Source organism: Podarcis vaucheri (genome assembly GCF_965113315.1).
Source record: "Podarcis vaucheri genome assembly, chromosome: 4".
Lineage (NCBI taxonomy): Eukaryota > Metazoa > Chordata > Lepidosauria > Squamata > Lacertidae > Podarcis > Podarcis vaucheri.
In genome coordinates this window covers 25,736,203-25,958,208 of record NC_138762.1, presented here as the reverse complement: position 1 = coordinate 25,958,208, position 222,006 = coordinate 25,736,203, and the positions used below count along the sequence as shown (strand labels likewise).

At 42.7% G+C, this 222,006-nt stretch overlaps 7 protein-coding genes and 3 long non-coding RNA genes across 20 annotated transcripts; 6 read left to right on the top strand and 4 right to left on the bottom strand.

Moving 5' to 3' along the window:
• Window positions 1-2,914: 2,914 nt before the first annotated feature.
• On the top strand, window positions 2,915-10,550 carry LOC309531069. Its single transcript, XR_014219050.1, has 2 exons — window positions 2,915-3,592; window positions 6,691-10,550. It is a non-coding gene; the product is annotated as an uncharacterized lncRNA (long non-coding RNA).
• A 1,507-nt stretch (window positions 10,551-12,057) lies between these two features.
• On the top strand, window positions 12,058-54,462 carry ZDHHC20 (zDHHC palmitoyltransferase 20). 2 transcript variants are annotated; one of them, XM_082220328.1, is made up of 14 exons: window positions 12,058-12,297; window positions 26,226-26,252; window positions 30,911-31,005; window positions 35,040-35,160; window positions 37,008-37,077; window positions 39,042-39,074; window positions 39,833-39,953; window positions 43,824-43,859; window positions 44,844-44,976; window positions 46,182-46,308; window positions 48,276-48,365; window positions 49,183-49,298; window positions 49,552-49,633; window positions 50,406-54,462. In XM_082220328.1, the coding sequence occupies exons 1-13, from the start codon at window positions 12,135-12,137 to the stop codon at window positions 49,587-49,589; spliced, it is 1,170 nt and encodes a 389-aa protein (XP_082076454.1). In that variant the 5' UTR covers window positions 12,058-12,134; the 3' UTR covers window positions 49,590-49,633; window positions 50,406-54,462. The 2 variants fall into 2 exon arrangements, with proteins under 2 accessions (XP_082076454.1, XP_082076455.1); XM_082220329.1 differs by lacking the exon at window positions 43,824-43,859 and having other exon boundaries at window positions 12,061-12,297.
• A 2,063-nt stretch (window positions 54,463-56,525) lies between these two features.
• MRPL57 (mitochondrial ribosomal protein L57) lies at window positions 56,526-59,070 on the bottom strand. 3 transcript variants are annotated; one of them, XM_082220370.1, is made up of 3 exons: window positions 58,972-59,070; window positions 58,500-58,704; window positions 56,526-56,935 (listed from the first exon to the last, which is right to left on the bottom strand). In XM_082220370.1, exon 3 carries the CDS (start codon window positions 56,931-56,933, stop codon window positions 56,619-56,621), a length of 315 nt encoding a protein of 104 aa, XP_082076496.1. In that variant the 5' UTR covers window positions 56,934-56,935; window positions 58,500-58,704; window positions 58,972-59,070; the 3' UTR covers window positions 56,526-56,618. The 3 variants fall into 3 exon arrangements, with proteins under 3 accessions (XP_082076496.1, XP_082076495.1, XP_082076497.1); XM_082220369.1 differs by having other exon boundaries at window positions 58,563-58,704; XM_082220371.1 differs by lacking the exon at window positions 58,500-58,704.
• SKA3 (spindle and kinetochore associated complex subunit 3) lies at window positions 59,070-70,373 on the top strand. 4 transcript variants are annotated; one of them, XM_082220316.1, is made up of 11 exons: window positions 59,070-59,186; window positions 59,333-59,423; window positions 62,018-62,134; window positions 62,451-62,515; window positions 63,580-63,745; window positions 65,567-65,909; window positions 66,981-67,069; window positions 68,384-68,550; window positions 68,749-68,961; window positions 69,110-69,231; window positions 70,134-70,373. In XM_082220316.1, the coding sequence occupies exons 3-11, from the start codon at window positions 62,032-62,034 to the stop codon at window positions 70,138-70,140; spliced, it is 1,275 nt and encodes a 424-aa protein (XP_082076442.1). In that variant the 5' UTR covers window positions 59,070-59,186; window positions 59,333-59,423; window positions 62,018-62,031; the 3' UTR covers window positions 70,141-70,373. The 4 variants fall into 4 exon arrangements, with proteins under 4 accessions (XP_082076442.1, XP_082076444.1, XP_082076443.1 ...); XM_082220318.1 differs by lacking the exon at window positions 59,333-59,423 and having other exon boundaries at window positions 59,076-59,186; XM_082220317.1 differs by having other exon boundaries at window positions 59,084-59,414.
• Window positions 70,374-70,955: 582 nt separating this feature from the next.
• SAP18 (Sin3A associated protein 18) lies at window positions 70,956-75,521 on the bottom strand. The gene is made up of 4 exons (XM_082220362.1): window positions 75,299-75,521; window positions 73,841-73,950; window positions 72,661-72,783; window positions 70,956-72,057 (listed from the first exon to the last, which is right to left on the bottom strand). Exons 1-4 carry the CDS (start codon window positions 75,368-75,370, stop codon window positions 71,901-71,903), a joined length of 462 nt encoding a protein of 153 aa, XP_082076488.1. The 5' UTR covers window positions 75,371-75,521; the 3' UTR covers window positions 70,956-71,900.
• A 38-nt stretch (window positions 75,522-75,559) lies between these two features.
• On the top strand, window positions 75,560-81,663 carry LOC309531036 (uncharacterized protein; the record flags this gene model as incomplete). Its single annotated transcript, XM_082220361.1, has 3 exons — window positions 75,560-75,920; window positions 79,347-79,522; window positions 81,328-81,663. The coding sequence occupies 2 exons, from the start codon at window positions 75,560-75,562 to the stop codon at window positions 79,469-79,471; spliced, it is 486 nt and encodes a 161-aa protein (XP_082076487.1). The 3' UTR covers window positions 79,472-79,522; window positions 81,328-81,663.
• Window positions 81,664-93,754: 12,091 nt separating this feature from the next.
• LATS2 (large tumor suppressor kinase 2) lies at window positions 93,755-146,519 on the top strand. Of its 2 annotated transcripts, none has more exons than XM_082220260.1 (8): window positions 93,755-93,980; window positions 103,979-104,636; window positions 132,583-132,715; window positions 133,446-134,989; window positions 136,216-136,798; window positions 138,203-138,385; window positions 139,030-139,136; window positions 143,467-146,519. In XM_082220260.1, the coding sequence occupies exons 2-8, from the start codon at window positions 104,295-104,297 to the stop codon at window positions 143,959-143,961; spliced, it is 3,387 nt and encodes a 1,128-aa protein (XP_082076386.1). In that variant the 5' UTR covers window positions 93,755-93,980; window positions 103,979-104,294; the 3' UTR covers window positions 143,962-146,519. The 2 variants fall into 2 exon arrangements, with proteins under 2 accessions (XP_082076386.1, XP_082076387.1); XM_082220261.1 differs by lacking the exon at window positions 93,755-93,980 and adding an exon at window positions 94,466-94,916.
• Window positions 137,305-141,876, bottom strand: LOC309531051. Its single transcript, XR_014219030.1, has 2 exons — window positions 141,669-141,876; window positions 137,305-138,301 (listed from the first exon to the last, which is right to left on the bottom strand). It is a non-coding gene; the product is annotated as an uncharacterized lncRNA (long non-coding RNA).
• On the bottom strand, window positions 143,743-159,747 carry LOC309531046. Of its 4 annotated transcripts, XR_014219018.1 has the most exons (7): window positions 159,521-159,747; window positions 157,976-158,069; window positions 156,592-156,744; window positions 151,041-151,178; window positions 148,266-148,358; window positions 147,063-147,162; window positions 143,743-143,869 (listed from the first exon to the last, which is right to left on the bottom strand). It is a non-coding gene; the product is annotated as an uncharacterized lncRNA (long non-coding RNA). The 4 variants fall into 4 exon arrangements; XR_014219017.1 differs by lacking the exon at window positions 156,592-156,744 and having other exon boundaries at window positions 157,955-158,069; XR_014219019.1 differs by lacking the exon at window positions 156,592-156,744.
• A 193-nt stretch (window positions 159,748-159,940) lies between these two features.
• Window positions 159,941-221,667, top strand: XPO4 (exportin 4). The gene is made up of 23 exons (XM_082220644.1): window positions 159,941-160,041; window positions 172,115-172,220; window positions 173,364-173,505; window positions 174,807-174,945; window positions 185,823-185,939; window positions 186,505-186,658; window positions 188,658-188,770; window positions 191,130-191,287; window positions 191,470-191,644; window positions 195,915-196,091; window positions 197,797-197,939; window positions 198,052-198,194; window positions 200,448-200,625; window positions 202,540-202,699; window positions 204,324-204,493; window positions 205,909-206,083; window positions 207,920-208,213; window positions 209,852-210,032; window positions 211,933-212,051; window positions 213,126-213,256; window positions 213,719-213,836; window positions 214,667-214,759; window positions 218,266-221,667. Exons 1-23 carry the CDS (start codon window positions 159,964-159,966, stop codon window positions 218,461-218,463), a joined length of 3,462 nt encoding a protein of 1,153 aa, XP_082076770.1. The 5' UTR covers window positions 159,941-159,963; the 3' UTR covers window positions 218,464-221,667.
• The last annotated feature ends 339 nt before the right edge of the window (window positions 221,668-222,006 follow it).

The following is a 222,006-nucleotide window of genomic DNA, read 5'->3' as shown; positions in this document are numbered from 1 at the left end:
GGAGCACTTCTATATAAAAAGAAGAAGGCGCCGCCAGCAACTTCATTAAACCAGAAGGGCAAGGCATTCTGGTGCAATCAAGATGGCAGCATCTGCAGCCACTGTTCTCTGCTGAGCACTGGGCCAGAGCGAAAGTGAAGAACAGAGATGACAGCCCCTGCCCCAGTGGTTCTTCTGAGACCCTTGGGCCCAAGCAATAGCTTCATCATTCCCAGCCCAGTTGGTCAATACCAGACAGCCCCAAAAGCAAGTGGTATATTGTAGTCGTGGCAACAGGGCTTGCTGGCAGTCAGAGTCCTAGCCTCTTATGCTATCCTTGTAATGGCCTTCATGTAAAACTACTTTGTTGAAAGTAAAAGGCAGTGTTTCTGTGCTGGAGAGGAGAGGGCTAGAAATTCTGGATGGGTGGGTGCATGCGCTTGTGTATACATCTGCATATGTGTTTTGTGTGAGGGTATATGCATGAGTGTGCATGAGGGGGAGAGAGTGCTGTGTGATTATGTCTTGGGTGTATGCATGCCTAGACTGACCATATCCAACGCTGGCATGTGGTCCTCAGACTACAAAAGCTTGGCCACTCCTGTAATAAATTGAGCAAACATCATTGTGTCTGTTATTTGCTATCATACTTTCCTAGTGGAAATGATTGACACTGTGCTGTGTATATTTATGGCACGGTAATTTATTCACCGGGGGGGGGCAGGAAACACCTGAATGTCCGCTATCATTGTCTCTGCTGCCACCCATTATGCCTCTACTTCAATGTACAATAACTCCCTGCCACCCAAAATCCTCTATTAGCAGCGCACTCCAGATTCTTTTGAGCTATGCAGCCTTGGAATAGTGATTGTTGTCATCTGCTGCACCCATATAGCACAGTCCACATGCCTAATTAAGATAATTAGACTCCAGCCTGTTCTTCCATGTGGTTCGTTAAGAACAGCTCATGGTTCACAAAGTCCTGTCGCCTGTTTTCTCCGGAAATGATTCAAAAATTCACTATGTTGGGTGGTCACGTGTCCTGTTTCATAGAGAAGATGTCAAGTCCAGTTGAAAGATAAAGAACCATAAGAAAGGAGAGCAGATGCTTTGAAGTTGCCCATCAACCATTAGGGCAATTAGGACAGTTCCTCTGGGCAGCAGATGGAGCAGCCACACAGGACACCTGATCACAGCCTTTCCCCAATACAACATTTCTGTTTAAATTATAATCATTATTGATACGTTTGCACCAACACCTGTAAATTAGCATATGCAGAAATCTGCATCTTTCTTTTGTCCCCACACCCTTCTTTTTGTAATTTTCTTTATGCATCAGTGGCTATCCTTGGGGCATACCTGTTTTTAAGTACCGGTATGTTTGCAGCTTTGTTTGGGAAATAAAATACTACCACTCTCCCACAAGGTGGAGCCCTAGGCTTTCTAATAGTCCCTCTCCAGAGTCAACATTCAGAGACTAATTTGATGGTTTCGAAAATGGGAGAGAAAATGTCCATGTTTGATATGCTCATAGAATCATAGAGCTTGAAGGGACCCCAACTCTAGTCCAACCCCCTGAATGCAGGAATTTCAGCTAAATCATTCATGACAGATGACTGACTATCCAACCTCTGCTTGAAAACCTCCATGAATATCTAAATTTAGCCTGTGGGTGCAATCCAGAGAAAGCTAGGCCTTGAGCAAGGGCATTTAAGCATGCTTTCAAAATGCATAATTTATTTCAATGCTCTTGATAAATTTATGATAAATGCTCTTTATCATACCTCGTGGCTTTTTTATGTTGTTATGTATAATGCAGTTCTCATCCAGTTTTGCGGCTTTTTGGCACTGCAGCAGCATATTAATAAAAGTTTATATATGTTAAAGTCATTAAGTAATAAGAAGTAATAAGGGTCAAGACACTGTCAATATAAGATCTTTTGAAAGAGCTTTAAAAATATATATACTTGGCTGTAGATCAGCGATAGAGAACCTCTGGTTTGTGACTTAAGAGCCCACAAGATTCCTAATTTGGCTTATGAGGCCATTTTCCTCAACCATACCCACCAGGCCCACACCTGTGTCATCATATGGCAGGTATGGGGCAAGTAAAGACACAGCAGCAAAGAGCAAACAGGAGCTTAAAAGCTCAACAGTTTCTTGACAAGCAGGGCTTACTGACCAGTGCTGACAGCAAGCCCCTTGAAGTCCATTGGCAAGTGCAAAGCTGCCCCTGCAAACCAACATTTCCCCATTGTAGGCCAGCTTTACAGACAGATTTGCACTAAATAATGATCTCAGGGCCAGTTGCAAGGTTTAGTAAGTAGGGAGTGGAAGGAATGAGATAGGTTTTAGGTTATGTTATGTTTTTAATAGGGCATGCTATATTCTGGATTATGTTATGTTTTATAGGTAAAGGTAAAGGTACCCCTGCCCGAGCGGGCCAGTCTTGACAGACTCTGGGGTTTGTGCGCCCATCTCACATCTATAGGCCGGGGGCCAGCGCTGTCCGGAGACACTTCCGGGTCACGTGGCCAGCGTGACAAAGCTGCATCTGGCGAGCCAGCGCAGCACACGGAACGCCGTTTACCTTCCCGCTGGTAAGCGGTACCTATTTATCTACTTGCACCCGGGGGTGCTTTCGAACTGCTAGGTTGGCAGGCACTGGGACCGAGCAACGGGAGCGCACCCCGCCGCGGGGATTCGAACCGCCGACCTTTCGATCGGCAAGCCCTAGGCGCTGAGGCTTTTACCCACAGCGCCACCCGCGTCCCTGTTATGTTTTATAGATTATGTCTAAATAGGATGAGAGTTCGGAGATACGTGCAAATGTATATGTGAACCCGGTCTTTGGGTGGGTGTTTGATTTTCGTTGTTGTGTATACTGTGTATATACGGACAATGACAATAAATTTATCTAAATCTAAATCTAGTCTGCAGAGGAAAAAGGTCAGCTTGAAGAAACAGTCTGAATCCAAACGATATTGACGAACAGGCAAAGCCGGTCTTGCTGTCAGTACCAATCAGCTGCCAAGCAAGTCCCACCTGACATCATAATGTCAAGTGATTGACAAGTGTGTGTGGCCCTGGCCACTTTTTAAAAAAATGGCCCATGCAAGGGAGGCTAGTTATTGACCTGACCCTTAGGCTGAATAAGGCTTCCCAGACTGTCATAAACTCCAATCTTCAAAGAGGTCGTCTTGCCACCACTGGAGAGCTGCTGCTAAACCTTGGGCACTTGCTGCCAAACAGTGTAAATGGTGTTGCTTGGTATAAGGGACTTCTGTATTCGTAAGGGATTTCTGGAGCCAGAACTCAAGACCAAAGAGCAATCTGGGGCAGAGGGAAAACCAGAAGACAGACTAGAATCACAAGGCACATCAGTGCTCCAGTAGACCTTATTACACAAACAAAGCTCCACTGAGACAGGAAGCCCTCCTATACTCCTTACTGCCCAGGAGCCTGGGTTGGGTCAGTTGGGTAAGTTTTTAACTAAGGCCAGTAATGACTCAGAGCTCACATGAGGCAATGATCAGCACTGGAGCAGTGGTGAGCAGTTTCTGACCGTATTATCAATGATCAAGATCTGGGTGTTTACCCAAAAATAATTGTTGTCGTTTAGTCGTTTAGTCGTGTCCGACTCTTCGTGACCCCATGGACCAGACAACGCCAGGCACTTCTGTCTTCCACTGCCTCCCGCAGTTTGGTCAAACTCATGCTGGTAGCTTCAAGAACACTATCCAACCATCTCGCCCTCTGTCGTCCCCTTCTCCTTGTGCCCTCCATCTTTCCCAACATCAGGGTCTTTTCCAGGGAGTCTTCTCTTCTCTTGAGGTGGCCAAAGTATTGGAGCCTCAGCTTCACGATCTGTCCTTCCAGTGAGCACTCAGGGCTGATTTCCTTAAGAATGGATAGGTTTGATCTTTTTGCAGTCCATGGGACTCTCAAGAGTCTCCTCCAGCACCATAATTCAAAAGCATCAATTCTTCGGCCTTCTTTATGGTCCAGCTTTCACTTCCATACATCACTACTGGGAAAACCATAGCTTTTACTATACGGACCTTTGTTGGCAAGGTGATGTCTCTACTTTTTAAGATGCTGTCTAGGTTTGTCATTGCTTTTCTCCCAAGAAGCAGGAGTCTTTTAATTTCGTGGCTACTGTCACCATCTGCAGTGATCATGGAGCCCAAGAAAGTAAAATCTCTCACTACCTCCATTTCTTCCCCTTCTATTTGCCAGGAGGTGATGGGACCAGTGGCCATGATCTTCATTTTTTTGATGTTGAGCTTCAGACTATATTTTGCGCTCTCCTCTTTCACCCTCAATAAAAGGTTCTTTAATTCCTCCTCACTTTCTGCCATCAAGGTTGTGTCATCTGCATATCTGAGGTTGTTGATATTTCTTCCAGCAATCTTAATTCCGGTTAGGGATTCATCCAGCCCAGCCTTTCACATGATGAATTCTGCATATAAGTTAAATAAGCAGGGAGACAATATACAGCCTTGTCGTACTCCTTTCCCAATTTTGAACCAATCAGTTGTCCCATATCCAGTTCTAACTGTAGCTTCTTGTCCTACATAGAGATTTCTCAGGAGACAGATGAGGTGATCAGGCACTCCCATTTTTTTAAGAACTTGCCATAGTTTGCTGTGGTCGACACAGTCAAAGGCTTTTGCATAGTCAATGAAGCAGAAGTAGATGTCTTTCTGGAACTCTCTAGCTTTCTCCATAATCCAGCGTATGTTTGCAATTTGGTCTCTGGTTCCTCTGCCTCTTCTAAATCCAGCTTGCACTTCTGGGAGTTCTCGGTCCACATACTGCTTGAGCCTTCCTTGTACAATTTTAAGCATAACCTTGCTAACTTGAGTGAAGCACCTTAACAGCATCATCTTTTAAAATTTTAAATAGTTCAGCTGGAATACCATCACTTCCACTGGCCTTGTTGTTAGCAACACTTTCTAAGGCCCATTTGACTTCACTCTCCAGGATGTCTGGCTCAAGGTCAGCAACCACACTACCTGGGGTGTACGAGCCATCCATATATTTCTGGTATAATTCCTCTGTGTATTCTTGCCACCTCTTCTTGATGTCTTCTGCTTCTGTTAGGTCCTTACCACTTTTGTCCTTTATTATGGTAATCTTTGTACGAAATGTTCCTTTCATATCTCCAATTTTCTTGAACAGATCTCTGGTTCTTCCCATTCTGTTGTTTTCCTCTATTTCTTTGCATTGCTCATTTAAGAAGGCCTTCTTGTCTCTCCTTGCTATTTTTTGGAAATCTGCATTCAATTTCCTGTATCTTTCACTATCTCCCTTGCATTTTGCTTGCCTTCTCTCCCCCGCTATTTGTAAGGCCTCGTTGGACAGCCACTTTGCTTTCTTGCATTTCCTTTTCATTGGGATGGTTTTCGTTGCTGCCTCCTGTATAATATTACGAGCCTCCATCCATAGTTCTTCAGGCACTCTGTCCACCAAATCTAAATCCTTAAACCTGTTCCTCACTTCCACTGTGTATTCATAAGGGATTTGGTTTAGATTGTATCTTATCGGCCCAGTGGTTTTTCCTACTTTCTTCAGTTTAAGCTTGAATTTTGCTATAAGAAGCTGATGATCTGAGCCACAGTCAGCTCCAGGTCTTGTTTTTGCTGACTGTATAGAGCTTCTCCGTCTTTGGCTGCAGAGAATATAATCAATCTGATTTCGATGCTGCCCATCTGGTGATGTCCATGTGTAGAGTCGTCTCTTCTGTTGTTGGAAAAGTGTGTTTGTGATGACCAGCTTGTTCTCTTGACAGAACTCTATTAGTCTTTGCCCTGCTTCGTTTTGATCTCCAAGGCCAAACTTGCCAGTTGTTCCTTTTATCTCTTGATTCCCTACTTTAGCATTCCAATCGCCTATAATGAGAAGAACATCCTTCTTTGGTGTCACTTCTATAAGGTCTTGTAAGTCTTCATAGAATTGGTCAATTTCAGTTTCTTCAGCACCAGTAGTTGGTGCATAAACTTGGATTACTGTGATGTTAAAAGGTCTGCCTTGGATTCGTATCGAGATCATTCTATCATTTTTGAGGTTGCATCCCAGTACAGCTTTCGCCACTCTTTTGTTGACTATGAGGGCCACTCCATTTCTTTTACGGGTTTCTTGCCCACAGTAGTAGATATGATAGTCATCCGAACTGAATTCACCCATTCCCGTCCATTTTAGTTCACTGATGCCCAGGATGTCAATATTTATTCTTGCCATCTCATTTTTGACCACATCCAACTTACCCAGGTTCATGGTTCTTACATTCCAGGTTCCTATGCAATATTTTTCTTTACAGCATTGGACTTTCCTTTCGCTTCCAGGCATATCCGCAACTGAGCGTCCTTTCGGCTTTGGCCCAGCCGCTTCATCAGCTCTGGATCTACTTGTACTTGTCCTCCGCTCTTCCCCAGTAACATGGTGGACGCCTTCCGACCTGAGGGGCTCATCTTCCAGCGTCATAACTTTTATATGCCTGTTGTCTTTGTCCATGGAGTTTTCTTGGCAGGCATACTGGAGTGGCTTGCCGGTTCCTCTTCCAGGTGGATCACGTTTGGTCAAAACTCTCCACTATGACCTGTTCATCTTGGCTGCCCTGCTCGGCATAGTTCATAGCTTCTCTGAGTTATTCAAGCCCCTTCGCCACGGCAAGGCAGTGATCCATGAAGGTGCCCAAAAATAATAGAGCTGGTCATTTAAACTGGCTTTGTTTAAACTCAAAGAGTTTAAACAAAAATATGTTTTTATAAAGTTTGTTAATTGCTTTGGTGACTCCTTAATTTCATTTGTATTTTTGTAATTATATTGTATTATATTGGTTTGGTTACATTGGAAACTGCTTCGTGGATCTTATTTGCTTGGAAAAAGTAGGGTGGAACGCTTTAAATAAATAAGTCAGAGACCCAGGGGGATGAAATGCTGTCCTTGCTGTTCTAGCCATAAGCACATAAGAACTGCAGGAGCTATGAACTTATTTAGCTGTCCAAAATATGCTTCTGCATACACAGCAAACCTCTCTAGAAGCAACCTGGTTTTCCTCACACAAGGTATCTGCTCAAAGTTCTCCTTTCACAAAACAAATAGCTGTCGTGTATGCAGAGGAGGAACTTTGGACTCTGGCCAAATACAAGTACATTTCACTAGATAAGCTCATATTGATTCTAGTGAGTAGCACAGAAAACCAATGAAGTGAAGTTGATAGGGTCTATCACCTGGGACTTCAGTATGTGGGTCAAAATCCTCACTGAATGCAGAAATACTGGAACGGAATATGTACAGGACAGAATACTACATTTCGTTCCAGTATGAGCTCAACCTCGGCACGCTTTTTCAAGTGGAACATGGGAAATGTTAACACCATTGGAGGAGAATCCCATTACTGTATCTGCCTTGAGTTTTTGAGATACAGGAAAAAGTTGGTGTGCATGTTCAAGATGGCGGTGTGTGCTTCAAGTATGAACATGAATACTTCTGTTGAAAGACACACAAGTAACACACACACACAACCACCGGCAGTGTGATATCTGCCATGAAGACAGACATTGAATTTAAACAGGTGTGCATATTCGGTAAACAGGTCCTCAGTAAATAGGCTCCACTCTTGAAAATAGGAACACACTAAGTATATCCAGTGAGGGATGAAACTGGGATTTCCTAGCCTTCCAAGGGAAATACAACTTTGATGGACAAAGCAATATATAATTCAAACATGGGAAGCTGCCCTATAGTGAGTCATTACACTGACTGGCTGCGCCTCTCCAGGTTTGAGACATTCCCAGCCTACCTGGAGATGCTAGGATTGAACCTGGGACCTTCTGCATGCAAGGTGGATAATCTACCCCTTAAATGCTTTATACTGTTCCATATTAAAATCATCTAGTCGAGAAAGTTTTATTACCATTTTCAATTCTATATTTTGTTCCTATGTCTACTTATGAATGTGGCAAAAGTATGTTGATACATGTAGTACAGGGAAGCCAAAGTATCAAGCGAGTTCTGTATTTCTGTCCTAGCAGGATTGATATCAGCCAGGTAAAGTGATTTATAAAATTTGTTAAATTGTGTCTAAATGCTTTTTGGCATTATAAGAATCTGCCCCTCTAGCATCATGCCTCGGTCCAGTATATCTGAAGGAGCATCTCCACACCCATCGTTCTACTCAGACACTGAGGTCCAGTGCAGAGGGCCTTCTGGCGGTTCCCTCACTGCGAGAAGCCAAACTACAGGGAACCAGACAGAGGGCCTTCTCAGTAGTGGCGCCCTCCCTGTGGAACACCCTCCCACCAGATGTCAAAGAGAACAACAACTACCAGACTTTTAGAAGACATCTGAAGGCAGCCCTGTTTAGGGAAGCTTTTAATGTTTGATGTATTACGGTATTTTAATATTTTGTTGGAAGCCGCCCAGAGTGGCTGGGGTAGCCCAGCCAGATGGGCGGGGTATAAATAATAAATATTATTATTATCATTGTTATTATTATGCATTAGAGTAATATTCTTGGACTTCTGCTGTTTCAAGCAGAAATCTGGAAGTTTACTGGCCCGTTTGCTTTCCTAGTGCTTAATTATAAATCTGGTGTTGCAAACCTGGTTCTACATTATAGCCAAAGAGTTTCCAAAATAAATAGTTCAGATTCGTTGTCTTTTCATTTATACGAGGTGTGCATAATGATTCTCTCGCTCAAAAAAAGCCGTAAATGCATCCCAAATAATTTGTAGAGATCCCTTACATCTGCTCTCAGATATCTAATCTGCATTAAAGCTGTGTTAAGCACGAGAGAGGCCTCTTTTTCTCGAGACTGCAATAGTAACCTTTAATACGACAGGCCAATAGTTTGTAAAATTAAGAGGACCAATTCCAACAGTTATTGTGAATTGTAAAAATTGATTAGGCACTAAAAAAATAGTGTGGCCTAAAATGTCTGTGGAGTAATAGAGAATAAATATTTGGTCACCTTCTGTTGGATGGTGTCTATTCCAAAGGCCCATGAGATCCAAAATTGCATTAGCTGCACTCCCCCCCCCCAACACCAAATAAGCGGCATATTTCTATCTAAGATAGTGTTGTATATGGGCAAACTGCTGCTGTGCTATAAACTTGAATATACCTACCCACCTCAGCTAAAAAGAAAGGGTCGTGTGTGTGCACGCGTGCAAAGCAGTTGGAGGGAACATTTTAAGCCTGAGGGCCACATTGCCTCATGAGCAACCTTGTGGGAGCCACATACCAAGTAGCGGGCAAAGCAATATGATATTGGGGGTGATGTGAGGCATAAGTCAAAACATCTGGAGAGCCCCTGCTGTTAAAAGCCGTTGGTCTTCAACTGGCAGGTCAGGACCTCCTATCAGGCCACAGCCTGATCCAGGGTACCATAAGTCACAACAGGAGTGCTTCCACCATATAATATATGGTAAAAGATTAAGAAAAGGGTCCCCAAACACGTTTGGGTTAAAGATGGGACCCTGGGTCTGAAAAGGTTGAAGACTGATCTAAGGCAATGGTTCTCACGTTTATTTTATATCAGACTGGAAAGTGTAGGGGGTCTTGACAGAATACTTAATAAACTATTTCTGGTCTACAAGTCAAAGCACATACCTAACTCTTATTTTAGTAACATAATCTTGCCTTTCTGATGTTGTAAGAGGAGAATTTGACTCAGTACCTCATAACTGGCTATGGACCAGACCGGTCTGCTAGGGTACCAATACTAAGCTTTTGAACTGCATGAGGAATTTGTATACCGACACGACCTTGAAAGCTAAGATAGGGGCCAATTGTCAACTATCAGCTAAGACTCCAGTCCCAAAGGGAGTCCAGCAAAGATGTATTTTGGTCCCTTTACTGCTTAATTTATATTTTGAATAGGGCTGCAGCTTCTTTGAAGATGAGACCACTTCTTTCCAGTAAGGCTGGCCAAGGTGTTGTGCCATCTTATGATACACAGAGGATGCTATTCTAATTTCTGATATGCAAATGGTGTGTGTACGCTACCAGGTGATTATTTTTATATATTACGTTATTCACATTTTTGTACTCAAGTGCCTCAAAGCAATGTACACCGTAAAAATAAAATAATAAAGACTATAAACCTGGGGGCACAAAAATGTTTTTGCCTTGTGCCAAAAATCAGGCTGTTATGGCACCAGGCATGCTTCCCTGCGAAGAGCATTCCACAAATGTGGAACTACTACTGAAAAGGCCCATTCTCTTGTCGTCAAACTCTGCAACTCTGTCTTATTCCTAGGGTGAATATTTTTAGCAGAAGTGAAGACTCTTACACATTTATTTATTTATTTTGCTGCAGTGTGAAATGTATATGAAAGTACAATGGAAATGTATTCTACCATTATTGTTAAAGTTCAGAGGGGAATCATGAGAAATTAATAGATTTACTGTTCAGTCAGAGCAAGTATGTCACACGTAGAACTTGTTAAATTCATTGCAACAGATTTGGAAAAGCGCTTGAAATTTAATAGGCATAGATGGGGATGTACAAGTGAATTTATGTGTGGTGTCTAACTGTAGCAAGAATAAACTAGTCTAATCCATTATGCTCATTTGTATTTTATTTCTCTCTGTAACTATTATCTTTTAACGTGCATGAGCTTATTCTTTGAATTAATGTTCAATATGAAACTAAGTAGTAAGAAGACTTTATGGAGAATTTTAGCTGCCTGCTAAAAATACATAAAATGTAAAACTTCCAGTGTGATGGGTGTGCAAAGCCCTGTGAAGCAAAGCATAAGTCTGTCAGTTTTAGCCTCACCTGATTCAGCTGTCAGCCTGCTTTTGAATTTGGATGAGGGTAGCAAGGGATGAAAATTCATTAACCACAGCTAGGAGAAAAAGAAAACATTGGTTTCTTTCTACCTTAGCTGGCATTGTCAAAATCGAAACAGGGTTGTGAAAATCACAGGTCCTAGGCAGGGGCCTCTTGACAATTTGCCCCTCAATCTCAAACCAATTTATTTTAGGAACACTCAAATCTCACCCTCTCCATTGCCCTCCCACTCTTGGTGGGGGACTGAGGGGCAAGCTCCATAGCGCGGAGAAGAGAACATCTGAATAGAACAGCCATGGGTTGTGGGTGTGTGGAATAAAGTGCTCAGGGCCAAACACGGGCACTATTGACTATTCCACGATCTATCCATGGTACCACTTGAATGGAGCTAGTTGGCCATAGCTTGAAAAACCTTTCAGACTTCCTTGACAGGTGAATGATGAATTCTGTTCATCAGAATAGCTAGGATCTACCTGTATTTCAGACGCACCCACAAAATGAAAGACTTGGGGTCAGTTGAATGAAATATTGGGGGGCGGGAGAACAAGTAAGCCCCACCACACATAATTGATCACATCAGACAGCTCTCAAATACCATTTGAATGGCAGTGTCCATCAACTGGGGCGGGGAGAGCAGCCCCTTCAAACATTTTATTGGGGTGGGGGCGAAGGGACCTCATTCCCTACGCTTGAGGCGAAGCGTTCGCTGAAGCGCAAATTCAGGACCAGCGAGGCTCGAAATCTATTCCCCCCCCCCACCCCATCTTGTGATCACTAAGCCAGGAGGAGGTTGTTGGGTGGGGGGTGTGGTGTGCGTGTGCACGAATGCCTCTTCCGACGACCCCGAAGAACGGTGGGCTTCCCTGGGCTGCGAGAAGGACTGCAGAGCCGAGGGCGGGAGCGCTTTTTCCGCGGAGCTGCCTCGCCCCCCCCCCCGCCCCGTGACCTTGACAAGAAGCGGAGGTCTCGGGAAGCCGAGGCGGCCTTTTTGCGCGAGGGGGGAGACGACAGCGGCCGAGGAGGGCAGCCGCTCTGAAGTGCAAAGAAGCCTGTTCGGGCAGCGAGCGAGGGAGGCGTCCTCCGTCCGCCTCAGGAGCCCTGCGTCTCCTTCCCTCGCCTCGCCGCGCCGCCCTCTCCCGCTTCCCTGTCGGGATTTTGTTCCGTGAGGGCAGCGAAGGCGCCTCTTCTTCTTCTTCCCGCCCTCCCGAGTCGCAGCGCAGAGGAGGCCGGCCGGCCCTGCCCCCTTAGCAGGCGGGCGGGCGGGCGGGCCGAGGAGGCTTCGCCGCAGCGGAGAGCCGAGAGGCGGTTCCTGGCGGTGGGAGCAGCAGTAGCAGCAGCAGCGGCGGCGCAGATGGCTCCTGCGGGCGGCGGCGGCGGAGGCTCGACGGCGGGGAAGATGGCGCCGTCGCACGTCCTCAAGTGCTGCCAGAAGGTGCTGGCGTGGGTGCCCGTGGTCTTCATCGCCCTGGTCGTGGCCTGGTCCTACTACGCCTACGTGGTGGAGCTGTGCTTGTGTGAGTAGAAGCGGGCTGGGCGGGCTCAGGAAAGGCGCTTCCTCCTGGGATGCCCCTGAAACCGCCGCTGTCATGGGGGTTTGGCGGCGGGGTGAGTTTCGGGCGGAGGCCCTCTTCTTCTTCTCCACCACCACAAAAAAATGAACATTAAGTCCATTAAACGTTAATGGTGGCAAGGCAAGTCTTGTGCTTCCTCCTTCCCCAAATCAGCCACCGCCTGCCTCGTTGCTTCCTCCCTGCTGAGCAGCAGCCCTGAGGTGCTCAGCCCAGCAGCAGCGGTTATTCGTGGCTAAAGGGTATTGGGGAGACCTGTTGCCTCTTTTTCGCCCTGGTATCTGACACTGCCATATGCACAGGGTCTGTCCTGGGTGGTCTGCTGCGTTTATGAATCTGGAAAGAGGTAGTAGCAAGCACCACACACTCGATCTCGCTCTCTGCACTTCGGGTTGTTAAAGTGGCTGGGCGCTGAAGGGAGCCGAAGGAGGAAATCCACCCTTTTGCAGCTCTGATTTGTGAATGCAACAGGGTATTTCTAGGACGGAGCAGTGCTATTCCATGCACGTTTCCTTGAAAGCACCCTTGTGTTCAGATTGTAGCCTAAATAAGCCCCTGTTTGGTGTCAAACATCAGAAGTTTTGCATAGGTTTGCAGCCTGAAGAAGCCCATGTCGAGTGTTAAAATCTTGGACGCTTTAGGTTTTGTGGGACTTGCTCTTTAACTGATGTGTGTTTGTTAGGAGGCAAAAGCTGGTGTTACTGAACATTGCGCTATGCTAAAATCCTTGGGTTTTCACTCTTCCCTGTAAGTTTTTGCTTCAGTTTTAATTCATTTGAGGCTGCCATTAACCATGACCCTATGGAGCTTTGGTTGATGCTAAAATGTTCTTGTGAGTCCCTTTCCTTGGACAAAATTTTAGAGGAGAGCTTGCGGGCAGGAGCAGCAGTCCTTTAGCACTCCTGCAGTGCTTCATTGTGCTTCTCTTGTCATTGCTCTTTTGAAAGCATACATTGAACAAGGGTCCTGGTGAGATAGTCTGGGAAGGGTTTGATAATTGATCCTTATGGGTGGTAGGGTAGTTTAGCATAAGACACACTACCCCAAAGAGAAATAGAATGATGATTTCAGAGATAAATTTCAATTGTATGGTAAGACATTAGCATGAGTCTAAACCTCTGCTGTTCATGAAATGATTATGGGTGCCTCTTCAAGATCACTTAATACAAGTTGCTCATTTTAACAGCACTTGTCCCCGCAATTAGGCTAATTAAAGGAGATGAAAGGATAGATTTTTGAAAACAGGCTTCATGCATATTTATTTGCTGAATGGCAGATATGCTTTAGTGATTGCAAGTAAGGAGTTGTTAAAGTAAAGGAGCTAAGATTATTTTGAGTGTATTCCCTCCAATGAGCAGATGATTGCTTCCAGCCTTGACCACTCTTTTTCTTCTTCTTCAACTTTTGAGTTACTTCACTAGCCATCCTTAAAGCTCTTTGTCCTATAAATAATAATATGTGAATGTTCCGTGTTGAAATACGGGAATATTTACAAAAAACTTATTGTTTTCCTCTAGATTTAATTTTTTTTAAATATAAAAGGGTTCAATATTCCTGTTTCACAATCTGGAACTTAAAACAAAATAAAAACATAGGGTTCTGCCATCCATGAACAGAAAGGCTCCTTTCATCCACAAAAGGCTTTTTCATCCTTGGAGGAATTCTGCAGATTGAGGGTGGGGGATGCATTCTACCGATTTCCTCCTCTCCCTGCTGCTTCCAGTACAACATCCTGCACTGTTCTGCAGGACCCCTAAGCACTGTAGATTTTCAGTGTGTGCAAGGGAATGGGAGAATTAGCATTGTGTTGATCCACATCTCTAAGCAGAAACTCCACATACGTAAGCCTAATGTACAGTGGTACCTCGGGTTAAGTACTTAATTCGTTCTGAAGATCCGTTCTTAACCTGAAACTGTTCTTAACCTGAGGTACCACTTTAGCTAATGGAGCCTCCCACTGCTACTGCGCCTCCGCTATGCGATTTCTGTTCTCATTCTGAAGCAAAGTTCTTAACCCAAGGTACTATTTCTGGGTTAGCGGAGTCTGTAACCTGAAGCGTATGTAACCTGGAGTCTGTAACCCGAGGAACCAACGTATCTAGTCTCAGTGTGTACAGTTTGTAGCCTGTAAATATAGAGTACAGATCGTATAGAGAGCATTTGTGCATACTAGATGTATGCACTTTGCAGAAGTTATGGCTGGCTGAGGGTGAGGCAAGTGGCATGCATTAAATGTCCCCTATTTGAAACATGGCTAGTATATATGCTATACTGTATCATAAAGCAAAGATACCACTGATCTGATTATTTTATTGAAACCATTTCTGATGTTGGACTAGGTTACTTTTGTTATGAATTTATTTTCTCACTTCTTAAACCACATGCTTTCCATAATGCCTGAAACTATGACTTAAACACTTCCTACAAATTAGAATATCAAACCAGGATCTAATCCTATTTGGATAACTTGGCTAGTAAAACATAGTTTGTGCTAAATTATTATATCTGAACTAGGCCATCTTTATCTCACAAAATACATAAATAAATGCCTTTATTTATGCACTAAATACATAAATACAGTATATTGAAACAAAATTGTAAGCTATATGTTCATTCAGTAAAAAAGAGTTAATTATTCTCAGGAGTTATAGCTAGCAGGCATATGGAACCTCAAAAAGTTAGCAACTACCTCATAAAGTAAATGTGTGTAGCTTATGGCACTTATTTTGGTGGATTAATCTTTGACTGCTAAGTCTGTGATCTTCCTCTAGCACCCCAGATTCTTCTTCTTTGGCAATCACCTGTAGCCAAGTAAGATTGTCTTCCATAGACAAGGTTTTAACAATGAATCCGTAAGTGACTGCGGAGGCCAGCTAATAATAATAATAATAAATTTTATTTATATCCCGCCCTCCCCAGCCGAAGCCGGGCTCAGGGCGGCTAACAACAATAAAACAGTACAAAAGTACAGCACTAACAACACTCTAATCATTCATTATAAAATTAATTAATTCAAGCCACTGGCAACCATTGGGCCAGAGCTCCGCGAAGATTGCCGAGGGAGGGAGTCAGGCTGTGCCCTAGCCAAAGGCCTGGTGGAACAGCTCTGTCTTGCAGGCCCTGCGGAAAGATGTCAAGTCCCGCAGGGCCCTCGTCTCTTGTGACAGAGTGTTCCACCAGATCGGAGCCACAGCCGAAAAAGCCCTGGCTCTAGTTGAGGCCAGCCTAACTTCTCTGTGGCCTGGGACCTTCAAGATGTTTTTATTTGAGGACCGTAAGTTTCTCTGTGGGGCATACCAGCAGAGGTGGTCCCGTAGGTACGAGGGTCCTAGGCCGTATAGGGCTTTAAAGGTTAAAACCAGCACCTTAAACCTGATCCTGTACTCCACCGGGAGCCAGTGCAGCTGGTATAGCACCGGGTGAATGTGATCTCGCAGCGAAGACCCCGTAAGGAGTCTCGCTGCAGCATTCTGCACCCGCTGGAGTTTCTGGGTCAGTCTCAAGGGCAGCCCCACGTAGAGCGAGTTACAATAATCCAGTCTGGAGGTGACCGTCACGTGGATCACAGTGGCTAGGTCAGGGCGAGAGAGGTAAGGAGCCAACTGCCTAGCTTGGCGGAGATGGAAAAATGCCGATAGCTGCAATCTGCGCCTCCATGGAAAGGGAGGTGTTGAAGATTACACCCAAACTCTAATTGCGCCCCCACAAGAGATGGGAGTTGCCCCCCCAATCCCATATCGTCCCGTCCCAGCCACAGGACCTCTGTCTTCGAAGGATTTAGCTTCAACCGGCTCCCACGTAACCATCCAGCCACAGCTTCCAAACATCTGGTCAGTGTGTCTGGGGCCGAGTCAGGATGGCCACCCATCAACAGATAGAGTTGGGTGTCATCGGCATACTGATGGCAACACAGCCCAAAACTCCGGACAAGGTGGGCGAGGGGGCGCATAAAGATGTTGAAAAGCATCAGGGAGAGTATCGCACCCTGAGGTACTCAACACACCAAGGAGTGGCGCGATGACACTTCCCCCCCAAGTGCCACCCTCTGTCCCCGACCAGAGAGAAACGAGCGCAGCCATTGAAGGACTGTGCCCTGGATCCCCACTTCAGCAAGGTCCAGAAGTGTCCAGAAGTTCATGATCGACCATGTCGAAAGCTGCTGACAGATCTAGAAGAATCAGCAGCCCCAACCCGCCTCGATCCAGCTGTCTACGAAGATCATCTGTTAGGGCAACCAGAGCTGTCTCGGTCCCATGACCAGTGCGGAAGCCAGACTGGAATGGATCCAGAGCCGATGTTTCATCCAGAAACCCACTAAGCTGTTCAGCAACCGCTCTCTCAATCACCTTACCCAGGAACGGAAGATTCGAAACCGGGCGGTAATTGGATAGATCTAAAGGATCTAATGATGTTTTCTTTAAGAGCAGGCGCACCACTTCCGCCTTCAGTTCCCCTGGGAATGTCCCCGTGCCAAGGGACAAATTGATGATATCCCCCAGGAGGGCCCGCACCTCGTCTGAACACGCTCTAATCAGCCAAGACAGGCACGGGTCGAGAGGACAAGTGGTGGGCTTTCCAGCTTGGAGGAGTCTGTCCACATCGGCTGGGGATATCCGGTCGAAGTGGTCCAATACTGGACCCGAGGACAGTCGAGGGGCCTCCAGTTCCTTTATTGTATCCAAATTGGCAGGGAGGTCATGGCGGAGCAACAAGACCTTCTCCACAAAAAAGCTCGCAAATGCCTCACAGCTGTGTGTCGAATTGTTATTTAAATTTGGCTGTCCCTCAAGGGACGTTAAAGACCTGATTATACTAAATAATTGCGCCGGGCGAGAGCTAGCAGATGCAATGGAGGCCGAGAAGTATGACTTCTTAGCAGCCTTCACCGCCATCTCGTAGGTTTTCATAAAAGCCCTATAAGATGTTCTTGAGGCTCCGTCACGGGCACCCCGCCATACTCGCTCTAGCCATCTGAGGTCCCGCTTCATTTTCCGGAGCTCCTTGGTAAACCAGGGAGCCCGGTTTCTGCGGGGTCGCAGAGGGCGCTTAGGTGCGATCTCATCGATGGCTGCCAGGAGCTGGATATTCCAGCCCTCAACAAGCTCAGTCAATGAGTCGCCAGGGGGAGCAAGGTTCCGCAAGGCTTGGTGGAATCTATCAGTGTCCATCAGCCTCTGCGGGCGAGCCCAAATCGGCTCGCCACCTAAGCAGGGTGGGGGTGGAAAGTCAACCCTGGCTTTCAGAGCGTAGTGATCAGACCATGGCACCTTCATCGAAGGAGACATGATCGCATCTATACCTACGCCAAAGATCAAATCCAGCGTGTGGCCTGCTTGATGTGTGGGGCCCGAAACAAACTGGGAGAGCCCTCGTGTCGCCATGGAAGACACCAGGTCCAGAGCCTGTGAGGAGGGAGTGGCATCAGCATGGATGTTGAAGTCCCCCAATACTAATAGGTTAGGGAACTCCAAGGCCCAGCCAGCCACCGCCTCCAATAGGCCTGACAGGGTGGCTGCTGGTGCGCTAGGTGGCCGGTACACCAGCCAGACAGCCAAGCTCTCCTCGGAGCCCCACACTAGGCCAACACATTCAATGCCGGGGATCGATGGCGATGGTAGAGCCCTGAAAAGACAATCTTCCCAGATTAATAATGCCACCCCTCCCCCCGGCCCACAGTCTGCGACTGGTGGAGGACGGAGAAACCCGGGGGTGCCGTCTCTCGTAAGGTAACTGTTGCCCCTTCGCGCACCCAGGTCTCCGTCACAGAAGCCAGGTCGACCCCCTGCGAGATAAAGAAATCTCGCAGGGTGGCGGTTTTGTTGCCTATAGACCTGGCATTGCACAGCACCAGTGACGGAGGTGAGTAATCCTTGCTCACCCTACCCTCGTCCCTCGGGATGAGGCGCAGATTGGAAGGGGTACGAGCGTATCCATATCTCGATCCCCTTCGCCTATAACATAAGCCCCCACCGCCATACCTCCCTCGCCCCTCCACGGTAGCAATCCCAGGCCTCATAGTAGCCTCCATTGATGGCAATTAATGTTATTCCTTCGCAGCCTTAAAACAATAAAAACAAAAAACAAAAACAACCCAGAGAACAATAAAACAATACAAATAAAAACTGCAAAAATTACAAATTCATCAAAATCTAACAAATTCCCAAGCCACCCAAACATCCATCCCACCCCCATATATAAAAAACCAAAGGGAAAGAAAATTTTTAAAACATGTTAAAAAGAACTCTGCACCCCTCCGGGTCCTCCTGGGCCGTAGCAGCATCAGTGGCAACAACCGTCCTTCTGAGGCCCCACCCTGGGCCAGATAGTAAGTGGCAGGAGCAGTCCTTGTGAGGCCTGTCAGGCCCCGCCCTGGGCTAGGTGGTAAGTGGCAGGAAGGAGCAGGGCCCTCAGGCACTCACACAGGGGAGTTCTGGATCCACATGTCCCTCCACAGTGGGGACATTGGTTTCTGGGCGGGAGTTGATCACGGTTTGGATTTGCCAAGCGTGCCTTCCTCTTAGCATGTTTCTCCCTTGCGTCCTGAGTTTGAGTGTCTTCAAAGCCCATGACACCTTTGGTAAAGGCTGTTCTCCAACTGGAGCGCTCGCAGGCCAGTGTTTCCCAGTTGTCAGTGTTTATACTACATTTTTTTAGATCTGCCTTGAGACAGTCTTTAAACCTCTTTTGTTGACCACCAGCATTACACTTTCAATTTTTAAATTCGGAATACAGTGGTGCCTCACAAGACAAAATTAATCCATTCCTCGAGTCTCTTCGTCTAGCAGTTTTTTCGTCTTGCGAAGCAACCCTATTAGCGGCTTAGCAGATTAGCGCTATTAGCGGTTTAGCGGCTATTAAAGGCTTAGCGGCTATTAAAGGATTAGTGGATTAGTGGCTAAAAGGCTATTAGCGGCTTAGCAGCTTAGAAAAAGGGGGGGAGCGAAAAAAAATCGGAACACTTGCAAGACGTTTTCATCTTGCAAAGCAAGCCCATAGGGAAAATCGTCTTGCGAAGCAGCTCAAAAACGGAAAACCCTTTCATCTAGCGGGTTTTCCGTCTTGCGAGGCATTCGTCTTGCGGGGCACCACTGTAGAGTAGTTGCTTTGGATTAAGATAGGGAGGATAAAGGAGAGGTAAAATGTTCAGTTTTGGATAATTTCCATTACAAATTGCAAATGCTTGGTATAGACAGGCATCATCATCATAACTTATTTATATGCTGACCATCTGACTGGGCTCCCCAGCCACTCTGGGTAGCTTCCAACAACAATAACTATTAATGATACAGTCAGCTCGCAATTTACGTGGGAATTACATTCTGGGGATCATCCTTAAAGCCAAAAGCGCATATAGTCAAAACACAGACGGTTCAGTGGTGGATGAGATTGCCAAAATATTTTCTCGCGGATGCCCAACCCTATATTATTATTTGCCAGCAATTTATTTCAAGAACAAATTGTCAATGTGAAAATATCTTCACCAGGTTAGCTTGCATCAAGCAGATTAAAATTCTGAAAGCAGTAGAGGGCAGGCTGCCACATCCACAAACCTGTGGATAGAATCACAGTTGGTGGAATTGAAAGATTCTTATCTGACATTTCTGCCAATTGTGTGGGCCAGTCACTTAGCCTAACCAACACCACAGCATTGTTGGGAGGATGAAATGGGGGGCGGGAACCATCTTGAGATCTTTGGAAGTTAAAGGTGGTATTTAAATATAAATATAAATATGTATAAATAAATAAAAAATAAAAAGTAACTGGTGTACTCTTGATTTTCTAATATAACACACAGTAGTGATACCTATAGTTGTAAGTGTGCTGAACCACACGGACAAAAAGCTCAGCAACTTTGATCGGCCCCAGGCACTGGTGGTCCTCCCAATGCCACTTGCTTGTCACTCCCACTGTCCCTCACCATTGGCCATGCTGATGGAAAATGGAGACCAACTACATTCCGACACTAGATCAATCTCCTAACTTAGCATTAGGGATACAGAGTTCGCTACCCATGCAGATTTTTCTTTCCCATTACCAGGTGAGAACTTTGTACTATACTCTGGCAACTCTTTTTTCTGCCCATAACTTGCTGATTGGGATCTTTAGCCCAATGAAAGTGCCCCCTTGTTTTAATACACACTGTGTGATAATATACGCATGAGATTATAGATGAAGTTATTGAAAAGGAAAATCTGACCTTCAAGAGCAGGAAAACCTTTTTGCTTTTCTTCTTGGCAGCCTTCTGTTTTCCTACCAGTCAAAAATCATTGCATGTGGCATGCACTATGATGAGTTTTTTTTTTTACTCTTTATAATAAAGCACTTGACATTTAGATTTTATTGTGATGTGTAAAAGTCCCTGGCAGAAGCTGATTAATGTGGGCACTTTGCAGTAGGGGACAAAAAGAAGGTTGGAGACAGTTTACTCTGAAATTTGTAATGACTCAGAATGTTAAATGCTATATTCTTTCCTTTGCCTGTCAGGAGAATTACTAAAGTAAAAATATGTGCTTGTTTTTGTGGCTTGTATTTTCCTTTTTATTGGTAGCTTGTACATTGTGTAATGCTACAATAGTTAGCACACAGTTCTTTCATATGCTGTTAGTTAAATGAAATGGACAGTAATGACCATAAGCCTAATCAAATTTTCTTAGAGGTAACTGAGGCTCTAATTCTGTACATGCTTCACTTTGACTTACTTCTGAGTAAACATATGAGATCAGGCTCTTTGAATTCATTGAGACACTGCCAGAGAAGACTACTTAGGATCTCAGTGTAGCACCCTAATTCTTCTTACTGGACCACCACATTTGTGTTTGGGTGCGAATGTCTCAGCGCACTACTACAGAACACAGTGATAATCGTCAAGGCTGGCAAGTGAGCAAGACAGTTCCTGATGATGATGGACAGAGACATGGTCAAAGCAGCATGTGAAGGCAAAAAACCAAAGTCAGTGGTCGAGGGAAGGTGCACTGGTGGGCACCTCAGTGAGTACACAGGGAGCTAGGTTAATCTTTGTTAAGAAGGCAAGTTGCTTAGCAAAAGAGCAGCAGGAGAAAGAACTAGAGGTTTATAGCTCCTGGTGAAGTATCATTGGCTCACATGGTCACCTGATGCAATGCCTGGGTGTGGCAGGCAGCAGGGTGGGTGTGGCAGGCAGCAGGCGTAATATGTCTGGTGTTCTTCCTTCCAGGCAGCTGTCCTGACAATGGTCAAGGGTACAGTTTACATGCCATTTCGTTTCTGGAAAGCTGCCTTTACTGGTGCAGAGAGTACTGTGCTTGAGTTGGGTTGCCAGTGTTCTCAGGTTTATAATGGTGTTCCAGCTGTGCTGCAGGAAAAAAACACTGGTATGAAGATTGAACGTTGTTCTTTTTGCATGCATTATTTGTGTATGAAATGCGGAGGATGGGAGGAATTTGACATAGCGCTATGGCGATAATTCTGACTGCTCAAGCATTTCAACTTGCCAGACAGAACGATCTCACCTCTCTTTCCCCACGCACTCTTTCTGGAGTTTCCCCTCTGACCTCCCACAAGTGCAGGAGGGTGGGGGCAACCCCACTGCTACTGGAAGTCATTGTGCTGGCTTCCATTCATTGTCAATCCAGCCCAGCCTTTAAAGGAAGAAAGCTGTTGAAAGGCTAGGAAGGGAGGTGGGAGATACTTGAAAAGCAGAGGCTGGTCGGTCGAGCAGTTTGAGTTTGAGGAGGTGTGTTATTGGCAGTACAGTTTCTAGCAGAATAGGAAACATCTGGGTTTACGTTTAAGTGTGGTATCTCCTTTGTGTCTGATTCATTTCCTATACTCTAGACTGGTATTTTCCTGCTCTGTCTTCATTATTAAGCAGCATTTAATAAGTTTTTTTTATATCCCAGTAGCCTTCAAAACAACTCTGAGGAACTTAAGTAGACCATGTATGGAAATTGGGGAAGTTGTTTTGAAATTGATAACTTGTTTCTACCACTATTACTACTACTACTACTACTACTACTACTAATCTTATTATTTAGGTCCTCCCATCTGACTGGGTTGCCCCAGCCACACTGGGCAGCTTCCAACAAAATATTTAAACACAAAGAACCTCAAACATTAAAAACCTCCCTGTGGGAGCCTTCAGATGTCTTCTAAAAGTCAGATAGATGTTTGTTCAAGAAGCACAATACTTTTGCAATACAAATAGCATGTGGACTACAAAATGACTCAAAGTTGTATGATCCATCTTGTCTCAAGTCAATAAGTTGGTTTGTAAACCAGCTGAAGTTGGCAGTGTGGTGGTCAGATCATTACACAAACAAGCTGCATTTGAGTATGAAATTTTAAGGGGAAATAAAAGTGGAATAGGTCCCTAGTATGTTTGCATACTGGGCAGGGAACAAAAACATTTCAGTACATAATAAAAGAGTGTGATTTAACTTGATATTGCTGAAGGGAAGACATTTTAAATGGTCACTTCTAGATAATTTGGAATGCTCTTAGTTCATTCCTAGAAATAAGCAGCCAGCCAATCTCTTGAATTCCCAAAATAAACCTTTAAGCCTGTCAGAAATTATTCACTATCAAATATTTGTGTGTAGAATCCAGATGATTCAGGGTGGGTAAAAAGATGCCAAGACTTTCAGAACAGTGCCATTGGCCTGAATTCAGGTTCAGTTGGAACAGATCAAAAGATGTAGGGCATAATCCACTGGAAAACATATCCTGCACAAAATACAAATCCCACTAAAATTTATTGGGAGCACAAATTTGGGAGTCAGTATCCAAATGTAATAGTCTAAGTCTAGGGAGAGAATGCTTGACCAGTTCCTTGTAAACAGACATTCTCCATGCATACAACTTCTGAATAGATTAAAAACTCACAAAAATGCAGTGTGCGTGCGTATGTTTGTGTATGAGAGATATTGTTGGCAAGATTAAATAGATTAAAAACTCACAAAAATGCAGTGTGCGTGCGTATGTTTGTGTATGAGAGATATTGTTGGCAAGAACAATGCACACAGTCTTTGTGAAGGGTAGGCTTGTATTCCTTATGGTAGCACTTCGCCAGTTTTGTGCCTCAGACATTGTAGGTTGTACAGGGTGTAATCACTTCTGTTGGAAGTGGCATTAGTTTTCGGAACAGCTCTTGCAGTTCATAGCAAAGATGCATGGTTGTTTGTTTGTTTGTTTGTTTGTTTTTCTCTATAAAAATTCCTACCTATATTTGAATATGACTTGTAATTTGTAGATATTTTTGATGATGGTTAAAGAATTGCTGCAAGTGTTTTAGGGTACATTATTAATAATCAGCTTTTTGTACCTGTTGGCATATTTCTACATGAGGAATTTATACCTTGCAATATCTTAATGGCCTTATGATTATTTACTATTATCCATTACATTTATATAGGTGCTTATCAGTAGCCCCTGACTTAACAACAACACAGTATTTCAAAAAACAATTTAATAGCTTAAACCAGTGTTTACCAAACTTGGGTCTCCAGCTGTTTTTGGACAGAAACTCCCATCGTCCCTAGCTAGCAGGACCAGTGGGAAACACTGGTTTAAATCAACAATAAAATACAGCAAAAAAGTCCTTGCCACAGGCAGCTTAAACCAGTTTACAGCCCAGATTTAAAACATGATTTAAAAGCTCTTTACGTCATGCCAGAAAGATTGCATTGGAGGCATCAGTCTAGCCTTTCTGGATATTCTGTACCAAAAAGCAACTCTGTGTAGCCGCTTGCCTTGATGAAGCACCTGGAACAAGGGATGAAGAGGATCCTAAGGTTCTGGTAGACTGTTTCTTCAAAATCCACTTCTGTGTAACTTGCAGATCCTAGTTCATGTCCCACCTTTTGGAGCAATGCAAAAGAAATTTGCTCCATCATTCTGACATACTGGTACGTACAAAGTAACATACAAGATAACTAATAACCCTAGTTTAGTTATTTATTTTATCCCATGATCAGATAAAATTGTTCTTTGTATATTTTGGAAGTTCAATGCTATTGTCTTGCTTTTATACATTTTCACCCACTCCCTTTGTTTATTTATAAACATGGTGTTTGAATGTGCCTTTTATCTAATCCAACTTGTTCTCACTCATTCTTATTGAGAACCTTTTGATCAAAATTTAGGACCCTTTATTCTACAGCTAACATGATTTGAAACATGGTTTGATCTTTTTATACAGAAGGAGAAACTCTTCTATTACAGACACCCTAGTTTAGTGGTGATAGTTTTTTTTTATTTTGAGAAGAAACCCACCCACCCCTCAAATGATTTAGCTAATGTGTAATTCTGTTGCATCTTTCCTTTCCCTCCACAATGTAAAGCATGAATTACTCCCAATTATCAGCAGACCAATTTAGTGCATTCAAAATAAATTGTCCAGCAGCACCTTAGAGACCAGCTAAGTTTGTTGGTATCTGAAGAAGTATAAAGAAGTGTGCATGCACACGAAAGCTTATATCAAGAACAAACTTCGTCTCTAAGGTGCTACTGGACAATTTTTTAATATATTTTGACTGCGTCAGACCAACACGATTACCTACCTGAATTTAGTGCATTCAGTTTGTTGATGATGATAGGATGTTGTGCTTGGTAAATACAGGGTGAGTCCTTTAAAAGAGGCCCCGTGGATACAGAGTACACATGTTCCACGGGGCCTCTTTTAAAAGGCACACCCTGTACAGTATAAGATTACATTTTACAGGAGCAAATTTTTAGCTATTCAGTGGCTTTGAATTAGGCTGTGTTGAAGCCATAGAAGTATATTCACTAGAAATGTTTGTACGCATTTACTCTGCATTTATATGTAAGCATTGTCCACCCAATTACCTGTTCATTGTTCCTTGCTGCTCTCAAAACCAATGCTGATAGGTGATGCTTGTCTGTGGGGCTTGGCTTAACAAATTGGTGATTAGGCTTCTTTTGTAAGTAAAGGCTTACTTGCAGGACAAGCATAGGTAACTTACAGTGATAGAATGTAGATACCAATTAGGTACAGTATTTGAGTTTAATAAAGTGTACTAAATTGATTCCCGAGTGCTGCCAGTGGTCACTATTCCATATGAGATTAAATTTATTTTTAGTATGTTGAATCTGCTACTGGATGTATGTAATCCTGCTAGGCTAAATAAAAATAGACCAAGACCATGCCAGCAATAGTAACTGAAGTCCATTTTAAAACTGCATTGTTGGCTTTATTTTGGTTAATGAACCTCTACCTGGTAACCTGTGCTACAATCAGGGCTGGCGAAAGGACCTGAATCTGGGCTTAATTGCATAGCCAAGAAAGGGAAAGGGTTGTGGTGCAGGCACAAGGCTAATTCATATCTCAGCATATTACTGCCAGCCAGATACAATCATCTGAACTGGACCATGGAGTATGAAAGAAATGGCAACTGCCCAAGAGCACAGTACATGTGTGACTCACCTGGTTTTGACAGGTTTAGCCCTCTGCCAACTGAAGCTTTTGGCTCCGTTACTGATACACTGACACTCTTTCAGTGGTCGTCTGCATTACTTGAGCTTCATTTTCTTGAAGGAATAGTGAAATGAATAAAATTGAAGAATTTGTGTATTTTGCATTCATTTGTCACAGCTACTGCTTTCCCCCACAAGAACTGAAATGAGCATAGCTTTTGTGATCAAACCATTTCCTAACTAAATAGATACAACAATTTATGTGAAAGGAATTGTGCTCATTTGCTGAACACACGCACTGATTTCCCCCCTCTTAAGTTCTTGTACGTGCTTTGGAAAATGGCAAAATGAATTTTCTCCAGGATTACATTAAAATTAGATGATCTTTGTTCAGGTTTTATTAATATTGGTTTCTAAAAGACTACAGGTAGACTCACTCTAGTTTTTTCTGTTTCCCCCCCTAGTTACAATAACCTCAACTGGCGAAAAAGGTAAGAATGTTTCTTCACATATATTTCTTTGCATAGAGTGCATATATTCATTAGCCTTGGTAAAAAGATGACCTTTTGTTTGAGTTTTAGAATTCCATTTATGTATTTTTATTAAGAATGACACAAATTTGCCCTACTCTTGTGTTCCTGCAGTTATGCATGTATGTGCTTCCTTGCTTATCTCTTCTTTTAGTTTCCCTCTTATAGTTGCTGCCTATAATTATAATCCTTCTCTCTTGTGGTTGCTGCCTATAATTATAATCCTATCATCCTTGGAATTAGCACAGAGAGAAAATAAAGTGATGTAGCTAGGACACATTTTAAAAATGGGTGGTATCAGTAATGGATTTTCCATAGAGAAAAATGGCCACGTCTGCATTGGTTTAGCATGCTAGACATGCATTTGGAAAGTTGTGAGAAGTTGATCAACAAAAAAGTTCCCAGGGAGAGTTTACCTGGCAGTTTAGGAGCCTCACATTGGGCTATTCATAAGCCGAAGTACTGCATCCTGAGAACAGCTGTTGCTGCCACCTGTCAGGGTTAGGATTCATTCCTTTTCCCAAGAGAGTGTGTTGGAAGCTGCTGGGAATTGCTCTCACATTATTTCTGCATGAGAAATTTGGGCTGGATAGTGGGGAGAGAGTGCTTGTAGAGTACAGTGGTACCTTGGTTCTCAAACTGAATCCGTTCCGGAAGTCAGTTCCAAAAGCAAAGCATTCCAAAACCAAGGCATGCTTTCCCATAAAAAGTGCCAAACTTAATCCATTCTGGAAGTCTGTTTGACTTTCGAAATGTTTGAAAACCAAGGCGCAGCTTCTGATTGGAGCAGGCGCCCCAGAAACAATAGCCGACAACCATATCGGACATTCCACTTCCGAAAAATGTTTGAAAACTGGAAGACTTACTTCTGGGTTTTCGGCGTTTTGAGAACCAAGGCGTTTAAATACCAAGACATTTGAGAACCAAGGTGCCACTGTATAGAATTTAGGAAAGGTTGCCAGTCTCCAGAAAGCTTTTCTTTACTGAAAAGACTATTTGCCTTGATGGTTGAACAGTGGTATGAAGCAACTGTCATTCTCTTTATTTTACTTTCTAGTATGTTAATCTTTCTGCTGTTACTGCGGTTGGAAGAATTCCATTTGACTTCAAACACATTTCTCGAGATTGTGTAGCTACCATAGACATAACACATTCCCTACCAGTTTAAATGTGGCTTCATGCAAAGAGAATGATTCATGTTATTATGTAGCTGCTTAGTTTTTTGTATTCTATATTATAACTCAAGCACTGCTAGGAAGATTCCTCCACACACACACACCCCGATGTATTTCTTGTCAATAAGAAATTCGGTTTGGCACGAATAAATTTTTACTCTGAAAGTGCGGCCCAGAGAAAGAAAAACATTTGAGAACCACTGTATTATTGCAGTTCCATAGGGAGGGAATAGCTGCTTAATCAATTTAAACCTGTGGGATGCGTATTTCCTGATTTTGCATTTCAGATTTTATCTTGAGATGCTTGTTTGAAGGATTGCCAAAGTGAGTGTCTGTCTGTGGGAAACCTAATTCATGTATATTCTGATCTATATTGTTAGGTTAGCTTTCTTATTACACAGTCAGCTGAATTTTTCCATTTGGCATTTGTTTTCCTCCTCCTTGTGAAGCCTGTCCTTGGTCTCACTGTTCAGTGTTCTTTTGTTGGTAACCACACTAGTTTGATTATTTAGTTTCTTCCTCTTTCTTGATACTGTATCTGAATCTGTAGGAAAACACTTGTGGTAGAACTTTCTCTTATTCTGTGGTACACCTATAAAGTAGGATGCTTAATTTAGAAGAAGAAGCGGGGGAAAGCAACAGAATTATGCTTCTGCTTGTGCTAAGTCATAAGAGCCACAACGAAAAGGTCCCAGTAATAGTCTCACAGTACCATTCTGAGGAAAATAAAATCACTAAAGCAAGATGCTGTATAGAAACTGCTAGTAAATCAAGATTAGTATTGAATGCATGCAGTTCCTCAGTTAAATTAATGCATTATGACTGCAATCAAACAATAATTGCCTGACATTATTTGGATTTTTGTGAATTGTTTGGATATAGACCCTTCAATAATAAAGTCCTACTTATAATTCCTGGAATTAAGAACTATTCAAACTCCAAACTTAGAAAACCTCAAGCTTGGTTACTTTTCTACTTAAAATAATAATAATTTTAAACATTCATATTTCCCCTCTGGATAAAATCTGCAAGGATATATTCCAGAAAGACTACATATAAATATTTTAAACACTTAAGAATTAAATTAAATAATATTATTGGCAGAGTTTTAAGGTTTCATATAACTTTCTATAAGAAAGACTCACAGGAAAATCTAGCATGTGCACGATGTCTTTGGAGCAGATGGAATCCCCTAATGTTTCTGGGATTGGACTGAAGCTTAATTGTATATCTTCTTAAACTTCTATCCTTTATCAGACTGCGAAAGTAGGTCAATAATTTCTCCTTTGGTGTGAGAATATGACAGAAGTAACATTAAATATTCAACACCATGCAGCAGTTTTCCCCACCCCATCAGTTAGCTATACAAAGTGCTTTCTTTCACCATTCTTAAGATTCTTCTGTAGATGCTTGGTAGAATTGGTAGTATAGCAGCAACTGGATTTAAGATGCAATAGCAGGCCTGCTAATTAGTATTTTGTTATCTTCTTAATGTAGCTTAAATATACCTATTTAGAAAATCAGGTTGGATTAGGCCACTGGAGGAACGTATGGGCCAAAAAGCGGCTGCACTTGGCAGTCTTGTAAATCAGTTGGGAACAGCTACCAATTGCTTCTTAATCCATAGTGTGTTAGCCTGGTAGCACTAGCTAAGGAGGAATTGCTTCTGGGTGAATGAGAAGGCTGCTGCAGGAGAGATGGAGCTCCCCAGTCGTTTTCGTAGGCTAGTAGCTTTGAAGACTTATTTACAAGACTGTTAGAAATGTGAGCCACCAATTTACTACATTGATGTGAACCTCTGGTGTGACAGCCCTTAGATAGCCATCTTCAAGTATCTCAAGGGCTTTCACATGGATAATGGAGCAACCTTGTTTTCTCCTGATCCAGAGGCTAGAACCTGAACCAGTGGCTTCAAGTTACAAGAAAGGGGATTCTGACTACACATCAGAAATAACTTTCTGACAGTAAGAGTTGTTCGACAGTGGAGCAGGCTCCTGCAAGAGGGGATGGACTCTTCTTCCTTGGAGGTTCTTAAGCAGAGGTTGGATGGCCATCTGTCAAGTATGATCTAGTTGAGATTCCTGCATTGCTGGGGATTGGACTAGATGACCCTTGGGATCTCTTCCCACTCTACAGTTCTAGGATTCTATGATCTGCCTGTTCTGGTGCACAGGTGTGTTTGTGTGTGTGCTACGTCCGTACAATGCAATAGGTTTCATGTCACTGTAATCCCACTTTGAATTGAGATTAGGTGAGGAATACATGTTAGGAAGAATAATTGATACTTAAGGCACTAAACAACTCTTCCCCAGATAATGACTTGATAGCACCAATTTTCACAGCATTTTTAGAAGAAAATATTTGTTCTTAAAAAAGTGTATAATAATAGCAGTATCAAAATGTTGGTTTACAATTATATAGTGCTCTAGTGCTACCTAGAAGGGTCTTTTAAAATTGATATACCATTCTTAAATATGACATTTTTAATATTTTAGAAAACAGCACACAATTTAGCAGATATCTTCTTTGTTGTGTCTTATGCCAAGGTGCATTGGTATACAAAATAACTATGCACTCAAAATAAAGATTTCTATTTGCCTCTATTTCTTTTGCCCTTTATAAATGTATGAGAACTCTGGAAGAGACTCTATATAACTGTTTTACTATGCTGTATTTATAATGCTTAACCTCAGTGACAGATATTTTACCTGTTTTCATTATTTGAATATGAAGCAGCCCTTAACTCAGAGGCTCAATTTAGTCACCAAGCCAAACTGGTTGGCACTTAATACCAGTAGTACAACCTGTCCCAAGGTTTCAGCTTCCAAACAGTCAGGCAAACCATGGTTTAGAGCTTTAGAGCTGCTTTTCTGTTTTTGTTTTGTTCTGCGTCTGCTCAGCAGATGTATATTTAGGTGCAGTAGCCTCTGAATACCTACATCAGTGACTTCTGATTCTGGTTTGTTAGCCACTTGCAAACCATGACTTATCAGTGGGGACATCATGCCAAACCATAGTTTAGCTTCAATAAACCATCATTTGGTTTGATGTCTGAATTGAGTTGTATGTTAGAGAAAGGGCCATGGATTCTGTTACTGTATTTTGAGATGATAGATTTTGGCTTTGCTTTAACATGCTTATACTGAATTCTTACAGCATCCTAAAGCAGGTGATTAAAAAAGAAATAGAATCATATTACGATTGAAATTTAAAATGTATTAAAAATCTGGGTTAAGTTAAACCAAAATAATTGTTTTTATCCACATTAGTAGAATTCCTCCCAACACTGATTCTATAGTTTTTTTTCTCTTCAGAGCTCGCCAAGATAGCACAATCATCTCTTCAAAGTTATTTTGCTGTTATTATGAAGAAAAACCATTGCATTTTTGTTTTGTTACTTCAGCTGTATTCACTAAAACCTTATTTGTATTTTTTTTATTGCAGTTGTCTACCTTGTGGTTTTCCATCTGTCGTTTGTCATGTTTGTGTGGTCCTATTGGAAGACTATTTTTACATCTCCTGCCTCTCCTTCTACTGAGGTAAAGGTTAACTTTGGCAAAATGTTGCCTTTCTTGCAACAGAATTGTTTTTGCTACTGATGTATGATGTGGCTTGCTTTTTTCATTTCCATTCAGTAAGTAACCCTGTTCTGTTGTGAATGAAATTCTTAAGAATATTTTCTATGATTAACACATCATTGTTGCCAACTTCACATTTCATTAATTTGGACATTAATTGTTCACGTTTCCATATGCTGTAATCCAATAATGTGGCATTCAAGTAGGAGATGTTGTTAATCAGTTTCTTAATCTAATATTTTGAAATGGATATGAATTAGTTCACTGTATGTGTATCTCTGTAAGCATCCTTATTTTAACAATATCCCATTGTGCTCAGTGACAAGTCTCATACTTGTTTAGGAATTCTTTTAATTGTGGGTAGACTCCAAGCAATACGCAAGCACAATATGGAAGAGCACTGTCAGCAGGGAGCCACCATTGTTGTACTGAGCAATGTGTCATATTTACCAATCCATACGTCTCAACAAAGAAGATGATGAGAAAAGTAATGCACTTGTAGACTTACGGTCACATTCATAATGCAGATGTAGACTTATGGTCACATTCTCGTAAAACACTATTGAAATCTATTTGGCTAAAGTAAATTAAGCATGACTCTTCTTCCTAAAATCATGGGTATTGTCTAAACTAAGTAGTGCTTGGAGCAGAACCATTGAAGTCAGTGGACTTAAACTACTTAGGTCAGTCTTCTCTATTGTAGACGTGTGCTGCTTTTCTATGAAACGTTGGCCTAAAGCATATTTTTACAGCTGAAAACATTTCAGTAGAAAAAAAATTGCTGTAAGTGCCCCAGAATTAAGGATATCTGTTGGCCAGATAAACTATATTTTCTGTAGGTTTTTTTTTAAAAAAAGGTCTCTCCTGTGTAGGTAACCTAAATATTGTGACCCATGCAAATTACAAAGATGTTACCATTTGTTTGGCTACTCTGCACTGCACTGCATCTGTTAGGCCTAGTGCAGATAAGGTATTTCTGATCTCCTAACAATGGTTTCCCTGTGTTCTTACCCAGCTAAATCCTTCAGTTTTATTTATTTCTTTATTAAGATATTTTAGACATTGGTCACAGTTCCCACAGTGAAGGAGTTTTGGTCTCTTTTGTGGCCAAGTCTGTTATACCAAGATTGTTATCGCACATAGTTGAGATTTCGTTATATGGAGGAAGCTGAGGTTGCCAGGGAGCATGTGTGTCAATTCCTAACAAGACTGGGTCAATTGACCAGTTAGCTAAGCTTTCATTAAGAGGAATATGTAGCAAAACCTCTTACTTGGGACAAGGCATCTCCAGTCCCATTACTTGCACACTCGCTGTGTAAAGGACCAGGGCTGTACATATAAAACATATTAATTACATCTTGCCACAATTGCTTTGAGTTACCTCCTCCAATACTGTATGTATTCTTGGGTAGCAATAAAGAGGTACCGATCTAACTGATAGAAAAATGCATTCTTGTAGATTTAAATAATAGGAAATGTGTGTTTAAAGAGCACGCTCCCTGCGTAGAGCATCTCTTTATTCATAAATTATGGTGGATTTATCTCCAAGTTGATGGTGTCCAACTTGCTCTTTCAAATACCTAATGCAAATATAAAAGGGTATTATTATAGTTTATTAAAACAACCATTCTTACATAGTGGGGAAGCCTGTACTACAAAAAGCATTGACTGCAGGTTTTGCTGTCCTGCAATGCCACATTTTGTAAATGAAAAGAACAATTGGTTTTGTCCGACACCCTGGAAAGAAACAGGAGAACAAAGGGATGCTGGTTTTCCCCCCAGATTAATTGGAAAATATTCTGCGCCTTGCTTGAAATCCTTCTAGGGTTTTTTGTTTGCTTTTTGCGAGCTCATGTTATTTCAAATGTATGTAGATATTGTTGGGGAAGAAGATGCTGTGGCCCTCTTAGCACCTAAAGATGATATAAATGGAGCGTTGCTTCAAGAATTTCTTGAATCAGTCAGTGTTCTGGTGGTGGTGGTGGTGGTTTTACAAGTGTTTTAAAGTATCCTGGTTTCTTATCGACATAAACAGCTTGTCTGAGCTTCATCTTTTAAAAGCTTCTTTGCAACACCCTTGCTCTTGACTAGCTGCCAGAATATTTACATGATGTTCTTCTTACTTGGGGCAGACATGCCCTGCAAAGTAAATTATTATCAACTGAGCAAGTCCCTTAGACATTCTGGATGTACAATTACTTTACAGCTATTAGTGTCTTCCTGGGTACATTTTATTCTGTTATGTCCTGACAAGGACATTTAAATGGCCCCTTCTCCAGGGCTTTAACAGTAAACCGACTCAACAAAAATAAGCTGGAAGTATGAAATTTCACCTGCTAAATTTATGTGTATCACACTGATGTTAAAGACCATGGGGCAGGGCCAGAAACAAAGCAGCCTTAGTAATATGGGGGGGGGGGACACATCTTGGGGATGGACCAGAGGCTGAAACTGGTGTAGAATGCAGCAGCTATGTTGCTTGTGGGAGCAAACTTCCTCCAGCCTGCAGCACGTTGCTTGCGGGATTTGCACTAGCTACCAGTCTGTTACTAGGTCAAGTTCAAGGTGTTGGAACCAACATATAAGGCCCCATACGTCTCAGGACAATGTTACTTGAAAGACAGCCTTATCCAGGCATAGGCAAACTCCGGCCCTCCAGATGGTTGGGACTACAATTCCCATCATCCCTAGCTAGCAGGACCAGTGGTCAGAGATGATGGGAATTGTAGTCTCAACCATCTGGAGGGCTGGAGTTTGCCTATGCCTGGATATACCCCGCCCATCTTGCTGGGTTTTCCAGTAGATCCCTGAAGTCTATAGGAAAGTTTCTCCTGCAAGTACCAAAGATTTCAAAATTCCACTCCATGGTAACTTGGAGTAGAGGTATTAATACAGCCGTTCCTGTTCTGTTGAATAGCATTCCTGTCAAGATTCTATAGGTGCCCACTATCCACTTTCTGAAAACAATGGGAGATATTTTTCTTCCAACAGGCTTTCGCAGCTGAGTAAATGGGTCTTTGCAATGAGTGCCAATTTTGTATTGCTTTAGTTTTGTTTTAAATGTATCTGCTGGGTTTTTTAGTGTTTTGTTTTTTTGTTTGCTCCTCCTTGGATTGTGGTGAATAGTTTAATATCAACACCTGTGAAAAAGGGAAATTCTGTGTTCTTTCCTGCACCCTTTCTCCACATCTGCTCTGGAGGCTTACGGGAACTCCAAGAACAGATACGTTGCAGGGAGATGGGAGTGAAAGGAAGTTCTGTTGCACAAATGGAAGTCCTTGCACTAACTGAACATGTTAACGGAATACAGTCCAGAATCCCAAGTCACAGCTGATGTAAAAAGAAGTGTTTCTTCCCTAATTTGTGAGGATGGGAAAGAAGGAAGGAATCATCTTGGAGGATGCATACCGAAGGTGCATTAGTCATGGCAGACCCAACATCCTGTTTTCTTTAGCCCTGCACCCCCCCCCCCCTTAAGAAGAAACAAGAAGCAGTCTGTTTGATTCCATTCAGCCTATTGAACTCACAGACCTGGTCAGCAGGCAGCAGCACATATGCACAGAGAGCATCCTACTTTATAACGGGGGGGGGGGGGTAATTGTTAGCCACTTAAAGAAGCATCCATATAGCACATTTGGTTTGGCAGCCATACTTGTGTTCAGTTCAGTTCTTTTCTCTTAGGTTTTTATTTTGCAGGGGAGGGGTTGCCAGGCAAACATGTACCTTGAAATGCACCTGCACTCTGAGAATCATAGAAATTGGAGAGTTGGAAGGGACGAGGCCCTGATGCTTTTTCACAGTGATCTAAAAGTTCCTTGTTACACATGAGTAACACTTTCCAAAATAAAACGTTTGTAAAGAATAGCTATGGATTTGCTTTCTCCTGCCCATTTCTGCTTTGAATTGCTAACAGAAATCCTTAAAACAAATTGATGTATAGTCTAGCTGCTATTATGTGGCATTAAAAAAAACCATAGTTCTGTTGTCTTTTTCAGTTCTGTTTGTCCAAATCAGATAAGGAACAATATGAAAAAGAAGAGAGACCAGAATCCCAACAAGAAATCCTCAGAAGAGCTGCTAAAGACCTCCCAGTCTATACTACAACAACCTCAAGAGGTTAGCCAGCAAAGAATCCTAGCACTGTATAAACTCCTTAATGATGCTATCAAGTTTGACTGGATTGGGGCCATTCAGCAGGCATGATCCTTAGGCTTACATGTTTCCTCCCTTACTTCCGGATTCTTGGCAAACAATAGTTTGCCATATCATTTGAACCTGGCAAACCAGGGTTGGAGAGCTTGGTTTGAATGATGTTTGCACCCTTGATTCATAGGCAAACCATAGTTCCCTTGATTTGGATAAACAGTTAACCTTTGGTTTTCTGAGAATCTGCAAGTAAGAAAAGTAACTGGCATGCATAAGTGGAAGAGGGGGAGAGGGAATTCACAATGGTGAGGTTCATACCTGTTAGTTCTTCTAATGAAACCATGGTTTAGCATTGTGTTTCAACTAATTCACCGTGGTGAACCTTCTAGTTCTTCAAATTGGTTTTAGCCTGTTTTATCTATTAACCAAGAGGCAGACAGGTTTTCTAAAGTAAAACCAGCTCTGGAATTGAACTTTGCATGGAGACAAAGCTGCTTGGGGAGAATTTAAAATACAGATATGTGCATCTGTAGCAGGAGAAGAAAGATAGCAGCTGCACTCATGCAATCAAAATTTGGCTTAATAAGCTAGGATGTGTACAACCTCTGTGCTCCCACTTCACTCCTGCTATCACATGAGTGGGAAAACAAACCTTTTAACCATAGCTTCCCATTACGTGCAAACCAGGAACTATGGTTCATTTCTTCCAAACAAGGCAGGATCTGGAAGCCAACTTTACAGTGGGTTAAGCCATATTTTAATTCTGCAGACCAGACCATGAGCACATAAGAAGCACCTTGTGGTTCAGCCATTGGTACATCCAGTCCAGCATCCATTTCCCACAGTGGTCAACCAGGTGCCTGTGGGAAACCAGGAAGCAGGACCTGAGTGCAAGAGCACCCTTGTGTCATTGTGTCCATATGCTCAGCTTTCTTCTCCTGTCAAGATTCTATAGGTGCCCACTATCCACTTTCTGAAAACAATGGAAGATATTTTTCTTCCAACAGGCTTTCCCAGCTGAGTAAATGGGTCTTTGCAATGAGTGTCAATTTTGTATTGCTTTAGTTTTGTTTTAAATGTATCTGCTGGGTTTTTTAGTGTTTTGTTTTTTTGTTTGCTATTTTTATTGTACACTGCATTGAGACAGTTGTGGAGACTTTAATCAGTGAATTAATAACGATGCTGATGAAGACCAGTTTATAATCTGGTTCTCAGAGTAGTTAAACACATTATGGAACAGTGCATAATGAGAACTTTGGGTCTTGAGGTTGTGGTGGCCATGGTCCTTGGAGTCCCAAGACATGCTCCTCCTTGGATTGTGGTGAATAGTTTGATATCAACACCTGTGAAAAGGGGAAATTCTATGTTCTTTTCTGCACCCTTTCTCCACATCTGCTCTGGAGGCTTAGGGGAACTCCTAGAATAGACATGTTGCAGGGAAGTTCTGTTGCACAAATGGAAGTCCTTGCACTAACTGAACAAGTGGCCAACCAAGTGCCTGTGGGAAACGAGCAAGCAGGACCTGAGTGCAAGAGCACCCTTGTGTCATTGTGTCCATATGCTCAGACTAATGTTTAGATTACATTTATGTTTAGCTCATCACTTGTCCAAATGTGTCTCTTGCATTCTAGTTCTCGTCATGATAGCTTGCTTCAACCTCTGCTATATGTGAGCTACCGATCACCTTTACAGTACACTGTGTATTTTGCTAAAGCAGACTTGGCAGAATCCTGTTTTGAGGTCTAGATTACCTCTGACCTTTGGATTGCTAAACTACAGCTTCATATTTAACACCTTGATTTTAATGTTTAATACAGCCATAAGATACTGCGATAGATGCCAGCTCATCAAGCCTGATCGATGCCACCACTGTTCTGCCTGTGACCTGTAAGTACTTGGGTATACTTAGCCACGGGGTAGGATAGACTTCGTCCGATTTATGCCTCTTAGTGTTGTCAGTATCAAGCACATGTTCACACCTGAAACTACTGTGTTGTTTTTCCAGGTACAGGATGGTTCTCCACAAAAATAAGTTTCACCAGGGAGTTCCTGGGTTTATACCTCATTGTCTTAAACACTATGCTTCTCTGCCTTCACTTTTGCATTCCTGTGTTCTGTTTGCACTTTTGCTGTTGTCTGTACTGCAGTGACCTGCTGGAAGATATTTGCTTGTAGTCATACGCTATAGATTTAGAACATGCTATGAAAATTAGATATGTACATATGCTCGTATGTTTCACTTCAAGGGTGAAAAATTAGTTTGGGAGAGATTTTTCTTGGGGAAATGACCCCTTCAGCTATTTTTTCATTCAGGCGTCCTTGGCTGCTTGTCAGAAAGAGGGGGAGTGAGAGAGGATAACAAACTTTTAAAATAAAAAGTTAAAATCTAAAAAGGAAGGAAGAGGAAGACCTACACAACATCTTGCGTGGCTCTGTAGTGGGTGGGAATTTTGGCAACTGTGATGTTTGCCTGGATGTTGAAATGCTTTAACAGGCTTTGAAAGCTAGAGATTAGATACTAGGGGTATGCACAGGCTCTAGGCCTTGCATTGTATCTGATCTGCTTCTGAAACACTCTGTACTTTCTCTGTTTTGATCTGTGTTTCAGGTTCTCTGCCACTCTGTATACAATTAAGCTTTGCGTTTTCCCCATTCACTATAATGGATAATCTAACAACAACGATAACATTCCCCTCTTTTGGCCAAAATAACTCACAGACACAGAAGCCCCTCTGGATAGCTTAAGCCTGCCAAACTGCAGACAAATACATCCAGAGGCTTGTGGAGGAGAATTAAAAGGGATGGATTTTTCTCCATAATCCCTGTTGGGTTTGTCTCTTCCTTACCTTAAAATATTTAATTAAAATAAATAATTAAGAGGTGGTATATTTTTAGAAGCATGGCAGCTTTGCACCAGTCTTTTTTTCTCATTGTTGTTTGTGTCCTCTGATAGCCTTTACAGATCTCTGATGGGCTTCATGATACAAGGTGTCGAGAAACCTCTTTGCAGGGTTCTGAAGAGCTCCGGGCTTTTGTTAAAGCAGAGGAACATAGGATTTTCAAAACAAAACAAAACTCAATGAAGCTTTTACTTTTCAAAAAAATTTCCAGTTGTTGTGCTTTAACAAAAAATAATAATCCATAGCCTCACTTCTTGCAAAGCCTGTGGGCCACCCTAGAGAAACACAGAGGTAGAGAAACATTGCTATTTGGCACGGGGGGGGGGGGGGACAGAAAAAGAGTGGCAGTGTGACCCAGAGCTTTGTGGGAACCTAATCTAACTCAGAGTATATAATGCCCTCGGCCTCGGTCCAGTATATCTGAAGGAGCGTCTCCATCCCCATCGTTCTACCCGGACACTGAGGTCCAGCACCGAGGGCCTTCTGGCGGTTCCCTCACTGCGAGAAGCCAAGTTACAGGGAACCAGGCAGAGGGCCTTCTTGGTAGTGGCGCCCTCCCTGTGGAACGCCCTCCCACCAGATGTCAAAGAGAACAACAACTACCAGGCTTTTAGAAGACATCTGAAGGCAGCCTTGTTTAGGGAAGCTTTTAATGTTTGATGTATTACAGTATTTTAATATTTTTTAGGAAGCCGCCCAGAGTGGCTGGGGAAGCCCAGCCACATGGGCGGGGTATAAATAATAAAATAATAAAATAATAATAATAATAATTAATAATAAAAATAATGACGACATCATACCTTGACTGAGATGAGGAGGAGGCTGAATAACTAATTCAGCTTTTTATTTGACCAGTGCACACCTCAGTTAGACATTCTTATTTGGAAAATCCATATTTGTACTGTTTTGCCGTCATTAACTTTATTGGAAATGTCTTTGTTTTTTCCTTAGGTGTGTACTGAAAATGGACCATCATTGTCCTTGGTATGCTTCTCCCCCCCCCCCCTGTGTTCTTAAGTTTTGTCTGTGCAGAGAGAAATAAGTAAACTACTTCTTGCTGGCTGTGCTGCAGGATGAACCAGGAACGGGGGAAACTAGGAGTGACTACCTCCTCAGGGGAAATTTTGATGCTAAATTTGTAGGAGTTGGTCTACTGGCAAAGTCTAAATGTATATTGGGTTTGATTGATTTTTATAACAGAATGAAAATGAAAATGAAATGAAAAACGAAATGAAAAATGAAAGCCTAAGGCTGCAGTCATATTCTGTTAAAATTAATGGGAAGCTTTATATTGGAAGAGGATTGTACCATAAAAAGCATGGTAGTGACAGTTTCTACTTAATGGTTTTAATACTTCCCTTTAGAAGGATTAGAGTTTTAAAATAAAATCAGGTTTAGAGCAAAAAAGGATCATTAGAATGAGACAATTTGTGAATAAATGGAAACAACTGGACAAAAATACAAATTGTATTCATGTGTGCATAGTTAATAAGCAACATTTCAGTCATTTTTAATTGATAAAGGGATGTTTTTTTAAAAATCAATTTCAAGTGTTATGCATTGTAAAAGAGAGCAAACTCTCCTGACCTAAAGGGAAACTTTTTACTTTAGGCATTTAAGTTACTTCCAGAAAACAGTTTGCCTAATTCTGCTTGCAATGGCAAACCTAAAATAAAAGATAGACCCTTTTACTGCCTGCCATTCTTCCAGGTTTACTTAGCAGTTTCTCTTTTCTTTTCTAGGGTGAATAACTGCGTGGGATTTTCAAACTACAAGTTTTTCCTCCTGTTTTTATTTTATTCCCTCCTGTATTGTCTTTTTGTTGCCTCTACAGTGCTGCAGTATTTCATAAAGTTTTGGACAGTAAGTGGTTGGTTTTTTTTTAAAAATCATATCTTAGATATTTTATCTGTCTATTTAGCTGTCTGTCTCTGTGTGTTTAAACATCATGCATTTATTGTTGACATACCACATATAACCATCATCAGTTTGAAGCGGCTGAAGGAATAAAAACCTACCGATAGTTAATCTAAATTTATTTATTTAATAATGTGTGTTTTTTCAAATTCACTAGAGCTGGAAAACTCTGGGACAGTTTTTGCTCTGCATGTTTTAAGAGACCACATTATGTTCATATGACATTTATTAGCTCGGAAAATGTCAACATTGCCCTCATCTAATTCCAAAATAATGATCTTCACTACTCTGATTGAGTAGCATTATTTACTTCATATTAAATCACTACCTGAAAATACAATATTATGAAGGCTGTAGACCACTGAGGTTTGTGCCACAAGAAGCCAAAAATGCCTCATGTTGCCAATGGCTGTGGACTTGCACCGTTGTGCTTCTGAAGAACATGGAATATAAGAGAGCTTCTTATTTAATGAGATAACTTCTTACATTAAAGAAGTCAGTTTTGATTTCAGGAAACAGTTTGTGTGTGCATGTATCACAAGTAAAAAAGGAAAATCTTTGACCGGCTCAGAGTAAATTCTCTCTCTTAATATTTCATGAGATCTTCTCTTGTGAGGATAAAGACACCCTAGAATCATAGAATCATAGAGTTGGAAGAGACCACAAGGGCCATCGAGTCCAACCCCCTGCCAAGCAGGAAACACCATCAGAGCACTCCTGACATATGGTTGTCAAGCCTCTGCTTAAAGACCTCCAAAGAAGGAGACTCCACCACACTCCTTTGCACCAAATTCCACTGTCGAACAGCTCTTACTGTCAGGAAGTTCTTCCTAATGTTTAGGTGGAATCTTCTTTCTTGTAGTTTGGATCCATTGCTCCGTGTCCGCTTCTCTGGAGCAGCAGAAAACAACCTTTCTCCCTCCTCTATGTGACATCCTTTTATGAAGGTTGATTAAGCATAGAGAAATATGGGCCTTATAGAATCATAGAATTGTAGAGTTGGAAGGGACCCTGAGAGTTGTCTAGTCCAATGCCCTGCCATGCATGAATCCTGCCCACAGCCTCAAACCACCAGCCTTCTGGTTCACAGCCAGACGCACTGATCCACTGTGCCACAAAAGGCTTTATTTAGCCATGCAAAGGAGATTGTTAGCCGTTTTGAGACTCCTTAGGGTAGTGATAAAGTGGGATATCAAGTCCAAACTCCTCCTCCTCTTCTTCCTTGTTTCCCATTACATCTGATTTGGGAAACTGTGGTTACCAGTTTCAGAACAGGCCAGGATCTTAGATCAACTTTAAATGGTTTAAGATCCTAACTTGTTTCTAATTTGAAAACCACCGTTTCTAGGTTTGAAGATAATGGGGAAAACAGTGGTTAACTGGAGGCTTGTTGCAACCTCCTGAGAAGGAAACAGTGGTGTGCATGCATGCAAGACTCACTCGTATTTCTTTAAGCTGAGCTAAATACATCTGAACTGAGACAGACTTGGCAAACGCCATCCTGTGAGCTTTCTGCCTGAAACATGGGAAGCTACTTTATATCAAATCCAACCACTGGTTTATCAAGCTCAGTATCGTCTACACCAGTGATGGCCAAACTTGGCCCTCCAGCTGTTTAGGGACTACAATTCCCATCATCCCTGACCACTGTTAGCAAGGGATGATGGGAGTTGTAGTCCCAAAAAAGCTGGAGGGCCAGGTTTGGCCATCACTGGTCTACACTGACTAGCAATGGCTCTCCAGGGTTTTAGATAGGAGTCTCTCCCAGGCCTGCCTGACAATGATAAGGACTGTACTTGGAACCTTCAACATTCGCAGCAGATGTCCTGTGCGTCCTCACCCAGTGCTTTAAACGTGATGGGATGCATCCAAAATTCTGTGCTTGGCACCACATACACTTTCTGGGTTTACCAATTATCTATTATAGAATCAGAATTGTAGAGCTGGAAGGGACCCCGTGGGTCAGCTGGTCCAACCCCCCCCCCCAATGCAGAAATCTCAGCTAAAGCATCCATGAGAGATGGCCATCCAACATCTGCTTAAAAACATTCAAGGAAGAAGAGTCCACAACCTCTCATGGGAGACAGCTCTTGCTGTCAGAATGTTTTCCCTGATACTGTATTTAGTCTGAATCTCCTTTCTTGTAACTTTAAGCTATTGGTTTGAGTCCTGCCCTCCAGAGCAGGAGGAAACCAGCTTGTTCCCTCTTCCATGTGACAGCCCTTGAGATATTTGAAGATGGCTATCATATCACCCCTCAGTCTTCTCTTTTCCAGGTTAAACATACCCACAGCTACTGTTTTCAGTAACTGTAGTGAAAGTTACCAAAAGATATTAGAAGAAGAATTATATATAGCAATACATACGGTACAAATAAGGAGACAAGTGTCTCTGGGCAGCTATTGGTAATAGGCAGATAGAATCGTAATGTTATTTCATGTGATAATGTAATATCAGTCAGTGGCTCTGAGATACTGGAACTGGTTAATCTAAATATGTGTTTAATTAATTAAATAATAATAATAATAATAATAATAATAATAATAATAATAATAATAATAATATTTATACCCTGCCCATCTGACTGGGTTTTCCCAGCCACTCTGGGTGGCTCCCAACAGAATATTAAAAACACAGTAAAACATCAAACATTAAAAATTTTCCTAAACACATTCTGTTCCTGGTCTCTCTCTCTCTCTCTCTCTCTCTCTCTGCGTGTGTGTGACTCCCATTATTTTTTCAAGAGACTACTAGATATTCTTGATTTCCTCTGTTTTTCAGATATGTGAGTTTTAGCTCACTAACATTTTGAAAGGAAACATGCTGCTTTCATTTTTAACATTTTTGAAGATACTTCTCCATCAGTTCTTATATACATTTTAAAGCAGTGGTTTCCAACTGGCATAACTTACCCAGGGAGTCGATGGCACATGCCTGCCAACTGTCTGGGGCATCCTGTTTTGGGGCGGCCATGCTGTGCCCCAAAACACACAAGATTGCAGCACCCAAAAATCACACGATTTTGGGTGCCGTGCTCTTGCACGGGTGCATGGCCCAGAAAACATGCATCCCAGTTTTACGCTGGGACATGTTGGAGGGTATGGTGGCACCATTCACATAACCAAAACTACCACACAGATGTCAATATTTTCAAAAACATGGGGTCTGCAGTACTTAGCTAATTGGGAACCACTGCTCTAAAGCATAGGGAGATCTGTGGCTTTTTAAAGATCCATTGAGAATGGTTTAAGCTATGATTTTAGAATTAAAGTGATATACGTAAGCAAAATGATAGGTATCTTGCCTGTACCCAAACCCACTTTTAGTTACATAAAAAGAACTAAGCATCATACAATAAATTGAAGAGAGTCTCCAAATAACTCATTCTGTAATTCTGTAATAGTGGCAAGGACACTGTGCTTTCAAAATGCTCTGATTTGTAGCTGGGTAACAAATTTCCAAACCTCACATCACTATGAACATTAGCTTCCAAGAGTCTTCTTGGATCTATATAAAACCAATTGGCTTCAAGGCTGAACTTCCAATGTGGAAAATTAGAGAGAGCAATGTGCTAATCTTAATTTTAATGGTGTGCCTTGAGTCCACACCATTAAAATAAATTACCTTTTACTTCAATCTCATTGTGCAAACACAAGCTCACCTTTACATGTTCATCCACTGAATGTAGACTAAGGCCTCTTGCCATTGAATGCTGCACGCATAAGCCATTAATTTTCTAACAACGTTTTTACTGTTTCTGAACACCAGCCTTGAAGGGATAAAGCTATTTAATAAATTGTCTTTATTTGCACAAAGCTTTGCCGCAGGAAATCTGCTGAGAATTGTCCAAAGGTAAAATGCAATTTAAGCTGAAGTCTGTTCTGGTGTGCTCATTCATTTTTAATAATGAAACAAGATTATCATACTATTTTGTAATACTATCTGTATAATTATGTATTTTTAATTAATTGAAGCTTATTGTGGAGAGCCGAAGAAGAAATTAGTACACTTAAATCCTGGTGGTAACTTAAATGGATGCTAATCTATGAAGAGAGAATTTTACTTTTACCTTTCTATTTTAAAGGTCATCTTTTAGAAATAATTGGTTTTTCAAGCTATGTAGCTGCTGCAATTAAACTATTTATTGTTTAATGAGATTTTTGTAATCTGAGCATATGTGGAAAAACTTGAAACTGAATTAAAAATACACGAGACCTTTTCTCATGAAATGACACTTCTACTCAATGTAAAAAACATCATTAAAAAAAACCCTGCACATTCCCTATAACTTTCACCTTCTTACAGAGGCTTACATTGTATGTGGTGTGTGTTGGTTCACATGATCATGTGGCTACTTACAAATAACAGTGTTCAGTTAACTTCATACTGAACGTCTAATTAAGTTCAGATGAGTGGGAGGAAGGCTCATCCTGCCCCCATTTCCGATTTTATAGTTGAATTTATAGTGTGTAGGCGTACTCTACATCTTCCCTCAGGCAGTTTAAGTTATGTATGTAAAGAAAAATACACGTTGTAAACATCGTATAGGAAGTATAGCACCACTTAGAAATCATATGGACGCACAACAAAGGATGTTGAATGTGCTTTTACAGTGATACTCATGTACACTCTGCCACAAAATAATGGCAAGCCCTGTGACTTGCAGTTCTACATTGGTTTCATATCCTTTAGGTTTCTAAAATGCTAAATATGCTCATAGTAATGTTCGGATATGATGATACTGGCTTTAGCTCAGAGAGGCAACTTTATAGAAGAGCAGCTGTTGAATAGAAATACTAATCCCACCCCCCACCCCCCGTTTTCTTCTTCTTCCAGAATGAACTGCTGGACACGCGTGCAAAATTCCATGTTCTCTTCCTTTTCTTTGTGGCTGCCATGTTCTTCATCAGTATACTGTCACTTTTCAGCTATCACTGCTGGCTGGTTGGCAAAAACCGGTCAACAATAGGTTAGTAAACAATCTGCGGTATTGTTATCTATTCCAATTCCAAGAAACTCAATGTTATTCTACTTTCTCCTCACCGTTAATCCTGTGAGCTAGGTTAGTCTGAGCATGTGCTATTGGCTCAAGGTTGCTTAGTGTGTTTCATGGCTGTGCATACTCAAAAGTAAGTTCTGTTAAGAATCCCTGGAGTTTAGGATTGTACCCCTCAATCAGCATATCGGTTTCAAGTGACTTACGGCGTTCCCTGCTACTGGCCCTTTTAACTTCTTGAAATGCTTCCTTTCCATCTTAGGTTGGCTGTTGTTAGATACAGGAGCTGGGTTTTTGTTGTTGTTGTTGTTTAGTCGTGTCGACTCTTTGTGACCCCATGGACCAGAGCACGCCAGGCACTTGGTCAGACTCATGTTGGTAGCTTCAGGAACACTGTCCAACCATCTCGTCCTCTGTTGTCCCCTTCTCCTTCTGCCCTCAATCTTTCCCAACATCAGGGTCTTTTCCAGGGGCTCTTCTCTTCTCATGAGGTGGCCAAAGTATTGGAGCCTCAGCTTCAGGATCTGTCCTTCCAATGAGCACTCAAGGCTGATTTCCTTCAGAATGGACAGGTTTGATCTTCTTGCAGTCCATGGGACTCTCAAGAGTCTCCTCCAGCACCATAATTCAAAAGCATCAATTCTTCTGCGATCAGCATTCTTTATGGTCCAGCTCTCACTTCCAGGAGCTGGTTTAAACCATACCAAATGGAACATCTTTACTGAAAATGTCTGTTTAATTAGTTGCGTCCTACATTTGTTCCAGCCACTGCTTTTGTTGAATTTGGTCCGTGTTTTTCTAGCTCATTTTTTAAGAGTGCAATTTTTAAAGAAAACAACAACAACAACAAAAACTCTTTTATTTTGTAGACATTTTGCATTTTTGATACTTAATGGCTTTAAAGGGTTAGACAAATACATGGAGGGTAAGGCTGTCAGTGATTACTAGTCTTAATGGCCATATATTACCTCCAGGCTCAGAGGAATTATGCCTCTGAATAGCAGTTGCTAGGGAGCACAAATAGGAGACTGTTGTTGTGCTGAGGTCCTGGCTGGGCACTGTGAAAACAAGATGCTGGGTGGGCATTTGGCTTGATCCAGCAGGGCTCTTCATATATTCTTAAGAGATCTGTCCTCTTTCCCACGTTTGTTTACTTTTGTTTTCTGTGTGTGATACAGAAGCTTTCAGGGCACCTATGTTTCGAAATGGACCTGACAAAAATGGCTTCTCTCTCGGATGCAGTAAAAACTTGAGAGAGGTTTTTGGAGATGAGAAGAAGTACTGGTTGCTACCAATTTTTACAAGGTATTCTTATTTAAATTTTACAGATAGGTATCCGTGTTGGTCTGCCATAGTCAAAATAAAAAAATTCCTTCCAGTAGCACCTTAAAGACCAACTAAGTTAGTTCTTGGTATGAGCTTTCGTGTGCATGCACACTTCTTCAGATATCTGGCATCTGAAGAAGTGTGCATGCACACGAAAGCTCATACCAAGAACTAACTTAGTTGGTCTTTAAGGTGCTACTGGAAGGAATTTTTTTATTTTATTTAAATTTTATTCTTCTACTTTTAAAAGTTATTAGAGTAAAATCTAGAGTTTGGTGATTTAGTGAAACTAGCAATACTGCTAAAATTGTAACTTGTATATTTCCTGAACAATGAACATACCTATGTGCTAACTAAATTATATAATGTCTGCTAAGACCTAAACTGCATTATTTTAAAAATTATTTCTGTGCATAATGTAGCCTGGGAGGTTGCATGTTCAATCCTCTATATTGTGAGGTCCTTCTTCTGTACTGGGTAAGCCGCGACGGCACATCTGCGCGTGCACGGGGCGCGTTTTGCCGCTTCCACACGTGACGTCATTTTGAGCATCTGCACATGCGCGAGCGGCGAAACCCGGAAGTAACGCGCTCCGTTACTTCCGGGTTGCTGCGGAGTGCAACTCGAACACGCTCAACTCAAAGCACATTCAACCCAAGGTATGATTGTAAAAAGCTTTTTCTTCAGGACCGTGCCACTGTACTCCATACCAGTTTTTACTTTTAATTCCTCTGTATTCTAGACAGTGATTTTTGTTTTCTCCATTGTAACGTCTGTTGTTGACAAACGTTTTCAGAACTTTGCAGTAGACACCTCTTTTATTCTACATAACTGTTTGTAAGTCTTGTGCATGCTTGCCTGGGAGCAAACTTTATTTGTCATGATTTTGTTGTGTTTTTAATATTTTGTTGGAAGCAGCCCAGTGGCTGGGGAAACCCAGTCAAATGGGTGGGGTATAAATAATAAATTATTAGTAGTAGTAGTATTAAGATATACCTCCTAAGTAATATTCAATAGGATTGGGTTTCATACATTTATGGTTCAAGTTAAATACAAATGGAACCATATCAAAGTATTTCTATGACTTTACAAAATAAAGCAGAGTCAAAATAGTTGGTTGTCATTAGTTCTTATCTGTGGATATTTGCGGATCATTTGTACAACTGTCCTTTTTTTAAAAGTGGCATCTTTGCCAAGTCCTACTGTTAGTATTCCCAGCATTAGGACAACACTTTAAAGGGTCTGTTTTAGTTGCCTTCCACATACTAATAGCTGTAACCTTGAACATGCAGAAAAAACATACTGTCAAGGAATATAGGTCGCTCAGACTTTTGTAAGAACTTTGTATTTAAAAAGACTGCCTTGCTTTGTGAGGTCAGCAGCCAGGTACAATTTCTACAGTAATAGCTAACGCCCCATGTTTTAGAAATTTAAGAGAAACCACAAGAAAATGGGATTTCAGTTCAAACTGAGACATTCAAAAACACTCCAGTGAACTCTTGAGGTTAAACAGACTGCTTGTAATTTACTGATAATACACATTCTTTTAAGTCTTAAATTTCCTATGGTCAAGCTCACATAGGTGTTTTGTGTTGTTCCAGTGGAGCACAAGCCTTTTTTTGATTTTGGAGACAAACTTTGTTGAACAAGTACATATATGCTTCCATGGTGTTTATACTAAATAAATAAACATGCAAATTACCTGCAGCTCTGAAATAAGTCATTTCCTGCATTATTTGTAGTGGAGGTTGCAGTGTTTAAAAGTTACTTAACCATCTGCTATACCAACCAGAACATTCCATTGTTTGAACAGGGCAATGTACTGTCTACATTTACTGAGTCACTCAAATGTGCCACTTCATATAACTGTTCTAAACCCAGTGTATCCATTAGTGTTAGTTTTTAATAGCACGCTAGTTAGATGTCATGTCTGTTTTGTTCTTCAGTTTAGGGGATGGCTGTAACTTTCCAACACGCTTGGTGATTATGGATCCAGAGCAGCTTACTGTCTCAAGCCAAAATGATCCTGCTAAAAGGTGTGTGGTTTTTCTTTCACTTGTGTCTTGTTTCCTTTTATCTTACGTGTATCATTTTTACAAAGCAAGGAAAAATGCATATTGAAGACCACAGCTGTGGCCAAATGTGAACAGTCCTCTTTGTAGTCTAATCTTTTCCCTGCCTCTGCTTTTGACCCTTTGCTCATCAGGTCTTAGCCTCCTTTTTTACTCCCCCACTCTAAACTTCCTTTGATACTGTTTGGCTTCGAAGTGAGTTAGGCTGGAAAGTTTATTTCTTTTTAATGGGAAGTTCTTTATGTTTGACAATATTTATAGTGCAAGCTTAGTTATAGACACCTTGTCCATTTAAAATTGAGCTTTCTAAGCCTCAATTTTTCCTGCCTTCATCCTGACCTGCCATATGGAGCTTTCAGCCTTACCTCTCTTACAAGCTCACTGTTCTCACCAATTAATTCCCTGTGCATCCTTTCTGTTGTATGCCAGGCATTCAGAGTAGCCCTTGAGAGAGATTGTGCCAGTTTAGATCATATAACCACAAACTATTGTTTCTTGTTATAGGCTTGAACAATCCAACCCTCCCCTTTACACTTGAGGGGAGGACATTTAAAGCCTCTTTTCCTGGTTAGCAGAGTTTCTTACTTACTAGGAATGGGTGCCTTAAATCTCCCATCATGCATGAAGGGGAGAGGACAGCAGGCAAGCCTGAAGCTCATGCCAGTTATGTCTGAACTGAGCAATATTAATTGATATTGTGTTGGTCTCCAGAATAGCATTTAAGAATTTCACGTCCTTTGGTGCATGAACTCCAGCTTCTGATAGCAGTTCTTCTTTTCAGCTCGGGTCCCAGTCAGCCATTTCCTGTTAGGCCACTAAGCGAGTCCCAAAATCGATTGCTGGCCAGTGAAAACCAGTGGGTGGAAACCAATTCAGAAGATGAAAATGTTAAATCAGGTACTGAATGTTAACTGATTAATTATAATCACTTGTTATAGAACAGAATTTCAGCATTCTGATTAAACGAAAGAGAGAGAGAGAGACTGGAGAGTAACTGAATTTAAAAATGGACAAGTTTGTCTTTTACAAATTAATACAAATAAAGAGGTCAGATACTAGCTTAATGCTGCTCCCCCAAAAAAATATTTCCATCATGTAAAATCTCTAAAATATGTACCTTTATCATTATGTTTTGTTTTATTTTTTAAAGGTGTAAAAAAGCATATTATCGTTTCATTGGAGAGCTGATCTTGGCTTCAGTGTCCATCCCTCTCAGTGGAGAGGAAAAGATGGTAAGATAACTTCCACTCAGAAATAGTGATTTATTGCGACCTTGTAAGGCTGTGAAATAAGATTCTTTTCGTTCTGAAAGCCTTCTTTTTAAAAAAAGGAAAATGGAGCATGGGTGGTGCATCAGAAATATAAAGCCTAGTCTTAAAAGTGAAGGCAGAAACACAGCAATTAAGGACTTGAAAATATTGCAATCTGTGGTTTGATACATATGTTTGAATGATTTTCCTCTGTCCAGAATGCATCATCTGCTGTCAGTCATGCTGAGCATGGCTTTAATCTGAACAGATCTAAGACCTGGCACCTGCTTTGAGTTATAGAATTCCAGCAATGAATACGTTGGAAAACGGTGGTGATAAGCATCAGAGCAGTGTTTCTTCAGTGTGGAGTAGCCACGATCAGTTCCCTTGTGTCTGCGATTAGGGGATGAGTTTTATATAGGCTAATTTGAGATACCGCAAATCTATTTCCAAAGCAGATTTAAAGCAGCAGGCAGATTTCACAGAGCAGAAGCCAGTTCCTGTTTGGATAGAAATGTGTTTACAGTGCAGTTGCCAGCATCCCAAGACCAAGCTGATAGAAGTTGTATGAGTGGAACGCAGGTGGCAGCACAGAGACCCCAGGTGGGATTCAGTCATTTTGGGGGAAGCCCTTCGTAAGCAGTAAGTCATGCAAGGAAGTGACATAGATCGAAATATGGAGTAGGTAGCCTTGTCTTTTTTCTATCTCTGTCTTTATGCAGCATTACACTAATGTAATTTGTTTTCCGTATAGGTTTCTACACTACATTTGTGCTTGGATATTACTTAATTTTGTATGGAAGACACTGATATATCAATGGAACAGTGCCAGCATGTTAGCAGGATATGAAAAAACGAAATCCTTGACGGTATCCAGTGGATGCTTATGAGCACTGTTGCATAGCAGAAAGTTTGATGCCTTAAGATTCTTGATGTGCATTTTTGCAACATGGACGTAAGCCACTACAAGGGCCAAATCCTGAAATACCCTGGAAGGATATGAGAGTATGCAAGACTCTTAGAAGTGCAGAAACTATGCATTTTGGCTGCACCGCAGTGGAGGAAACTAATTCTGCAAAGTTGGTGTGAGAAATGCCATGCCAGTGTCATACGGGAGTTTCTTCCATAGCAAGTCTATGGAAGAAAGATGGGGCAGGGGAGGAAAGTGTGAAACAATCATAGAGTACGGCCATTGAAACCGCACAGTACGATTATGTGTCTCAAAGCACTATCTGGTGGACTTGCAGCATGATGCATTTTTGCTTTCTCCACTACCATTATCAGATAACCAGTGGTATTGGTAGGTGTTGCTAAACAGCCAACCCAAGACTCTGGCCTTTTAGTCCTCTCTGATATTGAAGTTCTCTTCCTACAGGCTTGCTTTGTTGCAATACAACATCAGACAAGCAAGGTTTTTCCATTGCATTATTTTTCATTTTTTGCAGAAATAAGGTCCCACTGGCAACATGGTACATTAGTTAGGGAGAATAAAGTTTCCTTGACTTTCTGTTTCTTTAAAGTGCCAATAGTTTAATTTCTAGAATTTGTCTTATTAAGCCATATCAACAATATAATTCAGTAAATTCCTCTCCTTCCTCCCCCCCCCAGATGTTTACCTGAATATTACTTTCAAATCTTTTTGACTGATAATCCCAGCATAAAGATCCCAATTGATCTATCCATCTTCTTTCAGCCCAGCTCCAGAGATCATCCATTTCTTTTTTAAGAGAAAAGAAACAAATATGTACTGTACTTTACGGGACTGGATTTCACAGGGATTTTTACTAGCAAAATTCCTCGAGTAAGATGTGGAAGAATGCACCCAAGGGAGAAAGAGGGTTTGTTTTCTAGTTATCCCTGCTTTGGCATCTCTCCCTCCCACATTCTCACTGACCCTGAATACAAGGCCTAGCCTTTTAAGACACAAATCTTTTTCTGAGCAAGTAATTCTACAAACTACTGTGGGGGCTTAATCTTTATTATCAGTTCACAAGAGGCAGCACAGTACTCGATGCTTGACTCAGAAGAATCCTCATCTCCAGCTGCCCAGCTCTTTAAGCAGAATTCTGGCTTTCAATACTCTTTAAGGAGGAGACCATTGTAGCCACGAAGTTCCGTCTTGGCTCACTGTATGGTGTTAGACTGCCCCATTATTCTACCTTGATGTGTACCTTTTAATTCCCTATCATAAATTGTGTCCAAGCTGCTCATAGTTCGTTAGCTCCATAAAAATATTAAATTCTTCCCAAACCCCTTTTATATAAATTATCCCATGTATGATACAAGTGGAAAAACCGGGATCCAGTTTGCAAATCTTAGGAAACATGGTGATAGTTGGGTGGGGGGAGTTATATTGAAAATAAATTTTGTAGTTTGTAAAATAGTTTAGGATCTTCTTAGATCTCTTAGCTTAGTTTACAAAATGAAGGAAAAGCTAAAATGGTTTGTGCTGTCTTTGTGACCAACCCAAAATCAAGAGCTGGATCCTACACCCTTCCTGTGCAAAATGCATAAATCAAGCTCAGGGCTTTCAGTGCAACTGCTAACCTCACTCTCCATACTCAAGGTAGTGGGATTTCACCCCAACTCCTGCTCTGAAATAGCAGTCGCCACCAGTGCTTCAGAGCACATGGGGGAAATAAGCTTTATGTGGCACAACAGCACCTTGCATATAGCTTCTCCAGGTCAGGTGGGGATGAACGGAGGCAGGTTTGGTTTTTTGTCTTATGTCCCAGCCAGTCCACAGGATGGTCCCACAACTTCTTGCACTAGCTAGGCACTATAGCAGATGGACAGCCCCTTCAGTGTTGACGCAAGTGGGCAGAGGTGCCATGCTCTGCCTTGCTTGTCTCATTCATCATATAGTACCTGCGCTTTGACTCTTAACAGCTTCAGGAAAGGATAGAATGGAATCAAGTATATCTTGGGAGCCAGGCCATAAATTTATGGGTTGCGTTTACCAGTTAGGTCAACTATAGCAGCACATTTCTTATAGTATGTCATATATGTAGAGTACGTAAAATGGGTAACAGGGTTCTCTTTGTAGAGTGTACATAGGAATTAAGGCCCATCTGCACTTAATGTGAATGTTAGAAGTCCACACATTGCTGTTAATGCATTCCCTTTTTTCACTATTGGGGTAATAATTGTCAATATTTAATACTTTATTGATTTGCAGTCCTTAAACCACTTTGAAAAGGTTCCAGAAGAACTCTTCTTCATGGTATCCGTTGTTTAATGTGTAAGTTATCTTGACCAGTATTGAGAAATTATACCAAAGAATATAGTTTGTAAACAGTTTCGTTTTAATTCCAATGCCTTATGAAAGTATTTGCTAGTAAATGACCTCGCATCAGCAGGTCACATTTAAGAATCAATGTAATTTTTAATGCTAGTAAATACAGTTTGCATTCCCTAGCAGACACATTCCTGTTTCAAGAAGCTCCCCTTCCTAGTCACTGAGTTCTGATTCTAGCACAATCTGGCGTTGCTTGCTGGCCACTTTTATGAGTTCAATTTTATGTTACAGATTTGGCGTGAAGTTGTTGTTTTTTAAAACAGCAGCACTTTTTTCTTTTACCAACCACTCTTTTTTCTGGTAGAATAATGCCTTAACAATTGGTATCTACTACTAGAGTCAATCAAGTTCCAAACATCATCTTTATTTTTAATAAGATACCCTAAAACACAATGTGATGTTAGCTCCTGGTTACTTAGCAATACATCTCTTGGCTCTGTGTTGGAAACTTATGCTTTAACTCAGTCTTAATATTCAATATGTATTCTCCAGATCTTAACTTGAATCTTGCAAATGGTAGAAAATGTCTGTCCACATTTACAGAACAATAAGTGAAGTTGAGTTGTAGAAGATCATCCAACAGAGATATGACTACTCATAACTTGGGTCAAGTTAGGACAGCATCAGAACCTTTTTCTTAGTACCCAGAAATTGTAAACACCATCAAATGTACAAGTTACATTATGTTGCAATTCCAAAGTAGTCCCAGAATTCTGGGATTCTACCAGGAAAATTTTATATAAAGTGGTTTAAGGAATGCAGATTTTTCCTTCATTCCTAAATGCATTTACCAGGAAGTCCTATGGGTTTCTGCAGAGATGACATATAAATACATGGTTTAGAATTGCAGACCATAATGCAAAACAGAGAACATCTCTCCACTGTGTCTTCATTTCTTCTGCCCTCGTGTGTAAATTACAAGGCCATAAGAGTGACATCCTTAGTTTATGTCTAGGGCTGCCACAAACTATGTGTTTACCAGTAGGTATGTCAAATACATTGCCCTGTATTTATGACAAAGGTGTATGCAAGGATTTTACTTAAATAAAGGTATATCCACTGTAACTAAGTAAGCTTGCAAATACTCAAATTTAAATTGGTATGAGGTTATTTAGAGGATATATAATGTGAATAATGCATCTGTTTTTTATGTTGCAGATAGGAATATTCCTATGCACAAAGAAAGCATTGCCATTAATACTTTAAAGTGACTTTTTAAACAGACTTTTATAAATAAATTATATATAAAAGAATACAGATCATTTTGCCTGAAATTTTCATGTTTTTATCTGCACCTTGTAATATTTTCATGTGTATTTTTCACCAATAATTTTAAATCATGTTGAGTATTTTATATATCAAAGTGCAGACTTCCATTAATATCTTAAGCATAGCTCCTTTTAAGGGAAAAAGCATAATCTTTAAACCCTTCTTTGCCAAAGTGATGATACATTAAAATGGATTATGACACACTGAATGCAAAAGAAACTAAATAAATACGTTGAAAAAATGAGCTAACTTGTGAAATGCATTTCTAATTGGTGCAAGTGATGAAGATACAATTTCAATTCTCTTTTATGTGTGGGTATAAATGCGTGGGGACATCACTTGGGAAGAGGGGCTTTAAACGTTAGTTGGGGCTATCTCTCATGTGTCAGGCCAATTAAATAAAGATAACAGTGGGCAGATGTTGCCAGAGTTCACCTCCTTTTTGGGTCCCCACACTTGGCTCTATTTTGCCTGGAAATGTTAGCTAGTAAGGGCTAACAAATTAGGACAGGATACATTTCACAGGTCCCATTGACACTATACTTGAGATGGAAGTGTCCCAGCCCAAAGCATGGATCACTGTTGCCTACCTCTGTCCCTGATAGGTTGCTGCTAGAAAGTATGCTACCACTGAGGACACACAACATGACAAAGCTAAAATAAACAAACACTCTCAAGATACACTTCCGGGGAAGGAGCCGTCGCAGGTTAGTCACCTCTCTCGGGAGCTCCCCAAAGATGTAATTAAGTGGTAACTAACGGTGGAGGATTATGTGTCATTTTTGTCTCTGCTGAACAGACAACATTTGGATTAATTCCTGGATGTTCTTGATGGATTGCTTGCTGATGTGGGATCGAGAAATCCTATTGGACGGGTGAGTGACCAGGAGTGGGGAAAACGACAACATTGCCCAGGCACTGCTAAAGATCTCTGGAGGTCAATCTTCTAGGAAAAGACATAACCATACCTCCTTTCTTTAGTTACGGTATATCTGAAACTACTATAAATCAGTAAAGAAATTAAAGAAACTACTCCTTTGTCAGTAAAAATGTCAATTTGAAATACGACCCTAAAGCTGCCATTAGAAGAGAAGTCATTGAAAGACTGAAGGCAAAATTGTTTTTTTCCCCAGGAAGTATCTAGTTTGTTTCAAGGAAAGTATACAGCTGTTTATAACATGCACCTGCTTATAACAGAGAAGAGAATCTCTAAGAAGTGTCTATGTTCTTGTGCTGTTATATCTTTGATCCTCCGTTTCACAAGTGATTGCATTGACAGTAATGAAAATTAATGGTTGCTGCTGCGCTCGCAGTAGGAAGAATGGAATGCTAAAGATGTGGTTAGGACTGTACTACTAGCAGCACCCAAGATTGCAAGTATGTTAAGAAATAATCTATTAACTGTGGCAGGCTTTCAAAAATTATTTGATCAACAGAGAAAGCAATTAAAAATGGGAGATGCAGAAAATGATAATGGGCAAATCACTGAGTAAAGTGGAGGTGGGTGTGGAATTACAGCTCCTGGGGAAAAATACTGGAGATGGTTTGCTACATCAGGAGGAAGGTTTTACACAGATTGCTGAAAAGTCACAGCTCCTGGGAAAAATTATCAAGGATCATTTGTCAGCCCTAGAGGATGGTTTATTGCTGATGCTGGAAGGAGTGCAACAAATGTAATGCTGGAAGGCGATGGAATTCATGGAAGGAGGACTCTGTGTATAACTTGGAATCATCTCAGAAGATAAAGTGATCATGCTTCCTGCAATACTTTTTGGGGGGGAAAGAATGGAAATACAGGAAATTGAAAGAAAAAAATGGCAAGGACTGAAGACCATGGCAACAGGAAATGGAATTGGAAGATACAGGAACTTTTGGGGGAGTACGAATTAATGTCTACTTGTGATTAATTGTGGACATTGTCATATAAATACAGTAAAGAAATTCATGAGGAATAAAGAATAAGGACTGAACTGTCTTTTAAAATCTGGTGGTAAAGTTGTGAGGGTGGGCCGGAGGAAGATTAAGGCCGACTCTTACTTTTAATAATAATTGGAGAACCTCTTTTGGACTTCTAGGATGGGAAGGGAAAGGAATGAAACTTAGATGCCTGGATTTAACACTGGGAAAATAACACCTAGAAGGAACGAATAACTGGACATTACTTTGGATTGAACACCAGATTATTACGAGAAACTTTTGCAGGCACAACTTGCGGAGAGAGGGTATCCTTTCTAGGCAGAATAGCATTACCAAAGTTTGGAAGAAAAAGAACACCTGTAACTTGGAATGAGCACTGAGACTGAGAGCTGAAGAGTAATACATTTATTTACAGGCCTTCTTACATAACTGGTGGTTGCCACTGTCAGCAATTGCAAGCAGTCCAGCTGAACGCCAAGTTTTTCAAGCTTCTGTCCATTTCTTGGTCACATTAAGGTGACCCAGATGTTCTGTAGCATACTTATGCTCTGGAAACTTAGCTTTTTCTGCAGCTATTGCTCTTTCCCGCCATAAACGTCTGCGTTCTGCATTGTGGCGATGCTCCTGGTCTTTTGTCATGTATGGCCGGCTCAGCCAATATTCATTTTCAGCTTCCCTTTCCAGCCTCTTAATGATACCCTGTTTCATTATCTCTGTAACGAACCTCGGCCGTCTGTGTTTACCAATCCACTGACTCCCAGGAATGCGGTTTCGAAGCCGTGCTATGGTCAGAAACATACCTTTAACAGCAAAGGAGGTTTAACATTAATTACTTGAATATTCTTCAATCAAATACAAGAGGTCAATATTATTTACAGTTAGCAGCTAGAACCCATGGCTATGATGAATTAGAGAAGCTCACTTCTAGCTTGAGACATCAATGTGTACACCTATCTCATATAGGATTTTTGGCAATCATCCGTGTGTCAGAGGCTGCAGGGGTCTTTCTCCTGATTTTTGATAATGTGTAAGTAGAGGACAGAATGGTGCAGCTTTTGATTCCCACAAAGGCACCCTTCCCTTCCCTTCCCTTGATTCCCTTCAGTTAACGGAAAATCCAAGTGAGGCTACACTGAGCAGGGATTACATTCTTGGGGTAGCACCTCATATGCAAAAACTCCTATACTTGAAGCACCCTCATATGAGCAATCTTGAATGTGAAGAAAGACAGCTTAGTTTTAAGCTCTCTGCCTTGCTTCCTGGGCTCCAGGAGGCTCTTGCAGACAGTCCAAGTTCCTGGAGATTTTGTGAGAAAAAAGTATCATGAAATCTCCAGGAGATCTCAGATTCATGTGAAGAGACACAGGAGTACAGTGGTACCTTGAGTTACATATGCTTCAGGTTACAGACTCCACTAATCCAGAAATAGTACCTCGGGAACAGAGATTGTGCTCCGGCGGCACGGCAGCAGCAGGAGGCCCCATTAGCTAAAGTGGTGCTTCAGGTTAAGAACAGTTTCAGGTTAAGAACGGACCTCCGGAACGAATTAAGTACTTAACCCGAGGTACCACTGTATAATATAATCCCCCCGCAAAGTATCCACAGATGAAAATAGTCACTCAGTTGAAACCCGTCTCTCCCTGTACCAAAGATCACCACACTTTCTATTACTGATTGCTCTTGTCAATTAAACTATTCTTAACTCCATTTTCAGGGCACAAAGCGGCTTACGTTACTCTAAATGCATGAAATAAAATAACAAAAACGCAGCAGCATCCAAATAGTTTTTTTCAAGTACCGTACAGCACAACTCAGCAAATCAGACACACAAAAAAACCCAGAAGAAATATTTATTTTAAAGACCACCAGCAGTGAGGGATTGTACCCTGGGGATGTAGTTCTAAAGTGTAGGACCACCACCGATAAAGCCCTGTCCCTATATCTCACAGGAAGCCTAGGGAAGCCCTCTACCACCTACAAGCTGTAGAAAGTAAACTCTGAAATGCACAGCGCTGCAAACCTCTCACGCTGCTGAAATTCCTAGTCCTGGAAATTTAGAGGTGGTTTATTCAAACAACACTTTTGAGAAGCAAGGCAACCCCCACACTCCCATTTCTTGCTGTAAGGCAAGTGTGGAGGTTGCCCTACATCTCAAAAGCGTTGTTTGAAACACCCCACACTCCACACGCTGGAAGAAGCATGTGAGCTGCTTTGGCTCCCCACCTCCACCCACTCATGGGGAATGAAATCCTGCTTTCTGTCTTGACCCTGTTCCCTTGCCCATCGCCTGATGCCACCAATGATATCAGGTGATCAGCAAGGTGTGCATGATGGGGGGGGAGGGAAATGGCCCCATGGACAAACCTGGACGTCCTTGAGGGCCAGAGGATCCCCACCCCCTACGGCGACACTTCCCTGGAGGCTCACCTGGAGCGTGTGAAAGGACTGTGACCCGAGTTCAGTTCCAGCAGCGGAAAACAACGCCTCTGCTGCCTAAGGTGCGTCCTCCGCTTTAATGCTACGCGTTTGCTTTTTGCGCCTGGGCTTCGGCTGGTAAATCTTGGGAGCTCTAGTAACAAGAAGAAAAAGCAGCAGATCTGACACGTCTGAAGTGCTCCCATCCCGGGATGGGATGGCAACTAGCCCCTGCCTCCTTCCACTGCAATTCTATCAATGCCTACCAGCCACCTTGGGCAGCTTCTCGGTGTCCCGCCCGCTTCCTCTTGCCGCCGGTTTAGAGGGGAACCGTTTCCCCCGCCCCACACCTGCTTCACCGCCCCTCCGCTCTGCCCGCCCGTCCCCGCAACCCCTTTCCCGCTGCTCCTCTTCAACTCACCGGTCACAGGTCCGCCCGTCCCACCTCGGCAGGGAAAACAAAATGGCGCCGCCCGAAAGGTTCGTCCGTGCTTCAGCCTCAAAACTCTCGCGAGAGTAAGGAGGCGTGGAAAGGGAGCAAAAGCGGGGCTGGCTCGCTTCCCAGCTGACCAACCGTTGAGCTGGCAGATTCAAACGTCGAGGCGGGAGAGGGGGGTGTGCCGTGAGAGAAAAGCGGTAGGTGTTGGAGACAGAGAGAGATTTAAAGGAGCAATTCCCCCCCCCCCCGTTTGCTGGTCTTCAAAAAGGTCTCTTTTACTGGGCAGGAGTCTGCGCGCGTCTGTTTCCCGCCCCCCTCACCGTTTTATTGTTCCTGCCCGTAGGGAGAGGGGTTGTAAATACGTGTTAGCGAGCGGTCGTGTGGAAGAAGGCAGAGAAGTTACAGGTACTCTAGACTCCCCGAGCGTGGCAACGGTAAGGCTCCTTTTTGTCTTCTGCACCTTTCAGGTTTTTCTTTAAAACGTGGGGAGGGCAAGTTTTGGAAAGCCTTAATAGTGGTTGTTCATCATCATCAGTTTTTTTTAGGGTAGCATCTTAAAAAGCAGAGACATCACCTTGCCAAAAAGCCCCTATAGTTAAAGCTATGGTTTCCCCAGTAGTGATGTATGGAAGTGAGAGCTGGACCATAAAGAAGGCCGAAGAATTGATGCTTTTGAATTCTGGTGCTGGAGGAGACTCTGGACTGCAAGAAGATCAAACCTCTCCATTCTTAAGGAATCAGCCCTGAGTGCTCACTGGAAGGACAGATCGTGAAGCTGAGGCTCCAATACTTTGGCCACCTCATGAGAAGAGAAGACTCCCTGGAAAAGACCCTGATGTTGGGAAAGATGGAGGGCACAAGGAGAAGGGGACGACAGAGGACGAGATGGTTGCACAGTGTCCTCGAAGCTACCAGCATGAGTTTGACCAAACTGCGGGAGGCAGTGGAAGACAGGAGAGCCTGGCGTGCTCTGGTCCAGGGGGTCACGAAGAGTCTGAGAGTCTGACATGACTAAACGATTAAACAACAATTCTCCCAAGGTGGATGCAATGCATCAATACAGTGGTACCTCAGGTTAAGTACTTAATTCGTTCTGGAGGTCCTTTCTTACACTGAAACTGTTCTTAACCTGAAGCACCAATTTAGCTAATGGGGCCTCCTGCTGCTGCCGCGCCGCCAGAGCCCGATTTCTGTTCTTATCCTGAAGCACTATTTCTGGGTTAGCGGAGTGTGTAACCTGAAGCGTATGCAACCTGCGGCGTATGTAACCTGAGGTACACCATTAAGCATTCTAAGGTTTAAAATACATTAAAATACACCATTAAGCATTCTAAGGTTTAAGTGTGGTAATATAGATACAGAGTTTAGCAACATTAAAATAACAGCAGCATGTAAAACGGTTCTTTTTATATGACAACTGGAAGGCGTGTTCTTGGATAGTGAGGTTACTAGGGGAGAGTTATCTTCAAAATCCATTAGGGAGCTTCCAAAGCATCTGGCTGGCCCTAGTATGCTGGACTGAAGAGGCCTTGGCTTGATCCACATTTTTAAGGATTTATAAAATGCTTAACATGAAATATAAAAACATAATTGCAAAGCATATCAAAAGTCATTAATGATAGATTGTATTGGCCATGGGCTAAAGTAATAATTAGCTGGAGGAAGGCCTGAGTAAAAAACAGAGGTTTGAGTAGATGTCCAAAGCACAGGGCAATAGGTGCCTGTCTAATCAAGGAGGGGACAGAATTTAATAATATTTGTACAACCATACTGAAGGCCTTGTCAGTAGCTGCACGCTGAGCACTTCCATCTTTTGAGTGTAGAGATATAGCGGTCAAGGTGATCTACAAAAAAGTCTGGACCTGAGTTGTCTAGGACCTTATAAAAAAGTTCAGTCTTGCAGTGCAGTGCCTACTCAGAAGAAAATTGGTTTCAGTGGATCTTACTCTCAGGAAACTGAGAAGTACTCAAGGACCACCTCTGCCCATATGAGAGGTCTGGAGGGTAGCAGCATGAGAACGGGTCTTTTCAACTGTGGCTTCCTGCTAGTGAAATGCGCTTTCCAGGGAGGCTCACCCGGCACCTTTATTAAATACCTTCAGGCGGCAGGCAAAAACGTTTCTCCATAACCTGGCCTTTGGCTATTGTCTTTTAATTGTGTTTGTATGTAAAATACATAACATGTTTTTTATGTTCTTGTTTTGTATTTTTATGTTGTGAACCGCCCTCTGAAGGGTGGTATACAAATATAATAACTAATAATAAAATAATATTTGAATCTGTTTAATTAAATAATCACTGCCATTTATTCTTTATAGAAGGGCTAAAAGTACTGAGCAAAGTTAAAATGCACAGTCCCTGGCCTAAGGCTCACAAATTAGAATGCAGTTGTATAGCTTAGATTGGCTACAATATTCCATGCTTTATTCTGTAATAACATCATTTGTATATGGCATAGTAAAAGAGGCAACAAAGCACACTAGCAAGCTGTAGCTACAGCTGGTTGCTTTTTGAGGAAGATATTCTTTGAATTATTAGGGTGATGGCTTCTCATAAAATTCTCATAAAAAGTGTTCTTTGGTACTTTATTTCAAAGGGAATGGAATTTCACTTCAACTTGAATACAAAAATTATAGTTATCAGTGATAATAACACACACAAACACAAAACTGTCGTATTTCTTATGCACTGAAAAGTCTCAGAAATGTCAGACCTTTGTGGGTGTTGTATCAGTGGTAGCTAATGACAACACACACTATCCAGCAGTGTATGTGACACAAATTTATTTTGCTGCAGGTGTTCCTTGGATTAAACTGATTGTGAGGAAAGTCTCTTGCAAAACAACCAAATTTCCCAATGCTGAGCTGTTAAAACTTTATTTATTTATTTATTTATTTATTTATTTATTTATTAATTATTATTATTATTACTCTTCTGTGGCTTGTGTTCTGCCTATTTGTTGAAAAGTTGCTCTGTATTCTTTCTGCAAATTATGCCAATAGCAATAAAAACCTGCTGCGTTGTCTAGGGTTTTCCTTCACTATGGACATCAGCGGCATGTTCTTCAGCAAACTGCGAACCTTAGCGGTCACTGTGGAAAAAGAGGCCGAGCAGCTGAAGCAGATTTTTCAGAGTGAGGACACAGGTAAGGAAGACCCATGAAACTAAAATAAAAAATACATGTTATTTTATTATTTATTGTATTTTACATAGTACTCTATGGAATTCAAATTGTAATACAATAAAATATAAGAAATAAAATTGTAATTAAAAATCATACAGCATCTAGCACAGTGCATTGCTACAATGAGGTGGAAAATGGTCCAGCAAGACCATTAGTGGTTTTTTCAAATTGTCCGTAGGAAAAATAGTTTGGGAACTGCTGTCCTGCAGAATATCTTAAAGATACTGAATTGTGTTTTCTTTCTAAATCCATTTTCATTTAAAAACATGGCTTGAAGAGTTTGAAGAAGATTCACCAATGAGGTACTTACACGAACTGTTCTCTGAAGTCAGAACACTAAAGGTACTTTTGATCCATTCTCCACAACCCCTGCCCCACCTTTTAAAACTCTTGCTGTAATTTCACTGGTTATGTATTAGGTATGCCAAGTTCTAATTCACTGAAATTCTAAAGAAAGAGCTAGCCATTATTGGTTCTAGTCCTACCCGGTACGACTCAAACCAATGGCTTCAAGTTACAAGAAAGGAGATTTCCAGCTAAACATCAGGAAGAAGTTTCTGACAGTAAGAACTGTTTTACAGTGGAAGGGACTGATCTCTCCTTCCTTGGAGGTTTTTAAGCAGAGGTTGGATGGCCATCTGTCATGGATGCTTTAGCTGAGATTCCAGCATTGCAGGGGGCTGGACTTGATGACCCTTGGAATCCCTTCCAACTCTACAATTCTCTGATTCTATGCGCTCTGAAATAAAGGACTAAATGTAAGCATGAAGATAAGTCCTGCTTGGTAGTGAATGTTTTACATTTATGCATTTATGAAGTAAGTCACATTAGGAGTGAGGGGTAACGTTTGTTTGTTTTCTTCCTGTGTGTTAGCTATGATCCTAAATATGCAGAAAAATTAAAACACTTCTGTTAAGCTTGCACCAAATTATCCATCAGTGATATACAATGTTGGCTCTAATCCTCCAAAAGCATGTGGAGGAATACTGTATTTTTCGCTCTACAAGACACACTTTTTCCCTCCTAAAAAGTATGAGGAAATGTGTGTGCGTCTTATGGAGTGAATGCAGGCTGCGCAGCTATCCCAGAAGCCAGAACAGCAAGAGCGGTCACTGCGCAGCGATTCCTCCTGCTGTTCTGGCTTCTGGGATTCAGATTTTTTCCCCCTTGCTTTCCTCCTCCAAAAACTAGGTGCGTCTTATGGTCTGGTGCATCTTATGGAGCGAAAAATACAGTATATCATTTATATTTTGTAGAAGAATTGTTTCCCTTCGTTTAAAAAAAGAACCTTTGTTGCTGCTTTTGTTGGCAATAATAAAAAACTGATGTCATAATCCTGCCATACTGCTTGCTGACCTATACAAACTTCAGTATTGTCTAAAGATAAACTTTTTTTTAAATTGAAGAGTGATGCTGATAATACTCTTTGTAAGAGTTCTTCAGAAAGAGATGCTACATATTATTTCTTGAAAGCCACTAAAGTTTTGATGAAACGAACTTCAACAGATCTTGGGAAAATAAGAGACTTCTTCCAGAAATATGGCTACAAACCCATTGTTGGCAAGGATACAGGTAACTCTGAATATATTCCACATTTCACTTATCGCTGTATGTGCATTTTTAAAATTAAAGAACGTATTGGGTGTTTTAACAGAATGCAACAGAAGCTTTCAGCTTGGAAATTGCTAATACTTTTGTTGCATACTCACTCCAGTCATCCTCCTTTTTTATTCTAGTGTAAAATGTGCTTAGAATCCTTTTAATTAAAAGCTCTGACTAATGTAACTGCTATATGCCTCTTAAGTACTGAAGCTGTGGAAGCTATATGCTTTAATGTAATTCTTTAATATACTTCCCAGGCTTCTGCCCACGTATCGCTTGCTGTGTTAAGATTTGCGTAATAAACCTTCCATCCAGTTGCAGATACTGCCCACATTGAATTGCTTTCAGTGGTGTTTGCATTCAAGTGTACATCCATATTCTGGTATAGTTAGTCAGGTTTAGTTTTCTTTCTTTTTTTAAGCTGCATTCGAACGGTAGAGTTCCTTGTTTCCTAACTATGCTTACGAGCTCTGGAGTACATTATGTACAGTGGTGCCCCGCAGGTCGAATGCTTCGCAAGACGAAAAACCCGCTAGACGAAAGGGTTTTCCGTTTTTCGATGCGCTTCGCAAGACGAATTTCCCTATGGGCTTGCTTCGCAAGACGAAAACGTCTTGCGATTTTTTCCGCTCCCCCCCCCCTTTTTTCTAAGCCGCTAATAGCCTTTTCGCCGCTAAGCCTTTAATAGCCGCTAAACCGCTAATAGCGCTAATCCGCTAATAGGGTTGCTTCGCAAGACGAAAAAACCGCTAGACGAAGAGACTCGCGGAACGGATTATTTTCGTCTTGCGAGGCACCACTGTACCTCCTCACTGCTATTTCTTCCTATTATCCATGAAATTCCACTCCTCTTCTATTGTTTGCTATACCATTATTAAATAGTATATTATCAATCCTCACAATGGTATATTATTATTAGTAGTAACTAGGCTTTCTTATAATTTCTCTTATAATGAGTTTGAACTAGGATTTTAATTGAGTTTGCAAAGCTTGACTACAAGAGAACAGGGTGGATAAAAATAAATGATTTTCTTTTTAAAAAACTGATTTTTTAAAATTAAATGCTTTTGGAGAAAAAAATCATTCTAAAGATAGTTTTCTATTTAAGTTATAGTCCAAAGGCTATTCATCAGAAAATAAGTATTTGTTTTAAGTTTTTCATGTGTGCTAAAACTCAGTCTAAGATTTATTTATTTTTAATTGTTTAACCACATCAGTTAACAAACATGGATACATATGCTATAATGTTATTGTTTCAGTTAAATAAATTGTTTAAATTGTTATTAAGGAAATGATTATTTTTCTCCTCCCAATAAAGTACGGCAGAAAAGTTGTCCAAATATAAACAGTTAACTTATTAAACCTCACAATGATTTCATAACTATCTGTCTATGTATTTCTAATAGTATAACCAAATCAGTAATTTTTGATGTAACTGTAAAAACTACTCTGAAAATTTATTATTCCAAAAATGAAACCTTCATCTGATTGTAAATATTAAGATAATACCTGCAAGAATTAGTCTTTTTGTAAAAAAGAAAAAGGGAAAAGATGATTTAAATCAAGTCTTGCTGACTAGTGATTTAAATCGATTTGATTTAAAACAAATCCACCCTACAAGAGAATCTGCTAAATATTAAACCATAACCATGTATTAACAACGGAAATTCAGCTAATACTCCTGATCTCCTTCAATTGAGAGATCAGAAATGTGGAAATGGCTATGAGCAATTCAGTCTTTTTAAAAAGTTGGTTATTTTTGAAACTAAGCAGTTAATCTTTTTAATAAAGAAAAACAGGATGAAGCTGAAATTAACCCTGAGTCTACATCTGCTGAAGAAGAGCCCAAAATCCTTGATTTTCCTGAACAATCATCTGCACATCATGCTCTTCTGCAAATTCCACAGCTTTCAGATTTTGGGCTTTCAAAATATGCTCTCCCAAGTACTTCAGGCATCTTGCATAATCAGCCCACATATGCACAGAAGGAGGAACCGAGAGTGGATTATTCTGAGCGTTTATCACCCAAGGCAGAACAGTTTCGTATCTATGGGTATAAAATGGGTTTGAATGATGATACCACAAGTTTAGTGGTAGATCAAACTATCTTCCTACTCAATCCCAAAAACAGTAGGTAAGTGACATCCTTTGAGAGTTCCAAAAATACATGGGTTCTCATTTCTGTCTAATGACACGTTCCATCCTTGAGGTGATCGGCCAGCAGATTTGCAGATTTTGTGTGCACACAAATATTTAGTGGGAGGAGGGTGAGACTTGCTGCTAACCTCTAATGGTACCATCATTTTAGAGCAGTAGTCTTCAACCTTTTCTGACTCAGAACTGCACCCCCCTCCCCGTTTTAACCCAAGTATGCACTTGGAGACTCATTTCTTTAAAACCATGTTTATACGGTGCTGGTACTGCTGTTGCAATCTCTTGAATCAAGCTGCGCCCAAGTAGTGGGTTCTGACCCCCCAGCTGGAAGACCAATTAACCATTTACTCTTTTTTTAAAGATTTTTTAATTCTGCCTTTTGTACAAAACACTTTCAGCTAATGGTTTCCAGTTGTTGTCTTTTAAAAAAAGAAAATGCACAAAATAACTCCATCCCCTCCCGGACGCCATCAATAGTAACCTAGCACTGGGGAGAAGAAAAGCAAGCCCCCATCTCCCCATCCAACCTGGACATACATACATCTCTGTGATGGGACTGAGAGTTGAGCTATCAGAAAAGATGGCCGCAAGTGTGGGTGACGGATCTGTCATGAAAGAGGGAGAGTAGAGAAGGGCATCTCCTTGAGCCTCCTTAATAAACTGCAGTCTCCCAAATATTTGAGTGCATGTACTTTGTAAAGTTCCCATCCAAGAAGCTTGCGGTCTATAATTCAACACAGGAGGAATGGGATGGAAATGGAGACCGGGGTAAACAGGGAAAATGTGTCTATTTTATTTTACTTGTGCTTAAGTTTGTTCTCCTCTGCCCATTCACAATTACTGAAAAGAGAAGGGAGTTGATGAGGGAAAGGCACAGACGTGTCAATATGAACTTCCTTTTCACCAACTGACTGTAGAGAAGTTCTCTAGCCATAGTTTTTGCCACAGCACTCAGTGCATAGGGCTTTGGGATCATAAACACAGTATCCCTTCTTTTCTAGAATTAGGCACTCTCTTATATGATGTGACTATATTTTTGTCTTATCCTTAGGCAAGCTAATAATAAACCGAGTGAATCTGCAGTGGAATTGGAATCAAACAAGAACCTAGCTACACCTAATCAAAAGAACAAATTTTGTGGTAAGCCCTGTGTATTCAAATTAGGCTAGTGATTTCTTTTCCGTAAGGAACCATTCAAATACCCTAGGCTTGTAACTAAAGAGATTCCAGAGTATAGGGTCTGAAGGCATGTGAGGCTGCTACCTAGCTGGAACTTGGCAGATCTCCTGGCAACATGTGTGCCATGGGGGTCTGTGAGCTATAAGAAATGTAATGAAAGTAAAGAGTTATCCAAAGGGAGCCTGTGGAGGCCTGGTTCCAGGGATATTCCAGGCTCTCTCAATCAGTTTTCTTTAAAAAGAAGTAATAGTCTTTCTTGTGTGAGCCTTTGCATATTTACTCAGAAGTCAGTCTCATTTTAATAGAGCTTATTCCCTAGAAATTGTGTTTAGAATTGCAGCCTAATAAGTAAATCTGTTCTTCCAGTGTTTTGACCAATCGGTACAAAGAAAATTACTGGGAAACGCATTTATTTAGAAATTGAATAAAAATATTTTTAATTGATATTTCATACAGTTGAATAACTTACATCATCTTGGGCTATCCAAATATAGGTTGAAGCTGTTCTGCACCCCCTGCCCTTAAAAACCTTTATATACTGCCTTTCTGTCTAGAAAAAGGTTCAAGGCAGCTCACAAGTTTCATAAAAACAGTCTAAGAAAAACAAAGAACAGACAGAATGAAAGCTGAAATAAAATCTAGTAAGCAGCTCCAATTTAAAGCCAGGAGCAAAACAAAACAATTGCCTATTCAACACGCCTAAAGGCTGCTGGAATGAAAAATGTCTTTGACTTCATTCGGGAAGGGGATAGGTTCTGGAGCCTAGAGGCAACCAGCTACACGATATACCACCATCAGTTGAACATCAGAGGGTGGCCCTAGTTGATATTGAAGGAGGTGGCAGCCCTTTGGATAATTTGTTCTCAAGGCGGGCACCATGTTGGCTGCCCCGGCCTAAGGTCATATCCAGTACATTGAATTTGGCCTGGAAATGGACCAGAAACTACTGAAGTGGGTATGAACTGAGAGAGTGATGACAATTTATCCTGATAAGGAGTTTCAGAATTTGGGAAAACTTGTTTCTGGCAATCTGATTTCATTATCAGAATGTAACTGTTCAGAGGCATATATCAAATTCTGCTATGCAGAAAGGCCAAAAGCTTGCATTCACCAGTGATGAAAGTTTCTATTGCATTCAGATATAAATCACTGGGTCCAGTGAGAACTCTTCATTCATGGAAGTGTGGTCCTCAGTTCTGCATTTTCATCCTTTTACGCCTGAATTTGTAGACTCACTATCTGTGTGAAATTGCCAATCATATACTGTGTTTTCAGATGACGATTATATGGCTTCACCCGCTGCACCCGAGTTCTGCACACCTGGCTTGAAGATTCCCAGCAGAAAGGATGCCATATCCCCAGAGAGTAATAAATTGGATGCCTCTAATCATATGACAGAAACGTCTCTTCCAGATACAGAGTCTCTGATAACAAAACCTAAAGTAAGCACTGAGTTTTTATTTTGTAAATGAAATGGGTCTCTTAATGGGACTTCTGCACCATGCTGTACTCATAGGAAAGGCTTTTAACAATGAAGATCTTCAAAGGATGTCTTAACTGCATGATTTTTAAAATAAAATAAAAAGTCCTTGTATTTCATTATCTGAACATTGCAATTCTTTGGGTCTTTTTCCTTACAGCAAACATGTGTCCCAAATAATACAATTGTTGGATATGGCACTGTTCCACCTGTCCCTCATTCAGACAAGTATCTGGAGTGTCTTGAACCACCTTCAGCAGCACTGGATAGGCTTGAAGAACTGCCTCCTCCAGAAATATCAGATTACAGTAGCCTGTTCAGTTCTCCTCCTCCTCCTCCTGAAATAACCGTGATTCCAAGGCAGATTTCTCAGGTGAACAAGTTAAACCTTCCTGCTGCTAATGCAGATTTTGACATTTTTGCCAGCAAATTGTTTTCCTTATGCGTGGAAAGTATAAAACTTGGAAAGGTCCACGCTTCTCTAACATAATCTACTTAATTATTATTATTATTCGTTACAGATCTTGTCAAAATACAATCCAAAGGTAGAAGCCTACAGATCGCTGGAAAAGGGGACTCGTGTAGGAATTGCTACGCAGTTTGAAAAACAGTCTGTTCTTGATACTGGGAACAAAGAAAACAGGTGAGATTTGAGCATGAGGTATTCCACACACACCCCTGGCTTTTCCAGACACTCAGTGGAAGTAGCATTATACTATGTGCAGGTATATGAGGCACTCGCTGCCCCGTGCGAAGGCCTGGAATTAGTAGGTAGATTTGTGGCATGGTGTCCAAAGAACAGGACCCCTACTCATCCCTGCCTCTTGCTGTATATGTGGGTTGCACCCAGCCACAATTCCAACCCACCACATGGCATCAATGAAAGCTAGCTGGGAACTCTCCTGCAGCCAGTCATAGTTCTTGGAAACACTGTGTGGATCTGGAGCTACTGCCAATATCTTGTTGAAGTTTTAAGATTCAGTATATATTAAGAACAGCTCTGGATCAGGCCAGTGGCCTGTCAAGCCCAGCATTCTGTTCCCACAGTGGTCAACCAGATGCCTATGGGGAAGCCCAAAAGCAGGATTTGAGCATAACAGCATTCTTCTGACTTGAGATTCCTTGCTGCTGGCATTCAGAGGCAAACTGCGGCTGACACTGGAAGTAGAACATAGCCACTGAGAGCCTTATCAGTGTCTAATAGAAAGGAGGACAGACTGAAAGGTGGGATTGGGCTAATTGAAAATCCCATTACTCAAATCAGCTCTCGTTGCCTGGGCATGACCCACATTTATTGGAGGAATAGGTGAACAGGAGTTCAAAGGCTGGTAAAGAAGGAATGCAATGTGTTTCCACTTTCAGACTTAGCAGTTCAATAGAAGAGTGAATTTTTAGACATTAAAAAAACAAAAACCAAGATGGCTGTCCTTTAGTCAAGACCCCTATGAAATGAATACAAATGGGCATGTTTCAATGGAAGTCACTTGAACATGGTGCCAATATTATAATTTAACTGCTTTGTTTGTTTTTCGATTACATTTGCAGAAAGTAATATGGATGAAGGCTATGACTTGGCTTTTTAGAGGCTGCTATAATGAAGATTGTCCAGCAAACTCCATGGGAAAATATCAGAATATTTATTTCTAACCGTTTGGCAACCAGTTTAACTAAAACTATAGTCTCTTCTTTCATTTCCCCAGAGATCCCCAAATACATTATGAAAACCTGTATCTCCATGCTAATGGAAGTTAGGACTGCATTTATTAAATATTTGTTTAAATTCTGCTTGTGAGCTGATACGTAAGGATTGTAGATGCGAGGGGGAAACAGTTAAGAGTGGTCTACTCTGCTGCCCGGCTCTTAAACTAATTTGATCTTTGAATCCACCCTCCCCCTGCCTGCAAATTTTCTGCATATTTTTAGGACTGCGGGAGTTGCCATTGTGGTTTTTTAAATTTGATATTTTTTTTATTAAAAAAAGTTAGATGGAACATTCAGGATTGTAAGTGTTCATACTTAACCATGGTCTGTTACCAATGTTTCAACATAGTATTAAGAAGGCATCCACATATGTGCTGTAGAGGGGATCCTGGAGCAGATTTGAGAGGCTGCAGAAGTCCCAGTGTACAATACCCCATATTTTTGTTATGGGCAAAACCCCCACTAACGTTCCAACTAAAGCAATCCTGTTCTATCATGATTGAGAATGTTTTCAATTTTATAGCAAGCAATTCATGAGAGAATCACATCTTCAGTCTACAGCATGTGATGTAATGTCTAGACAAAAGGACAGGTGGGCAAGCAAGCAACCGCAAAACTTCCAGCTTTTGTTTTTGATAGCAACTGCTATCATTGTCATGAAACACATTTTACAAAGCTATGTCACTGCTTTTATTTTTACAAGTTTTAAAAAATAAAATTATTTAACAAGGACTTAATTATATCAAGACAGTCATACAGCTGTGGAAACCTTGCCTGTGGAAGATTTTTTAGAACTTCCCATTTTTAAGGATGTAACTTCCAGTTGAAGCAACAATTGCATTTTAAATTGGGCATACGTTAAGTGGTTCAAATCCTTTCGTAGTCAAATACAGTCAAAACCAGAAGCAAAAATAGTAGCCCTCCTGGTCGCACTTACACATCAGTGAATAAAATAGGGTGTGATATTACAGGTGTTAAGCTGCCATGATTTCCTTCTATTATGACCAATTTCAGGATGCTTTTCAACAAACCTTGACACTTCTGTCCATCTGATAGTGTAAGTCCTACTACAGCTGTATTAGAGTGAATATTTTTGCACAATGAATATGCAATTATCGAGCACAGATGTCGTGCTCACCGCATTGGCAATCCCATCATCTACACCCAATACTTTGTACCTGGGAAAATGCAGCTCTCCCAGATTGCGTTGCAGACTCTGATTTCTGACAAAATAGGTACTTTATGGATGTTCAAAAAGTAACCCGATTTCTTAAAAGGCAATCTTACAGTGCGCTTATGAAATACCTCTCATTTAATCTTTCCACACTACAGGCTGGCCTTACAATATATACGGTTTCAAATACCTCAAGACTGCTTGTGGTGTTTTAGCCAAACATTACACACTTTAAGAAACACTGCAGTGTCTGGTTTTCAGCTATTCAGAAAAAGAAAACCTAGCAGAGAGCACCCTTCTAAAAATATACAGTAACATAATTTCAGTATTTCTACAGCTTAACAGGTTTTCTAGTATTTTCACTTTGCATTAAAAAAAAGAAGCCATTTGTAATCTGTATGACCATGTAGTGTTGGTCATTAGAAGAAAGCAAAATATTAATAAGGTCTCATGCGACCTGATGGAGGCGGTGCTCGATTTGGGGGAGTAATTGCTATGTCCAGGTAATCCCCTATCTGGAACTTCTGAGACTGCAGAGTCATGGAATCATCTGTGCCCTTTCTGCCTGACATTGTACTGCCAATCTCTTTCACCCTGTAAAAAGAAAATAAGACCAAAATATGAACATGAGCCATATCTTTGTTCCACCTAGTCAAGTACTGTCTCCTGTGATCAGCAGCAGTGGGTTTGGTAGCTTTAAATTAGACACACTTAGAAAAGTGCAGATATAAGTAAAGGTGACTGCCAACTTACATGGGGATAAAACCAAAACCACATATAGTCAACACACTGCATGCAAGGGGGGGGGGGGGGTTGAATTTCCAAAGGTTTTATTTTCCTGGATGTCCACCCTGTTTTTACACACCCCTTTTTAAAAATTCTACGCACATACAAGTTGAATGTGCACAAGTTAAATGTGTTTACGTTGTGAGTTACCTGTACTTATATGCCCTTTTGCAACAGCCTAGGAAGGCATTCCTCAGACTGCGGAAAGGGACGGACCTAATTACATAATAAACTTCCCATTTACAGCCTAGGTGTTCAGATTACAGTATATATGGGCACTTACTAATACATGTTTTAAGATTTTAGAAGCTAATGCACAATTTCCAGTGTATTATAATTCCTATGAAGAATTTCATTAGAACTTTTCAGATTTTGCTACAATTTGCATCTACTGACTCCACTGACAATTACCTGTAACCAGGCCTTTTAAGATCTGTGAAGACTATTGCAAAGTTAAAATGTGTGCCCTTTTTCCTTGCTTCTGGGTAGACTTCTTTCACTAAACTTGTCAGTTCTTTTAGAGTTGCATCCATCCTGGAAGAAAAGCAGCATTATAAGTCATATAGTATCCCTAGATTTTAACATTGTGATATTAAGTCAAAACTCTTAAGAGGTCAGTGAACTGCATCAAGAACTACATCTCATTTTAGAGATTTCACAAAGGATTAGTCTGAGTTTATTTTATATAGGACAAAGAACTATTAGACTATGGCTATGCCATAACCTAAAATCCAGAATGAGTGTCTTGTTGTTCAACTGCTCTTTGTCGATTTGCACAACACTCATGCAAAAATCAACAGCATTAGGAGCAAGAAACATAACTGTAATTTTGCATCTTGGTCACATTCCAATTTGGACCAGGGCATTTGCTGGATGAGAAGTGCCATGTGAGACACTCCTCCTGACCCAGCAAGCACTCTGGGCTAAAAAAAATAGGCTGCACCGCATTCACAAAGGTGCTGTAGATACAAGTCTCCTCATTCAACAGATGGCCCATAAGAAATGGGAGGACAACCAAGAGACCTTACGTCATTGTTCCACAGGAAAAAAGCAGTACTGGGAAGGTTTTCTCCCAACTGGCTGGTACAATGGTACCTCGGGATGCGAACACGATCCGTTCCGGAGCCCCATTCGCACCCTGAACGGAACGTAAGACGAAACAGCGCGTCTGCACGTGCCGCATTTTGCTACTTCCGCGAATGGCGCCACTTTGAGCATCTGCGCATGCGTGAGCGGCGAAACCCAGAAGTAACGCACTCCGTTACTTTTGGGTTGCCATGGAGCGCAACTCCAACGTGCTCAACCCGAGGTATGACTATTTGTCAGTGACGAGGACTGCAGAAAACAAAGAGTAAGTGCTGGATGCATTCCACAAGTGCCCTACTCCAGACTGTCTAAAAGAAGAGGTGGGAGAGATTCTGGGCCTTCTGAGGCAAAAATATCAAAGCTTCACCAGTTGCTGTTTGGCCTTTCATCTAGCAATGAAAAAAGCAGCCTCTGTCCAGTGGAGGGGTGTGTGGCAACCCACCTTCAGTTACCACACCAAAATTGCTACATGTGGAGAAGTGCAGATCAGACTGCTGCCACTCACCAGGTATAGATCTGCAGTTCACTGGAAGGTACGTTTCCACGGGCAAACTCATCCATTCGGTGATGGCGCCCATTATTGGTTGTGAAGACCCTCAGAAGGAGGGGGCAGGTCTGTAAGGCAAAAAAAAGACCACCATTCACTTGCTGCAAAGCAAGCAATGAATGACAACAAACCCAACTAACTTAGATCACATACAAGAATTGTTTTGTTTTCAACCTACATTTTTATACAACACTTTTAAATTCTTTCTTATGACCAAGTCCTTAATGTAAGACAAATGTAAAGACTGTCCTTTTAATCAATACTTACAGCTAAAATTATCAAAGGGGGAAAATATTTCAAGAGCTAAGATTAAATTCGAGATTGTTAAGTACTCTTAAAAAATAATTTCTAAAATTTAATTGCATTTTTTCTTTTAATTTTGGTAACAAAAAGCCAACACCTTATATACATTAAAATGGAGCAGGGATCTGTTTAATCTATGATAAACCATTTTGAGGCATTTTTTTTACAATGAAGAAGTGTATAAATGTTATGAAATAAATAATAACAAAAGTTGGCCCTTTCTGTAACATTTGTTATTATTTATTTCATAAACTTTATATACCATTTGACTAAGAAACCTCAAGGCACTTTAGTGGAACCTTTTTAAAATCTAGAGGTACTTGGAATTTTCTTCATATGTTATGGACTTGTGCTTGGGCTACAAAACACTGTAGGATGTAATTACAAAGTTTAGCAAAAACTGTGGCTAAATAAAGGTTAAGACTTTACTTAATTAACTGCTCAAAAGATGTTCCAATCAATTCACCTGCATAATATGTGAGTCGTTATTTTATGTCAATTCTCTTATAGTGTAATAGACAGTGCTGCTGTTTTATGTCTTGATGTTTCCTGCTTGGCAGGGGGTTGGACTCGATGGCTCTTGTGGTCTCTTCCAACTCTATGATTCTATGATATTTCTTATTTACATTGTCTTCTGCATGCATATATCTTCTGTAGTATCATTCCTTATGTACTTTTATTACTGTTTTGTATCTACATATTAAAAAAATAAATCTATTGCATCTTAGCTCTTTCCCATTAGACGTAATATCCCATGGATATAAAAGCAAGCCAAAGTGGAAAAACTGAAGTTTGCTATTGGAAGCCTGGGGCGGGGGGGAGAGACCACTTGTGTGGACACACCCCTCCCCACTTTTTCCAACACCACTTAGACAACTTATCTAAACGAGCGTTTCTTCAGCCTTAAATTAAGGACACACACACACACACACGTAAACGGTATGGTTGAGAGAAAGGCATCTCTTAGTTCACCAATGCTAAACACTGAACGTCTGAGTAGGCCATCACGAAGAGTCTCCCAACAGGTGAACCAGCCCTCCCTGTGAAGCATACACGCTGCTGCAAACGCGGGCGTGTAACGTGTGAAAGCGCCCTCCCGCCTCTTCTCCACACCTTCTCACGATCGATAGGCTTCTCGGGCTCTTTCTTAATCTCCTCCTGAGTAACGCGAGACTCCACCGCCATCTTGCTGACTGGTCGGACCGACCTCCGTGGAAGCGACCCAGCGAATCGAAAGGGGAGAAGCGGCCGCCTCTGCGCCAAGGCTCCGGTTCCAACCCACAAGCCGCACCTTCCTCCCCGCCGCAAGCTCTCCCCCACCCCAAGAGCCCGGACGTCCCCTCTACCCGCCTCTTCAGGCTCTGATGAAGCAAGATGGCGGCGCCCACGGGCGTCAAGCTTGCTTTTGGAATCGCGGCGGCGGCGGCGCAAGTTCTCGCGAGGTCTAAGAAGCAAAACGTTGGGCTTCAGAGGCGAAGCTCCTTCGAAGTGGCCAATAAGGATTCGCTCCGAAATGGAGGCGCGGAGATCCTGGGCGGAGATTGGGGCACGCGGGGCTGGAGGCGGGGCAAGAGTTGCGGTTGGGAGAACTCAAAAGAGAGGCTGGGGGCTGTTTGTGAGGCGTTCTGCCGCAGGAAAAGCGGGCTTGGTGGGGACGCGTGTCTGGAGGTGCAGGTTCACACGTTCAACGCCCCCCTTTGGTATTCGGACGCGCATTATACACCGAAAACATTTAGTAATTGAAAGCTTTCATTTTATATGCACTGTAAAGTGTACACACGCCCAATATATACCATCGTCGTTATAATTACTCTTTGTTACCCAGCCTTCACCCCAACGTCCTAGGGCAAGTTACAACAGTTAAAACGTGGTATAAAAAACAGTTTAAAACGACTTAAAATAACCGGAGTGAAGTGGGTCCTAAAAACACGCATCTGGAGTGTCAAATGAAGTACATGATTTGTAAGGCGCAGTGGTTTATAGAGCGCCGGTCAGCCTATGAGCATATAAAGTTCCATGCTTCAAAATACCAGCTTTGATCGCACTTCGGTGCCCTCACAATATCTCCCTAACCCCTTGCATTTAGAAGTAGTAAACATTATTTTTACTACTGGTAAAACTGTTCCAATAAAAAATTTCATATACGTGTAGGAAGAAAGCAACTCCCAAGTATCACAATTCAGCAAGCACAACGATCTGTGGGACTTGTTTTCTTTTTGCATAATAGATGCAATTTCATTTCTCAGTGAAATGTTTACCAAAAGAAAAAATACAGGAAAATATGCGGACTCTAAGTCTGCCTTGAGTTCCCAGCATGAGGAAAACACACCATATTGTACAGCATGGGTGGGATGATTTTAGTTTTGTGTGACATACTTTTCAACAATCAAACTTATAAAAGACTTAATCTGGGTAGGCACCTTTTGTTATTGGATAGTGGGTCTGTGCCTTTAAATGGCTAACTGGCAGTCAGAAATTCAGCTGTACATCTTTTATGAGCCGTTCAATTTGACATTGTTAGCTAAGTTTCACAGGAGCTGCAATGTAACCTTGAGGCATTGTCTATGCAAATCATTTTACAGAGAATTTTCTTTTACTTGATTCTAGCAATTGTTGGTGATCTGGAGTACTTTGTGGATAAGCTAGAGGGCACTGAAGTATACTGTATTTCCATGCTTAGCTGCATAAGGAAATTGCAGACTCAGAAGGCACTGCATTAAACAACCACTTTTATTGCTGTTTCTTTCCTAATTGAAGAGAGAGAGAGTGTGTGTAACATGTTTACACCTGAAAAGTGTTCTTCATCTTCTTGGAAGGTAGTAGAAGTCTCCATATTGCTTTGGCAAAAGCTGTTGGGAATTCTATGGCTCTGCCTGCCGTTTCCCCCAATCCTTTTCTCTGAAGCTCTGTGGCACCTTAAAAGACTAAATAGATTTTTTATGTAGGGCAGTTCTCTTTCTTCTGGCAGGTAACCCTCCCTGAGAAATGTAATCAAGAGACACCAGTTTGTTCTTTCGCAACGTTCTTGTAATATATATCTCATTAATGCTGAGGCCTTTAGTGACAATATTTCTTTCCTCTAATAATAGCTCTTCGGAAGTATTTTAGGAATCTGTTTGTCATGCAATTAAGGATGTGCTTTGTTCAGAATAAAAAAAAAGAGGGGGTTGATTGTTTATAGTAGTAAATGTGTGTTTTAAAAGAGGGGGGTGGAGTAGGGACACAGGAAATCAATTCCTCATACGGCATGAATCACTTACATTCTTGGCAACCAAGTTCAAGTTTACAAGAATGCTCAGTTTGATCAACTTCCTTCGAAATATTGTTAGCTGAGAGCACAAAAGTGGTTGGGGAGAACAGAACAGGAGAAAAAAGATACATGCATGGATCTGTGTAGAAGGCTTAACAAATGACAAGGAAGCAGTTAATGCAGTAAATAAATGTTCTTGCTCAAAATATGTTGCAAATTTACTATTGAACTAGTGGTCAGGTGAGAGAAGAGGAAAAAAGGTATCCTCCTAAAGCTTTTTTGCATTGCAGAAATGGGAGAAGAAGTGAGAGCTGAAAATCAGATTCACATTTTGAATGTGTTGCCCATTATGATTCTGCTTTAAGGCATTATTTTGCCCATTACTAAGAGGCAAAATGGGACGCGGGTGGCGCTGTGGGTTAAACCACAGAACCTAGGACTTGCCAATCAGAAGGTCGGCGGTTTGAATCCCCGCAGTGGGGTAAGCTCCCGTTGCTCGGTCCCTGCTCCTGCCAACCTAGCAGTTCGAAAGCACCTCAAAGTGCAAGTAGATAAATAGGTACCGCTCCGGCGGGAAGGTAAATACTGTTTCCATGCGCTGCTCTGGTTCGCCAGAAACTGCTTAGTCCTGCTGGCCACATGACCCGGAAGCTGTACGCCTGCTCCCTCGGCCAATAAAGCGAGATGAGCGCCGCAACCCCAGAGTCGGTCACGACTGGACCTAATGGTCAGGGGTCCCAGACGAGAGTACCTATATTATATATATATATATATATATATGCATCATTTTTAAGTATACACTTAGCATGTTTTATGTATATATCTAAAAGGGTAAAAATGATGAAGCAGTTCCAAATTGTTTGGGCTAGTCAATACCAGCACAGGGACTGTAGCAGTCCCTGTCTTGGTGAACAATCAGTAATGCAACATGAAACTGAGCAAATGAGCAAGAAATAAAGTACAATGGAGCTAAAATACAGTGGTACCTCGGGTTACATACGCTTCAGGTTACAGACTCCGCTAACCCAGAAATAGTACCTCAGGTTAAGAATTTTTGCTTCAGGATAAGAACAGAAATCGTGCTCCGGCAGCACGGCAGCAGCGGGAGGCCCCATTAGCTAAAGCGGTGCTTCAGGTTAAGAACAGTTTCAGGTTAAGTACGGACCTCCGGAACGAATTAAGTACTTAACCCGAGGTACCACTGTACCTACTTCCCATAAACACTGATGGTATCTGAAAACTGCACATGACTAACTCAGAAAGAGCGTTGCGTCTTACGTTGCGTTGTACAGCTCGTTGAAAATACCATCTCAGTGTGTGGTGACGGGGGGGGGGGAGCAAATTCCACACCACAGATGATTTTAAAAGGTTTTGAAAACAAAACTGCTAGTAAGGCTCTGGTGGTGGGAACATCCCATGCCTGGAGTTCTGCTAATGAGACATTCCTGTTGAAAGAAAAGTTATTGCACGGTGGTAGAAGATCTGCCTTGTGGGCCGAAGATCCTAAATTCAATCTGCAGGTAAAGCTGGAAGAGACTCAAACCCTGGAGAGCTTCTGCCTGTCACTGAAAGCATTGGTGAGCTTGAGGGACAAATAGGCTGATTCAGTATAAGGCAGCTTCCTATGTTCCTGTGTTTTTTGTTCCAGAAAGGAGGGATTGCATGTTCTGCTGGCTTCCCCCCAGCTCCTTTGCTCCTTGAAAATGTGCTCTGGAAGGTTTGGGGACCCTCCAGAGAAGCATGAGAGGCAGTGGGTGGGGAGAAGAGATTGGCCAAAAGAATCTGTTGCCTCTACTAGTTGGGATCCGAGGCATATTTTTATCGATTTGGTGTCGCTCCATGTACTGTTTCATTTCCCCCCGTTTCGAAAAAGGATATCATAAAAGCTCTGCATCTCCTTTACATCTGCAGGTGTGGCAGTGGACGTGGTGGACCGTTGTCTTTCCTTGGTAATGGACTGGATGAGAGCCAACAAACTGAAGCTCAGAGAGGAGAAGATTGAAGCACTCTTTGTGGGCGGTCATGGACTAGAATGAATGGGAGGTGACCTGCTCTTGATGAGGCTACTCTCCCACAGGAAGGAGCAGGTATGTAGCTTGGAGCTACTTCTGGGTTCATTGCTGTCCTTTGATGGTCAAGTGGCCTCGATGGTTGAAGTGCCTTGCATAAGTGGCCCACTATGCCCCTATCTGGCCAGGGGTAGCCTAACTTCTGTTGTCTATTCTCTGGTAATCTCTAAGTTAGATAACTGATATGTGTTGTATCTGGGGCTGCCTTGCGGAATTCAGCAGCATTGGATGTATTTAAATGAACTATAAAATTCTAGAATAGAATAACACAGTAATTCTTTCCTGTATAACAAGGTTGGGAAGGGGTAGAGGAGAAGAGCTTTGCCAGAGCTCTTTGTCCACCATGGAGACCCCCACTATGCTTGTGTGAAATCCTTTGGGCATAGATCTACTGCTGGCATTAACTAGTGTTAAGCCCTGAAACTGGGCATTCCAGGGGTGGGACAGAATCAGCCCTAGATCTGTTTGATCCATGGACGCTGGTTCATTAGGGTATATGGGGCAGTGCCCCACCAGTGTCAAGCTTTTTATTTCTAGCCATCTTGCTGCTGTCAGAGTGAGGCCTTATGGCCATTCTGAGTTAACTGGGTGACCTGCTTTATTTTAGACAGCTCAAATGGACTTGTAATCAGCCAGAAGTCCTGCTGTTGTGTGAGTATTTACTGTTATTTTAATGCTTGTCTTTCTGCCAGCAAATGCCTTAAGTCACTGACAGCAATGCTTTCTTATGTATGTTTACCCATAAACAAGACCCACTGTGTTCAGTGAGGCATACGCCCAGGTAAATGTGCCTAGCATTGCAGCCTGAATGAAGCAACTCTAATCTTAAGCTTCCATATAAATCACTCAGAGCACAATTTATTGATCCACACAAAAACATTTTAATATTTTTAACTGTTAATTTTAATTGCTCTCAATAGTTTTTACTGATAATTTTAATATTTATCACAAACCACTTTGAGGCTTTATTACAATCAACAGTATTTAAATTTTGATAATTAATTAAAAGGAGAACTAAGGTGGCAGTTCTGGCTCTTGAAGGCCCCTACAACTAACAAACCAAGCTAAACTCTGGCACCAGCAATAGCTTTGAGCTTAGAAATCTGTCTAATGCAGTAGTTTGCAAACTCCCACACATACCCCAGTCCTATTGAAAACTGCTGAAGGTCTTGGCGGACCACTTAGGGTATTTCTGCCCACTGCAGTGATTGTGATACGCTGTGCTATATGCCGTATGATTTTAAACTCTATTTTTTGATGCTTTTATTTTTTTTCTATACTGTATTTTGTAAAGAAATAGAATTCAAATTGTAATACAGTATAAGAAATAAAAGAAGCCATACAGATACCATTAAAAAGGAGTACGACTATAGAATGATGGATGTGTCATCACCTGTTTTCAACCACAAATCCACAAGTGTGCCCTGGACCACCTGAATGAACCTTGTGGACCACAATTTGGGAACCCCGGTCTAATGCTTTCACGTACCTCTGCATGGGAGAATAAGGATGCAGTCATGAAATCCTTCCACTGAAAAATATCTATCGTCTTTCCACAGCTGTGGTTTTATTTCATCACGAGAGGCGCACATGCATAGAACATAGAAGAATTGTGGGAGTTCCTTGCCTTATGGTGACATTTCCGTGGGGAAAGGAAGTACACAATAATAAGATTCACTGACTATGTGTGCATATATTAATTCCGGTAAAATAGTAATTGGAAGTCATGCTTCCATTGCTCCTGAAACCCAGGAGAAAAATAATTATTCTGCTGTAAATATTTGGCTGGAGGGTTTTTGTAACAAACCTTAATGTTTTCATAGAAATCAGTGAGTGACTAATGCTTGGGAGCTGACTGAATTCATTCCAAGACCAAGAGTTATGAAACTGTGCTTTGAGCTAGCTTCCTTTCACATTACCACTCTGTCAAGTAGAGCCCTGACCTTTCAGGACCACCCTCTTCAGGAATGGAGGTCATTCCGCCTGCATCCTGTCCCACGAAGGCACACCCCTCCCCCTCCAAGTGCAAGAGAGTTTCTGCTGCAGACGGACTGTGACATTTTGCTTCCCTGTACAGTTTCTGCTATGGATTTTTGTCTGCCAGTGAAAGACAACAGTGGTGAAGCCAACATGGATAAAAACACACACAGCAAAAGCAACACAGTACTGTAACAGCCTTTCACTTGGAAATGCACCATGAGCTACTGAAATAGACGGCAGAGGAGCTGGAAGTGTACCATTAATAGACAAGCTGCATCTTCCTTACTTAGATACTGTGTGGTATGATACTCAACTGAGCACTATTTCTGGGGTTCTCTTCATCTCTATCAGTGTTTCTCTACTAACTTGTGATGCTTTTCTAAAACCCCAAGTCAAGGGGCTGAAATGTGACCTCTCAAAACCAAGTCACACCTCTCACTGGCACTATTTTTCAGCCTCCTTGAGGTTTTTTTGCCCACCTGGACTGTGTTCTCGAACTCTCAATTATGCTTCTTGCCTGAATGGAGGATAGACAGAGGCATCTGAGTGTTTGCAAAACCAGCCTATTGTATAAAGATGAAATTTACATTAGGTGCGCCACCCATTTTGTCTCTGGCCCCACCCATGTGCCCCCCTCAACCCCCACAGAAGGTTGTCCAGAAGGGAAGGTTGCCAACTGTTCACCACCCCTGCTAGGTACATCTGTCAGGTTCCATTTTTAACTCCGTACTCCAGGTTAGGAGGCCTTCTGCCTACCTTGTAAATGCTATAACCAAGGTAAAGGTAAAGGGACCCCTGACCATTAGGTCCAGTCGTGACCGACTCTGGGGTTGTGGTGCTCATCTCGCTTTATTGGCTGAGGGAACCGGCGTACAGCTTCTGGGTCATGTGGCCAGCATGACTAAGCTGCTTCTGGCAAACCAGAGCAGCTCACAGAAACGCTGTTTACCTTCCTGCCGGAGCGGTACCTATTTATCTACTTGCACTCTGACGTGCCTTTGAATTGCTAGGTTGGCAGGAGCAGGGACTGAGCAACAGGAGCTCACCCCGTCGCGGAGATTTGAACCGCCAACCTTCTGATCGGCAAGTCCTAGGCTCTGTGGTTTAACCCACAGCGCCACCCGTGTCCCTTTTATAACCAAGGACCCTTCTCCAATTTGGTTTAAACTACTCAGAATCACTATCTGCTCTAAAAATGACATTTGCCAGCAGGAAACAATCAAAGCATCTCAACTTGCCATGCTACCTTTGGCACTTCCTTGAACACGCTTATCCTCCTGCAATTCAATTCCTTCTCAGACTTACTTCTACAGGAGTAACAAACACGTTTGAACATGTTGCAGGTGGCAGATTTTGGCGGTACCATTAAAAAACACGAATTGCCATATTTATTATAATTATTAACTTCTTTTTACCTCTAGGAAAGGCAGCCACTTGGATTTTCCCCTTCTGGCACAATAATATCTTGTGCCATCTCGTCTTGGAACCACCACACTCACCTGGGTCAATCAGTAACCATGGGTCAGACAAAGGTAAAACAAAGCTTTGTTTTCTGTATGCAGATGTGCCTTGCTTGGAGTGCCTTTCTGTTACACAAGGGCTGCTGCTCTGGCCAGAATGCCCTGCCTTGCCAGAGCATAGATAATAAACTGATGCTGAGCTGAAATCCCTGAGTGACTCCTGTTTCCCAAAAATACAGTCCCAACCATGTGATAACTTGGGTCTCAAGGGCACACAGCCATTTTAAAGGAAAAAACGTTACTACTACTATGAGATAACTTTTCCTCCTAGTTTTTCAGGTCTTATGATTTTGCTTAAAATCAGTAAATAAAAATTAATAAGTTACTGTGCTGAAAAATATCTACATATCACCCACCTGCTCACTTACCAAGTGAAAGCCCAGGCAGGGTGGTCTTTTCCCCCCCCTTAAAAATTGGAGGGGGGACTGCCTCCCCTCATTATCCTAGCTTATTCTGGACTTTCACATCTCTACCTACTCCCTATATTTTTTATAGTCTAGCAACAGATTTTCTATAAATTCTTTATTGAGCTGCTTTTAAGACAGGGATTCATGACAGGGATGCTGTGGTGCTTCCCGTCCTCTCCCTTTCACACTCTACAAGATAAAGCCATTCAAGAGTTTTAATTAGAGAGCAAACACAGGCTGTCGCTTTCCACTGTGTGACGCACATAAAAACCTATTTGCTTGTTCCAGTCTCACGCGTGCAGAACAGAACAGCTATATGAGAGCTGTTACTGCCTTTCTTAAGGCACTCAGGATATAAATGGTCACAACAGCATCAGTAAGCGTGTATGTTAAAATTGGGCCTTCTACCTAAATGAACAAGAGAGGGAGAAGCAAGCTCAATGCAGTGAAAAAATAGTTTTTGAAGGTTTAAGACAGGGATGGGGAACCTCAGGCCTGGAGGGGGGGAATGTCTCCCCCCAGACCTCTCTGCCTGGCCCTTGGCATTCTTCCCGGGCCATGCCCACTCGCTGGCTGACCTTGCATCTCACCCACCTTGAGTGTTTTTGCTTGGCTGGAATATCCTTGAACACTGATAATGACTCTTGCTCGAAGGGAGGATAGAGGGGTGTGTAGAAATTTGCCCACAAGTTAAAGATAAAATTTGCATTCATTGTTCCACACACTTTTGTGTATGGCTCCATCTGCTCCCCCCACCCCCATCGTCCCAGGGTTGAGGAATGAGGCGCTCCACCCCTGTATTAAGGGATGAATTTATCAGAGGAGGTAAAAAACATAGTTGTGCTCATTTAACGGGAGGTCTCATTCTAAGGATAGGAACAAAACAGTGAAAGAAAAGCAGGGTTGCTGTTGGAAAAAGGCAGTTTTCCTCCTCCGTAAAGTGTGGTTCAATTTACTTGATGTTCTGATGTCATTACTAAGTGTGTTTCTACCTGCCCTGCATCACTGAGTGCCACTGGCAGAATGCTCAGTGTGATGAGGACACAAATTGTATCCCACCTTGCAGTAATACAGGAGGGAATTTGACACGGGCCTTCTGTTTTTTGCAAGGTATAGTTCTGCCCAAGGTTGCAGAAACACCACCCACCCCATCAAACATTCTAGGGTCCTCTAAATGCTACACAACTGGCAAGTATGTCTCTGTAGATTTGGGAGGACCTCCCCTGTGTCCCTCTAAATATGTTGACAAAAAAAGAGAGCTAGAATGGAGAGAATCAGGAACTGTTTGACCCACCCCATGAAAAATCACAGGAGGAAGAGCTGCAGCTGCTGTAAACCAATCTATTTGTTTTAGCAAAGTAGAAGGGTATTCACTTTCCATGCAGAAATTCCCAGGTTCAATCCCTGGCATCTTAATTTAAAAGGTGTAATGAAAAGCCTCTGCCAGAGACCCTTTAGACCCTCTGGCAATCAGAATGAACAGTGCTGTGCTGGATGGATAAATTATCTGACTGGGTAGGAGTGGCCAACCTATGACCCTCTAAGTTGTTGGATTCCCATCAGCCCCAGCTGATGGTCAGGGATGATGACTTGTAGTCCAAAAACATCTGGAGGGTCACACATTCTCCATCCCTGCTGTAGTAAAACAGCTTCCCCCTGTGTGTGTTTTAAAATGTATTTTTATTAAAGATGTTCTTGATTTACAAAGGTATGGGCAATGTCTGTCTCTTGTATTTTTTTCCCCATGTACCTTTTTTTTTTTTTTTAAACAAATCAGCTTCATTTGTTGAGACATTAGGAAGAATAAGGGGAAAGAGGTGGAGTGGGAGGAAAGATGAGTGGGGGTGGGGTCAGGTGGTGATGTTTCTATTTTACTTAATATATGTGGGGTTTTGTGTCAGCGTTGATTGTGCAGGTTCTCTGCTGTTCACTTGTGTTCCTTTGGTGGTGAGGTTGGGGTTGGCCTGGGTGTGGTTGTTTGTTTGTGATTGGATGTGGTGGTCTTTGTTTTCATGTGTGAGTGGGGTGGGTGGGTGTTTTGGATCAGGTTAGCCATATTGATTTGTATGCTGTTGGTGGATTTTTGTCATTGTCTTGTTGGGCTGTGTGTGTGATAAAGGGGAGCCATACAGGGGTGAAGGCGTCTTTGTCCCCGTGTCAGTTTCAGTTTATTGGTTAATTTTTCTAGTAAGGCTGTTTACAGCTTCCCCCTGTTGATTGATACTTGTCATTTGGGCCACAGCTACTTTTGGTGGTTTTGTTTTTGTAAAACTTTTGCCCACGCTAGTGGGCAGAATAAATGGCAACTGGAAGACTCCAGGTCTGTGTTCTCCAACCTGGATTTTATGAGTCATAAGATCCCACTCAGCATCAAATTATAGCACACACAGCAGAGACTGAAAAAGAAAAGGGCTAAAAATGTAAAATAAAGCCAAGACTGCTGCAGAGCTTTTCAAAGCAAGTAAATATCCTTGAGAGAAGCTAAAAACTGACTGGTGTGGGAAGGAAGTTCAGAATGGGTATACAAATCCTTGAGCTTCAGAAGACTATAAGCAGCAAACAATAGTATGATAATGACACCAAAAATCCATTCACATCGGAAGCACTTTAAAATGAAAGCATATGCTGCTAATTGTATAACACTAGAAACCACTTAATTAGTAGGTATTGTACAAGGGACCAGTCACACCTACACATACCATGTGCAGTGAATACCTTTACCGAAGTCCCACATTTACTCCCCGGTGCAGTGTGGATAAGATTACAGCTTACAGTCCTATACACACCTGGGAATCCTATGAATGCTCACCTGAGAGTAGCACACAAAGCCACCATCAGCACGGACAATGATCAGGGATGGAGGAAACTGTAGTCCAGCAACATCAGGAGGACTACAGGTTCTTAGCTCTAAGGGACCTCTCAAGGGAGAACTGAATGTGCAGGGGACATTAAAAAAAAAAAAAAAGATTATTATTGCAATTTAAAATTAACAGGTAAACATAATCTTTTCCTTTTACATTTACATACATAATCTACTTATTCTTCTATACATATTAATCTACTCTATATTATAATTGACTTTCCCCTACCTCTTAACAGCTTCATCTTCTCTCTTTATTTCATTTTCTTTTGTACTGTGTTCTCATATAAAAAAAAGGTAAAGGACCATTAGGTCCAGCCGTGACCAACTCTGGGGTTGCGGCGCTCATCTCGCTTTATTGGCCGAGGGAGCCGGCGTACAGCTTCCGGGTCATGTGGCCAGCATGACGAAGCCGCTTCTGGTGAACCAGAGCAGCGCACAGAAACACCGTTTACCTTCCCGCCAGAGCGGTACCTATTTATCTACTTGCACTTCGACGTGCTTTCGAACTGCTAGGTTGGCACCTTTTCTTTGTATAAGATATCTCCTCTGATTGCCTTTTATTTTGTGAAATTTATTCTAGGCACACCCGTTTGGATTTGGGAACCATGTTTACACATATAACTTTTAAAACAATCCTGTTCTTTTTTCACCTTTAAACTTGAGTGATTTCTTATTGCTTCTGTCATTTTGGCTAATTCAATGTATTCGCACTATTGCTTTTGCCACTCTTCCTTAGTTGGTATCACATCCCCTTTCCAATACTTGGCAATTAATACTCTAGCCGTAGTTGTTGCATAAAGCAACACTCTTTTACTTACTCTAGGAATGTTTATTGGGGGGACAGATTCATTTGTTCCAACAATGTTTGATCTCCAAGTGAAGTCTTCTTAGCTGAGGTGCTCATACTCCAGCCCTGCCTCTTTCCTGGATAATGTTGAACTTCAATGTTGGCCTAGAACCTTACAGTTTCCTCTTCTTCATTACGTCCCTCTTGGCTCGTTACCTGTGCTGAGATGGGGCCCCAGGCAAGGAGGCAGTTGGCTGCTTGGGACCCCATACTCAAGAGCAGAGGCCTCTCTAGATCCCTGTTTGGGTTACTTGGTAGACAAGTTCTGGCTAAGGGTCTTTGACTTGGGTCTAGCCTTTCTATGGCCTTCCTTGCTGCTCATTTTGAACGGGCCACAGTGGGGGTCATCATCACAACCACTTTGTGCAACTGACTGGAGATCACCATCCTAACTACTTCCTGCAGGCTCATAGAATGACAGCACACACTCCATGGGGTCTCTGCTGGTAGAGGCCAAGTGGGCAGGATTTGCTCCCATTGTAACACTTTGCTGTCCCCTACCCCCTGGAATAGATGTCAGCCTCCCTGCAATGCAGCAGGTCGGACTAGATTGACCCTTAGGGTACCTTCCTACTCTTCCAATTCTAAGATCTCAGCTATATGTGCTAAACTTAGAGACGGCACCCGGGTGGGGTGACTAATGCTGACCCGTGTCTCTGGTGTCGCTAGTCTTTGGAGTGAAAAGTCTGCCTTTCCCACTTGCATCTTCCTGCTTACTTTGCCCCACAGAATCCAGTTACAGCATCAGCTCCTATCTGCATAGCACCACCCTGGGTCCAGAGCAGGAGTGGGGAACCTCAGGTCAAATGCAGTCCTCCAGGCCTCTCTTCCTGCCCCTCTGCACTCTCCCAGGCCACGTCAACTCTGCAAGCCACAACCCTCACTGGTCCTCCTGCCCCACGCCTTGAGCGCTTTTGCTTTGCTGAAATGTGCCCTTGTAATAATAATAATAATAATAATAATAATAATAATAATTTATTATTTGTACCCCGCCCATCTGGCTGGGTTTCCCCAGCCACTCTGGGCGGCTTCCACAGAAACCAAAAAACACTAAAATATCATACATTAAAAGCTTCCCTGAATAGGGCCGCCTTAAGATGTTTTCTGAATGTCAGGTAGTTTTCCATCACCTTGACATCCGATGGGAGGGCATTCCACAGGGCGGGCGCCACCACCGAAAAGGCCCTCTGCCTGGTTCCCTGTAGCTTCGCTTCTCGCAATGAGGGAACCGCCAGAAGGCCCTCGGCGCTGGACCTCAGTGTCCGGGCAGAACAATGGGGGTGGAGACGCTCCTTCAGGTATACTGGGCCGAAGCCGTTTAGGGCTGTTGTACTAATGTTGTGTTGTACTAATGCCTTTTGCATGCCTGGATGGAGGGCGAAGATCAGTGTGGGGCTGCAGAAACATCCCGCTTGCATGCCTGGATTGTACAAAGGTAAGGGCCACAACTGTTTTCTTTGGCCATGGAGTTTTCTTGGCAGGGATACTGGAGTGGCTTGCCAGTTTTTGCTCCAGGTGGATCATGTGAAGCTGAGGCTCCAATACTTTGGCCACCTCATGAGAAGAGAAGACTCCCTGGAAAAGACCCTGATGTTGGGAAAGATGGAGGGCACAAGGAGAAGGGGACGACAGAGGGCGAGATGGTTGGACAGTGTTCTCGAAGCTACCAACATGAGTTTGACCAAACTGCGGGAGGCACTGGAAGACAGGATTGCCTGGCGTAGTCTGGTCCATGGGGCCACAAAGAGTCGGACACGACTAAACAACTAAACAACAACAAAGGACCACAACCACTGCTCCAGCCATTTTTGCCTCTGGCAAATGGCCCATGGAAGGTTGCCTTTGAGGGAATGCAGGTTGAAAATATTTTCCCCCACCCTGGTCCGGAGCATGCCAGAACGCCGGGAGCACAGCGAGGTAACATTTTTGCAGCCTTCCTCACGGTACATTTCCGAAGCGGCCTTTGCTAGTAAACAAATGCCAATCCTCGATCTATTCAGAGGTCATTCTGAAAATCTCACATTCTTTCCCCGAACAACAGGATTAGACAACAATGGTGAAATACCTGTGAGCTGATTTATAGTTAGCATTCCCAGAATTCTTGTTGTGCCTGGAGGAGTGCCTGTGCACATTCTCATTGGTTTATAGTTAGCATTTTTGGTCTCTCTCACACACAGCCCAGTCTCAGGCTTTTGTTTTGTGCAAAGGTTTTCATGATGGGTGAACCTCGGGGCTGAAGTCCAGGACTTTGCAGCCCAAGGGACCTCTCCCCACCCACAAAATGACCACCTGGAGAGCAGCAGGTGTTGGAGGCAGCAGCAAACGAGCTTGATATCAGCACCTAGGCTGAAATAAACATGCCATTTTAATCCCTCTGGTCATGATGGAGCTATGGTTCCAGTTAGTGTTCAAAACTGCACATATTCAGAGTGTTGTAGTATAGAGGTGCTGTCCTGTGCTGCTGGTGAATCTGATGAGGAGTGAAGCAGCGATAACTCCGAGATGCATATGCAAGTAAAGGCATCACTGGTCTCTGGGGACAGCCTCCACAGGTGGGTATTTTGGCCTCTTTCATTATTTGCATTGCAATCCTATCTATGCCTATCCAGAAGACACAATAAGTTCAATGGAGCTTATTCTCAGGTTAAGTGTGCATATACAGTAAAGGAAGACAGAAGTGCCTGGCGTGCTCTGGTCCATGGGGTCACGAAGAGTCGGACACGACTAAACAACAAATACAGTAAAGGTAAAGGGACCCCTGACCATTGGGTCCAGTTGTGACTGACTCTGGGGTTGCGGCGCTCAGGGAGCTGGCATACAGCTTCCGGGTCATGTGGCCAGCATGAGTAAGCCGCTTCTGCACACGGAGCAGCACACGGAAACACTGTTTACCTTCCCGACGGAGCGGTACCTATTTATCTACTTGCACTTTGACGTGCTTTCACACTGCTAGGTTGGCAGGAGCAGGGACTGAGCAACGGGAGCTCACCCCGTTGCGGGGATTCGAACCGCCGACCTTCTGACCAGCAAGTCCTAGGCTCAGTGGTTTAACCCACAGCGCCACCCGCGTCCCTGTGTATATACAGTACTGCAGCCTTAATGAATGCGCTTGTCCCATGGCACAGCCACAGCTAGGAATTACTCTTGCACTATAACATGTCTGCTGTTTTATTTTGGGGGAGGAGTGTCTGGAGTCTGAAAAACACTGGTGTAAATCAACGGGAGTACAAATTTAATCACTGTGTGGTGTTAAAAATAAATTCTAGACGATACTACACAGCCCCATGCATGTCTACTCAGAAGTTAAGCTCCACTGTGTGTATCCTGACAGTCTTTACTCAAAAGTAAGCCTCACTGAGTTCTATTTAACTCTTACAAGAATCCTGTGCGGTAGGTTAGGCTAAGAGGAGGAACTCTTCATGGCAGATGGAGATCTGAACCCGAGTCTCCCTGGTTCTAGTCCAGGACAGTATAGCACACAAGCTTACATCAGAAATATATTTTGTTACCAGAGATATTTTCAGTTCATGTATGTACTACTATTTTTAGGTGCCCTTTGTAAGCCAAAGAAAACACCACTGAGCAATATTCATATTTAAGCAAGCACATTGCCATGCTTCGTGGGTTAATTGCTGCAATAATTTGAAAAATGAAGATGTGCAGCATTGCTTAAATTGCAGGTATTTGATCATTACAAAATGAACTGCTTCACCCCACCACATTCTTTCAGCCCTGGAATTTTCTGAGAACCTAATGGTTTTCTTGCTCTCTTCCAAGATGGGGTTTCCTTTCAATTCCTTAATAAATTACCGTATTTTTTGCTCTGTAAGACTCACTTTTTCCCTCCTAAAAAGTAAGGGGAAAGGTGTGTGCGTCTTATGGAGCGAATGCAGGCTGTGCAGCTATCCCAGAAGCCAGAAAGCAAGAGGGATTGCTGCTTTCACTGCGCAGCGATCCCTCTTGATGTTCTGGCTTTTGAGATTCAGAATATTTTTTTTCTTGTTTTCCTCCTCCAAAAACTAAGTGCGTCTTGTGGTCTGGTGCGTCTTATAGAGCGAAAAATACGGTGTTTTCATTGACACCACTTGAAGTTTAAAATGAATACTTATGTAACTGGCAGCACAGTTGAAATACCAAACATATTCTGTTTGTGGAGTCACTTTTTTATGGAACATGGCAGTTTGGAATATTTAGGCAGTTTGGAATATCTATATTATAAGTATTAGGGCTGTAGGGTTGTATCCAACAATGTCAAACCCAGAATAGGCCCACTGAAATCAACAGATTTAAGCTTTACTCTGGGTATGACTTTGTTGTATTTACACACAGTGAGGGACTGTAATACAATCCGGCAGTCTATGGGTAAGCTCCATGCTATGTATGTCTTAGTTCAGTGATGGGGAACCTGTTTCCCTCCAGCTGTTGGATCCCAGCTCCCATCAGCTCCAGCCAGCAAAGCCAATGATCAAGGATGATGGGGGTTCTAGCCACTGCTAAAAAATGATACTGAGCTGTACTATGACCATTGATCTGACCCAGAATAAGGCAGCTTCCCCCTTTCCTGGAATTGCAACCTTAATAATTATACAGTGGTACCTCAGGTTACATACGCTTCAGGTTACATACACTTCAGGTTACAGACTCTGCTAACCCAGAAAAAGTACCTCGGGTTAAGAACTTTGCTTCAGGATGAGAACAGAAATTGTGCAGCGGCGGTATAGCAGCAGTGGGAGGCCCCATTAACTAAAGTGGTGCTTCAGGTTAAGAACAGTTTCAGGTTAAGAACAGACCTCCAGAATGAATTAAGTACTTAATCCGAGGTACCACTGTACTGGTAAGCAACATTAATGTTTCTGAATATTTTTGATGATACCAATGTAAATATATACTGTATTGTCAAAAGAATTGGTCTTAAATATGAATAGTCCTGTGTTTCCCAACTGGTGTTCCGCGGCACACAAGTGTGCCGTGAGATGTTGCCTGGTGTTCCGCGAGATGTTGCCTGGAGGGAGGCGGGCGAGGGCGTTTGCTTCCCGGAGGACTTGTGGGAAGCCGCCCCTTCCCTGGGCGACGCGCCGCCTCGCGACTCCGGAGTCAGTCCCGAGGGCTCTCGGAGGGACTCGCGAGCGACGGCGCGGCGGCTCCGGGGCGCGCTCAGCCGGGCCGCCGCGCCCCCCCGCTGCAGCTGCCCAGCGTGGAGCGCGACGCGGAGCCGGCCGGGCTTGGAGGCGCCCAGGTAGGGCCGAGCCAGGTGGGGGCGGGGAGGTCTCGGTCTGCTGCGGGCGCAGGAGGGCGAGCGGGAGAGGGGGAGCCGTCGGGTTTCCTGGAAGGAAGCGAGGCGGCGGCTGAGGGGGATGCAGCCCCGTCCCCAGCAACAGGCGCTCCTCGAAGTGAGGCCACAAGTCGGGGCTCGGACAGGGCCTGGAAGCAGCGGCTCCGGCTCTTGGGAGCGGAGAAGGGGACTTCGAAAGCGGCCTGGAGGAGAAAAGCCCCGATGCAGCGAGAGCGGGGAGCGTGCTGCCTTATCCAGGCCTCCTCGCTTTGTGCCGTCCGCTGCCGGGAGCAGGACACGGGGGCTCCTCGTTTGCATGCTTTCCCAGGTGATCGGTTAGGGTTAGGGTCCCTCAGTCCCTCGCTTTGCTGCCTCCTCCCCCCCCCCCCAAAGCTTGGAGGTTCCCCGGCAAGGGGGAGGGAAAAAAATTGAAAACTTTCACTTTCGTGCGTCCCTCCCGGCGTGACGCTGCACGCTGACGTCACGGGGCTGTAATGGTGGTGTGCCGCGAGATTTTTTTCATCAAACAAGTGTGCCTTTGCCCAAAAAAGGTTGGGAAACACTGGAATAGTCATTGCAACTCAATGGAAAACAGTCCCAAATCTTACACTGGATGCTTGGTACTGCTCACTCTGGAATATAGCTATTATGGAGAAAATAATTTGAGATTTCGGCAAGGACCAGAACCTACAGCCACTTTTTATACGATTTGGCATTCCTTTGGGGATATATACAGTGGAACCATCATTTTCAAGACAACTCTCCTCACAAGCCTGGCAAATCTGGAAAAATAGTTGATGATCTGATAAGGTTGATTGCCTTTACTTGGACTTTGATAGTTTAACTCACGTGCAACTACTGATTCTATGCGCCTATTGTGCTGTTTTTCATCTTTTATTTTTCATGTTGTTTTAACAATCCTCTCTGTTTCTTTCCGCAGGGGAAACGAGTCCTGCCTTGCAGTGGGATCGCGGTCCCTTCCAACTCTGCAATTCTATATCCATCATTATAAAATGGAGTTAATTTTTATTTAAAAAAAAAAACTTTGCAGAACAGCAACAATTATTACTACCACTGTTATCCCGGTAACCAACATGGCTTAATAACGACTCGCGACCCAAGCAGACCCGAAACAGGTCCCAAGCCGCTTCTTTAACGCGCTATGTATCAGCGCAGCCGGGATCGTGCGAACAAGAACGCGGCAGCCGAGGCGCGGGACGTCCAGCGGGGCCCGGCCCACCCCGCGCTTGACGAGCAGGGCCCCGCCCCGCCCCTTTTCTTCCCCCGCTGGAATGCTGAAGGGGAGGGAGGCGGAATGACGCCGGAGCCCGGGTCACGTGGCACGAGTGGAATGCTAACAATGTAGCGAATGTCCCAACTGTGCCCGGCCGCCGCCGCATTCGGAGCCCGAAAGGGGGAAAGGGAAGAATGGAGACGGAGCGGGGCGCTGGGGGCGGCGGCAGCAGTCGAGGCAGCGGCAGGAGGCAGCGGAGAGGAGTCACGGCGGCGGCTCCCTGATTCTCCCGCGGGCACCGAGAGAGGGAGGGGGCTGCGTGCGGGGAACCCCCTTCATGCTCGACCAAGACGGTAAGGGGGTTGTTGGAGGGGTGGGGCAAGGGGGCTTCCCCCTGGTGGCGCAGGCTGAGCCCTTCCACCTGCCCCTCCCGCCCCGCTCGTCGTTACTTCGCAGCTTTCCGGCTCCTTTTCTTCTTTCTTTAAAGAGGATTTTTGCAAACAGTTGCGCAGGGATTTTAGAAGGGGCGGCTTTCCCCGGGGAATCCTGAAGTTGCTCTTTAAAAGAAAAAGGCATCCACGCGATGCGATTTATTATTCCGGGAAGGGGAAGAGGCCGGGAGGGAGCTGGGCAATAGGCGGAGGAGAGCGGCTCTTCTTGGAAGGAGAGCGGGAGAGTTCCTCAGAGGAAGCGGCGGAGGGCAGCTGCTTTGGCCAAGAAGCGGAAAGTGGCCGCCTACTCGACGGCGTGTGCTAAGGACACGGGCCGTGCGGGGGGGGGGGGGCTTGGCAAGCCAGCAAAGCCAGGGCTGGGCGAAGATGCGGTTGTGAGAAGGGAGCCCTGTGAGCCCAGACCTCGGGGGCTCGACGGAGGACGGCGGCACGCGAAAGCATCTTCCCGTTTTCAAGGCTGCTCGGGACCAAATCCCCGCGCTGGATGGTGGCTGCCGGCTGCCCCAGAGGCGGCTCGGGTGGAGAAAGTGGTATCTGTGGCAACAGGATTTGCTGGCAAGCCGAGGGAGGGTTGGGATTCTGGCCCGCCGCTTCCCTTTTGCTTTGCTAAGTGGAGCGCTAGTTGCTGACCAGGGGGCCTCGTCGGCTAAAACTTAACGTTTTTAGAGGGTGTTGCGCAGCATGCAGAAGAGGAAGAGCGAGCGTGTTCTGGATTACTTGACGTGCCCTTGTATCTGGATTTAGGGGCTGAACTGGCCGTGGTGTCAACCGCTGGTGGAGCCAGTTGCCCCGTAAACGTTTCCACACGGTCCCCTATGGGAGCGTTTACACGCCCAGGTAAGCCCGTTCGCGTGTGTATAGTTAGCTCGTACAGGGAGAGGTGGCTCGGGCAGTTGAGCCGACGGCGGCGTGTTGCACGCGAATGGGGCTTCTTCCGTGATAAAGGGACGGTCGGGAGAGATGCGGAACAAGATAGGCAATATTTTAACCCGTGGCAAATCTTAAGGTCCAAGTCAGCCTTTATGCAGCCCCACGGGGAGGGGCGTGTGCGCGTCCGCTCCTTAAAAAAAATCAAATCAAATGTGGGATTTTGTTGTGTCCTTTCGGTGTAGAACAGGGCAATTTCTGATTCACCGCGCGCGTCCGGGTTTCATTATAATTATTATTTCGGATTAAGCCATGGGGAGCGGCGCGCAAGAGCGTGGTTATTTTATGGTTTTTTTGAGGATGTGGCATGGAAGGGACAAGAGACGGGGCTTTCCTGCCCGGTCCGGTGCGCGATTCCTCGGAAGTTCCGCGGGGCTTGGCGCTCCAGAACCCGGTGGCGTGCTCGGGATTGCAACCTCCCGGCTTCTGGAGCGGCCGAGCGACCTTCGCTTCTTCCTCTTGCCCAGCGCCACACCTCCCGTGGGCTGTGGAAGCGGGGAGGAAAGAGGGGGAGGATTGCGATTCCACTTAAAGCCTTTCCAGAGAGGCCTTTGCACGGGCGCGGGGTGGGAGTCGCCGTGAGCCTGTGCGCGCCCGGCCGCTGTCGCGCTCGCCCTCTGCTGCAGCGCGGCGCTCCCTCTGTTTTCGCTCGAGGCCTCTCGCGGCTCCCCGGCCGGAAGAAACCAGCAAACTTTTTCCCCAGCCCTTGAAAGTCGGACGGCGCTGCGCGGAGGGGAGTGGCGCCTTGGCCGCTTGCTCGAGTCCCAGTTCTGGGCCGGGGGAAATCTTGGAGCGGTTACCTCCGCCGCCCATCCCTTATGCCCGGGCCTCGCCTTCCCGGCTTCTCCTCACCCGCTTTGGAGTAGATCTTGGTGACCGTGTGACAGCTGAGCCCAGCCGCAGGACCTTCCGTGCTTTCCCAACGCCGGCCCCTCTGTCTTGGACAAGCGCCCTGCAACCTCTCCTCAGTGTGGGCTTGAGGGGCGCGACTGGGGCTGAAGTTTGAAGCGGGAAAAGGTTGGGGCTCGCTTTCAGCGCCAAAGCAGATCTCCAATGTTTTCACTGCTCCTGGGCCTTCACAGGAGAATCTTGTGCATGGTTTGGGGAAAAAATGGATAGAGATGTTTTTCTTTGGGGTGGGCGCACCAGGTGAGGCATGGTCTACAGCGGAAGCACATCGCAATGTCCGTCTATCCCCTCCTTTTGCTGATGGAGATCTTCCCTCACCCATTCCTGGGTGGGGAGGGGGCCCTTTGTCATTTAGGGGGTCTGCCAGATGCCAAAATACCTTTCCCCCCCTACCTCATAATATTAGAACTCCCCACCCCCGTCATCCAGTGAAGCTGAAGGGTGAGGGGGAATTCAGGATAGCCCCAAAGGAAGCAGTTCCTCACACAGCATATAACTGAGCCGTAGAAAATGCTATAACCAGATGTATGAATGGCCAGCAATTTGGATGACTTTAGAACAATAGGACAATGAAAACACGAACCACACGCCTTCTGAATAGTTTCTATCCAAGAGCTCTGATTGCACTAAATAATGATCTCAGGGCCAGTTGCAAGGTTTAGTAAGCAGGGAGTAGAAGGAATGAGATAGGTTTTAGGTTATGTTATGCCTTTAATAGGTCATGCTATATTCTGGATTATGTTATGTTTTATAGATTATGACTAAATAGGATGAGAGTTCGGAGATACGTGCAAATGTATATGTGAACCCGGTCTTTGGGTGGGTGTTTGATTTTCGTTGTTGTGTATACTGTGTATATATGGACAATGACAATAAATTTATCTAATCTAAGATGAGGCATATTCATGCACTATAAGGCTCTCAGTGGCTACTAGTCATAGTGACCGTGGATGCTTCCAAATACCAATTGCTAGAGGTCGCAAGCAAGAGTGCTGTTGTGCTTATGTCCTGCTTGTGGGTTCCTATGGGCAACTGGTTGGATATTGGGAGAGCAAAATGCAGGGCTAGATGCGCCTTTGGTCTGAGCCAGTGGCGCTCTTCGTACATTCTTAGAACATTTTCACAAATGACATTTTATTGCTACAGTTTCTACCACAGTAATCTAGATGTAAATCCGATATTGCTGTGAGAAATTTGGCTTGAAAATTGACAGCCTTTTACTTTCCATCCCACATTAGTTAGCAGGAGAGAGGACCAGAGAAGAGGTTCCTTTGCAGATTTTTGAGAGCAAGACATCAGTGTGTGCTAGAAGTTGAGGGGGGACCTAGCTTCATCAGGTCAGGTGACTAGCCATGGAGACATGGGTGGTGGGAAGCAGTTGATGGCTTGGGTCTATTTCTTTTTGGCAGATGCATTTTCAGACAATCATTTTCTTTCCTTATATCTTTCACCACTTTTTCTCCCAAGTTACAAGGATGTTAGTAGTTTCAGAGGATTCTTATCATTCTTATAGAGCACTCTGGGAGTTCTCACTTGAATCAGACAAGTGAGAGTTCTCACTTGACTCAGACAAGTGCTGCTGATAACATTTTCATCTCTTGTGAAGGCTCTCTAGGAAAGCTCAATCCATGATAACTATCTTAGGCAGAATGCATAAAGAAAGCTAATTCTTCCGCAGTTTCAGTTGTTCTTTATGCAGATTTCTGCGTACCGGTAACATGAAAGTTACACAATTAGCAGTTTGTCCAGCAAAATTTTTTTTGCTGTTTTGCAGAATTGTAGCAATTGTTATTATGTGGGATATTAAGCAGTGCTGAATTGTTCTTTAAAAAAGAGAGATTCATTATGCTCTGTGAAGTTCTGTAATAAAGGAACTTTTGACAGTTGCAATTTGTATCGGCACTCCTATATTGCAGGTTTATTTGTGTTTGAAGTGTTGTGTTGCATAGCTTGGGGTGCATATATGGCTGATATTTCCAGGGTTTCCATGTTAAGAGCATATGCTGCATCTGTGGGCAGATTATCCTGGGCCAAATGGGATGTCTTTAGGGACATGTGGGAATGGCTCTCAGCCCATGATTCTGCATTTGTTTGTACATATTGAGGTCACGCTGGGACAACTGGGCTCTTGCCTTTCTCTTTTTCTTCTGAGCTCTCACGAGAATTGTGTAATCCTCTTCTTATTCCACATGTCTAGCATACTAGTGACTATAGCGTAGGAGCAATTGGTGTCATGGGTAACTCGTCTGGCAAAACATTGCCGTGTTGCACAATTGAACGGCATATTGATAGAGATGGGGATTGAGGGTGTTGAAAAAGACCAACTATGTGGAAATGAAGTCACCGGGGTATGTATGGGCCTCACCTTTTTAAACCAGGGAAGTGGATCAGACAGGTAACAAAGACCAGCAGTCTCTTCCTATTCTGCATAACCAGAACAATGGAATCTGTCTGTGCTGTGTCCTAGTCATCACCTGTACATTTACCACAGACAAGCAAATTTTCCTTTACACACAGCGTGTTTCAGTTTTGCGTTGGACTGGAAACTGAAGAATTCCCCATGCAGACAGTCCTTACTGAACCCTTTATGGGCTGCAATTGCTCATCAACCCATGCTTCATTCCCAAGCATGGTAGACTGAATTCCCCACCTATCACTGCCTATCTCCTCTATAGCACTATTTGGTTGGCTTTCTGTTTGCTGTACGCTGATGGTATAATAATAATAATAATAATAATAATAATAATAATAATAATACTGTAGCATCAGGCAGTACTTCTCTTGCCCCTTTTATCACCTTTGCTGTTCTTGAGCAGAAGATGCTAGTACAAAAAGTGGTAGGACTTTTCTATGGTTCACCAGCGGACCATCGCTAGTGCGTGTGTGTGATAGAACCATATAGACAGAATTCTTTGATAAGTGCGATAACTCCACATCACAGAAATCTAGCGATAACAGTACGTCCACTGAGTTGTAAGAAACAGAACAGTGCTAGTCTGTTTTATGGCCATTGTAAAACATTATCCACAGCGTTTAATTTCACACCCCAAGGTCATGCGCCTGGATTTGCCTCTTTGTTCCCCAATATTAATCTGCTGCAAATAAGTTATTAAATCTTGGAGACACCCAAATGATATTGGAGCTCATTTGTGTGTCAAGGACAGTGCATGCAATTTGATGTGTAATTTGAGGGAGAGTCACTGCCCTGAAGAGCTTAACGTCTAGACTAATAAGATTGACAGATAGCTCATGTATGCTTGAGTAAAAGTGCATAGAGCACCAGAATAATCTGTTCATATTCTCCGGTGCTTGAAATCCCTGCAGCTATTGGCAGAGGAAGGGGGACTTTCCCCTTTGTCTCATCTCACTGCTCGGGAATCTGGAATCATAGTTGGACAAAATATGCCTCCTCACCCAAGCAGAGCCATATTTTACTCCCACTCTCAGAGGTCTTGGAAGGAAGAAAAATTACTTAATCTTGTTTTGCACACTCCTTTTAGAAACTTGGGTTGTGGTATTTCTGAGGTGCCTGAGAAATTTGGCTGCAGGAAAATCTGACTTTGGAAACTGCTATGGCCTGATTTACGCAAGCAGCAAGGTGGCACCTCTTTGGAAATGCACATGCGTTTGCCGTGCTGTTGCAACCCCACTTTCAGGCATTTTGCTATGGTTTGGCAAAAGTCTATAGAATTGCATGGTGAGCCTCCTTTCACAGAACATGGAGCAGCCTCCACTCAGTTGCCATTCAAGAAACAACCATGCTGTCGCTTGTGTCAGTTCTGAGAAGTGTTCCAGTGTTTTGCCAACTCCGAACATCTCCACACATGCTTTTCAAAAAAGTGAGGGGCAGGTGATCTGTATTCTGGACAAAGGCCTTGTTTTAAGGAATGTGGCCCTTTCGTTGTTAGCCATAAAGTGCATGAGTGCAGTTAGCAGTGTTTCACTGATATTTGTTGCCTTTTTGCACTGAAAATGTAGGAGATCATGACGCACGACAGATGCAGATGGAGTGTTGGTGTCTAGGTTTTGCTTTGTTCCCTCATTCCTAGTTATGTGAGAACTCAAGTTGATGGTTCAGTTTTAATGCTGCAGTCTGAAGCACGAGTGTGGGAAACAGCCTGTAGAGATATATACCGTACATTGAAGCTAGGATGCAAGGAATATGTATGCGTTGTAGATAATTGTGCCTTCTCTGCAACTTCAGGTTCTTCTCGCTGTCAAACACAACCGTTCTGCTCTTTAAACAGAAGCTAAAGCAATGGCTGCAGTGACAAATGAAAGTTTCATCCACATGCATGGTTCTCCTTTCTGTTTCTTCTTTAGATTAACTGCACAGTTTACTGTTCCCTCACTTGCTCATCTCAACCTTTTGGGATCCTAGCCCAAGTACGAACCTTTGCAGGAGAATTTGCCTGTTCCTTGAAGGTTACTGCACCCCCATCTGTAATGTTGTGGGCCAGGAAAAGATAACAGGAGTGTGATATGGCATTATTTCAGTAGCTGCATCAGTATTCCTTTGTAAAGCCTGCAGTTCCTGGATGTTCCATGCAGGGACAGGAGAAGGAACAGCCTATATCTCAACAAGGCCCCCAAAAACCTGTGCTGATGAGCCTTAAAAGAAATATTAAAAAACAAATAGGAGAAACAGTTTGAAAAATAAGAAATCAAATATTCGAGGGCCCCCAAGGGGATCAGAATCTCATGTTAATAAAACCCACACTTTAATGTAAGCAGTGATACTTTTCTTGATTTGCTTTTTCAAAGGAAGAATGGATGAAGTTGCCACCTTCTTGTAAATGTAAAAAACTGATGGGGAGACACTTTGCTCTTTGGTGGTGAGCTTTGCTTTTGGTCTGTAGTAAAGCCCCAGTGGAATTTGGTTTGGATTTTGAATCTGGGTTAAGTTTCTAGTTGCTGCGCTATTTTCATTCACCGCGGGTATTTGATTCATTTTATTTCCGTGCTACTTTCCATTCAGATGAATCCCAAAGCGGCTTACAAGTAATAAACAACGGCAGCATAGTGAAATGTAACAGAACATCACAAATGCAGCATATAAGTCATATGAAATAATTAACAAATCATCAGTAAAACCTAATATTTCACTCTATTCGGGTTAATTCAATCCCTTTTTTCCAATCTTCTTTTCCCTTTCACCTTGATTCTTTTTCCATATCCTCTCCAAATATTTTGAGAAATATTTTTTTGGGGGGGGATGGGCCCTAAGCTGTTCACGAAGTAAAAATAAATAAATTCATTGGAGCTAAAATACTAACAAAATGAAAATACATTGCTCCCGGTAAAAACCCTGATGCAAAATACCAAGCCATGGGGGATAGACAATCGCCCTCTGTATAGGGGCAGGTCCCTGCCTCTGTTGGCATCGTCTCGAAGACTGTCTGTTTGCATGTGGCTCTGGAGAATGAAGAAACCCACGAACAGTTTTATCACGCCTACCCTGCTGATCATGCCATTTTGGGCTCTCCTCCAGAGGAATGTGGACTGTTTGCACCAGCTGTGTGTGCTATAGCCAGTTTTGCCTCTGTGTTGATGGAAGGCTTGTCCTCGGCACAAGTTTTCATCTACAGTATATACTTCTGTTCCTCCCCCTCTTCCCTGCCCCCCACCTTTTCTGGAGATTGCTTTTTCCTATTTTATAAAGAAAGTAGTTCGGTGGTAAGGAATGTGATCAAAATCTAAATCCTAAACAACAATTGCTTGAAAGCAGTAGACGTTCTATCTACATTTGTTTAGGATTTAGGGGTGTGGAACCTCAGGAATCAAATGAGCCCACCACACTGTCTGGTCCTCAGAACTCTCCCCAGAACCTTGCAGAGCCTGCTGGGCAACACCAAGTTCTATTTTTTTACTTAACCTCTGGCTCCACGTACCATTGGCATATGGCCCTGGAAGGGTATCCAGCGGAAAAAAAGGTTCCCCACTGTAAATAATGCACACAATATTTAGAAAATTCTCATATGTGCATGCTGTTGAAATGAATGGGAATTGTACGAGAGCTCAGAAACAGCAGAATCATAGAATTGCAGAGCTGGAAGCGACCATGAGGGCCAAAGCCTTTGCATTGCAGGAATCTTTTGCCCGGCGTGGGGTTCAAACCCACAACCATGAGATTAAGACCTACCAACTAAGCTAGAAACATATTGTTTGTAGCTAATTTGTCCCCAGAAGAGCAAAGAGACTCGGGCTAGGTACAAACCATACATTTAAAGCACATGCACATACCCAAATAATCCCGGAAACTGTAGTTTATTCCCCCACAGAGCTAAGAACTGCTTTTTTAATGAGCTAATATATTTGTGTTGAGATGTGCACCAGTCTGTTATGTGTAAGAAGGGTCAGGGACAAAGCCCATAAGAACGCAGGAGCCTTCTGGATCAAGCCAATGTCCCATCTAGTTCAGCATCCTGGCCTCTCTGTGGCCACCCAGATGATTAGAAATTGATTTAGCGTTGCCATTACCTCAGGCACATCTCTTCTGCAGTTTCCCCCTTGTGCCTCCCTTCACCTGCTTTTGACTCAAGCAGCAAGAGTTTGGCTGGTACAGTTTAGCTGGCATAGTTGCGCCACCCCGAATTACTGCATCAATGAAAAATCTCCTGAATTGTTTACTGGAATTCTTGAGCATGTCTAATGGCAAGATTACAATTTAAATAATATAGGCTGCCTTTTCCAGTTAAGACTCTGCCAGAGTGGCTTGCGATACCGTACCAACAAACCGATGTGAACATTAAGCCCGGCACAATAATAAAATGCTCGTTATTAAAACAATCCATGATATGCTTTACGATCCACACAAACACACCAGTAATGCATACACATTCCTGCAAAAGTAAATGAAGCCGCCTTTTCAGTTAAATATATCAGTTTCTATTTACCAATAAAAATTCTTGGCCATAATGGACAGAGACTGTTCCAAGTCTCCTCATAAATGGCACAGGTCATCATTCTTAGATTTATTTGTTTGTTATTTAGATATTTATAAACCTCACTTTCCTAAGAAATGTAACAAGGCACTGTACAACAGAAATGACAGGATCTCTATGTCTTTTGTATATGGCTTCAGAAACTGGTCGTGGGAGGACACTGAATGTGGAATAACTGGTAATGTCTCCACAGCCTCAGTGGTTGAGGGTGGAGTGTAAGGAATCAGGGGGCCTGTGAGGTAATTGGGGGCCCAAGTTGTCCAGAGCGTCATAAGTTGGATGTTACCAAGTGCACATGTGTTTCTGATAACACACTACGGACAACATGTAGATGAGTGTCACCATGGAGGCACAGTTTTTCCAGTGCAGTTGTGCAGCAGTCCTCTTGCTTTTTTTGTTGGTCTGCAGACCTTAGAGATGGGCTCTAAAGTTTCTCAGTAAAACTTGTAAATTGTGTGAGTGTGCGTGTGCGCGCACACGCATTTGTAAACACAGTGATTCCATTCAGGATGTTCTCCTGTCATTGCCAAATGCTGACAATTATTATTTGTTACTCCAAAAAGCTCAAAGCAGCATACATGAGAGAAATCCAATTTTTATATTCCCATGCACTCTGCTAAATTCTAATAAGAGTAACTTGCATGGCACAGCCTTGCATGGGTATTTTGACTCCTTGATCCAGAACTAGCAGTCAGTTCACTGAGTACAGTTTTTTTACCTCATTTCCTCTATTATTGTTTTGTTATGCATGAAATTTGTTAGTGGCTTTATCTTGCCCAGGGCAACCCAAAGTGACTTACAGTTGAATCTCTAGAACTCTCTCCTCATTGAATCTCCCAGACGCCCAGTGCTCTTCTGGAAAAAGTTTTAAGAGCTTCTGGGGAAAGCGTTTTGTTTATTGTTGGATTGAGTTAGTATAAAACTTCCTGGACAGTTTTAATTGTGACATATTTCCATATTCTGCATGCTCTTAATCTTTTCTTTGTTTACCATTTTGCATTTCACAAGCAAAGCAGCAATGTGGAATATAATAACATACCAGACTGACTCTTGGGAAGAATTCTTTTGATAAAGAAGAAGAGAACTGCATGACTATATCTGTGTTCTGCTTTCTTCCAGATACTGAATAGCAGCGAGATGGAATTTTCGGGGTTCCCCTCTGTGTACAGAAATTCTGAAAACTCTGAACTGACGAAGCTTGAAAGTGGCACCTGCTCCTTGAGACTTATGTAGTGTCATAGACATACCAGGGGACTTCAGAGAATACGGAAGTGTGACACAGTCTCCTCCCCAGTTTTACCATTTATGTTGGAACTACTATCAAGGGATTATGCTTTGCAGCAAACTGATACCTTCAGGAAGAACCGTGTTGAATGTCCCTTTGGTTTTATGCAAAAGAAGTTGGAATTTATGCTGAAACAAACCTGGATTAACCATGAGGCCAAAGACTTTTCCTGCTACCACTTACTCTGGGAACAGCAGACAAAGATTGCAGGAGATCCGGGAAGGTTTGAAGCAACCTACCAAATCTTCCAGCCAGGGATTGCCCGTTGGACCAGGAGGCGAAACTTCTCTGGACCCTAAAATTGCAGTAGGGAAAGATGCAGCCAGGCAGCAGCAAATGAGACCAGTTGCCAAGTTTGGGCCTTACCAGAAAGCACTGCGAGAAATCAGATATTCTTTGCTGCCCTTTGCTAATGAATTGGGCACCACTTCTGCAACGGTTGAAGTTAATAGACAGATGCTCCAGGAACTGGTGAATGCAGGGTGTGATCAGGTAAGCATTATATTAGGGCAAGCTGGCTCTGCTTCAAGGCTGTATTAATTGGACAGTGATATTGGTGGAAATACAGGCATACAAGAACAAAGTTAAACACTCCCCCCTCATTATGGTCCATGGGGTTGAGCATTGTGGTTGTGTTTACCACATGCTGATGTGCTTTGCCACAGCATTCACTCTGCCACGCTGAGTTGAGGATTGAAAGAGAATGGTTGACAGAATGAGATGAAATACAGTCATACCTCAGGTAGAAGTAGCTTCGGGATGAGTATTTTTGGGTTGCACACTGTGGCAACCCGTAAGTAACGGAGCATGTTACTTCTGGGTTTCGCTGCTCGCGTATACAGTCAAAATGACGTCACACATATGCGGCGAATTGCGAGTTGCAGACGCGTGAACTTGGGTTGAGTTCACTTCAGGATGCGAATGGGGCTCCGGAATGGATCCCGTTCACATCCAGAGGTACCACTGTACTTTGCATTCTTGTTCCATAGGCTGCCCATAATTTTGCTTTAAAAAATGCAACATGCTTAAGTGATGGTGCGATTTATTTGTTTATTTTTAATGTAACAGAAGAATCTCCAGTGGTGTTTGCCACTGTAGATGCAAAACCAGGGTGGAATCTACACACACATTAAAAACACACAGTGAAAATGCTTTTTTAAAAAATCATTTTGAAAAATACATTGAATTTTGCATAGCTCGCTTTCGCCATCTAGTGCCACATTTGTATATTGCACTTCACAACACATTTAAAACGTTTTATTTGCAGCTGTGTAGATGAGTCCCAGGACTCGCTGGGGCTTGTCTCCACTGGAGTTTGCTGTGTGTTTGCATTCACGTTTAATTTGCATAGTCCACATGACGTTACCTTCAAACAACATCAATCTCCCAGTAAATTTGGGTTTACTTGATACAGGAATAATCTGAATGTTGAGGGAGATTAGGCACGAAACTGTTTCACTTGGGGTTCACAGATGATTTGTTGCATTGTTTTGGGAGTGGATCAGTCGTCACTTTCTGCTGTTTCCCTTTGCATGCTCACTGCTTCCTCTGTGCTTTCATTTCCGGTTATGTTCATAACAATTTACAGCATGCTCCTTAAAGGAGGAGTGTAGATTTGCACCCAACCAGAAAACTGCCAAGGTGTGTGCTGAGAATTTAAAACAATTCCCTGACTGTGCACTCTTGCACACTTCCTGGGCAGGGAAATCTTTTTAAAAACAAGGTGTGCTCCCACATCTCTCTCCCCACATGCCCTGCTGGTACTTAATTGGCATAACAGAACCAACAAATTAGAAGGGGGGGGGGCAAACACAAAAGGGAACTCCTACTGGTATGAATGGGGAAAGATCGAAGCAGCTCCTCATACACATCCAATTACGTGTGGGTGTGGACTGCTACGGTCTAATTTGAATTGGGGGGGGGGGAGTGGATTGACAGCTCAACAATACTCCAATGTGGACAAGCCCCAGGATGCAGCCCCTGGGCATATTTTAATGGCACGTTTCCTCACAGGAACATATAAAGTAAAAAGTATAGAGTGCCTTTCTCCTTTTCTCTCCTTAAATAATGGTAACCAACTCATATGCAGCTGGTACTAAGCATCCTTTCTGTGCCAGGGGTATAACTTCTAGAGCAGGGGTCGGCAAGGCTTACTGGGCATGGGCTGGATCACTCCCGCAGAGATCCTCTGTGGGCTGGGCCAATGCAGTGCAGCGCCGGAAATCGTTTCTGCACATGCCCAGATGCTGAAAATCGTGTTTTTTGGCGTCTGTGCATGCGCAGAAGCGATTTCCAGAGCCGCAGAAGAGAGTCCCTGCGCCGGCTGGTTTAGCACAGCATGCGGGGACTCGTTGAGCCGGTGGCTCGGTCCGTGGGTGGCTTGTGGGCCAGTTAAATGGCCTCCGTGGGCTGCTTCCAGCCCATGGGCCTCAGGTTGCTGACTCCTGTTCTAGAGAGTCCCAAGCCCTGACATCTCTGCTTTTGGAATTTAAGCATCGGTTAAAAGGAATTTCTTACTCTGTTTTACTTCTGTTCCGAGCTGCACTGCCTGTAAGGCAAAAATGGTGCCACTGAGTATCAAGACTGAAGAAAATACAGAGCGGCCTGTGACTGGATGCCCCTGGCAGCTCATTCTATTTCTAGACATTCCCCTACTTCCTGCCTCTTGTGTCCAAGAAAGCCAAAGGCTGTAAAACGTTGCAGAGCGGCCGTGTAAATCGAACCCACCATTTTTCTAGAAACCCATGGGGGCTAGAAATGAGCTTTAAAATAGAATAATGTTTGCATCAAATGAAACATCAGCAGCTTGGTTTTTAAATGGCGTTTTGTATTCTGACGTTGTGCACCGCCCTGTTATTTTATGATACGCTGGTATGGAAATAGTTTTACAGATAAAAATAAATAAATGCCAAGTGCTGCGGTGACCGAAGAAGTATTGAGCAGTGAGGCATGGCTTTGGGGCATGAGTACTAGACTGGCAGGGGGCACCGCCTATCACCAAGAGAGTCTAGGTTCTGCTTTAAATGCTCCAAAGAATCTGCAGACAGGCACAGGTTTCCCATAAATGTGTTTATAAAGAGAACTAAATGTTCTCTGGCTTAAAAAGATGAAATAAAACCTTCTTAGCTTTTTGCTGAAGACACATCTCTTTACCGCGACCTTTGACACTTGAGATACATAATTTAAGCTCCACCGTATTCTTTTGACTGCAATTTGCTTTAACTGGCTTTAATCATTGTATTTTTAATGTTTTGTGATCTGCGCTTGGGACCTAATGGTGAAGGGCAAGTAAGAAATGTAATAATATTAGTAGTTTTGTAAAGGGCTGTTAACGTGGCTGTGTGCTGCAATCTATAAGGAGGAAGTTTTCACATAACCTAACCATAGTTCCCTGTTGAGGGAGTTTTAAGTGGGGGGCTCTGATTGGTTTAAACTATGGCTAGGGCTTTAACAAACCTTAGTTTATGATTCTGGCTTGTTCACTGGCTATCCTTTAAATCAACAACTAACACGACACACCACATTTGGTTTAAAAGCAGAAGTGGGTGCTTTTGATCTACATCTGCTGAGGGCTTTTAGAGGTCTCAAATATTGCAAATCATTGGTGTCCAGAGGTGGCCTTAAGAAGAAGAACAGCAACAAAAATATGGGCTTTACCTTTCCCCAACAGCTGAATGTATAACTTCTTATTCATTCAGAGATGACTAAAGCAAATAGCATTTGATATTATGATTTTTTTAAAAAAAAGCTCAGACAGTTTCAGGAGTTGTAGAACTAGACAGCAAAAAGGCACAGGCTTACTCAGTAAGAAAATATGAAGCCAGAATCGCTGCTAGTTGCCCATCGGCTGGTAAACAAAACTTGCAGGGCCTGAAAGTGCACCTTTCAGACTTCGAGAAATACTGGTGGCAGGACTGTAGCTGTCCTCCTTGCTGATCATTAATCCACTTGGAAGCACCCCAGGCAATTACATGTGGAATGTTGCATGAAGTTGTAGATAGTAGCTTTTTAAATATTTTAATTGCCTTGAATAGATGCAATTGGGCATATGATTGGATTTGTTCATCAACTTGGAGAAGTTTTGGGTTCCAGCTCTCTCTCTCTTTTTCATTCTTTCTCAGAGCGGAAATGTTGACAGGGTTGTTGCTTCTGCTACAAAATGATATGCTGATGTGAATTGTGGAACAGCTGCAGTGCGGGAAGCTGTTTTTCAGCAATATGGATCTGGTTGTGCCTTAATGCATTTAGCAAAGTTTGGCGTGAAGCGGCAAAATGTTTGTGATCTGACGTCTTTCAGCTCAGGGGCTTCCCAAATTTCGGGGGGGGGGGGGAGAAGAACCACGTGCACACAGATTGCTATTTATACTAATACCAGGAACTGTGAGAGCTTAAAATCTGAATTTTCATAAGTTATGCAAATTAGGCAAAATATACTTGGCTATTCATGGGGAGTGTTGTGTCATAGGACTGTCTGGGTGCAGAGGAATGGTGGAAGGAACCAGCTGGGGAACCTTTCACTGGAAGAAGGCTCAGACAATGAGTGGTTAGAGGGAGATGACTGGGAAGATGTGTCGGAAGCTGAAGAGGTAAAAGGACTTAGTGAGTTGAGCTAAGCTAAGAGATCTCTTGTAGACAGCCCTATGAGGATTACGGGGTTGAGTGGTGTGGTGTGTCAGGTTTTATAAACTGAGATATGGTCAGTCTGAGCGTGGTTTTTTGTTTTAAAACCTGTTTTAACTTACACTATTTTGCACCTAGCCCACCTAAAGGTAAAGGGACCCCTGACCATTAGGTCCAGTCGTGGCAGACTCTGGGGTTGGGGCGCTCATCTTGCTTTATTGGCCGAAGGAGCCGATGTACATCTTCCAGGTCATGTGGCCAGCATGACTAAGCCACTTCTGGCGAACCAGAGCAGCACACGGAAACGCCATTTACCTTCCCACCGGAGCGGTACCTATTTATCTACTTGCACTTTGACGTGCTTTCGAACTGCTAGGTTGGCAGGAGCAGGGACCGAACCGAGCAACAGGAGCTCACCCCGTTGCGGGGATTCGAACCGCCAACCTTCTGATCGACAAGTCCTAGGCTCTATGGTTTAACCCACAGCGCCATTCGCGTCCCTACCTAGCCCACCTAGGGACCGTGTATTCAAGGGGAGGATGAGAGTATAATTCATGCATGTCCCATTTGTGTCCATGAAGCCTAAGCCCAGATAAGGCCCCAGTGGAAGGCAAGTCAGTTCCCTCCACCTTCAATATTCACTGTTTGCTTTTATCAGTCACACCATAACGAGTTCTTTTGGCAACGTGCAAATTAAAACAAATACTTCTTCTCTAGCGTCTAGGACTTTACCAGCTGCAGTTGTCAGACTGCTAGATTCTGGACGTGCTGCTAGATTCTGTGCTCAGGCCCAACAAAGGGGAGCAGCATCTCTGCTAATACCTGAGACTGTTTATGATGCCTTTCCATGACCTGGGAAGTTAAGAGTTATTTGCGAATATTGTAATGTGCCGGAGAACATCTACCTGTCCCCCATGTTGAAGTCAAGGGCTTGGAATCTTGTCTGTTCAGGCAGCAGTCTTGACTGCATTCCAACATCCTTTCATCTTGCTGGGATGGAAAACACATTGAGAAACCAAAGACCGATAGTGAGATGAAAAGAGCAAATGCAACAAAAAGTGTATTGTGGTCTCTTAAAGAATAAACAAATGTATTGTGGCTTCAGCTTTCATGGGCCAAGGGCATCTGACAAATTCGACTCTAGTCCACAAAATATGGTGCCACAATAAATTCCTTAGTCTTTAAAGGGCTGGGGTGTTGTTTGGGGTTATGGGGGGGGGGTTGCTGTTGGTTTTTTTGTATCTTTATTTTAGATTTAGTTGTCATCCATTTGGAGTTGGTTCAGTTTGGTCTTGTATTTTTAAAACTGTTTTGTTCATTGTTGATGACTGCTTTTGCTATGTTGCAGTTATGTTCTCCCCCTGTTAAAAGCCATGAGTGTGGTTTGACCTGTGGAAAGGCAACATACAAATAAAATAATGTATGTGTGTGTGTGTGTGTGTGTGTGTGTGTGTGTGTGTGTGTGTATGGGCTGTAAGCCTGCTTTTACATCTGAAGCATCAGGCGAACATACCCGCAAATCACCTTGTCATTAAAGCTTGCCAGCCATGCTTCTGTTTGCTTTCTTGCTTGCCTGTCATTGCCACCTGTAGCTTGGAGAAAGTTAGCAAAGGTCCTCCAACTGGGAGCCTGAAATGGGAGAAGGTTGCATTGGTTGTACAGCCTTATAGGGCTCTCACCCTAAGGTGGGAGGGAATGGTTAGGAAGGAGAAGACAGATGGGTGTTTAGTTTGCTAATACAGTCATACCTCGGGTTGAATATGCTTCATGTTGAGCGCGTTTGAGTTGCGCTCTGCGGCAACCCGGAAGTAACGGAGTGTGTTACTTCTGGGTTTCGCTGCTCGTGCATGCGCAGACGCTCAAAATGATGTCACGCGCATGCGCAGAAGCAGTGAAAAGCGACGCGTGCAAGCGCAGACGTGCTGTCGCTAGTTACATTTGCTTCTGGATGTGAACGGGGCTCCGGAACAGATCCCGTTCGTATCCAGAGGTACCACTGTATACTCATCTGAGCTTTCAGATGTGAAGAGTTTGCTGAAAAGCTGAAAAAATACCTCATGTACCGTTCCTTATAGCATGTCTGTCTTTAGGTAGGGTTGGAGGACAAATTTGATTCAGCATGCATTTAAAGTTGCATCTATCAAATCCGGCCTTTCCAAAACATTATTTGAACTGAAACACAGCTCCCCTTTGAAATTCACACTTATCTTCATTTTGAAATGAGGCTCTACAGCCAGTGTTTATTTAAAAAAAAGCATCTAGTAGGGGAAAGTGTACATGAAAAATAAAGGCATTAGCATACAAAAATGTGCATTACGGGAAATTGCTTAAAATATGTGTACGTTAGTCAAAACTGCACATGGAAATGTGTTTTGTACTAAAATGCTGGTGAGTTTTCAAGGGGGTTAAATGACAAATTGCTGCAAAATGTGGAGAACTGGGGAAGAATGAGAAATGGAGAGAACCAAAACCGACAGACCCATCACCCCACTCCACCCCAATTTCCAGCCCAAAAAACTCCCAACATTTCTACAGCAGTCCCTTGTCCTTCACAAAAGTATATTTCTGCCCATTTTAAAGTTGCTTCCATTATAACCAAATGAACTGGCTGGTCACATCCATGACTTGCTTTTTTTTTTAGAAAAGCTCCAGACAATTATGCTGCAGCATTTTCCCAAACATAGTGAGCCACAATATGGCTTGCTTGTGCCACGAGGGGAGGCATGTTCACAATGAAACCACGACTAATGCAAACTATGGCTTACTGTGACATGCAAACAAGCCCAGGTTTTTTTTTAGGGTTTTTTTTTTTGTTTTTAATGCTCTAATCAGAATAATTCATATATTATAACGTCTTAATTCTGAGCACGGAGCTTGTGTTTCCTTGGAATAGAATTGGGATTTTTGTGTCTGTGCAGAACAAACAACAACAAAAACCCTTCACCCACGTGACACCGGATTTTTGTCCTCTGATTTTGGCTGCATAAAGGGAGCAGTAAAAAGTCACAAAGGAATGTGTAGTATTGTGAGAACAGAGTCTTGCTAGGAAAAGAGGAAACAATTGCTTCAGCAGGTCATTGAAAACATTGATCGTTTGTTCATTCCTGTGCTCAAAGTCACTTCTGAGTCCGAAAGGGTTGAGAGAACTACTAATGCAGCAGGAAGTGGTATCACAATAGAATCAGGGTGTAATAGTTCCTCTTGGAAGGTTTTTATGCTTAGTCAAAACCACACTTCTTGATAGTTTAGACTTGACAGGCCCCCAAGTGGCTCGGGTTAGGGCAGAAAAGTCGTCCGCCCCCCCCCCTGCCCAGTGGATTGAGACTTTTTTTAAAAAATATATATCTTTATTACAGCCAGTTCTGTATATAATAAATTTCCAGTGATTTCCCATCCAAGGGGCTTTACTAGATCCATGCCTTCTTCACTTACTAACAATCCACGTGGACCCAGTTTGACTGCTGGCCATGTGAGCTGAAATTTGTAACCAACATGGGATGATAGTGATCTCCTCTTCTTCCCATATCATGTCACTGACATGGGAATTTAATCTTTAGAATTTATTTCACCAGGTGTGACAACTCTCTCTTTATAAGCGAAGAAAAGTTTCTCAGGAGGCGTCTCCCCCACCCCATATATTTGGCACATATTGCTGTTCATGTATAAAACCGAAGGATGGAAAAGTGCCGTAATAGAATCTTTGAGAGATAGCCTTTGCCTGAATCTCTGTCCAGGGCTGGTGTCAAGGGTAGGCCCACCCCTCCCCAGCAAAGGGTCCACTAACGGGGGCGTCCCCTGGGCCTGCTGCAGTGGGGAGGCAGTTTTACTGGGCAACCACCTCTAGCAAGGAAAGCAAACTAGAACCACATACAGTACTTAAAGCTGCTAGTTGTGAAGGTGGTACCCTGCCTCGCTCAACCGAAAGCTCACTGGCCTGCTTCAAACCCCAGCTCATTCACCCCCTGCCCTTCTTTCTCGCCCCTCTCTACCACCCCTCTTGTTGACTCTGCCACTGCCAGCCCAGCTTGCTCACCTGTTGCCCTGCTTGCTTGCCCTGCTGCCTGCCTGCCTGTCTCTGATGGTGCCCTCACACTGGAGCCTGTGCAGTCTGTTGACAGCTTGACGATGGACTAGTACCAATATTGTGTGTGTGTGTGTGTGTGTGTGTAAAGCAGTAGAGTTGCACAGCTCAGGAAACAAATGCAGTCGCCGAAGAGATAAGCCAGTTTTAAACAATCTTAAAAAACTACTTTGTTTTCAGCCTTGCAAAAGACATCCTGCGCCAGAGGACTTCTAATGCCAGTAATTTTCAGCATGTTGTAGGTCAGAGAAGCATGACACGGTGCTCTGGAATGCGCAGGCTACGTGCCAGTTTGTAGTGGAGTATCGCTTCAAAGCAGCGTATGTAGGATGTTTCTTGCAGAAAGTTGTGCATGTTCCCATAGTTTTCTAGTTCATTGCCTAGCAGGCGGATAGTTATGAACCTAATCTTTGCTCTAGCTGCTTGAGGCGAAGCACGAAGGAATTTGGGCAGAGTCCGGGTGTCATGGGTAAGGCAGAGTAAATCCTCCTTCAAACAGACATTGGGTTTTATTTACATTCTGGAAGGTTCCCTTTAAAGGCCTTCCCTCACATTCTACTGGGAGTGGCCAAGACCACATAACACTGGTCCTGAAAGACCTACATTGGCTCCAAGTATGTTTCCAAGCACAATTCAAAGTGTTGGTGCTGACCTTTAAAGCCCTAAACGGGCTCGGCCCAGTATACCTGAAGGAGCATCTCCACCCCCATCATTCAGCCTGGACACTGAGGTCCAGCTCCGAGGGCCTTCTGGCAGGTCCCCCACTGCGAGTAGTGAGGTTACAGGGAACCAGGCAGAGGGCCTTCTCGATAGTGGCGCCCAACCTGTGGAACGCCCTTCCATCAGATGTCAAGGAAATGAACAACTATCAGACTTTTAGAAGACATCTGAAGGCAGCCCTGTTTAGGGAAGTTTTTAATGGTTTTTTTCCTGTTTTTAGTGTTATGTTGGGAGCCGCCCAGAGTAGCTGGGGAAGCCCAGCCAGATGGGCTGGGTATACATATAAATTATTATTATTATTATAAATTATTATTGTGTGTGTCCATGGACTCTGAAGGATATAGAGTTGAGCTTGGATGTGGCAGTTCCGAATTTGGGTGCCTTGCCTCTCAGTTATGCAGCTACCTTCAAAGTTTCTTATACAGTGGTGCCTCGCAAGACGAAATTAATCCGTTCCGCGAGTCTCTTCGTCTAGCGGTTTTTTCGTCTTGCGAAGCAACCCGATTAGCGGATTAGCGCTATTAGCGGATTAGCGGCTATTAAAGGCTTAGCGGATTAGAAAAAGGGGGAGCTCTGGCGAGCCTGCACCAGAGCAGCACACGGAAACGCCGTTTACCTTCCCGCTATAAAGCTGTCCCTATTTATCTACTTTCACTTAAGAGTGCTTTCGAACTGCTAGGTGGGCAGGAGCTGGGACCTAATGACGGGAGCTCACCCCGCCGCGGGGATTCGAACCGCCAACCATACGATCGGCAAGTCCTAGGCACTGCGGTTTTACCCACAGCGCCACCCGCATCCCCATATGGCGGCGCTTTTCTCCTCAGGGACGCAGCAATCTTGTCCCACGCTGGGCACCGTCAATGGTAGGAGTCTGCTCGCCCGCCTGCCCGCCTCAGCAGGGTGGTGCTGTGAAGGGGGCATGTGACACCGGCTGCTGCTGTGTTTTCCTCCTGCTCCCTCTCCCTCAGTCCACCCTTCTCCGCACCGCTTCCTCGCGCACTTTCTTCCTCGCGCACTTTCTTCGTCACTACCTGCCTCCTTCCCTCCCTCCTTCATTCCTCCCATGGCAGTTTGTTGCAGTCGCCGCAGCCACCACTTGTGGCTTGGTGGGCAGCTCTATCTTCTTCTCTGCGTGCCTCACGGGAAGTAGCATCAGTAGGTGGTGGGTAAAAGCTCTGGCGATACCCCGATTCCCTTACCTCCATCCGTGGCTCCTCTGCCAGGGCTGCTGCTTCTGTCTTCACTGGCCAACGCAGCCCCCTATGTGGCTTGGCTGGCTGGAGAAGCCCAACTGCAGCTATTGGGACGACAACTGGGACAGGTAAAGCGAAGCATCTTCACGCCTCCTTGCGGGCGGGCGAAAATCGTTCATTTTTTCCCTTCAAAATATAGTCCGCCACCCCACAAGGTCTGAGGGACAGTGGACTGGCCCCCTGCTGAAAAGTTTGCTGGCCCCTGCCCTAGGGAGTCCTTTCCACTGTCGAACAGCTCTTACTGTCAGACCATAGAGGCTTCCAAGCATGCCTTCAAGGAAGATAGGACATAACAATACTTCTCATTTTCATTTATTTAATAGCAGCCCTAGAAACTTAAAGCAGTGTTCAACCGAATAATTACGCAAGTGGAAAGACATCCGTTTGACTCTTCTCTTCCTGCATATAGCTTGAGCCATCGCCAGATCTTCTCCAGAAGGCTGGGGAAGCTACTTGCATGGTGGGAGACACTATGGGTTCTTTGGGGGTTAAAGTATGACTAGGAAGGTCAGTAAAGAAGGTGCTATCTCCTGAGGGAGAAGGACTTGACTGCTAGTGTTTTATTCATATAACAGTGCTAGAACAGATTTTGGGGGACAGGTGGAAATGGAGAAGCCCCATTGCACAAAGGCAAGTCATTCCCTTCTCACAAGGAGTGATATAGTGCTTTGTTGAACACCACCAAACATCCAGCACAAGAAATATCTAAGGTGGCTCGATTGGGCAAAAGGCTTGAGTTTAAGGATGTGACAAAGATTTTAATTAAAAAGTACAAAGTGCAATGGCATTCAAAAGCTGGAAAGTGCAGATGGCAGAGGAACATGCATGTTTTCATGGATAGCTTCCCTTCCTCCACACCATCCTTTCCTCCTCTTCCAACTTGTGCCAGTGAAATGCTTTCACTGTCCATCTGTAAGGGGGGAAAGAGTTTCGAGCTAGCAAAAGAAGCAAAAAAAAAGAAGTTTAATTTTTTTTTCCTTTTAAGTGCAAGTTTTCTGTTTTGAACTGACCATTTGGAATGGTGATTAAGAACCTCCTGTTCCCAGGTGGAGTATGTTTGGTGTGGAACACTGCTAATACATATATTTGTGGCATTTTGACAATGAGAAAGCCATTGTTTGCGGTTTAGGTTTTTGCATCTTTTAACATTTCCGCTGGTAATGTGCAAGACCCTGTCCCTGTCTGTTCTGCACAAGGAGGCAAACGTATGCTTCAGCCATTGAAATCATGAGCAAACAGTGTCCTTAGATGGTCAAAGGTGCAAAAAAAAAACAGGAGACAAAGGTATACATAGGCACCGTGTTTTATATTTATGCGGTTGTATGCAATTAACCTTTACTCAGGAGTAGACCCATTGAGATTAATGGGCCTAAGTTAGTCGTGGCCATTAATTTCAGTTGGTCTACTCTGAGCAATGGTTAACAGAATTTCACCCATGGTCTTTGCAGCCAGGTAGTTAGGGCAGACTGCTGGGAGCATCCAGTGAGTGATCAAGAAGCCAGTCGTGGCTGGTGTTGTTTCTTTACAGCCATTGCTTTTTCAGTTGCAGATCCCTGCATTGTTAAGACCAATATTTTTTAAAGGAGATTCCTTGATCTTTTCCTGGCAGACAGGATATCAAAGGATTTCTCAGATTGTGTACTTACTTGAAGTCGCTTACGTGTTCAGACAGAAGAGGGGGAAATGGAGAAGTTCTGTTCAAAAAGAGACATATCCCTGGCAGAACAAATCTGTGTCACAGCCACTTTTTAGCTGTAATTTATATGCATGTTTCATCAGGTGCATGTCTTAAATCACCACAGTAATTTTTAAACTTCGCCATAAGGCAGGCAACTGTTCTACGTAGACCACAATGTTTTCTAGCATCACAACTACTGTACATGAGGCCCTTGAAAGCCTTTAAAATTTAATGCTCTTATACAAGGTGTATGCTGTCAGGTGAAGCAGATGCTACATGGAAGCCTTTGATTCAGCCTCTTTGGCAGCTTCAGCGTCCTAATCACTCATGTTTTGACTGACACACATCTCATTTAAACCTAGCATATTTATTTTTTTAAAATGCACTTTTTTAAAGGAAAAAGTTTACATCCCTCTCCAACATTACAGCGCCCAAAGCAGTTTATATTTTAAAAAAAATAATAGCCAATTATCTGCAAAAAAATTTTGAAAACGAAGGAACCACTCTGAGATCTTCAGATGAAGTGCGGTACACAGATTTAATAAATAAAATAAAATAAACCTTCAGATGCTTTAACCTGCTTTTCCATTTAAAAGAAAATGCCCAAATCCACAATCTGAGGCAAGCGTTGATGCCTCACCTTGCCTTTTATAGCACATCGGACTCCATGCCCAGAATGGTTGGATCGTTTAATGGTGGTTTTCTGTTGCAAGGAAAACATACAAACGTCAACATAAAACAATGTGATTTATCTGGTCATGGAATAACCTTGTAGCTATCATCAGGTTGTTGGATCTATGAGGAGAGTGAAGTATTCATGGGTTTGTGCTAGTTCTGCCTGTGAAGAAAAAAGCATGAAATATCGAGTGGAAACCACTCCAGAGAGTGGTTCCTGCTTAAGGAATACAGTGACTTAGAGCTGTGTTTTTGCGTCCGCCAACCACACCTAGGCCAGGACTGGATGCTGTCGTGCAGAGCAGTGTTTTCTCAGACTGGGGGCCGACACCAGTGGTTTTGGGTGCCTCAGTGCCTCCTCACCTGTCTGCCCTGCCATAGCCATTGGGCTGCACCAGTACCATCAACTTACTGAGTAAGCTGAGTAAACCGTGGCCGGGAGACAGAGAAGTTCATGAGGAGGAGGAGATGTTGAGGGAAAATGGCAAGTTAAAGCAGTAATTTTTATCGCCATTGTTATCTATTATCAATACATAAACTAGGAATAGAAAGGAAGGGGATGGGGAGACAAAAGCTGCAGTGGAAGGAAGAAGAGAAGGTGAAAGGACCAGGGAGAGGAGGGATGAAAGAAACCATTATTTGTAGCATCTAGTTTGGTTGCAGAAGAACAAAGTAGATCAAGCTCGATAGTCATGCAATGTGAATCTATTCCTCCCCCCCCCCCACTTTCGGAGATGAAGGACCTGCAGCTGTTCTCTTGAGGTGCTAGCCTTCTCGTGCAAACCTTATTCTTGGTCAGCTGTAGACACACAAGAACTTCAGTAATATTGCTGCAGCTGCTTTATGCGAAAACGCCTGACCTCTTGGACATTTTATTCTGCTGATGGTTTTGCCTCCAGCAGTCGCCCAGCTATTCAAAAATTGTACCCTACGGTTTCGGAAAGCAGAGCAAATTGACAGTGTCTTAATTAACAATCCTCCTTTGTAATGGACTTCTATGCTGATATAAGAGTCTGAATTCCAAGTGGAGCTTGCAGCTGTTCCGACTGTACGATGAGAACAAATTCAATAAAAGGATTAGCTCTTGTCACCCGCTTCTTTTGTGCTAGAATGTTCCCTCATATTTCTGCCATTTGCCGTGTCCTCCATATTGCATCTTCCCTTCTGCAGTCTAGGCAACTCACTGTAGCATCTCATGGTTGTTTCATCAGAGAGACTGAACAGGATCAAGTGTGATCTTTTGGAAGTCTGTTTCTGAAGTGGCTGCACAGTGAAGTTACTCAATTCCAACAAGGCTCCCACAGGCACATTGGCAAAATATATAATAGTATGTGTTTGTCTTGCACCAGTGTTTCATGTTGTCTGTTGATTCCATTTCCATTGGCTCTTGTTCTGGTTTCAAATTCCTTATCGCATTTGTAGCTCACCTTGCTCCAAAGAAGGATTTGAACCCACATCAAGTTCCATTCCTGAAAAAGCTACCTTTTTCCTTTTTGTGTTTCTTATATATTGTAATCACACTGGCTCTTGCACTTCATTTCTATTCAGCTTTTGCTTTAGCTATGTGCTGCTGCTTTTCAGCATTTTGGGCTTTATCTCTTCTCTTTTCTGCTCTCTTCTCTTTCTGTGTTATGCATTTTGTGTTTTTATCTTGTATTTTTATGCTGTGAACCGCTCTGAGATCTTCGCAGATTTAATAAATTAAATTAAATAAACCTTCAGGTGCTTTAAACCTGCTTTTCCATTTAAAAGAAAATGCCCAAAGTGGCATACCAAAATTAAAAACACAACACAGCAAATTAATTGCACAAAATTGTGAGTGTTGACTGCAGTAATTGTGTTGGAAAAAATATTTTTGATTGTGAAGCAAGCCCAGGTGGAGGACATACAGATCCCTCCCCCAATTCAAAAAAGATAAACGAAATAAATTTGCAAAGCAGCTATAGTGAATGAGTCACTGCATACAAAAACTCTTGAGAAACAATGAGAAAGGCAGGAGAGAACAATTACCAATATTGGGGAGGGGCACCACTGTGAGAGAAATGTGGGAGGAGATCACCAAACTACACATGAAGGTTTTAAAAAAGCTGAATCTGTTGTTTTGAAGAAAGAGCAGCCAGTGGGGCTCAGGTTTCCTGCTGAAAACATTCACTCTGGCTGCTGTTTGCCGCTAAGGTTGCTGAGATTAGTGTGGATAGGTCCTTGAGCTATTTCCAATGCCTGATTGTGCAAAATGATCTGGAGCAAACATGAAACGTGTGTATCGGGAAACACACAAAGAAGAGCAGATAGACTTGCCACTTGGGAATGTGGTCAGCATACCTACCGTATTTTTCGCTCTATAACACGCACCCGACGATAAAACGTACATAGTTTTTAGAGGAGGAAAACAAGGAAAAAAAATATTCTAAACAAAACAGTGGATGTATGATTTTTGTGGTTCATGCTGTGGCCACTGACATGTGATCTGACAGTGAGTTTGGGGTAGCCCAATGCAAAAATCCTGAGGATCCATGTGGATCCGTGCTTTGTAACCACGTTTTAAGTGGGGAGGGAAGGAAAAGCACTCAAGGGACAAGGAACACGTGTGAGGTGTGTGGAGAAGGATGCTGCTAATAATGCAGAAGAGGGGTATAAGTCTCCTCTCCTCTCCCACTTTGCTCCTTTAAAGCAAGCAAGCAGGCTCTGCTCTTCTCCCTCCTCCCTGCTCATCCCCAGCTTAGCGAGCTGAAAAACTTTGCTGCTATTTAGCGAGCTGAGTGGGGAGGAGAGAGGGACAGAGAGCCTGCTTGCTTTAAAGGAGCCAACCGGACAGGAGCCGCTTACATGAGTGTAAGCGGCTCCTCTCCTCTCCCGCTTTGCTCCTTTAAAGAAGCAGGCTCTCTGTCCCTCTCTCCTCCCCACTCAGCGGCTCTTCTCCTGCTTTGCTGTTTCAAAGCGAGCCACGGAGGAGGGAAGGAAGGGGAACCATGGATCCTCTGCTCACGACTGCAGCAGATCCCCCCCGCCACCCGTAGGCATTCCCTCCATAAAACGCACAGACATTTCCCCTTACTTTCTAGGAGGAAAAAAGTGAGTGTAATGGTGCAAAAAATACGGTATTTGTTAGTTGTTGTTCTTCAATGTGTTTTTCATAGAAACGTAGAGTTGGAAGGGACACCAAGGGTCTTCTAGTCCACCCCCCTGCAACGCAAGAATCTCCGCTAAAGCATCCATTACAGGTGGCCTTCCAACCTCTGCTTAAAAACCTCCAAGGAAGGAGAGTCCACTACCTCTCGTGGGAGTCTGTTCCGCTGTTGAACATCTCTTACTTGAAGAAAGTTTTTCTGAATGTTTAGTCGGAATCTCCTTTCTTGTAACTTGAAGCCCTTGGTTCGAGTCCTACCCTCCTTCATGTGACAGCCCTTAAGATATTTGAAGATGGCTGTCATAACCTCCTCTCAGTCTCCTCTTTTCCAGACTAAACATACCCAGCTCCTTCCACCGTTCTTCATAAGGCTTGGCTTCCAGACCCTTGATCATCGTGGTTGCCCTCCACTGTACATGTTCCAGCTTGTCAACATCCTTCTTAAATTGCAGCACCCAGAACTGGACGCAGTGTTCCAGCTGTGGTCTGACCAAGGCAGATTAGAGTGGTACTATTACTTCCCTTGCTTCTGGACACTATACTTCCGTTGATGCAGCCTAGAATAGTATTAGCTATTTTTGCTGCTGCATCACACTGTTGACTCCCATGAAGGGGTCCACCAAGACCCCTAGATCCTTTTCACATGTACTGCCAGTAAGCCATCCTATATTTGTGCATCTGATTCTTCCTGCCTAAGTGCAGAACCTTACATTTGTCCCTATTGAAATTCGTTTTGTTAGCTTGCACCCAGTTCTCCAACCTGTTACGGTCATTTTAAATTCTGATTCTGCCTTCTGCAGCATTTTACATGTAGTAAGTGCAACTAGACTTGAGTAGCACATAAATATAAATTGAATGTTAAGTTTTATAGTAAGCTAATCACGCCATTCCTGAATATTATCATTTCACTGGCATACTTCTTTCCTGGTTTACAAATTGCAAGGAGAAATGCATAATACTGGGGGAAATATGAAGGCAGCCACTTTTTGTTGTTGCAGGGGTTGTGTTTCAAACAAGGGTACCATATGGCTCATTGCAGAGGATTTGCTCAGGAGCCACTCGTTCTTGGGCACAGATAATTTGCTGCTCAAGATCTGTTTTGGGTTCTTCTGTATTGCTTAGCCCAGGGGTCAGCAAACTTTTTCAGCAGCGGGCCAGTCCACTGTCCCTCAGACCTTGTGGGAAACCAGACTATAATTTGAATAAAAAAGAACGAATTTCTATGCCTCACAAAAAAAACCCAGAGATGCTTTTTAAATAAAAGGACACATTCTACTTGTGTAAAAACACGCTGATTCCTAGACCGTCCGTAGGCCGGATTTAGAAGGCGATTGTGCCTGATCAGGCCCCCCGGGCCTTAGTTTGCCTACCCGTGGCTTAGCCTAAGGAATTATGGGTGAAGATTTGGTAGCAGTAATGGACTGTCTTACTGACCCTGGCTCATATGAATTGCACTGTGACTCCACAACTCCTAGTTTGTGCAACAGACTCCTAAGGATGTCTCCACAGAGATTTTCTTCCATGTCTGCAGCCTATTTCCTTGGCTACATGCTCCTGCCTGGATTCTGCTAATCGTCTTAGTCCTGTGTGCACTCTTCTCATTATCTCCCTGCTCCAGTCTCCTGCTCCTGGCTAGATATATCCTTTACATCACCTCCCACACTTTGCTGTTCCATCCACCATCTGCTGCCTTCGTTTGCCCATGTACAGTTTCCGGAATTCATTTGTTGGCTGCAAACCTTTCATTCCCCTAGTCAATTTTGCTTTCATTCTTTATCGAGAGAAGACTTGTTGACGATAACAGCTATGAAACATCCTTGGTCCCCTGGTCCTCTCGCTCCTGCTGAGAGTACATTTAAGAGATGATGTGGTTCAGGCGTGAGTAACCTTTGGCTCTGTGGCTGTTGCTGAACTGTAACTCCTATCAGCCCTAGCAAGCATGGCCAATGACCAAGGATGATGGGACTTATAGCTCAGCAACATCTGGAGGGACAAAAGCTGGCCACACCTGGTGTAGGGTAATGATTAAGGGTGTGAGCTGTGAGCAGCCTAAGCCACAAACTCACTAGGGATCTGGAGGCAAGAAATTGGAAGCACTCGCACATAATCCTAATCCATGATTTAGGACTATGTATATGAAGCTGAGGCTCCAATACTTTGGCCACCTCATGAGAAGAGAAGACTCCCTGGAAAAGACCCTGATGTTGGGAAAGATGGAGGGCACAAGGAGAAGGGGACGACAGAGGACGAGATGGTTGGATAGTGTTCTCGAAGCTACCAGCATGAGTTTGACCAAACTGCGGGAGGCAGTGGAAGACAGGAGTGCCTGGCGTGCTCTGGTCCATGGGGTCACGAAGAGTTGGACACGACTAAACAACAACAACAAAAGGTGACCCTCTGTTAGTCCAAGCAACACATTAGGCTTGTATGGTCTCCCATCCCCTCTCATTTTCTTTCATGGCCAGTCAGAGGACTTCTGCTGAATTTGGTGTTGCTTTTGAAGAAGTCTCAGCTTATACCTACTTGCATGCCAACTGGGCAACTGCGGTTTACAATAAACAATGACTAATTGCTAAACAAGCCAACTTAAAACCATGGGTTATGAAACTAGCATTGTTAACTGCAACCCCCAGTTGTGCTAAACTGTGAGCCCCTTGGAAGGTGGAAGTAAATTCAACATAAGTCCTGGCCGCATGGGGAAAAGGAGGGGGGGGGGAAATGTGTGAACTCTGTTTTTCACTGTGACTTGTGGAGTCTTGTTCTCATAGGTTGCTGAACCATAGTTTAACATTCATCGGAAATTGGGGCTGTCTGTCTTGTTTTTCTCTGCAATGTGGCGATAATAATGGGGACCACGATTAGTATAAATATTACTGAGATAATGTATGTAGAACATTCTGATGTGCTTATTATTACTAAACATACATGTGTAAATATATGTATTAGTAAATTCTACTACAGAATATTATTTGAACAATGAAAGGAACAGTTTCTCCTGGCTTTTTAAAAATATGGGAATAGTTAGGGTGACATTCAGGTGCCTTTTCAGTATTACTTATTTATATATTCCCCTCCCCCCAAAATGCTCCCCCCTTTTTATCCTCTCAACAATTATGTGAGGTAGGATAGACTACTATAGAAAATTATAAATGATCATGACTATGTGGGGGGTTTTGTATTTGTTTTTATTATTGTTGTTTGTATTTTTGTGTTTTCTATATTGTAAAGCACTCTGTGATCTTTGGGTGAAGGGCATAATAATAATAATAATAATAATAATAATAATAATAATAAGACTATGACTGGGCCAAGGTCACCCCAGTGTGCTTCATGGCTGAGCAGTGATTTGAACCCTGATCTCCCATGTCGTAGACTAACCACTACACCACACTGCCACTGTAGTACAAAATTACTTTCTAAAATCCAGAACTCCAAATGATTGTATTTGTTACTTGCCCCATTGCAGTTCTGTCTTTAAAGCTAGCGCACATTAATTACGTGATCTGGATAAGCAGCTCACAGTGATAGGAATATCTTAAGCGGAACATGGATCAATTATAATGCATACAGGTCAGCTATCCTGAAGGGTATACAGCCCTGTTTAAAATATTCCTAGAGGAAATAATAAAGATAGAAATTTCCTATTTAAGGTGCTTATTATTGCTTTGCCCAAAGGTGCTAATATTCACAATGGTGAGATGAACTGGAAGACTTCGCTGCTTTGTAACTTGAAATCGTTTGAAGGTACCACGTGCGTTTCCATTCCTTTTCTGAAGCAAAGCCCAATTTGGGCTTGGCCTAGGCACGGATGGGAAACTTGTCTCAGAACCCCCATAAATTTCTCTGGCCTCCTTGGAAAGGTGGTTGGATGCAAGCATATATAAATGAGTAGAACACTGTTCCTTTCTGTGCGTAAAATGTAGCTGCATTATTAATATAAAGTATGTCACAAGTGTGGGGAGTTATTTGCCATACTAAATTTGTATAAGGGCTGTAACTGACGCCAGAAGGCAGGCCTGCAATTCTTAAACGTGCTTGTTTTTCTGAGGGCAGTTAGTCCAGTGACTTGTAACTTTTGATCTGTACTCACAGCTGAGGGATTTCTTTACACCCAGCTTGACAGAATTATTCTCCTTGAATCCTGGGAGGATTTGTAAACAGCACAGGGGTTTTTTTTTGTTTTGTTTTACTTTTTTCTGCACATACCCTAGATTTTTCTTGGAAGCAACAGGAAGGGAATGACTAGAACCTAGTCACTTCTAAATTAGTGCCTGCGGTACTGAAATAGTTGGCATATTGGGCGGTACTTTTTATAAATGTAATGTCAGCCAAATGAATGTTTGGCTAACGCGTGCGTGTGGTAAAATTAGCAAAATGCATCACTGATGCTAATGAAGGGAATAACCTCATTGCTGCAGTTCATTGAAAGTGCCATCCGGACAGATTACTTGCCCTGAACATTGAGGTCAAGGAGTTGCTATTGAAAGCGTGTGAGACTGTGTGTGTGTGAGAGAGAGAGAGAGAGACAGAGACAGACAGACAGACAGACAGACAGACAGACAGACAGACGGGTCTGGCAGGGCCTCTCCATCAGCTCTACTTGAAAGGCCAGCAACATTTCCTTAAAATGTTTTAATTCCAGCTGATCATTATAAGGATTCTGTAATGGTTCCTTTTTCTTTCTCCTCCCTCCCGCATTTCCTTTTGTGCTGTATCCTTTTGTCGAGTTGCAGCTCGGCATCCAAAGAAAAATCAGTCTCACACCATGATAGGTTCCGAAATATTGCTGCTCCTAGGGCTAATGCAGCACAGCTTTTATTGTGTGAAATCAGAAAGATACAAAATACAAGCCAAGCAATTTGTTTCTAGCCAGCAGATAAGGACCTTCATGCGAGCATCAGGCCATGCTACGTTAACCAATCATATAGGACAGCACGAGCTGTTCACGCGCTGTTCATGCTCCAAGGATGCTTCTAGCTATGAAATCACCCTGCAACAATAAGAACTTTGCTCATGCTTTCATGTACAAGCAATCATTTTCCCACATGTCCCCTTTTCTTGTTTATATTATTAGAGGAAAAGAGGGACCATTAGTCCAAATCGTACACTTCATTGCCTAAGCGTCTACACTTTGCAACATAAACTCCTCTTGTAACCCCTGTGGTGGGCCGTGGTCGGTACCACCATGCAGTGCATTGGGAAATCAAAGAGGGTATGCATTGAATGCAACAACACACCATAATGAAGCCAGCAATACATGCAATTACAATCAATAATATTTTTCTTAACCATACTCCATTAGGTAACCAAGAAAACAACCACTCCCATGGATCAAAACCTTCAGGTGGATTCAAAGGATTATGGGCTATCATTTGTTCCATATGATCAATAGTAGCAGAGATATTGGTCGATTGATCAGTTATATACATACAGCAATGAGAATGAATTAAGGCACAAATTCCACCTTTAGAAGCAAGGATCACATCTAAAGCATAATGATGTTGAAGAACTACATTTCTTATTTCTGACATTTCTTTGTTAATCATTTTTAAAGCCAAGATGGTGGAATTGAACAAATTTTCTGTCCAGTTTGCCAATTTATGCAGATCACGGTAGTTCATGGCTGCACCTAAAGAAGGCAGAAGGGACCTAGAGATGGCTGTCCCTGTATATTGAGAAATAGGTGATTGTACTTCCCTTCTGTTACGCAAACGGACCGCTGGGAGCTTATCTATTTTATACACCAAGGGTACCACTATACCTAACGTGCAGGTACCAGAAAAGGCAGAGGGGATTTCTTTGTAGGCACGTGTGCCACAAAGTAACCATAAATCAGATTGAAGCAAACATGTAGTTCTACTGCTCTTTCTCATCCAGTCGAACCAAACATAAAAGTCTATACACGCAGCCTGTTGTTCATAGGTCATGTAAGTTGTGACATTATTAACTAAAACCTTTGGTCTGCCACTCATGGTTGTAACATTAAGAAAACAAGAAGATCCATTAATGTATTCATATGTCCAATTACAATATGGATAATGACCTAAAAATTTTTTGCTATTGTGATTAAAATGAAAACAATAAGGAGCTAATTCTACAAGCAATAGAAATACAGGAGGTAAACTTATGCGATTATCCTTCATATTATTGCTAATCTTATATGAAGCATTTATAGGAATGCTAGAATACCACCACCAAAAAAAAAAAACACCTCAAAGCTTTTTAAAGCTTTTCAAAATCATTTTTCTCAGCAGCTAAAAGGGCACTAGCCAAGCATATTTTTTTCGCTTCAAGCATATTCCACTTGCTGTAACCAAAAAGATTGCAACAAGGTCGAGAACAGAGCCCATTGTCGCAGGCCTTGCTAAAGAACCATATTGCAACTTTCTGTCCGGGAACCATGCCAAAGCACAAAAATGAAACAAACTGGAACACACTGAAATTCCCTCACCCCCTCCCTTGCCAAGAGTCCACAATAGTGCCAAGACAGCCCTCTGTACATGTTCAGGGGAACACATCATAGGGCAGGACTCCTGAGGGAGGAGAAAAAAAAAATATCTGGGGGGTAAAATCCAAGTGATGCCAATAAGGATGAGGATGGTAAATTAGTCCAATGGCTGTTTCTGAGCAACCTGCGTGATATTTCGTAGCTCGATTATTGGCATGTAAAAACCACAATCCAGAAGAAGTCACACAACCATTTCTGCAGATACAGGAGCCCATTTGCTGTAAATAGGCCTCATGTACTGCTCCGTGCACTGCTGAGTCAAAAGTCCAAGCCCAACGAAACGTGATGACACAGATGGGATGGTTGCTATTAGGAGGCAGCAAAACTGTAATGATGTTTGGTGGTTGAAGTGGCTTCCCAGGGAAAAGGGGGGCCAATGCAGTAGGGATGAAGATGGCCTTTCAGCGTGCCAGGAAACACTGGAACAGCTGTGGAAGAGCCTCTTCCATTGCAGAGGTGATTGTGATCTTGTCCGCTGGATCCTTATGTCCTTTAAGGGCAGAAAATAGTGGAGACAAAGTGGAGGTGGGCAGGTCCAAATAACTCTTTATCCAATTCAGCTGTCCAAGAATTTGTTGTAAATCCACCAGTTTAAGATGATCAGGAAACTGTAGTTGAGGCGTAACTGGAATGGCTGCAGATGGTGTCAGCTTGTGTCCCAGGTACGTAATGCGTAAAGTCCGCTGGATTCTTTCCTTAGCCACTGTCAATCCAACAGGTTGTAGCCTTTGCAGGATTTTGGGACACGGCGGAGGACAAGGCCGTGGCTAGCAGGCTGTGGCTAGCAGTGCCCACTGACTGGCAGGCTTTAAGCATATCAGCAATGGCTATATTTGATGTTGCCATTAGAAGGCGCAGCTCTTGCGTACAGTGCTCATTTGCATTATCAAACACAAGCTGGCGTACAATCGGTTCTTGTGCTGCCAGGTCCTGAACTTGCCGCTTGAAGGTATTATACAAGCGATCAACAAATTGTCCATAGAGCTTTGCAGGGCCCTGTCTGACGCTTCCCAATTTGCCATCGTGCTCATTCCTGTCATCAGGGACAGAGGCCAGAGCCTCTTGGGCTGAGGCTGTGGTGGCTGCCCAATACATAGGATCAAGGACCAACTGTTGGGCAATAGGAAGAAAATTTCCTCCTCCCGTCAGCCCATCGAGAACATCGGTTTGGCTCAGCATGACGGGGGCTGAGGGTGCAGGAGCAATCACAGGAAAGAGATTTGGAGTATCAGCATCAAAAGGCAGCAACGGAGCGGCGGCACGGAGAGATTTTTGAAGAGGAATGGTAGGAGCGGTGCCAAATGCCTTGGGCGGAGGAGGTGGGAGAGCGGGGGGTGCTGCAGAATTTGAAGAATGCAGGGGAGTGACAGGAGGAGCCGAAGGGAAAATGTCCGGCGGTTTAGGAGGTAGGTTTGAGGCAGGCAAAGCGGGAGCCGGGAGGGCGGGCGAAGAAGCTGTTGCAGCAGCCAGAAGAATGTTTGAAGGAGTTAAGCACGACATAGCTTTGTAGACGTTACTCCAGGCATGCAAAACCTTGACATCAATCTGAGGATGATTTTGAAAGAAGCGTCCAATTTTTTTCCAATCGTCTAACTCCCAATTTCCGTCCTGGGGGAACCAGGGGCAGTGAGTGTCCAGGGCTTTTATAAGGGACTTAAGGTCAGCTTTCCGAACAGCAAGGTTGTTACTGGCCAAAAGGAATTTAAGGTCTTTAAAAAAATTTTTCTGTGGTGCAGAGAGAGACTTTCCCATGATTGCAAGAGTTGCAAAAAGAGCAGGGAGCACTTACCGGAGGGATCCTTAGGAGGATGAGGGAGGCGCCTTTTGCCCTGTCCGGGCGGAGATAAGTGCTGATAGGTCCGTAACGTAGTCCAGAATCACATTCACACGGGAGCTCTCACCAGGGATCCACTACGTGGATGAACGACGCGTCTGCAGCCCTTGCCAGGCGAGGTGAGGCTGAACGTTGTTTAACAGCATGAAATCCAAAAGAAAACACACGGGAGCACTCACCAGGGATCCACTACGTGGATGAACGACGTGTTGGTGAGTGCTGAATAATGAAAAACAACGTGAAGTCCGAAGGCAGTCACACGGGGCACCAATTGTCGAGTTGCAGCTCGGCATCCAAAGAAAAATCAGTCTCACATCATGATAGGTTCCGAAATATTGCTGCTCCTAGGGCTAATGCAGCACAGCTTTTATTGTGTGAAATCAGAAAGATACAAAATACAAGCCAAGCAATTTGTTTCTAGCCAGCAGATAAGGACCTTCATGCGAGCATCAGGCCATGCTACGTTAACCAATCATATAGGACAGCACGAGCTGTTCACGCGCTGTTCATGCTCCAAGGATGCTTCTAGCTATGAAATCACCCTGCAACAATAAGAACTTTGCTCATGCTTTCATGTACAAGCAATCATTTTCCCACATCCTTAAACCTTAGTATATGACTGCCTCATCACTGACATTTGTAAGCTACTCTGAGAATCTTTTTTTCATTGAAGAGAGGACTAACAATGCTTGTAATTAATAAATGGCCTCTATTTGTGATACAGTACTATTACAGTCTTAACAGCTGAGCACATGAAGAATGTCTCTAGATGAGAACAAGCAGGACATCGATAAGACCTATAAAAAATGACTGCTTTTAATAGTACATCATTATATCTGAGACTTCAAAAAAAGAAAGTGTATCAGAAATTGCTGTTTTATTTCAAAAGCTCTCACACACAAAATACTTTATGTGCTCCTTGCTTGAGCTTCATTTTATGCATATCTTACTTAACTGGAAAAACTAAACCTGGCATTGTTGTCTTATATCCACTTGTAGGACTTATCAACAAAACTAGCTTTTCAACTTGCGTGTAGTGAAATAGTCGTATGAAAATGTCTCCCCCTTCCCTCCCCCACTCTGGGAAATTTGCAAATTTGCTCCGATGCCTACCAAGTTTTCTTTAAAAAAAATTTGTTTTGGCCTGTGGTTACAAGATCATTCACACTAAAACATTTAAGCCACCTCTCAGTAACTAGCATGGTTTTTATCACCGTGTTTCTCTATTGTGGCAAATATATTCAATTGTGTGCAAGTGGAAACATTTAGTGTTTTCTAAAGGGCTTCTAACTTGATGCAACTAGATTCCTTTGACTCATAACTCCCTTACAGAATAAGCACTAACGTTGGACCAGTTCAGAGCAAATAGCATGTTTTGTGCTAGTTCAGCTTTATTGCTGTGTCTGAATTCACCTTGTGTTTACACTAGAGCCATGGAGTTCAGAGTACGAAAGAAGGCTCTCCATAATGGAGTGGAGGTTATTTTTAGGGTGGGGGAGTCATGTTTTGTGTGTACGGCGAGTTGGTTAGCCAGGAAGCAAACTGCTGACACATATTCCCTCCATCCCAAGCTGCCACAGTCCAAACAGAAGAACCCAACTGGCATCAAAGACGGCTGTTGGATTATGTAATGTTTGCTTTCCCATATGGAATGATCAAACATGTTTTTGAGGTGTATGTACTGCTTAGAACACTATGATAGAAAGGGAGAATAGGAATTAAATGAATAAAAACGTTGAGGGCAGAGGGGCACATTTGCAGTTTCTCATTTGCCTTCGTTTTCCAGCTCGACATAGTGAAGCAGATTCAGCCACAAGGCAGAGGTTGGGAGAGAGGAAAGTTGGGGCATATGTAAGCCCGAAACTCCTGACTGCTGAATATACCTTCAACACTGTCCATTCAATGTGCATCTTCAAAACATGAGGGGATTACCAAAGTCTAGGCTTAATTTATACTAGGCTTGCCACAAGGAATACTGGAAAGAATGGTTTCTTTGGCTGTGTTGGGACCAAGTCAGTAATATAAAAAAATTATACTTTTGTTTAAACAGTTTTACAGGCTCACGAGAACTTTCTAAGTGATTTCCATCCAGGGAACTACAGGGTGAAGTTTTGTTTGTTTATTTTGATTTATTTATAAGAGTATGAACCACCAACTCATTTTTAAAAATGGCAGTGTACGTAAAGGAAACCATAATTCCAGAGTGGTGGAAAACATTTCACACTAGGAGAACATCCAAGAACATAGGAAGAGCCTGATGGATCAGATCAATGGCCTGTTTTCATGGTGGACCACCGGATGCCTCTGGGAAACCAGGGAGCAGGACATGAGGACAATAGCACTCTCCCCTCCTGTGGTTTTCAGCAACTGGTGTTCAGCAGCATTGCTGGCCTCCAGCTGTGGTGGCAGAGCATAGCTTTCATGGCTAGCAGCCATTGTTAGTCCTGTCCTCCATGACTTTGTCTAATCCTGTTTCCAAGTTGGTCACTGCCTCCTGGGGAGAAGCGAGCTCCATAGTTTGATCATGCGCTGCATGAAGCAGTGCTTTCTTTTATCGGTCCTAAATCTCCCAACATTCAGCTTCAATTGGATTTCCGCAAGTGCTAGAGTTAGGAAAGAGGGAGAACTTTTGTCTGTCCACTTGCTCCATGCTGTGGATGCCATGTGCTGATTGTTTCTAGAGCGCCAAAACATAGTTTTATTATTTCTAAGGTGCCTGATATTGCTAATCTAGAACCGTAGAGTCGGAAGTGACCCCGGGGTTCATCTAATCAACCCCCTGATAGCAAAAACTTCATTGCTTAGGGGCCAAATACTCAATCCAGTTTTGGTTAACACACTTCAAACCTTTAGGTTACCGTATTTTTTGCCCTATAGGACGCACTTTTCCCCCTCCAAAAATGAAGGGGAAATGTGTGTGCGTCCTATGGGGCGAATGCAGGGTTTCGCTGAAGCCTGGAGAGCGAGAGGCGTCTGTGCGCACCGACCCCTCTCACTCTCCAGGCTTCAGGAAGCTATCCGCAAGCCTTGCGAGCCCAGCAGGAGTGCCCGCCGGGCTTGCAAGGCTTGCGGGCAGCAGCCTGCAGCCCGAAGCATGGGGTGCGCTCCGGAGCACGCCCGTGCTTCGGGCAGGTATCCGCAAGCCTTGCGAGCCCGGTGGGAGTTCCTGCCGGGCTCGGAAGGCTTGTGGGCAGCAGGACCCATTCTGGGGGCTGGGGTCAGGGGAAGCTCGGGCTTCCCCCGCCCCCAGCCCTGCAAGCTCCGGGAGCGATGGCGAGGTTGCGCGCAACCTTGCCTTCGCTCCCGGACCCCCAGCCCCGAGGCTAAAAATGAAGCCAAGACAGCTAGCGGGATCCATCCCGCTCGCTGTCATGGCTTCTTTGCTCTTTGGGGCTCGGGGGGGAAATATTTTTTTTTCTTTATTCCCCCCCCAAAAAAAATAAGTGCACCCTATGGGGGCGAAAAATACGGTAATTGTGGGTTATGCAGCAGGATTTTTAAAAATGTTATTTTTCATGCAAGTACTATAGAAAGGTGACGCCCTCTTAGAAAAAGTCACCCTGCAGTGTCTGTTGCAACATGTTAATGCTTCTGAAACTGGGGGAAGCCCACAGCTTAGCAGTAGAGCATCACATTTGCCAGCAGAAGGTCTAAGGTTTGGTCCCTGGTGTCTCTAGACCTATGAAAAACTCCTGCCTGAAACCCTGGAGACAATACTAAATACTAAATGGACCACTATTCTGACTCAGTATAAGGCAGCTTCCTATGTTCCTAAAGTAGGGTGTTTGTTTTTTTCTTCAAAGCCATAGTTCTGTAGTTACATCAATGATTTAATCAGTAAATGGACTGAAATTCATATGGCTGTTTAGCTTCAACGGTGTTATGCCATCAGATTGTTGACTTGGGCCTTCATTTGTGTTTCTGTATATCTGTTTTGTCTAGGAGATGGCTGTGAGAGCCCTGAAACAAACTGGCAGTAGAAGCATTGAAGCAGCTTTGGAATACATTAGCAAGATGGGATACTTGGATCCCAGAAATGAACAAATAGTCCGGGTAATTAAACAGACATCTTCGGGTAAGTGTGGGTGCTCTCTCCATTTCATTCCTAAGCTTTCACCTGGTTTGATGCTGTGTGGAATAAATACGAAAGCAACTTGGTAGCTGTCTTGACCCTGTTAAGTGTGGTTTCTCAAGGGATAAAAGATCATTGACCTGTGGACTGTGTGGCAATATAGACTTCAAGTTTCATTCACAATCTGCTAAAGTTTGATGCAACCAGATAGAAGCCTTGCAATAATTTCATTGCATTTTGCTGTTGAAGGGTTTGAAATGGGAGTTTGCAAAGAAATATTGAATCTGAGAATTTTGCCTTGTTGTCAATACAAAAAGAAAAGAAATTGTATTTTACCATAAGTGTGGATGCACTCATATCCTCATCCTGAAGAATCATGTAGCATTTCACTCTTACTCCTCCTTCCATTTCCTTATTTCTGGTTCAGTGCAAATGCAAAGGTAAACTTAGCCAAGAAACACACTTGAATTTACTAGGAAGAACAGTTTGACCTTTTAGTTTCAAAACTGCTTCATCATTTGCATTGCAGTGTTATACGGAGTCAAGTTTAAGTGTTGTTTTAACCAGTGACAATGGGGGGGGTGGTGGTTTGTCCTTGTTCACAGATCTGAAACCTTTTTGTGAGAAGTAGTCTTAGAAATTCTATGAAATGATGAATACGCAGGAATAAGTCAATTCACCTGAACGGTTTCCTAACACTACCCAACCCATTATCTTTCTCTCCCCACTATAGGAAAGGGTATCATGCCAAACAACATAAGCCGCAGGCCAAGTTTTGAAGGGTCCGGCGAATCTTTCCCACCCTACCACCAGGTTAGCAACCCGGGCTATGAAGGTGCAGGCTTTGGGGCAGAAGCTGCTAACATGCTGGGTGATGTTCCCAGGCCATACATGGACTACTTGCTCTCTGCTTCTCAGTCTGCAACCATGAACTCTCCAGTACAAAGGCCTGCCAGCTTAGGCTCCCACAACACACCTGTCAGTCACCAGCAGAAAGCCTACCCTGCAAACATGGATGCCCCAGTGATCAACTACCCGGTGGCTGGCCACAGCAGCCAAGCCTTGCAGCTTGGCTCAAACAGCCCTCATTACGGCAGGCAGCCCGTGATGGTGCAAGGGGAGGCGCAGGCTCTTGGCTATGGGATTCAGAGGAGCCATTCTTTCCAGAACAAGTTGCAGCAGGAGGGAGGCTATCCAAGCCTTCCGAACAAAGGAACGGTTGTTCAGAATAACTCCGGCCACGGGTTCCAGCAAGCGCCAGGCGGTCTGTATATGCCGCACTCCCATCACAAGCAACCCATCCCCTCCTCCCACCCGATGCACGTGATCGCCAGAGGAGGCCCAGCGTATACGAACGAATTTTCAGACAGCCCACCGCAGGGCCTGTTGACGCCATCCAGAAACAGTCTGAACATGGACCTGTATGATATGAACAACCCTCAAGTTCAGCAGTGGCAGACGACCTCTTCGTCGTCCTCCTCGTCCTCATCCCGCCGCGACTCGTTGCAGAACCCAGCCCTGGAAGCATCGGTCCGGCAGCACGTGCCCTTCAGGCCTGAGGGCTGCGTCCCAAGCAGAACCAATTCTTTCAACAGCCACCAGCAACAGATGCCGATATCCATGAGGCAGACTTCTCCAGGCAAAGCTGAGGCCTCCATTACTTCTCCAAACACCATCACGGCCGTCACATCGGCTCATATTCTACAGCCAGTGAAGAGCACAAGGGTGATGAGGCCTGAGCCTCAGACTGCAGTAGGCCCCGCTCATCCTGGCTGGCTGGCTGCGCAGTCTTCGGCTGTGGATGGCTTAGGAATGGCCGAACAGCACCCCCTTCCTGTTGGAGGAGCTAATGCCTACCAGCTAGATGTGGACTATAGCAATCAGGAGCTGAGGTGCCCTCCGCCTCCTTATCCGAAGCATTTGCTGCTGCCCAGTAGTTCCGAGCAGTTTGATATGAGCTGCTTACGTACAGGGATCGAGCAGACCCTTCGGGGAGTCCCCAGCTCATCAGGAAACAAAGCTGAGGAAAACGGGGAAAGGAACGACAAAATCAAGTCGGCCAAAGCGGAAAAGCCAGGCAAGGACAAGAAACAGATCCAGACGTCCCCAGTGCCGGTGCGGAAGAACGGCAGAGACGAAGAGAAAAGAGAGTCGCGTATTAAAAGCTACTCGCCGTTTGCCTTTAAATTCTACATGGAGCAGCATGTGGAGAACGTCATAAAGACCTACCAGCAGAAAATTAATCGCCGGCTGCAGCTGGAGCAAGAAATGGCCAAGGTAATTAGTGTCTTTGTGCTTTTGTTTTTCTTGAAAGGTAATAAGACGGGGATAAGGTAACAGACCTCTGTATTCAACACAGCATAGATATGAAAGTCTGTCACACTTCCTGATAAATCACAATTTCATCCAACCCCCTACAGAGATATTTTCTGACATTTGGGACCATTGATTTAGTGCTGGGTGTCATTTGTGCTTCTTCCCCACTCAGTTTTTCCCCCCAATACAGAGGAAGGAGCAGAAAGCCAAGCCCCACTGCCCCTGATATCAAGGGGAATAGACAAACAACACATGGAAGATAAGGCTGTCAATGACTCACAGAATTGGTAGACTCCTCTTCATGTTGGCTCTATGGAAGCTGTGTTATCAAAGGCAGCAGACCTCTAAATTCCTGTGGTTGGAGTATAGCAGTGGGAGAGGGCTGTTTGTAATATTCTGCTCGGAGGCTTCCCATAGACATCGGGTTGGCCAGTGTTGAAACTAGGATGCTAGAATTCTTATGCCTTTGGCTTGATTCCTCTTATGGGTGGAGGAAGGAGGGTATGAGGGGTGTGTCATCACTGAAGGGGGATGACAAAATAAGTTTTTTTTAAAAAATTGGGCTCACGAAACTTTTTAGGAGTGACATGGTGGCTTAGGCGCCTGCAGGTTCCGCGCTGCTTGAAACGGCAGCGTGGGACTTGCGTCTGCCTATTGCCTCCCACAGCTGCCCTACAGCGGCAGAGAGGCTTCAAGCGTTGACGAGGCTCACTCCGCCTCCATGGGCAGATTGCCCCGCCCCCAGTTGCAGGACACGCCCCTGCACCAGGCACCTGAGCGGCTAGCTACCCCATTGCTTATGGGTCCTCTTATGGTTTAACGACCAGTGGAATCCCTTTGACTTATGAAATTTTATCAGGGATTTCCCTCAGATTTTTCAAGGTTACCTTCCTTGCCATGTGGGTTAGTGAAATGCAACGAGGAATTAGATAGTTGCGGTGATTATTTTTGAGCCAGATTTTAACCTTAGAAGCATGAACTGAAAATAACAAAGTAATAGAATGAATGCAACCTGCATGTACTGCTTTTAAATATTTAGAGGGTGAGATGGAACAAAAACAGACAGAGCTTTTGTTCCACATTTTTCGTAACTGATGCGATTGTACAACTTTTCTGGCAATTTTGTGTGTGTGTGATGATCCTGACTCCCTTGATTTTTCTCTCCCCATCTCATAATCTTAACCCAGGCTGGCCTTTGTGAAACAGAACAAGAGCAGATGAGGAAAATTCTCTACCAAAAGGAGTCCAACTACAACAGGCTGAAGAGAGCCAAAATGGACAAATCCATGTTTGTAAAAATCAAGACTCTGGGTATCGGTGCTTTTGGGGAAGTCTGCCTTGCCTGCAAAGTGGACACCCACGCCCTGTACGCCATGAAAACCCTGAGGAAGAAAGACGTGCTGAACCGTAACCAAGTTGCCCACGTCAAGGCTGAAAGGGATATCCTTGCAGAGGCAGACAATGAGTGGGTGGTTAAGCTCTACTACTCCTTCCAGGACAAGGAGAACCTGTATTTTGTGATGGACTACATCCCCGGCGGAGACATGATGAGCCTGCTCATCCGGATGGAAGTCTTTCCAGAAAAGCTAGCTCGGTTTTACATTGCTGAACTCACGCTGGCCATAGAGAGCGTGCACAAAATGGGCTTTATCCATAGAGACATCAAGCCTGATAACATTCTGATTGATCTTGATGGACACATCAAACTGACCGACTTTGGCCTCTGCACTGGATTCAGGTGGACGCACAACTCGAAATATTACCAGAAAGGTACTGGGCTTGGGGGCAAGGAAACAGCATCGAAATGTGCCGTAGTTGTTGTTACTATGACTTCAGCATATGTATATATCCTCCCCTTCAGAAAAAATCCCCAGAGTGGCTTATAGCACAAACTCAAAAATATAATAAACACATTAAAAAAAAAAACCATGAGAAAGGTGGGGGCTGAGGAGGTGTTTGAAGAATGTGAGAGAGGTGATGTCACCCATTTGTTCTAAGAGGCAGCTCCAAAGATAAGGGGCAATAAGGGAGACAGAGCAGAGGCTGGAGGAGTGACGGTCATGGGCAGGGGATGCATGGGGGATATAAGAGCAGAGATGAGGGCAGGCAAGGCTAAGGAGAGCTTTAAAGGGGAAGACAAGGAATTTGTACTGGACCAGGAGCAGAAAGAGAAAAAAGTGAATGACTCTGGTGGCAGATTTCTGGATGGAGATGAGGGGGCCAAGGTGTGACTGTGTAAAATCAGAGAGATGGTAGCAGTAGCCGGCGCCACCCTATTTACAAACACAGGTGTTTTTAATAAATACACAATAGACATATGAGCCACATAACATATAGGGCTCCTCCAGACAACCTGTTCATTGGGCATTTATCTTAGAATACAGGAGGCATTCAGCTAAATATTCCCATCAGTTCAAATAATACTGCTAGCACAGTGGGATTTTCCCGCCCGCTGCCTCCTTCCCTCGCACTTGTCCTACCCTGCAAAACCTGCACTGAAAAGTTGAGCCAGCAGAACAGAATTGGGGGCACATGGAGGGAGGAGAGGAAAGGTTTCGTTGCACAAGGAGAAAATCCTGCACTGACAGAACCAGTGACTTGGTGCTACATGGAATACAACATTGTCCAGTCTCTATTGAGCATTCATTCCAGTTTGTTTGTGAAGAAGTTAAAACGGCAATGAGCATTCATCCTGATTTACTTGGATGGTGGTCTTCCTGTTTTTCAGATGTTCATCTCACACTTTTCACGACGTTTCCCTGTTACTTTTTAAATTGCAAAGAGTCTAGTTTGTTGTTGTTTTAAGTGGATTTGTTGCAGCAGGGCAACAGAGTGCTATAGTCTGCTTTAATTGAAGAAAAATACTGACAACTCAGAGGTGAATGTAGTCACCGTTTGCGGCTACTTCTGAGTCCCCAGAGCCACAAACATTTTTATCTTTGAGTAAGCAGCTACCTTTTGTCTCCTGAACCTTTTTTAAACACACTATTCATTTCTAAGATGTCACATGTTAGGGGAAGGGATGAAATGCAAACAAAAATTGCAACCCAAATTAAATTGCAAAGCTTGCAGTTCAGAGAAAAACATAGTGAATTGCGCTTGTTTTGTTTCTTGGGAGAGCTTTTGTTGATCTTTCCATGTAATTTCCTATTTTCTTTTCCCATCTGTTGAAAGGGAGCCACATCAGGCAGGACAGCATGGAGCCAAGTGACCTTTGGGATGATGTGTCCAACTGCAGATGTGGAGACAGGTTGAAGACCTTGGAGCAGAGAGCTAAAAAGCAACATCAGAGGTGTTTGGCCCATTCATTAGTTGGAACACCCAATTATATTGCACCTGAAGTTCTCCTTCGTAAAGGTAGGTGGTTTATTTGTTTCAGATGTTTCTAGCTCAGCCTTCATCACAAGCGCTCAGTATTCTATACTACAGTGCAGTCAAACCTTGGATCTTGAACGCCTCCGTTTTGGAACATTTTGGCTCCCGGACGACAAAAACCCGGAAGTAAATGCTTCGGTTTTCTAACGTTTTTTCGGAAGCCAAATGTCCAACTCGGCTTCCATTTGAATGCAGGAGCTCCTGCAACCAATCGGAAGCCATGCCTTGGTTGTCGAACATTTCGGAAGCCGAACGGGCTTCCAGAACGGATTACGTTCGACAACCAAGGTTTGACTGTATATACGTTTTATACAAAAAGTTCAGGCATCTCAGTACAGAATTCCATATTCTCTGAGGCTTGCTATAATCTTCATAGTGCAGTGAATAAAATACTCTGAGCACTTTTGAATATGCACTTTGCTTTCAGAGGCAGGATCAAGGTCAGCCATCACAAGGCACATAAAGCAGATTTTTCAATAGTTGAGGTTTTTGGCCACAGTTCATTCTTCTCAGATGAAGTTACGAACCTATAAGTGGCAAGGTTATTGATAAAATTGAAAATAAAATCTGACTTGCGTCTTTGAAAACACAGCAGATAACACATTGTTTTCCTGATTGCCTTTCAGGATACACTCAGCTATGTGACTGGTGGAGTGTTGGTGTGATTCTCTTTGAGATGTTGGTTGGGCAGCCTCCGTTTCTGGCTGCCTCTCCCACAGAAACCCAGCTGAAGGTAAATTCACTCCCAATTAATATTCTTAAAAATTAATGGTGTAGCTCTGTGGGGGTCCCCCCCCCCTTTTCTCAATTTTCTTCAAATAATAAATCAGTCCAATTTGGGTAAGGCATGGGTGTTATTATTTATTTGTGAATATTCTACATATATATATATATATTTAGGGCAGTTTACAGATGTATCCTCAAAATCATCTAAAACTAAATTTAAAAATAATACAACAGCCAAGGATAGGTTTAAAAACAACACGGAATGAACACCTAAGCCAGGCCTCCCCAAACTTGGCCCTCCAGATGTTTCGGGACTACAACTCCCATCATCCCTAGCTAACAGGACCAGGGGTCAGGGATGATGAGAACTGTAGTCCCAAAACACCTGGAGGGCCGAGTTTGGGGAGGCCTGACGTAAGCAAAGGCCTTTATATAGAATCACAGAGTTAAATAATCACAGAGAATCACAGAGTTGGAAGGGACCACGAAGGTCATCTACTCCTGCCTCCTGCAATGCAGAAATATTTTGCTCCACCTGGGGCTCAAACCCGTGATCCTGAGATTAAGAGTCTCATGCTTTCCTGACTGAGCTGCCCACAACATGAGATGAGCCTGCTGGATCGAGCCAGTGGCCCATCTACTACTAATTATCTTTTGTACAAAATGAGGCCATGGGCTGCTCTAGACAATAAGCATGTTTATTAAGCATTCGTCCTGATTTGCTTGCACAAAGCTTTCCAGGAGGTTAGAATGTGCCCAGTCTTTATTGTGCATTTGATTTATTTAAATCCTTTCTGTACCAGTTTATACGTCAACAAAAATCTTAAACCTATTTTAAAGACATCAAGTAGAACATTCCAGAGTATCAAAACCAAAACGTTACAGGTTAACTTCATGCTGCTTTAAACATGTACTTTGCACTTGATTTAAAATATATTACTAATAAAAATCACAGAAATACAACTCTTCATACTCAGCATAGTTGGCAGCTGAACAAAATAACTGAAATATACCCTTAGCAATCTTTTACATAGTGGTACCCCGCAAGACGAATGCCTCACAAGACGGAAAACCCGCAAGACGAAAGGGTTTTCTGTTTTGGAGGCGCTTCGCAAGACGAATTTCCCTATGGGCTTGCTTCGCAAGACGAATTTCCCTATGGGCTTGCTTCGCAAGACGAAAGCCCATAGGGAAATCTCCGGGGACCTCTTTTAAATGCTGGTGGTGGGGAGCAAAGCCTTTCCCCCCCTCCGGCCTTCAGAAGAGGTCCAGGAAGGCCGGCGGGGGCCGAAAGGCTTTGCTCCCCACCGCCAGCATTTTAAAAGCAGTCCGGCATAGCAGGGAAGCGCTTCCCGCTATCGTGGACGGCTTTTGAAGGCAGGCGGGGGGAGCAAAGAATTTCGCCCCCCGCCGGCCTTCAGAAGAGGTCCTGGACGTCTTCTGAAGGCCGGCGGGGGGCGAAAGTCTTTGCTCCCCCCTGCCTGCCTTCCCGGGAGAGCGGAGAAAGGCAGCGCCTTTCTCCGCTGTTCCCGACGGCTTTTGAAGGCAGGCGGGGGGGGAGACTTTCGCCCCCCGCCCGCCTTCAGAAGAGGTCCAGGACCTCTTCTGAAGGCCGGCGGGGGGCGAAAGTCTTTGCTCCCCCCTGCCTGCCTTCCCGGGAGAGTGGAGAAAGGCAGCGTCTTTCTCTGCTGTCCCAGACGGCTTTTGAAGGCAGGCGGGGGGGGAGACTTTCGCCCCCCGCCCGCCTTCAGAAGAGGTCCTGGACCTCTTCTGAAGGCCAGCGGGGGGCAAAAGTCTTTGCTCCCCCCTGCCTGCCTTCCCGGGAGAGTGGAGAAAGGCAGCGTCTTTCTCTGCTGTCCCAGACGGCTTTTGAAGGCAGGCGGGGGGGGAAGACTTTCGCCCCCCGCCCGCCTTCAGAAGAGGTCCTGGACCTCTTCTGAAGGCCGGCGGGGGGCAAAAGTCTTTGCTCCCCCCTGCCTGCCTTCCCAGGGCAGCGGAGACTTCTCTGCTGTCCCGGGCGATCTTAAAATGCTGGCGGGCGGCAGCGAAGCCTTCGCTGCCGACCCCCAGCATTTTAAAAGCCCCCGGGGCAGCGGAGACTTCTCTGCTGTCCCGGGCGATCTTAAAATGCTGGCGGGCGGCAGCGAAGCTTTCGCTGCCACCCACCAGCATTTTAAAATCGCCCCGGGACAGCGGGGGCTTTTAAAATGCTGGCGGGCGGCAGCAAAGCCCTCCTGTCCCCGGAGCTTGCGGGGCGGGAGGTGGGGAGAAGCGCTTTTCTTCCCACCCCCAGCCTTCAGAACAGCCTTCTGAAGGCTGGGGGTGGGAAGAAAAGCCCTTGTCCCCCCCCCAGCCTTCAGAAGAGGTCGGGGGACAGACTGTCCCCGGACCTGGTCTGAAGGCGGTTTCCCTAGGAACGCATTAATTGATTTTCAATGCATTCCTATGGGAAACCGTGCATCGCAAGACGAAAAACTCGCAAGAAGAAAAAACTTGCGGAACGAATTAATTTCGTCTTGCGAGGCACCACTGTACAGGCCTCGTATGTGTGGTGTGGTGTGAGCCAGTGTGGTGTAGTGGTTAAGAGCGGTAGTCTCGTAATCTGGGGGACCGGGTTCGCGTCTCCGCTCCTCCACCTGCAGCTGCTGGGTGACCTTGGGCCAGTCACACTTCTTTGAAGTCTCTCAGCCCCACTCACCTCACAGAGTGTTTGTTGTGGGGGAGGAAGGGAAAGGAGACTGTTAGCCGCTTTGAGACTCCTGAAGGGGAGTGATAAAGCGGGATATCAAATCTAAACAACTCCTCCTCCTCCTCCTCCTCCTCCTCCTCTTCTTCTCAGGCATCCCTACACCAACCCTACAAGATAACACAGCTAATCCCTAATGAAACGTTTTTCACAAAGAGAACTTCCGGCTTACCAAAAAAAATAATCTAGCAGCATTAAGCACAACTTCAACCGATTTATTCACCCACCTCCACCTAGGGTAATACACTATTATACAAACAGTACAAATCTGGAGTGACGGTTGGATGGCTCCTTGTATGCCTCCTTCTGATAACTCCTGGTATTGCTCTGCTTTCCTTTGGACCATGCCAGAGAGGCTGAGAGAGGAGCACCCCAAGACCTCCATACACACTGCCCAGGCTGGCGCCCTGGGGAGGTTGCTTCAGTGCCGTAAACGCAGTGGTTTGCCTTCACTCCATTGGCTTTTGAGTTGGATAGATGCCCACAACATTACTCCCTCCCTATCTCCCACTCAGGTATGGCTTTACTGACTTACTCGATACCGGTTCAGTCTGGTATTAAGCAGTCTTGAAACACACAACAGCACAGTGCCAGTAGCCACCCAATAATGTATCACTCACTTTATTCAAATGGATAATAAATTCCCAAAGGGGTAACCACTTGTGGATTTCCACTCTCCTCTTGCTCTGGAATTGGCAAACATGTCCTGGCTAGCAGGGCAACCAGGAACAGGGTGGGCAGATTGGTGGAGGACGTTCTACAAAGAGGTTACATGGCAATGAGCATTCAACCGGGGTTACTTGCATAGCAGTTATCTTGTCCATACATTTTACCACCATTTTCCTAATTGCAAAAAGTCTGGGGTGTGTTTTTTTAGCGGATTTGTTGTGCCAGGCAACAGAGCAATTTAACCCACTTTAATTGCACAAAACTAAACTTCTAGTATGCTCTAGAATGCCGCCTGAAAAATATTGACAATTTGAAGCTGACCGATGATACAGTTTGAAGGAATTTGCCATGGATGGAAACGCCCTTTATCAGTCATAAAATCAAATCTATAGGACAACAGTAATACTATAAAAAAGCCATAGATATCCAAAATTCCTAACAGAGCCAGTACTAAAAATCATTACTAGAATGATTAGATTGTATTTCTAATATAAGTTCATTTTAGGCTTCTCTGTAAATAACATTGATCACATTTCCTTCTAAATTAAATGAATTTGTTAAATAATTTCCTACTTCGTATTGCTTTTTTTTATATAAAATTTTTATTAGTTTTTCAAGGTTAGATGCCACTCTTTAGCATCTAACCAAGTGGTATCCATATGTAGATATCAGTGATTTAAGAGGGGGTGGGTGGAATCTTTGGGGAATTTTTTTTTTTACCTCAGAACACCTTTTGTAGCTTGAGGATACTTCTGGATTGAGGCTCAGATGGCCTCAGTGGCATGTAGCTTCAACTGGTGGCCCAGTTGTGCCTCTGTCTGGACCAGGATAGCCTAACTTCTGTCCTGTTTTATGTCTAGAAGGCTTGCCTTTCAGGAGGAATGCTACTGGATGCTAACCATCTATATTCACTACTCTTCAGGTGATAAATTGGGAGAACACACTGCACATCCCCTCCCAGATCAAGCTGAGCCCCGAAGCAAGTGACCTTATCACAAAACTGTGCTGTGCTGCCGAAGAGAGGCTCGGGAGAAATGGAGCAGACGACCTCAAGGTTCACCCTTTCTTTGACTCCATGGACTTCTCCACGGATATCCGCAGGCAGGCAGCTCCCTACGTCCCAAAGATCAGCCATCCAATGGACACCTCAAATTTTGATCCCGTTGAGGAAGAAGGCCCTTGGGATGACGCTAGTGAGGACAGCACCAGGGCATGGGACCCGCAGACTTCCTCCAGCGGCAAACACACAGAACATGCCTTCTATGAGTTCACTTTCCGAAGGTTCTTTGACGACAATGGATACCCGTTCAGATACCCAAAGCCTTCTGGAATAGAAGTGAGCCAGTCAGAGAATTCTGATACAGAAAGCAAAGATGGGCTGGATCAGGCAGGAGCCTGTCATCCCGTATATGTGTAAATTATTGTACAGAGTTCTACAAAATTAACCCATTTATCCATAACTTCCGTCTGAGCCTGCAGTTAGAAGGACTTGCAGACCGGGTCCTAAATGCAAGCTGGTTTTGAGTTTAGGCTGTTTAGGACTGTAAATAGCTATGTTAATGAGTGCACTTGAAATCCAGATTTTCAGCATCGATTTCCACGGACAGGCGTGTTCTTAAGCCAAGTTTTCCTTCTGGGTCAGCGTTGCCCACTCTGAGCATTTACAAGCTTCCACAGTGTTGTGCTGTTTTATTTTATTTTCAAGTGAGCAGAGAGCACTTATTTTTGTTTATAGCAGGGTTCTGTTTATCCTACTAAATTATAGGGATTAATTCAGACAAATCATGCTGCTGTTCTTCTTTTCTACATTCTTTTTGTTAAAAAAATGTCCATCGCACTTATGTCACATTTTTAGGAAAATAAGTAAGACTGAAGAACGTGTGATTAACGGTCTCTGTGCAATAATGTTTTAATAAGAGAAGAAAAAGTCTGCTGTCCTACATTTACCAGTGCCATTTTTATTCACACCATAATAATCTATATGAACTTTCAGTATCCTGACATCATTTTTGAAGCTGCTTTATTTCCCTTTTTTTTGATTTTTTAATTTTAATTTAGTGTAATCAAAGTGTGAGCAAGTGGCAATCGAAGAGTGGTTTCAGTGACTGGATTTGTGTAGAATGTTGCATGGAGCTGTGATTATGTTGTTTCTTCTGTTTTGAAATGACCTATTTCTTGCCATTCACAGGCAGGTCCTGTGCGTGTACTTGTACTGAGGATCTCAGCGACCCTTGGGACTTGTGTGCTGATAATGTATTGTGTGGATGGTTTTGACTCTTTATTATGACTGTGTGTTCTGTAAAAACAAATTACAAAGCTCTAATTCAGGTTAGGGGTTGGTGGTGTGTACAGGGGAAGAGAGAGAGAGAGGTTAGTAGCAGTTGATTATCTTGTTTCTTAAAATTCCTCCCAAAGATGGGTAACTAGCAAAACAGTTGCTTTGGAAATAAATTTGTGGCCAAAATCTAACTGTTTGATGGCCCACTCACCTACCACATGGTATGCAGTGTTCAGTTGTTTGAAACTTGCCATATAGTATTCATTTATCTTATCATTAAGTGTCTATATGGGGGGAAATATATAGAGGAGAATTCTTTGTGCCTTAAATTTGATTGGTGGGCCTTACTTCCTTATCCTTAAAACTGATAGGACTCTTCAGAGCAGTAATGTTAAAGGTAATTCAGTGACAATGCCTTTCTTTCTGGGATATGTTGAATCTATGGAGCTGCCTTTATACCAAGTTGTTTCCTCAACACCCTAGCCAGTGTCGTCTCCTCTGGCAGACAGTCTCTCAGGCAGAATTCTTCCAAGCCCAGTTAACCTGAGACCATTTCACTGGGAGGCGCTGGGGATTTAACGTGGAACTATATACATGCAAAACATATATTTTGCCATTGAGATGTAGACCCTCCCCAGGTGCATCTTTTCTTTGTTGCGGCTATATCTTATGGTGGAAAACAGATCTACAGTATATATAGCAATCCCCGAAACCATAGATACACATTGGCCTCTCTAGCTGCTTCTCTGTGATCACTTGGAGGACCAGAAATGGCTTACATGAGGAAAGCGTGCAGCCCTTTATCAACATCACATTGAGGCAACAATGGCTGGCACTTCCAGAGCTGCCAGGAATTGTGAACTCTTCTTTCCTATTTAAATAGGCCTAACCATGTATACACGGAAATGAATATATTTGGGGCAGCAGCCTTAGTTGTCTTAAGTGACGTTCCCAAATGCTGGCCCTGATTATACCTGGTCTGTTATATTGTTATATATCTATGATGGACTATACTAACCCTGCATCTCTATCAAAATGCAAGCGTACGTTAAAATATTTTCTTAAAATTGTTTAAAATGATGCATTTTATTAGTTATGTTAACATAAGGATTATTCAAAATGATAATGGAATACTAAAAATAAGTAAGCCATAAATATCTTCATTTATATTATATATATACCTAAATCAGATTAGTTTAACAGTCCTATTTTAAAATAATTCATTGCAATAACATTTGAGGGCAATATTCCACTGTGTTCTTGCTTTTTATGTTAAGCTTTTGAATCTGAAGCTGCATTTCCCCCACTCCCATGTTATTCCAAATATTCTTCCTTAACATTTTAGCCTATCATATCCTACCCATTGTCTAGGTATCTAAAGCAACAGCACCTGTAAATCCATCAGGCTAAACTAAACAAAATGATTGTGTATTTGTTTACATTTGTATGAAAGGAGTGTTCTGAGGTATGCAGTGCTTGTGTTGTGGCAGTTTATGAAAGATTTCAGTATTACTACTTTTTATATAATAATGCCATGTTTTTTATATATATTTACAACTATCTGACATTCTTTCATGTGGTAGGTTCTTCCTCAGGAACTCAGTTTAACTGTTATTTATTTATCATTTGCCTTTCGAAAGCTTCCGCTGGCACAATTTATTATTATTATTAAAAAAAAAAAAACCGAATCAAAATCACAGGCTGTATCTTGTGTGTGTTCTTTTAGCTTATTATAGTGGTTCTTAATTAGCGAGGTACTGCAAATGCCCTTTTTTTGAAAGCCAATCCATGGACCCGCTACTTTTGCGACACTGTAATTCAGTTTTACTAGCAAACCAGAGGTTAAACTAACCTTTTCCAGCCCCGGGAGGAGCTCAGGGAGTGTTAATGCAACACACCTACACACTGCAGCTGACACACTAACGTGTTGCGACACACGGTTTGGAAAGCTCTGCCATACATGCCGATTAGCTCACAACAATTTTGCTTCCCTAAATATCCCTACGTCTGTCCCTTGTAGACCCTGGCGATTATTCTTTGCACAGAAGCTCACGTAAGCGGGTGTTTGCAAACCTAGCGTGAGAATTGCCAAAAAAACCCACATCACCTAAAGTGAAGTTCAAAGCTGAATTGGGTAGTTTCTCCTCAGGCAAATGGCTTTAAAGGAATTTCATAGGAAGTCAAAAGAGTTCTGATCAGATTTATGAATTTTGAGTAAGACAGGGGATCAATATACTTACTTCCTCGTGGTCACCATATGGAATCACAGAACTGCAGAGTGGAAGGGGTCCTGCGGGGTCATCTAGTCCAACCCCCTGCAGTGCAGGAGTCTTTTATTGCCTGAAATATAAATATGAAGCAAATATGGAGGTTCCTCTTCAGGTGAAGCAACTGACAAAAATGTGAAGGACTTTCAATAAGGACTTTCAAAATCAGCAGGACTTTCAATAAGACTATTGTAGTTTTTGTGGGAGCAGGGAAGGGTGTTTTGCCGGATTTTGCAAAAACCCAATCTGATGTTGACGTCTATAACTAAATTGAATTTAACAGTAGTAATTGCAGCTTCACAGCACTTGCCAAAGTGGAAGGAGTTCTGAAAGACGATACTGGAACACTACTAATCTTTTCCCAATTACACGCGCAGAAAACAGCAGAACTCACCGATAGGCAACACATGAAGATTGTTGCAAAGCATCCCAAATTAGTAAAGGTAAAGGTAAAGGTACCCCTGCCCGAACGGGTCAGTCTTGACAGACTCTGGGGTTTGTGCGCCCATCTCACATCTATTGGCCGGGGGCCAGCGCTGTCCGGAGACACTTCCGGGTCACGTGGCCAGCGTGACAACGCTGCTCTGGCGAGCCAGAGCCGCACACGGAACGCCGTTTACCTTCCCGCTGGTAAGCGGTACCTATTTATCTACTTGCCCCCGGGGGTGCTTTCGAACTGCTAGGTGGGCAGGCGCTGGGACCGAGCAGCGGGAGCGCACCCCGCCGCGGGGATTCGAACCGCCGACCTTTCGATCGGCAAGCCCTAGGCGCTGAGGCTTTAGCCCACAGCGCCACCCGCGTCCCTTCATCCCAAATTATTACTATTGTATAATTATAAGGTTATTGTATAACCTTAGAAGGGACACGGCTGTCAATGCACTACTTACCTGTGAGTCATCTTAGGTCCATCCCCAGATGTTCAGGAAGGCTCCTTAAACCTCTGGAGAGCCTTTTGTGGGTGGTAGAGTTAGGGGCTGGGTGGCTGCAGGGGAGAGGAAGTAACAGAAAGTTTTCCTGCCACAAAGCTCCTTATCCACACAATCCCATACATGTCTCCTCAGAAGCAAGTCCCATTGAGTTCTACGAGTCTGGCTCCCAGCTCAATTGCAGCCCTACGGTGCAATTTAAACCATATTTACTCAGCAGCAAGTCCTATCAAATTTACTTGGGGCTTACTTCCAGGTAAGTGGTGCTAGGGTTGTGGCCTAAGTTAATTCATCTTGCGATCCAAGCCATTGTTTTCGTACAAAGCAAAAACAGACCTGTAAGCTTAAAATAATAACAGAAAAATGCAATGTTATTGGCAGATCATCAAACATGTAATTCCAAACATACTTTTACAGAATTTCTCCTTGCAGGCAATAATAGATTTAGACATGCATATGACATAAATAGCAAATGCTAAATTCTATGGGGGGTGGAACTCGGAATGTTTTTTCTGGCAGAGAAATGTGTTAAAGCAGTGAATGGTGGCATGTGGTGGAAAGGATTCTGGGTTTGTTCACTGGCAAGATTTCCGCCATCTGCCTTATACACCATTTTCCTAATTAAAAGTGAGCAGAAGAAAATGTTACATTTTCAGAATTAGCCTGTTAAAATATATTCAGAGTCTGAGGGTTTGCAAATGAGGCAAACAAAAGTATTATTTTAACAATAAGTGTGCTGCTTCTTTAACATATACATGCATAAACTCAAAAAAAGCAGCCTGTGAAGCTGCTTTCTACTGAGTCAGACCACTGGTCTGCCTAGCACTGTCAACACTGACCAGCAGCAGCTCTCTAGATCACTCGCTGCCTTACCGAGATATACTGGGAATTGAAGCTGGCATCACCTGCATGCAGCATCCCTGGCATCTCCAGGTAAGGACTAGGAAAGATGCTTTCTGAAACCACTACCCGTCACTGTTGACAGTACACAGCCTGGTGAACCAATGGTCTCACCGTATAATGCAGCTCAAAGTAGCTTACATCAGGCATAGGCAAACTCAGCCCTCCAGGTGTTTTGGGACTACAACTCCCATCATCCCTAGCTAACAGGACCAGTGGTCAGGGATGATGGGAGTTGTAGTCCCAAAACATCTGGAGGGCCGAGTTTGCCTATGCCTGGCTTACATCATAAAAATGCAGCAAAATATCATAATGATTGAAAAGCACATTGTCTAAAAAATACTGGAGAAAGCTTTTCACAAAAGTGAGCGGAAAGTAAGCCAACAAGTGGCTATCAGTCATGACAAAATGTTGCACTATGGTGGAGGAAAACCTATTCAGAGTGCCTGCCAGCCATGCACCGCTTGCAGATCTCTACATGTAGATGCATTGCAGCAGAAGAGTTGAATCGGGATGCTCGGCATAAATTCCGCTCCCTGCCCCAATTTACCATGCAAGTAGCTCTCTTTGAAATCAGTGAGGCACACACAGCATTGTTGCCTATAGTTTTTTTATCAATTCAAAACTTAGCTTATAATCTAGGAAACAATAACCAAAGAGTGTGCACTATCAATCCAAACCATCAAAGCACATTCATGCACGTTCTCCAGGACCTGCTTGTAAATTCTGTTTTCCAAGACTTGAAATAGCATGGCAATTCCCTTCATGCCACCATTCCCCACCCCACCCACCGAACAGACTGGACGTTGCTGGCAATCCTTCTATCTCTGGTTGGCACAGATCAGACTCTTTAATTAAAAAACTGAGAAGACACTGTTTTTCAGAACAGCAGCAGAATCGACATATCGGACACTCCTGTTGGGGTACTGGGCATTTGCAGTGCATTTTGTGGGTGCCAAATAATGGACTGATTTTCATAGCAGGGAATTCTGTCGTTGCCACGTAATCTGTGCTAATCCTCTATTATTGTTCCATTTTTCTCTTTTACCATACTTAGTCTTAAATATCACGCAGTCTGAATTTACGGTCAAGCTAAAATGCCTGCCATGAGAGCTCCTACCGGCTCATGCAAAACACACAAAAGTCTCTCAAGAATCATGCTAAATAATTCCCGTAGCAATCGCAAAACTAAAGCAACAATCAGGATGCCCAAATATGACTCCCGCATTGTGGGCAACCCTTAATCTAGGCTTGTGAATCATTGAACCAAATGAAGTTCACCAGCTAGCTTGTCGAACCTAGTGCACAAATTGTGGGGAACGGGGAGGTAATAAAGCTTATTGTGAAAGCTACAAGTCTCATCCCCTGAAACACAGACTGTCCAAGGAAGAGGGGCTGGGTCCCCTTTGACTTCTACTTCCCTGTTCTTTGATCACAGTAATAGGGTTTTCATTTCTCTTCTGTGTGGTTCCTAGCGGCTCTTTGAGTTGGATTCCCAGCTAACTCTCTCTTTGTCATTCACTTGCTGGAGTTCTTGCCTTGAAGCCTTGATCCTTCCGGAGGTGCTTTAAATACATAGTTAGAATGTGGCATAATACTAATATGAAGTACAATGCCTTCTTTTACCAATAGATGGAATGTATGACCAAACCTGGCGTGCTTTGGTCCATGGGCTCACAAAGACTCAAAACACAACTAAACCACAACGACCAAACCAAGATAAAAGCAGGGAGGCTACAGAAGGCCACAAACAGAGGTAGCAAGCCAAATCATGTTCTTCAGGGGCCATCACAAAAGGAAGCACGACTATCTTGTGATTCAAACAAAGGTCAAGCCTCAGGAGTGCTTGACAATCCTGCTTTTGTGGAATTGGAAAATATGTCTGACCCACAGAATCAGCTGAGCACCTAGATTTAAAACATGGGGTTTAGAACACTCTCCAGCTGGAGAGAACCCCCAGCAGAGTTGAAAACACTTTCAGAGTTAACCTGCAGCATAGCCTGGAATATAGGTTGTTCAACCTTTTTGCATAGCCTGTTTACTCTGTCTTAAACCACTTGCCCCACCCTCTCCCTCTCTAGCAATGAACAGACCACACACTGTTAAGTTTAAAATATTTACTCACTAAATTCAAAGGTGTGGTTCATGGGTTGCCCCACACAGCAGCAAGGAGAAGCCAGGTAGATTACTCTTGGGTGCAAAATTCACAATATAGTTTCAAACATGCTGTCTGAACTTTTAGTCTGTTCTGGTGGGTTACATGCTGAGAAGAGAGTGAGACAAAGGAAGAGAAACAGCATCATATCCTCCCTCACAGAGGTAAGGGGGCATGATCACCTGAGTCTAGAAACAAACCTCTCTGGTCTTAACCCTTCACGCCCTTACACTTGTGTTTGACTGCAATTTCCCAATTCTTACAATCCCAGGCAGACCACAAACACAGAACACTGAGTGGACCCAGCTTATATATGGCCAAAGAACTGCATTCTGCTTTATGGCTCACAAGCTTTGTAGGCCTTACATAAGTCATAACTAGCTTCCTCCAACCCCCAGGCTCTGAAGGTTAAAACTCCATGGTGCTATTGGCTGTTGTACAAATCCTACAGAATGAATAAGATGTTCTAGGTGGATAATTGTCAGCATTTGGAACGATCCATGAAGCCGTGTTGATTGTGTGAGGTGCGGTACTATGGGCTGAGCACCATGAATTATATGTGTATAATGATGACTATAAATGTATTTCGCTATACAATTTAAAGTTATGGTTGGAAAGAGCCATCTAGTGGTACAGGAAAGGCATGTGCTACATGTAAGTAGCATGAAGCCCTGTGATACCACTTCAGCAAACATGGCTTCCCCCGAATAATCCTGGGAACTATAGCTTGCCAAGTTTGGTCTACAGAGTGTTTTAACAATCAATTCTTCTTCCAAATAACTGTAACTCTGTGAGGGGAACAGGGATCTCCTAACAACTTCACAGGACCTTATTATCATTATCACATTTATTTTTTTGCCACTAACTACTAATTTTTTTTTAATGAAAAATTGTATTTGAAAAACTTATAATAATGTTTCCTGCTTTAAAAATAAAACAAAAGCCCATTAAATTAAATTAAATTATTAGCTATCAGAATGAACAGAATGGTTTATTGTGTACTGATAGAATGAAGTGAGACTGTTTGACTGCAAAATAGTAATAATATGTGGGTAAAACCTCAGTGCCTAGGACTTGCCGATCATATGGTCGGCGGTTCGAAATCCCTCAGCGGGGTGAGCTCCCGTCGTTCGGTCCCAGCTCCTGCCCACCTAGCAGTTTGAAAGCACTCTTAAGTGAAAGTAGATAAATAGGGAGCGCTTTATAGCGGGAAGGTAAATGGTGTTTCCGTGTGCTGCGCTGGTGCTGGCTCACCAGCTGCAGCTTCGTCACGCTAGCCACGTGACCCGGAAGTGTCTTCGGACAGCGCTGGCTCACGGCCTCTAGAGCGAGATGAGCACACAACCCCCGAGTCGGACACGACTGGCCCGTACGGGCAGGGGTACCTTTACCTTTACCTTTAGTTACACCAGACTGTTATCTTTCTATGTTCTAACACTGGGGCTAGTAACTTTCTGTTTCTCTAGGACTGCATTCATACCCTCCAACATCTTGAACCCCCAAACCAGGAAGCGTGTCTTGCTGCCTGTGCTCCCTCACGAGTCACACGACCTGCATGAGATCACGGAGCCCAAAAGATGCCCTTTTTCACCGCCGTGAAAGAGCAACCGAAAATGCCCTCTTTGGGGTGCCACCCAGAAAAAATGTGCTTTTTGGGGGTGGAAGTGTTGTTGTTTTTCTGGACAGGATCTTGGTGTGAAATCATGTGAGATCTCATGGCACACAAAATGGCTGCCATGCTCTCCCACGAGATGTCTAATTTTTTTCTGTGACACAGAGTATGTGCATTTCCTTGCCGGGGGGGGGGGAGGATACATTGGGAGCTGTGTGCAGATGGTAGGCAGGGCTGAAGTCTGTGGTAGGCAGGGTCAGAGCCAAAAAGTGTGTACAGTCACACACTTTATGGCACTCCCTTCTATCTCATATCTTTTTCTTTTTTCTACCTCCTGCAAGCTATATGGAGAGGGACAGATTGCTCTTGCCAAAGATCTGAATGAGGGCCACATAAAATTCCACCACCAAGGTCCACATGAACTTACTGGGCCACAGGCTGCCCACTCCATTCGTAAGACAACAGACGTTAGCTCTGACCTTTCTGTTAGTTCGCCTTGTGCTGCTCCTCATAGGCTAAAAATTAATCTTGCTATGCATGCTTTACAGCAATCAGAAGATTATCTGTGCATCAACATGGATAATCTTCTGGTTGCTCTAGTATGCATGGCCAGATTAATTGTTCATCTATGAGGAGTATGAACCTAAATTCAATTTTGGGTTGAAAACACATGGAATAAATCATATGGGCATGCAGCAAATGAATAATACGGATTTTCATTGCAACCATACCAATTTTGAGAAATGGCTTGGTATGTTGCTCTGCAATCAGCCTGTAAACTATTACATAGATTTCTTTGTTTGTTTGAAATATTTATATTTCACCCTTCATTAAAATTTGTTCCAGAGTGGTTTACATAATGAAAAGACTATGCTGTAGCTTAGTCAGCAGAGAGATTTTAGTGATAAGCTCCCATAGCAGGCACCATTCAGGTCACTGTGTTATGATGGTTCTGTATCATAAGCCTGTTATAATAAAGCTAAATAATACTATGCAGATTGTGCATCCCTTTACATATTTATTTATTTATTTATTTATTTATTTATTTATAAACTGCACTTTCATCTAGAATATGATGAGGTGGTATACAGACTCAAAACACACTATTACAATGAAAACAATTTTTAAAAAATCAAACACACCAATAGGAGCCATTTGGCAGAGAATTCCAGATATGAAAGGCGTGTCTGAATTAGTTTTTTAGAAGGCATCTGAAAAGAAGCAGGGATGACTCCTGCTGAACTACTGTTTGCAAGGAGTTCCGCAGGGCAAGGCCAGCAACATTAAGGGCTCAGACCCTGGTAAAGGTCAGCTGAGGCTCAGGGGCAAGTGCTAACATCGTCCCATGAGAAGACCTCAGCAATTGAGTCTTGACACACATACAGTACTAGGTATTATTGTTCTTTGGATGTTTCCAATTCTGTCCTGCGCGGAATGTCAGTTTAGTGGAGAAACATCTTATTAATGTGTACCTTTTGCCCATCTCTCTTTGTTGTTGATTATTGCATACATGTATAAGGGATATAATTTATTATTTTATGTGAATGAAGAATTCAAATGCTGTATGACTGTGAAGAAAAGTTATTTCTGATTTTAGAAGTGTCTGTCAGTTTGCATTTTTTTGATGAAGAAAGTATTGATCTGATGTGTAGAGAGCTCTTTCCTATTCTAATTGATTCAAGAGGGTTCTGGAAGCTTCTCTGTGTGATACAACTAGTGCAAGACGGAGGTTTCTAACTGTGGAGTTCGTACAGAGCCCCCAGTCGTTTCACGGACTATTGACCTGTACACCACTACTTTATTCTTCCGCTGCCACCAATTTTGTGGAAAAAACTCAGGGTTCCCTGGTGATGTATTGAGTCTCAGTCAGGTAGAGTTAACAATGAAGATTAAAGTTTATTTCAAACACAAACAAGTTTTAAAATATATTCGAAACGCTGTCACTCTATTCCCTCTCAGTCTTGTCTCTGTCTCTAACTCACCCTGACTCCTCTATCTCCCCCCCCCAAAAGAACCAACTGAACTGTCAAAACCTCTAGGCTGAGCCTCAAAATCAGGTAGGCTCCGCCTTCAGGCTTTCTTATTGGTCAACCTAGTAACCCCTTCTCTCCCCCAATACAAACGTATCCCCAAAGAATGGACAAACGCCACACTAACTGACAAGGAATTCTCTATTTTGCCTAAAAAACAGGCAGAAGGTTCCTGATGTTTGGGTTATTCCTTCGGAGAAGCCGAACAGCTGGTTTGGACTGCATCTGTTATCTCTTTCACTCAAGGTCATGCTGACTATAATAATAGTGTGGTGTTCTGTACATAGTACACTTAGTGTTAAGGTTTTAGTCTTATTGTTAAGTTCTTGTAAGTTTAGGTTAATTCTGCTGCAATTTGATTTCTTATGGACAGTGCCAATCCTGAATGTATTGGATTTGTGACCATTATGCTCATTTACCTTCAGCAGCAATAGTAAATTCTGGTATATGAAATATAGTTGCCTCTGGTCTATTTTGGGCGGAGTCTTGCAACATGTTTCAAGTTTTTACTCTGCTAACTATACGCTGGAGTTCTGTCATGGATCGATATGAGTAGAATTTATAACAACGTCATTCCCATTGAGTCTAGTGGGACTTACTCCCAGGTAAGTGTTATAGGATTGGAATCTAAAAGGATCATCTTTAATGATCTTCTAGCTATTAAAGTACCACTGAGCTGTAATATTTTATCTAGTGCTTAAGTTGGAAGAAAACAATCCTGCCTATGTGCAACTAAAAGGATATTAGTGACTCAATCATATCCATATAATAAATTTAAAGCACTTTAACAGTCCTGATTCTCCTAAAGAATTATGGGGACTGTAGTTTATTAACTGTGCTGGGAACTGTAGCTCTGTGAGGGGGGCGGTCTCCTAATAACTTTCAGCACCCTTACCAAACCATAGTTCCCATGATTCTTTGGTGAAAGCTATGACTGTTAAATGACACAGGAGTGCTTTTAATATATGGTGTGGCAGGCTGGTTTTCTCTAAAGTGTTAGGACCTGATCTGTCAGAAAGATTAGATTAATGATGTACATTCAACAGTGAACACTTTGTCCAATACTATTAAAAAGATCCTTAAAAGGACTCTCTCAAAAGAACACAAACACACACTGTGTTCCTGAGGAACAAAGTGAAGACAGTATGTGAAATACACAAATGCATCCAACTCATCTTTTAAAGCAGTATCATGCCACTTTAAACAGCATGGGCTTCCTCCAACGAATTGTGGGAGTTGTGGTTTGTTGGTGCTGAGAGTTGTCAGGAGACCCTATTCCCCTCCCAGAACTATAATAACCACGACAAGACGGTTTGAACATATTACACCGATCCTGACCCAACTGCACTGGCTTCCAGGTAGTTTCCGGGCCAAATTCAAAGTGCTGATTTTGACTTTTAAATGCTTAAACGGTTCAGAGCCTCAAAGGTCCACTTCTTTCCATACGAACCTATCTGGACCTTGAGCTCATTGAGATCCTTCTTCGTGTGCCTCCTCCACGAGAGGTCCAGAAGGTGTTAATGTTGTGAGCCACTCCATCTTAGGTTCCCGTTGTACAGATGTGCAAATAAACCATATATCATCAAGACAACACAGCCTCCACTGTCTCCTTCACTCCAAGGAAACCAAACTCTGGGAAAGCAACCTGGGACCCCCTGGCATCTCACACCGCTCAGAGATTGGGGTGGCATGCGGCAATATACACTTCTGCCTGAGTCTTAGTGGTTGCAAACAGCATTTGAAATAGCATGATTGTAAACATCCATCTTGGAATGACTGAATGAATAAACAACAGTTATGGTGTGGGGATAAATGGTTATGCAGGAGTTGGGGCACCATGGCTGGGTGTTATTGGACCACAATTCGAATAATTCCTGACCTTTGGCCATGCTTGATGAGGCTGATGGAAGTTGGAGTTGAGTAGCATTTGTAGGGTCACATATCCCACACCTGGGTTAAAAACCTATTGCCTTGTAGCATGGCCCTGATCCTGGCGGTTTTTTTGTTGGGGGGCAGTTATGCAGAAATAGTTCTACAAAGATAAAATTAACGTTATGTTGCTGCAGCCAGTAGAATAACATATTAACTCGTTTTAATAAGCACATTTCGTAAACAAAGACTTTGTTAGAACCAAAGGAAGCTCAGAAACCATGCATCCATACAAGCAGAGCCATTAATTAACTAAGGGTTTGTCTGCTAGCAAAGACAAGGGTGCCCTTTATATATATTATAACACTGTTTTTCAGGGAGCCTCTCTGCTGCAGCTGGCATTTAGCCAACTGCAAAGCATGAAGGACACTTCTCATTTGAGAATAAAGGATGCAGTATATGCGGGTGACATTCTACATTATTTGGCATATCCGTACAATTAATCATCACACAATTAAAAGATTTCATTCTAGCCGTGGGCCAATGGTTTGTAGAGCAAGTGGTTTATTTAATAATAGCCTCTGCTCCAATACTAGCATGTTTTACATGCAGAAAGCCCCAGGTTAAAAGCCCTGCCATCTCCAGGTAGGGCTTGGAAAGATGATGCTCAGAAGCTCAGTTCAACTGGAACTCTACGCATGCCCCAAGACCATGTTTAGATTGGCTTTTCTTTAGCAATGAGTGTTGTGTCCCTACAATGGAACTGGAGAAAACTTGGTAGTTCAATCTAAGCTTTGTTCCATCAGGCTCCAGTACTTCCTATCCAATCCCCAGGTGTGGTCTAACCAAGGCAAAATAGAGTGGTACTATTACTTCCATTGATCGGGATAGTATACTTGTTGCTGCAGGCTGAAACAGCATTAACTTATTTGCTGCTGCATCACACTGTTGACTCATGTTAAGTTTATAGTCAGTAGATCCCTAGATTCTTTTCACATGTACTACTGGCAAACCAGGCGTCCCCCGTATTATATTGGTGCAGCTGGTTCTTCTTGCCTAAGTGTAGAACCTTACATTTATCCTTAATGAATTTCATTCTGCTAGTTTCACTTTGGGCCCAGTTCTCCAATTTGATAGGTCACTTTGAATCTCGATTCTGTCTTCTGTCGCGTTGGCTACCCCTCCCAGTCTGGTGTCATCTGCAAATTTGATGAGCATCCCTTCAATACCTAAATCCAAGTCATTTGTAAAGATGTTGAACAATGGTCCCAGGACACCTCACTTGTCACTTTTTTCCAGGACGACGAGAAATCATTAACAAGCACTCTTTGGGTTCGGTCAGTCAACCAGCTACAAATCCAACTTTCAGTTACCTCATCCAGCCCACATGTTACCAGTTTCCTCACATGTGGGACTTTGTCAAAAGCCTTACTGAAATCAAGATACACCAGGTCTGCACTATTCCGCTGATCCACCAGGCTTGTAGCTCTATCAAAAGAGAAAGAGAGAGAGAGAGAAATTTGTCGGGCATGACTTGTTTTTGAAAAATTCATACTGAATCTTAGCAATCACTGCATTCTTTTCTAACTGTCCACAGGACCTTTCCTGGTATCCACATCTGTCCAATATTATTCTTATAATTTCTTATGAAATAGCACATTTTTATGTATTTCCACCCAAACCAGCTTTGATCCAAATTGAGAAAAATAACAACCTAGCTGCATGTTAAGCTGGTAATATCACTGAATTGTAGAGTTGGAAGGGACCCCTAGGGTCATCTAGTCCAACCCCCTGCAATGCAACATGGGGCTCAAACCCACAACCCTGAGATTAAGAGTGTAGTGTCATAGTTCCATTTCTCACTGTATCATATTCACTATGATTAATTTCTGTATGGTTCTATTTTAGTGACTATTAATCTATATGGACAAAGGGGAAGTGTAATGAGATTATAATTAGCTGTAGAAATGTTAACCTTCAGCCTTATCTTCAGGAGTTGCAGGGGGCGGAGTAATTCAGTTTGCTTACAGTTCTCACTTAGAAATTTATCTGTATCGGCTCTCAGTAAGTATCTGGAAAATTTGTTCTTGCTCCCCTCCTCTTACCATTACCCCCTTTTTTTACTAAACAAGTGAATTCTGTGTTATTCCAAGCAACTAAACAATTTTTGATTGTATGCTGCCATAGTATACTATAAGCTTAATGCTAGAAATTTGGAACAATTTATTATAATCTATTTTGCCTAGGAGTCTTAAAATGTATAGGGCAAGATCCAAAGGATCTTGTATTGTCTTGTATGAAAGGTAGTGAGTCTGCATGGTCTCAAGCATACGTTTCCCCCATTATCAGATTATTTTTAAAACTGTAATTCCAGAGACTGAACCTGGGACAAAGTACCAGCTCCATCTCTACAGTCCTTCCTTCCCATTTAAAAAAATGAACTTTGCACAGAAGAACAGAGTATCTCCAATTCTGTCAGGGCCACAGTGTCTTTGATAGTGAATGGCATGTACAAGTTCAGCAAGCGCATCTACTGAATTGCTGCCTATTACAAAAGCAAGCGAAAAAAGTTCAAAATCTGGGCTCTGTGAAACTGCTTTACTCATCAATAAATAACAATAAAAAGTGATGCTCTCGGGGCTAAATAAGAGCTGCTAGTATACCAGCCCGACTTTATTCTCCGTGCGCGCTTGCAAGGACTCCCATTGCTTACTTTACTTTTTGTGTAAGCCCTGAGGTGCGGTATTAAAACGCCAAAATAGTCCAGGATCGTTTCCGCCGCTTTTGAGCTTACTTGGAAAGCGCGCGCACCACCCTTTGACGTGGAAACAAAGTACCTCCCGGGCTGCGCTTACTCCGCGCCGAGAGTGACAAACACTCTGCACGCGCTTCAACTCCAAGGCGCTTTCCCCCGTGTTCACGGTTACACACAAACACACCTTTCGTCCGCATGCATGCTGAGCTCCGGCGGGGCAAGCTCGACCCAGAGCCGGAGCTTTGCTCAGGGGACTTTCGGGGTCTGCGCTACTTTTGCGCTTAAAAAGGCAACGGACCGCGGCACCCGAGTGGCTGAGGTGATTCTCAGGGGGCATCTTCGTACCCCACCCCCAACTCCCTCGACCAGGGCAGCGACTGTCCAGCTTTTCCTCATGGCCGTTTTGGCGCGGGAGACACCCCCCCCCCGTGGGCACGCGCGCGCCCCCGCAACCCCCCTGGCAGGGGCGGGCAGCGCCGCCCGACTGAGGCTCCGCTCCGCGAGGCTCTCCCGGCGCTGCCCGCTCGCCCCTCCCTCCCCTCTCTCCTTCCGCGCCCGCGCCGGGGATTGGCTGGGCGGCCGCCTCGTCCCAGAATGCAGTGCATGGCGCGTCATTGAAGAGAGACCATGATGGCGGCGGCCGCGGCGGCGGGGGGAGCCCCCGAGGTGATCGCCCAGCTGGAGAACGCGGCCAAAGTGCTGATGGTGAGGGCGGCGCGGCGGCGGGCGGAGCGGGCAGGCTGAGCGGCCGAGGGCGCGGCGGGGAGCGGGGCGGCCCCTCCGCCCCCCAGTTGATCCCTCTGGGCGGGGGAGACGCCGCGAGTGCCCCTTCTTCTTCCCTGGGCTCCCTTGTAGGTTCCTTCCTCGGAGAGGGACTCCGCGGGGCTGCGCCTCCTTCCGCACAGTGCCGCGGAAATCTCGCCTCTGCCCTCTTTTTCCCTCCGAAGCTGCAGCCCCGTGCGCGCTGGCTAGGGGAGCAAGTCCCGTGGACCCCCCCCCCTCCGCGAGGGAGGACTTGCTCCCCAGCAAACGGGCGTAGGATGGGGCTGCTAGTACCTCTCTGCTTTGGGGCCCCTTCTCCCTCCACAACCCTTTAGCCTTTATCATTGCTTCGGGCTCCTGCTCCTTTCTGCACCATCATAGCCTCTGCTTCCCAAATCCTCTCCATTTCACTCCTGTACCCACGTGCTCAGATCCTTGATATCGGCTGCTCCACCACTCTTTGCTCTGCTCCTTTCTTCATTTTAGAAACATTTTTTCCTGCTGCGCATCTGCTACAATCAGTATAAAATGATATTTTCCTTCCCTTTTTTTGAATGCTCCCATTCCCCCCCCCCTCTGTCCCTGCAAGCCAACCTTCATGTGTCTGGGTTACATAAATCTTAAGATGCTTGTTCCATTTGCTTGTTCTCCTCAACAGTCAAGGCACCTGGAAAATCTGGGCATGAATAGCAAAACCTTTCCACCTATTAGTATTGCCTGTGCAAAGAGAAAACTGGTCCTTCAATCAGAGTTTAAAAGCTTTGTGTGAAACAAGGCAATAAGAGTCACTTTGTCAGTCTGTTGTTAGCATTGAAGCCATCAATGCCCCCACCTCCACCCAAGTACACTTGTTTACTCCTGTAGAATTTTGATGGTTTGGGCTTTGTGGGATTGTGACCATTAATTTTTTTAACATTTTGTGTGTGTGTGGAAAGTGCTTTGCAGTGTAACTTGTTGCATCTTCTGCACACACACCCGAAACACTTGCAACCAGCCTTGTATTTCATAGGTTTCCTGGTAGCCATAGGTGCCCAGGAATGCCATAGATGCATGTGAGTTGACTGAATAGCCCACTTGGTTTCTGTGCCTGACTCTGAAGAAGCCAGAGCTGCTTAGAAGTGCAAAAGGCTAGCAGAAAAGTGCCGGTTCTCTCCTTCCAGGAGCATAGCTAGATCCTTAAAAGGACTTATACCCATGACACACATTGGTGTATGCTAATTTATTTGTTTAGGTGAAATCTTAGGCAAACTTTGAAGGGGGGGGGGGAGAAACTACTTTGTAAGAATTTTCTTAAATGTTTAAAAACAGGAGGAAGGCACAGGAGGTATGAGGTCCTGTGCAAATGGTCTACACAACCTGTGCTTTAACATCTCCATCATTTCTGTGCCCATCTGCTTTATAGATGTCTTTTTTAAAAACAACAACCAAGCCTTTCAGTAGGTTTCCATGTAGGCCTTTAAGGATGAGTCTTGTCCTCATGAGCAGCCATGAAAATGCAGGCCTTATAGCAGGCTGCTAAAATTTGTTTTGCAGGCTAGTAACTTTTCTATGGTTATTGGCAAAGCAATAAAATACTAGAGAAATAGATAAATCCGTCAGCTAAAAGTATCCTCCAACCAAAAAACTATACCATAATAATATTGCCAAAATGTCAAAAAGTTATTGCTTATTCTCCCAAAATACAAGAAGGTGAGTCATTGGTATTCCACTATACAAGTGGGAAACTGAATTGGCAATTAATATTTGCTCGTAGTCTTCTACGTGAGCAGTTTTTATGTAAGCATAAGTTTACCACACAAGCATCACATAATCTGCCGTACTACCCTGCAAGCAGTAGATATTGAGCAATTGCTTAACAATTATACATTAATGCATAGCATGGATGAAAACCTTACCTAGTATGTGTGTGTTTTGCCTCCTGTTCTTTCTTTAAACAGGCTGGTATGTCTGTGGTTATCTTTCCTGCTCCTCATTACAACTCTTTGAGGTAGATTAGGCTCCCATTGGAACTAGGGTGTAGAATGTGGATGTATGCGTTAATCTGATTTTAGTTTATAGTTGACTTTATATTTTGAATGATTTAAAGAGTTTTATGGTTTTTACTGATTGTTTTATTGTTTTTGTTAAAAAACCTCAAAGCAGTTTGCAAACAAGCAGCATATAAATTTTATGAAATGTTTTAAAGCAAATAATATCACCTAGCAAGCTTGATGTACAAGAGGAAATTTCAACCCAGGTATCTCTGGTTTTACCCACTGCACTTGTGAACATATGGTGATATGTAGAAAATCTGTGCTTGAAGGAAGTATTGGATTGCTTTATTGTTAATATTTCAGCTTCATTTTTTGTAGATTTGCTGATGGTAATTTTTTTCTTTAAACTATTTAAATATCTGACAGTACCCTTTTTTTTAATGGGCGGGTTAGCAATTATTGGACAAGAGCAGGCGGCTTGTGGAGGGGAGGGGACTTCTGTATAGTTAGAAACAATGAAGCACTAGAGGCAAACAGGGTTTCACTTCCAATTCAGGCATGTCTCAAATGTAAACACAATTCTCTTGGTGCATATCTTTCGCTTAAAAGGTTGGTAGTTTGTGTACTTTCTTGTTGTAGAGAACAGTCTTTATGGCTAAGCTGTTTCTACTCTGCAGGTTTAAAATCTGTGGATACCTTTCCTGGGATTTACTATAGATAAGGAAATCTGAGTGAAAAGTCTGGGCTATTATCTTTTGCCAAGAGTTAATAGTACACAGGATAAATTATTTAGCACAGACTTTGGTTTAGGAGTGATTTATGCCTGCTTATATGGGAATGCACTCTATATATTTCACTACTAAGCACACATTTATTTCTCTGTGCAAGACATGCATTTGAACAATACACTGTATTGGTTCATGTTTTACTGAAAATGTGCACAGATATTAAAGGCATTATGATATTGTAAAGACTTTCCAAACTCTAAACTGAAATAGAACATCAGATTTGAGTGTTTTGAACAAAGCAGGAAAATAGAGGAACTTTTGCACTAAATAAGCTACACTCTGAATCCTTCTGAGGAGCTGTGGAAGAAATCTGCTTAATTGAGACTCAGAGATATTTGCAGAGGACTGTAGATTCTGTGTTGGGTGAATGAGTATAAAGTGAGCTATGAATTCATTTGTACCCCTTTGCCAGTGCCATTAAGAGTGTGACCCAACAAGCCCAGAGTATTTCAAGAGGAGGCAAGACACAAAAGCCCATTAATGGTATTATTGACAGAAATTTTCATTGTGTACAGCTATTCATATCAGCAGAACACACCAGGTGTGCTCTGTTTATGCACATGCTCCCAATCTCTTACAAATGCAGATCACAACAAAGTTGTACAGACAAAAGCCTTGCCTGATAGGAAAGTACTATTTTTAAAGCAAACAGTCTTCATGATTGTGGGATGTGTATGTGGGAGGTTACTTCTATGATAGCTATGCCTAGTTTTCTAATTCAGACTAGAACATTACAGACTGGAAGGCTAAAATAATTTACAAAACTTTGGTAGCAAAACATTAGAAAAGGAGTGTTTTTAATATATACCTTGGCATTCTTCCCATGCCTTCTGTGCTTTTATTTGAGTTAATAGCAACTTTCTTTGATGCCAAAGTGCATCCCTTGATTGCAGTTCAGAAGTTCACGAGTTTCCCATTGCTTGCTCTTGATGAGCAAATTTCCCTGATTTTGTGGTACCTTCTCCATAGCTGATAAAAGGAAAGTTGTGCATATGGGTCTATTCTTCTTTATGCTTCATTTCTACATATGTTAACAAGGGAACGGGTTTTTAATGAAACAACAAAGTACAGTTTTGCATTTCAGGGGGGTTGGACCAGGTGACCCTTAGAGTCCTGTAAACACTACAATTCTGTGATTTTAAAAGTGTTTGTTGTTCTTTCTTTCTTTCTTTCTATCTTTCTTTTTATGCTAATATTTTTCCAGAAAGTCTGCATGATTTATTGTATTTTTAATATTTTGTTGGAAGCCGCCCAGAGTGGCTGGGTATAAATTAATAATAATAATAATAATAATAATAATAATAATAATAATAATAATAATAATAATAATAATTTTATATGATTGAAATGACTATTTTACATGTATCAAAACAATTCCATAATTGCTTCTGTAAAAGTATTTGTTGTTAAGGCTTAGATATGTGTCTTACACCTCAGTTATTAGCAACTCAGTTTGGAAGCAAAGCTAACCAATAATGGTGGAATTTACTTGCAATTAACCCCTTCTTCCCCACATAGACATTTTATGTGGTCAAATATGGGAAGGAGCTTAATCTCGCAGGACTAGTGAGAGCACATGGGATTTTCCAGTTCAGTTGTTTGCTTTTTCCTGCTGTGATAGAGTTGAAAGAGATGGGAGGGGCACAATAGCCTGAGGCCCATTCCTGATTTTTCTGTGGACACAATTCTTAGGGGGCATATTGCCCAACCTGGGGAATAAATGGCTTTAAAATTTTAACCTTTGCCAGTAGTTCCTTGAGGTTGTGAAAATCGCACACCAGAGGTTTTTTTTTTAGAGTTTTGATAAATCTCCATCTCTTTCAATATTCAGAAACATTTAGAAACAAAGCATTCAGAACACAACAGTAAAAGTGGGCTGCAAAATCATCTGAAAGCTTCTTTTAATCCAAGGAAGCTTAACTTGTAGACCCATTCGGCTACGACTCTCATCATTCCTGATCATTGGATGCTAATTGGGGCTGATGGGAGTTGTAATAATAGAGCAACATCTGGAGGGCCACAAGTTAGCCACCCCTGTTTTAAAGGAGCAAATCGTTTTTACTAATAAGGTACCTACATAATGCATAAGTATATTGGGCATCTCAATGGAATAATGGGTGAAGGCTGGCTGAAAAGGAATTTCCATTTCTATTTGTTTCTGCTGGTTTATAAGTCCCGTGCCTAACCTTATATGATGCCAAGTGATGGAAAGATGTGTGTAGTTTGGGTCAAACCACTTTAGAAGGCCAAATGGGATTTCTTAGCAGTCTGGAGGATCCCCAATGTTGCTGTAGCACTTTCATGAATTTGAGCATTTTAACGAAACATGTCTGTCTCTTAAAGACCTGACAGTTTAACTACTAAAGTTTCCCAGTATTTGCTTGGGCAGATTTTTTTGCCAAGTTATTAGGCCCTCCCTGCTATGGTGAATGAAGGCTTTTAAGTTTTACTGTTGTCTATGGCAGTCAGCTCAAATTGAAAAGGTGTGAAGACAGAGGAAGCCAGACACTCTGTAGACAGGAGATTTGTTGTTCAGTTATCTATGCTAATTGATTGATGCAAGAGATTTCAGCTTAAAAACAAGGCTGGGAGAGTATAGGCTGGAGCTTGTACCTTTTCTCTTTGATGAGGTTTATATAAGCAGAATGGTAAAAGTTCTGCATGCATTTCTATGAAATCTAAATTTCATCTGGCTGAAGAAGAGCCTTTGTTAAACAAATGCTTATTATGTTTCTCAAAGTTGAAGCTACACATGTTTACGCAGAAGCAGACACCACTGAGTTCTGCGGATCTTATTCCCAGGTAAATTTACAAAGGATCGCAGTCTTCGAATCACAGTATAGTGTTAGCAGCAGTTGGGCGACAGGTAGTAATTTGTACCTGGAATATAGCAGATTTCTCACATCTGCTACACATGCACACCCCTTTTGAATTCACTATTTGAACTTTCAGTCAATAAGGTTCATATCATGCCATTAGGTACCATGATACCATCATTGGTCAGATCATTTAACATAGATACGTAGAGGCTAATGAAGGAGGAAACGCATTGCAGTTTTGAACCAATCTTTATAATTTGTTGGTGTTATCATGGTGGGACTGGGCTTTGCAGCTGGCTGTTAGAAACAAAAAATTCAAAACCTAGCACAGCCATTCATTATAGGCAGAACCCTGCTTCCGATATGAAATGATACTTGCTGGATATTTGAAGGTGTTGGAAGTACCTGAGAAGAGTAGGGACAGTACACAGTGGTTTTGTATGTAATCATCATGCAGAACAAAAGCAAGCATGATTAAGCATTTGAGAAAGGTCTGCTGTCCTCAGCTACAACAATCTTTCTTGGATACGTGTCTTTAAAGTGGACCCTTGGATGCCAATTTACACACTAAAATCAAATTTGCTCACATTCAGAAACACTGGCTATCTGAAATATTCCTTTAACAGGCATTATTGTTATCTGGCTATCATTTGCCGCTGACATGTTTAGACAGAGGAACTTTAACTTACAGTGCTGGCTTCCTGTTTTCTCCCAGATCCAGTACAAGCCTATCCTTGCCTTCAAAGACCTTCATGGCCTTGTTCTCCTTGAATTTGTGCCAATATCTTACTGGAGAGTCCAGCGCTAGCTCAAGGGGTCTGGAGGCGAAGGGACCGGAGGGCGGTCTCGCTCCTTTGCGCTGAGGTTCTCCCCTAAATTTCTTCTTTTTAAAGTGTCTTTAAGTCCAATTCTAGTGTGGGGAAACCCCCTTTTGCGCCGCTGAGCCTCTGCTCCTGGGAAATCCACCAGAGTAGGGGCAACTTACGCCTCCTGTTGCTCCTCCTTCGCCTCTCCAGGTGCCGAGTCTGTCGTGAGCAGCTCAGAGCTCAAACTCCGACCCGACGCTGAGCGCGCTGTTCCGGAAGCCTTCTCTCTCCTCTTCAAATCTCTTTGGCTTGGCACAACTCCCTAGTTCTCATGCTAGCTACTGTAGTCTGCAGCTAAACATAAATGCACCTGACTGAAGTGACTGCATTCTGCTTCCTTGTTTAGCATGTTTAGCATGTCTCCATTTGCTTCTCCTTCCCTTTGTGTTTCCCCGTTTCAATTTTTTAAAATAACATTTTTTATTTTCATGGTATAGAAGATAAATTTTGAGGAAACAATTGTTACAACAGTAAACAACACATAACTTGTCCTGACAAAATTGCAGGGTTTTAAAAAAACTTTCAGTGGATATATTACACTTTCCTGTGGTAAAATAAAACATGCTTGTACTGTCTTTCCAAAAGTTTAATACTTATCATGTATTTTTATTATGATCCCAGGTGGATCAGTTGAATTCAAAACAAATGTTAAACGTCAGGAATAAAACCTCAACATTGGCTTTATGGTGCTGGCAAAGGGGGAAAGCAAGATTGATTGAAACTAGTTTTTCATTTTATAATTGGCATATTGTATAGTAGTTATAGTTGATTAAACACTGGTTTGCCACCAAATGGAGCTTGTACACAAATTAGGCACACAATCAGGGCATTTCCTTGTGTATTATACATGCCCCTTGCAGTGCTTACAGACAAGTGGGAGGGAGGCTGATAGATTTGTCTATCTCTCCTGTACATATGCAAGAATACCAAACAAAATAATTTACTTGAAGATTAAGGCCAGGGTCAAAAGAACCATGAAATTCTTTCAACTTATTTTTATTGAACAGCAGCCTCCAAACTGAGGACAGTTACTTGTGGTATGCATGTGCTTTGTGTATGTGTGATCTGTCTGATGAAAATATTCATCTGGGGTAGTACAAACCTCTTGTCTGAGCCTGTTACTCTTTAGATTATTGCCTCGGTGCCCAAACTTTCCATAATTTGCCATCAAAGTAGACCTTTTTTTACATTTGTGATGCTTGACCGAAAGGGTGTATTTTACCCAGTAACATTTTAAATATATATTTTTATCAATTTCTAAAAATATAAAGAAAAACATAAGAACCAAAACAACTTTTGTTCATGGAGAGCATGAGTACAGCATTAAATTACTTAGGTATTACTTAACACAGCTACTTCAAGGAAAAACATCCACCATAAAGTTGCATGTATGATAAGCATCTCTGTACCCGTTTATATAACTTAATGGATGGAAACCAAGTTACATCAAAGTGATCACGTTTAGACATGCCTCTTATTTTTACGCAGTAACGCGATAGTTTGCATAGAGAGACACACTTTAACTCAGCTGGCTTGACTTGAGGGTAATGGATGAAGTTTTAACACAGAATTGACATAGACTTTTATCATGTGTTGGATTTAATTGTTGTCTTCTCTGGCTTCTCCTTTCCTTCTGCCTTGCATGTGACTTAGGTCCTTGTTGATATCTTTGTTGTTAAGTGGATATATTTGTTCTTGTGTATTGGCTGTTATAAGTTGTATCCAGGTAAGTCATGGCTCATGGCTCAGTCGGCAGAGCATGAGACACTTAATCTCAGGGTTATGGGTCCGAGCCCCACATTGGACAAAAGATTCCTGCATTTCTGGGGGTTCACTGGATGGCTCTTGTGGTCCCTTCCCACTCTACAATTCTGATTCTTTGACTCATAAGTCATTCTCAGAGTAGACCAGCTGATATCAGTGGATTAATATTAGTCAAACCCATTGATTTTAGCTGGAGTATGACTTAGTTCATTTACGTTAAGTTCAGCGTTAAATTTCAGCTTACGATTAGGAACACTACTAAAAATCCTCACTTGCCAAATAAGCTCTCGAAGAGTGGGGAACCTGTGACCTTCCAGATGTTGTGGGACTGAAACTCCCGTCAGCCCTAGCCAACAAAAACCTGCAGGATCACAGGCTTCTCATTCCTGATGCACGAGAACTGAATAACTTACAGCTTCTTCCAAACCATTTAACATGTGCATAGAGGGGTATGGGGAGGAAGCACACCGGAGTCAAGCAAGTTCACACCTGTGTTTACAGAACAGGGATGGTATGCCGCTTCAGTCCTTGTAATTTGTGGTCCAGTCTTTCTATCTGTTGAAAACCTCTTATCCCAAATAGAAGTGATGAAGTTCTATTTGGTGATGAAGTGAAGAAGTGATGCACACCAGTTATGACCCCTCCTGGACCCAGAGAGCATTGCCAAAGTGATGCATTCTCTCGTGTCCACCAGAGATAAGACTACTGCATTGCATTATGCCTGGGGCTGCCCTTCAAGATTCCTTGGAAACTTAATATGTGAGTGTATGTTTAGTGGCCTGCTGCAGAAAGGCGCTGCAGAAAATTCAGTTGGCTTCTCTTGTCTGGGACTGTTGCTGATCTGGAACCGCATAGATTCCTTAGGAGGGTTCCTGCATGTGGTTAATTACTAAAGCCCAGTGTTAATAACTGTCGTGGTGATAAACCGGAAAAGTAAAGCTTTTGGTTGACAATTTTGGTCCAAACATTCTTATGACAATCTTGTGATATTAAGGATAGTAGACTGGTGGGGTTTAAATTTAGCCGAAGCAAATAATTAAATGTCCTACACCAAATATGTAATTCAACAGAGGGGAGATTAGCCTCCAAGTGCAATGAAGCATTTGGAGCACAGGATGGAACAGGGGGGGAAATCCCTTAGAAACTTAGGCTGAACAGCTTCTGTAGATCCAAGGTGAGCGCCTGTCCAAATCTGAGCCCCATATAATAACTGTGCTAGGGGTTGACCATTGACCATGCTGGCTTGGCTTTATGGGAGTAGTCAGGACTTTTTCAGCTGGAACTCAGTTCTGCCATCTCACAGGTGGGCACCATTGCCATTATAAGATGCTACACTTGAATTAGCCAAACGGCCAAGAAGCAATCTCTGGAGGCATGCAGGCTTCCCCATCCCTGTTGTAGAAGATGCTCTTTGGGTTGCATTATCACTATTCTTTACTTGTATGTTGTTTGTAATCCTTCTCATGAATCCTTGCAACATCACAGTGGTGTGTGTCACTGTTGGCTGTAGCTGGCTGTGTAGAGATCTAGTCTAGGCAAAGTTTTCCAAAGTTCAAAGTGGACTTGTTTTGTTTTAAAAAAATATTATTGTTCCTCTGCCCTGTTATGAGATCTTTGCCTGTTCTTTTCTATATGTTGTTTTCTTTCAAATATCCTCCTTTCTGCTTATTGCAGAGTGTATAGGCTATCTTCTCACTGACCTGTCTTTTTACTAAAATCACAGAGCACTTGTAATATTTTGCACCAATAAAAATCTACTTGCCTGCTTTTTTGCCAATGAACACATTCTTATTTCCTCATTCAGTCTCCACTCCTAAGAAATATATTCTTTATAATCACGAGCAAGTTGGAACTCGGGTAAAAGAATTATTTCTCTGTAGCCAGTGACTCATAACAGTACAATAGCAAGTAATATTTTGTTTGCAAGCAATCAGTGTGGTTATAGGCTGTCTTCGAGGGATAGACATGTGTGAATTAAATAGTGTATTCAGCTGTGTCGCAGGTTAAAAGGTAGTTTGAAAGTTAATAGTGTCCACTAAGTTGAAAATTCATCTGATGGAAAGCTACTTTATCACTATAAATCCTTAAATTCCATAATATACCTTCAGATACATACGCTTGTTATGTATGAATGCTTACAGTGACATGCTTTTCAGATTCTGAATAAGTTTTGTCTACTATTTGTACAACAGGATTCTAAAGGCATTGTATTTGTATACTATACAATATTGTGTAGTATAGCATAGCATGCTTGTAGCAGAGTCCACTTACACAACCTTCCGCAGCTTCTGAAGCTCCTGCAGCCAATCAGAAGCTGTGCTTTGGTTTTCGAATGTTTTGGAAGTCGAGTGGACTTCCGGAACGGATTCTGTTCAACTTCCAAGGTACAACTGTATTTAATTTCAGGATCCTCATCCCCTACAATTCTTGCCAGAGTTTTAAACTCTTTTAATAAGGTGTTTTTAAATCACTGTAAGCCAAACGGTGGTCCTTTGGGTGAAGAAATGGAATTATTATTAATAAAAAATAATTATTGTTATCAGAATGATCTGTAGAACATCAAAACCTTGAGCTGACCAGACTTTGTTGGGAAGTTGCATTGTGTTGTGTGTTTTCACATGGCATGTGCTGATTTTACACTAGAGCAGGAGTTCCAAAACCCTGGAATGTGTGGACCACCAGTGCCCTGCGAGCTTCAGTCAGGTGACCTGTTACATGTACATAGAATTATAGAGTTGGAAGGGGCCACAAGGATCATCTAGTCCGACCCCTTGCATTGTGGGAATCTTTAATTCAACGCGGGGCTCAAACCCACAACCCTGAGATTAAGAGTCTCATGCTCTCTGACTGAGCTATCCCTCTGCAGTGTGTCTGTGAAGAACACGTAAAATTTTAATTCTATAGAATTCAAATTGTGCTGCAATAAAATGAAAGAAAGAAAGAAAGAAAGAAAGAAAAGAAGCAATACAAATACAATTAAAAATGATACGGCATTCAACGCAGCACATTACAGTTGCAACTGTGGACAGGAAAACAGCCATCAAGTGGTTCTTCAATACCATCAACCATTTTCAAGTGGTCTGTGGGGGAAATGTTTGAGAGCCACTGCACTAGAGGGCAGTATTTGACTGCTAAAGACCTTGTTGTTGGCTTCTTGAAAGTTCAGATCTAACGAATCTTCAGTTTGCAACATTGCTGTTCTCCCCACCCCCCTTTAGGAAATATGATACTACCATATTCAGGTTTTCCCTGTCGAGGACCAAATATGTCTTCAGTGCAGGAGAAGTTAATTATGGCTGATTGTCAACAAGAATCAGTTTGTAGGTAGCAAGGATACTAAATGGCAGCTTATAGCTGGAACCCAGAAGCCTTACTGACTCCTTTTAACACCGGTATTTTTTTATACTAAATTCTTTTGCCAGTATTTGAAGTTCTCTCAGCTATTCAGCTGAGCAAGTTATTTGCTGTGCTCTTGGCAAGAATGAAGGAACTGCTGCTACTTTATGGCTTGGGATGGATCTGAATCACATTGGGATGGATGGGAATCCGTTTTAGGGAATTTTTGTAATTATATTTGAATGCTGATTAATGTTCGTTGTTTTGTAGCCTTTCCTGGGATAATGAATGTGAAAAAGTGCTATAAATATATATTTAAGAAATCTAATCATCATAGTAATCTTTTATATTATTATTTTAAAAGAAAAACACACCAAAACAGCCTTCAGTTCAGTGTAGTCATCTTTCTTAACATGGGTTTTCACCCCCCCTCCCAATATATTGAAGCAAACTATCTATTTTCTCTTTAGGCACCACCTTCCATGGTCAATAATGAACAACGTCAGCATGCTGAACACATATTCTTATCATTTAGAAAATCAAAATCGCCATTTGCTGTTTGCAAGCATATTTTAGGTAAGTCCTTATGTGTGTATTCAGCTGAATATTCAAAGTGTATCGCTAAGGCAGATTCATTGGCCCATTACATCACTTGCCTCCTTGTGTGTTGGTGTGTTTGAGAAATGCTGCTGTCTGCGTGCCAGATTGGACCTGGGGTTTTCACACTGCAGTCCTTTGCACTCTTAACCAAGGAGTAAGTTGCCCTAGATATCAGTGGGGTTCCTCAGCCCTGGGGAAATTGAGTTAGGGATCAGCAAGTCCACTCTTTTGCCAGCTGTAACAAGCAGGACACCTATTTATGTAATTCTCTGTAAATCAGTGTCACTGCCCTGGCACCCTGTGGTGTCATTTTGTTATGAATTAGTTGCTTTTGGTGTTGATGGTTTTGAGTTTTTAAATGTTTGTCTTGCTTTTTTCCACCAGTGGTGCTCAAAGTAGCTTACAGTAATTGGCAGATATTAAACCAAAATGGAACAAAAATTACATTTTTTTAAAAACAATCTGTTTAATTAAAAGAGCAGCTTACAAACATAAAAGAGCCGAACTGAACAAAAAATTGAGTTACATGGCACCTAAATTACAGTGATGTTCACACCAAGCAGTTTTCACTGGGGAAGGTATTTCAAAGACATAGTGCCACTACAGAAAAGGCTCTGGGTAGTGTCCAGCAAAGCCATACACAGAGTAGACCCTGCCTTTAGTCTCTAGTCAGCATCCACCTGGCTTGAAAAAGCAAGGGCACCCAAAAATGATGCTCTGAATCAGGCTTCCTCAACCTCGGCCCTCCATATGTTTTTGGCCTACAATTCCCATGATTCTTAGCTAGCAGGACCAGTGGTCAGGGATAATGGGAATTGTAGTCTCAAAACATATGGAGGGCTGAGGTTGAGGAAGCCTGCTCTAAATCACCCTTCTCTAACCTCCATGCAGTGCTGGCTGTGTCTGATGGGAGCATCTAGAGGGCACCAGGTTAGGGAAGCCTGCTTTAAATGAAAAAACATTATGACCTGCCAGTTGCCACTTAATTCTGATTGGGAAACCCTTTTAACGTGCTCGGTTTGTGCTAACTGCGTTTAATTGTGGCGGGTTTGTGTAACCAGTGCCTTCTAGGTTAGTTCCTGTGGATTGCAAACTTACCATTTTGCATCTCTCCGGCAGAAACTAGTAAAGTGGACTATGTCCTTTTTCAAGCTGCCACGGCGATCATGGAAGCAGTTGTACGAGAATGGATTCTGTTGGAAAAAAGTAGCATCGAGTCCCTACGAACATTCCTTTTAACATATGTCTTACAAAGACCTAAGTAAGTACAATGTATGGTACTGCTAAAAAAAAAAAAACAACTTCTGTAAGGGTGCCAGTTCTAAAAAAAATATTGTAAGTGTTCCTGTTCAGAAATACGGAACCTAGTCAATGAGAAAATGCCTTCAGTTTTCATGGGGAGGAGCATAGTTTATTGATAAGATCACGTGGTTTGCATGCAGAAAGCTGTGGGTTTCAGGTAGCAGGTGACAGGGAAAACTCCTTGCCAGAGAACTGTAGAGAGCTGCTCCCAACCAGAGTAGACAAGATTTGACTAGATAGACAATGACTTGAGTCCCGATCTGCATATACATATAAAACACTAGCATGCCACTTTCAACAGTCGCAGCTTCCCCCAAGGAATCCTGGGAACTGTAGTATTTTAAGCCTCCTGAGAGTTGTTAGGAGACCCCTATTTCCCTCACAGAGCTACAGTTCCCAGAGTTCCCTGGAAAGAGGAATTGGCTGTTAAACCACTTCTGTTGTCTGCAGGGTTTTCTGCTTTGCCAGCACATTCCCCACAGGAAGCACGCTGCCAAAACAGAGCACAGCAGGATTGAACTCTGCGCTCCTGCCCATCAGCTGACATTGCTCAGCCGGGGGCCGGTCCACTGTCCCTCAGATCTTGCTGGGGCGGCTGGACTATATTTTGAAGAAGAAAAATGAATGAATTCCTATGCCCCACAAATAACCCAGAGATGCATTTTAAATAAAAGCACACATTCTACTCATGTAAAAACACGCTGATTACCGGACCGTCTGTGGGCCAGATTGAGAAGGCAATTGGGCCGGATCTGACCCACAACTAGATGATCCTCAGGTTCCTTTCCAGCTCTACAGTTCTTTGAGATTGTAACATCATTGGAATTCTATTCAGGCAGTTGGATGCTGTCTGTGCTACTTATATTAACCATGGGGAATTCTATACCATAGGGGCTAAAGAAGTTTGCAGTAACTTAAAAGAAACATCTCTCCGAGATTGCAGCTAATGTTCCAAATAACGTGCAAAAATTAATGCACAAGAGAACCGGGCTCAAAGCAGCAGCAGACCAAACAATTCAGTTCCGGGGGGGGGGGGGGACCTTTGTTCCACTAGATGTTACTGAACTACAACTCCCATCAGCCCCAGCAAGCATTTTCAAAGGCCAAGGGTGATGGGTTGTAGTTCAGCAACATCTAGAGGACCAAAGGTTCCTATCCTGGCTCTACTCCAAGAGCAGTACAGCTAAGGATTTTACTTTATAAGTCTTGGAACAGTTGCCTTGATTCTGAATATTAATTTTTTGAAAATTTTATTTGCAGCCTCCAGAAGTATGTGCGGGAGCAGATATTGTTAGCCGTAGCGGTAATAGTGAAACGAGGGTCCTTAGACAAATCAATTGAATGCAAGAGCATTTTTCATGAAGTCAGCCAGTTGATAAGCAGCGGCAACCCCACAGTGGTAAGTTCCTGCGTTTTAAAATGTATTTCAACCCATCTGCACAAACCTTTCCTCACAAACTTAAGGCACTTAAAAACTGAATCCGGTGAGTTGCACTGAGGCCTGGTCTTGGTCTACACATGCAGCAGAATGTGGTTGCAGAGTGCACTATGTCTCTTCAGCCTGCATCTGAGAAATCATATACTTGTGATTTTCCTGTAAGTAGAAAGTTAGCACAGCAGAGAGTGAGTGGAGTGGGATGGAATACCCTTTTTTCTGATATTCTGGAGCTTTACTTGGCAAGGATTGTTAAAACCTGTAGTTTGCAGAGTTACAGCCCGCTTGACCACTTCATCCTGCTGCACCTGTAGGCCAGGCCGAAGTTGTTGCTTGAGCAGAAGTTCGCCATTAAGTGGGGGAAATGAACTAGCGATTGTGAAATGAATTTAGTTATGGTATGGTAATAAGTTAAATCCCAGTACTCTGCCACGATGTGAGATCATTATACTTTGATTCAAATTTGACACTTAAATACAACACAAGTGATATGTTATTCTCCCAGTGATTCATTGTAGAGCTCTCATTCACATTATTAATGTGACAACTTCATTTGAATGTTAGTACTGAACTTGTTTGAAGAGCCACAACAGTTTGATATCAAAGTGGATTTTCCATTGGCAAGCATTGTTTCCCTTGCACTCAGTTCAATTTGCATCTGTCCCTTGCTGTGTCCTGTCTATGATTCAGCTGTTGGAATTGTCTGAGGGAAGACCTTTTCCATTCCCTGGGGAAGTGGTGTGGTTGGGCCGAAGGGGGGTGTGTGTGCCGGCACAGAACTGAAAATGGCAATACAAAATTTACTCGTGTTACATTCTTAGAATCCAATGAGGAAATATCCTCCAGCCTCTCTGAAGCTCTAAATAGATTTCCAGTACCTTATTTCCACTTGTGTGCCTTTAGAGTTCAATTCCGCACACTAAGCCAGAAGATAAGGTTTAAAAAGTTCCGTTGTGGAAATAAGCCATCTAGATTTCAAACTGAAACCTTTCCTAGTTAAAGCCAAATAAGTTGAAATGCTTATCTGCGACTAATGCTTGTCCAAAGATAAGACATGCATGTTTGTTTTCCCCAGATGAAATCTGTGCTACAGGTTCTGTGAGCCGACTAACAAAAAATACTGAAGGGGGTGTAGTGAGAATAATGCAACTCCTATCGCAGTGCTACAAAAAGCACAAATATGTATAAAACCAAAATCATTGCTTGAAGAGTGTGTGTGTGTACAGTTGTGCCTTAGATCCCAAATGCCTTGGTACTCAAACGTTTTGGCTCCTGAACGCCAGAAACTGGAGTGTTCTGGTTTGCAAACATTCTTTTGGAATCTGAATATCCGACGGGGCTTCTGCGGCTTCTGATTGGCTTCCTGCAGCCAATCAGAAGCTGCGCTTTGGTTTCCTAGCATTTTGGAAGTCGAACTGATTTCTGAAACTGATTCCGTTCGACTTCCAAGGTTCAATTGTATAGGAACTGCTGGCTTTTGCATGATTGGAATGTAGCCCACTATACAAAGGGACTCTGGCTCTCTCCACTTTCCCTCTGGCCCTGACCACTGCTGGCATGTGGCCCCTAGAATGTTGTACACAGTGGCAGCGTGGGAGCAATTGGGGTAACAACTGAAGAGGCCCCAGATTTGCATCATGCAACAACAGCCAGATCAAAGAGCACTTTGAGCTTTTCCAAAGAACCCAACAAAGTCCTGCATGTGATGTAGAGCAGTGCTGGATCAGCTGTTTTTTCAGGAGCAATTCTTGGGGACAGATCTTCTCCGGATCGTTGCTCAGGGGTTGGGAGTGTGTATCTTGCCACACAAATTGAGCCATTTGCGAATGAGTCAGTCTCCACAATAAAGTGAGTTTTATCAAACAGAAAATGCTTCTCACATTTGAAGAGCAAGTGTACTGTTCTATGCAAACACGTGCATTTTTAATTACATGGATCTTGTGTACCAAATTGGAAAGAGATGCAATATTGCATGTGTTGATTATTTCTGCTTTATAACTTGAAAACGTTTTTCTATTCCTTACAAGTAAAATTGGGCAATTTTTTTTTGAGCCATTAATTCATAGGACTACCAGGCACCACATAGAATTGATTCAGAGGCCTAATCTTGCTCATTGACCATCTATGAAGAGGTTTACACATTTTTGGTTATTCAAAAAGCCCTTGACGAACTGCAAAATACATCTTATACAGAGGTGTCCAAAACACCATTCACTTGTTCTATGAGCTGAGGAGGGTGGACCAAACTGCCTATATAACTAGAAGCACCCATTGTGAAAGTTTCTACCTCTTGTAATCTGTTGCACTATAGCCTGCTTCAGTCTCTGATGGACAGAGCTTCTGCTAAAAAGCCAGTGACTAATTTTAGTCAGCTTAATTCATGCTTTCCATCACTGATTCCAAGATGCTGAGGAAATGTATGTGGGAGAGACTCCTCTTAACCACAGATGCCTGCAGTTCCTTGGCCCTGGACCTTGGTACTCTTTCTGCTTTTGCTATTTGAAGGATTCCCCTTTCTGAGACCTAAAGTGCAAATGCATCATACTTGTGTGTGTGTGTGTGTGTGTGTGTGTGCGTTTGCTTGCTTCTAGCTGCCTGGGGAGCTGCCTCATATTAATACATAAAAATAGTCTGTTCAATATGTCAAACACTGCTTCTAATGTGTTGAGTGAGCTGTGTACTCTTGGAAAGTTTCAAAGCAGAGGAGGAGGGTAAAGGTGTTCATGATGGGCTGTGGAAAACTTTGGAATGGATTGAAATCAGCATTTCGGTAAAGGATTGCTATAAAACGGAACTAAAAATTTATTCCCCTCCCGCATAAAATGTGTTCTAAGGAAGCAATTTTTAAAAACACTTTGTAATTGAAGTAAATCTCATCCCAGTTTTGTTTTTAAAAAATTGAATTTATTTCAGTACAGTCATGAAGCAAAAGTTTCAGTGAAAAATTCTGAGCTAGCTGTTACATTTTGAGTCCTTTGGGGGTGCCTTATTAATAGCATGAGAGAGAGAAGCTCTGTTCAGCTATAACACCAACCTGTGGTTTGCTGCTACACAAACCAGCCTCATGTTCCTTCCTCCCCCCCCCCCCTTGGACTTTGCAGATCAAGTTGCTACAGTGGTGCCTCGCAAGACGAAAATAATTCGTTCCGCGAGTCTTTTCGTCTTGCGATGTTTTTCGTCTTGCGAAGCACGGTCCGTCGCAACTGCGCCTCTTCAAGCGGCTTTAAGAAAAAAGCGCAAGACGTTTTCATCTTGCGAAGCAAGCCCATAGGGAAATTCGTCTAGCGAAGCAATGCAAAAACGGAAAATCCTTTCATATAGCGAGTTTTTCGTCTTGCGAGGCATTCGTCTTGCGAGGCACCACTGTACTTTTATTGTTGCATTTGAACATTAAACTATGGTTTGTGCCTGCCCTCCATACCTGGATTGCACCCCACTGTTTGAAGCTGGTTTGTGTTCTGCTTTGGGACAGTAGCACAACCATAGTATGTCTGTCTGGATGCAGTGTTTTGTGGAAATGGGCAAAGGAAGTTAACTCGTGGGATCTGAACTTGCTCTGATGATGTTTCCTGCTTGGCAGGGGGTTGGACTCGATGGCCCTTGTGGTCTATTCCAACTCTATGATTCTATGATTCTAGAGCAAGTTCATATTTTTGGAAATTCAAAAGCTTAAAAACACCAACCTACAAGGAAATGTATAGAGGGGTAACTCTTTGAAGTGGAACAAAAGGATCTGAGAACACGCAAGCAGGCTGCTTGCTGTATCGAGAACCAGACCAAACCGTTTCAGAGGAAAATTGCAGTAGCATCACCATACAAAACTAACTCATTTGTTATAGACAGAACAAAGTGGAATGGATGACGGTTAGAAATCTTGCCAGTGGGAATATATTGTTCCCGTCTCTGAAGCAGGCAAGAAGGCAGGCTATCACTTGGGGCAATTTTGTCCATGAAGTGCCTTGTAAATTTGTAAAACAGGCTGCACAGTGAATTCTGGCAAACGCTTCTTGATTCCAGCGCTGCTAACTTTAACAGAGGTTGACATCGAAACGTGGTAGCAGCCACTGATAGAAAGGGCATCCCATTGTAGTCTTGACTATAGTTCAGTACACATAGGACAGTTCGGCCATATTGGAACTGATAAGCCCCACCCCCACCCCTTGATAACAGTTCTACTATGAAGCAATGGAACCCCTTAGGCTTTGTACCGATCCTTTTTCTATATAAAGGAAAAGCAGAAGTGGATTCTCGAAACATTTTATTTATTGCGTTTATACACGACCTTGTTGCCAAGTCACCCAAGATGGTTTGCAATCTTAAAATATCGAAGCAAATGATACCGAACAGTAGAGCAGAGTCCTTCCGGGCTGACTGGTGGTCCTTTGGGGACCATTTGGCATGATCTCCCCGGTCTGGACCTTCCTCACATCTGCCTTCCTTCAGGGCACACAGATCTGAAGTAGCAAGAGGGTGAAGGGGCGCAGGCGACCTGATAGTTGATTCAGGAGCAGTGGTATGCGGCCCATAGGAGCCTGGGCTGCTTCTCTTCTTCCTTCCCTCAGGGCACACAGATCTTAAGTTTTATGATCTAGAAGGGTCCTGTCCCTTCACTCCAGTTGTAAAAGACGTCAGGCAAAAACATTCCTCCTCAGTTAGGCCTTTGCTGTTGAAATCTATGTCCTTTTAAACATACGTGGGGTGTGGGTGTGTTATTTTTTAATTATTATTATTATTATTATTATGCTACACATTTTTGTGGGGGATCCTTTTGGTGCATGGTTTTATGTTGTAAACCACCCTGTGATCTTCAGATGTTGGGCAGTATATAAATTTAGCAATGAAAACGTAAAATAAAATAACCTGTGTTTTATAAATGGGAGCTGGAAAGAGTGCAACAGCAAACGAAAGCCCAAGGGGCTTCTTCATGCTTACCCTTCTTCTCTAGGGCCCAGATTAGTAATGTTGGTGCTTTCCGCCCACAACTTGGCAAGGGAAAAGGAAGGGGAAGCAAAATTGCATAGCCCACAGACAGATGGCACAACGAAACCTCATGTGTTAAAGCAGGTAATTTAGTAGAGAGATAAATAAACAAGGCATGGTTCAGTAAGAAACCTATATGAATGTGAATGTGTGTAAACTGTTTAAAAATAGATAACCCAATGCAATTTCAAGAAGTGTTGCCAAATTTAGCCCTCTTCAGGCATCTGTGCTCCTGTTACTAATAGTGTTTTGAAGAAAAATGAAAACACATCAAGACAAGATAAATGGAGAATTCTGTCAATGGACCAGTTTTGTGTAATGAGGTCTTTAAGCGAGGAAAGTTGGGGTGCTGATTGATAGGCCAGTGTGCTGTAGCAACTAGAGGGCTGGACTAGGGCCTAGGAGACGAGATTCAAATCCCCACGAAGCTCAGTGGATGGCCCCTGGGCCAGTCAGCACCTCTTAGCATGGCCTCCCCCACAGGGTTGTTGTGAGAAAAAACTCCTCCTTGAAGGAGAAGTGAGATATCAATCTAGCAATAAATACTAGAAAAAGAAAATGAAGGTGAACGCTTTGTTGTTATGTTACACTAACCTTTATAAAGCCACAAATGTTTATAGTGGGGTTTTTTCTTTGCTTTCTTGCTTAACTGTCTGTTTAATTTATTTATATTTATTTATTTCCATTCATGACTAGTGTAACATAGCGGAAAGAAATAAAAAGTGATAGCCTTAAAATAAAACACATCAGCAGTAAAAACAATTTCATATGTAAGAATAATTCTAAATTCAGTAGGGATACAGACTGGAATTATTTGGGCAATGATATCTGAGCACCCTAAGCTAAGAGATGGTTGTCTAGACATGATGCCCGTAGCTGAAAGGGGAGAAATGTCTCTGGTTCGCCAGTTACCTCTTGTTTTCATGCAGCTACATACAGACACCCTAGTTTATGAACCTGAATTTGTGTGTTGATTCTTTGTTTGGTCTAATGTTAACTACTTGTTGACACGCTAACTCAAACTCTGAACTAATGTTTTTTAAAAAATTATCCCTGAACGCATAATTCAGCTGTAATGAAATGCAATTCAAGTCACATTTACTCAGTGTGCAGGATTTCTTGGGGAGATCCTTCTTTTCTGAAAAGCACCCATGCAACACCCAGCTAGCGCAGAGAGTGTGTGTGAGGGCTCACATTGACTTGAATAGCAGCTGGATTTAACCCCAGAACATCTAAACAGTACAAATGATTCAGGATTGACTGAAAAAGAGAAAGCTGTATTTACCACTTTTTCATCTGAGGAAGGTTGCATAAGGACAAGGACTTAAAACAAAAGCTACAGTACTTGTTGAAGTTGCTCTTCTAGAAAACGGTTTGCTTCCAGAATGCCCGTTTTACTTCCAGAGCTTCCTTGTTTCACTGCGCCTGCTTCCTCTCGCTGTATTAGTTGCAAGTAATTCTTGAGTGGTGTTATCAAATACTTCCTGCATTCTTAGACATCAGCTAACAATGACAATATGGATTTCACAGAAGCATTTCAGAAGAACAGCCACCCTATAAATCATCTTGGCGATGTCTGAAAATGATTTAAGACAGCAGGATTAGCTTCAGATGCTGCGTTAACACAACTGTGAAGGCCCTTGGCCCTAAGTGCAGCACTCCCTTTGCTTTAGATATAAAGAGGAAAACACACATACACACAGGCGTTTTCCAAAGGGATTTCACTGTTTTCTGTTTTGAGAAGCACTAGCAAAGGCAACTGGTCAAAGCAAAGCGATCCTTCTTCGCCTGCTGCGGACTAGGATGCACATGTCTGATGGAGACACAACAATTTTAGCTGCCGAAATTAATTCTCCGATCAGATTCTGTGTTTTGGACAGGTGTGCACTCTCCCCTCTATTTTCCTAAACAGTCTTTGAACTCTTATCCCTTTCATCCTCTGTAACCTAACCACTCTCAAATAAAACGGTGCGCGTATGCCATTGACAGTCCCAGACACAAGTGTGAAATCCCTTCAAACATTCATTCTGGCTTTATCATTCAGTTTAAGTGACATTCTTTTTTGAAGGCACGAGTCACACTTTTGGTAAGAGCACGGCAGCATGCAGAAATAATTCATACTATTTCTCTTATAATAAAACAGTATATATGTATATTTATATATTTTTTGCAAAGTAGCATTGTTGAGTTCATTAGATCCTAAATTTAAACAACAATCATAATTGTCTGGGACCACTTTTCTTCCACTGGGTGTCTGATTGCCCAGTTAATCTCTCTTAGCACATTCTCATTGATCTTCTGTTAGAGCAGCTGAAAGTCTCTTTTAAGCATGGCAAACTTTTATAAAGTATATTCCTGGTAGTAAAGCCCAACTGGGGTAAGTGCCAGGCTATTCTAAGAGACAATTCACTCTGCAAACAAGAGAACTATTTTATTTTGTCAGATGGGGTTATTGTTTGGGTATGTAGTTTGTTCATGTGGTGGAACTAATGAAATTTCTGGTGGGTGAGACAAACTAGTTTCATGAGGTACAATGGTTACTGGTATGAAGCTAATGTACTGTCTCCAGTTACACACATTAGATCTTTCTTCTTAACCAGGGTTCGAGGTGGATTTGCAAACTTTGGTTAGCAGGCAATTCTAGCCAGTTTTAACCATTGTTTGGGCCAATGCTGACCAAGCTGCACAGCACGGTTAAAGCAAATCACCGAAGGAAGAGAGAAATTGGGAAGGGAGAGGAAAGAACATGTGAGATGACAGTTAGTGGTTAGTAGATCAGGAATATTACCTCTGCGCCAGTCTGTTATAGTGATATAAAATACTACTATGGAGACTTAACAAAAATTAAAGGACTGAAATCATCAGGTATTGTTTGAAGTATATGAGAATATAAGGAAAGGATAGAGACCTGCTGCCCAGCACTTAAATTTGTTGAAATTTGCTTTTGTAGTAGACTATCAGGAAGCAAGCACACCAGAATTCAGGACAATGCATGAATGGGCCAAAGCCATAACCTGCATGCACTGCAGCAGTAGGCAATAATAAGTATTTCTAGAAAATAAAATAAAGCTTTTTGCTTGTTTGTTTTGGCTGTGGAGTCCAAACTCAGTATTGTAATTTTCCACTGAATTCCACTTAAATGCATATTTAATCTAAAAGTCTCTTTTTCTTTTTCTTTCTTTTTTTCTTGGATTGTCTGGGATTTATATAGCTAAGAAGAATGTTAATTTTGTGTATACTAGCTGAGATAACTAGCTCTCTGTGGGGTCAAGGTACTGACATCAGAGGCATTTCTGAACAAAGATGTCGCAGTTGGTGGGTGGATGGCACTACTGTCAGCTGTTGCGTGACCTCGCATAAATAGTATCATCACGACTTTAATCTTTCGGGTGTTCAGAGGTAGTGTGCATATTTCCGTTTAACCCCTGGACACTTGCCGGCATGCATGACCCTTTAACAATTCCTGTTCCTCTGTCCATCCTTGGCACCTTGGCTCCAAATAGTCTAGGAATAAAGCCAATAGTTGTAGACATCTATTGTGCATCCAACCATTGTGAAGAGCAAAACAATGGAATATGGGACATTGAATGTATGATATAGGACCTATAAATCGCTCTCCCTTGCAGAAATAGGTATTGTGACACTTATCGCCAAAGGTACCATTTGGTATTTGAAAGTTCACCTTAAACGTAAAGCTTGACCCATTTGGAACAAGAGTATACACCTTTAATGGAGTCTGGAAGATCTATGAACTTCAGTGCATCTGGAAATTTTGGTGATGAACTAAACAAAGTTCACTACTACAGATTTTAGAGGAATTCATTGACACAGGTAGGGTTTTCCTATCCAGGTACTGGCCAGGTCAAGACCTGTTTAGCTACCAAGATAAAACAGCAACAGACCTTTGTCTGGAAAATACAAATACTACTAATATGAGCATGCAATATTTAAAGCTTCTAGCTTTTATAGGGGCTTTGGAACCTTGCAATAAGAACATAAGAAGAGCCCTGCTCGGTGATACCAAAGCCTCATCCAGTCAAGCATATGTTTTTTTCACTGTGGCTAACCAGATTCCTGGATGAGGCCCACAAGCAGGGCATGAGTGAAGAAGCCCTCTCTCCTGTTGCTGTCCCTGGTCTTGGAGTACACAGCCATCATGTCTAGTGATAACCTTATCTATGAGTTGGTCTAATTCCCTTTTAAAGGTGTCCATATGGGTAGCCACCACTACGCATTGCGATTGTTCCATCGTATGCTGTGTGAAAAGGTCTTGTCTTTCCTGAATTTTCCACCATTCTGCTTCATTGAAGTTCTAGTCTTTTGAGAGAGAGAAACTTCTCTCTATCCACATTCTCATGTGAAATTTATATGTGTCCAACTTTAACCCCCCCCCAAACCCCTTTAAAGCCCCAGGTGTTGTAACCTGGCACAATTATGACTGATCCACGACAATAAGTAGCTCTTTCGAGTATAAAGGTAGCCGAAGTGTTCTATAAAGCCAGATTCTGAATTTTATTTATTGATTTAGGAATCTCAGCCGTTAGGTTTTCTTTTTTCCCTTTTGTGCATCCCCCCCCCCCAAATTTTTCAAAAAGAGGGCGGTATACAACTATGTTCTGCCTCCATGGTCAGAGGCCATGTGCTTCTGAATACCAGTCGCTAGAGGCGAGAATCCTGCTGTGCTCATGTCCTGCTTCCAGGTTTCTGACAGACATCTGGATGGCCCCTGGGTGAGAACAGGATGCTGGTCTAGACGGGCCATGAGCCTGACCCAGCAGGCTCTTCCTACATCATGTTCCTAAATTGTGCGCAGAGTAAACCCTTAAGGCTGGATTCAACTAAAGGTTGTATTACTGCAAAGTCCTCTGTGTGGGTCTACCGTTGAAGTTGGTCTGGAGGCCTTAGCTCGGGGTCCCTTGCAGCTCTATGATTCTATGAAACTACTGCCAGAATATAACACCTTGTTTGGAGGATTTGCACTGGCTGCCAATCTGCTACCAGGGCAAGTTCAAGGTAATAACATATAAGGCCTTTTATAACTCAGGACCAGGTTACTTGAGAGATCACCTTATCCCTTATATACCCACCAGGTCACTGTATTCTGCAAGTAACTTGTAGCAGGATTTTCTGTGTAGCTGCCGCAGTTCTGTGGAATGGCACTCACTACCTGTTCTTTCCAGAACTAAATGAATACATTTTTGTTTCAACAAGCTTTTCCAGCTGCCTTCGGTGTTCATTTTTTTTTTTGTTTTTGTTTTTAGACCTTTAAAACTATTTAGACCGTTTAAAACTATTTTAGCTGTTTTATGGTGGGTAGGTAGGTTTGGTATGTTCAACTTGAGACACAAGTGAAAGATGATTAATAAATTAATTTTTTAAAAAATACTGAGATTTTTTTCACTGGTAGCCCCTGTAAGTGACTTGGACCGTATAACTATGTATTTATTGTCTGACTTTCCAATGTTTTCAGTAGGGCTGGGTGATACCTAAATACTGTGATATGACAGATATATCACAATGTATGGAATATATCTTTTCTTCTTTAAGTTCTCAAAGCTCTTAATCTAGCTCAAGGTTGTCATCTGAACTGAGAATCAATCACAATCAGTCCATCATTTGAAAAAATAAGACTTTAGAGCCGTTGCCCCAAATTGGCAACTAGACATTCCATTTTGGCGACTGTAACCTTGGTTTAAGGAACCATTTGGCCCCTAGCTTATATATCTGAGTTTCTAACATTGGTTTTCTTAAAATAAGTAATATAACAGATGTATTGTGTTAAGATATTGTTGAGGTTTACTTCATCATACACTTAATTTAGTAGTAATAATAATAAGAATTCTTCCCCTGTATCCTTGCAGCAAACACTGGCCTGCTCCATTTTAACAGCGCTGTTGAGCGAGTTCTCAAGTTCAAGCAAAACCAGCAACATTGGGCTAAGCATGGAGTTCCACGGCAACTGCAAGCGGATATTTCAGGTAAACAAAGGACACATGGTTTACATTTCTTCTTAGAAATATAGAAGAAAGGAAATCCCTATTTCACTTACAGATATGTACACAAAAGTAAACAGAGTATCTATAAGCACAGTAGATGAGCTTGTAGGTAATAGACAAGACTTATCTCCATGAGCCTCTTCACACACACGCATTGCATTAGATCACCTGTCATCTGAAAAGAGCTGTCTGTTAACTTGGACCATAGCTGAGTGCTTTGCATGCACTTCAATTCTTGGCATCAGTGGTGGGCTTTGGGAAGGTGGTGGGAGAGATGGATCTAGCCTCTCCCCCCTACTCCACTGATTGCACGCCACTGCTTAGCATTTCCAGGTAAGGCTGGTTAAAGGTCTTCTCACTGCCAGCCGATCTAGAATCCAGTTAGCACCCCTGCCCTAGATAGACCAGTGATCTGACTTGGTGCAAGGCAATCTTCAGATTGCATAGAGCACACACTAAGGAGCATGTCTTTTTTATTTTTTAAAAAATCCTGATAGTTTATTATTTTAACCAAAGAAATGTAAACGTTTTTGCTTATCCTGCACAGGAAGACGACCTCCGACAGATATTCATGCTCACAGTAGAGGTACTACAGGAATTCAGCCGGCGTGAAAACCTTAATGCTCAGATGTCTTCAGTCTTTCAGCGTTACCTTGCACTAGCCAACCAGGTCTTAAGCTGGAATTTTCTCCCTCCAAATTATATCCTTTTGAAGATCGTTTATTACATGTGGGAAATAATCACCTGATCTTGACAAACAGTCTTGAGGAAATGTAAGCTTCAGAATTCTAATTTTATTCCCAACGAGCTGCTACGTTTGCTATGTCGCTGCATTCTTTGCTAATCACTCATAGTTCGCTGTTGCAAATGCATCAAAATATTTGACTAAGCATCTGCAGAAAGACAACAATTAGCAGCACAACAAAACTGGAGCTAGATAGGAGCTGGAATTAGACTCCCGGGTCAAGAGGATACCGAACCCGGGGGTTTATTAATATATGTGGTTATACAGTTAGACATATACTTATGCTGAAGCTGCTATTTATATTTTTGTATTTATCTGGGTGTTTTTATTTATTTACATGGGAGTTGCTAGGTTCTTAAAAGACTTTGGGGCACAGGCCTATGACAGAAATCTGCCTCTGGGCAAATTAAGATGGCAGGAGGCTGGGGTCCTACTGACATTGCACTTTGCAGCACACCCCACCCCCGCCCCAAGCAAAGTTAAAAATAAGAGGTTAAAAAGGGGGGGGGAGGTGCTGGAGGCCAAAGGGCCCTTACAGAAGACAAGCCCTGCTGTTCTGATCATAGCAACTGCTGCATTTACACTTTGTAATAATAATACATACTTAATATGTTGTGAGAATCTTTCAAATCTTTATCTTTAAAAGCTAGTGTGCACCCTCTTGAATTACATTAAGGCCTACCCTTATTGCAAATTGTTTTTATTTAAATCAAATGATTGTCAAAGGCATTGCATTCTGACAGCACTGAAATGGTTCCTTTGTTGTCGTTTTTCAATTTTCAGCACCCCCCAAAAAAAGCCTACCAGGGTGGTGAATGATGTGCAATGTAATTTACCACTCCAGTTTTGAAATTAACCAACTATGCATCATTTTTGGGGGGCCCTCCAAAAGCTGTGCAATGCGCCTTTAGGAAGAAATATGTGTTAAGTGGTTTAGCCCTTCAGACCAATGGCTTCTTCCTGCTTTATGTGTGGAACTTTAAAATGAATGGAATATTTTTCTGTGCTTGGCAAAATACGATAAATTGAACCACACAATAAATTGGAGAACTGCCAGATATCTTAAACATTCATAGTTGGTTATAACTTTGGTTTAACGTTGAGTGCAAATGTTCACATCTTTATTACATGTATATTTTTATTGCCGAAATAAATCTCATAATATTTTGTAATAGTTCTCTGTGATAGGGTTGTTCAGCCGTGTTTATTTTAGAGGACTGTCTCCCATTTTGATGCTCTAGCCCCATAGAACTCATTGGATGTCCGTTGATTCAGAAATCCTTAGCTCATTTACTTGGAAATAAGACCCACTGAAATTAGTGGTAGTCCTTCCTCCCTTCCTCTTTCTTTCTTTCTTTCTTTCTTTCTTTCTTTCTTTCTTTCTTTCTACCTTGGATTCTCTCCATCCCACCCCGGCAGGATGGCTCTGCCCCAGTCCTGTATATATTAGGATTTTCATTTGTTCTTCTGCATAGCTTGAAGATGAACTGCGTTTAATTCTGTGAAGCCTGTTAGACTGTTATAAAGATCAGGATCAACAGATTTCAAAGGGCTCGTTATAGATTTGTGATAAAGCCAGCCAATAACATTTCAGAATGGTTTAAGAAAAATATTTTGCTCAAGTTTGCATACCTGCCAAGTGTGGTATCATTTTTGTTTCCCTTTCTCCTGTCACAACGGGATGGTTATTAAAGTGATTGTGCCACTATGGAATGTCTCGTCATTGTGATCAAACTGTTATCTGGCATTCCTAGGGCATTCTTTTTTCCCAGTCCTTAATACCTTTTATTCCTTGCCCTCATGCATGAATTATGCTGTGTATGTGGAGGGGCTTAAAGCTTGTTTCCATTGCATTCTTTCTGAATGGGACCTGTTGTATCTGGGATTCTTTTTTTTCTTTCCTCTTTCTTTAAAGCCAAGTCGGAATGTTGTTGTTGACCTTGACACCCGATAACTAGGCAGACATTATATAGCTATGTTTGAATCCTCACAAAATGTGATGCTAAAGCCAACAGAGTCCTGGCGTGAGACCCTCCTGGACAGCAGAGTTATGGAGCTTTTCTTTACGGTAAGTCCCATTTTGCTGTTGCTAGCTTAGTAGGAAAGAAGCTGGGGCTCCCTTCTCTGAATCCAGGTGAGGGTTGCATAATGAAATTCTCTTACTTGCCAAACAGCTATATAAAGGTCACACTGTTTTTGTTGGTTTGTTTGTTAGAGGTTAACAGAAATCTGCCTATGTGCGCCTAGATGCACGCTGATGTTGTTGCTTTAAGATCTTGTTTGGTGAACAGAAATGAAGGCACTGCATTTAAGTTTCCAGTGAATTTTAATAATGTTTAATCTGGGTGTCATTTAGGACTAAGAAGTGGTGTTGCAGTGTGAAGTTAGTCAATTCCCTAATAATGACACTTAATTAAAAATTCCCGGTCGATTATAAAAAGCAGACAGATCCTTGCTTGCTGTCTCGAAAGGCCCTATTCTCATTTGGTATAGCAGAACTTAATGCAGCTTAATGGCTGTTTTCCCATGTAGGCAACTTCCTACTTTGATGATGTTTCCGTGCAGGAAAGATGTGCGTCGCTGTCATAAGCGACCAGGGACACATGCGTCAATCTTGTCTTGCATGTTTGCTGCATGTGAACAGTGCACATGTATGTCTTCTACATAGATCTTACTACCATATAAGAGATCATGGCATTGCATGTGAGGCAGTCTTTGGTGCCTTCAGCACTCTGTTCAGGAAATCTGCAGCCATCTAGACATGTTCAGTGGTGCTTTTCCTCCCAAATGGGTAGCTGTAGGATTGCAGCATTGGTTACCTAAAGGCTCCAAATCATTGCAAATTAATGGAAAAAAGGACAATGCTTTAAGAATATAGATTACCATCCTGAAAAAAATACATGGAAGAAACCAGTTTAGGTTTATCTCCAGGAATAAAATTGTGTATTGCAGGAATGTGCGGGTATTGGTTTCAAAGCTAAGAAATATTTAAAACTCTTGTCTAGATGTCAAATAACATTTAGTAAATATTTTGTATAGTGTATTAATTTGCTTGACAATTTTAGCTGTTGTGTGTACATAGTTACTTGTGAGCTTTTTTATCTTGCTCAAGCATTTTCAAAAAGGTGAAAAACTTGCTGGCAGACTATTTAACAGCTGCACACAATGTGAACAGCTGCCTAGACAACCCAGACAGTTGCTACTGTCAGCTGGGAACCTCCACAAGCAAATAGTTTTTGCATTTACAGGTTAACCCTTTCTAATGTAATTCTCTGTTACGAGGTCTCTGGCTCAAAGGCTCACTTTTATTGGTAAAATAACTTATTTTCAAATTATATCACTCTTTTTACCAGGCACACTTAGATTTATTTTAGATGTCAAATTCATACAAATGAAATGGTAACTAACACATTTATCAGCTTTTTTATGGCTTACTAAGTATCTAAAAAGCAGAATCTGCTGTGCTGGCTAATTCCTGATTTGCAGTGTTTATTTGCCATACTTGTGTTTCAGCAGGAGCTTTGATTAAACTAGAAAACATAGCACTACAGTGAATCTCATTATATTTAAAATTCAATGTGTTCCTTTAATCAAAGAGAACTCTAATTTATCATCACTTCTATTTTTTTTAGTACTTTGAGATGGGCATTCATTTAATTTATATCCATAGATTTCAATTACTAGTATTATATTTCTTATTGGATGACTATTTCTTGATGTCAGATTCTAGAAGCTCTAATTGCATCCAATAGTTTATGTAAAGTAAGTTCCCTTGACATCCTTATTTTGTGATAAAAATTCAGTCAATAAATGGGTGCTCACTTTGTTGAGATGATTTCTTCTCACTGAAGACCTCCTGAGGAAGAGTGACATGATCCTGCTCGCAGAAATGAGGGGATCAAAACGGAATCAAAAGATTTTGCTGCAAGCGAAATATATTTGGTTTCTTGCGGGTTCTGTGTTTACCTCTGCTAAAGAAGCATCTATATAATCTTGATTGAACTTGTCGACTAACTTTAGCAAGACACTGTAGCCCAGGCATAGTTAGCATAATACAGATGGCTGTCATTATTGCTGTTTTTAGAAGTAGCAGCATGTCTGACTGGCTGGCATCTGTTTCTCTCTTAAGTCTCAACATGCATAGACAGTTCAACATGTAGGTAGGTCCCAGCGAAACATTGCCTTAGACTAATTAAATATGGCTTATGAAGTTGGCATATTGAGAGGGCAGCTTGGAAGGTTTAAGTGCCTAGAAATAATAAGACTCTTGATTTCAAATTCAGTGGAGAAAGCTCTGAGCGTGTGTTGAGTGTGCATGGACTTGCAATGTGCTCTTTAGGATTGCGAGCCATGTGACTATGGTAGAAGAATGTCTAATTTCCTACTCCCGCCTCTCATGTGGTGTTAACCCTCTTGCTTCCAAAAAGGTGCATCGAAAAATTAGAGAAGACACAGATATGGCACAAGACTCGCTGCAGTGCCTAGCTCAGCTAGCCTCTCTCCATGGGCCAGTTTTTCCAGACGAAAGTTCTCAAGTCGATTACTTAGCTCACTTCATTGAGGGATTGCTCAACACTATCAATGGGTATGTAATAGGTTTGCTTCCTAGAATTCGAGGAGGGAGGGACTTGCTTCCTGTAGTTCTTTGCAGCTTGAACAGTGGCGTGGAATACTTAAAAGATTCTTGACAGTGGGTCTTGATTTGACTATGCCGGTAGAGTTATTTACTCTTTTCTCTTAAAAAATAAAAATGTTTTGTCTTAACAGAATTGAGATAGAGGACTCTGAAGCAGTGGGAATATCAAGTATAATCAGCAACTTGATCACTGTATTTCCTCGCAATATATTAACAGCCATTCCAAATGAACTTTTTTCTTCGTTCGTTAACTGCCTCACACACCTCACTTGCTCTTTTGGGAGAAGTGCTGCCTTGGAAGAAGTGGTGAGTACAGATCTTTGAATTCCTAAAGGCTTGCTTCAAAATTTTTATCTTAAGTTTTTCGTTCATGTTAATGCTGAACTTGCCATGTATCCTCCACCCCACAAATGCTAAATATATTTGTAATAGTTCTAATGAGTTGCGTTAGTGTACTTTTTGTGTGCAAACGGGGTAATTAGAGAGCACTTTTTGAGACAGTATTAGGCGAGAAGTTAGTACTAGTTTAAAACTTGGCACTTCAGCAGTGAATTCACATTTTAAAATTGTATGTTAGGTACCTGCCTCAGTGTAGCAGCTTTTGAATTTTGCTTGAGAGTATAACTGGGTTTTTTTTTTAATTAAGAAAATATTTTTAACGTGGGGAAACAGGAACCACAGAGTGAACAAATGAGGCTGCTTTGGGGTGTTTTTCTTGCTATGACACCATACCAAATCTAGTTCTTGTTAAATTATCCCTTTAATGCCCATCCATGAAATCATTGCCTTTTATTGGGAACAGCAGGATTGAATTGGACACTTCTGTTACATGAACAGCTTTGTTCACTGCTGTGCCTTTTATGAACTGGTAGTTGAAAAGGAAGCTCAATAAATCCTAAGCAGATAAACGTCTCCCTCGAATACGCTGCATGTTTTTCTGTGTAGTTTGACACACCTACAGGAAAGTACAGCTTGAGCACCAGTACTGTGCCTGAAGCATGGAAATTAATAACCATCACAACTATTCTTGTGAAGGATACCCAATTGATACGACAGGACTTCATTCTTCCCTCCTGGGTTCTTCTTGCAACTGCCCCACCATTTTACTATTTTCACTGCAAAGCTTCACATTTGGCATAACCTAGAAAAGACACACCGCTTCCGCAGCTGATTCCAGTTAGTTTATAATCAAGTAAGATGCACACATTACGCATAGCCCCTGCCATTCATGGAAGAGTTGACTTCAGGGGCTGTAGAATTTGTCAGGGCAGAATGTGGTGCTTCATAGCTATGTAAAGACATATTGCCAGGCAAAAATAATGTTTGTATTAGGGGAAAGAAAAAAAAAAAACAGCTTGTGCACAGGAGATATGGTCAAAAACCCAGGGGGTGGTCACTCGGGAGAGGACATGCTGCCTGGCAGCGCCTAACTTGTAGAACTTCCTCCCCACAAAAGTGCATCTTGCATCTTGATTATGCAACTTTTGCTGAATGCTGAAGAAACCTCTCTTTACCATGGCTTTTGACACTTGAGATGTATATATTTAGGACACACTTTGATTGTAATTTGCTTTAAACTGTTTTCAACATTGTGTTTTAATTATTGTTAGCTGCTCTGGGCCTGTAGGGTGAAGGGTGGCTAATAATAATAATAATAATAATAATAATAATAATAATAATAATACCAAAGACTGACAGACCAACCTTTCATAAATTGGCTTAAGACTCTGTTCTGGGTCTTAGTCAGTGCAAACTCGCCCTTTATAGCCTTTATTCTGCTTCATATGAAATCTCTTTTCATCTTATAATAAAGTTTTCTTGCAATGCCCAGTGTTGTTAGGCCTTACCACTTCTGATTGCAGTCTAGTGCATTTTGTCCTAGCTTGAAAGAAGTAACCATTGAACTGAAAGAAGTAATTATTGAAAGAAGTAATCATTGAATCTGCTTACAGTTCATTTGTGCTGAATGGATCTTCTGCCTTACACAAACAGTTCACCACCACTTGCATTCTTCCAGTTTTTATAATGCATCCTCCCCGAAGGCTCTGAAGCCATCTTGTCACCAAAATCCTGAATGCAACTAGTGGAATAATTTATTCGCTTTTGCTTAATTTTGGATGCAATGTCATAGTGGCATTTAGCTTTCTTGATTATGGTTTTTCTTTTGGCACAGATGGCTATATTTCAAACACCAGATGGGTATTAGATTTCCTGCAGAGGATTCTGCACTGACAGTTCTTAATACCTTGTAGGTTCGTACTGGTACAGCATGTCCTTGTGCCCAAAGAGTCTTTAAACGTGTGTTCTAATTAAATGACCAGGGAGGGACGCAACACGGTTATCAAACAAGCCCAATATCCTTCAGAACTTTTCTAAAGGCAGTTGACTGACTGGAAGCAAATTACAAGGGACAGTTTCCCATGAACTGCTCTGTTTGTTGATGTTTGCCTTTTCATGGGTTGGCCAAATTTTCAGGAAGACCAGCCTATGGGCTGTCAGGGCGTTAGGCTCAAGTGGCTCAGGTTTCCTCATTCTTTATAAAGATATTTTAAATAGTGGAATGACTAGAACAGCCTAGTTTTTGCATGTGTTCTGGTTTCACTTAACAGAACATGTATTTTTGGCTCACAAAGCTAATTTTTGCTTTGTATTTACAACATTCCAGTAGAATGGCATGATAGATCTCGGGTTGGAAAAAAGTGTGAGTTGTGCTGTCAGGTTTCCTTCGTAATCTTTTACAGGCCTCCTCCAAGCTGTTTGCTTAAGAAGTATCCCTGTCCCACTTGGCAGGCTAGATGCTCATGTGTCCCTCCCGAGGTTCTCTGCACACAGTAGGGAGGGAGGTTCTTTCACAGAACCAGGAGTGTAAAAGCTCAGTCTGACATGAGAGCTCCCATTCTCTTGTTCTTAGAGGAGGATTTGGGGAGCAGTTATGCTATGCTGAAGTTTGGTGCAGGCAGAAGCAGCCCATGAGTGTTTGCTCCAAAAACCAAGTGCAGTACAGTCATCCCAAATCCCAAACACCGCAAACCCGGAAGCTAATGTTCTGGTTTGTGAAAGTTCTTTGGAACCTGAATGTCTGACGCAGCTTCCACAGCTTCCAATTGGCTGCAGGAGCTTCCTACAGCCAATCGGAAGCCGTGCCTTGGTTTCCAAACGTTTTAGAAGTTGAATGGACTTCCGGAATGGATTCCGTTTGACTTCTGAGGTACCACTGTGCATGGCACTCCTGAAGTCCCTCCTGATATGTGCAGAGAAGATCAGCAACAAGCCAAAAGTTGTGGCGCCATATGAACTGAAGTTGATAACATTGAACAGCACAAAGCACATTTGAAATAATTCAGTTAGGAAAAGTGTTCCATCTCTCGAAAATTGCTGTGTGCTTTGGTTGGGGGTGGGGTACATAAGTAGGCTTTTCTCGTATGTGTGGTTGTGAGGAAGGGGAAGGAGTAGCTGGGTGTAAAAAAGAATTTTGAGATTGGGAAAAGGAAACAAGGCCTTCCAGTTACATTTAGGGGAGGGGCTATTTAATTTAACAGGCAGCTTCGGTCTTCATGTTTTATTGTAGTACCACAATGATTTAATCAAGGGACTCCATGATATGTATGTGAGGCCGGCCCAGTGAGTGTACTTGGCATAAGAACTGAACAAGGACAATGTTACTGCATGTTGATTATATCCAGTTTTACCAATATGTGAAAAGGGCTATGAGTCTATTCTAATTCCATTGTCCATGCAGTGAAGAAGCTGATTGCATTTTCTAATCATCTTTAAAGAAATTCAGAAGGAAGAATTTCTTATTATTATTATAAGACAACTTTTGGGTAAGCTTATCTCTGAGCTGCTGCTGGAGTTTTTTTTTAGTTTTTGTTAGGTAGCTAAAACGCTTCCTTGAGTTTTGAGACCTCATAACTTGCAAAAAAGAGAGAGCCCGCAAGAGAGAACACTTATTACTGTGGGAGACTGACTGACTGGAGGCATTGTGTTCAATGATTCCTTATTCTCAGAATGTTAAAGATGTTTTTCAGGGACAAAATATATTGGTGGGGGTTTTTTTTGTTTTGTTTTCTAAAAAAGTAAACGAATTAACAAAAAGATGTCATATTCATCAAAATACACCTACTCACTTTGTTACGGTCGAAATGGGTTACATTTTAAAGAACTGCAAGTTGAGTTCTGCTCCCGAAACAGGTTTTTGCAGCCTCATTTGTGCTGCAACCCCCCTACATCCCTGAAAAACCAACTCTGAGACTTGAGGGACCCTCTGTAATGGCATTTGAGGTGGCCCAGGTGGCTACATCTGGTGGTGGTGTGTCTTAGTTGATTTTCCAACCAGCTGTTTGGATCCAGCCTGTCTGCAGTTTTAGATGCTTGGATCCACTAAAAAGTAACTTTCTCCAGAAAGTGCCAACTATGAACTGTTTTTGGAATGAGTGGTACATGCGTTGATAATCTGTGAGTGTCTGTTATTGAAAACACTTTGTCCTTGTGTTCTTAATAGGCACAGTAGTGTAACTTGAAGAAAGTTTAGGCAACTTTTTGTGGGGTAACAGGTCTTTTTCTTCTGTTTCCTTAGCTTGACAAAGACGACATGGTATACATGGAGGCATATGACAAGCTCTTGGAATCCTGGCTTACTTTGGTACAAGATGACAAACATTTCCATAAAGGCTTCTTTACCCAACATGCTGTTCAAGTTTTTAATTCTTACATCCAGTGCCACTTAGCTGCTCCTGATGGTACAAGGAATTTGGTAAGTTCTTGAGCTGGCAGTGAAGGTCTGGAATTGCAGAGTAATTAAAAAGCTTTGTTTTGCCTACAATAAAATAAATATTAAAATTAACAGAGGAGGCTGAAATCATATTTATGAGAAAGGAAAGGGACTTGACTGAGCTTTTTCTTCCTGCTGTTTAGCTCCCGTTGTTTCCTTCCCATGACAAACCACACACTAAATAGCAGAAGTAATTTTACCTATTGACTATGGGTTGGATCCAGAATTGTAACTCCACAAACAAAAGGGATCTTTTCTTGATGCTGGCTGGCGCCTACAGGATTATAGTTCAAAATATCAAGAGGGCACCTGATGGGGAAGGCTGCTGCAGTTTGAGCTGAGCCCTAAATTTATATACCACTGTAACTGTTTCCAAGGCATCTTACAACAAAAATGGATTTTAAAAATTCCCAATTTAAACAAGTCTAAACCTATCGGAAGGAAAAAGCCTAACCAAATAGCAACAACAAAAACAACAACAGGGCAGTCCTTTCCTTGTGGGTATGACTTAAGCCTCCTCCAGCTTTCTTAGTCTGCCATTTAAAGTTCTGAAGAGTCAGAATCTAGTTGTTGTTTTTTCATACCTCAAATATAATCTACTGCAGAATTATTAAGGTTTTACGTTTTGACAATTCAAGGTGTAGGGTGTGTTATCAAGCCAGGAAGAAAGAGCAAGCTTCTGCGGTGTTTTAAAGAACAAAATGGATATAATTTTTGCTTGGTTTCCAGTTTTTTATGTAGATTGCTTGAGAGCGAGTACCTATCAGAAGCCGTATTCCTTTTGTTTTAGGGAATGCCTATTGTTGGCCTTTTAAAGTATATTGAAGTGCCTCAGTGTTTCTACATGTGTTGTACAAAACATGGTAATGCTCACTGTAGCACTATTAGAAGCTTATAAGTGCCAGTACAAGAAATACTTAGTAAATGAAGCCATTGAATTTATAATTTGGCAATTTTAGCGTAATTTGTTTATAGAGGTTAATTCTTAGATTTCTGCATGATGAGGCACTCATCCCATGAGTAACCATTTAAAAGCCACAGCTGGCATGGCAGAGGCTGGCTTGTTCAATATCAAAGTAGCAGCTAGGATTCTCAAGTAGAGAGGCACTCTTCAGGAAACAGCTGAGGCTTTGAAGTTTAAGAGCATTATTTGACGGTTTGCATAAATGAAAGAGGGCTGAAAGAGGCCCTCAGAAAGAAGTCACGCCTTGCATCCTTACTGTGATGCCTTCAGCAATTTTAAGTGGTGTTTCTAGTTCCTCTACCTGTGGGAAGAGAAAGTGAGGAAACCAGCCATCTATGTTATGAATCTGTGTTTTGTTTTTGAGGTACCCGGGGGGGGGGGTGAGGTGGGGAAAACAAGCAGCCAGGGAGTTGTATCTTTCTGTGAGAGCCAGTGTGGTGTAGTGTCTAAGAGCGGTAGATTCGTAATCTGGGGAACCGGGTTCGCGTCTCCGCTCCTCCACATGCAGCTGCTGGGTGAGCTTGGGCCAGTCACACTTCTCTGAAGTCTCTCAGCCCCACTCACCTCACAGAGTGTTTGTTGTGGGGGAGGAAGGGAAAGGAGAATGTTAGCCGCTTTGAGACTCCTTCGGGTAGTGATAAAGCGGGATATCAAATCCAAACTCCTCCTCCTCTTTTTCTTCTTTCTTCTTCTCAACGTCTGCTTAACTCATTTCAATGTCAGACTGCCAATGGTGTTGCCTCCAGAGAAGAGGAAGAAATAAGTGAGCTTCAGGAGGATGACAGAGAGCAGTTCTGTGACCAGCTGGCCAGTGTAGGCATGTTAGGAAGAATTGCTGCCGAACACTGTATACCTCTTCTTACAAGGTATGGCCTTCAATCATTTCTGGGCTGTGGGAGTCCTTTGTAAATGTGCTTACAGGGGTTTCCCCCAGAGTGAATGCAATTACGATCAAGTTTTCTCAATACTTTCCCTCAGCTTATTAGAAGACAGAGTGACGAGGCTTCATGGCCAGTTGCAAAGGCATCAGCAGTTAATTGGCTCAGCCGGGTCAGCCTCTATTGACAATAAAGCGCTTGATGACCTATACGAGGACATTCATTGGCTCATCCTAGTCACAGGTGAGTAGAAAATCTTTGAACACAAAACCACTGATGTTGCACCGTTGGAAGTGGGTGCTGCTTTGACTGACGTTTTGGTAACTTTTGCTTAACAATGGAAGTTGCGTGTACACTGTTCATACATGATGATACACCCTCAAGGGAGCAGGTAGAGGCCATGCTGGGCTTTCTGTAAGTGTGACAGAAGCTCATCATAGCCTGCCCCCCGGCCATAAAATAAAATAAAATATAATAAAGAATGATCAAAAATGAAGTAACTCCATTTGCAAAAGTTTCTTAGTGCCTCTGGTGTGCATCTGTTGAAGAAGAGGTTTGGGTAAAGAATAGTACCATTAAACAACACATTAATTCTCTGTCGCTGAGGGAGAACAGTTTACATTGGGATGAAGCTGCTCTTACAGTTGTAAGCCAGGAGGCAGGAAGTGGAGAGGCAGTTTCTCTTCTTCTCCCTGCCCATTGGTGCTGCCTAGCCACAATGGCCTGAGCTTTTCCAGTAGAAACTCCGCTCAACAGGCTATCAACCCCCCAACCTTAAGTTTCTCCCCCCACTTTTTCCGATGACCCTAAATATTCAGAGAATCTTAAAAGGACTCTGTTCCTTCAGAGTTCAGAAAGCCTCACCACTTAGTCCCACTAGCACTGAGACAATAAAACTTACGCACAGAAAGCTTCGCAAAAAAACCCTAGTGGAGGTGATAGCTGCCGCTGCCAAGGCCAGTTTGCATCTGTTTTGTATGCAGAAAGTCCCAGGCTTAATCCCTAGCACTTGCAGGTAGGTCTGGGTGAGAGTCCTGCCTGATATCCTGGGGAGCTGCTGCCAGCCAGCGCAGACATTACTGATGGGCCAATTGTCTGACTCCGTAGCGTAGCTGCTTCCCATGTTCCACCATCACCAACCGAGGCGGAGATTCATTCCACCCAGATTTAGCTTTCTTGCTTTACTTAAAGCAAGTGGCTCCAGAGGCCACAGCCAGCTTGAAAAGAGGAAGGGAATGCAAAGGTGGCAAACAAAAGTGCTGCTACTGAAGGAGCCAGAATTTATGTAGCAGCAGCAGCATCTTCTACATGCTCTCCCTCAGCAAATAAGCCCCCTTGCCCACTTTTCACTAGCAGTTCCCCTTAATGTCAATCCCAGGCCCTCACCCATTAACCAAGTTAGGGGCAGCAGAGGAAAGAGCTTCCAGAGACGAGAGCTTCATCACAGTGCAAACTAATTTCCCCTTAATAAGCATGAACGGAACGTCACATTTACCTCCAGTATATTGCCATTCCCCACTCCTCACCCCACCCCACTAAGTTCAGGCTGATGCTTGAAGAATTAATAGTCCTGTTTTAGAGAAAGAGTATTGGTACGTAACATACAAATGGATAATGACTTCTCATCAGGGTATTTGTAGAACTGAATGTCTCCTTCCAACTTCTTACAGCGAAATTTTGCTGACGTGCCATTTGTCGAACCTTCCTTCTTGAAAATCTAAAACTTTTCACCAGATGACAAAGCAAGGTGTGTTGAACAAGGAGTTAATTGTAGGGCCTCCCAAGTTTTGAGATTGGACCACACCAGCCAATCAGGCACTTGCCTACCCCCTCAAATCTGCCAGGCAGCCACCTGCTGGGTATCACATTCAAATGGAGTTTAATGCTGCAGGAGGCGTAGACTTGCAATCATTCATCAGGTTCAAGGGCAGGTGGAATGGCATGATTCACATGCTATATATTCCTCATAATATATAGGTTCTTCCTCCATAGGGCTACAGTTGTTTTATCGCATCTTCCTAATGAAATACTCCTAGCCCTTTTGTATTCCCTCTGAAATGAAAGTCAGTTTCTTCGGACTACCAATCTTGCAGAGCTTCTGAAATGTTTCAGGTTTGTTGCAGGCACAATGAACATGAAAAAGGGTCGAATTGGCATTTGTGAAGGTTATTTGCATTGTGCACTTACTTAAAAAGTTAGTTTACATTTGCTGTGGTAGTTTACAGTGATAAGTATTTTTTTTCCTATTGCCTGCTGCTTTCCACCCCAGTGATTATATTTCATTGTACTCTTCAGAATGTGTCCCCACATGCAGAAAACTGAAATATGGTAACGTAAATGCAAGTTACAGCTTAAGCATCTGATAGTATATAGTCAAATGTTGATGCCAATGCTCTCAACATCTCTTCTGATGGCCCTTAAAGCAGTACTTAATTTAGGTCAGGTAACCTGAGGTCACTACTTTCTTTTTTTGTTTTGTTTGCTTTTAATTTTAAGGCTACCTCTTAGCTAATGATACTCAGGGAGAGACTCCGCTAATACCTCCAGAAATAATGGAGTATTCCATTAAGCATTCAACTGAGGTTGACATCAATACAACGCTTCAAATTCTTGGATCTCCAGGAGAAAAGGCCTCTTCCATTCCAGGGTACAACAGAACCGATTCTGTTATTAGGTAACTTATTTAGTATTTTAATGCCAAATATTGAAAACAAATCAGAGGTAGATAGGGCTAACACTCTAGATTATTTAATCCACGTGAGCATTGTGAATGTCACTCATGGTGAAAAAGTGTTAAATAGGCTTCGTGGCAAGTTGCCGTAGTGACCTAGAGTTGATAGTCGAGGAGGAAGTAAATCTGTAAAGGTTTCTCTGCTTTGAGGAGAGGTTAGTGCTGCATTGCAATTTAAAATCAGTTTTCACTGCAAGAGCAGCTATGACTAGACAAAAGCACCAAGTCTGGAGGGGGCTAAGTGTTTGAACAGACAAGTAAGTAGTTTATAATGGAAAGTGAAGTGAGTTGTGGGCATGTGTAGAAATGCCACCTGCAGGTTATCCACTGAAGTATATATTTATAGATCATAACAAGGCAGAAACAATAAAAATTCTATCTTTAGCAGGGGCCCAAGCGTACGCTGTCTTAAGTCAGTATGAGGTTTTCAAAATGCATTCTAGTCATTGAAAGGGGTAGATTTTTTCAACTGCAAGCTATTGGCTGTTAGGGCTGCAGTTCACAGAACCAATTGTGTGCTTCCAAAATGGATTTTAGATGTGGAGTTCAATTGACTTTTAAGGGGAATACTTGAAGGGTTTCCTCTCTTTTACAAGAGCAGTGCCAGTTTCCAAAATCTCATCTTGAGGAAGTGATAGTGTATTCTACTGAATTTACAGCATCCCCTGTTTCAGTTCAAATTAATGTTAAACTTGTGGTCTTTTTGACAGCTAATGTTCTTCAAGAAACGATATAAAATGCTTTGATTGCTGCGCATGTGACCCTTAAGTTGACAGTATTTATACATGCTGGGGGGAAATATTGTGCCGTGAGATGGAATGTGATTTGCAGTATTGTGATGTTGCAGTGGCTGAGTATTTTCTTAGAAGCACTGCAAGTCTTGGAATCACGGCACTGGTCAATAAATGTAAGGGAAGATGGGTATAGAAATGGCAACAGAAATAATATTTACCATGTTCCAGTATTTTGGAAGACAAAATTGAGAATAAATTGATAATGGCTTTCCAGAGTCCTACAAGCATCCTTAAGAACCACTTCACATAATACATGGTAAACACATTTGGGTTTGCAGTTACTTCCTAGGTGTTTGTTCATTACATATCCATTAGCACAGTTTCCCCTTTAAATAGTACAGTTGCCACTGCAGAGACACCTTGTGGACAAAAGTAGAGTTCTAAAGAGCCGCCTTATACTCATCTAGACCAATAGCCCAGCCCTGTCTTCTGCCTGGCAGAAGAAGCTTTCTAAGATCATGAATCTGTCACAGTTTTGCTACACAATAACCTGTATTCTGGGTGCTGGGAGCTAAACTTGGGACATTATGCAGTGAAATACGTTCTGTACCATTGAGCAATGACTATTATTATTATTAGTCTAATTCACTGGCTCGCATACTTTACCATTGAAGTCATTACAAAATTACAGCCCTGTGTGGCTTTGGACCAGTTTGAGACATTAAAATTGGCACGTCTTTCAACAGACGCTTCAAGAACTTTAAAGTGTGTTCCCAGCACTATCAGGGTCTTGGGGAAATAATTCTTCTCTAGTAACCTGAGTCCCAGGTCAAATGTAGATGACTCTTCAGCACATACTAGTCTCCAAGGCAGGCAGCATAGCTGTCATTTAGAGCATGAAGGAGCTAAGAGAATCCTTTGAGAACATACTCTTCCAAACAGGAACAATTACACCCAGCCCTTAAGAAATCCCAGTACTGATCATGTCACTCAGTCTACCCCACCCCTTATTTTGAAGATTTCAAGCCTGTGTGTGTGTGTGTGTGTGTGTGTGTGTGTGGTGAGGAAATAAACAAACAGGAGAACACGGGGGGAGAATCATGGTGTCTTTAATTTTCCTCAGGTTATTGTCTTCTATTCTAAGAGTGTCAGAAGTGGAATCCCGAGCAATAAGAGCAGATTTAACGCACCTCCTGAGCCCGCAAATGGGAAAAGACATTGTATGGTTCCTTAAGCGGTGGGCAAAAACCTATCTCCTAGTAGATGAAAAACTGTATGACCAGGTAAAACTATTTTAATCTAAAAGCATTCCCCCCTCCTCCATTTAGATGTACCAGGTGAATCAGGTGGTGAATTTGCTAGGGAAGGCCTAAGCTTCTACCTTGCATTACTAGTCTTGCTCACTGCTTCTTTCTAAATAGAGTAAATACAGCAGCATGACTTGGGGATGAGGTGCTAGAACTCTGAGGTGATCCAATTAGACTGGACCACCAGCAGGCAAAGGATTGAATTCTATCTAAAAACAAAAACCTGCCTGCAAGTAGAAAGCTAGAACAGTCATACCTTGGTTGTTGAACAGAATCCGTTCCGGAAATCCGTTTGACTTCCAAAAACGTTCGACCACCAAGGTGTGGCTTACGATTGGCTGCAGGAGCTTCCTCAATTAGAAGTCATGCCAAATGTTTGGCTTCCAAAGAACGTTCGCAAACTGGAACACTCACTTCTGGGTTTACAGCGTTCGGGAGCCAAAACATTTGAGTCGCAAGGCATTTGAGAGCCAATATACGACTGTATAGCAGTGAGTATTATAGAATCTTTCTGTCTGATGTGCTAAAATTTTACTCACAGGGAGTTCGTATATGGGGGGAAATTCCTAAAATGGCGTACCCCACCTTTGGCCTGAAATGCTGCAGTTTCCATTACCACCTCATTCTGTTGCATGTGTGGATTAGGGCTCAAATCAGACCATAAACCTTTGTTTCTAACTTGAAAACATATGCATGCAGCACCGCCAGGGATCATATGCCTCCAGTTATAATTACAGCATCCTTAAATTGTGGTTAGCCCATAAAGGTAAAGGTAAAGGTACCCCTGCCCGAACGGGCCAGTCTTGACAGACTCTGGGGTTTGTGCGCCCGTCTCACATCTATAGGCCGGGGGCCAGCGCTGTCCGGAGACACTTCCGGGTCACGTGGCCAGCGTGACAAAGCTGCATCTGGCGAGCCAGCGCAGCACACGGAACGCCGTTTACCTTCCCGCTGGTAAGCGGTACCTATTTATCTACTTGCACCCGGGGGTGCTTTCGAACTGCTAGGTTGGCAGGCGCTGGGACCGAGCAGCGGGAGCGCACCCCGCCGCGGGGATTCGAACCGCCGACCTTTCGATCGGCAAGCCCTAGGCGCTGAGGCTTTTACCCACAGCGCCACCCGCGTCCCCGGTTAGCCCATACTTACGCAGAAATCCAGTGTTTTGTTTTATATTTTTGAAAACCACCGAGAGGTTTTCTTACAGTCAAGGGATATATAAAATTTGTTAAATAAATTATTAGGCAAGACGGAAAATGTAAGTGGAAGACGATCTGCTGTGACATGTGAACATGGCAGCATTAGGGAATGAACTTGAGAACTTTCTTATCAAAGTACTGTATAACTTACACATCTCAAAAGATTTGCCTTCGCCCAGGGAAAAGGGATCCCTGGCCCTCGAGATGTTGTTGGACTCTTACCAGGTCCAGCTAGCATGGCTAGTGGTTATGGGAATAATATTTGGGTAAAATATGGAGGAGCCCAGGCTACCCAACCCTTCCTTAGCCTATTCAAAATTGTCAGCATATTTTCATGGGAGAGTGCTTTCTGTGCTGCTCGTCAAGGTACAATATGGATTACCTTTCTCCCCCTTTTTTTCTAGATAAGTCTGCCATTCAATACAGCATTTGGTGCTGACACAGAGGGTGCTCAATGGATTGTGGGTTACCTCTTAGAAAAAGTAATCAGCAACCTTGCTGTGTGGAGTTCTGAGCAGGACCTTGCAAATGACACTGTGCAGTTGCTCGTAACGTTGGTAGAAAGGAGAGAGAGGTAAGCCTAAATGTTACAAGCTGAAAGAAAAAGATTGGCCTTTCCCCAGCATTCTTGGTTGAGATTCTGATGTTAACTAGTTGCATGAATGCAGCTGATGTTTTTCGTTTATATAAATAGCAGCTGCAAGGTGCCTGAGAAAGGTTAGGTTCAATGTACATCAGGAGGGAAAGTTTACAAAACCCCCAAAAAATCCCACTCTCTTGCAAATTGCTATTTGTAAAGCCTCTCTTCTGGCTTGGTCCCATCAAAGCTGATGGTAATAAGGATAACCAGTGTTTGCTAGGAATATTCAGCCACTCATTTAATTACACTGTTCATTCTGAGAACAAAATCCAAGGTGAGTTCAGAGCACACAGGTTCATGGCTTTCAGGATGCACTGTTACCAAGTGATGAGCATGCAAGTATGTATAAAGCAGCCCAAAGGTTTATGGGCTAATAGCCATAAATAAATAAATAAAGCCCAAAGGAGTCCTAACAGCAAGACAACAGTTGAAGACATTCTCGTTTCAACAAGCTTTCCCAGCTAGATGAAAAAGTCTGTGCCCTAGATGTTCAATTTTTACAGCTTGTAACAATTATTTTAGTTGTTTTTAAGGCCTTGCGGAAGGCAGTTCACAAATTAATAGATAATAAATAGCATCATAAAATGCAACTGGATATTGTTAAAAAGCCCAAAGAAACAGGATAGACATCACCTTGTGGTTAAGGCTGTAATCCTGTACATAGTGGACGTAAGTAGGATTACACTGTAAGATGTAGTTAGGAAGATGCCAGGCAAATAGGCCTTGTGAGAGAGTTCCGCAGCTTGTTTCATCAGCATTTTTTAAAACCTCAATTTGGGAGCACTAGAGGAACAAGAATGACCTCAGAAATAGATGTGCCCCTGCAAAAAAAAATCTCACTGCTGGCTCTGCATTCGCTTTTGCACATCTACTGCTGGAAATAGTTGTCATTTTTCTAAAGAATCCCAAGTGCATCGACCAGTCTTCATTCACCTGGTGCCATCCAGATGTTATGAACATCAGCTGACTAGGCCTAATGGGAACTGTAGTCCTAAACATCTGGATGACACCAGTATGGTGAAGGTTGATTTAGATTATTGTTCTTTTTTAATCCTTACCATAATTTTAGGGGTTGTTTTTTAAGGAAATAAATCTATTGTATGTGTGTATTTTATCTTTCTGTAACAACCTAATCCAGGTGGAAAATACCTCTCTGGTTACTCCCCTAATCTAGGAAGGCTGGGGCACTTGGAGTAGGCCACCACTGAAACCCGCTTAAAAATTACAAACGCGGCATGGATGAAAACGGGTCCTCCATATACCTTGCTCATTTAGGGCTTTTGCATCTTTATTTGTGTCACTGCTGTGTGCTTTTGAGCTACATTGTCTAAATCTCCTTCTGCTCTTAGGGCAAATTTAGTGATTCAGTGTGAGAACTGGTGGAACTTAGCAAAGCAGTTTGCCCGGCGGAACCCACCTCTTCACTTTTTGTCTAGCTCTGTGCAACGAACATTAATGAAAGCCTTAGTTCTCGGAGGTTTTGCTCATATGGACACAGATACCAAACAGCAGTACTGGACAGAGGTAAGAGTTGGGAATCCCAGCACCACCTGGAAGACCACAGGCTTCCCATCTCCTTTTGCATGTGACAAAATTCAAGCAAACCTTTAAATGCCAGCTTATTTTAACATTAGTCTTAGTGTATCATGTAGTTAGGGACGTGGGTGGTGCTATGGTCTAAACCATTGAGCCTCTTGGGCTTGCCGATCAGAAGGTTGGTGGTTTGAATCCCCGTAACGGGGTGAGTTCCCCTTGCTCTGTCCCAACTCCTGCCAGCCTAGCAGTTCTAAAGCATGTTAGTGCAAGTAGATAAATAGGTACCGCTGTGGCGGGAAGGTAAACGGCGTTTCCATGCGCTCTGGTTTCCGTCAGAGTGTTCTGTTGCGCCAGAAGCGGTTTAGTCATCCTGGTCACATGACCTGGAAAGCTGTCTGTGGATAAACACCAGCTCCCTTGGCATGAAGCGAGATGAGTGCCACAACCCCATAGTCAACTTTGACTGGACTTAACAGTCCAGGGGTCCTTTACCTTTACCTTTATCATGTAGTTGACGTTAGTACTGCAGAAATAATTACTGGAGCCTCTTAGCCGCATAGAACCAAGTGTTAGTATTATATGATGTCACTGGGACAAAAAACTATCAGAAGTAAATTGTGAAGGACAAACGTTTGTATGATAGTGTAGGTGAAAGAATCAGATTGTAAACTCGTGGGCAGGAACTGCCTTGTTTTTATTGATCTTCCGTAAGCTGCTTGGGAAGCCTTTTCTACTGCAGAGCAGTAATAAGTACAAAACCACCAGCAAAAATAAGTAGGAACAGCAAGAGCACTAGTTCCTAAAGGTATAATGGTCTTCGCAGATTCGCAGAACGGCACAAAAACGGGAAATACAGTGGTGCCTCGCAAGACGAAATTAATTCGTTCCGCGAGTCTTTTCGTCTTGTGATGTTTTTCGTCTTGCGAAGCACGGTCCGTCGCAACTGCGCCTCTTCAAGCGGCTTTAAGAAAAAAGCGAACAAACTCGCAAGATGTTTTCGTCTTGCAAAGCAAGCCCATAGGGAAAATCGTCTAGCGAAGCAACGCAAAAACCAAAAAACCATTTCGTCTAGCGAGTTTTTCGTCTTGCGGGGCATTCGTCTTGCGGGGCACCACTGTAGCTTGGTTGTCGAACGGTGACACATTTCTAAAGAGTACAATGAAATGGCTTAGTTGTCGAACAAATCGGCTCCCGAACGCTACAAACTCGGAAGTGAGTGTTCTGGTTTGCGAATGTTTTTTGGAAGTCGAACGTCCGATGCGGTGTCTGTGGTTTCCGATTGAGTGCAGGAAGCTCCTTCCGCCAATTGGAAGCTGTGCCTTAGTTTTTGAACTGTTCCGGGAGTCGAACGCACTCCTGGAACGGATTGCATTCAACAACCAAAGTATCACTGTAAGCCTGACAAAGGGCATTCCTGAGCCATAGTCAAAAGACCCCTAATTCTCCTGAAGGCCAGGCTGGCTTCCAAATAAGTTGGAGAGTGAACAGGGTTTCAGTGGCTATTCTTCAGATTGTCTCCTATGGAATGGCATGGCTCTGTAAGGACACAAGAAAAGCCCTGCTGGAACAGGTTAGTGGCCCCATCTAGTCCAGCATTCTGTTCTTACAGTGGCCAACCAGAGGCCTATAGGAAGCACACCAGCAGGATCTGAGCACAACAGCCCTCGATTCCCACCCATTGGCATTCAGAGACATACTGCCTCTCTAATGTAAGAGCTGCTCTCGCTGTGTTAAAAGTCAGAAATTTCACACCCCCAGCTGAGGTTGTTGTTACTGCTTTAACATGGAACTGCAACGCATTCTGTTTTGCTTCTTCCTCCGTAGGTCCTTCAACCGCTTCAGCAGCGGTTCTTGAATGTGATAAACCAAGAAAACTTCCAACAGATTTGTCAAGAGGAGGAGGTGAAACAGGAAATCACTGCCACCTTAGAGGCACTTTGCGGCATCGCTGAGGCTACGCAGATAGACAATGTAGCAATTCTCTTTAATTTTCTAATGGACTTCCTCACCAATTGCATTGGACTCATGGAGGTGTACAAGAATACACCAGAGACTGTTAACCTCATTATAGAAGTTTTTGTTGAAGTTGCACATAAACAAATATGCTATCTTGGAGAGGTAAATAACGGCGTAAATATACAATTTGGGTGTGGGTTTGGAGTGCAAGTTTCTGAAGACTGGAGCACTTGGGCAATCAATGCTCAGCCCTTTTAATTCCCCTTAGTACTTGAGGTTTATGTTTCAGGCTATTCCAGGCCCTACTTGCCCACTACCTTTCAAACTTAAGAACTGCCTTGTATTCTTTTTCCAGTAAATCTATTCCTGAACAGCTGGACATATAGCAGCAGAAAATTTCCATAGGGAAGCACAGACAATGAAGTTGTTGAAATGGAGTTCACAAACAGATGGGATGTTAGCAGATGGGCTGACTAGAGACTGGAAGTTTCTGGCTTACTAGCAGAAGTATTTGCCCATTTGTAGGTGTTTTTCTATGCTGTTCCATTGCCCATTTGGAATGGTTTTGGCTTGAACTCATGAGCATTTGTCCTCTACAGAGCAACAGAACAGCCCTCTCTCTTACACTGCTAGTCTGTGTGCACATGCGTGTGCATGTAACACATAAACATACAACATCTGTCATGCATCTGGGTTTCATGCATCTGATGAAGTGGTCTCTAGCCCATGAAGGAGTGCGGCACAATTAATTTGTTATGCCTTCAAGGTGTTAGGTTTGTGGTTTTTGCTGCAACAAACTTAATGTATTTACCACTCTGGAATTGGTTCAGTCAATCAAAAATCCTGCGGGATGGGCTGTTTTGGACCCAGCATTAACATAGTTTAACATTACAAGAACAAGACTAGCCTTTCTCCCAGGCTCACATGCTTCCCTCTCCTTCGTGTTGCTGATGGCATCTGTCTCAAGAAACAATGGAGTGTGCCTCCAGGGGTGAAGAGTGGCCACTGCAGATACCATACTTCTGCATCCATTTGTGACTTGCTGCAGTTTGCCATATTGCCCAGCCTCAAACAAAATGTGGTTAACCTTTACTATGATTGGTGGATACAAGCTCACTTTAAGCCATAGTTTATGAAGCTGGCTTTTTGCTTTAGGGATTCACACAACACACTATAAACTTAAGATAATCTAAAATGGTGGACGATTCTGATGTTGCAGCTGCACTTGAGAAGAAGAGAGGAGGTTGAAAGGGCATAAACTAGACTCATTCTCATAATGCCTTACATGAGTAGAAAAGGAGGCATTTGGTTCTTGACAACACATACAGTATTTTTGAATACTTTATTAATAAGTGGCAGATAGTTACACCCATAGGAACTTGAAAATGGCTCTTGAACAATGAGAAATTGTTTGTGGAAAGCTCTCCCTGGGGAAACACACCTCATGCCGTCACTCAGTTTTTAGGCACCAGGCTTCAGTTGTTTTCTTTTATCTAGGCTTTTGGTGGTTAAGTTTTGGGGTTATATTTGGGTGTGATTTCAAACCTTTCCTGTGGTGCTCATCCTCAAATGGGATTGGCTAGGATTTTACTTCCTTATTGTATTGTTGGATGCGCACTTGCAGGAAATTAGTTTTTTTTTTTCTATAAAGTGACAAATGCAATAAATAATAAAAACACGGTATCCTAGAGAGTGTTAGAACAACGTAAGTAGTAATGGAAACTATTTCTTAAGCTTACGGCTGTCCTTACTGAAACAAATGTACATTTCCCACTAAGCCTCCTCTTCTTTTCTTTGTAGTCTAAAGCCATGAATTTATACGAAGCTTGTCTGACCCTACTTCAAGTGTATTCCAAAAATAATTCAGGTAGGCAGCGGATAGATGTTACAGCAGAAGAGGAGCAATACCAGGATCTTCTTCTCATCATGGAACTCCTTACCAATTTACTTTCAAAAGAATTTATAGATTTCAGTGATACAGGTAAGAGAGACTTCAGAGTGGGGGTGGGAAGCATTGGGCACTTTACCTCTTGGCATTTGAGTATCTAAAGCAGGCATAGGCAAACTCGGCCCTCCAGATGTTTTGAGACTACAATTCCCATCATCCCTGACCACTGGTCCTGTTAGCTAGGGATGATGGGAGTTGTAGTCCCCAAACATCTGGAGGGCCGAGTTTGCCTATGCCTGATCTAAAGCTCAGATGGAGAACCTGTGGCCCTTAGATGTTGTTGAACTCTCAACATAAATGGCAGCTCCCGGAGGCCAGTGTATTCTCCATTCCTTCTTCAGTATGAACCACCAGCTTTGATATGAACAAACTTGACCACTGAGATCATCCCCCCCCCGATCTCAGTTTCCTCTTTTTTGTTTTTGTTACATTCATTGCTCCTTTTGTATTTTTAAAGTTTCATACTTTAACATTGTGTAATTTTGGAAGTCAGCTTGGAATTCTGATAAACTGGAAGGCAGGGTGTGAATCTCTTAAATGGAAGTGTTATGTGTAAGTAGTTATGTTAAATTCTCGAGAATAATCTTTTCGAGAATACTCTCGAGAATATTAGGGAATTTTCATTTTAATGCATTGAAAATGATATGATTAGTTAATATGCATGTTTATTCGTGGTTAAACTTGTTCAGATGGCAAAAAAAAAACTGTATAGCTACTTTTATTCAATGGGGAAATGCAGTGAATTCACATTCTTTGTCTTCTGTAGCTCACATCTTCAGAACTGCCAATGGCGAATGACACTATGCCCAGTAACTGGATTAAAAAAAATCATTTTTCATTACTTACACTGGCAATATCACAGCTTGACTTGTTATTTTTTTAATGTGGGTTGTAAAACTGGTTCTTACATTAGAATTTACAGTTTGTGGAGAATAATCTCCAGATAATTTTCTAGCAGAGAATATTCTAATTTTCGAGAATTTTCTCCACAGAATATTCTCACCTATTTCTCACCTCACGTCACTATGTGTCAGCGTGGGTGCTGAAAACATGTGTATCATAAAGTTGTACATATCAGAATCAGGATTGTCTCTGACTCCCTTTGGACCATGCACATGTAAATCCTGGTTTATATCTGTGTAAGGTTTGAAAGTCTTTCTGAGTAGATAATTAAAGGTTATATGAGATGCTACACTGAGCTTTCCTAGAGATAGATTTTAACTTCATGATACTGAACTTTACAGGAAACTGTTGTGGCTAATTTATGCAGTGCCTAGATTTTGTACTTCCTGTACTTTGAACCAAAGAGATTTGTTGTACCACAAGGTAGATTTATAGCCAAATTGTTAGGAGGCATTTGCTCTGAAATATATTCAAAGCATCTATTTCTAGACAACTTTAAATTGAAGAGTAAATACAATTTTTTTAAAAAACTCACAAACTTAAGTCTGTGATGCAGTTGGATTGCTCAATATCCCCTAGCTGGAATTGATGGCAGTTCTCTTATTTTAGAGTTGCCTTCCTTCCTTTCCTAGTTGGGTTTCAGATTCCTTTTGTCCATTGTGGAGTCCAAAGAAGAATCTGATCCACCCTCTGTAACTTTACACAATTTATTCTTTGCATCATTGCGTATAGTGAGTCTTTAAAAATACATCTGTACCAAGTCGTGGACACAGAACATGCAGAACTGGTATGTGTGCAACATTCTGCTTCTTAGTGCCTCTGAAAAGAAAATTAAGACTAGCTACAGTGGCCAGAGTCAAGTTCAAGATGGACTTACTAGAATGCCTGTTCTGAACTCCAGTTGCTTCTGCATAATAATTTTTAAGCAGAGTGTGTGCTCATTATATATCAGACTTGTCAGGAAGGGAATGTGTATTTGTCTTAATGAGGCATATTTCAGATGTGCTGTTGTATCCCCCTCTCCTTTTAGATGAAGTATTTAGGGGACATGAGCCTGGGCAAGCAACAAGTAGATCTGTGTCAGCGGCCGACGTTGTCTTATATGGGGTGAATCTAATTCTGCCTTTAATGTCCCAAGACTTGCTAAAAGTAAGTACCGTTGAATGCAACATTGCAGAGAGGGTGGTGGTTTACAAGGCAACTGAAACTCTTAGCCCGCAAGTCTAGATGCACCAAGCCATTAAATACAGCAGTACATTTTTTACTGCTGCCTGCTCTTGTGTTCCTGGGTGGGAATACCAACCCATTCCTGGAAACTTTCTCCTTTTTCTGAGCTTTGTAAAGCATATGTACATGTGTATGTTAGCCTGAGGCTTGCAGAACAATCAAATTTTTCTAGGCAGCCTGGAACTGGGACAGCAATCAGGCTTTGATTTGGACCAATGCCAATGGGGCGGCTCAGTTTTCAGCTGCCTCAGCCTCTTACCACCCCGTCAGAACACCCCATTTGGGACCTACTACAGACTGAAGCTGCTGGGAAGCCCACCAGTGGTAGTTCTGTCTACCCAGAGTTTCAGTGGACTGGCTTGGTGAAGCCAGTTGTAATTTTTCAGAAATGCCTTTAAATTAGAATGCGGGGTGGGACTGTGTACACCACCTTGAATTCATTGGAGGAATGTTGGATATACAGACATACCTTGGTTCTCGAACAAAATGCGTTCCGGGAGTCCTTTTGACTCCCGGAACCGTTTGAAAACCAAAGTGCAGCTTCTGATTGGCTGCAGGAGTGTCCTGCAGCCAATCAGAAGCCGTGCAAGATGTTCGGCTTCTGAAAATCGTTTGAAAACTGGAACACTCATTTCCGGGTTTTGATCATTTGGGAGCCGATTTGTTTGGGAGCCAAGGCGTTCGGCTTCCAAGGTAGCACTGTAAATACAAATGAATATTTTTACATCAAATTGACTTCTACCTGCCATAATTCAGCAATTTTTATTCTTAAATCATAGCTTTTAAAATTATTTTTCTTTGCGTAGCCTGTGTGTTTTGAATTAACAATTTGGAACTAGCCTGCAGGATCTGGACTATGTATAAACTGAAGACATCTATGTTGTATTTTATAGTATTTTGTTTTTGACTAACCTGGTGTTTATAATCTGGTGCTAGAATAGAGGTTTGTATTTTAAGAAGCCTAATTAACGAAGATTTCTCTATTCCTTCCTATAGTTTCCGTCGCTGTGTAATCAGTACTACAAACTAATTACTTTTATTTGTGAAATATTCCCTGAGAAAATTCCACAGCTTCCAGAAGACTTGTTTAAAAGCCTTATGTATTCCTTAGAATTAGGGATGACGTCGTATCCTTTTTGGTGAACTTCTGTGTTTCCCTTTGCCTTTAGCCAGTGTGTCTCTCTACTGACCCCCTTACATGTACATGTTTGAGCGCTAAACTCTCTCTTCCCTTTCTTTAATTGCATTTGAGTTGAACCATGAGAAAAATTGATTAAGAAACCTTTTCTGGAAACATTTTGTAGGGTTGAACCAATATATAATCATTCTTAGACTGGACCTATGGAAATCAAGTTGACTTAAGTTAGTTGTGATAACTTGTCCTATTGATTTCAGTTGGTCCACTGTAAGTCTGGACTTGTGCCTATAAGGAGAATGCTGACAATTTTTTAACAAATTTCTCTATGAAGGTCTTGTGTTCTTTAAATCTAGTTGGCAAGTTACAAGGTCTAATGGCTGATATTTTCCTGATGCCACGTTCCTGTTTTCAGTAGCAAATGTTTTTTGATTCCTTGACTTTGATTAATCAGAATGAGTTCGGACGTTTGCCAGCTCTGCTTGGAAGCTCTGACCCCATTGGCAGAACAGTGTGCAAAAGCACAGGAGACCGATTCATCCCTCTTTTTAGCAACAAGGCACTTTCTTAAGGTGAGAGGGGTGTTCCGTATCTTAACTGTCTTGTGAGTTGCGGGCGTGGACCTATTCATTTTATTTCCCTAGAAAGCAAAGTCAGTATCCATGTTCTGAATCAGAAGTGAACTGAAACTTGAATCCAAAGAGACAGGAGTGGAAGGAGAAAGTGTGTTAGTGCCATTCCTCAAACTATTGCCCGACTACCACATGTCTCAAAGGTTGTACTCCAGTAGAAGAAATGACAAATAAGGAGAATACAAGGTGTGGGGCATAAACTCTAGTGAGCTGTGCCAAGTTCTTAAAATGAGCTTCTGCAAAAATTTTAGGGTGCAAAAACTGGATTGGGAGTTGCCTTGCACAACACTTCTGCTAAGGCATTGTTTCTAAAAGTTGGGTCTCCAGCTGCTATTGGACTACAACTCCCATCATCCCTGACCACTGGTCCTGCTAGCTAGGATACACACTGTGTAATATTCCTTCTTCTGATATTTAATGTAGAATAATGTTTGCAACCAAACAAGAAAGCGGTCATATCTATTCAAGGAGCCAAATTTATTGTAAAACTCTCTGGGATAGTTATCTGAAGGGCAGAATAAAAATAAATAAAGGAGTAGTTCCTCCGGCTCAATGGATATGCATTGAATCATTCACAGGAGCTGATTTCAACAGCTCCCTCCCTCCACCTCACAGATCTGTGTGCAATTTTAAAGTTTGTTTATTGCGGCTGTCTTGAATAGCTATGGCATCTCGTGGCTTCTATAGTACAGGTTCTGATTTTCAGCTGTTAACATGTATACAAAACTGATTTCAAGGTTATTAAGTCACTTCATTTTATTACAATTTAGATGGTTTTTGATATGCTGGTACTGCAAAAGCACAATACAGAAATGACAGCTGCAGCGGGTGAAGCGTTTTACACGTTAGTATGTTTGCATCAGGTATGAGCTTCTGCGTTTTTATTATTCTCTTCACTTCCAATGATCACAGCTGTGATGGTTCTCAAAATGTCAAGCAGCTTACGTCAGAGTCGAGAATATACTGCCTCTAGGAAGTTAACAACAAGTAACTTTGGATCCTGCATTTATTCTCACCAGTAATGTTCAGCCACCTATTTCCATGCAGAATAATTCTAATAATGGATAGGAATCTTAAGAGGCCTGTGCCATGCGTGAAGAAGTAAGAGGTGTCTGGGAGAGTGAAGCTCCCTCTTGCATGAATGGAAGTCAGTCACACCTTACCCTCAGCCTTAAATTCACCTGGTGGACTGAGACATGACCCTCTTCCTAAGCTTTGGCGCGTGCGCACACACACGCACACACAATCCCAGAACTGCAATAATTAAATATTGACCTACCTCAAATGGCTGTTATTAATACAGTGGTACCTCGGGTTAAGTACTTAATTCGTTCCAGCGGTCCGTTCTTAACCTGAAACTGTTCTTAACCTGAAGCACCACTTTAGCTAATAGGGCCTCCTGCTGCCACCGCGCCACCAGAGCACGATTTCTGTTCTCATCCTGAAGCAAAGTTCTTAACCCGAGGTGCTATTTCTGGGTTGGCGGAGTCTGTAACCTGAAGCGTATGTAATCCGAGGGACCACTGTACTACTAGGATCTATGTGAAATCCTTGGATTTACACGATATAAGTGCTGATATCTCTTCAATTACAATGGTTTTTTTCTAGTTTTTCAAACATAATTTGTACTTTTCAAGTTTATACATTTCACTAATTTTATACATTTCACTAATTTTACAATCATTTTAACATTTCAAAAGTTGACTTCCTTCCCCCTCTTTCTGCAGTTCCTTAAATTAATTTTTAGTATCCTCTGCATATCCAAATTAACTTAATTTGCTCATTTATTCATCTTCTTTAAATATATACTCTTATAACTGTGGATTATTACAATAACCCTGCCAATGTTCTTATCTGTTTACAATTTATCTGTAAATATTTAAGAAAACATTTCCATTATTTTATAAAAAGTTTATTATCTTGATTTCTAATAATAATAATAATTTATTATTATTTATACCCCGCCCATCTGGCTGGGCTTCCCCAGCCACTCTGGGCAGCTTCCAAAAGAATATTAAAATACTATAATACATCAAACATTAAAAGCTTCCCGAAACAGGGCTGCCTTCAGATGTCTTCTAAAGGCCTGGTAGTTGTTGTTCTCTTTGACATCTGGTGGGAGGGTGTTCCACAGGGAAGGCGCCACTACCGAGAAGGCCCTCTGCCTGGTTCCCTGTAACTTGGCTTCTCGCAGTAAGGGAACCGCCAGAAGGCCCTCGGTGCTGGACCTCAGTGTCCGGGTAGAACGATGGGGGTGGAGACGCTCCTTCAGATATACTGGACCAAGGCCGTTTAGGGCTTTAAAGGTCAGCACCAACACTTTGAATTGTGCTCGGAAACGTACTGGGAGCCAATGTAGGAGATCATGTGGCCCCTACTGGGCCCTGATGGAGCAGGTGGTTCCGCTAAGCTGCGAACCACCTGAAAGAGTCTCCTGCTGCTGTTTTCTGCAGATGCAGTAGAGGCGGTGAAGAAAGTCTTCGCCGTCGCTATCGCCACTTGGTAGGCTCGACATTGAGCTCTAACCCGTGTCTGGTCAGATTCAGAATGGGTTTTCTGCCACCGGCGCTCTAGCCGTCTCAACGATTGTTTCATTGCCCTCAGATCCGTGGAAAACCACGGGGCTGTCCGGACTCCATGCAATCGGAGAGGGCGCTTTGGAGCCAAACAGTCAATAGCCCTGGTTAACTCCACATTCCAGCGGGCCCCCAGGGAATCAGCCGAAAGGCCATCAACATGGGATAAAACATCCCCTACCACTCTCTGGAAACCATTTGGATCCATTAAGTGGCGGGGGCGGACCATCTGAATCGGTCCCGCCTCCCTGCAGAGGGGAAGGGTCACGGAGAAGTCCAGTTGGACCAGGAAGTGATCTGACCATGGCACTTCTTTGGTTTCGCTTTTACTTAGTGTCAGATCACCAACATCCATAGAGGTGAACACCAGGTCTAAGGCATGCCCATGGCTATGAGTTGGGCCAGACTTATTCAGGGACAGCCCCATGGAGGCCATGCTTTCCACGAAGTCCCGAGCGGCCCCTTGTAAGGTCGTGTCGGCATGGATGTTAAAATCCCCTAGGACAACCAAACTAGGTGTCTCCAGGAGGACATCCACCACGACCTGAAGCAGCTTGGGCAGGGAATCCTTGGTGCAGCGGGGAGGTCGGTACACCAATAGGAATCCTGTACTGCCCCTATTGCCCAACTTCCAGAACATGCACTCAGAGAACTGGGTCTTTCCAATAGGACGCCTGGTGCAAACTAATGACTTCCTAAAAATCACTGCAACCCCCCTCCCCACCCACAAGGCCTGGGTTTCTGTGCGTAAGAGAAACCTGGTGGACAAGCAGCAGCAAGGGCAGGCCCATCTGCTTCATCCAACCAGGTCTCTGTCACACATGCCAGGTCAAATCCTCCATCCACAATCAGGTCGTGGATGGCAGAGGTTTTATTCATCATTGACCTGGCATTGCACAGCAACACTTTCAGGTCATGTGGGTTTCCCTTGTTGATTCCAGTATCCTTCCGGTCAGGACCAGACCTGGAGGCAGGGATAGTCCTCAGACAACGACTAAGCCTGCTTCCTCGGTAATGACATGGTCTGGTCTTAGCGTAACTCCTCCTCCTACCCATGATCACTGAGATCGGTTGTCCGAGTGCATCCGCCCCTGTGGAACCTGCCCCAGCCATTTTGTTTGCTGGGACCCACTCCCAGGCAGCCCTGACCCCTCCCCTTAAAATCAAATTAAAGCCTATACAAAAAACAAACTAACAGAACAATAAAACTATAAAAACAAAGTTACAAACACAACATAATTAAATTAAACAAATTCCCACACCCAACTAAACACCCACCCCACACACCCGAGGCCTCCCTGGAGCCCCACAAGCTGTGGAGGTGAGTATGGGGCCCGCCCTCAGGCCCAAGGTGGAAAATGGGCTTCAAGGGGAAGCGGTCCTCCCCACAAACTCACGGCAGAGCGGCAGCAGCAATGTCCCGGGCCTCCTTGGAGCCTTATATGCTGTGGTGGAGTATGGGGCCCGCCCACCGGCCCAAGGTGGAAAATGGGCTTCAGGGGGGAGCGGTCCTCCCCAAGACTCACCGGCAGTGGTTCTTATAACATACATGAATAAATTTCTGTACATTGTAGGTAGTTCTGTCCATATAAATCTCAAAAGAAAAGATTATGGAGTTTTTTTACAAAGGTCCTTTTTACAACATCCTTTAAAGAAGGTTATTTTTATCATATGTGGTGGTCTTGTTGTAAGGTTAAAGCTTACTGGGAAATGATATATAATGAAATATATAATGAAATGAAAAGGACATCAATTAGTGTTCTATCGTGTAATGAAGACTCTCTTCTTCACAGGCAGAATATTCTGAATTAGTTGAAACATTATTAACAAGTCAACAAGATCCTATAATTTACCAGCGATTAGCAGATGCCTTCAACAAGCTTACCGCAAGCAGCACTCCACCAACTTTGGACCGTAAGCAGAAGATGGCCTTCCTCAAAAGTTTAGAAGACTTTATGTCAAATGTCGGTGGTCTCCTCTGTGTAAAATAAACACCAGAACTGTATGCCTAACCTTGACCCTTTCTGCAAAATGCACTGAAAAATGCTGAAAGCTGACTTAATTTTAACGCCTGTTTCTGGGTTTTTTGCAGCCATCCAAGATTTTAGAGAGCCCGGAAGTTTTTATATAGTGCAGTGGAATAGGAGGTGTCAACTCTAAAATCAGCTTCTGCTAATGTCTGTTAGCCACAGTCTGTCATACCTTTTTATGTTGTACAGAATAAACAGAAAAACTGAAATCTTCAAAAAAGAGAGAGAGAAAGAGGGAGAGAAAAGAATTCCACAAGTGTATACAGATGTGGGCACAGTCAAAATAACCAGTGCCTTGTCCCAAATGGCCTCAAATAGTGACGATTCAGATTCCTAATTTTGTTGCTGTTACTATAAACCCTTTTAGTGTGTGATTTAGACACATACAGAACTGTAAAACAATTTTAAGCTTTATTTTTCCCCCTCTGAAAACTGTGTGTAATTAAGAGAACAAGAAGAAGAAGAAGAAGAGAAAACACCAAATGATTATTTTTTAACGTGGATTTAGGGTTTTTGGGGGGGGGGATTCTTGTTTTGGGGGAGTTTTGTTTTGTTTTTTTACATCAACCTGGCGTTGCATGTTTGTGTAATACAAGTTTCTACATTATATGCTGCTGCCCTAAAGTTCAGAAAGAAGAAAGGTGTATATTTTTGTTTCCCCTGAAATGAACTTTAGGAACTGTAGCCATCTCATTGCCTTAATTTAAAAGAAATAATAATAATAATAATAAAAATAGCTGATGTAAGTTAGGTGAGAAATCTAAGGCAAGTTTGGGTCTTCAGAACTGTTTTAGAATGTTGGCATTAAGCTGCCATTGTACCTGTTTGCAGCCCTCCTGTGTTTGAGAGTATTATGTCCGTGTGAGTGTAAAGAGAGAAGTTCATGTGTAATTTTACTTTCGATATCTATTGATTCATGCCCAGGTTGTACACAACTGTAGTGTATTTTTAGACTGAACTAGACTGAATTTGTTGAAGCAATAATGTTTCAAATGGTGTAAATTATTAATTTCTACAAACTATTTTTTATGTTGGGGCATTAGATCCGATGGCTAGACTCCGCGAGTGTCAGACTTGTCTAGCCATAAGCCGTGAACGCTTGATCTTCAAGATTCAGAATACCGAACTGTGGTCTGATGTCTTGCCACCACTGTCAGATTCTGCGGTGCTTGTCTTCTGCTGCTCTGATCCCACTCATTTAATGTGTTGGCACTTTAAAAAAATAATATGTAAGATTATCTTTATGGTTTCATCCTGCACCCACCAAATAGGAGGTTGCCATGGGAACGAAGTGGCAGGAACTCAAGAATATGGAAGCAGGGAATTTTTGAATAGTTGCAAGCCAAACTAAACCAATGCTAATGCATATGCTGCTGGTTAAAACGAACTGTTTTGATGAAGGAAGGGGATAATTTGTCTCCAAGGCCTTGTGCTTCATCCTCTGCAAGATCCCCCCCCTGCCCCCCGCATTGGATATTTCCAAGTAGTAATTTTTTTACATTTTATATGGGGATGTATAAAACACTCGCCTCTGTATAAGCATCATGTTTTCAATTCTTTGCCACCCTTGAGCTGTTCATCTCAAAATTTAATCACACTACCTGATGCGTGAGTGTATACACGCACACACACATTGTGGAATTTTGTAAGGGTCCAAAACATAACTTCTTCAATTCCTTCTTGGTAAGCCATGAACCCAGAAATCAAGAGAGGGATTTGTCACTGCTTCTGCAAAACCTTTTCATAGAATGAAGACAGGCAGGAGCAAGTTGTTTCCTTGAATAAGTTCTGAAATACTTAGGGCTCAATTGAGATACCGCTACTAAACCATGGCTTTGCCTTCAAGAACACACCCTGGGCTCATGCATTCCCTTCTTCCCTTGCAGGCTTGTGCATTCCCCCCATGTTCCATTGTGCCGTATTTTGCAGTGATGGCTGAATGGTGCAAATGTTGGTTTCTACTAGCCATAATTTTTATCCAAACTAAAAACCACTCGTTTGAGGACCATGGTTTGGCTGTGACATCTGAACTGAGCCCAAGTCTCTTCCTTCTCGGTTAATATTGTTTTACCTGTTTTTCTAATCCAGTGTTAGTGTTGTTCTGTAGAATGAGGAAATTTCTTTGGTGCCTGTTTGTTTGAAAATTCAGTTCCTGTGGCTTCACCAAAGCCATACTCACTCTAATTATGACAGATTCTGAGTGTGTCCTTTTAAATGATTTGATAATTCGGGGGGTTCTAAAACAACAGCTTTCAAAACATGACCGGTTGTGTTGAAGGCTGTTAACGGTTAGCAAAATAGGCAAATGTGTAGCCTAGGTTTCACAGATGGCAACTACATAGCAAATTGGGGTGTAACTCAATTGCATTTTTCAGTTATTGTGTATAACTGCTCTAGTTTATATAACTAGTGATTAAAATTGGTGCCATGTGAACCTCTAATTTCTGGAAATGTGAGATAAGAGGGTTATCTCTAGAAGCTTTGAAAAGAAGCGGGTCTGCAAGATTCCTTTTAAAGTGTAAAAAACTTGCAAGGCAATAGTGAAACTTGCCCAAGAATTCTACCTTTCCGGCTGGCTTGGGGAAAGATCTACCAAACACTGCTGCTTTGCAGCCTCCATTTTTTTCCAGGGCATGTGCTACAGGCTTCTGTAGATGCCAGTGCAAAATGAATGGAACTTGTGAACAACAATGCTTGGCAGACTGGTTCTAAAATTAAGAGTTGTCATGGATTATTTGTAATCTTAAACTTTCTTCCTCATTTTAAATGTATGTTATATTAAAGGGACACTGTCCAGTACATTTTTACCTGAAATTTTTGTAACTGTTAGTAATATCTAAGAAGGCTGACTATCTTTTCTGTTTTTTGTATTTTTTAAAAGTATAAATGACATTCAATCTTGTCTTTCCCCATCCGACATGTTTCCAGATGTCACAATATGTATCTCCAGCTTCTGAATGTTAGCATTTTACCAATTTCAGAGATTTATAGTAGCTCTGGAAACCTGACTTGGTGCCTATGCACCCTCCCCACACTGGAGAGCTCATTTATTACTTGACTATGTCCATGTCTTTAAAAGAAAGCAATCTTTAATGAGATAATATGTACTTCTATTAGTGGGGGCACAAACAAAGCTCATGGAAGTCAATAAAAAATAATAATGCATTTCAGTTGGCTGTTAATTTAAGCCATGCGACCTTTTTAAAAAGAAATTGGTTCATTAACATAAGAGCACTTTGTTTTGGCACACAGTGAGGAATTATAGAAAATGCTTTAAGATTTTGATTTATGCAAGAATCTGTTATGCAAGCCACAGTTGTATAATTCTAACATATAAAAATATTGAATGCGGTGTTTGGACGCTTCCATGGGATGTCTGTTCTCATGATAAGCACGCCAATCCTGCTCCCCCCAAGGTTAAAGTCAGCCTTTCCCAAACATTCATTACTCTTGGGGATAGCTTTTTAAAATCCCACCCTGCTAATTGCTAGATTGTTCAAAGCA

What these genes read in the sequence shown, in the direction of transcription:
- MRPL57 (XM_082220370.1), bottom strand. Translation starts at nt 56,933, where the DNA reads ATGTTTCTGACCATAGCACGGCTTCGAAACCGCATTCCTGGGAGTCAG.
- SAP18 (XM_082220362.1), bottom strand. Translation starts at nt 75,370, where the DNA reads ATGGCGGTGGAGTCTCGCGTTACTCAGGAGGAGATTAAGAAAGAGCCC. An exon ending in AGCCTATCGATCGTGAGAAG is followed by an intron (nt 73,951 to 75,298) that starts GTGTGGAGAAGA and finishes TTTGCCTTACAG; the next exon opens with ACCTGCCCCCTCCTTCTGAG. An exon ending in GAACTGCAGATCTATACCTG is followed by an intron (nt 72,784 to 73,840) that starts GTGAGTGGCAGC and finishes CTTTTCTTCCAG; the next exon opens with GATGGATGCAACTCTAAAAG.
- XPO4 (XM_082220644.1), top strand. Translation starts at nt 159,964, where the DNA reads ATGATGGCGGCGGCCGCGGCGGCGGGGGGAGCCCCCGAGGTGATCGCC. An exon ending in GTGCTGCCTTGGAAGAAGTG is followed by an intron (nt 191,645 to 195,914) that starts GTGAGTACAGAT and finishes CTGTTTCCTTAG; the next exon opens with CTTGACAAAGACGACATGGT. An exon ending in ATGAAAAACTGTATGACCAG is followed by an intron (nt 202,700 to 204,323) that starts GTAAAACTATTT and finishes CTTTTTTTCTAG; the next exon opens with ATAAGTCTGCCATTCAATAC.
- SKA3 (XM_082220316.1), top strand. Translation starts at nt 62,032, where the DNA reads ATGGACATCAGCGGCATGTTCTTCAGCAAACTGCGAACCTTAGCGGTC. An exon ending in TTTTCAGAGTGAGGACACAG is followed by an intron (nt 62,135 to 62,450) that starts GTAAGGAAGACC and finishes CATGGCTTGAAG; the next exon opens with AGTTTGAAGAAGATTCACCA. An exon ending in CTCAATCCCAAAAACAGTAG is followed by an intron (nt 65,910 to 66,980) that starts GTAAGTGACATC and finishes TCTTATCCTTAG; the next exon opens with GCAAGCTAATAATAAACCGA.
- ZDHHC20 (XM_082220328.1), top strand. Translation starts at nt 12,135, where the DNA reads ATGGCTCCTGCGGGCGGCGGCGGCGGAGGCTCGACGGCGGGGAAGATG. An exon ending in CTGCCTCTCCTTCTACTGAG is followed by an intron (nt 31,006 to 35,039) that starts GTAAAGGTTAAC and finishes TGTCTTTTTCAG; the next exon opens with TTCTGTTTGTCCAAATCAGA. An exon ending in CAAAAACCGGTCAACAATAG is followed by an intron (nt 44,977 to 46,181) that starts GTTAGTAAACAA and finishes TGTGTGATACAG; the next exon opens with AAGCTTTCAGGGCACCTATG.
- LATS2 (XM_082220260.1), top strand. Translation starts at nt 104,295, where the DNA reads ATGAGGCCAAAGACTTTTCCTGCTACCACTTACTCTGGGAACAGCAGA. An exon ending in TGAATGCAGGGTGTGATCAG is followed by an intron (nt 104,637 to 132,582) that starts GTAAGCATTATA and finishes TGTTTTGTCTAG; the next exon opens with GAGATGGCTGTGAGAGCCCT. An exon ending in TGGAGCAAGAAATGGCCAAG is followed by an intron (nt 134,990 to 136,215) that starts GTAATTAGTGTC and finishes ATCTTAACCCAG; the next exon opens with GCTGGCCTTTGTGAAACAGA.